Source organism: Anticarsia gemmatalis, chromosome 15 (assembly GCF_050436995.1).
Source record: "Anticarsia gemmatalis isolate Benzon Research Colony breed Stoneville strain chromosome 15, ilAntGemm2 primary, whole genome shotgun sequence".
Lineage (NCBI taxonomy): Eukaryota > Metazoa > Arthropoda > Insecta > Lepidoptera > Erebidae > Anticarsia > Anticarsia gemmatalis.
Window position 1 is genome coordinate 12404287 of NC_134759.1, and position 288358 is coordinate 12692644.

General features: G+C 34.8%; 1 protein-coding gene across 1 annotated transcript; it reads right to left on the bottom strand.

Annotated features, from left to right (window-relative positions):
- Window positions 1-7767: 7767 nt before the first annotated feature.
- Window positions 7768-224055, bottom strand: LOC142978695 (protein sidekick-2-like). The gene is made up of 8 exons (XM_076123220.1): window positions 223695-224055; window positions 127596-127763; window positions 36361-36509; window positions 26924-27134; window positions 13608-13652; window positions 12436-12553; window positions 11393-11580; window positions 7768-10218 (listed from the first exon to the last, which is right to left on the bottom strand). The coding sequence occupies exons 2-8, from the start codon at window positions 127687-127689 to the stop codon at window positions 10109-10111; spliced, it is 915 nt and encodes a 304-aa protein (XP_075979335.1). The 5' UTR covers window positions 127690-127763; window positions 223695-224055; the 3' UTR covers window positions 7768-10108.
- Window positions 224056-288358: the final 64303 nt, after the last annotated feature.

The window sequence follows — 288358 nt, forward strand, 5'->3', positions numbered from 1 at the left end:
TATTTGAAAGGCTTAAAAAATATAGCAGTGAAAAGTAAACATAAATATCTTGGAACATTGCTGAACACACAGTAGGCAAGGCTGTAATTGTAAGTGGTGGTGTCAGGGGCGTCGGTCGGGCGTCAGCAATAATTAGCCAGAACAATGGTCGGACGAGATGGCTGGATCGCGTGACGACTCCACGAGCTGCTCTGTTGGCCTGTTGAGGAGTTTCAGACGGGTAAGACGTGCGATTTTGAAAGGTATTGGTATAGTATGCGATATTTAACTTTTGTTTGTAAGTAAAAGATGCCGTCGTTTTCGTTACCCGCACTTCTTGTGTATTTATTTTCGCCTTCTGCGTAGCAAGTTGTTGTTTTTTCAGACATACAAAGATAAATGGTGCGAGCTATAGAGAGGATATTACCAATATGCTTGCGCTTTTGACCTGTTCAAAATATCAATTCGATTAAGCTCTAGTCTCTAACATGTTGACGACAAGATATATTAAATAAAAGTACTGTGGGCCAAAACACAATGTTCACCCAATAAAAATACAATCAATCTACCTTGAAAAAAATGAGGTTCACTCATCTTTAATCATGAAATGGGATAATTGTTGATTTTTATACTCTAAAATAACAAATAAATCCTAAAGCGCAACGTTTTGCTTTGTCCAGTCTGAAACGCCTTTTTCGCTAGTGTCGGTTCATAATAACGGCTATTTTGGGTAATTCTGGAAATTACAACATGAAGTATAAGTGTAATGTACACGGCCCTCAACTGTTTTGTGATTTTCGCGCCTAATAGCCTCCACAGCACTTTTTATTTTTTTTATTGGCCCCTGTAATCCCTACTTGTGGAGCCTGCGGTAATAAAACCCACCTTTATTTATATTTCGTCTATTTTACAAATACTTGCGTGTTTTCATGTAGTTTCATTTATTTTCTGTATATTTTTTTAGTTCTGCTGTGTAGTTTTATTGGGCTGAAGCTAAAATTAGAACTAGATATATTGTATGCGGTCGTAAATTTTCGTTACATTATTTTCTGTGACTTTTTTGCTTGAGTTACTAATAATGTTGAACAATACTTCGTGAATAAATTGGTAGAAATATTTTTAGTTTCTGTGTTCGTGTATTGAATTGGACCCAATCATGATTATTATCGAAGCCAGCCTGTTCAAAGTAGTTTAACAAAGAAAAAGTGTTGGTTTAAGACTAGATTAGACATTATTATCACTTATTCCAGTGCAAGAAAATACTGTGATGCAACCTTGCATGCTTGAGAGTTCGTGAAGGAATGCAAAGTCCCCAACCCGCACCTGGCCAGCATGGTGGACTCAAGGCCCAACCCATCTCTCGTTACGGGAGGAGACCTTTGCCCAGCTGTGGGACAGTAATAGGTTATATTAATTCATCTTTAATATTCCCTCATGCTTTATTTACATAATTTCTAAAAAAAAAAAATTATAAAGCGAACAATCTTAATTGAGTAAAATTGTATGTGAGTAGCAAACAATATTAAATATTCAATATCTTGCTAAGAAGTTAATTGAATAAAAACAATTATAACGCAGTACGGAAAGTTTTCCAAGCGCAGATTTCTTTAACCGCAACTTACCGGTACAGTTTTAATCTTAAATTCTAGTGAATAATTAAAAAGAATTAGTGCTTAAGTCCCAAACCGTATTAAGTTACTTTAGATATGAGAAAATTCTGATGATACCTAAAAAATCCTATGTTTATTTTTTGCAGTACTTTGTTATTTATTTTTAGATGTTATAGTACGTATATATGTATAATAAAACAAAAGTTTATACATTCTTTACTTAGATGTAAGAAAGTACTGCTGGTTTTCGAATCTAATTTCTTAATTCTTTTGTGATACATTATCATATTAGTCACTGTCTTATTATTTTTGAGATAAAATGACTTTATGGGGTAATAAATAAAACTAGAGTTAAAACTCTATTGGTAGCGATTTGCGTTTAAAAAAAACCCATACTGCGGAAGTTAAGTTTTTTTTTAATAACAATCAACATTGCCTACATACATTCGCTACGCAATGATTTTCCGCTTATCGTCGAAATTACTTTAAAAACTTTTAATCCAACATTTTCCTCAATGAATTTCGCACAAAATCGTTCCGTGCACTCGTGCAAATAAATCTAACCGCAGCATCAAAATTTCAGCCGTTTTCATACATTTAACATTAAGTAGAAAATTAAATCCATCTCCAAAATGATTACATTTGTGTTTTTTACTCAAAAAAGTTACAACTTTTTCGTTTGCCATTCCATAGCGGGTACCACGCGGGTACAATTTGGGGTTGTGGAGCCGCGGCATCCGGCGTTGCCTTTTGTGCTTTTTATTTGAACCCCCCACAACCCTGAGGGTAGAGGTTTCATCGAATTACGAGAATTTGTTAGTAAAGCCTTCGTGAGGGTATTCGTAATTGTCGTGGTGTATGTTACGACGATATTGTGAATAAAGAGATGTATTCTCTTTTAGTTTTTTTGATGGTCTTTGTTTGAGTCTCGCTTTTTCTTGTGATTTTTATCGTTGATTTGTAATTAGAGCAAAATTCTAGAGTAGACACACCTGATAACAAATCTCTTGAAGGTATTGCACAATTGATTTCAAATCCATCGACTTATAACTGAAACACAATTATTTGTTTTGATTAGTACCTTAACGCACTACACAAAATTCAACAGCAACATTAAAAATCCCCTTCACATTTTATACACACGTATCAAGTTGAGTTCTCCAATATAATTCCCTGCATACAAACATTTCTAGAAAATATGGATATTTATTTGAAATTTCTCACGTAGACGTTATAGATGCCTACATTTCGTCGGAAATAGAACCTCCAGTTTCACGAGTTGATTGATGGCGCGTATTTGAACTTAGCTCAATCAATCAGTTTCAAGTATTTTTTAGAATAACTTATACTTAAGGTATTTTTCACAATTTGAAGAGAATCAGGTCGTTGACTTTGAACGCTTGTTTGAATTTGTCGATGCTAATGGTGGCATTTTTCTTTTATGTTATTTAGGTGAAGTTCTGTTGTGGTTTTATTTGTTTTATGCTTTTACTTGTTTGTTATGTTGAACACACTACACGACCTACACGTGTATTTGTTTCGGTTCTGTATGTAAGGAAAAATAAATACTTCTTGTCTAAAAATGTGTATGGATATAAACAGTTCCAGTATTTTTAAACCAATACAGAGAGATTTCGTTGTTAGTAGTCTTCATTTCTTAATAATAAGATCCTAATGTTAGTATAGACAGTAGTGGACCTCATTCATCATTTTTATTTCTAATTTTAATTCAGTTTTTGTCTTAAATTTTTAACAAATTAAACTTTAATCAATTCTGTAAATCACACAATATCATCAAGTTTTTTATCCTATATAAATCTGATACATATCTTTGGTTACTGTAGTTTTCAAACTAATTTTAATTTAAATACGATTTCATAATAATATTATAAGTTGCTGTTATTTTCAGGATAGTTTTATTTTATCGGAAAACTATAAATAACAGGCCATAAATAGCAGGATATTATCTAGTTTCAACAAAATTCAAATCTCACTCAAAATACTCGTATCTATTATTAGGAAGGTTCACAATATTCCCAATATTCTGTTTCTAATAACTATGTAAATATTTGTACGCAATAATTCTAAGTATATTGTACTAAACACACTATGTGTGTACATAATGTTTCATTGTTTATCGGTTCAATGTTGATATGCAATTTTAAACTTTATAGCTTTATTCGTTACTGGTGTAATTTTTGAGAAGATTGCGGGCGTAAAGGATGTTTATACTTTGAGGTAATTACGATCTTTTTTTGTTGACACGTAATCTTTAGTAAGAGGTTGTCAAAAATGTTTTATTTGTATGTAATTTTCACCGTACAGTGTAAACCTTTAGTTTAATTAATCATAGTACTTTTATAGCTTAACTGGCCGTTTTAGTAATTCTAAATTTTTAAAATGTAATAGTTCAAAGTGTAATAGCCATAGTCTCGTAATAGAATTGACTTCCTTACGCCCTTGTATAACCTTTGAGAAGAAGCCATTGTAAATGTTGATGTCTATTCTGTTGATATGCCTTATAAATAAATAAATAAATATTCTGATCCTAAGTATTTGTTACAGGCATTAACATACTTTGTATCGTTTATTTATAAACATTATATAAAATGTTAAGAGTAGTTTTTATGTGCTAAAAATATTTTATCGTGTGAGTTAATAAAAAATATCCTAGTTTATCAAAATAACTTATTAACCCAACGTTTCTCCCCACACTAAGAGTTCATCTAACAAGTACAGTTATCACAAAGTTGGCGAGACTTTGGTCCAAAAATAGACATCACTCTAATACAAAGTTTGTTGACCTCCCACACACTAACACTTTACAAAAGTTAGAGAAAACATTATGAAGAAACCTGCCTCAGGGATTATTTCTTTTTTTGGGAACTATCTCCCAATTTCTTTATTTATTTGTTAGAGTTGTTGGCGGTGTTTTATAAGTAGTTCATATTCGGCTTTCTATTTTGATTAGACGTCCAATACAGCCTTTCTGAATTGTTTTTTTATTTGCAATCCAACATTATAAATGAACCATGGAACTAACAATAAAAAAAAAATAATAAATAGTCATATTCTCAGAAGAGATTTTTCAGTTTAATTTAGAACGAATGCGTAGGAATATGAGTCTCAACTAAGTTTCATGATAATTCTCTATTCTGCTTTTCTGAAAACATGGATTCATTTATGAAAACAGCTATTCGCCCCTTGCCCGCGTGGAATAAACTGCAAAAAATTGTGTCTTAGTACTTCCGTACACTCTTTAAGAAACATACGTATATGCCAAATTCCAGCAGTTTTGTTATATCAGTAGTTTCGGCTGTGAGCTGTCTGTCAGCTACTGACTCAGTAACTATAAATGTCTTAAATATATATTAATTAAGGTCAATCCTGCAGATGTAAATTAAAATATATCAAACCTCGGTCAAATAATTCAGGCGTTTAAACATAAAAACTTAATAGTCTTAAAGAGAAAAAAGACTTTTGGTTGGATATTATTGGTTCGATATCCACTTTCTCAAATTTCGATTTAAAATAACACGGCCATTCCCCAACTATGAACGAATATGTATTAATATAATAACTGGAAACCATAGTTGACCTAAATAGTGTGGATGTTATGCCAAAAGTGGTCACATTTGTTTGTTCATTATTATGATCATGTAAATTATTTTCATCATAAATGAGGTCGTTTAGTTCGATAGTGTTGTGCATCTGCTTAATGCATTCGATTGCTTTAATACGTTTCTAGGGAGATTACGTATGTATTTGAGTAGAGATTAATGGGGTTTAGGAGAGGACATATAATTGTAAATTATAGCAGATTTTTAGCAAACTTATAATGGCATATAAACATTGTTTATATGTTTATAATCTCTTCTAAATAGACATTCGTCTTTCAGTTTGCGTAAAGCTGAAAGTGTCCCCGCTGATCCCACATGTGTAAAAAAATCGAAATTTTTCAAAATAGCAATTATTATTCTTGTTCAGCCAATATTGTTTTATTGTAAGATATTAATGTAATGCATGGCAAATAAATATTAAATTGATCAAAAAATCTATTTAAGAATCACTATTCAATCAACATTATTTTTGACAAAAGGCTAAAAAGTTAGATTTTTCCTAATACACACACTATTGTACATTTTCCACTCCATCTTTAAGATGGTATACTTGAGCCGTTTTACAGCGAACATGTTAAATAATCTACAATCTAGAAACAAACTGGTATATACCAATAGTAAATAACACTAAACCTGTCTAACCCATAACCCATATAAATCTGTGCAGTCATCGGTCATAGGCGCGCTGAATACATCTTTGTAGCCGTCTTGCGTCCTGAGCGACTATGCGACTATGTGACTGTGCGACTGTGTTACTGTGCTGATATGCGTGTTTATTCACACGAACATTTCAGATAGTGACGCCGGAATATTTGCTCGTTTGAGTTCAACATGTCCATTCTAGTGTTAGTCCTTGTTTTGATTATTTGAACTTAGTGTTGGGGTAATCTAAATATAGACCAGAGCATTTCAACTGTATTGAAATTTTTTGAAGGGCGTATAGGTGCTTCATACAAAGTTACTTATTGTTTTCTTGCTTGTCTTCAAAATTTACCATATTAGGTATTATACTTACAAATACTTACGCGTTTCTTGAACGTATTTCCCATCCGTGTTGAAAAACGTTAAGTAGGTATATGGCGCTAATTTTGTAATTCAAATACCTTAGGCTGAGTTATAAAACAAAATATAAAAAAACATATCAACAACACAGAAAAGGGTATTACCAAAGCCAAATATGCACACGTAACCTCAATATTTTTTTAAGAAACTAACCTTAAAACACAATTTTTAAGTATAATGTTTATATCTAACCCATAGTTATCTCACAAAATCTCAATTCCACCAAGCGATTACTAAACACAGTTTAAAAATTCATCTGCAGCACCATGGTATATTTTCATTTGGAACTCAATAAACATAAAAAACGCGGTACTCCATAAATCAACAATTTAAACCCCTATACATTCAGTCGCTGAGATTACCACTCTCCTATGAAAATTTCAACAAAGTTATATGTAAAGTGCTGTGTACAGTCACCGGCATTTATTTAGACCATTTATTTTTGTTACACAAAATAAAACTTAACTTAAGTTAGTATCTTGTTCAGTACATTTATATGTAACAAAAGGTTACAGCTCAGTGTGTGTTTACTAGGCACAGCAACTGCCCCTAACAATATCTTTTAATATGACGAATTAAAAAAATGTTTTTAAAGATTGTAAGGATATGAGACTAAAACTTTGTACTTTGGCCTTATATATCTAATACATTTAGATTCAAAACACAAAGAAAGTAATTGAAAGGTATGTTTACGAAAAACGGGAATTAACGTAAACACGCATTTTACTTAGAATGCCTAACGATTCAGCGCGGGATACACAGCCAGTGTAATGTGAAAGTTTAAAAATTATCATGCATCTATATTATTTTAATCCTACATTTTTGTTATTCATAGATTTTATACAAGTTACATAATATACATTTTAAACAACGACAAAATTGCAAAGTCACAAAATGTACAAACATTCACGTCGGCGACAGTACGCCAACGTAATCCGGGCCCTAAAAAACCGCGCGTGTGTCATCACATCGCAACCGCGGCTTAAAAAGGTACTTGATACAAGAAAATATCATCAAGATTATACCCAAGGAAAAAATAATTTCTAAGATTGCCACTCTAAAGACACATTTCTGCTTATCCTGTAGCAAATCGGTTTTCCTGAGTTGCTTTAATGCGATTTTATTATGAGAGAGCAAATAAAATGTTCACATGAATGCTTTACGTATTTGATTTCATTTCGCGTTTACATGTTGTTACGTTCCAATTTCAATGCAAAAAAATGTGTATTAATTTATTTCGGTGATGATACCCGGTTTTTGACGATAATAGGTTTCTGTGTTTGTGTTTATTTAAATGTTTATACAACGGTTGAATTATTGTTTGCCAATTTTAAATCGGATTTCAAGTTTTGTAATGAAATTTGAGTGTTCAATCTGACAATACACATATTTTTTTGTTATTTTGCAAATCAATATTTTTTTATAATTTTTATAAAATACCAGTTTGCTATTTTGTGTACAAGTGACGAGGGTTAAAATAAACAATGAATTTTTTTTAATAATATTTATTAATACTCCCTTTTTTCTTATTACAATTTATGTACAAGATACAAAATGAAAAACAAAACAAATACAATAGTTTAGTTGACAGATATTCGTACGAACATCCACTAATAGTCCCGTACTCGCAACCGTACAAATAATCCTCGAATTACATTTAATAACACCATACTACGTTTTATTTAAAGGAACAGAGCTATGTATATTTCTGCTACCGCACTATCGTAATATTTCAGTATTAAACTACTTTACAAGTATACAAGAAGTTGGAAAAGTCAACAGGGTGAGGCATCGAGTCATCTCGCATTCGGACCCAATTTACTTGACGTAACGACTCCCGACAGAATCAATTAGACAACTCCTTAATAAGTCCAAAACTCACTCAACCCCATAACGTAATAAGTCTCGTCTTACGCCACGTAAATTCAGCCTATACGCTTCTAGATTAACATTGAAATGAAATGTCTATTACTCGCGATGCAAATTCAGTTTATACATAAAAGTTTTAGTGGAAAACAGTCAATAGATTCTTAATAATTATTTGTCGTTATTCCCTAGTAATTACAGTTTTAAGCCTCTTTTCGTAGGAAACGCGTATTGTTGAATGAACAGAACATCTTTAATACGAAGCAACGTAAAGATATGTATATATGGGTGTGCAAAAGTGGGCGAGAAGGCGTTGTTCCGCGAGTTGGCTGCTTTAGATTCCCGGCACAAACTTATTTGACACTGCAACACCCACAGGTGAATCACGTATCAGACGAAGGCGGGGAGAAGTTTGCGCGGTTTTGTTTACGTCAAACAGCCTTTATGGAACATGTTACGTAATTTAGACGGTCTGAACTACGCTTAAGGATACAAATTTAAATTATTTTGATCTAAAGTGGGTGTTAAACGTATTTTGTTAAAAGAATGCTTGAATTAAAATTGATTTTGTTTTTTTTTGTTTGTATAATTGTTGCGTCTGAATTTGATGCTTTCTTCCTCATATACGAGATAATTTTTTTTTTTTTTTTTTAAAAGACAACTCCCGCACTAAGTATTGCTCTTGTGTCGCGGGGACTTTTACAAACATACAAACAACGGACACAAAGCACAACCAGACCCGAAACAATTATTTGTGGATCGCACAAATAATTGCTCCGTGTGGGAATCGAACCCACGACCTCTCGTTGCAGTGGTATCGGCGTGGCGACCTAAACCACTGCGCCACGGAGGCAGTCAAAACTATGCTTTAATGTTATACTTTCTTATTTTCTTTTTTCTCGGCTCACGGCTTTTATAATCTGCCGGAAAGGTTTTTCAAAGTCACATAGCGTTTCTTACGAAAAGAGGTTAAAAGAAATATCAATAGTTTGTTCTAGGAACAAAAAAAAAAACAAGTTTTTCACCACTCGAATGGTAGAACAACTACTATAGTATTATCCAATCTTATGTATTAAACTCGTTTACCTTGTATTTACAACAATACGAAATATTTACAATGCAATTCTGATATAAACTTTTATTTACTCTACCATTATTACGTATAGTTTACTTTATTTACAAAAAATGTTTTACATTCAGTTGCTTAAACAATCAATAAATAACCAACAAATTTATTTATGAATTTGTAACATAAAAACGAGTCCAACGTCTCTTATGAAATAAATAATAACATATTTTTATTTATTAAAATAATACCGAATAATAATACCGCCGAATAACATTACAATCACGAATTTTATTTTACCAAAAATGTCAATTATTTTTATAACAATTCCCTAAAATTATGACTATTATTTAGATTTAATATTAACGTTAACTTCAGAGGGGACCGGAGATTTTATTTATTGAGAGAATTGTTCTATTTTCATATAAAACTTATCACTGTTTCACAACCGAACGGGTTCTATCTACCAAATCAGTATTTGAGCTTCTAAGTAAATAAAATAACTCAATTCGACCGGCTATATAAGCTGATGTTTGTGATAACATGGTAAAAGCGAGAGAGAAAAATCCCGAGTCTTGTTTCAATATTGGAACTGTATTACGGGGAAAGGATTTGTACGTTTAATTCCGCTAATCAAATAAATTTACCCTCCAATTTTAATAAAGAGGGAATGTTATTTGTTGAAGTAACATGTAACAAATAACGCACACATTTAATAATACGATAGAGAATCAATGCGATGACATAGACCTTCGCTATCAATATTTATAGTAGCCGTAGATAGCATTGATTCGTGGGGTGCCGACACAAAATCACATTGAAGTAGGAATGTGTTAATGGAATGTCTTGTTCGGTGTTAACACAACAGTCTCCTGCCCCTCTGGCCGGCGAGTGGCTTAAGCCGATCATCTGCAGACGACGGACGACAGCAGGTAAGTGACGATCGCACAGCTCAGCTGTGACGTGAGGTAGGACGAGGCTCGGTTACTCGTTTGCATCGCTGCTGGGTGCTCGCCTGTAGACAAACAATATAACACTTAGAAAACAGCAGTGGTGGTTTAGTGTCTGTCCATTTATAAATATACATTGAAAAGTATCATCATCGCCAAAATGACATCAAAAGCTAACTGTAGTTTAATTTTTATCTGTAGTTAATGGTAATAATCACAAATCTAGGTTCTCCTAAGTAATTAAATCCGTTCTTTGACCAATTAGAAGTTATAATAATTTAAATATTAATTTTCAATTTTAGATCTAGAACATTAATTCGTTTTCATTGAATGTTCCACGTCTGACAGTCTTTGAACCCAAATCAAATGAGAATTATTTCATTAGAAATCTAGGTAGCTATTAATTTGTTAGTCGAAATTACTTTTGTCAGAGAAGTAATAAAATTTAAATTACAATTGTTATAATAATATTCAAATTATTGTTCTTTATGACCATAAATAAATAATAGGTTTATAAGTCCTTATTTATTGCGAAGCTTACACTAGCTTAGTACGTTATTAGTTATGAATTGTATAGTACTTGTTACTAAACTATTCACCGAGTAAAAGTTCACAGGTCAATTGCTTAAAACGGCCCTCTAGTGTATATAAAGTCTACCATAAAATAAACCTGACAGAACTGTTCCCAATTTTATCCGTAAACCACCCGACAGTCAGCCACACATAAAGACTACAAAAGCCCTGGTCTATTACAGCTATATAAACTAATCACCGAAATGTATGTAGTTGTTTAAAAGTGACGCGCGTACATAAAATTTGAATAACGAAACTATATTGGGTAATGTTTTTTTAATATGTTCGTAACTTTCGGAACAAGATTTGTATGGGATCGATGGGATCAAATTCCCACGGTAATAGTCAAATCAACATGATACTAAAATAAATGCAACTTAATTCTAAGCATAGCAACAAAAATAACATCTATAAAATAAGACAACAATATTGGCAACCGACTTCACTACTTCTAAATAAGTGATAGTTAACTTATCAAATGAAATTTTGACAGTTCATTAGATAGGTTATCCACTACTAACCCCCGGTTTCTGAGAGAACTTAACGGTAGTTTATCTATTCAATAAGGTTTTTTTATATGAGTTTTGACACTATTGAATAGATAAACTACCGCTAAATGTACCTCAGAAACCGGGGGTTAGCCGTTCAACTGGTTGTTAGTCTCACCATTTAGCACATGCACAGACACGGATGCTGGATGTGCATTGTTCGGCACACACGTGTAATTCCCGGAGTCAGTAAGGGCGGCCTTCGTCACCAGCAGTTTGCTGGTCGTTCCCCCCTCCGTCTTCTCCGTCTCCAAGCTGATCCCCCCACGGGGAGAGTCAAAGTCTACCACTGAATTACCGTGATACCTAAACAAAAGACAATATATAAATTTAATTGTTACTACCCCACTGGCGGCAAAGGCTTCCTTTCGCAAGAATGAGGCCTAGATTTCATGTCGACAAAGTGCGGGTTGGAAACTTTGCATGTCTTCAAAAATTGTTTCAAAGAACTTTTGCAACGTTTTAATCACGTTATTGGAACCGTTAAAAAGAGTTATAATAAAATTATTTCTCATACACACGTAAACACAATAGTGTGTAGCCTTGGGTTTGAACCCCCTTGCGTAGGTTGAATGTTTAAACCATTCGGCTATCTCTGTTCTAAACAAAAGATACTCTAGTTCACCTTTACATCGCCTCAAGAGTATTTTGTAAATACCAGTTTCACAAAACACAATCAAAAGAGATTTCTTCAAAGAAAACAAACGCGTTTGTTTGATTCTCAGAAATTAAATCAGATAGATTAAATTTTCTCTCACAAAATTGGTCAGGATCGTTTTCTAAGAATGACTTGTACCCTATAGCTATTGATATAATTTATAAGAGTCTACTTGTTATTATGTTTCATAATAAGAGCAGCAAATCTCCGCATCACGTGTTAGTTTTACGTTCAACAACACCTTTTTTCTTCTCTCGACTTTTATAGCTTTCGAAGAATAATTTACAGTTGAGCGCGGAACATATTTTACAAACTTGTTTCGTAATCTCGATGAAACTTTGATGTATTTCCAGTATAGGAACCAACTTATACTTACACAACACAAAGTTTCAGTGAAATTCCCCGAGAAAATTCAGCTAGAGACGACAAAAACTGCTTTAAAAATAAAGGGAGAAATGCAAACGTTGAAATTTCCAGGTTATATTACGAACAATAAGATTTACCATAAAATTGAGGCTGTGGAGGGTGGCGACGAGTGCACATTCACTGAGCACGTCAGCGATATTGTGCTGCCTTTCTTCACGTACACATCCTGAGAGCCCCATATGGTAGCCGCAGCCGCTGCAACAAACGAAAACCTGCTTTAGTCCACACCGGATAAGGCTCACGTTCCCATGACTCCAAACGGAACAAGCTAAAGAAAATGCTTGCATATTTACAAATCGTATGCAAATAGGAATTCAGGGCCGATAGACAAGGTATTACACCACGGATTTAATGAAACTAGTATCAATGTTACACTACGTGAGGTTTGGGTTGTTAGGGACACTCAACAAATCGTGCAAATGTTTCAAGTCACGTGTTGTTACGTGTTTACTTCAATTAGTGTTTCGGATTTTAAGGATTCTCGTAAACAATGAGATACACGGGGAGCTGATAACAATATAGAAAATAAATCATGATGTCAAACGGCAAACGATATTTTTAAAATCGCAAAAGCCTACTTGAACAAGACAATAATGATGATGCAAGTTTAAAAGCCATGCCGAGCCAATTTCACGTCGACTAAACCTAATTCGAGTTTAAAAACTGTTTAACTTAGCATTATGGCTTTCTCTAACTTACTCAATTCCAAGCACTGGTTGACGTAACGACGAAAACGTTTATTTTTATTATGGCAACCCACCGATTTGGATGTTGGCAATAAAATTTCATTCTACTTTCTGCGGCACAGTTTTTGACAGTAATTGCTGTACGACAAAGTTTTAGGGTTAATCTTGTTGCTGCAATATATCTCTTCTCGTTCGTTTAACTAATGCTCTCACGACTCTCACGAAACACGCTCTCGTGACGATCATGCATCTTTCTATGTGGTACATAACAGATGTAGGTCAACCAAACATATGTATGTAGTACACAAACTGGCTGCTAGTGCACTAGGTACCCTAGTGGCGTCCAGTTCATGCAAATTCAAAAAGCGCTACGCCGCGCACGCCCAGCTAACGGCCAACAGCCAAACTCCATCTAATGAATGTCGAAACAAAACATCTCGTGCTGTGTCAACGTAAACACGAAAATGAAGCCGCTACGAACAGATGAAAGTATAATGAAGTACTAATGAATAAACAAATGAAAAATGTAATTAAAAATGAAGAGAAGGATACGAAACCGGTACCTGAGGAGCGGGGCGGGGCCGAGGTCGCGGGGATGAGGGACTCATCTGGAATTCACAAGACAACAGCTTAGGAGAGGGCCAGGAATACAAAACAGCATGTGACCCTAGCAGAGGTGCATCGAAAGAGTTGAAAATACTATTAGATTTGGTTGAATTAACGATACAAAGAGATAGCGGCGAAATGGAAATTAGTGAAGTGGGCTGACTACAGACTAGAGCGAGGGGTAAATCGATGTGGCCGACCTTGAGATGCGATGTTTATTATTCAAATCATAGTTTGTAGAGAGCCTTCGGGACTGGAAAATAGGTGATACACTCAACTGACGTGATTGAATTAAGAAGCTCTCTGGGGTGGAAGCGGTTCTACGTTATTTCGTTTCAAGTGTCTAAGACCCCGCCGCGTCTACTGGAATTATACAGAGTAGATAGAATTTCGCAACAATCTAATATACCACTTACCATGTTAGTACCTAAATTAGAAATCTTATTATATGAAGAGTGTCATATCGTATTACATGTAGTAGCTTTCATATGGGATTATTCGCAGTAATTTAGTATGAGTGAATGTTGTGATGAAACATAAATTAATTTAGTTCATTTAGAAATATTGTATTAAATCCCACATATTTTGTAGCGAATTTAAATATTGCGATATTTACTTCTATTTAACGTTATTTAGTGGACTTTTTCTGCACTTTACTTCATAAAACTAACACGCGGAAACCCGTGACTTCGTCCGCTGTGATTAGCCTGTTCAAACGCAAAAAGGTCTTTAGATTTGATTCCAATATTAATAAATAACAAAAACTAGTTAATCATTACGTAATCTAAAAAGTCTAAATCAGATAAGACTCAAACTTTTGGTGAGAAAATCATTTTTAAAGAATTATGAAATCAAAAACATTATGACGCAGCTGTAGTAACTCAACTACCTTTATTTTTTTGGAGTTAGTAAAGAAGCAGTTCTCCATAAATACATTTACTGCTTTCTCTCAATATAATATAAAGACGAGTTTCAGACCGTTTGCTGCAGTACATATAAATCTGTTTCAAACGAGAAACCTGTCTCAAATATAACCTCAAAGAAATAGGTGAACAAACGTTCGTACCCAGTTGCGTACACTGATTCACGTAAACGATCAGCTTTGGAAAGCTACATTTTCTATAAGAAGGCCGCCCAGTAGTTTGATTGTCGACTACTATCGACTACCGACAACCGGCTAGCTATCGAGAGATTTTATCCGAAAAACTGTTAAGCGCCTCTACCGTACTCCGTAAGAACTATTTTGGCAGTACATTTTAAATGTCAAACTCTCGATACTCGACAGTACTTGAGTCACCGTTTCCGTCAAGGTTTTAATATCTAGAAATACTAATTAAAATTTCACATCTTTTATACCTAAAGGCGAAGGTTAATCAAAGTATTTTCACTGAATGTTCACTAGTTTTTACCAAAATCGGAATAAAGTATGATCTCCAGTTACCTGTACTCGAAGATAATTCCGGACCAAGAAAGATTGTTAGATCGGATATAACCGGTTTTCATTCCCTTTTTAAGGAAATCGTGTTACTACGTCACTATATTCCTTCCAAATATCTAAACACGATCACAACACCCCAATATTTTCAACACGAAACAAGAAAAAGCGCGCGACATAAAGCCCTGAGTCTAGTTTTCGAAGCCCATCCATTTATCGATTATCGTGACTTATGTGGTGGAACAAATCCGCTTCGAACCGCCCCTGGTCTAAATGAGTACTATATTTTATCATCTCGTTTCATTCTCATTTGTTAGCGTTCGCTCAGTTTGCAAACATATCATGCGAACCTCTCAAATTCACGATGCCAATTATAGTGCTTGTTATAGTTGAAAAATTGCTGCTATATCTCTTCTGTTTCGAGGCCCCGAAATTTGCATTTAATGTGGGTTTTGTGCGTGATTTAGTAGATAGTGTTTTTACGTTTTGTCTATTTTTAGAACATAATTTATTGACTACAACCGAAAATATTTGTTTAGGTATCCTCTAGGTATCAAATGAAAGAGACCAATAATGGCAACCCATCTACGAATAAGCAGCTCTAAAGTTACTAGCTTTTTTACTCACTCAAATAGAATTGGCAATAATTATGACGAAATACATATCATCGATTTTAATCTTATGTTATGTCAAAAATTTATGTTATTATCATTATTCATAAAATCTCGCCAAAAATTTTGTCTTGCAATAAAACAGCTATTTCAAAGACAAAAAACTACACCGACAACGTGACGACATCCCCTGAAATTTTAAGGTAGGAGAAAAAGTATTAGTGAATTTCAGGCGTGGGTTCAACGAAGGGGATTTATTACTGTGCTTGCAATTTTAATGGCGCACAGGTGGGCTCCATCTGAAGCGTTACCGGTGCCCTAAAGTGATGATGTTGTTATGGAACAAAATATAACCTGCTGCTGGAAAACGCTGCTCGTTTTAAAGGGTTCGTGACACAGTTTTACGTTATTCTGCGCATAATTTGATTTATGTATTGGTTTTAGTAAAAGCTTTGGTGCATGTTTGTTGAGTTATTGTCCTTTAGTAAATAGGTGACGTAATAAATGGTAATTTTCAAACCATTTCTTCTTGTACACGTATCTTTTTAACTTTTCCAAAATGATGTCCTTTCATACGCCTACTTGAGCTAAATCAAATTACTTTTTTTTCTTATTTAAATTACAGCTAAAGCAAGCTAACCTAAGAAACACCCGAGTGTTCACAAACATTTAAAAATGGTTTAGTTTCTTCCGGCCAGTGAGTGCAACTAACTTAAAAAACCTCGCAAAAACTTGTCACGAAAATTTCACATCATAAAATTCACCTTACCCAAAAATAAAAAAACAAAAACCAACCTACCAAAATTGCACCACAACATTTAGAAAAAGACGCTTAAATCCAAAAATACTTTGGCTAAACGCTCTTAATCCGGGATTCATAATTAAAAAATATAAGCTCCGAGACGTGGACGAGAAATAGAGTTATTTCGTTTTTAATGTTTCACGGTGGAATAAAATTTAAACGACACTGACATGTTGGGTTAACTTTGGCGACCGCGGGAAGTTTTAAGGGGCCTATGTGTTATATTTAATGAACTACACAGCCGCTGTGGTTTCGGTGCTAAGAATAAATTTTGTGTTGTTACTTTTTCACTGTGTTTTATGAATGTGCTTGGGATTTTGTTTGATTGTTTGTTAATGATTTGTGTTCATACACATATATACATACATAATATCACGCCTTTTTCCCATAGGGGTGGCAGAGACCAAACAACGCCACTTGGTATGATTCTTAAAAACTTTCCTTGCCTCATTCACATCCATACAACTTGTCATACGGATTGTCATTGTGTTAATATGTAATGTGAATAAGCGATATACTTTGATTTGGTGCAAAATATTTAATTGTGATTTATAAATTGGCAAGCTTTGTGTCTTTTCAGGCATATGTGTAATAATAGAAATAGTAGAAGAATTATGCAAGTACGTTAAAAGCATGAATGTTACAGAAAAAAAGGCAGATTTTTCTTCAGTTAACTCTAGTTTGGAGTTTCAGTTAATATTAAGTGATGAAAAAACTTTTACTAAATGATATTATTTTCAAATTTATATTTTTCTCCGAAAGTTAACAAAATTCAGACATCAAAAATATAAAGAAATAAAGCCAAAAAACTCTTAACATTCGCTCGTTAAATCGAGAGAGCACGTAAAAATTTAACGTGATCATGTTTCAGCCATTTCTGATTTTATGAACAATTTCTGCTTATTCCTTTTACTATATAATGAAAGCAGTGATAGCCTAATGGCTTAAACATTCGCCTCCCACGCGAGTGGTCGAGGGTTCAAACCCAAAGAAAAACACTAATGACATATCAAAGATAAGTGTGTATTAGAAATATTCGTCTCTTGTTCTAAACGGTAAAGTAAAACATAGTGAAAAAATGTTACATGACTTAGAGTTCTTAAGTATAGTTTTCTAGGTATGCAAAATCCCTGACCCAGACTTGGCCAGGGTGTAATTAAGGCCTAACCCTCCCACATTTTGGGAGGAGACCCCAGCCCAGCAGTGGGACAATACTAGTTAATAAGATTTTATATTACAAAAAGGTTTAAAGACTTAAAATTCGTTTGATGTGACCTAAAGGCTTAATTGGTTAACTTTATTAGATCTGTGTCAAATGTGAGCGAGTGATCCTGTTAGTTCAGTGAGTGTGTGGATAGAGGGCGTTAGTTGTACGGTTCAAAGTAAAGGAAGTGCGGCTGGCGCTTTCGTTTGTGGCCACTGTTTAATCTTTGGTGAACCTCGCTTTTGGCGTTTCGGTACTATTTACTGGCTTTGCAAGGAATTCATTAGTTTTCTTTCTAGGGACGGAAAACGGGTGTAATAAATTTAAATTAAGTTCATTGTAGAACCCAAATTAAGGGCAAAATAATATAGTATTTTCGATCAATTCGTTTTTGCTTTCCAAACTGGAAAGTCAAGTGAAAAGATTACTTTTTTTCTATTAGTTGTTTAAAATTTTTATCAAATGTGTCCATTATGTAGACTATTTATAAAATTGATGATAAGATTATAGAAAGGATTTCTTCAGCCAAGTTATTTTAAAACTTTAGAATTTTCCGTTAAACAAGCTCTATTCTTAGAATACACCTAAAAACATTAAGTAACACATAAAACTCAAAGCTTTCTCACGTAGCAACAGTAATAAATACCAATGTACCCATTTTCTTTTTCACGTCCAATTACAGTCATTTCTCAGTCCACTAGATCGGTCAGAATCTATGGGATATTTTTCCATATTTTTTCCGTGAATAATCCCAGTGGGCACGATACTTTTAGACCGCTGGACCATGAGGTTATTGATTTGAACGCGCTCGTGGACATTGGGCAGATATTCTTTGACATATTGGGTGAAATTGATGATTATTTAATTGGAGGGATGTTTTGCGTGTTGTTTTTGTTTTGATAGTATATTTCTTTGCTTTTGGAAGGCAGCATGTGTCTGGTGATTTTGTGATACATATTATAATACTTTTCAAACTTAGCATTAATCTATTATGTTAAGTTATGAGAAATAACATTGGATCACACAAAAAGCAATATATTAGTTAACTGGAAGTACACGACCGAAAGAACGAGCAAAAAATGGGACCGCAACAAGATAAGATAGTTTCACTTTTTTTTGTTAGCCTGTACTGTCCCACTGCTGGGCAAAGGCCTCCCCCATTTTATTCAAATTCTCTCTATCTCCTTTTATGCCTGTCCAATTAATATTAATAGCTTAACATATCACCAGATAAATGGTACTACTCACGTAATTTCGCCACACACATAGTATTAGACACACGCAGTAGCATGTAGGTAGATTATTTTAAACCTTGTGGTCTTAAAGGTTTGAATCTGAGCTGTATTAATGCGGTATTGTTGCTTAATTTTTTTATAAAATAATCTCACAAACAGTGGGTTTCTTAATGGAAATTTGAAGAAACTTTTGAGTAGTGTGATTTCCGTTTGCAGTAATTAGTTATTAGTTAAACTTTCTTGGCACGGTACTGCTACTATTAGTTGTTTTAGCATTGCGCTTAACTTGGTTTTATCTGAATTTTAATTGAATATGAAGCAACCCCAGGCAAAAGATTTTATTTGTCGCGTTTTCTTATAATGAATAATGTATTTTTAGCGAATTATTTTTGGCTACCTGTTGTCTTTAATAAGCGTTGTGTAAACTCAGATTAGTTGTACAGTGTTTAGTCACTTTCAATCAATTTTAAACCTACATATGGGTAAAAAAGACAGTATACTGTATAACTGATCAAAGCTTATGGTAGCGATAATAAGAAAGACAGGTAAACTGCATGGCGACACACCTCCTTTTACATACAGTCAATAAAAACTTATTACTGTTTTTGCTCCCAAAAATAAAAATCACAATAAATTTTCCCCATCACCAAAGGTGACTGAAAACAAAAAATATTTTTGAAAAGTAAACCGTTGTTTGTAATCCTTGACCCGTTGTGTTCAAATTTTGTACAAAAACATACTTTTGAACGTGGAAATTTGTTTAATTAACAGCATCAATGGATTGACCTTAACCTTTTGAACTTTTGTCACCAACTTACAACAATAGGCCCGAACTCTTTTTGTTTGTGAAAAATTAAGTCATATCAATATTATGAAGGGAAACATTCTCTTTGTTATAATAACAAGCGTTTATTTTTACTTCGCCTGTGTTTGTAATGAGTTGAATTTTATTATTTGGTACTCGTCCATTTTTATCTTTTTTACTTTTTATAGCGGGATTCTTGAAGGGATTCCATAAAAACCTCATGATATTTTGAAATTTCGACAGTTTTCTTTTTATTCAAACTGTCAATTTATTCTGATTTATAAATGATGCAACAGTGATTAAACCGTGGTTTACATTGTCTGCAGAATAAGTTCTAAATAGCCAATCCAGAACACAGACATAACAAAAAAATCTAAGAAAATTTTATTTAGCTAGCAAAACCAGATGTAAATAGTCCTAAACCATCACAATTAGACTTACTGATTCCTATCTCGCAATATCAAGAGATTACAAAGGTATTACAATGTAGATAGAACCTTAACTAAATTTACATCGGAAGGTTTGCGATCAATCCCATAATTATAGAATAATCCCTTTCCTTACAATCATCTTTAGGATAATCGCCGCTAGACATGACTAATTCAATTTAAAGGTCGCTACTAAATCTACAGTCGAAAGCAAAAATATGTATATACTATCACACTTTCAGCCGCATTTTTACATAAATACATACAAATACATAAAATTACGACTTTTTCTCACAGAGGTGAGCAGGTACCAAATAACGCCACTTGTTACGATCTCTAAAGTTTGTGGAAATCGCAAGTGCATGGATGAAAATGAAGTCTTTTAAGAAAAATCCTAGGTTATAAATATATTAACTATATATTAACTTCAAAAAAAATTTATAATTACCATGTACTGCTTGTAACTTTATCAATTATTAAATTGATATTCCCACACAAAAAAGTACGATTGAAAAAGCGCTAGAGCATACATTCTGGACTCTAACTGTACATTGATTTAGTAAATAATTCCTTTTGAAACAGACTTTCTCTTTAGATAATGTTAAATTATTCATTCCGGGTCCATTCGCTTCGATCATTTATATTTGATGTGGTGCCTTCCTCTTTGATCGCTGATTAGGGCCCGAACAGATCTGATGGCGAACTAATCAATTTATATTAAAATGTAACCTTATTTATTGCTTGCCCTTGATTTTGCCAACAGATTTTGTGTTGAGTAAATATTTTGTACATGTTTTTGGCCTCAAAATAATGTGAACTCGTTTCAACTACTAACAAAATGGAAAAGGTATGGATTATTTGCTTCCTTGAACTTAACTTGGATTAATTTGGACTATATGAACTTGGAAAAACAGAAAGTTTTATTAAAAAATATAACTTTAGCTGTATTATAAGTGTATGCCCAATATAGATACTCGTAAATGTTTTAATCTGATTCATCCAATAAAAACCGTCATAATAATTAATTAATATAAGTTTTGTATACTGCAGTCGACCTCTTACTCACCGTCCTTTTAAACGCATAACAAACGATAATAATATTATATTTTAGGTAATATTTAATATCTAATGAATGAAGATTTAATTAATAATTAACTCTTTAGTGTGTAATACAAAGATCAAACGCAGATAAATTAAGCTCTGAATCATTGAGTTTAAGTGAAAATAATGATAATATTATTATCAAATTATTAATTTTCTTTGTGTGCAAATCTATAAATGTTGAAAATTTATAATCAGAGTAATTTTATGCAATTTTGTAAAGGGCCGTTTTTAAACTTCAAACTCAATTATCAACACAAAGAACCTCTTATTATTTGTATAAGTTATATTTTATTATACGTCTTTTAGTATCATTTTACAGATTTTTTTTTCGTGCGGCCTCCCTCGCGCTTATTTCAAATAATAAACAAGCTTATACCATATCCTAAGGCTGCGCGGCTAAAATGGGATTGGGCAGGACACATCATCAGGATGCATCCAGATAGTGGGCAAGAATCGTGACCGAATGGACGCCTGAGGGCCGACGACGTCGAGGTAGGCCACGAAAACGTTGGAGCGATGACTTGGACCTCTATCTGGAGGATTGGCGTGAGATAGCCGTTGACAGGGACCGATGGAAGATTTTGGGGGAGACCTTTGCCCAACAATGGGACAGTACAGGTTAACAAAAAAAAAATACCATATCCATGTTCAATCGATATCGTTTCATCAGTTTAGTCATACATGCATAATAGACAGACTTAGACTTACAATTTTACAGATATAAAAAATGGATATTGTAGGTACACTCAACTAAAAAAAAAACTTTATATTTCACACAACAAAATCCCTACCTAATAACAATAATATGTTTAATCCAATTACATATAAATGTAATGTGAATGTTAGTAAAGTGGGAGTTAATTCGGCACATTAGCAGTAATTAGTACAGTCATTACACTGATGTACTAACGCCTATTAGCCTGTAAACAATTGTATACTGAAATTGTATTATGTTTAGACTTTAATTATATTATTATCTAGAAATGTATACATGAACTTTTCTAGATATTAGGTAATTTGTAATTTTGTATTTAAAAGACAACTCCCGCTCTAAGAATTACTCCTGTGTATCGGGAACTTTAACAAACATACAAACAACTGACACAAAGCACAACCGGACCCGAAACAATTATTTGTGGATCGCACAAAATAATTGTCCCGTGTGAAAATCGAACCCATGACCTCTCGGCGCAATGGTAGCGGCGTGGAGACCTTAACCACTGTTCTACGGACGCAGTCAAATAGTAATGATCAGTCACTGCCACAGTAACTAATGATAATTGGTAGATAATAATGATCAGCGCAACTTTGCTTGAGCGCGTCGCATTTTAAGTCGATTAAAAAAAGTGTCCTATTTTACCTAGGATTTTTGTTAACTTTGTGATTTGTTTTTTATTATTTTACCATTAATGGTTTAGCCGTTATTAACGCAACTGACCGATAGAAAGAAGTTTTTCTAAAAAAATAAATAACGCTACACATAATTTTCTTTTCTAGCAACGTAAAATAAATGTCAAATACTGATTAGTTACCAATTTTATGCTGATACGGAAAATTTACTTGTTTATCAAAATCTAGAAAAAATCGAATCCATTACTCAGCAAACAGTTAACTAATTGTGTCAAAAGTGAATAAAGTAACTACTTAGTCTATAAATCAACTCATAAATGAACACAAATGAGATTTGATAAAAATAGCGGAATAAATTCAATAAGACCTTCTGTAAAATGAACAAATCCTAAAAATAATTAAATCCGTCGCTACATCTGACAGAAACAGATATGTTTCGCTTATCGTCTCTCATTAGCTCCAACTAATATAACAACGGATGAACGGCTTACACCGGCGACATCCGACACCGTGTGAATATCATTTGTTACAGCTTTATATGTGCCCGGATTCATTACAGATGTACTTAATTTTTACTGATTGAATTAGTTTAATTATAATATTATTTTTTCACACACATTGTCCCATGCTGGCCAATTTAGATTAACAACTATTAGGCGTGCAGGGTTTCATTACGATGTTACCTTTCAGCGTATTAGCATTCAAATACACACGTAACTTCGCAAAGTCATTGGTGTGTTGCCTTGGTTTACATACACAAAAATATAAATATACATTTTGGTGTATCTGTCTATAAAAATATAGACATAAACAAATACATTTCAAAATTGAAATCACTGTCTAGTCCAAAATCTAGCTTCTAGATATAGTTGTATTAAAAAAATCGAGGCAACTGTTTCCTAGTGCAGAGTATAAACAAGAGGAGTCCCGTCTCGAACATTACTATCGACAACTGAGTAGTTAACGTTAAATTTTATATTAAAAATTGATCAGGAGTTCTAGCGCCATCGGTGCAAAATATAACCTCTTCTTTTAAATTTTTTGCTATCGTACTGCTATTTAGCATTACGATAGTAGTAGTAGTCTCAAAGAAATTGAAATTTTTGAGGGAAGGCTTTGAATTACATTACTTTCCAAATAAAAAATAGATACAAATAACTCCTCCCTCGGAAACTAACTAAGATGTTGTCATACAAACGCTAGTCCCAAAATCTTGAGTACACACGTCTATGAAAAGTGTTCGCCTGGTAATCCGACGTCCGTCTCGGTGATATTAGTACGAGCAGTCGCCAGTGTGTGACGGTACAGAGTGGAACAAATCTGTCTGCGTCGGTGACCATCTATTGTTGTTGTTATGGTTATTTATTAGGATTTTAAGTAATGTGTAGAATCATTAGTTTTAGCAGTATTTGGACTGTTTTAATTGGTGAGGTTCAAAGAGAGAGAGAGAGAGAAAGAGAGAGAAAAGAAAGAGGGGGAGACAGTGAGATTAAGGAGGAACTATTTGGATCAGATTTAATTGTTTGATTTATTTTTGCAATTTTAGATCAATCACTTCTTCTTTCTAGTAACTACTGCAAAGTGCATAATATTAACACTTTTTGGTTTTTGATCTGTTTAACTTAAACTTCTGAATTACAAAATAAAAAATGTTTAAATTAAAAACATTTTTTTTACCTGCGAGCTGTAATATAGTTTTATCTTTATCGATATCGCTCTTATTTATTGCTATTTCAAACTAGAACATATCACGTGTCATTATCAAAATATACATAGGTATATACTAAAACTTAACTAAACTTGAACAATCACCACAATACACTTGCTTTTCACACACAAGGTTTGTTTACTCCATTTCCAATTTAGGTATCAAACTAAACCTAACTTTGTGCTAGGCATTGAGCTAATGACTATTATTGTAGACTATAACAATATTCTAGAACTATGAGTCAACATGTGCCCTAGACTTTGTTAATTGGCACTAATTGGTTCTAATATTTGCCAAGTATTTTGTAAAGATCTGCTATTATTAGATGAATAATGAATTCAAATATCAGCACTTTGTGGATTTTGGTTTCTACATAAGTATAAAAGAAAAATATTTTAAAAATGTGCGTATCTTTAAAAATGCCTACTACTATTCTTTATCGTATGGTTGGAAGTCTCCCTATAGGACAACTAATATGTAAGTTGTTCAAACCACCTGTAGGTCTTTACCACGACATATCGACTGTTATTTTAAAAACAACCGTAATGGTGTTTTAAGTGCCCTCTCAAAACATTCACCAAAATAATACAAAGGGGTCACCAATCCCATGGACCCGTGCTAAAGCTTCTTTACTTATTGAACGTCTACCAAACGATGACAATAACTAGCTAAAAACCTAATGTTTCATGATCCTCTAGATTCGAAGAACAACCGAACGCGTAACTAAAAAAAATTCGCTCCCCCAATTGAGGACTTCACTACGATTACCAACAATAGATATAATAATTATCAGCATAAAGTTCAATGAAAGTCCACACGTATTGCCGAAGTACCTTAAAATAGTTCCTAAAATCATATCCAAACAGCTCATAATAAATTCATAGCATATACAAAAATACGTTCAGTATCATCGACCGGTACAAATATAACGGCAATAAAACCTCGCTATTTTTGCCCTCGATCTCCATTACACACGTCTAGGGAACTGTATCTGAAACTAGTCATTTGACCTAAGCACTTACGAGTTTAGGTTTTGTTTCGACACGTTTTATTTTGGGTTTGGTATGGATATGATTACCTGTAGGCTATTTTTGGAATATACTTTATTTTCTGATGAGCACGAGTATTTGTCTTGAGGTTAATTGTAAATACATTCATTTATGCAGGTATGTATTTGGAAGTGTTTAAGTATGTTTAGCACTTGTCTGGCTAGTACAAGTTTTGTTTATTTCGGATTCACTCGTGTGTGGGCTGTCAAAAAAATTGTATTATTTAGGAGTATTTGCCCATTGGTAGGTAAATTGTAGCCCGATTTTCTAAAAAAAGTTGGTTTCGAGTCTCGCCATAATGAGTACTTTAAGATCCGCTGCGCTGGGGATACTAATACATTTTTTTTAATATTTATCAAATAAAAGTAGTTCCCTAAAATCTAAAACTAAATTTTAATGCGGTGGTAACTTTTTGCGAGATTAAAATAGTATAAATAGAAAAAAATGCTTTCCTGCTTTCTTTACAAAATATTCTTCTTGAAAACTTTGATCTCATACTGTGGTGATGACAGTTTTCATCTTGCCCTAAAGTTTTCTCAATTCATTCAAAACACGTTTTCAAAATATCAAGACTGTATAATACGTTACCTACTAATTATAATTCTTACAACATAAAAAAATAAACAGAAAACTAGATAAAATTGGAATACTTCCAAGAACTGGTAATTATATTAAAACATCGTTTTTGCTCCGAGTCCAGGGCAATGCTATTAAGCACAGATAATTAAAAAAAGTAATATGTATAAAATTATTTTCGAAGGCATGTATCGTATAACAAATTAAAATTAATAATTACTTTATTCCACCTCGCGAGCCTCCGGCAAGCGACCGTATTTCCGTAAATTAATAAAAAATGATTTAATTATTTTAAGGTTTTTTGAGTGTTCTGACAAATTATAATTATAATTTCTTCGGTCAAAAAAATCAAACGTTCATTGTGACCTGTATATAATTCTTGTTTCTTAATGGTGCTATTATTTAATGTTCTAAACTTTTCACTCTAAAGCTTTTTATACAATTAATGTTTTGGAGGTTTTAATTTGCTGTGAATAAATTTGCGTATTTTATGCTAAGATGCTGTTTTGTTAAATGACCATAATTCATTTTATAAGTAAGACAATCTACGTCTAAATTGTATTCAACCAAATCTTATAAGATTGCACAGATACAAGTGATTTTTAATGACAGAATATCTTTTAGGAATTAGATAATCCAAAGTTTTGAGACACTGAAAAACCACATAATATTATGCCTACACTAAAACCTAAAATACACATGCTTTTTGTGACAAAATAGCTTCGTTACAATGTATTTTAATATAAACTATTGCATGTGTATTCCAGGCCCAACAAATAATATAAAATTGTGCACCATAAAAAGCTAATATGTAATCTTTGAAATCTAACGCAAGCTGTGTAGATAACTAACATAAAACATTTAAAATATCACTAATAATAACTGCTTAAATAACGTTATCAATAACGTTGTTATATCGTTATAACGTAACGTTAAAATAGCGGTTGAAAATAACGTTATAATTACCTTCAACTGTCAAAACGACGGCCATGTTTATTTTAGGTTCGGTGTTGATTTGACACTCGTAGACTCCCGCGTCTCTTGGCTGGACGTAGTCTATCTTCAAGTCCCAGTCATCCGAAGGTTCTGGGTGTAAGACGCTAAACCTCGCGTCTCCAGTATATGTGAAGATGTGGGAAGTAAGGATGTGAAGGTCTCGTTTTCTCATCCATGATACCTGAGAACAAAATAAATTATTTAGTAATGAAGAATATAAATGCTTTTATTCGAGTATTTAGTTTGTGCTTTTCGATCAAAAAAGCTCATTGGTTTTGACATATATGAACACACGTCGAGTAAATTTTTGTTGAACATTTTTGGTCAATAATGTTTATTCTTTGGAACGATTCTGTCGAAACTATTTTCTGTGAAAACAGGCATAAAATATTAATACATGACGTAACACAATCTTAATTAAAGGAAAAAATTCCGAAGATCTCGTATCAATATATCCCATTACGTTCTCAATATCACAACGACAAATTAATAAGGTCAACATAATAATCTTGAATATTGAACATTGAGGAAAATAAACAATATTGATCCTAAGCAACAAAACAAAAATCACCCCTGTACCTGACGCAGCCGTCAATAATTACTCAATTATCAAATGTCAAACGTTGTTCAAACGTCAACCGCATTACGAACTACCGTCTCAGGGGGTTCAAAAACCAAGTTGGACGTAAAGTTGGCCATAAGTTGATTCAAAATTTCTCACAAGCCTGTCCAACTTTACCTGACGAATATCAATTAGAACCACTTCACATAGCTGTGCCTTTCGCATCTATTAAGTGGGCCAAAACTCGTTAACATCAATATTCAAGATGGCGACCGAGGCTCGTCCCTTTTTGATTAGTACAACGTTATTGATTCGCCTGTTAATATTAATGAATTATAGGTTTTCTCACGTCTGTTAGTTAGGTCTCTAGCGATCGTCTGGCTAGTTCTCGAGTTGCTCAGTTTGAAGCAGTTAGTTAAAAATTGATGTTGATTTGAAATGTACTATCGAACCAACTGAATCATGACCCACCCTGTGCTCATTTTCTAAAACGCGTCTATATACGCGTAGGTCGAAATTGGCTTGAACCTTCGTTTCCTTGGTAATGAATTTGTTATCTGTCATTATTGCGACAAATCTTTGTGCGCCAATACAATAATGCTTTGCTACCGTTTTCAACAGGCTCCGTGGCGTAGTGGGTTGATGTTACGACTGCGACGCGTCAGGAGTGGGTTCGATACCCACTCAGGGCATGGTTTATTCGGCCATTATAGGAAATAATGTAACTATAAAAATTAAATAATATAGGGTAACCAGCATAGTTATTACCCGGTTAAGGAATTGATACACAATTTTGGTCAATAGTATCTTTATTTTGTAAAACATTGACATAAACTCTATTATAAACGCAACTTAAATACCTATTCTTTCTAAAAGAACATCAGTCCTTTATTTCAATTACTTTATACTAATTCAATATAAAACACATAAAAACCAGAAATACTAGCGAATACTGTTAATTCAAATGTGTTATCCTTAACAAATATTGCAACAAACTTTTACTTTTTCTTTTCGAACTACACACCTGTCGCACAAACGTCGGACATGAGTTCTATAAATTAAAAATGTGACCAATATTCTAAAAGTGACATATATCGCAATTAATTTGAACTGGTTACTTTAGAAATTAAAAAAAACGTATTATTCCTTAACATTGGCAATCACTGTATGATGGGCAATGACTATAATGGTTACCCTAATCGTTTCACAGATTTCTAAATGACGTGCTATTTGATATTTGACACAAATAGGTTTTTTCGTAGTGAAAAGAGTTTAGACTATTCACATTCTACATTCAAATTAAGAGTGATTTATCGAAAACGTATCTACGCACTGTAATAACAAAGGTCAAAGTTGTCTGTAGTCGTAGATACATCATAACACAGTCGTATGCATGTTTAAAATGTCCTAAGTGCAACTTTGACGATAGAGACGAAATTCTTACTGTTTTGACGGTGTCAAGCGAATTATCGGCAAAATGGGTCATGAATCAGTTGGTTCGATAGTACATACAATATGTAGGACTGTGTCTGCTTAATTCTGTTAGTTTGTAAACTGGTAAAATTTTGGATCAAAGGAGTATTTTTTTAAGAAAATTATTGAAGTAGTTTTCGTAGTTCAAATAGGTAGAACTGATATTATTTCTAAGATAAAGTATAGTGATGCAAACTTATGGCTATTATTTTCAATGAAATTAATTTAAGTTTTATACCCATAAAAATATAATTTGATCGCATTCAAGAAATGAAGTTCTCGTAAGCAATATCTGTGAGCATGTTTTTGTGGCAGTTAAGGGCGGAGCCACGCAAATATTTTTAATACCGCTTACCTTACCGCATACGCTTGGGGCGGATTATTTTTTTCGCAACTCGCCTACGTCACAAAGAGATAGCCCTGTGCCCTTTGATTAAAATTACACCGACAATAAACGTTTGAATTATATTTTTAATTCGAGGGACCTCCAGACTGAGAAATTAGAAAATAAATTCCCTCCCTTTTGTTGGGTTTTTGTTTTTCTACGTAATTAGAGTAAGCCGGGGTGAGTCCGCGTAAGCCTGCCCTGTAATTAAGCAAGATGGAACGTCCTCAGACTGTTTACAGCCTTTAAAATAATAAAATTAAGTAACGGCTAAGCGACCGAGAGGTTTTTTTCAATTCCTGTGGAGCGAGGAAATTTGATGAATTAACCTCGGCGGTGGAGCGCGCTCAATGGTCGCGCAACTCGGACGAATTTTTATTTTTTATTTCCGTAGTGTGTAGGGTATTTGTTTGTTTTATTATCCTCGTCAAGAGGAAAGAAGATTTATGCTCTTCTATTTGCTTAAGTATTTTGTGAAAAGGAAATGTGGTGAGGCTTAAGGAGATTTTTTATTGCTATGTTTCTTTCTACAGGAAGCTAGCGGTACTTCGCTGCTGCCGCTTGGACCATTGATATGAAGTGCCTTATTCATTTGTCTTAATTTTTATTTTCATATTTTTTTACAACAATGTATAGTACTAGGTACTACTGTCTGAATTTTTTAACTTTAAATATGTTTTTAATAAGCCAACAAAACAGTTTTTGTAAAACAGCGTATCTTCAAGAATATTGGATATTGGATGGTACCAAACAAGATCACTTATCAGTAATTAACTAACTTTGTATATTTATCTTGAGCAGTACTAAATTAAATAATACCAATATGCATTACATTTTTTGCTTGAAAAATCAAATTACTCAAAATATTAAATACACCTAGACTTGTCACTTCAAAGTAAACAGGAATGACGTGAAGTTCGTACAAAATAACAAGTCAGCTGTCAGCATTAATTAAAGTGATTGAATTCTGAAGGGCCTCCTGTCCGTTGTGAAAGGGTCGCGACCAGAATGAACCGAAGATTGCGGCCCTCCAAATTGATAATACAGGACCCTATGTTATAAGGAACTTGAGACATCATCAGTCAAAATTGAGACGGTGTTACAAATTAGGTGTCATGAAAGGTCACATGTCTGGAGGCTTAGGTTACTAAATGTGCTATAAAATGGGGCAATGAACTCTTGATATATATACTTAAACTAAAAGTATTTTTCATTAGATCAAAACACCCATTTTTCCCCATGAAAAAGGCGTGATATTATGTACGTATTGTATGCATTAGAAAACTTCTTCAGTACTAATTCAGACATTTATATATACTAAGATTAATTTTTGTATTCTTTCCTGTAAGCAAATGTTATGATTTTTTGTGTAATATGTGTGGAACACTTTTGCAAATAAATATTCTATTATTATTTACTTTGTCTGACGCGCGATCAGCAATTGAACACAATACCGCCTAAACAGACAAAACTGTATATTTTTCTACCAATTTCTGTCTCACCGCTGGACAAGTCTCCTTCCGAAAAAGGTAGGGGTAAATCTTGGAGTTAAATCTAAAACCGTATAATATAAAATATAATAATCAACCACAAACTTCGAAACACCCATAGAAACATAATAATATAACGAAATCAAACCCCTTCACTCGAGAGCACCTGGTGTCGGCATCATTTCTCAACGTCGATGTCCTCATAGTCCTCCCTTGCCCTCGCTCCGCTGACCACCATATTAATGGCGGCTCGAACCTTCCAGAATAAATAGCCCACTGACATGTCTCTCGATGCATTATAATATATTGTTCGCTATGGATTATCTGATGTCATTTTCTTGTAAAAGCCTTAGGATTATGTCGACCCTTTTTCTGTTTTTTATGAGTGTGATGGGGTTTTTGTGTTTCTGTGATGGTTGATAAGTTATTATGGTTTTTCTTTTTGCCTTTGTAGATGAAGTTTTACATTGAATATAATTCCGAGGGGTATTCGTTACTACTAGTAATTAATTACCCTCATCATTTGCAATAGATGAATACCGTAGTAGCAGTATCTAGTAGTAGTGTTCCAGTTTAGTATTTACTTCTACCTTTAATGATCTTTAAATAAAAACAAAAACCCATCAAATACCTTATCGAATTACCCTGCAAGAGTTGTCGCGTACAAAAGAACAAAACAAGAAATTTCGCAACAAATTGAGTATCTCCTCCTTTTTTTAAGTCGGTTATAATGTATCTATAATATTATATAATTAATCGAATATCACACACTAAGGGTAAACTCGTCACAGTGATCGCATCACCCCTATAAGTGTGAACTGTGTTGTGGGATAGAATCCCACAGATATCTTATTAATTATTCAAGTATCACAATCTTAGGAACAAATGTTCACAACTATAATATAACCGAACAGGTTTTCAGTACGACATGTGTGTTCAAATTACTTTTGAAATAGTTTAAAGCAGTGGTAGAATCTGTTTCAAGAAACTCGCAGCACTTTGCTATAATAACCATGTTTATACAAACTAAACTAAAGATTATATTGAGTGCCTTTTTAACGCGGTCGGTAGTGTATCCAATTACCAACCCTGAGGCCAAAGGTTCGATAATATTGACAGCTTACAATTTATATGTCATTTTTCCTATAGCTTCGTTCCAAAGATACGATGCAAATATAATAATAACGACTACCAAGTCATCCATTACGCCACTTCTGAATACCTAATTTCCCAACATTTTATTTATACTCTCCTAAGGACGTCAATTATCACCAAAAATTACATTAAAAATAACATTCTTCAAATAAACGATCACACTTATTGCTACAAAGGCGATGCCAAATCATTCTCAATACGACAACAGTACAAAAATATACAAAAATGAGTGAAAACGATATAGCACTCGTTATAGCCGATACTGCTATAATGATCGCACTCGTTAAAATAGCATAACGGCTATTTGGCACAAAAATAGTATTTGGGTCACGGGGTATAATGGGTCTTGTATGTATCTCGGGTTGGTTTCCTTCTAATTGAGGAAAATATCAATATCGTGTTTGGTAAAAAACCTTGTTCGGGTTGATGTTGATATTTATATTAGCTAGATGTTATTTTCTGCTGATTTCACCTCGTGTCATTGATTTCTACTCCTACACTAATCGCTAAGAAGGAAGTTAAACGGACTCGCATAGAATCAATCCTTATTCCCATAAGACATAGGTTGTTGTTTATTGTATGGTTAGTGGTCAACCTAGTGTCAAAGTTGTTCAAGCCGCCGGAGAGGCCTTTGTCGTGGCTTAACGACTGTTATCTTAATAGACATCAACCGGGACCGACTTTTATCGTGCCCTCCGAAGCACGGAGACGCCCAGTTCAAATACCATTATGCGGTCACCCATCTATGGAAAGACCGCGCCAATGGTTGCTTAACCCACTAATCGTTTACAGACAGGTGACCGCAACTGGCGCAAATACATAGATGAAAGAACGCCGCTTGTTACGATCCTTGCAAAATTGTTCTGCCTCAATGAAGCTACAAAACAAAATCATAGTGTCATAAAACAATGTTATTCATTAATTTACCAAAAAATGATTTAAAAAACCTTGAGGCTAAATGTTTATGCTTATTCCAACAACTGCATGTGAATGTTCCAAGAAGTCTTTATACAGGTATGTTTAGTAATACAATACGGGAGATTAACACAATTACGCATTAATTTGCTTGGCGTTGTGATACAGCCACTGCGGTCAGTGTAATCTAGTCCAAATGTTATGACAACTAAGATAAGTTGTACATAATCGGGTTAATATCTGTACAATAGATGAAGTAGAAAGTAGATATATCGTTTCGACTATTTTGACTCTATTGTCCAATTCTATGGGACATGTGAGTCTGTTTGAACACTACTAGAGATGAACCTATTTTCATGAAATTTAGCATGAGGATACGCAAAACTTTTGCTATCCATACTAATATTATAAATGCGAAAGTAACTTTGTCTGTCTGTCTGTTTGTCTGCTACTCAATCACGCCTAAACTAAGCTGAACCAATTTGCATGAAATTTGGTATAGAGATATTTTGATACCCGAGAAAGGACATAGGCTATATCATCACGCTACGACCAAAAGGAGCAGAGTACCGGTAATTAATGTTACAAAAACGGGGAAAAACTTCACCCACTCTCTCTTATTGGACGCAAGCGAAGTTGCGCGGGTCAGCTAGTACTTTATAAAAGCGCTACATGGAAATATAAAAATTCCAATTAATTATGCACATACATACTCATAACATCACGCCTGTTTTACGAGTGTATATGTCATACCCGCTTTTTGCTATTTACTATGATGTCCAGTCCCAATGATCCATGTTACAAGGGGCGAGCCTGTTGCTATATACTGAGCACGTTACGAAAATGATCTTTCAGTGTACATTTTCATACGCCTCAGCTCAAAATTCTACATACTTAAATACATAACTTTTAACGTAATATTAAATGATCGTACAAGTACAATGAATAAATAAATCTTTATAACAAGCAATAAATCTTTGCAAGAAAGCTAAGGTGAAACATTTCAGCGATACTTTATATAGCGATAACTTAAAGGATTCAAAACTTTATGAAATGTACCAAGTTACTTCATAACCCGATTTTAGTATAATATTGGTGTAAATATAGCTAAATAATAATTCTTAACAGTCGCCTTGAGTTCTAATGTTTTCTTTATTGAAACTGTTTTAAATTGAAGAATATTTTACGTAGTAGTTATTGAAGTCGAGAAGTTTAGTAATCAACTATAAGTATAAAGGGAATGAAGTTAGTTATTTTTGTACTAGCCGACCCGCGCAACTTCGCTTGCGTCACATAAGAGAGAATGGGTGAAATTTTTCCCCATTTTTGTAACATTTTTTACTGGTACTCTGCTCCTATTTGTCATAGCGTGATGATATATAGCCTATAACCTTCCTCGATAAATGGGCTAACTAACACTGAAAGAATTTTTCAAATCGGACCAGTAGTTCCTGAGATTAGCGCGTTCAAACAAACAAACAAACAAACTCTTCAGCTTTATAATATTAGTATAGATTTCTTTATAAGACCTTCATAAAATAATAAGTGATCTAAATAAAATCGAGACAATAAAAATATCTCCCTCTCTTCCTGACTATTCGTCCCATATGGTGGTGGGGTCAGCCTTTCGTAAACTATGCCTCTACTTATCCCTATCCTTGACATCGTCCTCAACCTCACATGCCTTCATATCTCGCCGCAACACTTTTGTCCACGTGGTCTTAGGTCTCCCTATTGGTCTTCTCAGGTCAATGAATATAACTAAATAAAAAATTAAGAGGTATAATTTGATGAGCCTCCAATAAAATTTCTCTTGATTATATTATTATCAATTCTATGGAAAAACCATGATTGATAACTAAAAACTCTTGGCTATCTGAATCAAAGATTTTCTTTGTTGATGCATAATTAGTACTACTATTATAAATTCTACAACAATATCAAATAACCTTTGTGAATAACACAACCGTGTCTATAAACCTACCAATCTACACATACATTGCCTGCTTTGATAGATCGCTCCACACTATCCATAGAACATAGTAATCAATGTATTAATGACTAAGATAATATCCCGAGCTAATATCCCGGCCGCCCTACGGCGTAATCATTGACGTAATTAGAGCCAGTATATAAGGTTCTGTGGCACATTGGTAGAGTATACGACTACTGATTATAAGGTTTGGATCCCGAGTCGGGCAAAGTAGCTACTGTAGATTTTTTTTTTAAATAATAATATGAAATTCTAACTTCTGCCCGCGATTTCGTTAGAGTGCAAAAAATTCCATTAGTAAAAAGTGTTCTAAGTGTTCATTTAGATTATAAGCTATAAGTGTATCAAATTTCATTAAAATATGCCAAGTAGTATTTTCGTGTTGTAGCAGCAAACATACAAGCATAGATCCGTACTTACAAACTTTCACGTTTGTAATATTAGTAGGATTTAGAAGACCAATAAGCGATTAACAACTAATTTTAAGGCGCAACAGTCACCGCGAATTACTGGTCATTGCTTATGGTAGTCAATTTATTAAGAATTCCTTAGTGATTGCCCGAAATTAGGCAATTGAAGTGGCAGGCCTGCCTTGAATGTAAAACCGTCAGTCCTGCGCTGGACCTCTCACTGGTCGTGTCGGTTAACGTCACACCGGGCTATGAGAGTGAAGGAATAGAGAGTGTACTGGTCTATTGTACACACTTGGACACTATAAACAAATTCCTGTACAGTTGGCTGGTTTGAAGTAACCGTCTTAGTCGAATATTGACTAGAAGAACATTTATTTTAGTTTTATGGTGATTGAATACCGGTTGTAATCACTTGAACGATATTAAAGTGTTGATTTACATTGCAGATTAAATTCGTCTGGCTATAAATATTGTAAGTGTTTCAGATAATGTCTTTGTAATAAAGTTATTTTTAGCTTTACGAGAGTATAATTCATTCAGTCTGAAACATTCGGTAATAAAAAAATATTTGATTGATCTTCAAAATATGGGCTGTAGAAACAAAATATTCACACTTCCTCGTTTAGGAAGAAATAAACGTTGTATAAAAAGCTTATAATATATTTTGTGGATGGGTTGAATCAGGTTTTTTTAGAGACAAACGTGTCATCACAATTTGTTTTCTTAGAGTAACACAGTAGTGTACATAACTTACTGTAACAAAAGTCAAAATAACAGCATTAGCTATGATCCCTGCAGATTTCGTGAACCACATTCGTACATCCATAATGCATGTTTAAAAACTACCAAGGACATGTTTTGCATTCCTCTATCTCAACATCTTCTTCGACTAATAAAATAAAAGTCGAAGTATATTCTACTATCAAAACGACATAATCTGCATTTCACTTTCTCAGCATCCTCCACCAATAGAATAATAGTTGCAGCATATACTATCACTAGATAGTTACTAGATACTCACAGTTCTATTCCCTATATGTTTGGCTCGACATCTGAGCACAGCTGCCTGCCCCACGACGGCGGACACGTTGCGCGGCGACACGTCGTCGAAGTACGGCCGCTCTGGACGCGAGCCGTCCAGCGCACTCACTCCTGGTAGCACGCCCACACCTGAGGACAAGGGAAAATATATTTAAATAAAAAAAAATGCAAAAAAGTAGTTAAATTTTCATTGAGAACTTGTTCATGTTCAGTGGAAAGACATTAGTTGTGGAGTTTTCTATTAATGTAGTAAGTCACAATTTTTTTTGTATCTAACCTATTAATTATACACGTCGCCATCGTAAAAACTAAAAAGGTCTTTATACACATATCGAGATATGAGATTGATTGAAAAAATGAAAAGTCTATTTCCGTATTAAAATATACGTAATATTCAATCAAATGGTGAAAAGTTTCGTAGACAGTTTAGAATAAAAATATATGAGGTATTTTTAAAATGTAAATCCAGGAGAAGCCGTGTTCCCAATCAGTTTAGTATTTTAGTATACATTTTTCAGATTTATCAATGATCATAAATCTAGCACTTAAGTAAGCTTTATCCAGCAGATTGGGCCGAGCCATTATAATGAATAAGTTAATTAAAATTATACGACTTTGCGTAAATATAAGTGTTTATTAGCAAGAAGACCCTTAAGTGGTCTGCTTATTTTGTTAAAGAGTTATATAATTTAGTTCTACAAATGTTTGGAGGTCGAGTTGAGGTCTTTCATAATTTTGATGATTTATTTCTTAATAAGTATTTCAAAATTTCAGAAATATTTTACGGGTACCTGTAAAATGTTAAAAATCGGTTATCCGTCCCACCAAAACTATGAGAGTGATGGAATAGAGAGTGTACCTGTGTATTGTGCACACACTTGGACACTATAAACAAAGTCCTGCACAGATGGCCAGTTTCAATGAAACTGACCGCCGTAGCCGTATATCGGCTAGGAAGGACATTATTACTTGATATTTTATTTATTAGGAACATGAGAGAAAATCTTTAATTACCGTTTTTATACATAGAATGAATAAAAATTATTGTACAATGTTGTCCAGGATGCAAACGTTACATATCACGGTCAACATTAAACTTCAAAACCAAAACATTTGTCAAGTGGTGCATTTGTCCAAATATTGGCGCCAACGTACCAACGTAATACTGCCGCAGACGTGTGTACGCAAGCAAGATGTGTCTCAAGATATATCTCAACACAAACATAACTTGATTATTTAACTTACAGTTGATAGAAACATTTATTGCGTTGACAAACTTTGTTTTGTTGGTCTTCTGAGGTTTTGAGTTTGAATCCCCGGTTGAGTAGTGTTTTAGTTGGAAGATGGTTTAATTGTTTAATTTTGTTGCTGAATTTTAAATAAGTGTAGTTTAAAGTCTTCTTGAGATGTCTGTCGTCTGAAGATGCCAAATTTAAATACTATGTGCTACTAACTAATATTCTTACAAAATAATGTCAGCAGTATAATAAAAATACCGAATTTTTATTTTGTACGAACAACATAAGCACTCTAACAGATTTAACTAATAGAACAACGCTACACTTATTATTAACATGCTAAAATATAGTGATGTTCTGAATACTGCCCCGAAAAATAAGTAATTTTATATTTCAAACTAATATCACTAGACAGCGAACTGTCCTGAAAAGGAAATTCCTTCAACCCTTATTTAAATTCTATCTCCAAGATTAAGAGAGACATACATATTATTATCGGAATGTGTCGTTGGGTGTCGTTCGTTTCCAGCCACGTGACGTCACCAGCCAAACCGGAAATAAGAACGAAGCCTTTGCCCGCCCTCTTATAAGGAAACACGGCGGAGCATATAAAGTTTTGGTGGAGCCACTAAGTCAGAAAGTAGCGATTGTCTATTTAGTTTCATTGTTGCATATTCTTACAATCAAGTAGGTCATGTGATAATAGAATTAGGTATTTCTTTGTAAAGTATATCTGATTATAATAAAGGAATACCTGGTCTGGTAATCATCTTTAAATGCCCCTATTAGGTATTAAAATAGCATGAATCACTAAAAAACAGTATCAATTTCTATTCAAGAAGCTGAGAATTGACATAATTAATACCATACGAACATCATGTTTCAAGATATACCTGTATCAATGTTTTTTTATCTAATACGTAAATTAAAATAGTAAATGATTTTCATGACAAAGAAAAACCTTAATAAACATTGGCGGCAAAATTAATATTACTGTCATGGAAATTAAATTGAAAACATCTAAAATTGAAAAAATCTTACGGATACTTTCAAAACAACATAAAGGTAGAATTTCTTTCAAATAATAATAATATGAAGCCTTGAAAAACCGTTTACCCGCCGTTTTCATACCCCAACATCCAAGTCTGTGGTGCAGCGAGAAAATGGAAATGACAACTATGGAGTTCTTTTGTGAGTTGATACGGTGGTGTGTATCAAGGTGAGTCTTTTGTTTTCACCCTGTGTCTGCCTGCGCCGGCACGTGACGGTACGTCTTGTGCTCAGCTCTGTTTCTTTGCGAACTCTTCAAGCGCACTACTTACTGGACACTGAGCTACTTATTTTTTAATTTTCGAGGCGTTTTGTTCTATTTTTTGTTTAGACGATTTTTTTTTTGTTTAAGGCTTGCTGGCTTTGTCAATTTAATTGGTGTTAGTGCCGGTATTTCATAATATACCTACCGGCTTTTACTGGTTGTTACAATGGTGGAAGTGTTGTATTGGTGATTCATTATGTGAGATGGTAGTGCTCATCTCATGATACAAACGATTCTTATCTATGAGGGCAGCGTAGTCGAGGAATTTCATAAAGTTTTCCTATAATAGTCTAGTTTGCACAGTCAACAGAGAATCCTATGTAAGATCTTTAAAGATTGAACTTTCCTCATAATTATATAATAAAGTGGTCCTTGAATTAAAAAATAAATTAACAACATTATGATACGAAGCCTAGAGTAAATTAGAAAGTAAAAATACTATACTGGCGTGCTTAGAAAATCACGCTACAGTTCTATCAATCTTCTAGACATTTTATATAAACCGACAAAGCTTAAAAACTTCAAAAATTAAATCACCTAATAAAACAATGATATTAACAAACATGTCGTACACAGCATGCTATAAGCGCCACGATTACACTATAACACTGGTATAGGTAAACGAGCGCGCAACCACACCGCGACATGAAAACAGCTGCACGCGACGATACTTCGCTATGTACGGTAGGCTATTACAAATGTATTGTTTTGGAATTTGGTAAATTGGCCGTTTATGCTTTATTTTAGAAGCAGTATTAACCGGCTGTGTGGTACCTGTCTGTAAGCTACATATTTTTTTTATTTTTGTGTCTTTTTTTATTTCAGGACTATAGAATCTAGTTAATTTGAAAGGCATGCACTGGGCCTAAGCCACCACGTAAAGGCAAATTTTGTATTAAATATGCGAGATGATTTTTTTTTTGTAAAGTGGTTACTGTATTTGTGATTGTAAAATCACCTAACGCTTTTACTGTTAAACTACAGAGACCATTATGATTAAAATCATGAACGTTGTGAAAACCCTAGGATCAAATCTTATGCCATTATACAAGAAACTCAATATTTTCCAATCAAATTCATGACTTCTGTTTGAAATAAAACAAACCATTAAATCCTTATTCCCTAGAAATTCCACTAAACATCTGCTGCAATTTAAATTATACACCTCAATATAGTTTCCAAGAATTTCAAACTCACTTTAATAAATCAATGGTATAAAGGTAAGAGGAAATGATTGTGTACTTCCAAGTAATTTGAAATAACATGTAAATTCAATCGCGATCCCTCCCGTGACACATAAATAAACAGGCAAATGAATACGTTACAATTAATTTATTTGAAACTAGCTAAAACCTGTGACTTTACTCGTGTGTAAAGTTTTAGCGTATTATTATATGCAATTTAGTGGATGCTATTTGTAAAAAAATACATTTATTTTATTATACCTTAAATATTTATTTTACTCTGTTTTTCAGTATATTTGTTGTTAGAGTGGCAACAGAAATATCTCATATAAAAATGTCAATTGTCTTACTATCACGGTCCATGCGATACAGGCTAGTACAGACAGCGAAGTATCTGTTATTGGGTCTCGTTTTACTCTTTGGGTAAGGAGCCTTAGAACGAAGCCTATTTTACTACGTTTAATGAAAATTGCTTCAGATGTTTTACAGTCAAAGCGTAAAAAATCAAAAGACTTTCGCATATTTATATAGCATTGTAAAAAAACAAGGTATGTTCGATCCCGAGTCTTCAACTCTCTCCAAGCAAAATTTAATCAAATAGCTTTAGTTGTTTAGCATGAAAACGAAGCAGACGGACACATAGATTTCAGCATTTACATTATTAGTATGCATACGTACTAAAGGTGAGCCATTAGGCCGTGTTTACATAATGTTTGCGACTGTCACGCAACCCCGTCAGTTAAGGTGAGGACACATTACAATATTTCACCCATAGTAGTGTATCCTCGACGCTTTTTTAAGTAAAAAACTTTAGTTCATACTTTACATTCAACGAGTTAAGTCACGTCAACGAAATTTATATACACTGTTAATCTTCAAAGCTATTTTGCAGTTGTTAAATTTAAATATGATAATGTTATGAATACTTGTTTAAGACGTATGAAATTGCTTAGACTGACTGCTGGCTTACACGCGAACTTTTGACACTTACAAACGGCAAAAACATGCTGGTCTATGACCCGTTTGTAGTTTACTTGTAGCCTTTTGGGCTGCTTCAATAACTGTGGCCAGTAATCATACGATAAATGAAATGAGTTTTCTGATTAAGATCGAATCTACTGCACTTACCCCCGGTTCCTGAGGTGCATTTAGCGGTAGTTTATCAATTCAATAGCGTTAAAACTCATACAAGAAAAAAACGCTATTGAATAGATAAACTACCGTTAAATGTACTCAGAAACCGGGGGTTAGAGCTGTGATGTAGCATTGTAACTAAATATTTTGGCGTTCAGGTCCAAAAAATTTGATGACTATCTCTAATGCAACTTAAATATAGCAGTTTCCATAGAGCCGATAGCCGGCTGATAAGCTATTGAAGAATTTTGTATGAACATTTTATAAGCGCTTTTATTATGAGGGAACAAATTTTTCCAAGTAATTTTAAACCTGAAATACTTGTTACGAAAGAAATACATTAGCATGTAGTGTAAGAAATCACGTCATTAAAGGTGACATATTACAGCAGTTGTGTGTTCTTGTGGTGAATGAAGTTGCTAATTTAGTTTTCGTTTAAATAAAGTTCAGTCGACGATTGTCACGCAAACCCGTCCGCTGTGTCGACGTGACACTTGCTTGAATAGAACACACTCATTTAAAGATGTAGCCGAGCCTGGGCGGCCAATAAAAATAATAGAATATAATCTACATCATACACACGATACAATCGGTGTTTCATTACACAGTGAAGCTATTCTTGAGCGTGTTCTTACAGCTTGCAGCTAGCAATTAACCATCGAGATGTTTTGAATACAAATTAATTAGCGCCTCTAGCGTATTCCCAAAAAACTATTTTTAATGTGAAATACTACATACAGAGACGTTACTATAGATTTGTTTGTAAATAATCACGCTTATCAGTGCTAGTTCTATTAAAGTGACAGATTACAGGTATTTTTTCAAGTGAATGAAGTTGCTTGTGTAGTTTAATTAACGTTCAGTCGGCGAGTGTCACGCAAACCCGTCTGTTATGTCGACGTGACACTTGCTTGAATACACTAATTTAAATATGTAGCCAGGCTTAGGAGGCCAATAAAAATGTTATTATTGAAAATAATCTATATCATAGTCACAGGAAAAATATTAGCGCGTCCCTACAGCTTGCAGCTAGCACTTATGTAGCTATCGAGGTATTTTAATGGAAAAATAGCATCTCTAGCGTATTCTCAAAAAAATAAAATACTAGATACAGACTCTAGTTTGAATGATAAAAAATCACTATAGACGTGAGATTACTTAAGGTGACATATTACAATTGTTTTTAAAAGAGAATAAAGTTGCTTGTTTAGTTAGCGTTTATACAACGTTCAGTCGACGAGTGTCACGCAAACCCGTCTGTTATGTCGACGTGACACTTGCTTGAATAACGCTTTAAATATGTTTGCTGTTAGTGCGTGTTGCTAGTAATGATGTCATTATATAAGATGTTAGGATTTAGTTATTGTTAGCATATTATGTACGTGATACTTGAGTTTCCTGTTTGCGTAAATTGAGATAGAAAAAAGAGAAGGAAATAATAATAAGATATCTTCGAATAGATAAATATCATTAAGTATTCACAGTTCAATTTAAATGTGTTATTTTTTTTTAAATACACCTATAAAAATAGCATACCAACGAGCGAGAAATAATAATTAAACTTACTTATTATTTATACCATACAAAGAATAGGCATCATATACTATAAAAATAAAAATATAAAAATAAATTTTAACCCATTAATATCCCACTGCTGGGCAAGGGTCTCCTCCCGTAATGAGGGAGGGGTTAGGCCTATAAGTATAATTTAATTTCAATTTGAGTAGAATTGGATATCAAACGAATTGTTACTAAATAGCCTGTTTTAAAAGTACACTTACAATTTACATTTGAACAACAACCTTGTACAATTCAACATAAATATCTCGAACACCATTTATCACGAACGTCACAAAACTAAAAGAAACACAAGTAAATCTCATTAGCCGTACATAATTTTAATTTTCCCTTTAAAATTTATATACGAAAAATTCATATCGGGCGCTTCATAAATAATAACTCTCTTGACATCGTAAAGTGGTTGAAATTCTGAAGCGACGGTGACAAAGGGGGTGCGGAGAGGGGGAAGGGAGGGGAGGGGAGGGGGATGTAATTACACTAATGAATATTAACAGGACGCTCAGTAGTGGCGTACTAGATCTAATGAAATGATAAAAAAACTAATTCTTTAAATAAAATATGGCAGGTAGTTTTATAAAGTAATTTCACACGAGTGTTTTGATAGTAATGTTGTTGAAATTAATTTTATTTATGGCCTTGTTTGGTCATTGTTGGCCTATTTTGTTTGTTTCATTATAATTTATTAGTGTTATCGAATATTTATTGATAATTTGAATACAATAGCTATGATATTAATAAGTTACGTATATAAACAAATTTATATTATTTATGTTTGTATAGTAAATACATTAGCTTTATAAATGATGTATTATTCGACAGTCTTTGTTTAAACTGAATTTAATATCGAATTATTTTAATGCTATAGTAGATTTAGAATTTATGATCGTGACTGCACCTAGTTTTGACCCTAGTTTAATTTGATTTAATTGAACATTAAAATATTTGGGTTACTTATGTATTTATTTTGTATAACATAATACACTAATTCAAAGAGTGCGGGAAAATTTATCATTTGAATTTGTATAACAATAACATATAGAGGTAATGCATTCATATTTTCTATTTGTATCCATTAATCCACCTGCACATAAGCTTATTTATAAATTTAAAACAGTTTGTATATTTTACACTGAACATTAAATTTCATACACCCTGTATCCACTCAACAGTGTAACGAGTGCTATAAATCACACCCTGTATATGCAGCAACAAATTTTATTATCCATACTAATATTTTAAACATTCTCTGAGTGGTTTGTGTAAAATAGCAGTTATACTAGTTTAATGGGAAAATGTGAGTTAAGTTACTAACAATGGATACTATACTAACCTAACATATTTCGTATCACTTATTTATGTTAGTTCCGTGTAACAAACATACATACATAATATCATGCCTGTTGTACCCGAAGGTTGACAGAGCTGTATTTAATGTTGTTTTATTTGTTTCGCCATTAACAATTTTGGTCCTATGTAACAGGGGGCCAGTCTGATATTGTTGTTGCTTTACCTACTATTGACAAATATTTCAAAATAAATTAGAAAACACCATTAGCACTCCACCCGACCCGGGAATCGAACTCGAGACCTCACGATTGTTGATCATGATCACATATTTATGAATCCGTAATCTATTTCATATTAAAATTATTGTTGTAAAGTATTCACTGTGTTTATCTTCAGACTTGTTAGCATATTTTTTTGGGAGAAATACATATATTTGTGTATCTACATATTACCAGTATCATCATAAACTGTTTATTAATTTGTCACCAACAACGTATACAAATAAATCACATGCTATTTGAACGCAACTAATTATATTAATATTTATGCAATAAATAGCAGGTTTCATCACTTTTTAGTTAGCTTCACAGTTTATTGTGTGTTGAAATTATTTGAACCGATTATGTGGTTTCTGCGGTAATATATTAAGTGGTGAGTTCTGTTTGTTTTATTTTATGTATTGTTTTGTGGGAACAGATGGGATTTGTGCTGTTGCTATAATATTATAGTATTAAAACGGATTATTGTGGGTTTCATGCCTGATTTCACTATTGTGTATAGGTTTTAAGGGCTTCTTTAAGTTTTTTTGGCACAGATGTTATTGTTGCTATTTTCTACATTGCGATCGATGCCATAAAAATTTCCCTATAGAAGTAAAAAAAAATAAGATTGTAATGGTAATATATTGTTAGTTTGGGAGCTACAGCCAAAGAGAAGCCAAACGCTATCAAAATCTTTAAAAAAACTTCGCATCCAATAAACCAATTTTTGTCGTCTAATTTCTCAATGCGTAACTATAAAATACAAAATCTTTTTTAAATATTAATAATAATACAATCCTTAGTATTACTATAACATTTTCACATACTTCTTGCAATAAGGTAACATCGACACCAATTTTGTAACCCCACACAAAAGACTTTAAAAAGATAAGCCAACATTACGACCATCAACAAACCATCACAAATTTTTCAATAGCGTGCCCTAAAAGTAAATAAAAGCAATAAAACGTGTATCGGAGACGTTTACTTTTATCATCGAGGCTCTGTTATTCGCGGCACGTCCTGCCTGTGCCCTTTGTGTTGCCCGTGAGGTTCGGCCGCAGGTTTATGTGAAAGACTACAGATGAAACTGGAACATTTACTTGTAATCTTTTTGAACGTTTCAAGTTTTTGAGAAATGCTTATGGTGTTTTTCGCTTCAAATTAGTCAATATTTCTATGTCTTTTAGTGCTACTGATGCATCGTATAGGTAGTGATCAACTTATAGTGATGTAGTTGTCCACGTCGATTAAACGATTGTGACACAGCTGACCGGCTGATTTGTTAATTTAGAGCAACTTTGCCCCACTTTCACGTCTCTCTCTCACGCCTTAAAGCACAGAGTCACTCCAATTATTTGTACTATAAAATATAAAATTATATTTATTTAACCCGTTAATGTCCCACTGCTGGGCCAGGATTTCCTCGCGTAATGAGGGAGGGCTTACGCCTCGAGTCCAAGCTAATAAAATAGTAACTTCATAATATTGATAACACAAAAAGTTGTTCTGCTAACCTCCAGCAGGATTTATGTTATGAAGGCATTTATCTAATTACTGAAATTAATGGTATTGAAATAATTAGACTCATGACTTTAAGTTCTAGATGCTTTAAAGCTAATGCACCAAATATTTCCTTAAATAAATCATTCTTTTAACAAAAAACTTCACATTCACAAACATTCAAATACCACAAAAATATAACTTCAACATAACACTTAAGTAGAGTTTGAACATTATGTTCTAGCTCTACCATAGAAAAATTCATTACTTCCACTTAAAGTGCTCTAGCAGGATGACTACTTCCGGCAACCGCTCAAAGGACCAAGATCGTATGACTCTACATAAAGACTATATGAGTCTCTACGAAGTTAGTTTCCTTTGGCAGCTTGCAAGCGAATGCAATAATCGTCGCTATGGCAACTTTTGATGTCTCTACTGACTCTACCGCCTCTATCACGTAATGTATGCGTGTAGAGATTGATCTTTGAAATGTTATTCATGATGTGGGCGGGTGTTTTATGTAGAGACTATATTTGGATATAGTATTATATTTGTCTTTTAGTAGAGTCAAAGATAGAGTATGACATATTGTTTTTATATTACATATCATATGTTTGTGTATAATAATGAAATAGTGTTTTCTTTTTATAAAGACAACTCCCGCAGTAAGAATTGCTCTTGTGTCGCAGGGACTTTTACCCCAAACAATTATTTGTGGTTTGCACAAATAATTGTACCGTGGTGGAATCGAACCCACGACCTCCCGACGCAATGGTAGAGAGGTGGGAGCCTTATAATAACCAGTGGTTTCTATTAAATAAAAGTCATAAATATATCATAGAATTTTAAAAGTATTCGTATAGAATTCTTTTATATGCTGTTAAACCAAAACTAATGTGTTATAAACCTGCACTGCATCATATTTTATAACATCATAAATATTTTAACGGCTATGATAACTATCAAGTTATATTGCTGAAATTCTCCTGTAAATTTGCATTTCGTTTTATATGCTCTAAGCATAAGGAGGAGCGTGGCTTGGTTATCAACAGCCCCGCGGATCGATCTCTGAGGTTAAGCTACTCTTATCGAGGTTGCTCTGTGGATGGGTGACCAACTTATGCATATCAAGTTTCTCCGTGTTTCGGAAGTCACGTTTATTTTCGATCCCGGCTGTCATTTTCGAAGATCTGTAGGTATATAAAATTATTTTGCCTACAACTCTTTATTATTTCTATTGCAGTGACTGTACATAATTGAAATTATCGTTTTAGAGAAATAGTTAATATTAATGGTAGAAAATAATAAACTTTATGTTGAACTCCGTAATCTTATTGCATATTATTATTGTCTCTACAAATGGCTCTACGTAATCAACTAGACCAACTTAAACACTACATTACAGAAACAGAACATAATTTAAATATAAGTACTAAATGTAGGGGTTTTGCAGTAAATCCCTGTATAAACGAGCATTGGTAGCGCATTGGCGCTTACGTCCTGATTAATAACCGGCCAGTAATGAAATATTCATTGGCCGTATTATTATTAAGCGCCGCAACCATACTCTATAATGTTTTTAATTAATTTTCAATGTCGATGCAACGCTTTATCAATTTCTCTCCATTGAATTTTGCGTGAAAATGATTTTTGCTTTTTTTGTCCCTTTTTTTATTGTTTGGGTTGTATTATAATATTGGGTGTTTTTTTGTTTAATGTTTATAATAGGTTAATATAGTGATTCTTTTGGAGCTTCAGTAAAATTATGTTACATAGCTAATGTTATTTTACATTAAAGATTTTGTTAAGTTTGATGTTTGTTATAGATTAAGGATAAAAAAGACAGATTAAAGCTTAATTGTGTTTTTTTTTTAATGAAAAACAAAAATAACTTGCAGTTGTGCTTTTGCAACTAAAAGGCAAGATTCATCTTGCACAATAATTGAACTACATGTCATGTCTGAATAGAAATAGAACTAACATTGTGTCACAGAGTTAAATGTTTTAGAAAAATAATAACGCGAGTGGTTTTTGACTTAACTTACACATACTTGTATATCTGCGAAACATATTTCTGCTACATTCGACCTGCTTGTGGTTTAGACAAAGCACTGTCGTGTCTGAAATTCAAACCCGAGGGAGAAGACTACTTTTGTATATTGTTTCTTAGTATATGATATACAATTGCAATGATTCTCACACGACGTAGCGATTTGTCTTACTTAGTACGACAACTGCAACATAATATAAATTCATACACGCTCTGCCCCGCTCCATATCATAGTTATATGTAATGGTCATAAACTGACGAGAACGTAATAAGTTTTGATATCCAACATTGTAACTTAGTGCCTACGCCGTAGCCTCGTAGCAAGCGTAGACCGTCTACGTGCTACGAACTGACTTTCCTCGTAAACGTCAAGTTTTATTTGATCGTTTCTTGTTATTAAAGGGTAATGTTGTTTAGTTAAACATTGATTATTTACTTTGAGAAGTGAAACAAAGTTGAATAATAAGTTTATGAAGGCGAGGTTATAAAATATTGAGTGTGTTTTAATGTTGAGTAGCGGTTAGAATGATGGCTTAGATTTTAATGTCGTGATGACAATGTATGAAAGTATGTAATGTGAGGATCTTTATGACTTGTTCTACTAGTAAAAACTGTCTGTTTACACTGTTTCAAACGATGAAGAAGGGTTATAGACTATTAACTACGTGCAAGTAAAGTGATATGACATACATTATCTTTAAGACCGCGTTTGTGACATTTTATAACCAGTAACATATTTTAGCGAACAAACATTACGTTAAATCCTGCTGTCTGAGGCATGAAGACTCGAATGCTGTTATGCAGTCGTTATAAAAACGTACAAACTATATTATTATTTATAATATATCAAACAAATAATAGGAATGTGACACTGCGTATTCGAAGGAGAAAGTACCGCAAAGTGACATAACGTTTTTAGGGCCTTATTAGAAATTATCTTTGTCATAGGTTGCTTAACTTACGGATTGTTTAACTGCTGAATAGCGCAACTGGTTAACAATGCGAAGAATCATAAAAATAATGTACTTTAGATTATAATTCAACCTGAATTCACTGAACAAAATCTCTAAATTTGCCAACAAATTCTTCGTGAGTAAATCATTAGGAGTATTGACGATGCAAGGAGCGGCGAGCGGCTTGAACAATGGAGGCTTTCGCGGCAGAACCGGGTATAAATCAAGTGTAATGGCCGAAGCCTCTGGCCGGAGTATGCGTCTGCTGATATTTGGATATTGAGATGTATTAGCTATGAGAGTTCCCGGAACTGTGGTGCTTCGTGGTGAAATGTTTGTGGGTTTTGAGATTATTAGCTGATATTATTTATTTAGTAATATGATCTCTTGTGTGGGTGTTTTTTTTTATTATTATATCAAATCATGTCTGTTTCGTATAATGGCAGGCAAAGACTAGGAAACGCCACTTGTAACAATTCTTGCAGCCTTGCTTTTCCTTGCTTCACATCCGTTTATCTTGTGTATACATAATAGTTTTTTTACGTACTTACATAAGTTATTTATTTTCACGTTCTGAAATGAGATATTAACTATTGATTTAAAGAATTTAGCTCTCGATAGTCAAAAATTTTACGTAATCGACTCGCCAAACATTATTACGACAATAATCTCGATTTGTTTTAGTGAGAGTAAAATAATTATCGCGTAACAATGGTTACATAAATAAAAAATATGCCATAGATTTATTGTTTATTCCTTCTTGGATTGTCTAAACAATTTATAACACAATCTTGTTAAAAGCATTATCCAAACTCAAGGCATTGTTCTTATAATTAGTATGAATTGTTTTATTGTGCAATAAACAAGTTGGTTCAGTTCAAAGTTGCAGTTTGAACAACCGTTAAGTTTATAAATTGCAATAGTGCAGAGTAATGAAAACTTACTTCTATGAAACGCATTAAGCCGTGAGTTCCTCTCAAACGACTGCAACTTACTTCCTACTTGTATTTTGTTTACTTTTGTACTGTGAAACTTAGGTTTACCCTCGACTTTGCCCGGATTTTGTTCCTATTTTGGTATTTTGAAATCTCCGAGATAAGATTAGGTCTAGTTGAGGACTTAAATATAGAGACTGTTTTTCAAAACTTTCGACTTAAAAATAAGTAAGTAACACTTCACTCACTTGACCAGTCACCTGATACTAATGGCAATGCGGCAACCCTAATAAATTGTATCAAATCTTAAAAAAAAAACTATGAATCATTAAAAAAATTGCAGTCTCCTTATAATGAAACTTCAAACTCTATCTTTAAAACTGTAAAATTGCTTTTTAATTTCGGAAGACCCATAAAACTATCACCACATAAAATGATAGTAGACAGTTATAAAATGGTTTCCTAGTTATATAAATACGGGATATATTTGGGTCAGCCTCCCCACTGACGAAGTACAACTTAAAATAAACATTCTCAAACTACTGCTATTTAGCTTTCATAACTCGTAAATATTATATTTAATGGCTTCTCATATTATTTTGGAGTGTTTGCTGAATTCAGAACTGAAATAGATAAACGTTATATACATAAGTTATAAAGATATTATGTGTAGGGCATAGGTGAACTGATGTTATCATATTAAATTACACAAACTGGGAAACTTGGTCACTATATTTGACCGACGAATTTGAATCCTAGTCAAAACATGGTTCATTGCATAATGTGTAAAAATATACTTAGTTAAATATTCTTGTTAAATTTGGATGCTATATGTACACTAGTTTTGCCACGTTTTTAAACCATTTCCCAAAAAATATCATTAAAAAGCGGCAAGTCGCAATCGAGCTATATTATCGTTTAAACTTGTGCCATGAAATGAAATACGCGTTAGTTTTTTTTTTATTTAACTGCAAAAATATTCCAAACTCACACAAAAATCTTGAAATAAAATCATTAAAAACAAAAACAAGGGCCACAAAACAAATTCGTATAAAACAAAAATATCCAATTATATCAGTAGATGGGAACAAAAAAGTAAATAAACACCAACTGAATCACATAAACGACATCGGCCATTAATCTCGTCCCTCGGGCGTTCTTTTGCAGGATGACGTCACTCAATATAAAACTATTTAGCCAGTTTATTGGCCATAAAGATAGGCCGTTGTTTTATGCCAAGCCGATAAGCGAAGGTGTTGATTAAAATTGGATACTGTATGTGGGTCACATTTAAATTCGATATGTTCGGTCTGATCATATCGGATTGGTTTATTTAGTTTGGTATCATTTTATTAAATTTACAGCTGGGTGTGATGTTTTTTACTGAATCTATTGGTTAGTATAACAATATGCTTTAAAAATGTTTTTGGCATGCAAACTATGTAGAAACTCAAAAGAAATAAATAACCTATGTCAGGTTATTTATTTGCTCATTAACTGTATTATTTGGCGTCAACAATTTTTCAGTGGCCGTGCAACAGATGGAAAAACTTATAATATACAATTAATATATTTTAACGACAAGAACTATGATCCTTTTTCTAAATCGTTCACTAAAAACCAGATTTACAATGTTAATTTGCCCAAAATAAAAATATTTTCTTTATTCCTTCCCCTCTTCCTCCGTCAATTTTAGTTTATTCTTCATCAATTTTCCAAACAATCTGTAGTCCCCTAAAAGCCAAGTCTGTATCAATCACCAGCTCCTTCCTTGAAGACTCTTTTGACACTTAAACAAAACACGGCGGCCATCTTGTTTAGCCGTTACGTTTGAGTGTAACTTAATTTACGCTCCATTATCACAGATGGCGCACTTATCGCAGATTAGAGGACGTGACGCGAACGGAGATTGACGTGTGGAATTGAGTACTTGCATTGATGAATTTGGTTTTGCTTCTAAATTATGATGTTTTGCAGGCTTGGTTGATTTAATGTCGCAATGGACGTAATCCTGTTTTGTTTTACACGTGAATGATTTAAACACGGAAATTTAACTGTTGTAAGACTCAAACAATAATTGAATATTGATCAAAGAAATAATTGTATGACTATTAAAAGACATTTTAATGTCTCAGACAGGAAAAAAAAATTTCGTTCGAAATAAAAACATTGAAAAGAAAATGATTCAGAATGTGACTTAAGAAATAACATTTTGTATATTCACAAAATATACACGAAAGCAAAAAAGATACAAATAGATAAGAGCAAAGAAAAAACCATAGTCCCATCGATAACTATTAAGTTACGTTTCCCCCAGTTTACTTACAAAAGGCGAAACGATAAATTCACAACGATTCCCTTTATTCCCGTATCAACTGGGATCAAAGACCCGACAAAAATATATATTCCTCATTTTATTCTTTACATATACAATTTTTTTCTTTCATACTTTCACTTAACCGATGTTGGTATAATTCTCGGAATATATCAATAAAGTTGGTCATGCTTGGCAACGGACTTTGTGATTGACATTGATTGAATGTCAAAAAACAAAGCATTTGTTTCAATAAGGGCTATTACTAGTAAGCATAAGCATTGCATTTTTATAGGCCACCACTTTTAACTCAAATACCTACTTAATATGCTCCTGCAAATCTCCACAACAAAAGTGTAGACGACATGATGTCAGTCTCGCCTTTTCTTATGAATGAGAAAGTTATTTAGTATAGTTAATTTAATTAGTTTATAATATAATGTCAAGCGCCTATTTAAAATTAAGTCACAACAAGCAACCCATTAACTAAACAACAACAATGACTTCAAAGTTAGCAACGTCATGCATTTTTCAACGCTCTCAATTTCTTTATCAACAACATTTCCTTTCATAATTACAGTTTTTCTTTCAAAACTTCCAACAAATATTAAGGAACGTAACCCATCCATCATGCCCCATTCTTTACCGGTGGCTTATAATTACCTTAGTAGCAGTTACGAGTTCCCGAGCATGACGCAGCATTAGGGTGACCATGTTTCAAATATTCCTTAGTCACGCACTTTCGGGTGTTATTAGGCTTAATAATGTAAGTTTTATTTTATAATTTTAGTTTCGGGTCAAATTAGGTTTTGAAAACGCTGATGATAATTAGAGCGGTAGTTTAGAGGGAAAGTTTTTGTTTATTGGGGTTAAAAGTTTACACGTAAACTCGTTATGATTTCAACGCTAAGTTGAAAATAATTTATTGTTTTGTTTGAGGGATTGTTCTTCATTTTAAGCATTGCTTTACAATTTACAGTTATATAATAAAAAATATATAAATTTAACCCATTAATGTCCCACTGCTGGGCAAGGGTCTCCTCCCGTAATGAGGGAGGGGTTAGGCCTTGAGTCCACCACGCTGGCCAAGTGCGGGTTGGGGACTTTGCATGCCCTCAATAAATGTTTTAAACAAATTTTAGGCATGCAAGTTTTCCTCACGATGTTTTCCTTCACCGTTGGAGCATGTGATAATTATTTCTAATACACACATAACTTCGAAAAGTCATTGGTGTGTTGCCTCGGGTTCAAACCTGCGACCACTTGCGTGGGAGGTGTCAACTTATACCACTCGGCTATCACAGTTAGATCAGACAAATTAAATGTTCAACATTTAACAAAACTTTAAATTGGCAGCGATAGTAAAAAAGTGTTGTGATTTTTCTACACGTATCTTAGAACAAATCGGTTTCTTATTAATCTCATCACGTGCTAGGTGGCAGCCCTACTAATACACTTGTTGTTCTAATGCAATGGAACAATCATTAGTCAGCGTCTAACTTTTTGCCTGTTAGCAGTTAATCAGCCACTGATTACCAGCCTCGCACCAACGCCTGTTTGTTTCCAAACTCATTAAAATCGGAAATTAATATTTATCCACCCTGTATAAGCACAGTATACAGAGTGTAATTTCAATATTTAATCATGTATCGTTTTTAATGAGCATTGAAATAGAATTTTCATACGAGTTTTAATGATGCTCTTGTTTAGAAATGTTTTAGTGTCAATAAAGCCGTTGATAGCGTGTGTGAATTTAAATTACGTGATGAAAGAAATTTGTTTTAATTTATTCCCGTGGCGTCCTCTAGAGAAATTGCACAGACGTGTTCATGTTCTTTAATAAAATTCCATGATGAGAATGTGAATATTTAAACAGATTTTTACCGCAATTTTAAGTGGAATATTTCTTGGTACAGGATTATAGCGCTTGTACTCACTTACACACCTGATCAGAGTAATAAATATTACGTCACAGTACCAGGTAGCTTAGATTAAGAAATGTGAACATTTGGTGAACATGTAAAAGGGTCATACTCCTACAGCAGAGGTCAAATCGAACTATTCAAATGTCATTAACCTACACGTAAGCCAAAGACCTCTACCACAAAAAAACTGTATGAAATGTCTACCAAGAAACCACAGCTATTTATCTACCCATATATAACAGTTTCACAAACACACTAAGAAAAACCATTCAAAATACCATTATCCATGCTTTCTCGATACCCCTCATATTTGGCCATTAAATAAATCTCATATTTTATGGTAAACTAACTATCAACGAGCCCCACGACCTTGCCATAAAAAAACTTGTATAATGAACAGTTCATAATACGGAATAAATAGGGTGTTGCCCTAACTGGGAAAATATCCCCCCATAATAGATAATGTTGCCATAATTTGATGTGTTTTGGGGACAATGGCTACTTTTTCTTGAAACATCACAGAGATTATTGACAAACTTTCGATATTATAATTTTATTATTCCCGTTTTATAGACGTGTTTAGTGTAAATTATTGTCACAGTAGTTTTGTATTGCCAGAGTTAATAATTTGTTATTTGTTTTGGGCAAACATGACTATAATTCTGTTGATGTTGTTAGTGAGTTATGGACACGTTTGTTTACTGATATAGTTAATAGTTTTCAGTGGGTCAATTTTAGGTAATAACGTGTATGATTTATACGATCAGATAAAATGTTTTGTAAACTATGGGAGCCATTAAACAAGCTAGTAGTTTATTATGCATCAGCAGTAACTGTAGTATGGTATTACAAAATTCTGTCAGAAACATTGTTGTATCAAGTAGACCAATCCTAAAGTAACAAATAGACGAGATAACTAAAACGCAAAAAAAATCTCGTTCACCGTTTAAAATATTTGACACTAACGAACATCAGTTAACCGTTACGCGAACGTTGGCAACAACGGCTAAACTCCACTTTTCCCTACTAACAATAAATAAATCCTGCAGTCCACCATAAATTATGCACTCCATACTAGGCCAAAATTATTTCAGTGTTGCTAACATCGACGGCTATTCCCCGTTTTCGGGGAAAATAAATTGTTAACAGCGTTATTTACACACTGATTTATTTTATTCGTTCGACGTTAGTGAGGCGCTTTAGATTGTTTATCGCATTTGAAGCTTTATATCTTTCGTTTTGGATGTAAATTGATGCTAATACTGTGGCCGCTAGATTTATTTGAGACTTGTAGTTGTAACAATCAAAGTAGGCTGTAGTTGTGAATGAAAGGTTACTACATGGGCTTGTGGTGTGTATATTGTTGACACCTAATATACTTTTAAATTTAATTGTATTATTAAAAAAAACTTTTGTTTTTTTTTTATAGCATAGATCTACTTTTTTTATTAATACGATACTGACCCGAAAAATAAGTAATCTATTCGCTATAAAAATATTGTCCGTATTTTTATTCCTAAACTACTCAACCCCTTCAACTAAATAAATAACGGAACGCAAAATCTAAATTTCAATAACCTAAAACGAGAATTCACATTCAACATTTAATATACGTAATGGCAACTCAAACACGAACAAAATACGAATCAATCGAACACACGAGCGATTTCAACATAAAAACAAATATCCATTTCAAAAGGGTTTTATTTCAAATAAAAAATATTTACAGCACTTCTCCAGTTAAAAAAGTGTATGAAGAAAAGGGCTTAACCTTTAAAAAAGGTATAGGTATGTATAAATTGGAAGAAAAACACAGCTCATTTCAAATATTAAAACGTCTAACTCCTGTTGGGATTCCCTTGGAGAAAAGTACAAGTTTGTTGCGCAAGTACCTCGGAGGTTCCGCAGGTGAAAATTCGAGATTGTTCGCAACGATACTTTGAATTTGATCGTTTGTTGTACTCAGTTGTGTATACAATTTTATGTAGAACAAACCGGTTTTCGGAGAATATAATAACATTACCCAGAATGTTTTGTTTAGTGGGAATATGTTCGGGAAATTTGATTTTTTAACCAGATTCTTTCATGGAAATGAAAATGGACCATCTGATGATTTAATATCGAATTACATTTCCAAAAAGAATAACAGGCTGTTCAAAAAATAATTAAAAACATTTCTAATTTTTTACGTTGCTACGCAATTGTGCTTGGGTCAGACGATTTTGGAAATTATTAAAACAGCTATGAGATTTTTCTCGAGAGTTCCATAGTAAAAGTGCAACCATCAGAAACATAACAAACACTTGGACCCCAAAGACCAGGAACGGCCAAAAAAATATATCTCACGAGATATTATGGAGAAGTTGAATTTCTCCCCCGAAGCTAATGTCCATAATCTTGGCAACTTTTAATAGGACAGGCCCGAATTTGACGGCCGTTATTCAAGAAATATACCCAAGGGTTCCCACCAGCTGTGAAAAGTTTATTTCATTCAAATTATGTACTTATGTAGCAAGTTGAGTGGCACGGACCACTGTGTGTAGGGAACAGGCTTTGAAAAATGTCAATTAGTTAGATTAAGAAGTTCTTTGTTTCTGTTGAATTTTTGAGATGGAATTATTGAGTTGATGGAGAAATGAGTTGCTGGTAACTTTTTTATTGTAGAATTTAGATTTGATGAGATATGATTATGATTTCTGGGGTCTGTTCTTGGGTTTCAAAATTAAACCTGAACTTTTTCTTTTTAAACTTACGTTCGGGACCTACTTTTACGTACCTACTTTTTAGCCTTGGTTAGGAACGACTACAGATCTATGGTAAATAACCTTCCTGATCGCCAGGAACATAATATAATATTATGTTCAATTAATTAGTTCAAAAATGTTCACTAATATTGTCTCCAAAATAAAAGCTGGCTTCCGTCACTGAAATGATTTATGGTCATGCTAGGTACTAACCTTGGCAAAGCACACTTTACCCCTATTTTACTATTTTCTAAGTTTATAGCACACACATTGTAACAGCCAGTAAGATTTACTGCATACACAAAAAATAGCAACACAAGTCAATCCCTTTTCTATCCCGAAACAATAAAAGTAGATCGGACAGTCTCCAGTCTTTGTTTCAGTTTCAAACCTTTTCAAATGATATTACTGTTTGATTGTGCTGACGTAGAAGGCTTTTTTTGTCTAGTGCTTTAGTTAAAAGAAACAGAATTCCTAGGTGAAATGTTTGTTGGCTGAAATTGAACTGCGTATTGAAAGATGCAAGTCACATTATGAAAAAAACTATGTGTTGTTAAAATATTTTAAGAAATTATACTTATTTAAACAGTTTCATGATCAACTTATCATCGCTTGTGGCGGGTTCGAATAAGACAAATGCATAAATTAGGGTACAAGTGGTCCAATAAATCACTGCTAAGCACATTTGCATTGAAATGTTTTCAGTGATAGCTCTCGGTTCTATTCTGATGGATATATCTATCTCTTTCTAAACGTTACTTATGCATGGTACTATCTGAGAGCTGTAGTTGAATTATTGAACGAATATTTAATACGGTTGAAGGAATCCATTTTTATGGAGTAATTTTTAGAATGAGAAAGCATTTATTGTCGTTTTCTATTGTTGAATATCAAACAAAAACTTTGATTTTAGATGCTCGTCGTTTATTGGCCTATGACACTTTGATTTTAAATGCTCACAGGCATTTCACGCGTTAATTTTAGATATCCGTAGGAGGTATTTGTAATGTTACTAAGCTATGAAAGAGCGAATTTATGAGACAAAATTGTTTCGTGGAAAATACAAAACTAGCAATCCTGTTAACCTCTCCAGCTAAGCGTATGCAGAAGTTATCGATAGTAGTGAACTATATGGATTCACGCGAGTCCAATGCCTTAACCATTAGGTCATTAAAGGTTTTTTACCTCAACTGAAAGTAAATACCACGAGACCTTTCCCACATACTTTTATTCACAAGGTCATTAATATTATTCGTAATTCCCATACCCAAGTGGAGAGTGGTAAAGATCTAAGTTGCTAAGTGTCCCAGGAGGCGGGTCAAGAGGTCCTTTCACAACGTGTCACAGCCTGATTCCATTATGTGTTCCCCTTATTTTGTCGGCAAACCATTTATCAATCGACTTTCAAAGACCGCTGCACACTTGCCTAGAGGGTTTTTTGCTGGAAAGTCAAAAAGTTGCGTGTAATTAGGGGTTACGTGAGTGACCTTTACGGTTTTAGAGCGAAGTGGGTGTTATGGGACTTGTATTTGAATTTTGTAATAGAAGTAAAGACGAAAAAGTTACATAACGTATTATGAAGATTTGGATTAATTCTTGTGCCTCCTTATCATTTTCGTTTCCTGTTTAATTGGCTTCAGGCACAATCAAAAAACAACACAACAACAAAATAGTTGAATCCATCCAAAGCTAATGCTTCCTTAGCTTTGGTAGAATATAACTATTTATGTTGTCATCTACCCACACTGACTCAAACTATCTTGCAGTTAACGTTATTATCCACTTAAAAATCTAGATATTTTGCTATGAATCAGAATTAAATCCCATTCAACTTATACTGGAAGTATTAGATAGCTTCCTTAAGCCTAGATTTATATTCATAAACACTAAAAACTACGGAGCCATACTACGACCTAACTTCTCCGTCTCTTACACTATTCCTTAACAAATTCTTTACTATACAAACTAAAACTGGTATATAAAAAATACACAAAATATCTTAACGCGTATAAAGAGTATAAGAGTGTAAGTAAATTGGATCTCACGGAGCGTATTAACGAGTCAGCCTACCGACGCTAATTCCTTCCTCGATGGCCCGTGAAAGCGATCTCCTTGCATTCACCATTATATTGAGTGGAATTTTTACATGGACTCTTTGTATACAGGTACACTTGATAGACAAGTGGAGGTATAGAATGTCGCGCGTTTTTGTTAAAATTCGTTGGGTTATTTTGTAAGTTTAAATTTCGTACAGTTGCGACCAAAATTAAGTGCAGCAAGTCGTTAATAGTGAAATGGTTACAAAAATCTTTAACGTAAAACTGCTTGTTTGGTTTTGATGAAACTTTAGGGTAGTATAGGTCATCCATCTCGTACTACTATTACTTTATATGAGAATGTCTGTCTGTTAGTGTCTATTATGTCTAGCTTTTAAAATTTAGTAAGCAAAGATAAACAATCCTGGATTTAACTTATACGTATTTGGTAATTACGTACTGTTTTTTTTTAAACCCATTTGTGTCCCACTGCAGGGCAAGGATCTCCTCCCAAACGAGGGGGAGGGGTTAGGCCTTGAGTCCACCACGCTGGCCAAATGCGGGTTGGGGACGTACCGCTTACATAAAGTTATTTTTCATCCACGTTTTTAAACAAAATTCTTCTTATATTCAAATATTTTTGAAATTGCAACTAGCAACCACTTTCATGATCATTACACCACTAACTGCCAACCTCACGTCAGTTACACCATTAGAATAGATCAGCCAATCACAGTAATGACGATATTCCCATGGGATTAGCGTCTTGCTCCACTGACTCACATTTAGCTGTACGTTTGTGGGACAGGATTATAGTGGGGATAATGAGAGATACGACTGATGGTTCACTTGCCTCTGTTCTTAGAATCAATGGTTCTGATGAATTAATGCTGATTAGGATTATGCAACTTTAGCTAATAATACTCTTTAAAGAATATTTGCATAAGGATTAGTAAGAGTCTATGTAACTACGGAACTCGTTGTAAAAAATAATGTAATTGGAAAAAAGTAGTAAGAGAGAAGAGTAAGTCATAAATAAAGATACGATATTCTTTATTTAAATAACTTTACATATACATATATAACGACATAATAAAAGGATAAATTGAAAATATTTAGCTATCTATTTACGATATTTTTTCATAATACACACTTTAGCTTTACAAACTTTTTCAACGAAACATAATGTTTTAATAAAACATTGAATATTAGAGAATCGTGACATTTTCACTAACACCCCACTCAATATCAAAAACTATCATATAACGAAAACACTTCGGACCACAAAAAGGCACCCACGCCGAATATTGTTAGCAAACTGAATTTTAACGATATCTCGTCACAACTATGTCAGTATGCGTCTCACGTACCGTATATTTATACATGGGACTTCGTGCCGTACGATTTGTAAATACCAACGTGATTTGAATTGGGTATGTTATTGTGGCCCGATGTGTAATAAGAGATACATTTGAATGATTTTAATGGATGGTTAGTGGGTTATTATTAGTATTGCCTGTGAAGAAATGATATAATATTTAAATTTCATATTTCAATGTGGTTTTTGAAATTCACAGAAGTACTATGCTTACAAAGAAATCGTTGTATGTATGGTATTTACCGAGCATATTCCTGAAAGAAGCAATACTGTGATGCCGGACCGACACCCAAGAAAAGACAATATTTAGATTCCATATTCACTGACATATGACTGACGTATGTTATCGACCGACGCTAAAGCCAACATTTTAGTTACCCAATAGTACTTGCTTTTATTAATAAAAACAGAGCCCTAACTAAAACTATCTCCTGTTACAAAATATCAAGAATAAAATTTTCTCTAGAATGTTTGTAGTGTATTTGGCATTTGATCTGAATCCTGTTACATATTAAGTCATTCCTTACCTCTTCGGCGTGAGCTTCCAAACACGCCGCATTTCACCTATGAACTAGTTTTGTATGCAGGCATCTGTCAATTTCTTAGAGAGTTATATAAGGATGCTACGCGTTACTTCTCTACTACACTCCAATACATTTTCAGGATCTGAATTTTATATGGAAAATTGAATTACGTGTTACTCTATTTTTGCACAGAAAAAAAGACGCATTATTTTCCTTATTAAATAGTTTTCTATACTAACTCTTTAGTAACTAAATATTTTCTTTATTTTTGTGATTGAGAAATCGTTTCTTTACCGGCATTCTAAGGACTCCAGTTACAAATAAATAATTATTCATAGTACCTAGTAAAATTGGTTATTAGGGATTAACTCAGCATTTAATGTTTTTAAAACATGCATACAGTGTGTATGAGATATAATTATTTTATCCTACGAGTTACTAGTTATTTTATACAATCTTCAAAAAATTTAAACATTTTGTATATTCCTAACGTTCCTACACAACAATAACTTCCAGTAAAACTAAACTATCGTCTAAAAAGTATCAAGAATATAACTCTGCATAAAAAACCGTTCTAAAAACCTCGTCGCATGCATTTCGATACGTAACAACGTTCCGAGCGTCCATCGTTCGACACCGGATAGTGGCTGATCGTTTTATTTCTGTCGCAGTTAGTCGCAGAGCGGTGCGACAAAATAAACGCACGTCTATACACCCCATCAATACCTCGACAATGGCCGACGTGTTTCTTTTTTTTTCTATTGTTATCAACACCTAGCTTTTACAATTTATTTTACTGGCTGTTGAGTAGCTAGTTTGCCTAGATAAGTTTCCAATTGTTCTATTTAATACTCTTTAAGTTTAGTATAGTGGCTAGTTCATAGCCTTTTGGAACTGTATATATTCTTTTAATTAGCCTTTTTTTCGATTAAATTAAGCCACAGTGCAGCGTTAGTTGTCCGTCAGAGTGTCGTTATTTGATAAAACAATGTTTATTTACAAACTACGTGGGTCAAACGATAAATAAAATAAAGTAACAAAAAACACAAATTATACCAAAGTTTGATAAAAATCTAAATGTTCGACCCCAATTACAAAACATAGAAGATTACAAAAATAAGCGTGTTAAAAATTATTCAAAATATTTGCTTTAATAAAATAGCAGATCGTGCAAACGAGCTTAATAATATCTAGCATCTGGACAAAAGCCTGTCTTCGTTATTAACCGAATAAAAAATATCTATAGTAATAAAAAGAGATTTATTCAAATTGGTATTTTTATCGGCCGGCCGTGTAATGTCACGTAAATTTTTACAAAAAATATTAATATAGTGTCAGCATATTTTAAAAAACTGATACAAAATGAACGGTGATACTTATGTAGACATCGTTTCGGTTTTATTTAGCTATAAATATTTTTTATGATTTTATTTCTAGTTGAATAAATATTAATAGTTTTTAGGTTGCAATATTAGAATAACATTAAGATATAAGTTGACGAAAATGGTGAACATATTTTTTATGTAATATTTTTTGGAAATTGTAAATTTAAATATTTTTCTTTTTATTCACGTAAAATACGTGCAAAGCTGTTTCTATAGTGGTGTTTTTATGTCATTGTCATTTTCATCGTGGCTAGTCTTTTTTCAAACAATATTTTACTTGACTTTTAAAGTCATTTTAAAAATATAGAAATAAAACTTTCATTTTAAGAAATAAAAAAATACATTAAAATTGAATTACTTTATCTACCAATAAAAATCTGAGATAACGTTTAGAGTGCCAAAAAAACCTTTAAATACGTATTTAAATGTTCCATCTAGAGATAAGAGTTACTGTATTCTAATCACACGCTCTCTATTTTACGCGTTTTTCAAATAGCTAATTAAAAAATAATATCTATTTCAATGTGAAATCAATAGAAATAACTATTAAAAAGTCTCAAACGACACTTTATACAGCTTTATACGAAAATCTGCGACGATTTTAATACTGTTTTATACGAAAAAAATGTAATAACGTGCCCATTGAAAAAGAATTTACAGACACATAACTCGAGTTGAGTGCGTTATAATATTAAATGAGCTATGTCAACTTTATTGCCTTCTAAAAAACCTATTCAACAACACCGATGAAGTGTGAAAATGCCCACTTTTCTCGCGATGGAAATAGTCCATTATGCTATTGTTATATTCAATCGTTATTGCTATTCCGAATAGCAATTATCAACGTTATGCGCTTTTTGAAGCACAGAAGCTTTTTGCTGTTGTATTTTGGTAGTTTTTCACTGTGTATTGTATTTTTGGGCGTGTGAGGCGATAAATTGAATTACATGCGAGTAAAGTCACGTTGTAGTGCATGTGAAATGGCGCGTACAATTTTACATGTTTTCTTTTGTATGAAACTGGCAGTAAAAATCTGTTTTTCTTTTATTTTGATCGGGCTTTGCTAGACTAACTATCAATAAAGCTGTTGACGATGCCAGTGTCGAATATCCGATCTAAAAAACGGCCAAGAGTGAGTTAGACGTATTCGAACGAAATATTTATAAAATCGCCAAAATATCATTTTTTTGTCTGAGTGCCCCGTTAGGTCTTTATTTTATTCTGTTTTCTAGTATATGCTGGCGTGGCTTTCATGAAGTAGCCCCTAGTTACAAACAGACAGCGAAGTCTTAGGGTCCCGTTTTTACTTTTTGAACCCTAAAAACGTTTTTTTTTAAGTAAAAGTACTCGTATGAAGTTGTTTGGTTTCTGCCTTCCCCAATAGAAAGATGGCGTGATTTTATATATATCATTACATATTGTGAATCCAATACCTTTTTGAAGCAAAAACAAAAGACGCGAAATTCTTCATCCTAATCTTTTCCCACATAAAATATCACAGACTTATCTACAATTCTAAACAAGTGTTTATTGTTTAACGTCTAAAAGTATAAAGAAATATCACCTTCAAGAAGCTAGATTTTCACGCTCAGTCACAAATATTTTCTTCTCATTTCATATTTCTTGGGAGAGGCTTTGCGAAAGTCACCTTAACTGTTTATGTATTGCTTTAAGTAAAAACGTATGTAGAAAAAGATTCGAAGAAAGATTTTCCGACGTATTGGTCTAGTTATTTTGTTGTCTTGGTGAAATATTATGTTTAGTACAAAATAGATTTAATAAAAGTGATGGATGGACTAGCGCGGAATGATAGATAAATATACATTTTTCTACTTATGTAATGTTAATTGTTTTTACGTCTTACAAACTTCATATTAGTACCATCTATACCGGTTGTTCCCAACCAGTGGTCCGCGGACCACCAGTGGTCCGTGGAAGCCAAAATATGGTCCGCGAAAGACTTTAAAATTAAAAATTTTCAGGACGGTTATTACACTTTATTTTTAATATACTTACATAGTGGTCCCTGCTAATCAGAATAATATAAAAGTGGTCCCGGACTAAGAAAAGGTTGGGAACCGCTGATCTATACGAATATGTAGACATAAATATCGCTAAATATCATGAAAGAATCAAAATTGTTGAAGCAAAAGTGATGTGAAGAGATAGTTGCAAGTTTTTTATGAAATTTCATAACGATTTATAAATCCCAAAATGAAATCAAACTTCTGTAGAATTTTATATATAATCCACGTTAACTTATACTTTTATAACATGCCTATATTACATATATTTTTCTCTATAAAAGAATTTTCTGTTTTCTAGTCGATTTTAAATAAAATTATACAACAAACAACAACATTTTATAAAACTTTTAACCAACAAAACAGGTTAAAACAGTATTTTTCAACGAGCAACAAGCCACACATTCCACGAAAGCATCTAAAATGAACCGAGAATCTTATTCGTAACTCCCGACAGACTGGAATACTCCATCACTTTATTACATGGATTGAAACTTCTATAAATATACCCGATACTTTTCAAATTTTGTTTATATGAAGAGTATTATGTACTTGAATAACATAATATGTGTATTTTGGTATTATTATGAAGTGTCACAATAGATCATTGAAAAGCAGTACTCATTGCTGATTCCATCGTTTTATAACTTTTGCATGTTTTTGAAAAGAAAAGTAAATACATACAAACACACATAAAGTCACGCCTTTTAAACTCGAAGGTATGGGCAGAGAAACACCTCTTATTAACGTCCTATGTCATACTATATCCAATAATCACAAAACATTGTCTAATAATCTAAAAACATCGTTTTTGTTGACCTGTATAAAGTTAGAATTGATAACAATTAATTTATAATACTACATTGCATTTTGTGTATCTTAGTTGGCAAGTAGTGCACATCATATCGATAGCCACTATGCTATCCATTACTTCTTCAACATAACGTATTGCTCACCACTACTTAAATAAAGAAGGAATGTACTGAAAAGTGGCTATCAAATAGTTGTCGTAGGTACACGATAACCCACTTAGAACCTGATATTGTCAAAGAATCTATTTACTCCCAATAGACCACATCTCTAATAGAAACCTTCAAGCAATAATAATAAAAACTAATACACGAACGTTCAATATAAAACAATATTATCCTAACAGCTTTTCTATTCATTAAACACATAAAGGTTTAACATAAACATTATCACTATTCATTAGAATACAAATCTAATTATGAGTCCTCGCCGAATACTAAATGAACACTATATTTTGTTCCCTCCCATTAATTCCTTATTCCGTGCGAGAAAAGCCGCAGTTAGCGACCAGTATGCTATTAATAGGGTTACCATGTCCTGAATACAAACAGGATAAAATCCGGAATGCTAAGCCTTTTTTGATTTTTTTTTAACTAGGTGATGAGTAAATTAAGCGAACTCATATAAGAATTATGAAATGCATATCGCAGTGTTTTAGATTATTATCGATGAACAGTGTGATTGTGTTAAATTCTTAGTCAGTTACTTTTACGTTACTTAACATATATTTGTGGAACAAAAATATTTATATGGGTTTTTTTGGTCTATAATTTATTTTAATTTCGAACAGTGTTAACTTTTTAACATATTTTTTTGTCATCAATATTATTTTAATAAATGTATCTTATAAAAAAGTTGCTTATCAGTAGCAACAGCCTAAAAATAGTATGGTTTACAGTATCGGTAGTAAATACGGACCAATCCGGTTAAAACTGCAGAGACAGCAACCCCAGCTATAAAGGAAAGTGATATTTATTCGTAAGGGACGTTAAATTTACAGGGGAAGGTGATTAAGGCCGTTCAGTGATAGCATCGATCGACATTTGCAAGCCAATGGGACATTAGCACTTCATTGCTTAGTAAAAGCCTATTTATAACAACGTTAAGATCTCAGATCGTGTTGGATGTTGATGTTAGTTTGTTTTATATTTTTGTTCAGTTTTTGATTAAGAAACTTAAAAGTGTGAAATACGATTCATAATAATATTTTCTTGTTAATAGATTTTTAATAAACTACGACTAAATATTTGGACAACAAATTGTTTGGTTCGTAGCTCTGTTCTTATTATGTAATCAATATTGTTATGTCAAAATATTAAAAGAAAGTAGAACCTTTTTATATGAAACATTTCTTAAGAAAAAGGAAAGTCTTGAATTTGCCCAGAACGTGGTAGATTTTAAGCCTACCCTTCCATGCCCCATAGTGTTTTTTTTTTCATATACATACATACATCAAATCACACCTTGTCTCCATAGGGGTAGGTAGAAACCAAAGAACGCCATATATAACGATCCTTTCAAACTTCTCTTGCTAAATTCACATACATACAGCTTGTCGTACAGTACTGCGGAGTACGACTACAAAACCAACAAATTAAAGTGAAACAATAAATAAAAAATATATTTAACCAAAAAAATCAGAACACAGTGTAAACGGTGCTTTCCTTGTAAAAACACAATGGCAGTGAGCGTTGGCCCTACATATCAACGCCGGATAGGAATTCAATTACTGCTGCGAATTACCCCAGTGTGCGCTGTGGTTTCATATAATAGATGTTCGATCATCAAATTTGCATTTCAGACCAAAAATGCTTTTAATTCCGCCGGATCGGAATTCTTTTGGTGACCTATTGGTAGTGAATGATTTGTAATAACAGGTATTTGTATAGATTGCCATGTTTCAGTTATTGATAAATAGTAATATAAGAAACAAAGATGCTTCAAGATAACTGACAGACAAACTATATAACTGCTAAAGTTACAGCAAAATAAAAGGATGACATTTTTTTTTTGTTTTTACTTGATATCCTAATCGACGCTTTTCCAAAAGTTTCTCATTCTTTATTAAGAAATACTAAAAAGCCTTTATATACCATTTCTACCCATGAGAGTAATATTCTGAGAGTTTATGAGAATATTTTTTACATCGCCTAATCCCACAGCACAAGTAAAGAAACACTGACAAACTTATGTGTAATGCATGTAGGCGTTATGCTAACTTAAGTCAAGAATATAACCAAGTTGTTTCTCAACAGACAAAACACAATACATTAATAGAAACTGCGGAACCGTATTGTACATACTCAACACGTACTCGAAAATTGTTGTTAAACAAATAACGTATTATAACCATTCAATGCTTAAGGCTTGCTATATATACACTTTACAACCGAAAACCCAAACTAATATTAATATTCACGCACACAGACACACATTACCTACACAAACACACACACACACACGCACACTAACACGTATGCATACGCACGCACGTACAGTAACTATCAAAAATATGTTTATCTCTAGCTCTATCGTTGTTGTATGAAAATATGAATTTTATTAATGCTATTAATCAACCTTATAAAAAATATAACAATTTAAGATCAATTCAACAACAAAACGCAGTGTTGATTATCAGAAAGACTACTTTAAAATACACAAACACAACTAATTTAAGTCTTTTCATTGACCAAAACTATACTCAAAGTGCCAGTGTAAGCATATATTGGCTTTTAACTGTACGCACACTCACACATTCACAAGTACCCACACATACAAAACAAGTGTAAAGTTGACAGTGTGACGTCGTAACGACGACGCAACTTGATAGTTCTGGCAACGAGTCCCCGGGGCACCATCCCGGCCCGGGATTGTGCCGGGAACAAAAACACGCGACCATAGTTGAGCCATCAATAAAATATTACAACATAGTTTTTCTGAGAATCTTGAAAAAATGGTTCGGCCGACTTAGGATTTGAAGTTGTGATGTACTATAGAGATAGAAATAGCTTGTCTTGAAGAAACTAAAATAAAATATTTACCTGCCTTGCTATTGGAGCAAAGCTTTTCTCTTTGTTATCTATCTTGATATCTGGTTTTATAAGTTTCATGGTCAGTCAAAAAAATATGACGATTAAGTTTTGCGTAGGTTGTCAGAACAACATTTTCTTAAAACATGTGATAGTTGTATTTAATACACACGAAAGTTTTACACGCGTAACTCAGCGGGCCGATTCGCTGCCTCTATCGACTACCGGTTATTTTTTAGCCGTAAAAACGATGTGTGGAGTACATTTTAACCGTCAAACTCTATATTATCGATACTACCGCCTGTAAAGAATCGCGCTACATATTTTTTATCAAAAATCACTGAATTACATTTTAATAGCATGTAGGTACTAACAAGACCGTATTGCTTTTAAACAAAAAAAATAACAGCAAACTTTTTTATAATAAAATAGATACAAAATAATTAACGAACTAGCGTAAAAAGCTATATTAAATATTTAAACCTCTAAATTTGGTGTAGCAACAACTTTATACGAAATACAGTGTTGAGAGAAAACGCTGGACCAATTTAAAGTTTATCTTTACGCCGCGTCGTTTGGGAGCTCGGCTGTGTAAAACATTTAATTTTCAAACTTCAATATACAGATATAAACGTGAGGACGAATTTTGTTCCGAATGTGTAGGAAGTTACTAACTATCGCAATAATTTCATTTTGATAATGTTCTCGTATTCCAGCGAAATAATTAAAATTTTCCGTTAGTAGAAATAATTTATTCTGGAAATATTCGAAGCTGGAGAGGCGTTAACGAATAACTGTCACAGTCGTCTATTTTAGTGCTGAAAATGGGAGAATTCCGTCTATTTTTAAGTCGTAAACCGTCTCTGGATTCAAAGGAATTAATTTAGTATTAACGCTTGAACTCTGCTGATCGTGAAATATTTCATCATGACAGTTATGAATCCCTCTACTACTATTGTATCATAAACAGGAAATATTGATTTTTTATAGGATTAGACAACATTGAATGTTGAATAATTATTGTAAAGTTCAATGAAAATGTAAATCATAAGATCTTAATCGAACTCAGAGCGATTTTATTTTTAAACCATACCCAACTTCTATAGTCTAAAATCACAGTCCGCAAGGTTCCCGATTGTCGGATGTTTACAAAATTCAGAATTTAAAGTACCATCTACTCGTAGGCTAGTGGCTACCTTATTTTGGGAATACATAGAAATATTGACAAATCGTGCATGCCGGAGCTCTTTGTTAAGTTGTCCTTATATAAGCAGTTTCATTCCAATTGAACCCCAAAAACTTATACATAACACTCAAAACTAAACATCATCGTACCTTTACATAAAGACTTAAAAGCAGTGGAGGATCGATATGAATTCGTAAAAGGTAATACAAAGCGAAGTCAAAAGGCAGGGGTTGAATATTTGAGGGTTCAAACGTGAGAGACGCCCGTATTCTGCCACTTTTATTTGATATTTTCATTTTTTTCCAACTGACTTTGTGAACGTAATTGACGCAAATTGAGCGGAATGATAGCGGGGTAGGGGGTGAATGGAACTCTACATGTATGGATAGTGATTTTAAATTGCGTGGTAAGGGCCATGTTTTGGGGTTGAAGTGCTTTGTAATTTTGGGCCGGTATTACTGTGTGAAAAACATTCTCTCGTTATAAAATCTTGTATTACTGTTTGACAGACACATGAGTATACCGAGAAAAAAAATAGGATCTTGTTACAGAGTCCAATACCATGCATTACATCATAGCTTACACTATTTTGATCTTCTACTTTAAGCTTATCTTCTATCAATAGTTATTGATACGAAAAAGATCAGATACTATACATTATGGTCCTCCCATTTCAATGCAAACTTCAAAAGAAAAAACCAAAATGTACCTGCATTATCCCTATTCCAATGTAAGGAGTACATGTGAAGTGGAATTATGTGTAGCTGTAGTTCAATCAAACCGTCACGACAATCTCAAACAAGACATCTAATTCCTCGTATAATGAGATATTTACAAGTAGGACCCTACATCACAATCATACAAAGCCTTGCTCAAGATCCGTTTAGACTTCAAACAATAGTCTATATTACTAGGTATCCTAACATGTGTTTGTGTTTCAAGGATTTAAGAGCTTAAGTTTGGGATACGTGTTCTTAGAATAAGATGTATGAAATTATGTTGAAGTAGGAATTTGTTCCGTATGACGTAGAAATACTTTAAAGTTTAAGGTTAGGTTAGTTAAACCTCGGTTTAAAATTGTTCAAGACTTCCGAAGCCCAATTTCTATAAATTTATTATTTTGATAAGTGTCCAGTTAATATCGAATAAGTACACAACCAATTACGAACAAACTGAAAAATACTATTCAATAGTTGTAAATCAAATTGTTATTATAAACAGAATGAAAACCAACAACGAAAAACATTCGCCAACTATCGAGGAGCAAACAGAAAAGATTGAATTTAACAAAAAATAAAAGTGGAATTAATTGTTTGAATCAATACAAGCTCTCATAATTCACTTGATTGGAAAACAGTACAAAAACATTACTGAGTCAATATACTCTTAACAAAGTACATTTTGAAACAAATTTCAGAGAATTCATTCGAAGCTCGATTTAATACGAAACAAGAAATATGCAATACTATAAAAAACAGAAGGATATTCGTATAAACTTTGATAGAAAATGTCGGATAGCAAAATTAAATATACTGCATCATTTCCTCGGTAAGATCAAATATCCGAGATATCCCCAATGCGTGGCTACCGTAATAATGTCAAAATGAAATATTTTTAATGAACGTGGCTTTGTCCGGCGTTGCGAGAACGTGTGGATACTGTGACCTGAATAATTTCTCTTGTTTCAGCAATATTGGAATTTATTTTAACGTTAGTTACACCTGCTAAAGATATTCTTTGTTAGCGTTTCAGCTAACTTGCATTTTATAAAGGATATTCAGACTTTTGAATATTGTAAAATTGTTATAAAATGTGCTGATTCAGTTACTATTCTTGTGGTGAAATGTTTTATGTGGTCACTTTACAACCTTAGTAAAAATGGATTCATACAGAATTTATGGACGAAGTGATATCACTGCTTTATTTATTTCTTGTTTTTATAGTTCTACTTGACAAAAAACAATACTTTAACTCCTAACTGACCTGTTTCAATAAAAAATAGTTCACTAGTTACTACGCCTAATCCAGTTGATACTAAAAAAATGACATCAACCATCTCCAACAACATATCTTTGACTTGATCTCCTCAAGCAAGGACAGTCGTCTCCAGTCCATTGAAAAAGCCACTCCATTAGCAGTTAATGAAAGCGCTGCTGGTCATCATGACTCGCAAGTCTTGAGGTGACCAAGCAAATTGCCACTTAAGAAGCTAAAGTAACCACGCGATGGTGTTGGCTATTTTTGTTGATGTTAAGCTTTGTAGAAATACGAAGAATCCAAATTATATTTTATTTCAAATTTATAATTGAATGTGTATTCAAATTACACCCACTCTTTGCTGTGAAACGATATAAGTCTATTGCGATAGTAGACTATCTTATCGCTAAATGCTTAACGTGAATGTTGCTAACATTAAGAGTACTATTAAGTAGTTATCAACAAAGATTCGAAAGCATTTTTCCTTACTTCACTTCTTCCAATTAAAAGACGGATATTTTAAATATAAAAGAACCTACTTCAATAAAATTTTGTTCTATCATTTGGTGTTCCCTAAATCGTTATTCGGAAATGTTAATCAGTGACAATTTTATTGCAATTGAAAACGACGGAAAATTTCATCAGACACTTTATTCGATGTTAATACAAATAAATTAAAAGTACAATCCGGGAACGGAATTGATTAAAAAAATACCCTTTCTTAAACCTTTTTTTAACGACACTTTGTTTGGGACATGCTTTTATTACAATTAATTAGAAATAAAAGGGTGTTAAAGGGTTACGATAGGGGAAAAATGGGAAAAATCGGTGGAGATTTTCCCGTTCGCGAGTGGCTCGTTGCTAGGCAACGTGACGTCATTGGAGCGCTCGAGAGCCATAGGTCAACTTGAAAAGAGAACGCCAAACCGTAGATGGTACTCATGGAATGTCAGTATTATTCCAAAAATGGTTTCGTCAAAAAGTTTTCTCTACAATTGGAACCATCGAGTATCGAGATTTTGACATTTAAAATGTACTGCCAAAATAGTTTTTACGATGCCCACTAGAGGCGCTGATCCGATTGTCATACATTTTTTTTCGCTAGCCGGTTGTCGGTAGTCGATAGTGGTAGAGAATCGCGGTACTGCACAATTTTAATTAGGGTATTGATGAAAGAATACCAAAATACTGTCCGGGAAAGAGTATAATTTTATCAGATCCCTATATTTTTACATTATAATCCATAATAAATTAAACTGAAATAAGGTATAAAATGTACTTGCAATAAGTTCAGTGATTAAATTCGCGTGATTAATTCCACTTCATTTCGCCGCGTCAAGTCCTTGTTTGGGTTCAAAACTAATTGGGTGAGCGACTGAGCGAGCCGCAGTAATACATGCGGGTTTAATAGTTTTCATATGAAATAACATGAGTACCATTCAAACAAGCTTTCACTAACAATGGTGGTAAAAATTATAAAAATAGCTACGACAATTTGGGTACAATTTTGCAGATCAATAATTTTTTAGACAGAACTAGGCTTTTTAATTAAATAATAAATATTGCCAAAGCCACTTTAATTAGATTTTGTCAATGCCATTTTTATAAGTTACTCAAATGAAAGCAGTAGATAACGCTCTCCAAGTCATAAATATCAGTGAGGTAAGCTACTCTTGAGTAACCTGTCTACCTTCTATAATCACTACGGATTAGTTAACATGTCAAATAACTAACCGGTTAGTTTCTCCTATAAAATGCATAAAAGAATATGTATGTCATGTTTCATGAATAAACAACTCAGATGTCAGTCTCACAATTCCAGTTCATTATTTCTTTCACAGAAACATTACAATAATTATTTTTACATTTCCATGTTAGCTACAATACCTAATTATTTCTGCATTTGCATGTTTGCAAGTATAATAACAGTTCTTGCAATTCTTGCATCCTGTAGCAAGAATCGCAAGAATTGCAAGAATTTTAACGAGTCGAGTCGTTTCGTTTTGTCTGAGTTTTGGTTCTCGAGTTGCATTCGAGATCCCTTCACATAACGAAGCCTGACAAGTTTCAAGTTCACTTTAAATTATGTTACGTATAATAAGGCTTGTTTTTTGAAGGCAATTTATATTTTTAATGTTAGGTTTTTAAGAGTTATTAAGTTTATGAGTGAAAAGTATAGATTTAAAATAATAGGTTTATAGAATAAGAAGAACGTTTCGAGTAGAATGTTTTTGTTAACGTCTAGAAATTATATTTTCGATTTATATAATTTAGGTCAGACTGTTTCTACGAGATTTTTAAATTGATAAGATAAACATACCCAAACTTTTTGTTTTTAAGTATTTGATCATAAAACCATATTTTAAACAAACATTCGTATCAAATGCCAATGTTAAAAAAACGCAATAACATATTATTTTTTTAAATACTCCTTTAACTACACAACAAATGGAGTCGAACGCTGTAATTGCTTATAAAAATTTCAACAACAACAACACTCGATACGAACAAAATATCTTATAAACTAGTATCAATACAGCAACAGCCGTAGACTGAACAATAAATAAATATGAGCCATTGAGTTATGCAAGAGAAAGCAAGACGTTGTTTCTTGTAAATAATGATATTGTTACATTCTTGCTTTCTTTTCGATGCAACTATTTAAATTAAGTTTGCTCCAACTGTCGCAATTTATTCTTGAGGATGTATCATTTAATTTTCTTGGAAAGTTTTTTGTGTTTATACTATGACCGTGTTCGTGTAATATCAGTTTCGAAGAATAACTGGCGTTAGGGTGTAGCCGAGGAGAGGTTTTACTCAGAATTTTGTTGTTTAAAAAGACTACTACGCTCTTCGGAAAATCTATTATGGATGCAAACACGTATACCTGTATGTAAAATGTATAAATAGAAGATATATTTTTAGAATTTTCCCCGTATATGAGAGTAACAATCCGTAGATACTTCGTGGAACGTATTAGCCGGTTGTAAAACAAAAGTATCAAGTGTTTCCATCACATCTACTCGGCTTACGTATAAATTTTGAGATCCAATTGATATTACGCATTATACAGTTCACAAAGTCGGCAGAAGCAGTAAAATGTAATTCGAAAACTTGATCGGAGATCTCGAAAGTCATTTTTGTAAATCCCACAAGAACACGGCATGAACCTTTTCAAAGGCGTTTACTAAAATAAATCGAATCCAGTTTAATTGGTAAAGTTGGTGGTTTTCTCAAGTTTCTCACGAAATTAGCGAAAATTTCGCCATCGTATAATAAATTAAGAGCTGAAACTCAAACAAGAGCGCCGCTGGCGATATCGAGTATCGCTTTGCTAACAAAAAATGTTTTGGCGAAATTATTTGGCGAACACTAAGACACTTGTCGCTTACACTGTTAAGTACTAACTGCGAGGGATTTTAGAATTTAAATGAAGGGAGCGTTGAATGGCGAAATCGTTTTATTGTTATAATTACGTTTGAAATGTTGGCAACGACTGGCGTAATCAGATGTATAATTAATTACCGTTTTTCACTGAGTCATTTAATTTTTACAGTCTTGGTCTGGTTTCTTAGCAACAATGACAATTTCTGGCCTAGGAATTAAATTCTTTGAAGACCTTAATTACAGACACTCAAATAGCATGAACAAATGAAACAAGACAGAGTACTTTTAAGTGGATCCAACTATTGTTTTAACTGTAGAGGCAAGTTATTACAACCTCTTTTACTACTATACATACGAATACTGAGATATGATTACTACAATCGGCTACTGGCAACCGACTATTTATCGACAAATGCTGAAACATGAACAAACAGCCTCTAACGGGCGCCAAAGAAACTATTTTTGCAGTACTTTGTTAATGACACATTCTCGATACTCGATTGTACCATCTGTAGAAAATCGCGCTACTTACACACAAAAATAATTAATAAATTCAACCCCTCCCGGCAGTCCTTTCTTTTATGACGAGATGTGTGAATGTGAATGAAGCAAAGAAAGTTTGTAAGGATCGTATCATGTGGTGTTCTCTGGTCTTTGCCTACCGCTATGGGAAGAAGACGTGATTTTATGTATGTATATGTATGCTTATCACTCTAAATATACTACTACTATTACAATACACCTTGATATTCAATAACTAATGAACGCAATTCCCAACAAAGTATCATGTTGGAGTGTTCAATCAAAGTTGCGGTATCGTTGCACAGATATCGACTCATCTCAGTCGATCGCGGAGTTTTCATAACCCTATTCTGTTTTATACCGCCGCCAGCTGAGCAAGGAGATTGACTTGTTCCATACACTACTTTGTAAGATATTGATGAGTAAACTTGTCTATCTAGTTTGTTAAGTGAAGGATGTTTTAGTGTTTTGATCGAATGAAAATCAATATGGATCATTTTATTAAATAAGTCAATGATTTATTCAGGAACCAAGGTAAATATCTTTATCTTTCAAATGTAAGTTTTATACGAATATAAAATTCAATAGTTCTGCAGTGTTTTCGCGCTCTCACTTCAAAATAATAGTGTTTATAGTTATTTAGTGTAAACCACTAAAATTTGGTAAGTTAGTTTTTGTATAGGTTATTTGCTATAAGTTTTTAGTATTTTAAATTTTGAAGAGAGTATTTTTAACAACACTAGTTGACAAAAGAAAAAATATATAAGTATGTTTTTAGGTAGTATGTTTGTGAAAATAAGTAAAAAAATAAAGATTGAATAATAAGCCAAGCTTAGTTTTCCCGCAGGTTTTTACAAAATTGAGGTCTACGAAGTAGGTCAATGCTGTTTAAAACAAAAACATATTTTTATAAAATTACAACGTTAAATACTTTAACAAAATACTTCCTACAGACAAATCATATTCCGATGAAATTTGTTTGATATAATTTGGAGAAGTAAATAAAATTCGGCCGAGACTAACAAAACAATTCGTGTCGAACCTTTTCCAAGTAAATTTGTTAAGGTTCTGGAACGTTCTAGATTATGCTCAATTTGTTTCTTATTACCGGAACACTCTTGGGTATAACGTCTTGCACGCATTAGACCTAGACGATAGGCCAGTTACAATGTCCTGATCATGTATACAATAATATATTTCACTACTTTTTAATTTCTCCAGTTTTTTATCATCAAAACTTTATTGTTTCGACCAAACAAACGAACTACATTCTGCTATCAACACATGTGATGGTCGTCAAGCAAATTTCAAGCCAAGAAAACTAGTAAGCGGATCCGTGTGTACTGTGTATCTTATAAACGCTAAATTTTGTTATTGCATACACATAATTCATAAATTTCAAATAAACGGACACCCATCCATAAAAGATCCGGGACAAAGATTGCTTAACCTGCTGATCGTTTACCGACCAGCATACGCAACTGGCTATCAGACCGTCGGGTCCAATATTGAAACACGATACCATAATAATGAAATAGCTCGTTCGACTTGCAGGAGGCACGAGACAGTTTTATTCTTACAAAAGAATTCTTGCGAGAAATAACAGCAACCATTAGACAGGCACAAGTCCCACTTAAAAGGAATCTTGAATTGTAAATCCTGTGTAGTAACGACCACTGGTACGGTGGTGCAGTGTGCGCAATTGAATCTGAATACATTACTGCGTCTGCATCGTTTTATATTGCACACTTTTATGGACGGGCGGAAATGTAAAGTGAAATCTAACCGAAGTGGCGAGGATATTAGTGGGATGGAGTAAATTATGGATAGTTTTGTATTTTAGTTAAATAAATTCCTAGAAAAATTAACAAGGTTAAAAATAAGAATTTGTATAAAATTTTATTAACTAGAGTACTTTAGATAGAGTAAAAAATATACCATTTTGATTTACATAACGCTTATATCTATTAAGTATAGGTAGAGGCTGATTGATATTGACGAAATTTCGTTAGGGTCACCTATGCCTGGCTTTTTAACAAATATACCTGCCATCAAAATCATAAAATAAATACTTATTAATTCTAATAAATCTATTGATTGCATTAATAATGTTATTTGTAGAAATTTAATAAATTTCTATTAATACTCCATAAACTTTTGAAAATATGCGCTTAAATATTTATAATTAACCTAATCTACTTTCATATTATATTTTGATTAATTAATTATAAATTATTAAATATTAATATTATACTAAGCTATGGATTAATAAAGCAGTCGAACAAAAAATAGCTCTTGGCAATATTAGTTAATAATTTTTAAAGTTATATTAGTTTTTTACCTCGAAGCTAAAATGTTATTAATTTTAAGTTATGAATATGCTTTATTTTAACGAAACTGTAATAATTCTGTATGGGCACTATAAGGTCATCCAAGTTTTATCATGAAAAAGACATAGGTTTATCAAATAAGTAGGTATAGTACTATTTTTTCCATTGAGTTTTAGAGCATTTTAGAGTTTACTATAATACCAGAGACTCTAGTTTACTAAGACATATTTTTCAAAGGATAAAGGAAAATCATTTATACATATTATATTCCTTCTGTTTATATTCTTGCTATTATTTTAGTAATCAAACCGAGAGCAAATTACATGCACGGTTTAAAGACACACTCAAAAAATTACACACGAAATTATTTTAGCGTACCTTATAAAAGAAAACGTATTACAGATTATAATATTGTGCTGCGAATAGCCTGAACCACCACGCTTGTCTTAGTGATCATTTACCAACCATGAAAACATCAAAACAAAGTTAAACTTTTATAGCCGTTATCCAAACCCTATCTATCTATAACAAGAATACATAGTAAAGGGAAACACTTAACTAAATTGCCTTAAAAAGCTTAGAAGCAAAACAAAACGGTACTCTATCATAGACAGTTGCAACTTGAGTGTCGGGTGAACGTACCATTATGTAGTAAAGGCAGTAACGGCATCTCAGCGGCCATTTGTCCTCGCATTATCTCCAGTGTGGCCCCGGCCTTATCTCTAATGTGCACTATTACTACGACAAAATTTGTTTTCAGATTGTAGAATCGTAGTACAGGGATGTAGTTTGTGTTAAAAGTTTTGTGAATGGTGTCCAGATTAGAATATTTGATGTTGTGTGTAAGGGTTTGTGTGAAATTTCTAATAGTGATGTTCATTTGAAGTACTTGAAATCAGAGGTTATCACGATCATACATAATTCTCTTGACGTTTGTGCCTGATACCTCTAAAATCATGGCCATTTTATGGTTATACTGGCGTCATAACTGCAGGCATAAATGCAAGGCAGAAATTTTAAACGTTATTGCATCTGTTGAAACGTGTCGCATCTTTTATATCAATCTCATTTAGTTGCGAAAAAAAAATCTAACCAAATGAAATCAAAATCTATTTAAATTAATTTCTAAATTCCGATGGAATATGATACCAAACAATACAAATGACTGCAAAAAAATAACGCCAAGAGCAATGTGAAAAGCATGCTACAAATAGCATAACGTTATAAGTAGCAGTTTTTCAACGAGTTTCCACACATTAGTCAGTAAACTCTTACAAAATGTTTACAATGTGTTTGAAAGTAGTGCCATAGTGACGTCACTCGCGATCGTCGGAATAATAACAGTGGAGAAGTACTGCGACCATGTAGTACTAACAAATAACTGGCCTGCTGCCTGCCAACTCTTGTACGTAGCTGTTTGTGACCTAGATGAGCTAGAGAATACAATGTTTTGGGTTTAAGCGGCATAATTTAAAAGATTTTAAATGTTTAGAGTATTAATACCTCTATTTATACTCTAAACATATCAAATGGAATATCCTTATATTCCATTTGATAAGTTATCGAACAGTATGTATTTAGAAGTATATAAGTATGTTTATCAGTTATTTGGTTACCATAGTACAAGCTCTGCTTAGTTTGGAATCAAATGACCGTGTGTGAGTTGTCCCAAAATATTTGTTTATTTTATTTACTTATCAAAACGTTTTTAATATTATTTTTTTTACTTTGTGTCTGCTATACTCAGATGTAAAGAGGCGAGCAAACCGGGCGTGCTATATACCAGGCATATTACTAAACTTCAGGTTACAGTTAATAATATCCGAAGCAAGTAATAGAAATTAGAAATGTCATATAGTACTTTGCAATAGATGAGCAATTACAAACAATAACGGTACTGTAGTGGCAGTTTTAGTGAAGTTGTGATGTGTTGCGCTTGTAGCTAGTTGTGTTCATCGTTTGGTAAACGCAAACAGTCCATAGCGTCTCCGTGCTTTAGAAGACACGTAAAAAGTCGTTCCCGGTTTTTGTCAATTAGATAACAGGCGTTAAAGCCATGTCTAGGATCTTCGGGCGGCTTGAACAACTTTGACAATAGGTTGAGCACTAACCATACGAAAAATAAATGAAGTGAAATAGTGATTCGACAGTCTTAGTTATAACAAATAGCGCTGGAGTGTTGCAAAACGTACAGCCGTATAAAACGTATGGTTGTTCCAGTAAGCAGTACATCTGTGTCGTTCACGTTCGAGCCGAGCTACACTAACGATTATCGATACTGGCTCTGCGATGAACGCCGCTTGTTTCCTTAAAAATGTCCTCGTAACCCAACTGATTGTTTTAAAATGTTATTCATGTTTATAATAGTGATTTATTTACTCTAGAATAATACTTTAAATAATCAATTTTAAACTATATTTACGTAAATGAGCTAGTTTTACTGGTAACTTTGTCTGCGTAAATATTCTGATTTTTTTTTTAAATTATAAATCGTCCCCAACCCGCACTTGGTCAGAGCACGTGGTGAACTTAAGGCAAATCTCTCCCTTTTGGGAGGGGATACCAGCAGTGGGGCAGTAACACTTTACAAACCTAAATTGTGTGTAAGAATTTCTAGCGGTTAAAGTATTGCTTAATATAATATTTATAATTTAGTATATAAAGATAATACAAAATAGCAGTTGCTTAATCTTTAACGTTTAATGATAAAAGCAAGTTATGTAATTAGTGATGAGACAGGTAAAATGAAATAACGATAAACGTTTTCGTTATTCCCTAATGTTAAAATAACACATTAAATACCAAATTGTCTCTTAAGACTCTAAATAAATTCCGTGAACACATTCCAACTAAAATACGTAGAAAATTCTATCAAAGCGAGAAACGGAAAATAAACACAAAATTCTAGGAAATAGAATTGCTTGTCAGTATTGTAAAAATATATTTTCAGTGTGACTATTTCAAAATATGGAACCGACATAAATATAATAAAATATTATTCAATTAATGTTTTCTATGAATTTGATTGCAGTTCTTCGTATAAAACGTAGGAATTAAACTGATTTGTTTTTTGGAATTATTCAAGCTATATTCACGATATAATATCATATTATTCAATAAACATTTATAAAAAATCACAAAAAGTAGTCGCCTATGTAATGAGTTCTTAGTTTTACCTCAAATAGCTAAAAAGCTCACAGCCTAAATAGCTTCAGTGCATTTGCAAGCAAGCAATTAGCTCTACGACTATAATCTACAACGGTTCAAGGGGAAAATCTAGGTTACAGCGTTGAAATATTCCTTCACATTTTTAGTCCTTTAAAACATTTTTCTTTTATACTCTTTTTACCTAGCAAAAGGTTGCAGTACCCATTATTAGCATTTCGAAGCGGACCGACGCGCCTTCAAATAAAAATATCGCAAATACTGAGTTATAACCCGACCCTCGAGTTCTAAATTCGATTTTATGTAGAAGACATATGGTTTAATTTCCGTTGGCTGTGTAAACGAGTGACGACTTTAATGGGAGCTTCGATTCGAGTATTTTTACGTTATTAAAGTTGGTTTAGTACAATATTGAATTTAAAGAGGACGGAGCCACACATTAAAACTGTTATCCGACTACTTTTTGTTGAAGTAAATCCATTGCTTGGATTTATTGTGTGCTGTTTTTCTTCATCTAAGTATTTATCTCTGCGTCATTTCATTTTATCTAGCTTTGCTTTAGGTTCATTCGAAAGATATTTTTTTTATTCAGTTAGTTTTAGTGGAATATAAGATGTCAAAAAATCAATATGCAGATACCGCTAAGATTCAGGACGCTTCTTTGTCACTGTTTTCTCGGACATTTCCAACAGTATAGTTTATGTTAGAACTGTGGTTTATGTATGTACGTTGTTAGCGGTACATACTATTTTCTTGCTGGCTTGCATGATCTTAAATCTTCCTCGTGTTCAATACAAGAATACTTTAAATAAACTGCATAAAACAATTTTCCCTATTCTCACAATAACAATGTCACTCGTGCGCTCCCGAGTAAGTCCAAATCGATAAAACTCCCGCTATTCGGTGTCAGTCATGGCCACCCGTCCTCATCGGTCTGTCGGACCGTCAGGCCGTCGGGCCGTCGGTCCCACAGACCCCCATGTCCCCAGTTCCCGCGAATTGTATTGTCACTTCACATTTTCTGTCTATTCATTTGAATATGTTTTGTTCGATATGAAAATCGTTTTGTTGGAAAATTATATGACAAGTGATGGGGTGAATAATCGTTTATTGAATGAATTCGTTGAATGCGTGTTGAAATGCTTTATTATATTGTGTATAGAGTGAGCGTCCTGATACATACATATGTAAAATCACGGTTTATTCCTATAGACAGAGATCAGAGAAGCCACTTGGTACGGTCCTTACAAACTATCTTTGCTTCGTTCACATCCATACATCTTGTCATACAGAAACCGGCGGGTACTAGTACTACGCACCTATTATTGTTCTAATATTACCAAATCATTCAGAAATAAAGGTAGTTACTGTAATATAGGCTAGGTAAAGACAAAAAAATAGATTCCAAGGCCAACCCACGAAAATTCTTCAAAAAATATTCAACCAAATTTCCGATCCAATCGCAACCCTTCACTGGCCATCCTGTCAAAGTTTCCGCTAAACAAAACTGCACGTCAGCTGTTTGGCGAGGCCGGTAGCGACGTCCCATCGGCCGTCGGCTGTCATCGCACCGCCACAGGGTTTGTGACACCACCAAATTGTACCTGTCACTCTCCAATATCCCACTCTGAAATTAACGTTTGCATTTGCAGGGTTAAAATAAATGTTGCCAGATAGAGATATTGCTGATCCGTTTGGAAATGGCAGTTGTGTTCAATTGTTTCGAATTCAAAGTTTTGTTGAGTTGCTTAATTTGGTTTTGTGGCTGTGGCTTAAGCAGTTCAGTAGCAATTGCTGATGATTTTGTGGGGAGTTTGACAGCTTGATCTAGAAAAGAGTTGGGACTAGGTAACTGTGCCTGAATAAACGTGCTTATTCAACAATAGTCTCGTCATAAACTGAACTCGTAAGACTGACAACATACTTGACAAATTGCTAATCCGTGAGTTATGGCGCCAAACACGTTGTTTTTTGCTACAACGTGAAACTTGGCAACAAAATACCTCATAGTGATAACAAAAAACGCACAATCACGCTACCAACGAACAAGGAAACATTATCCCGCGCTAATTAAATTACTGAAACAAACAACCATTCAGTAATACGACAACAAGCTATCATAATTAATCTTTAATATGTCTATTCATCGTTACATGCCTAACTTAACATTAATCGGATAATCAATAATGAAAAACGAACCTTACGCTTTTCACAGAGAGTCGATTTTCCATTGTTAATTAGGTACGGAGGTCGTTTTCGTGGATATTAATTGTATGCCGAGTGCGCGGTTGACGGGTTATTGTCGCGAGGCGTTTTGTCGCGCGTCAATGTCGCGGTGTCGCTGACGCGTCGCGACACGACTCCGTTGATTTATGATTAATAGGTCTAACGATCTTGTTTAGTTTTCAATGACTGTTGAAGGTTGTTTGTTATGAAAAATAATTTGGGGAATAAACTCGAGCTTAGTCGACGAATTGAGGAGTACTTTTTGATAAAGTGTTTAGTCAACAGGCTTTACGTTGAGATTTGTGTCAAAAGGAGTAAGTTTATTTTGTTTGTACATATAAAATTAATACTTAAAGTATTTGTTTAACGCAAATTATAAAAAGGAGTAACTAAATCAAAATTTAAAACAGATAGTTCGGACAAAAACGAGCTTATGAGTTCATCTGAATTTATATTGATAAATTTCCGTATCGCTTAATGTATTTCACAAGTATCAAAATATTTTATAATTTTGTTTTTGATACCTAAAATATAAATTGAAAATAAATATGAAGCCCATATTTCCATTTAGTTTTCTAAACTAAGCTCGTATTCGTTAATTTCACGGTTCATACGTTTCGCTCGATAGCAAATTTTATTTCAAACCATTTCTATTTATAACATCAGAAACATATTCTATTGAGTGTAATTTATCGGCCAAAAAACATGATTAAAATATTTTTTACCAAGTTTTTCAAAAAATGTTTGAAATTGCCTAAATCATATAAAGGCGGTTTCGGACAAGAGATAGAATATTTTCATATTCTTGGAAGCAGTATGAATACACCGGCCGGACCCAAAAGTTTATTGACAAAGTCGATATTCCGTGAAAATATTTTTTGCCATGTCACAAATACTCACAAAGCCAATTTTCAAATGTGTACATGCTTTGAGATAGTCAATATCCATATCCAAATAAATACAAATATAATAAATATTATAGATTTCCCACGTTGAAAAAGTATATCAAATTAGTATTAATTGGGCAGGGTGGTACATCAAATCTCGAGAAAAGACATCAGCTACGAAAATTCGTAGCTACTTTCGTAGCAGCATCCGTAGCCGCAAATGTGCTAGTTGGCAATAGATTCATACAAAAACTATTAACTTTATTTTCCTGGTTTTGTTACCTTAGTATTAGAATTAGTAGTTTTCACGGCCAATATTGATATCATCTTACACTCTAACACGTTATAGAAGCATGTATAGAAACAATATTTATACACAACTAGCTGACCCGCGCTACTCCTCTTGCGAAATGAGACACAAGAGAGTATAGGTTATAATTTTCACAGTTTTTGTATTATTTACCTCAATAAATAGGCTATCCAACAATAATAGTAAGTAATTTTTAATTCGCACCAGTAGTTCCTGAGATTAGCGCGTTCAACCAAAGAAACAAACTCTACAATTTTATAATATCAGTGTAGATTAACACTACAGCTATTATTACAAAGCCATGTAAAAGGTATTTACCTCACTGATCTTTTTACGAACTATTGACTATCTATCAAAAGCTAATGTTTTAAGAAGCCACTTGATCGCTCCTCACCGTCGATTCAAAATCCATTGTTTATAAAGAAGAACACGTCACAAAAGACAAGCACGGTATTGTCTCGCCACTATTGTTCGCCACACACGACGGAACGCTTCAAGCGCGAACATTGCAAGTGGCCGATTAGTTGGAATGAAACGATTTGCTGTTTGTGGACAGCCTTATTTTATAATTGGATGGTTTAGTGGATTTTTGTACGAAGTAAATATACTACGTTTTTTGTGGTATTATTTGTATGGTTTTCTTTGTTCAAAATGGAAGGTACTTTTTAATACAATTCTTCAAACTATAAGAAGTTTGAAGAATTGTATTAAAAAGTGACGTTTTTATTTATTTTAAATGAGCTCTAATAATGCAATTGTAGGAAGTTCGATGTTTTTTCAATGCATACATACATATAATATCACGCCTTTTTCCAATGAGAGTAGGCAGAGATCAAATAACGCCACTTGGTACGATCTTTATGCTTTAATATTCTTTTTTGTAATTGTAATGTTAAAACATAATTTTAACGTACTCAAACTATAACCACGTTTATTATTTAACAGCCTTAATTAGCAACTAGTTACAAAACTTATAAAAATATAACTTCACGAAACAGATAAAAATCATATCGTGTTTTTAAAATGGCAACTCGTGGAATGTTCTATAATTATTTTTCCTTAATAAGAAGGAACTGACCCAAATCTGTCACGACGACCGCTAATTACTTCCTTCTTTAAAATAATTACTTACTTTTAATTTCTTGTTGACTTGTAAGTGGTTTTTGCGTTGAATATAAATAGAAATGACCACGCGAGTCTATTGGGTGAAGTGGGTATTTGCTTGAGAGCTACCATTGTACCGCTAATCGTCATTTCTTTCTGGGAGGATAAGAAAATAAATTAAAATATGGAAAAGGTATATAACTATTTTTTGCAAATTAATAATACTTCTTTGTTTTGGACCGGTGCAGGTGACATTAATTGTGTTAAGATTTAAAACTCTCATTATAAGAACCAAAAGCATACGTACCGTTATTTGCTAATAAGGTTATTTTTCCAAAAATATTTATTTCTACATTTACTTATTAGGTTTTTAAGATTGTATTATCTTCTTAAAGCCTAAAAAATATGGTATATTTTCACATTTTTCTTTTCAGTACTGAATCGACCAAGCTACAAAAAAGTAAAAAAAAAACATTATAATCCTAGAAGGCACACGAAATTCAAAGTGAAGCGTCGTGTGAATGCATCGCAACTGGTTCTCAGTGGGTGCAGACGAACAATGGCCAGCCGACTGCGCTCGTCACAATGAGACGCAGTGCGCTCCACAATCAGGTCACATCCATTCACTCTATGAGTGGAATTAGCTGGCGTATCATTTGCCTTCAAATTATCATTAGGCTTGGCAGTATAGAGAACTCGAGGAGAACATAGAATTCTTCTTCTGCAAGTTTTTAATAGCAAACGATTTTTAGAAGCCGTTCCCTTTCTCTTGTTTGTTTGTAAGGAATTGCCGCAGAAGTATCGGTGGCTGTTGATTCTAACTTCAGTCTGTTGGTTAAATTTGCTGTTAGGTACGGGAGACCCGACTCTTCAGGTCTTTAGTTATTGTGTAGCCTTCCAATTTTATTTTGTTTTAGCTTTCCATTCATACTAATAATCTTGTCTATGTACAAGAACTTTGTTAATTTTATGTATTTTATCTTTCTTTCTATATATTTTTTAAAAAACTTTGAAAAACTATCTTGACTTAAACAGAAAAACAAAAATGTTCGCAGAATAATTGATATTATTGACCTAACAGACATAGAGAAAGATAAACGCTGGTAAATCTTATTTCCAAATACAGCAACAATCAAGAGATGCCCAGTAACAGGTTTCAGCTAATCCCGAGCTTGTCAACTGATCAAAGCGCGCCGCACACACTGGCTTATAGCAGTCGGCGAGTAATCGAGTTATGTCAGGTGTTCTGTGTCGAGGGTCTGATGCGGAGCTGTAAGATAGTACAGCTGTCTTGGGAGATGTAGGTAAGGAAGCTTAAACGTATGAATTGTTAGAGGAGGGTAACTAAAAGACAGTTCGTGTATTGTAACAGTTCTTTTGGAAAATTAGTTGGAGTAGCGCTGCAGATTAGTTTCAAGGAATATACGGGAAATGACTTGAATAAGAAAACTAGTAGAAGTATCGTATTTAGCTATCGTTGCTATGAATGTGTTTATATTTAGGTTGGCGTTGATGGTCGGTTATGAATGTATTCTTAACAAAATGGTGTAAGTTTCTTATAAAAATCTAAATTCCCGATATTCTGTTGAATGTTTGTAGCGTGTCCATCACCGTTCAACTCTAGGAGAGGTCGATTTATTTTCATCCAACCGACTACTCTCTGTTAAGTCTTGTACTCTGTTTTCTCGTTTCATCTTTAAGTGTCGTATTTGAATAGTCTATAGGGCACTTATTAAACCGAAACTTGAGAGTGAGCTCGTTGAAATCCAATTCAAATGTATCTACATCAGATGTTGGAAGCAAGTAACCAAAACAGATCGATCACTCTAATATACTTGCACGTCGAACCGTCGAAGCCTCCAAAGTGAAATGTTTCAAGTTCCAACTAGACCCCAACTGCCCTACATCGGACCTCGCTTTGATGACGTCACGACAATTCCACCAAACACCAACCAATCAATTTTGCACTTTATGTTACTAAATATAAAGTTGATTTTGCGGTGGTTGGTATAAGTGGGTGAATTTAAACAATAGTGCAAGTCAGCGATATGATGCCGTGTATTGGACGTGACAGGATTCAGGGGATCATGTTGGAGTGACGTCAGATTGTTTTATTGTTGGCTGACGGCTGACAAATTATATTTTTTTGGGTGAAATCCGGGTTGGATGGAAAACTGTCTATTTGTTTTGTTTCCCACGAAGATTGTTAGAATTGAAACTGAATCCACTATTTTTAAAAGGTGACTAGTTCAGTTTTATGCAAGGCTGAATATTGTTGATGAGTTTCCGACCATGCATAATAAAATAAATTGATACTGAACTTTGTACCAATTCCCCATTTTTTATAGTCAGCTAACAAGTTCAATTAAATTTCAAAATAAAAGTCAATTCAGCTGTCTGTCAGGGTCCTCCCGGTATAGAAAAAGAATTAGGCCTTAAGTTCATCTCGCAAGTTAAGTGCTTAGGTTTGAAGACTTTGCATCTAAAACTATTCAAAATAGCTCTCAGAATTTTTATCCGAAAACAGAAAATCAATAAATCACCCCAGATATACACCAAGAAAATAACAGCAAAATGAAACAAACCAGGACAGATTTGAGTGAACGAGACCGGTGTATTCAGAAGCCATTGACACAGCATCAGAAGTTGCGAACATTTGTAAAGGCCCGTGGAAAAAGCTTGCGTCGCTCACAAAGAGAGCTGGCACAAAGGTTGATACGATGAGATGCAATGATACCGGCTTTCATGAAGTCATTAGAGAGTGATGGTTACGATTATATTGTTGTGGTTATCGATTTGAGAGTAAGTTTATTTATTTTTAGGTACTGGATTATGTTGGTGAATTTAATGAGATTTTTGACAGAACGGTGACTTTCTTAATAACACAACAAAGAAAAAGAAATGTTATTTTACAGATGAACATTCTGAAGAGTCATTTTGACACTATTTTAGTCTATTTCATGATGACAGTGTTTTTATTTTATTACGATATTTGTTTAGCTATATAATATATAGAATACGCGGAATGTGTCCGATTTTTTGCGTTTGCTCTCACAAATACTATTTTCAATTACTTATATTTTCACTCACAGACTCAACTTCGAAATACGTCGATGCGAAAAAAACACACCGGTGTCAGTACCGCGTTAAACCACGCTTGTTTTCATCCAAACAATGTAACTGCCGTATCGGGTTTGTAGCACAATATGACAGTGATCTCGCCCGCATGCTATCGCTAAAACCTCTAAAACACCACATTGGTTTGCACAGGTGGCTTGCGCGATTTGCACGAATTTGCACAACGTGCAGCGGTACAATTTTGCACAGCGTGTGCAATTTTGCACAGTTGCACACAATTTTGCACACACCGGTTTGTTCCACAACGTATTGCCGATCTCGTGTGCAATCTGTCGTGATTCGCTTGTGATGTTATATTTTCTTATCTTACAAAGCTTTGCTGGAAATAGGGAGCTGTATACATATCAAACTTGATATTTGTTTCAACCAGTCAACGTAAAAATATTAGATCTTTTTATAGAAAACAAGAGAGTAGTATTTTAGAGATGTTTACTTCTGCAATATCATGAAATTATTATAATCAGAATAATTTTGAAACTAACATTTTGTGCGAGCTTACTTTTTCTGAGGCATTAAACTTACTAATACATGAAATAAACCGCATAAGTATAAAAAAATGTTGTTATTTCAAACACAATTTGTAAAAAGTCGATAAACTTAATACAACTTGTTTAAAACACGAAACGATTAAAATGACATGACAGTGTACAAAATTGGTCAAGTACTTGCGAGTACTCCCGCGCTGTGGTTCATACTCCGATGAAATTGTTACATATTTCATAAGTGAAGGGAAAACATTGGGAGAAGAGCTGTTGATTTTAATAAAGAGTTTTTTGTAGTAACGTATCTTATGTAAACGTAGGTCGATTTTAAAACAACGGCCGTACTACAGGCAGCCATTTTAATTCGTGGAAAGTAGGTACACGTAAGTACAATATGTTACAGGGATGTACTGACCAGACTAGTTTTTCATACAGTCTGTAACCACAGCCAGTGAAAACTTACCAAAATACCAATTTTCTATACCCAATTAAACTATACGATCGAGATAACCTAAGGTAATGTAAGAGCTTGGCTAAATGGTCCCAGACTATGAAAATGTGAATGTAAAGACTGACTTATATTTTTATTTTCTCAAATGTTCCGCTTGTCCATTACGTCGTCTCCGCAAATTTAATAGAAATTAGACTAATAATGAAATAAAAATCTAATTTAGTTAAATCTACTTATTGTAAATTATAAAATAAAATAATTATCTGATAAAACAGTACCAAACAGAATCATCTGATCGATACCAAGAATAATATCTAATTTCGTTGCACAATTAACCTTCGGGTTATCAATGAATAGTTAATGAGGCTAATTAAATACAAGGAAGTATAAGGGAGAGGAAACCTTTCACTCCTGCTGCTTTCATCCGAATACTGTTGTAATTATGTATTATAGGTATATTCTTATATGTATGTCTGCATAGCCTTTCTTCCAACTATGTTAGAGCGGCTTCCAGTCTTATCGGATGCAGCTGAATACCAGTATTTTACACGGAACGACAACCCACTTATCTGGGTTATAACACGATATGAGATATCGTGTTAAACCCAGAAAAGCCGGTAAGATTGGTTGTCTGTTTTTAAAGCTTCTGACTAATAGTAACGACTGTCAGATATCGTTGAAAATTACAGCGAGGGAGAGGAACTCTAATATGGTCACCCATCCGAAGACTAACCTCGGTCAGCGTGGCTTAACCTAATAGATCGATCTGCGCTGTTGTTGTCACTTAGCTACGAGCTCCACATATGTATATAATTATTGATGTATGTACGTTATTATTACTGTAAGCTCGTGATATGAATATTGTATTATGTAAATAGGTCTTACTTCCTATTCCGTATTGGAGTTTAACTGGCCTACATTATCGAGCACTTACTTTGATATGATATATGATACGTCGAGACGAATAAAATATAAGTGAAAACAACACTCGTAAATTAATAATTGTTCTCGCGTTACCCTTTTATAAACTTACAAACCGTTTTGATGATTGAGCCGCCAAATATTTTGATGACACCGGAATCAAACTTGAGACCTTGTGATAAGCAGTCGTATATGCTACTCAGAACACAGACACAGAATCATACTACGAGAGTTATTTTTAAGTTAATACTCGTTAACGAATAAATAAATTTTACACAAACGTTGAAGAACTAAATCAACAATTTAAAACATATCCAAAGACTGAATTGATTCGGACATGACGGAGTAAAATGTGCTTAGTTTGACCACAGAATACGGGCCTGGAGTTAGGCCAAGTTTTAATGAGTCCATTAGTAAATTTTACACGTTACTGTATAACTAACGGTGGGAGTAATGGCCTAGTAATTTTACCAGAAGCTATTTTACTGGAAGCTATTTTACCAGTAAGTTTGCTGCCTTGTTTCTGCCTAGCTTTATGTGTTGACGGTATCTTGAAGCTACTTTCAAATTTAAGTGTGTTATAATGTGTTTTCGAGGGATTGGTAATTATCTAGTCACTTTATTTAAGTGGTGTTAAAAAGGTTGTTTTAAGTTTTGCCTTTGTGCATATCGGAAATAATAACGACCTGTGGATAAAGCAACCCTTGGCGCGGTCATTCCATAGATGGGTCCAGTGGTAGTAGTATTTAAACTGAGCCTTTTCATGCTTCGAAAAGCCCGTTAAAAGTCGGTTCAAGTTGTTGCCAATTAAGATAACAGTCGTTAAGCCATGTCAAAGACCCCTCGGGCAGCTCGAACAACTTTGACGACTTATTATACGGTAAAATAAATAAAAAATACCTAGAATATTGCAGCATATATCTTTAATCAGACCTAACTTACTCAGTTACACCCACCCACATAAGCACCAACATGTCATTGTGGTATTGTATTTTCTTACTATACCTTATCTCTCTTTTGATCAGACTACACAATGAAAAAAAAGGTTATTTTAGTATTTTTAACTTGTATGATGATTCAGACATTAGAGATGACTGAGTTAAATCATTATAATTTCTATATCACTCTTCATCATCATTGGCCCGTGTCCATCTATTGCAGATGATTCAAGTGGCGTCAGACAGAGGAAGAAACATCTTAGTTAATGGCTTAAATACCTATGCGTCACTAAGTTTATGTTAATCCATAATTACAGTACATAGACATAACATATGTTTATGTATGTATATACGTTTCATACCCAAATAACATCACTATATAATAATAATATAATACTGTCTGTCTGTCAGCTTGTCAATATTAATCGCATTGTCCATTAGTAAATGCTCTAATTAGTTATAATTGTTTAATGCAAATTACCCACTATGTACGATTAGCGAGTTATAATTGAATTATAGCGTATTTGATAAACATCATATTAACATTATATTAGGTCGGGGAAAAAGTCTTTTCGCATTATAGTATGTATGAACTTGTAATAAAATATCTTTGGCTTCAAAAATCACAAATGAGTACACGGTTCATTAGGTTTCTTTCAGTGAGCTCGTGAGGTACCCAAATATCGAGCTTTTTTGTGTAGAGAAAAGATTTTATTACAAGTTCATACAAACTATAATGCGAAAAGACTTTTTCCCCGACCTAATATTATAAAATGTCTTGTATTACTAGATGTATAGATGTGAATAAGGCAAGGAAATTTTGTTTGGCGTGAAGACGCAGTGGAGTGATTTTGGTACAACTTGGCTGGGCGTTAGGTTGTTTAATGGTAAAGTAGATTTAAAAAATAAATACGCATCAAGTACAAAATTACTGGTAAATTAAAAGTAAATGTTGTAATATAAAACAAGCTGATATGTTCAGTACTCACCGCCGTGAGTTCTACTCGACGTGATTGGTCAGACGAGTTAAAATTCTTCCAGTTTACCTCTAAGTTCTGAGTTTTAAAGTACACACATTGATTCTCTGTTCGAGTAAAACTGTTGCAGTACTTTGTATGTAAGTACTAAACTATAAAATTCTGTACTTATTTTTTAATGCAAAATAATCTAATTTTAGTCTTTTCCGTAGAAGTCGTATAATAAAGTGAGAGAGCTATGTAACTATGAGAAGCGTTTCAAAACATTATAAGCGGAAAAGTAATTTACTTGGTTTTTGTTCTTTTATATGCTTCTGAATGAAAATATAATCCTTACAAATTGCTATTTGCATGGTATAAAATGTCTGGACCAATTAGCGCGGGTGTATACGCTGGAGGGAAAACAGATTATTTGAAAAGCCACTAGAAGTACTACGATAGCATTATTTTTGAGGAACGGTAGAGGAATTCAGCTCGCTGTTTTTGGAAAGTTTATTATAGCAGGGCAGATAGGCGTGGTCTTGTACCAATTCATGCATTAAAAATGGAGTTCTAGTGCATCTTAGCATTTTGTAGGGAAAATGTGTAGTCTTTTCTCTGTAATTGTAAATTTCTGAAGGGCATATAATATAAATCCATTATCCTTTTTATGTACAATGGAGTATGATAAAGACAGTCGATAAAATAACCTATCGTTTGGACTAAAGAACTTATACAAAAACTATACTAGAATGCTTAATATCTATAAATATAATACCTTTAATAATTGTAAGAAAATCTTTGAAAATCCAAACGTGTTTTGCTTGTAGCCAGTTTGTATACGTAACACGATTTTCCGCACAATATCCTTCCTACCCATGAACACATCTTAACAAGAAATATCTTAAACAAACAAACAAACAACAATCAAACGGTTCACACTCAACATCTGTCATCTCATGTGACATCTACACGGGTCGCAGAGCATAAGTCACACCGCGAGCACACACCAAACTAATCCTTAACACCTAAGTGGTAGATGTGATTTTCGCTTGAGAGTATTAGTGAATAATTTGTATGCAGATCCTTGCGTGTCAACAATGAGTGGGGCCCGGATTCTGGTAGAGCCTTTTAGTGACGTTTAGTACTTGTGTAAATTTTATACCCTTTTCGTTTGATTGTCGGTGAATTAATGTATGCGGGGCTTGTTTAGTATTGACGTGTGACGTCGGGACGGTTTGACGTCGGTTTTATTACGTTTATAGATGTATGACAAGCTTTGAAGGGTTGGATTTTAATCGTGAAATTTAGTTTGTGTGTAAGCTGTTGTAAATTTAGCTTTACAGTAAAATTGTTTAGTTTCTTGTCCGCGCATGAAAATATTGTACTACTGTAGATTCTGTCAATATTTTTTTTTTGTTTCATATCGAGCATTGAGCATCCAAATAAAAGAAAATATCTTCCACAAATGGAGACGTGGGTATATCTTGTAGTTTATTTAAATTCTGTACTGTCTGATTTAGAATTAAATTGCCTTCTAAACTAAATTTTCGTCTGTTCATTCGATACCAACTCTATCCCCTAATCGAAGGAGGTTTAAAATCTAATAATTGAATAATTATTTTAAGGTCTTTATAATAATCTTAAAAACTTTATTTCAGTGTTTTTAAATATAAGCAAGATTTAAAAATAAACTATTTCATCTAAACTTAAATTGCTCTACTTGGCAAAAAGCACTATTTATTCGTTCCAATAAAAGAATGGAACCCAGTAAATTGGCTACAATGAATCGTGTAGTGATAAACAAAGTGGAATCAGTCGAGAGCCCTTCAGATAACTCGAATACGTTCACGGCCTTTGTCGCTGAAATATATTTAATACAATGCTTTAAAATGTTCACGATTTCATATTAATAATATATTAATAAATTGGACAGCTTTTTATTATGTTCCAAAGTGTCCATCAAACTAACTGCAACAGCAAAGCTACCAGGTTAAAAATATTGACATAGTGTAGCTTATTGTTAAAGGGCAATTAAAAAAAACCTTATTGTTAAAATTTTCGTTTCACAGTAAAAGTACGAAATACTCTGACGTGCTAAAATAATTCAGTTTCTGTCATAAGAAAAGGACAACGCTATACAAACTCTATAGCGCTATCTCTTTCTCATGATAGAACTTGTATCGCTGGAGCATGACTGAGTCGGTCCCTGCTCGTACAGTTGTGGTAGTTAAAATAATAATACAATTTTAATCAAGCCATAACATTTTTATCTTGTTCCCAATACATTAAATTGCGGGACAGTTACAATCCGTTTCATGAATATTAAACAAAATGATATATTATCTGTCCCCGTATAAATATGTATGGAAACTTGATGTTTTTTGCTTTTATCGTTAATGTATTCTTGTATAAAGGTTCGGTGGGTAACTAAGAATGCTGTATAATGAGGAGATGCGAGCATAATTTATGTTATTTTATGTATTTTATTATATTTGCGGGTCTTATGAATTATTTGTAGGAAAATTATTTTGCTATGTTGACTTTGAGTTTGTCATATCTAGAGCGATCTTTTTTTTGGCCTTCTACGTAGCTGTTAATAAATTTCTTCGAAGGTACAATTTTGCTAAATTGTAATCTTCACCAAAAATATAAATTCATATTAATGTAAACATTTCCAATCCTTAACAAGCCTTTATTAAACCTTCTGAATTACGGAAATACCAAATCACCTATTCTTTTTTCACATTTGAAACATCAAAGCACACAAACAACACCTCTGCACTATTCAACTTTCCCATTAACGATCGTTTACTAAAGGTATTCCCAAATAAGGTCAGTCGCGTAGTTTCAGAAAGGTTGATCCTCCATTCGATAGCAGTTCAGCTCTTAATCCAGCTCTATGGCTGCAAGTGGTTGTGAGTGGCCAGCACTCAAATTGAAATCAACTGTATCAGCGCATTCACGACGAAATTCTGCGAAATGGTGTACTGTTTCCATTTCCTTGGTTAAGTACGTATTTGGAATATCGATCTTATAGTGCATGCATAGTAGAATGTTTGTGAAGCTGTGTTTGGGAACATTTAATAACAGAATTTGATGTTAGTAAATGACAGTCATCCCCTTGGTTCTTTGTCCTTATCGTTGATATATTATAGGTTAAAAATATTATAAAATCACTATTTTTATTATAAATTTTCTACCAAACTAGTCTTTGCATACAAGAGTAGAAATAATGTATTTCAAGTTCAGAATCCAAAACAATATATGAGGAGTAACAGATCAAAGTGTATTAACTCCAGTCACCCCAAAAAAAATTGTACAGAACGTATTTTTTATCTGTTCCGAAACTTGTAACCCATGTCAAATTGTGACGCATCAAACTGTATTACTTTCTATTTAAAAAAAGAATCAAATGTATACATTGTTTCAAACTATATTATATCCAGGTTATATATAAAAATATTAGGTATAAAAATATTATGAATTATGCCTTTATCTCAAAAGTTAGATTGATGGAGTTAATACACATTGATCTGTTACTCCTCATATATAACACATGAATCTCATGAGTCCTACATGGTTCTCCTTTTGAAGGTTGCCTCAGAGTGGCATATTCCGTCTATGAGGTTTAACCGTCTATTTGAAATAATACTCTTAAAAATCTAGGTGCAGCGTTTGTAGAATTGTCGGTAAAAAACAGTAGGTGAAGGTACGTGTAGATAGGTATGTAGGTAGTAAGTCAGCTGTTTTACCGACATGCCTCTAAAAGTGTTTTCAAAGATCTTTTATTTATGCAAAATCCAACTTCTCGAGCTACTAATACCTCTTACATGAAGCTAATATTGAAAAGCAAAATAAACGCCCTATCAGCTCTATTTGAACATAAAAGTAACACTGATAACTGCATTAACTAACTCCATTACACAGGCTTTTGCGCGGTAAATCCGTTATACCTGCTATGTCCTAAACGAATCAAGCATATCGGTTGAACCGCCGTAAACCGGTTAAAGCTTATGGGGACCATTTTATAAATTCATGTGGATTTTACTAAGACTGGTGTAACTTCGTCAGCTTGGTTTAGTGAGGATGTATTATGTTTGGATAGAAGTTCAATTTCAAGTGATTTTCTTATTTTTTTATTGTATTAACCCATTTTTTTTTAAATTTATTTTTATTAATTTGACTTGCCTCCGTGGCGCAGTGGTTTAGGTCGCCACGCCGATACCACTGCAACAGGAGGTCGTGGGTTCGATTCCCACACGGGACAATTATTTGTGCGATCCACAAATAATTGTTTCGGGTCTGGTTGTGCTTTGTGTCCGTTGCTTGTATGTTTGTAAAAGTATCCGCGACACAAGAGCAATTCTTAGTGCGGGAGTTGTCTTTTATAAATAAAAAAAAAAAAATAAAAAATAAAAAGAGGTATTTAGTTTGTATCTTGTACAAATAGAACATTTGCTAACTTATTTTGTTTCAACTTTTCTCTGATAACATCAGTTCTAAAATATCTTACCTACAAAACTGTAATTATTTATATCTGCATGTATTTTTTCTCTGGGAATAAAAAGGCTTTTTTATTTTTATTTTTTATTTTATTATTAACCCATTACTGTCCCGCTGCAGTTTTTGTGTATTTTGTTTCGTCACGTGGCTGTTACTGTGTGTGGTATACATTCTTAAACAGACAACAGTTAAACAGATTTCTTAGGAAAAAATATAACATAGCATGTTATTAACTTTATGAAATTTTTATTTATTTATAATTGTTCTATTAAAAATAAGGAATTACATAGAGCTTATCCTATTTTGGGAGAAGACCCGTGTCCAACAGTGGGAGAGCAATGAGTTAAAAATAACATTTAAAGTAAGTTCCCTTTTACTGGTTAAATTTGTATTATCAGCCGACTTTCTACATTGAGCTATAAATTTGAATGCTTGTATGCAGAAAAATGGGCGACTCACACACTGTCATCTGTCTTCGAACTAAGCTGAGTATGTACTGTTTAACCAGACCTCTTCGAAACATACGTATATACTATAAATATCTTTCATCTACATTATATACATAGTTAAAGACTAATACGACTAGTTAGTGTCAGTATGTCAAAGATCTAATGCCGTAAAGTCGTTAGTGTAGTCGAGTACAGTGTTAAGGAGTCACAAGCGATCCCTAGACGGCTCGCTTTGATGTGACTCAGTATAACAATGTAGCAGTCAATGCATTATCTAGATTGCATTCAATATTATTTACTTCAGCTGTTTCAGATTATTTTTATTTACTAGATGTCGACCGCGATGTTGTCGGCGACCAAATAAACGCATGTAAATCCCGATTCTTTGGGAATTCCGGATTATCTGCATATCAAATTTCATGGTAATCGGTTCAGTAGTATTTGCGTTAAAGAGTCACAAACATCGAGGCATACTCACAAGGTTCCGCATTTATAATATTAAAAGGATAGTTAAATACTAATACGACTAGTTAGTGTCAGTATGTCAAAGATCTAATTCCGTAAAGTCGTTATTGTAGTTGAGTACAGTGTTAAGGAGTCACAAGCGATCCCTCGACGTCTCTCGCTTTGATGTGACTCGGTATAACAATGTAGCTAGCAATGCATTATCTAGCTTGCATTCAATATTATTTACTTGAAGTATTTCGAGACTGGTCTTTACGGGTTTATTTTTTATGGTATTTGGAATACCTGAAATAAATATCCTGAAAATACAGCGCTTACCTTTCGTCCTGCTTAGTGAATTCAACTTTTTATTTTTTGTAGACAGTTCGGAGGTCCAATAAACACTCGCTATGTCTAAAATATTCGTATTCAGCCGCGTCTAGGCTAATGATGCTTTCACTAAAATAATTTGTAAAAACTTGGTTGTTTGAATTACATTTTAATATGTAAGAATAAGATTTAAATAAATACTTCTAAACTAGAGCGATACGAGTAGAAAATTGCCAAAGTTTTTTTTTGTTGTAACATCATATTATTAACTAGCTGACCCGCGCAACTTCGCTTGCGTCACAAAAGAGAGAATGGGTGAATTTTTCCCCGTTTTTGTAACATTTTTTACTGGTACTCTGCTCCTATTCGTCGTAGCGTGATGATATATAGCCTATAGCCTTCCTCAATAAATGGGCTATCTAACACTGAAAGAATTTTTCAAATCGGACCAGTAGTTCCTGAGATTAGTGCGTTCAAACAAACAAACAAACAAACAATCAAACAAACAAACAAACTCTTCAGCTTTATAATATTAGTATAGATTAGTATAGATTGTGTAGTGATCACATCATCACGTTTGCCCAGTAATAGTCGAACTTTATATCAAAATTCAAAACAATACTTGTTTCACTATAAAATCATATACAAAAATTCCTCATAAAAACTTCACCATCCGTTAAAAAGATAGTAAAAGTAAAAGGATAAGAAAGATTCAATTATAATAATTAGCGGGAGCTCTCAGGTGTGCTTGAAGCTCACAAATCCCTCCAGACCCGTTGTTGTTATAGCTGCTAGTTATTTGGTTAGCGAAATAACGTTATTTCAGTTACCGTTGTAGCTACTTCACTGTTATTATATCCCTGAGGATTTTAGTTTGTAATTGCATTTAGTTTTATCACTAGAATTTAGATGATTTTTGTTCTTATTTTTGTTTTGACATAGGGTTTTTTATATTTTGGGTGGTAATTAGATTAGATAAATAGATATACATAAAGATTTGCTATTGTATGACACCTTCCTTGATGTAATGTCCCCAAGCCACACTTGGCTTGCCTTGCGGATTCAAGGCGTAGCCCTTTCCTCGCTTGGGAGGAGACCCTTTCTTAGCAGAGGGACAGCCACGGGTCAAGACACAATAAGGCGATTAACACACTGCCCCGCATCATGCTGCATATTGCGTGTCGACGCACCTACGCGCGTTCCTGCGGGAGTGCAGATCTGCATCATCGTGCGGGTTTTTTGCGCACTCACGCGCGTAGGTGTGATTTGTAGATTCACGCACGGCGGCTCTCATTTATTCGCCGTTCTCTGTGGTGGTCGTGCAGTACTGAGCATCACGACAGTCTTGATAAAAATCACGCGCGGCACTGCGGGATTCGGTGTGCCATACCTTGCGTCTCGCCCCGCAACTACGCGCGGGGGTGCATGTTTCTCCGCGTGTATGCGCGTGATCCGCATGAATGCGCGTGGATGCATTTTCTGTGTGTTAGACTGTGCGTGTTTTCCATACAAACGGAGATACTTACAAGCAACGTTCGAACACGCATTCACGCGCTACGCTGCGTGGTGCGGGGCAGTGTGTTAAGCGCCTAAGTGTGTATCATAATTGACAGCATCGATAGTGTAGCATTAAAAAAACATACAAAAGTATCTCATATTCAGTATATTTATAATAAAAAAATCGGTAATATTCAATTGAACCGAACACCATAATCCGATTATACATCATGTGATAAATTCCCACAATATTATATCAATACATATTTCCAAACAAAATATTTACGAAACCGAAATATTTGACCGGAATATTTCCATGTCCTGTCATTGTAAATAAATTAAATCGTTTCAATAACGCTACAGCGTGCCGTATGCCTGTTATAAATAAACACTAACGAGTTATTTCTGTAATCCATTAATTAAATCATTAAAACATCGAAATGTTATAATTATCATTGTGTTTTTGAGAATAATTGGCGTCGGACGCATGGCTAGACACAATTTATATCAGTTTTAATTGCACAATGGCGCGGCGAACGCGGTTATAACGTTATAGTTACAATAACGACTCTCAATAACCGTTATTGTGAAACGTAACGGGTTTAACAGTTATTTTTATTGAAATTAACAGTTCGCTATCGCATCAGATTATCTATATTACTTTCGTTTCTGTGTCGCCTCGGCAATTCTCCTTGTCGTCCTAATTATCGAACAAGATGTCTACATCAATTAGATTACGCGTCAAAATTTAATATTCCGGAAGGTTTTGTTACTCAAGTTAAATTATAAGATTAAAATTTTGTTCGAGACTGGGAATAGTAGGAAATAATATATCGAAGTTGTCCGAAAACAATTCGATGATTAAGAGATTTCAGGTTGATTTCTGTATCAAACAAAATAACACATACGGGGTTTTCGATGAAAAGAATTGCATAGTTTGAAAGGTGACAGTAATATCTACTTAATCAAAAAGTAAAAGCAAGATTTAAAAGAACCTTTGAATATATTAAATTATCAGAATATCTATAAATTTTAATAAATGCTTCCATGAAATTAAATGATATCCATCATTGCAATCAATCATCATATTAATATTCATTATAAAGTCTGTTTGCAAGAATTAATATAATGTATGAATACTTTGTCATAAAAATATATTATATTTCTGCTGAAATCATTTCAGTAAAAACTATTCAAAGGCATTTTTCCGTCTCTTTAAAAGTTGAGCCAAAAATGTTGGTGTTAAATTTCTTAAAAGCCAATTTAGTAATGAATTGAACATATTTTTATCCAAAATAAACCCATTTGGTGTTTTAGTTACTATTATAAATTATAATATTTTCGTAACGAAATAAATAGCGTTTCAAAAAAAATTTTTTACAAACTCAAGAACTCGAGCATGACGTCAAACACCCATAGCCAGATAACCTTAAACATTCATTATATAACTACTGACCTATATTATTATAGAATATGATGATTTTTTTTATTATTTTTGCTGTACATTTTAATTATCGAACTATCGATACTCAATAGAACCGACTATCGAGAATCGCGTTACGAAACATTTTTTTACAAACTCAGGAACTCGGGCATGATGTCAACAGAATCTGAACAAAATCACCCATAGCCGTATAACACCCGACAAAGTCATGCTCAGCAACGAAGGTACGAGCATGATCAGCAATTGACCCACATCAACAGATAATGGCTCCGTACTAATGAGTCCACTAATTATTTCCATGCCCATAACTGACAATTTATTGTCCCACACTGGGAAATGAACACGGATAGCTGTTTAGGGTGCCGTTGTACTAATATTGTGATGTTGTGTTGTGGGTGTTATATACTGGAGAGAATGAAACATATTTTAGCTGATGAGAAAATCACACAAAAAGTTAAGACTAGAAAATAATTAATTCTTATTAAGGCGCGTAAAAAAGGTTTGGGTTGAAAGAGGAATAAAATTTAAAGATTTATTTAAGAAACTTTGAAAAACTTACTTAAAATAAAGAAAGCCTCCTAAGTTTATGACCTTGTGATCACAATTTTACTGATGATTAATACGTACACAATATTTATGTTAGGACTTGCTAATTGCATAATATGTTTGAATAGGCCTTAATATTAAGGCTAATTTTGTGAATGTTACAATATTATTTTTCCACCACTAATATTAGGCAAATGTCGGACTAAGTTTGTAGCAATCACTTTTACTTGCTTTAAGTACTTTTTCGAAATACTATAATAACCACCGAATTTAAATACTCAATTACGTTTAAGTGTGCATAATTATCATATCCTTTATTTTATTTTTATCCAGACAGAGGTAGTATCTGGCGAGTACTCGCAGGTATTCGCAGGTTAATTTAGACAAAACAGGAACAAAACGAGTGTGGTTTAATTACGGCCGGCCGGTGGTTTGGCGCAAAAACTCAACTAACTCGCTGCAGACACGATGCAACTATTTAAGCTCTCACTTTGAATTTGTAATTACGTTTTTAGGAACATTTATTTTATATGATGATTATATTTTTTTAATCAGAAAAGATATAATGTGTTTACTATAATTTTGGCAAAATTAAGGTATAAGGATACTGTCTTGCTATTGTCATGACGAAGAAATTGAGCAATGTTGAGAATTGGTCTTTCTATTCGTCTTTGAGATATTTTTTACATTAACCTTATCACCAAAGAAACAAGTTTTTAGTCCCTTGCTCTACACACTATTCTCATGATATGTTTAGTATTAAAAAAACTCATTAAGACACGTAGATTTAAATATGAAGGTAATACGAAGACACAATTTAGAAAATAAAAAATACCGTTGCAATTCCTATCCTAGTATTTACTTTTAGTTTTCAAAAACCCCTAAATCGCGTTGCATAATTGTTTTACCAAGTTTCCAGCCTTCATAAACCCTATAACCTTACCATAGTACACAAATAAGGTTTAAAACAAAGAAGCAACAAATCCCTGTAACAAGATCACACGAACTTCGCTGAGGGAGGCTGACAGTAAGTGAAAAATTACCCGCGCTACTTGCGGGTAGTTAAAAACTGTATGTACGGGAGCGTATTACTTCGAGTTTGTTTAGAAGGGGTTAAATTAGGTTGTTTAAAAGCTTATAAAGTATTTTTAGACAATTTCTTCATCCGATTAATATTTATCAATGAAGAGTGTCGTGGTTTGTGCACGCACTTGAACAATAGAAACTAATTCCTGTACGGAAGGCTGGTTTCTATGAAAATGTGCGCTTAATCCGGGTATCGAATAGGAAGACATGATATCTCTCGAAAAATCGCTATTTATCGCTCGATTTTTTACTTTTTTTTATTATAAAGCGTCACAACAATGTGTAAACAGCTGGATTATATTTTTACAGGCTCAATACAAAAAGACGTTCATCATATGTTTTATTCTGTGAAATATGTACACCTCGCTTAAACACCATTTGAATGATCCTCAATATTAAACAAAATCAGCATCATCTCAAATTAGTGGAGCACATAAAACGTCATGTAAAAACCGGCACCCTAGTGGCAAAACGTCCGTCCCCACAAATCTACCAGTCATACATTAGAGTGAACGTCGCGTCGCCTAAGTGCGCATAATTGCAACATTTAACTCCTTTATAGCCGCTGGCAGTGGGATGCCTTTAATCAAATTACTTAGCACCGTCATAATATTCGTTCATTTGTCACACGATGTTGGCATAGCTTTACTTGTTTGTTTAATAGTTTAACACACTTTTGGACTTAAATGGAAGTCGTTTTGCAAGAATTTTAGGGGTACAATGGCTTCTGCCAGTGACCACTATTATCATTATTATTTTATGATGTTCTTTAAAAATTGTCCATAAAGTTCTTACATTTTAATATTTATACAGGATTTTCGCTCACAGTTTCATTCTCAGTTCGTGTTTCTAAAGTTTGTTGTTGTTGAATATAAATAAATTAAATGTAAATTCTCTAGAAAATCCTATACAATTGTTATTTTCGTTACTTAACTCAAAGGAATGCTTGATAAATTGTCTCTCTCAATATTTGCCAAGATTATGCCACCATATACACTTTAAGTTCCTACATTTCATGCCTGTAGAGTGTACTAGCCCTTTAAATCTAGCCAAATAACGTTAAACATATAAAACTACGACACAAGTACATTTGGCAAACGTTCCGTACATAAATACAAACGCATTAGCAAAACATACAATCAGAATTTAGCGGACCAACAATAAAATTTGAATTCCCGGCGCACTAATGGAGTAACTGAATTAATTGAATTTATGAGTTATGTACTTTTGTAGTAATTAATCATGCGTTTAATGGAATGAAGACTGTTTGTTTATTAAATTGAATTGTTCAGTTATGCCGTTGTTCTGATTGGCTGATGAGACTAATAACTGCAGTGGTGCATGCCGGTGGGCTTTGTGTTAATTGTGTACTTTGATTTGTGCAATGTTTGTTGTTGTGGTAATCATGCTAGCGTAATACGTACGATATACATTAATGTAAACGTACGTTTTATAATAACGCAAAGTAACCTCTACAAAAATTCGCCGTGTATATTGCTTATTGTTTCTACGCAAATCGTTTTTCGTCTGACTAAGTTTATTATCAGTTTGGATTTTTGTTTCATAATACCAGACTTGTAATAACGATCAGAGGTATGGCTTACCCCCGGTTTCTCAGGTACATTTAGGGGCAGTTTATCTATTCAATAGCGTTAAAACAATCTCAGAAACCGGGGGTTAGAAGTGGGTCCGTACGTCCGTGCTTTGTTTCGATAGATATGAGTCACATGCTTATCGGTCGCACGATAGGTGGTATCGCTCTACCGACGTACACCCATTGATCAGTACAAAAATAGTACAATCAGAATACCACAATTTTTCTTCCCCATTCATCAGCCTACCTGTATCTCCCACCCCATAAATTATCTCCAATACTCAAACGGTTATACCCCTATTTCCCTATCTGTAGCCATCATGTGTCTCATTAACCGATTCACCCCATTTCCCCCCAGAATGCCCCTACTACGTTTTCTCGCAAGGAAATCACAACAAAAGGATCTGATGTGAAAGTTCTCCGACAGGGGGCGTTACTAGCAGTTACTTTCAATTGCTTGCGTCCTTCAGACGTATTTATGTGTGGTGCACAGTATAAATTCACTATAAGTGGTATTTGTGGGACGTTTCCTTAACAGTTAAGTTATATACAGTTTTTTTAGGGGGTGATTCGGTTATGCTTAGCGAAATCGGTGGTGTGATTTCTTTAGGGCTTTTATTGGTGATATGTCAAATGTCTCGCACTTGTGAACTTTTTTGCAGATAATTTTATTGTTAGTACCAGGATTCCAAAATTTTTATGTTTGTTATCTTTGAAAATAGTTCTTGACTAAATAATATAGTTTCAAAATTTAATTGGATACTTGAAGCGTTTGGTTGAATAGCTGTATGTACCAAATGAAATGAAAAAATAAATAAAATGACTAAAAATAAGAGATTTTTTGGTCGAATTAAAACTGAGTGTGACTTGCATAGTGAGTTTGCGATGAGTATTTCCATAGTAACGTTCCCTTTGATATATTATTAGTTTCACAGCGCTAATAGTTTTAATGTTAACACAATCACGCATTGGCTAAAGTAATATTTGATTATTGCGTTCCCTCTGGAATGCGACTGTTTTGTTATCATTTCACCAATATTGGTCCACCATTATTGATATAATTGAATTCTTGTGTAAATATTTCATGTACAGTACAGATTACTACGAAATTCAGATTTGTAATCATGAAGCCTAATTCAAAACTGTAACATACCTTACTAATTATATGCTACCATACTAATATTATGATTTATTCGATATTAATTGTGATGAAAAATATAGACACAAATTGTAAATTTGGGGTTAAAAATGAACTTTTAAACTGCTGAAATAAGAGAATTGAAAATTGAACTTGGTGCTCGAATGAAGAAGCCCAGGTTATTTAGTTACTTGAACAAAAGCAAAGACCTTTAAAGACTACAATTTGTAGATGGGTGGCCGTTTTGTCGAAGGCTAGAACAACTTAAGTAGTTAGCAATGTACTATGAGTGGAAAGTTTCTACATGTTTCAAGTATTCATAAGCAACATTTCATAAACGCATGTTATTAGAAATTAGTAAAGAACAAAATATTAAAATAGCTCTGATATGAGTCTTGAGAGGTTCATAACGAAACAATTTCCTATACATTCCACAATATTTAATACACAGTATATTAAAATTACGCAGCGGACGAGGAAAATGGCGTAAAGCGGATACTTACAATATAAGATTTTTTTAATAAAAATGTCGGGAGCAATCGTTGGCACTTTCTAAACAATTTTCATACGAGGGAACTTTGTAACATTTTTTCCGTAAAGATGAACATACATTATATTTTTGAACCTGATAGAGATGTAGATGAAATACTGTTTGCAATAATATCGAATGTGAGACATTAGGATTTGTTAAAAACTATCTGATAATTCGTCGACTCGATGAAGCTTTCAACATTCTTTCATCAAAGGCACTAACATAATACTGTCAACAATAGCCTCTCTATGTACGCTACATTGACTCTATATTAAGTAGACTCTTTTCGAATCCTGATCTAAAAACGCAGTGGTTGTCAGGCTTTGAATTAGAATTATTTTCAGCAACCTCCAAAACGTCGCATTCCAAATAAATGTTCGATACTCACCTTAATATGTTAGAGAGATCTAAAGCCGTGACACACTGAAGTACACGGGCCCCGCTCGGGCTTTTTATTAAATTGCTTTAGTACACGCCTCCCGACCTCGCCCGAGTTTCGTCGCGTGATTTCATTTAGTGTTCCTCTTCAACTGACTTTTTGTTATTGAATTTTTTATAAATACCATCAAAGTCAAAGGGGAATTTTATAAAAAAAGTTTAATAAAATGTGAGTGATGAGAATGTCAAACATTGTTGTTTGTTTGCGCGGAAACTTGCGCGACGTGATTTTATATTTCATGTGAACAGAATATAAGGAAAATCTGTTCCGCCATACTTTTTTGTGGGAATATTTTTTTCTTTTAAATAAACAAGTTTATATGAGGTACGTTGGAGGTGACTACATTGTGCGCTGACTTATGTGTCTAAAATATAGGTAACAGTGACTAAAGGAGGTAGCAGATATTATAAGTATTTAAATAATAATAGGGAATAACAAGGGTCACCTTAGCTTGACTGCACATTAGTACTAATTATTTAGCCACGCAATTGTGAGAATGTGGTTCACATTCATTGCCATGACTAAAAATATTTTCCCGAGAGTTAAATCTAAAGTACTCGTTTACTCTTTCGGTTTTCACATGAACACTTAAACGATACAATAAAAAACTTTGTCAGTATTTCCACAGGTAAACATGTTCATCTCGCATCTCGATGGAAACTGTTCATAAAACACAAAACTGTCATACAATAAAAAATGTTTTTACACCGACAATAAAACGAAATACGCGGGTTATGCTTCTTTACCGTCGAGCACCAAATAGTGTAGGAGTCATACCGGTACATATGATATAGCAATCCAAGTTCCGCTTACGGAACGAAATTATGACAGTAGCGCGATTCTCTACATTCAGTACCATCATGTTTTGAAAGTTTGACGTTCAGAGTAACGGCAAAAATAGTTCCTACAACGCCTTCTAGAGGCGCTGATAAGATTATCACACTTTTGTTTTGGATACCTAGCCAATTGTCTTTAGTCGACAGTAATTAGGAATCGCCACTCTAATCACACGACGCTATCCGTTTCCGTAACGTATTATTATATGGAACTTATACGCAAAACTCCTAAATATTAATTGCAGGCCAAACCAGAAAGAAGTTCTTCTTGATTATGGAAGATAAGGTTGTAAATTGATGTAGATCCTTATGTTAAGGACATGCAAGTTGCAATACCAAACGCAAAAGACGGTATTGATGACCAGACGGAAAAGTCTCTTGCAAAGTCTGTTAGTTACCATGAAACTTGCTACTGTGGCAAGATATGGAAGAAGAGGACATCATATCGCTATCCTTTTTTCTCTGTAGAATTGGTTTAGCATGTCAGAACATGGACCGTAACAAGTGTCCTTAAACCAGATTTCATGTCGTACTCAACACGTTTTACTTACAAAAATATTCAAAGCTTTTAAGTGCAGATTTTTTAAGCCCTTGTTGGCGTTAAGGGTAACATATGGGGGTTAATGAAAAATAAATAATATGTTTTCGGTGCTAATATGTTTTAGAGTGCGCTTCCGTGTTGAATAATAAAACTGTTTGTTATACCAACGCTTGTGCTTTGAAAATAAAATGAATTTTAAATTTTAAATGAAAAATGTGGGTTGTTTTTTAAAGTTGGATTAGTGGAGGATTGGGTTACAATATGAGTATCTATACTAATATTATAAAGCTGAAGAGTTTGTTTGTTTGTTTGTTTGAACGCGCTAATCTCAGGGACTACTGGTCCGATTTGAAAAATTCTTTCAGTGTTAGATAGCGCATTTATCGAGGAAGGCTATAGGCTATATATCATCACGCTACGGCCAAAAGGAGCAGAGTACCAGTGAAAAATGTTACAAAAACGGGGAAAAATTTCACCCATTCTCTCTTATTGGACGCAAGCGAAGTTGCGCGGGTCAGCTAGTTAAAAATAGACAGTGAATTATTTTTTCCAATTAAAACCATATGTTAATAAAGTGTGTTTTCGATGTATATTTAAGTGGATTTAAAAGCAGATTTTACATAATATCCTGTTTTTCACATAGTTCACTATTACATATTAGTATATAGTACCTCTCATATTACTTATAAGTACATGATTCACATAGAAACATACCTATAGAACTGATCAACTAAATAATATCTTCACTAACTCAACAACAAAAAAAACATATTTTATTAGACTCTCGTACATTTGGCACGGCGCTACAGAACTCGGTACAAATCTCATAGTGTACTTAGAACAGGGAACGAGGTCAGCTGTCTACAAAATCTTACGTTATCACAGCTAGTTGGCCATGTTAGAACGTATGGTTAAGGCTGAGACACATTAGTATACCTGTAACACAACGTCTAGGTAAATTGTGTTCAATACTTTCGATGTACTAACGAGACGCATTGATTATCATCTTCACCCTGATACACTGAAGCCTAAAATAAGTGAAACCCAAAAAAAATATCCTTTCAAAAATATTTACTCCGATTTTTTCTATGTTTGTTGCTTTTATTTTAGTAAAAATAAGTCTTAAAACGGGATTGATTTAACTAAAAACCCTTTACTAATAAAAGAACAGAAATAAAATGCTAAAAGTGCTCAAATCTAGCGAGCAATTTTTATGAATTCGGGACTTTGACGAGCATTTGCCCAAGAAATACATAAATTTTTCTAAGTTGTAACAAGGAATGTTCGAGAGTGTCGTTACCTTTAAACGTGTGTACGCTCCAGTTATCCCGACCGCGATGTGCGAGCCGTAAGGACAGCGCCACCTATCCACCGAATGTGGCATACTTAGTCACCGGCCTGAAATGCCGGCGAACATATTCTTGAGATACTTTGATGAACATAAATATAATTCGTATCAATATAAATATTAAATAGGTTGGTATTTTGGTTTAGAGGTAAAATATTTCAGGCATTTATTGAAATGTATATTATAATTTTTATTTATTTATATTGAAATGTTAGGTTATGCATACATAATATCAAGCCTGTTATACCGGTGTGGCAGAGGTACATGAAATACACCCGTGTTTCCCCGTCTACAATACGTCTAAAATAATAAAAGAAAGGAACCAGTGTGATCTTAAAATAGTTGTTTAGTATCTAGTAAGTTGTTTTTAGATCCATTGTGTTACTTTGTAACAGTCACCATAACTCATTAATTTCAACAGCAAGTTGACATAAATTGCAAATTTTTTAACATTACATAACTAAAAGTAACCATTCGTTATGATCACCATCACCATTCCCTATAGACAAACCATGGGGGTAGAACCCCTAGCACAACTCTCCACACGTCGTACCCAATCAGTCACGACAAGACCCAGTAGGACAACACCGTCCCCTCCGTAGCACACACTTCTCAAAAGTGTCCCCTAGGGCACATTACAACTGCGACAGAAACAATACAACCTCTCCTGAATGCCCAAATTAAAATGTAACGTCCATACGGGAAGGTTAGTAGTAGGGGTCGGGAAAGCAGCGATGGTGAGGTCTAGTTTTAGATAGGCAAGCGAAAAATATCTGAAAGTATGCAGTATGTTCTATGGTTTATGTAGAGTTGACTTCTAGAACACTTTTGCAAACAATAGGCAGAGCTAAAAAAACGTCCTTTTGGAACACATAAATATTTGTTGCATGTGAAAATTCTTTTCAGAATCACGTTAGTGACATTAATACCTTAGATATATAAAACTAATAACTTGAAAAAATAATTGGTGTGTGCATTCGATATAAAGCCTCGATCACGTAAAATAGATATGATTAAACCATTCGATTTAAAAATAAGACTTGAAGAATAATATTCCTAACAACTAAAATGAATAAAAAGCTAAACAGCGACTTACAAAATCCATTTAAGTGACGTAAATCGCGCGTTGAATCTCGCCAACTAATTACCAACATAAACTATTGCACGGCGACTCTATTCAATGTTCTATCTCAATCTTTTATTTTAACTCCGCAGTTTTATTTCTATTTGTTTGAAGAGCTCTAATGGATATTGTAGAAGCGACCTCTGCCCGAATATTCTCAGACAAAAAACAAAAAATACCCTTTCATTTTAGCCATCTAGGTCGGGAGCCTGACTCAGTTTTTTTTCAATACATTAAATATTCACTCCTAAGTAAATACGCTCTGATCAAAATATCACTACCTTCTTAAATTTCAAATAAGCTGTTACAGAAATAGGCTTTAATATTTTCAATGTTAGGCTTTATTAAGATAAATGTTAGAAAATTGGCCTCTACTTTATGTAATCCACTTATATTTTATTTAGCTTTAGGGTTTCGCAGAATATTTACAAGTAAACCAATTTATTCGTTACTTATGAAAATAGCTATTTTTACATAATAATAAGTTAGGTTCAGTTCACACCGAGTCGCGACACGACGCGACGCCGCGCGCACTTTCTGAAAAAGGGATTCACAACATAACTTTATTTTCTACACGAAAAGATACACATATTGTTGCGAGAATTCGCTGCAAAATTCACCGCGCGACGTAACGCTGCACCGCGCGGCGTATTCTGAATTCTCAGGACGAAATGTCGTATTGCCTACGATTTTGAAGGCGCTCCTCGCGACTTTTGGATGTGTCTCGCGAGATCGCGCGGGTTAGCGCGTCGAATCAATGGCATTTTGAAGTACTGTCGCTTGACGTCGCGTTTTGGTGTGAGCTGACCCTAAGTATAAATAAATGTATGTTTTTACCTAGAATATAATATTATAGTAAAAGAGTCGAGACCGATATTTCCCGAGGGTGTTTTAAAGCGCGACAAATGTTTTTCGTATCAAACATTTATACTAGTTGCACTTTGTGCCAAGTTGAACACTACATTATAATCAATTCTGGTAAATGCTTTTAACTTAGCAAAGGTAAATGGACTGCAAAGTAACTCATTCCAAAATTGACAATAATTTTGAAAGAGATTTTATGTTCTTATACAAAAAAATTAAGTGCTTATTTAAGTTACAACATGAGAGTACTGGCTGAAACATAATCTTTCTTTAGATTTGCCGGGCAAAAAATTATCATCAGTGTTAATCCAGATTAAACTACACATCGGTCTACGTGTTTGAGAAAGATCATTGAAATCGATACATTAATAAAACATTCGCATTTCTAGTGTTAATAATATATTAAAGTAGGCGTATGAACTCTGAAAACGTATTATACATCAGCCCACAACATTTACTAATAGATTTATTGTAGAGAGTAGACCGATGTCCGTTAGTACAAGTTAATGGACTGAAGAAATCTATTTATATCCAATTTAATATGTCCACCCAATAGATACGATATTATCTGCCCTAGACTCATAGCACACATAACAAATCGTAAGCAGATCGATACCGCGCGTTGAGCTGTTCGGTATTTCTTGTATAACAATCTCAACGGCCACGTATACATTTCAGTGGCAGCAATAACATCGCTTGCCTGCTAACAGGTAGGCTGTTTTTAGAAAATTAACCATCGATCAGTACATTTATGTGTCCTTGAGTTAAATCCTCGATATTTTGTATATAATGAGTCAAGTCCAAGTATTAAAGTTGCCGATTGGCTTATAAACTATGATTAAGCGATAATAGGTGCGGTAATTTGTTATAGAAACGTTATGTGTACTAAAACCTATAAGGCTCTCAATACAAACTAATGATGAAGGCATTACTTTGAAAATAGACAAGATTTATAATAATAATCTTCCATGTTGGATAATTTCCTAGAAATATGTATCATACATATTTTATTATATTCTTGATTGCCAATTAATGTTACAACGCTTGGCAAATTAAGTAGGATATTATATGTCTTAGGTTATTTCTAGCTTATTATAATTATGTGTATATAGGAAGATGGTATTTGAATTTAATTAATTTTATTTAAATAAATAGTACAGTAAATATAAAAAAGGTTTTGAAATTGAGCCGGGACCTACAATTGAACATGCTTTCTGAAACACGGAGGAACTAGGTATATGTATATTTTGGTCACCCTTTCACTGATCAACCTCGGCAACCGTAGCTTAGCCTGAGTGATCGATCCGCGCGACTGTTGTTACTTAGCTGTTTCTAAATTTGAACAAGTAACAGGTCATGTTTAAGTTTTAATAAAAAAAAACATTTTTAATAATGGATATTAAATAATTAGAGCACGTTCAAGTTAATTGCAAAGAAAAGATACAGCATTCATACAATGCAAATAGAGTATTTGTTTTAACGAAATTATTCGTTTGACCTCCGCGTCTACCAGGAATTACGTGAACAGTGATTCGTGGATTCCATAATTGAATACAACAAAAACAACATTCCGTAGTACTGGAAATCCAATTTTAATTTATATCTGTTTACCTGTAAACCACATTTGACTAATTGATACATAATTTCCAGTATTTACATTAAACATACATATGTATATGAATTCCAAAGCGAATACTCATAGATAGTTAATAATAGGAATTTGTATGTATACAAATTACGTTACATACAAAATCTATATAAAATATTATTTTCGTTTTGGTCAAACACAGAAACTTGTGATTGTCAAAGTTAGGGTTACCGTCAGTTCGGAAGGTACGGCCAGTGAGGAAAGCTGGTAACAATCTCCTGTCTTCTTCCATTTTCCTCTTCCCGGAGTAAAAAGTATCCTATGTGTTAATCCAAGTTATAAGCTATCATGTACCAAATATCATTTAAACCCGTCAAGTATTTTCTTGGTCAAAGAGTAACAAACATACATCTATCCTCAAAAACTTTCGCATTTATTATATTGGTGGGATTAATATGTTATGTTTTATTGTACACAGCAACTGTCTCTTAAACTATGTTGTGTCAAAAATATCCCGGTTCGTGTATGTGCATAATTTCACATATTTTTGTTGACAGCTTCATGTTGACGTAGAAATGTAAAGGGTAACACCCCATAAAATTATGCTGAGTGGATAACTCTTGAGAATTTGATATTGTGTATCGATATTGAGATAAAACATTATGTGGGTTTGATAAGAGATCAATTGCGTTAATGGTTCTTAAAATAACCTAAAAATGTTATATATAATTTTGAAAAGATCGCATGTTTTATGTTTCTGTAATGTGAGGTGTGACCTTTTAAGAATTGAATATTAGTGTTTTAGTAAACTAATCCTACAAGACTGATTAAAGAACATAAATAAATATCAATTCGCTTAGCTTTTCGTCCAACTATGTTGAAGTCGCTTTCCAGTCTTACAGTATACAGCTGAATATCAGTATTTAACACGGAGCGACTACCTATCGGACCTTAACAACCCAGTTACCTGGCTTATAACACGATACGCACACCTATGGTAACCAGATAGACTTTCAAAAAGCATAGATGGTAAATAAAAATATCAATCAGTAATGTATACTTTTATAAATACGTTTAAAAAGCTTTCACGTATCATTTATTCAGCCTCCATTTTGATCTCAAAACAAGACGTACACGGTACGTGATCCATTGCTTCATTCCTCTACATAGCTTAAAGCAAATAGTTTGGAAACTACGCAATGAATAGCTAACTCACAATATCTTTTTCTAGGTCTAAATAACTTTGTGAGAGAATGTGAACAACTGGCCAGTGTTTTTATTTGTTTTTTTTTTTTGTTTAGGATTCTGCGAGTTTAAGGATAGGATACACAACTTAACCAAATATGTGAGTTATTCTTGTTCTAAAAAAGCTTTAAATCTTCACTCTCTGCTCACACTGAAAAGTTTATATCAAACACTTTTTTTTTTCAAAATGACTTTAGAATCTTTTGAAATCCAGCCTCAGCCTATTTACTTATTATATAAGACTGTCCTAAAATAAAACAAGCCCATCTGTGCCTATGTTCAAACTAGTACATAACACAGTACCTAGGTACAAGTTCATTCGCTCATTCGTTCCTTCGTTCATTCGTTCATCCCTGTACGGGACGCGCGGTATTCCATTTATTAAATTACTTTTGCTCGATATGAATGACTGAGTAAACAAGTATCTACATTTTTTCGCTTTGCCGATTTTTTTACTTTTTTCTCAAGGGTCGTGAGAATGTTACAGTTTTATTATTTCTAGTTAGTTTTCGTAAAATGTTATCTATGTTACGTTTTTTTTTATATCTGAAGGTCTGTAAAGATATTTTCGTATCTTGGAGAGAGGTATTATTAGCTAATATTTTAACTTCTATATGAAAATAATTATTAAAAAAAATGTAATAAAAATATTTCCTGTTTCTGTATCAGGCTACAGCAATTCTGTATTATCGTTAAATTGGTTTGCTATTTTCATTGAACGAAAGCAATAAACAGATTTAAACACCGTTTATTTATTTCTTGGAAAGTTATAAATCCAGAGCCAAATACATAAATATAAACTGATAAAAAATCAATTTATACATTGAAATAAATTTGTTGAAATACGTCGAGGCATGAAGCAGATACCGAAAATACGAACTAGTACGTTAGGCTCGGTACACACATATTCGGTTCGGCATAAATTTTCCTAACTGAGCGGCAAAACCGAATATGTGTAGATGAATGTTTGGGATAAATGCTGCTCACTATCGCCACGCTTGTATGTTTCGATCGAAATGTAACGATCGGACACGAAGGAACTATCAGATCGGCATAAGCCGAACAAATGCAATAATAATTGCTTCGAGCCGTTTTTGTTGTTTGATAAATACTGCCGAACCGAACGAGCCGACCCGAATATGTGTGAAACTAGCTTTACATAGAACGATTTCATCGCGGACCGGTCGTTTTTTAAACCACTCTCTACTAAATAAATAGACTGTTTAATTTAGTAGTTTATTTAGTAAGTATTTTATCCGTATTCCTTGCGTTATTTCAACTACGTTTTGCAAATGTATATTCAAGGAATAGCTAATGTTGATACTTTAAATTAACATTTTTAGTAATACAGTCGTGGTTTTTTAGATATTGTTATTATTTACTAAAAGCTTTGGCTTTGCAAATAAATGTTTAGTATAAATCTTATTTGTATTCTTATTATTCGTAAACTTATTAGGGTCGGCTTTTAGTCTGATTCGTATGAATATCATTTTCGATGCTGCCGTTTGACCTTTTTAAATAAAAAGCTTGTAAAAATAGACTTTGTTCTGGATTAGAAATCAATTCTACATATTTGTTAATAATTCCATAATACTTTACATGCATAATTGACTATTACGGCACAAAATAACTGTTTGTACCATTAATATTCTTTAATATATTTTTTTGTGAAGTGACTACTATTTGAATCCTTAACAGGAAAAATACATTTTCTCAAACTTAATCGCCAATTCGTTGTTATCCGGTAACCGGTAAAAGACTAGTTTCCTGATACGTACGACTGAAATATTACATCTATTCTTATATTACACTTTTGAAATATAATTCTTTGTTTCTTCTTGTATGAGATGAAAACAGATGAATAGATATCACAATGAATTTTGGTAGAATGGTAAATTATATAACAAAAAATAATTGTATTACGAAAGTCTGACCCTTGCCCAGGAGTGAGACATGAATATGTTTAATACATTTTTTAAATTTATTTATGCAGGTACAGCCGGTATGCTGGTAGAATTAAAGTGTAATGCATTGCAATATTTAAATCCAAAATTAATTAATTCGATTCGGGTTTATGAAATGTATTTATAAAAATATAATCGCTTGTAATTGCAGCCGCATGTTCACAATATGATAATTAATCGTATTATTGAGTAAACAAATATTATATTTAATATTTATAAATGGATGAATGGTTGAATATAATATAATTATCATCCTTTTATAAGTTTGAACGTAAAAGAGTCAATTGCAGACTTATTTTTATTACTGGAAAAGTAGCAATTACTCCAATATTTTACAAATACCAATAAAAGGCTTAAACAACGGTATATCTCATACGCTAGCCACTACTTTATGGTACGGGAAGTGTGAAATAATGGCTTAGTAGTGGTTTCGCCCTAATTCTGTTCCCGGATCGCCCGGATCGGGCGAATGAACTACTTCCGATTTTTAATATATTTTGGGGCCAGTTTCGCCCGAAACAAATTTAATAGCGGGCGAATCGGGTCAAGTAAAATTTAGCAATGGATTATTCGCCCAAATACTATTATGCCTCTGACAAAATACGTAGTACAGTCGAGCGCACTGTGTATAAATATTTTTAAAGAAAATATTTTACTTACCGCATAATTTTTTTTTTATACCACGACGGTGGCAAACAGGCATGCGGCCCGCCTGATGGTAAGCGACTTCAACTTTGACTTTGACTTTGATTGACTGACATAGTAGTTTTATACATTCACATTGGGAGCAGCGATAGCCCCGTGGCGAGACCAATAGAGGCACGCACCATGTCTTCGATTGATGTGAAAACATCTTTTCGAAATATGTGTGCGTATTTAATAACAAATTATCGCTTCTCCCGTATTTCGGAAGGCACGTAAATCAGTAGGTCCCGGTTGTCATGAACATCTTTGACAATCGTTAGGTACGGGGAGTCAGTACCCTTAAATAAACTGACACTAGACTAACCATAGAATATCGCTAGCCCTTTGGGTTGCGGAAGTCAGATGGCAGTCGCTCCGTGGAAAAGTAGATATTCCGCCAAATTTGGTTAGATGGAACCGGGAAAAACGCTAGGATGATGAGTAGTTATATACATTCAATTTTAATCAATAGCTGATTTGTTGAGCACATAATATTAGACATACAGATAAAACCAGATTCACCAAACAAAATTTAATGTACCTAAGTAACAATTGTGTACGCCACTGTACTTTTTTGTATAAAATTTAATATTTTATTATTAAATAATGGCTTATTTTTTGAGGCATAGGTATTTGGGCGTATAGTACATTACTGGATTTTGTTTGACCTGATTCGCCCGCTATTAAATTTGCTTCAGGCGAACTGGCCCCAAAATATATTAAAAATCGGAAGTAGTTCATTCGCCCGATTCGGGCGAACAGAATTAGGGCGAAACCACTACTAAGCCGAAATAATGAACAAAATTGCTTATAATATAAGGATTTTATTGTTTAACTAGCTGACACGCGCAACTTCGCTTGCGTCACATAAGAAAGAAGGGGTCATTATTTTACCCGTTTTTGTAACATTTTTAATAGTACTCTGCTCGTATTGGTCGTAGTGTGATGATATATATCCTTTAGCCTTCCTTGATAAATAAGCTATCCAACACTAAAATAATTCTTCAATTCGCACCAGTAGTTTCTGAGATTAGGGCGTTCAAACAAACAAACTCTTCAATTTTATAATATTAGTATAGATTACAACCACCTATTGAGTCGTCAACCTACATGGAACTAAAATTGTCAACGGCGAAACGGAGGTGATTTTCGTACATCTCAGTCTATACCTTTGAGTAAAACAGGCGTAACATTATGTATGTATGTATGTATGACGTATGTACATTTGTACTAGTACTGAAAACAGCACACGTTTTACCCAACTAAGTAAACATAAGCCGGGTGTCAATAGCATATTTACTGAGTAAGAGACAAGCTATTAAACGGACGTGTCGCCGTCAACACTGTCTCGACAACGCCTTCAGATTATGTAATATATTGTTCACACTCACACTGTCTCACTTAAAACATCGACTAGACTATACACTTAAGTAAACTAACATTACTGGCAAATGCAATGGCACTTTGTGTTGTGTTTTGGTGTAGTCTGCAGTTACCCTGGTTGCAAACAATACAGTTTAGGTAGAAGTCATTCAAATCTTTATACTAATTTTCTGAACGATGTTATTTGAAAGTCAATAAAAAAAATATTGGATCGAGTATGTCCATTAAACAAAACAGCACAAAAAGAAGTGATGAATGTTACTATTATCAATATCACAAATAAAATCGCAAAAGCAATCGGATCGAATACAAAACTGTACGCAATTGTTAAACTGTGTGTAAGCATTTGAAACTATTTATGCCATGCATATAACCATATTTCAAGCAAATGAGACCGAAAATCTAAACTAATAAATCCAGTCGAATGCTCAAATATACCAAGTAATTGCACCTCAAGACACAAAGCACACAAAAATATTATAAATCTCCGGAATGCCTTAGGTACTTATTAAAATTTGCTTCCCAAAAGAGAAGTCAATGTAAAATCTAGCTAATCACAATATACAAAGCGTATAAACCCTGCTTCAGGACAGTCTTAAGACAGAAAAACTAAGAGAAACCAGTTGTTCGTAAGCTAATGTATTCAACATGGAGTGATAATGCGAGAGAATAGGTAGTTAGCTGCCGATAGTCGCGATTAACTCGTAGCCAACACACTTGCTTCCAATTGAATTAACACAATGACATGTTATGGGAACACTCTGGTCTTGTATGGCGTTCATGGAAAGTAAGGCTTTTTCCTGTAGTAAGTAATTTAGCAATAGAGTTGAAATATTTTTAGATTTAACTAAGATAAAATGTGGACTTAAAGATATTATAATGTCTGGTATTTGTTTAGTCATATCTACCTCAAATTAACTTTCATATTTGTCCATTCTGAAGAACAATTTACTACCATTTATGAGGCATCTATGAAACTAGTTTTTCTGGTCGATTAGTTTTTTAATGTCAAATAAAAAAACAAAAGCCATACAAGTATCATTGTAGGAAATTTCACTAGAGATTTTTTTCAAAAGGTTTACCTCGACAAACTGTCTTTATTGATTGATCATTTTCATTTATTCATATTCTCCTCAATGAAACTTCATTGAACAAAAACCTGACTTATAATTAAACTAACAAACCCAATCCAACAAATTCCCAGAAACGATATTCAAAACCGAAAACACCAGAGTAACAAACTAACCCGAAACGGTGAACACAATAGAAAGCGAATCAGTAAAACAAACGTCAGATAATTAGTATGTTGTTGAAGTAGAAGCAAACACTGATAAAAGTTTTAAGGGAGAATATCCGCGGATACTATGTGAGATTGAAAACATGAGTCAGCTCGGTATGGTCCCAAACAAACAAGCCAGGTTGCTGGATCGATTATTGGAAGGTTTAATGCGAGAACAACTATTAAGGATTTGGTAGATAGTGGTGTTATGTGCGGAAAGACTGCAACTGTCAATATTTGAGGGCATTGAGCGTTAGTGAAAATTGCTGCGTGTAAAATTGATAATCGACAAAATATATCCAGTACGAACTAACGATAATTTTGGTATTGTTACAAATGAACAAGAACCGACGCGCCTACTGGTAAATAGGTGTTATTGATCAGAAAAAATCAATATAATTAATATTTATTTTGTCATTTGGTAGTGCATAAAAATGTAATACTCACACTACAAATACGAAAGTCAATCTTGTATATTAAAAAAAATCAATGCTGTTGCATTATATTATCAATGCAAGATGATGTAAATTCTGCAGCCACTATAGCTATTAATTACATGGGCAACAAAACATAAACAAAAGCGTACATAGTATTACAACGTTACACATAACGGTAGAATGAGCGCGAACCCTTAGCTCCACAGTCAGTAACTAATGATGTGGAAACTCCCACTACATTGCCGTCATCGTTTGATTTTACTATTAAACTGTACACTGTTAATATGTTGTATGCTTATGTTTACTGCTTACCCCTTTAACTGAAATGGTATAACTGATTTTAGTGTCGGTTATTAATTTTCTTCATTATATTAGAAATGCTTTAGTATCTTTGTCTGTCTGTTTAACTTGTATGACAATTTTTTTTGATAACCCATATCTGTCCCACTGCAGGGCTATGGTCTCCTCCCAAAGAAGGGGGAGGGGTTAGGCCTTGAGTCCACCTCGCTGGCCAAGTGCGGGTTGGGGACTTTGCATGCCCTCAATTAAACAAATTTTAGGCATGCAAGGTTTCCTCACGATGTTTTCCTTCACCGTTAGAGCAAGCGATAATTATTTCTAATACAAACATAACTTCGAAAAGTCATTGGTGTGTTGCCTCGGATTCGAACCTGCGAACACTTGCGTGGGGGGTGCCAACTTAAACCACTCGGCTATCACTGCTCTATATGTATGTATGACGATACTACTGATTATTTTTATTGATATTTATCACGGTAATAGCATAATTTATTCTAAAATAATTGTTAAAGATGCGAAAAGAGGAAAAAGTTGACGGTGGAAAATTTGAAAAAAAAAAACTTCAAAAAGTGATGCCGAGCGGTCACTTCGTGTTTTTTTTTTACATAAGATATCAGTGAGCTAAATGATTTAATTATATTGCTGATTTAATCCTAAGTATATTGTATCTTATTCTGTTTAAAGACCTTTGAATGTAGTCTAAACATAGCTTTTATCAATAAAACGTTCTGACACAGCCTCGACTTTTAACCCCACACAAGACAAAGAGCTTCAACCTAAAACACCTTAATCTATTTTGAATGAAATATGATTACATTTTCAAAAGCATCAACCATATAAGCCCATCAACATAAACTTATTTTGACATTACATACCTCTTCATCATAAAACAAAATGAACTGTAGTACACGCTCAAACGAGTCTATTTTTCTGATATATGAATCTCGACAACATATAAGAAGATTATACCAGTCTAGTGCACTTACTGCGTCGACGTACAGCGACTCGTTGTCATCAAACTTGCTCTCGGCCTCGTTTGTTTTCTTATTAAATTTTCCAGACAACTTGACTCTCAAAGAACAGCATTCAATAATTAAAATGAGACTACACTTTAATATAAGCTGAATTCAACTGTGAAACATCAATTTGTTAATTATTTTTCACCTTTTGATGTTGTATAGAAACATCGCATTTTCATTCGTGTGTGAAATTTCGTTTCGCAATTGTTCGTTCAGTTAAATTAAAACACTTAAGGGTTAATTGAATGAAAAATAATTGTTATACGGTTGAAGGTTTATGATGACTCCGTGTTTAAACAGTTATACACTTTATACTGTTTATGTACAGGAGGGGGCATAATGTTACTCCTTGCAGTACGCCTACAAATTTCAATTTGTCGGAATTAATTTTAATGGGAGCGTTTCAATGTGCTCATGTTCATTGTGTTTGTGGAACTCGCGGCTAAATCAGAATATACGGCCGACATTTAAATACATGTCGACAAATGTTATTCAATAATTAAATTAAATTATAATGTTAGGCTGATGACTAGAATGTATGATGTAATTCTATTGTTTACCATCAATAGATCATCATTTAGCTGACACTGTAAATTTACTTCAATACCCTGTTATTTTATGATTTAAAATCAATCAATATCCGATCGACCAAGAAACAATCCAGCTTAACCTTCGACATTTTAACTCAACAGTGCGTTTCACGTAAATAAATGTTCTCAACTCACCTTTATCAACGTGCATACAACTACACATAAAAATAATGGACATATGCCATGTCCACAAAAAGCGACAGATAATTCCGGCACAAACATCGTCAGATGTTCGTCCCGTACAACGGAGGCGGGTTTCATTAATAAACTGATAACACACGGAGATGAACTCAAACGCTCACGACATGTACAGAGACTCGCTCCTTTGATCTTCCACTGACCCGCCCCTCCATCCACCTCTATCCACCTCCATCCAGCCGCTCACTTTAACGATATCATCTTATTTTCTACCCCTCCTTCTCTCGACGATTTACGACAGAAATGAATACTAAAATTCCACGAGAAAAATTCTTTCTTAAATTTAGATCGCGCGATCCTAGGAGTATTGTCAATAGGTTCTTTGGCTCAACTGAGTAAGTACTTGGAAATTATTTTAAGAGATTTTTAAACAAAGTGTTCTGTAGCGTAATTGATTTTGTCTCTAAGCAAACTTTGTGAGAGATTGGAAGTGGTTTATCCACTTTCAATCAAGATTTAAGAAAATAGAGAAGATCTTTTAAGTTATTATGACATTTTGTAATCTTTGTTTGATTTTTTTAATGAAAAGCTTAGAAAGTTCGCAAGTGGGTGAATCTGTTTCGCTTGTTTGACCTAGATTTTAAGATACTTTGCGAATTTCGGATTAAATTGGATGGGTGGAATTTCAGTTCGAAATTCCTCGAGAGCGATATTTCCTGAACATTATTTTTTGGGTAATGATCTTATGAAATGTACAAAATACAGCATAGTAGGTGTTTCTTTTGTATTCCTCGTCCCGGCTTGTATTACTTTCTCGGAACATTCTCTCTCGGTTCAACCTCATCGCTATACAAATTTCATTTGATAGGGTCCACGGCGTTCTTCACAAGTCTGTTGTTACCAATATTATGTGATGTTATAAACTATCTTCAGCAAAACTATTAAGGACTATTACTTACATAGCTTAAAGTAATTTATTAGTATAGTGCACATAGTTCTTATTATGTAGATATGTCGTCTGTAAAGACGTTAATTGTGCTTGATTTGACATATTATAGATCTATTTTTAGTAGATCTCGCATTTAAAGGCAATAATTTTAGGACTCAAAACCTCTGCTGTCTAAAGCCTACGAGGCTAGAATGACGAGATAGTCAGATTTCACAGCGCAGCTCAAGATAGTCATTCAGATAGTAAGAACCGTACTATCTCACCATCTTACGAATTTGGTCAGTCTAAATAAGATCTCCTCCAGGATCCCTAAAATAACTTTGCTACGAACAAAGTATGTTCCACAATCTTTCCAGCAAAAATATGTAGGAACTAGCTGACTCGCGCAACTTCGCTTGCGTCACATAAGAGAGAATGGGTCAAAATTTTCCCCGTTTTTGTAACATTTTTTACTGGTACTCTGCTCCTATTGGTCCTAGCGTGATGATATATAGCCTATAGCCTTCCTCGATAAATGGGCTATCTAACACTGAAAGAATTTTTCAAATCGGACCAGTAGTTCCTGAGATTAGCGCGTTCAAACAAACAAACTAATTCTTCAGCTTTATAATATTAGTAAAGATTAGCGTAAAATATAGTTTTACTTGAGACGGCAGAAAATGCGGAAAAAAGTTATTTCAAAAAGATATATTTTTCTGGGAACCTACAGGTTTTGGAATACTATTAACGAAGTCTTACTGTAGCATACACATACATACGACGTTGCTCGTGATAAGGTGTATCCATATAACGATCGATAGGAGACAATTTAGCTGGTAAGTTATGCTAGTCGCATCATGATTGTATATTATGTTTCAAATTGGTGTTGACATCCAAGACATTAGTCAACACACAAAATCTTCATACAGCTTAAACAACATACAGCTATGCTTGATCACTCGACAAAACTCTCGTCTGGTGTGATGTTTAAGAATAAAATATTTTACATTCATTGTATTTTCCTTTGTAAAAGATAAAGTTAATGTCACGAGAGAATACAAGTGTTAAAATATAAAAGATTCATGTTTATCCCTTGTCAATTGGTCCCTTGTCGAAATTGTCTTTAGGGGATTGTACAATTATTTTGTTCGTACAATGTTTGTTTTAAACGCGTATGCTTACATTTTCCTTTATTCAATTTGATTACATTTCCTTTAAATAAATTGCTGTGCTATTTTTAAACCGTTTTGTTGTTTGAGCATAAAGCGTTGTATTTTTACGTTTTCTTTTTATATAGAAAGATTGACTACGTTAGCTGACATAGCAATCGATTGATCTTTGATTGACGGTTCAATGGATTATTCAGTGACGTCATTAATCTATAGTTCATATAAATCATCGATAGTTAAGATAATATCAATAGGTACAGTAATGATACTTTCTTCAGTTAACACAATGATTGCAATGTGAATACAAGATACGTGTATCGAATGAAACAGTAACATCGTATTTATAAAACCTTGGCAGTTTAATTATCTGCATCCGAGATTCTCAAAGTATTACCATTTATAATGAACACGTATCGTATTCAGATAAAACAGGTAAAACATTCACGAGTGAATTTACAAACAAAAGTATTTACGGTGTTGTGAAATCGGAGATTTTCTTTTTTCCTTATTATTCTAATCTTGCTAAAGATTTCATTTCATTTATCTAATCTCTTGGCAAAATATCGCGTTACTGAACGGGAAGCCATTTTGATTGCTCGCTTCTTAATTAGTTATGGGATATACTTTATTTCTGTATTCTGACCTACATCAGATAAAAATTGAGGTCAGTAAAATACAATTCTACCTGCGTTATATCATATTCTCTCACAGATAGATAAATAGGTACATATATGCTATAAAGTATTGTTTATTTCGATCATTATTTATTATTTGAAATAGTGGCTATATGAGCTGTGTGGTTTACGTGATGATGCATATCATTTCCTGATGGAGTGTGTGCGATACGCTGATAAGAGATCCGAACTAGTTACCAAATTTAAAGTTAATATCATATTATTGGTGCCTTTCATAGCATTTTAGCTGAACCAAAAAATTATGCGGCTAGAATGCTATATAGCTTTGTGTGTGTGTGTTAAAAATATCTAGTTGATAGGTACACCCTGTAGTAGTAAAATTAGAATAAGGTACGATGGGATTGGCATCGTCATTTAAATGTACAAAAATCCCTTATAATAAATAAAGATAAAAATAAAATAGTGGCTATTACCTTTGTTCTACATGTGTGTTATTTAGATAAAACATACCTATTTATGTACAATTTTGCGGCAGTTCAAAAATAAGTTTTACTTAAACTACCAATTTAGCTTTTTAGCTTTAACGAAGGCCCTCTAAAAACTTGTTGATAAAAGAATAAATGAACTTATACACAAACTACATTACAATTAGGACCAAAGCCATGGTACAAGCAATGTTATCGTAACACGGTGTCTTCTTTATCATATTAAATGCAGGCCAGTTGGTAAGTAATTACTATGCAAATGATTCGATCTACGTTGTACAGCTACGTCGCTATGTACAGCTCCGTTTCAGTCTTAGTTGGTGCATGTTTGTGTGTGGTTTCCTTCAGAGATATTAACCGGGTAGCTGATAATGTTTGTTTTTAGGGTGAAGATATTATTATAGTACTGTCTATAGTTCTGAGTATATATTTAAAAATAATACTGTTTGGATAGCAGCCGTGTGGTAAATGTAAGATATAAACATGAGTACATCTTAAAAAAATGCAAGATTTTCGGATTGTACGCGCGATAAGAAAAGTGGTTTCGATCAGTAGGTATGCACTCGGGTTATTGTAAAGCATGTTCATAAAGCGGGTTAAACTCGACAGTTTTGTAGACAGCCAAGTCACAAACAAATAAAAAAGGAATAATTGGTGTCGTCCATATTCGCTTTTTCCATTGGCCTGGTCACAATTTAGAGAAAGACTTACAGTATTCGCAGAATACGCGTTTAGCTACACAACAGGAATTCGAGGTCCCTATTTTTTCAAAGCCTCCTGAAGGTTTTCCTGTATTTTTTCGTTTGTTCTCTTTGTTTCCAATACCCCACGAGTTTCGCGAAAAAAATGTTACGGGCGCCCGAAAATCGCTGTACCTCGCATACTTACCATATTCTCAATAAAAAATCACTCTGAACAGGTTTTACACGATTCATTCCATTCGATTGGTGCCGAATGAAGAACGAACGGTATCTAGCTCGTATCCATTCACTCGTGCGGAGATTCCGCGGGACACTCCGATGTCGGCATTGATCCGCTTCGATTGATATTGCTCTGTGTCAAGGAATATTTTTTGCTCATCCTGTTGAATGCGTATGATTGATATGTATCGCACATGATTTGTTGCGAAACGTGAATCAAAGATTTCTGGGAAATGTAAATTATTTTTGATTTTATTCTCACGTGTTTTTGCTGGGTGAATGTTTTTGATGACATGCTCTCACAGAGCTGTTTATATTTTGAATGTTACCCGGAAATCAGTAAATGCAATATTTATTGTTTCTATTTTATACGTAAAATGCTTTTTCTGTTACCGCTTTAAATTTAATTGCATCATTTGACCTGTAAAACAATATGTACTATTTCCAGCCTTTTTTGGTATACATGAAATATCCTAAATAAGGGTTTCGTTTAAAAATCTAAGCTAGTACTTACTAACTAAATGCAAGAAAAAATAATGGTATTAATATTGCCTTTGAACCTTTAAATTATTCTGAGCACTTCAGAAATAAACTTATTAAAATATCTTTCAAAAAAGCATTCATATTATTGCGTCTTCGAAAGACCCTATGTAAATTACGCTGAAGGGCGTCTGTCACAGAGTAAGAAAATTTAAATGCATCTTGAAAGCCAACTGACATATTACGCGCGTGCTTGTGACGTATAGAGGTTATTCTGTGGTCCAATTTCTCTTTTTGTGAATACATTGAGCTAAAGTAAGTCTTTATTTGTTTTCGTCATTCTTCAAATTTGTTTCGATATTATTTTGCTTTGACAAAAGTTGTCATTATATCTTTAATATTATATTCGTTTAGTGCTCAAATAGTAATTGAAAAGGGCACATTTAATTATGATTACAGTGTAGATATTATTTGAAGCATTCAGCTCTTTATTAATTTTGATTTGGGTAAAAGCGTACACGAAGAAAAATTGTAAAAATAAATAATTTCAACACTAGTTTATACCACACAATTTAGAACTTAAGCGTTGAAATTTCAACGGAACTTATGTAAAACTCTTAAATTATTCATACACAGTTCCACAGGTACGTTTTGTCTCTTTGAATAATTAACCATGTATCATATCACCGTCTAGATGTAACACTTTATATAAACGGCAACTCACGAGCCTCTCACCAAAAACTTACCGAGTTACTAGCATGCCATTTACAACAATTTTATGCTAAACCTCTGCTTCACAACGAATCATCTTTTTTCCACCTCATTCTGAACGCGCAATAGAACGTGTTTTTTGAAATATTTCCATTCCGAATAGTGGGGTCTTTGTTTTATTTCCCGAATAGAATAAGTTATGGCCCGGGTTTAAGGGAATATTTTAGCGAGATTCTCTCCGCGAATATCACAAGTTTCTTTATCTCTTAAACTTGCAGATATTTTTGTTAAAACTTCAGTTGAAATATTTATTATACAAGAGCACAAAGTTATCATTTAGTTTTCTTATCTTTAAATATAAATTAGTTTTCAAGTAATTAATTTAGTTTGGCCGCTTAGTATCAGTGAGTTGAGTTAGAGTAATTACAGTTGCTGCTGTAATAAAAACCCTTTGAAATGCTCCGAATGTAATTAGTGTCGAGAGTCGTCTTGTGTCTGACATTAGTGTCACAGTGTCTGTCGTGTATTACTCGAGCGCGTGCGAGCTGAGTGAGCTCCACACAATATTACCGAACAGAGAAAATATCAAGACAATTTTGTTTTATGATTACATTTCGTTATAAGTTTACTGTCTTTATTCTCTTTGTTTTTTCTCAAAGAAAATGATATCAAGCTGTTTGAGCATACAAAAATCTAATTTAACTGATTCAGTGGAGAAAAAAATGTAAGCATTTTTCATAAATTGTTGATCAAAGATCATTGTTGTAAATCCAAATTTGTATTAAACGTGTTTGTTATCTCTGTGACTGCGCTCTCAAACCAAATACTTTATATAAATAATAAAAGGTATTTTTATAAAAGTATCGGCATCTGATATTATTATAACGAACACATTAACCAACATGTTATCCAACATGTCATCCAACACGTCGTCCAACTTGTCGTCCAACTTACCTCCACTAGGTATAGACGCGGTGGTGGCGACGCAGAAGCAGTGCAGCAGCAGGGAGAGCAGCATGGTGGTGGTGACGTCACGGAGGACACTCATGCTCGCGTCATCGCGCCCGGTGCCTGCCCTCGTCACGTTTGCATCGCGACTCGTTCACATCACTGCGGTTTTACCTGCAAGTAAAAATATATATTTTATAAATAATATTCTTCTGTTTTCGACCTATTAGGCAGTCAATATGTTGTTTTTTTTTTGTGTAAGAATAGTAGATTTTTTATGATAAAAAGTGAAGTAATATTAGAACGTCCATATTTATCTGGATGTAAATGTAGTATGATTTTGAAAAATGGTGAGTTTATGGCTATCCATAAGCCATCTAATCCAGGGCAGTATCTTTCTTTTTTATACGCAACTAGCTGACCCGCGCAACTTCGTTTGCGTGTATCCCGCTACTTCGACAAATACAGTCAACGCACCAACACATATTGGATACTAATTTTCAATTCACAATAACTTCTCTTTCCCTTAACCGCGTTTAAAATATTAAAATGTTTTTTGGTTTCTGTGACTCTTCTTTGATCGCCCCCCCTATCAGTTTTTGGAAAAAATATTTAAGTAATGTACAGATTTTTTTTTGTCTTATATGTATAGATCAAAGTCGCCGGCCGATCACGGTATCACGGTACGGGCCGGTCGATCGCGGCCGGCCCGTACCGTGCCGCAATACTAATATCGTGATATCTCCTAAACTATATGTCTAAATAACACACTGTAAACTGCAAAAATAATCTAAATTAAATGCTCGTGATGATGAACTTACTTATTTTGATAAGGATATATGTATTATTGGTTATATCACCAGTTAAACATCACCCAACGAATTAAATGTTTTTTTAATACAGAAAAGTAGTTTTTGTGACTTAAATAAAAAAGCTGGATATATGTCATCGCGGACTTTTTTGTAGAACTAATAAAGACCAATGTTTTTGCTATACATTGTTCTTACTTGTATCCAACGGTATAAGCGGCGCACGCACAAATGCAATCTTCAATTAGATTTTTTTTCTGACTTCTTGGACATAAATCGCTATAACTCAGCTAATATAGTTTCAATGTATTTCAATTATATATAAAAACCTGTCGGAGAAAATACTCTTTCTATTAGTGAAAACCGCATCAAAATCCGTTGCGTAGTTTTAAAGTTTTATGCATACGAAGGGACTACAGACAAAATGGGCGACTTTGTTTTATACTATGTAGTGATGTATAATTTCGCTTTGACTGAATTTTGTCTGATGTACGGAGACAGCTCTTTAAGATGACTTGCGAAAGTATATGCTAGCTTCTTCGAACTTAAACAGTAGACCTGGTATCTTTCTGAACTTAAACTATCAAATAACCATTTTAAATAAAAATGTTGCACTACAATATAACATTACACACATAATTCTAGTTCTTTGTACAAAGTATTTGATGTGAAAAAGTCGCAAACAATTTATATAAATCAGTAGAGTCGTTACTCGGTGATTGAGTAACAAACATTCATCCACGCGCGCTCGTTTATAACGCTACTCTAATAAATCTACTACATCAGTATTTGTTCAGCTAAAACCTATTTTTAGAGAACTTTTGAACAAATTTCGGATTATACGAGTTTATCCACTATTTAGTGGCTATTAGCCAGCACGTTTTTCTTCTAAGTTGAGCCTTATTTCTTTTCTAAGTTGTCTTCATTGAAACGTTTATTTCTATGTTAGTTATAGCTGCTACTGTATGAAAATTCAATGACAAGTCACAAACCACTCGGACGAGGTCGCAGGCAAAAGCTAGTTAGGTCCAAAGTGTGATCTAATATGAGAATAGCTGATAGTCACCGCAGAGTGAGCACATGAGTGAGTACACTAACGAGGTGTAATCGATGACGCCGTGGCATTCCTCCGGTGTAATAGTGCAAGTGGCTGCTAGATTCACGATCATTTGTAGCGGTTTGTGCACACGCAATGAGTGGGCTTTATGGTATTGCATGCATTCGATTCGAGAACAAATTAAAGGTTATTATGTGCCTTTTGCTTAGAATGTTCTGAATTTAACTTGAAACAGCTTTCTTAAAAAATATGTTTTTCTGCTCAAATACTGTTTTTAGTTTTATATCGGATTCAAAGTCACAACCACTACGGACACATGTGTATGGCGGTTGTGACCACCTGACCTGCAGTATGTTTTAATTTTAATTTGAAAAATATAATCTAAAAATACATAAAACTTGAAAAACGGTAAATATAAGTATATTACTAAACGCAGATACAAAAACATTTTATCTAAATCTAACTCAAATCAGTGAAGCAAATGCAGTAACATTTTAAAATAAATCTTAACTCTCCACTATCCAGTTCTATACAGAAAGACCGCAGCAACGGAATACGTGACACTGTAAGCCCGTATAAAAGATAGCTAATCCAGAAAGAAAATAAACCGTGATTTTACTTGAAGAAGTTCAATAAGTACATATGTTCGATATAAGACGTTGCACAGATTCTCTAACTAGTGTATCAGAGAAAGATAAAATTCTACGAGGTTACCTTTGAATAGGAACATGTTAGTATAGAAGGAAATTGTAGTAGTGATGGTATTGTCGTTGAAATAGCTAGTAGCTTACTTTGTGTAGAAAAGGATGTTGGTTTTGCTCATAAAGTCCTTTTTTAACTAAGGTTCCTTTTTATCATTATAAAGCACATCATACGCACTAATTTATTCCAACATGTTTTATAAAGACGTGCCTTAACTTCTGGAATCCATGCATGGCAGTCCAAATTGTAAATGGCAGTTGCTACTAATAATACAATTCCTAATATATTCAACCATTCACGGCGCCCGCGCCCCGGCAAACGAACAAATAGTGATATAGCAGCTAATAATAAACACATACATTTACGTTTCTATAATTTGTAGCACATTCGCTATTACATAATTCACTAGCAAAAGCCCCAACTAAACTAAACCTTCCACAATTTCAATAGAACTCAAAACACTGAATACATTGAAAAGCAAGTAAACAGAATTAACATAAACTATGAATCAAACATTACTCGTATTATAAACAAATGGGTTCACTCATTGTAACATTACCTATTGGAATATCCCGATATCTGTTCCCAGAAATTACCAATTATTACACCAGGATAATAGGGTCTCTATATAATGGGTCCTACGATCCCGTATATCCAATTTTAGTAAAACAAAGTAAAGAGATCAATTAATTAACTGTTCTAATAGATAGGTGGCCTAGTTCCAAGATGGATGGATTTCGTACAATCTTCACAGAAGTAGTTTCATTATAAACGAAGATTGAACAAGTTTAAATGATTAACTATGTACAGTTTTTCTTCAGAACTTTATTTTCTATGAAGTAGGAGTTAAGGAAACATTTTAATATAAATGACTGCTAGGAAAAAGAAAAATCTGCAGGTAATAATATTAAATCTCTTCTATTATCGTTGCTTAGTTTGATTAAAATTCAAATGAACAATTTCATAGTCGATAGTTCATTTAAATAATCTGAAACATTGAATCGAAATTTATAGACTCCGCATTGGCGTACTATCAAAACCTAATCTACATCTAGCCTACATTAGAACTCAGGTAACCATAAAACGTTATTGGAAGCTCATAATTAAAGTACTTGTAAAAGCAGAATCTTTAATACTCCTGTAAATCTTAATAACGTTACATTTACGTCACACTGTGGAATACACAGAACACAAAGACGATCGTAAAACAATGAAACGTCCATTCGTACATTCGAAACAGAACATTACCTGCCCATAACATTATCGGCGCCATAAAGATCCTCGTTGTACCAAATACGTATAGCAAATGCTCGCAATTTACTTTATTGCAGTCTACGTATCACGGCCAGAAATTCGTGACCTGTCAGCGAGCGTACGACCGCCCGTTTCTTGCCGACGTTACTTGAATCCGAGGGGGTGAGGCAGGTCAAAGTAATTCGGTTGTAGATATAGGTTTCGTGAGCTCGTTCCGCGACAATTTTTTTCAAGCCAAATTCGGTGCACGAGATCTCTATTTGTCAAACATGCCCCGGGGGGCGCGTTGGCGAACGCGCAGTGTCACCAATGTCGCCATGTAAACGAGTACACTGCGATGGCGGAACGTTACCATATATTTTGGGAATGTTGCTCGTAATAACATTATATTGTCCGCTTAATTTTGGTGCTTGAATTTTTAATGTCTGGAAAATTTATTCTCGCAATATAAAGTACACACGGAATTGCATGTCTCCTTCCCATGGGGAAGACGCACCGCTTACTCTTCATACACACGGTACACATCGCATCGTCCTAGCTGTATTGTACGAGTCTACTGGTACTGGTCTATTTTCTATTTGAATAAATAATGTTGCTTATATTTGCAATAATTGTCGGTCAAACGTACTAAGCCGTGACCTGGATGATATCACCTGAGTAAACAAAGCTGAATAAGCTGTTAAAAGTATATTATTATCCGAATCCTTTGTAAGTGGTATATTATTAAGAACGATATCAATATTTATGAAACATTTAATGGTGGTGTGAAATTACTTTCGCCAGACAACGCAGTACGTAATGTTTCCAATCTAGCGCGTCTAATAAGTTCACATTACATCAAAGAAAAAGGTGAACCGTACCACAAGGCTGTCTGGAGCGAGGCCTTTTTGTTATGTAAAATACTTCATAAACATTAATATATCTAATCGTTTCTCTAATTTGACGAAGAATTTCAATTTCAGAGAGCAAAAACCGTGGAACATTTTTTCCAAAATGATTATATTCAACGAAACTGAGTACCTTCGCCTGTTTCTTAGTGGAATTTTAAAAGTACTGACATTAGCCTTTGCTAGGAACTCGGGCAAGAAAGTACGGGGTTTCATCTTTAAAACAATTTGTTTCCGGCTGCCAGCGGACGTTTTTTATCCACCACTCGTTCCACTAATTAGTAAATGAATGTTTTAGTGGAAAGAATTTGAAGCAGAGTCTTACATTAAGTACAAGGATAATTAAAAGTTGCTGACCCCTGTACATCTGAGTCGATTAGTTGTAACTTGTAACGTCTCAGACTTGTGTTACTTAAAGTTTTGGAACGCGTCGGCTTGTAATTTCTGAAATTACTTAAACATGTACTAACTTTCAGGTCTAAATAGTATTTTATTTAACAATATTCTGTTTTAAAACGTTTAAATATAAAATAAGTAAAACAGAGAGAAAATAAATTTAATGGTTATGCACACTTCAACGCGAAAATTAAACACACACAACATTTTAATGGCGTCATTCAACGATGCTTAATGGTTTATGAAATCTACCAAACCATTGACGTGAAGCCTTTTTCCTATTTAAAAATCCAACAAAAGTAATTGACGAAATAAGTCATAATTTCTTAAAAAGTCCCGTATTGACATCAATACAACTCCTTAAGAATAATCTCTTCATTGAATAAGAATTCTTAATACCTTTATCGAGAGGATAAACGTCTTAAAAGCTTTTATGAACAGACACATTAAGAGAACACTTCCGAGTCCTCAGCATAAGGACATTAATACGCTGAACTTCAAAGGCACTCGGTGTTCCTGAACGCCCTTTGTCGCAGCGGAATAATTAACATAGTTTACAATCAATTTCCAAACGATCTGTAAACTCATATTCGGTTATCGTGTTAGAACTTTGACTGTGGTTTGTTGTTCAATGGACACATTTATCAAGTGATGTAGATTTTAGAACAATGTTTTGAAAATCTTAACTTTTGCCAGGATCTATTTCCCCGAATAATTGAAAAGATTCGCTATATAGGTCTTGATAGTTAAACTGAAACTGTGTGGTATATAGCTTTTTTGTAATTCAATAATACTCGTAGGTACTCTAAATTCGAATGTTATTTGTGTCTTTGATTCATTCCTTTTAAAGTTCCACGGCACAAAATTCTTAATATAAATTGGCTTATAAAAAACAAAAACTAAACGTGTCGTTTATTTCGCTCGTAGATTCTTTATAAGATAATGAAATACTGAGTTCGCAAAGAAAATGTCGCTCCCTACAGAACTATGTTGTACGTCTCTTTTGAATATAACGAGTACTTATATTTTCATAAAACTTGCCTTATATCTCATGAAACAGAATCTTGAAGAACTTTTTAATGAAGTCTAGCTATTTGTAATATCATTTTAAAAGTTTTTAAGGTATTTATTCATGAATGCTCATGTGATTTTATTGCATAATCTTAGTTTATAAACTAATTTGAAAACAAAGTCAGCTTCAAACTCTAATTAAGAATTAGGTATTCAAGAGGTTTGGAGTAGAGAAGGAGTGGTTATTTTTTACCAAAACGGTATACAGAATATTTTGCAACTAAGATTGTTTGAAGATAGATAAAAAATAATCTTTTCTAACACTAGCCGGTTTACACCACTACAACAAGAATTTCAATTGACCTTTGTTTTATGTAGTTATCATCAATGTGACAACTGAATCAAATCAATTCAAAGACGGTCGTTTGAGATTGATATGAATCAATGTGTTGTCAGATGGCTCCGCGCGCATCAATAACGCAATCAGTTGACATGAGAGTGACCATAGCGGCGACGTTGTAACTAATACCATAATTCAACAACGCAGCTACATTGACGGGCGGCGGGGCGAGCTGTGCGATGACCTCCTCAATCCCTACCTAATCTCTATCCAGATTACAATCCGACCGGCCTATTTGTACATTAAGAGGGCCTCACCCATTAGTTTGAAGAGGCCTGTGATTAAATCGATCCATGAGTGAGTTTGGCACTAATCTGACGATAAATTTATTTTGCTCACAAACTTGCTGCAAACACGTATAAATTGCTCAAGTATTATGTTTGGAGACCATCGTTTACTTGAATTAATTTTCATGTGATAGAACACGGTCGCACTTTTAATGCGTAATAAAATATCGGGATCGGTCCAATATATTATCACGGCAGCTGCTGCTCTGTTTATGTTTTTAATTTGTTTACAGTTTTATAATATTGAATTTATATACTCCAGCAGTCTGGGTATTATGATGGCGAGCTATTTCATAAACAACACATCTCGTAACTTGTGTTTAACTCTTAAACGATTAAGTACGTACTTAATATAAACTATCTAACAAGTTTCAATAGTAACTGCTAACTTTTTCACTTAGAAAAAATAAAATTAGGATTCAGCTTGAATGGTCGCAATTCTTTCAGTTCCAAAACACAAGTGTTACTCGTACTTCCCTGAAATCACATTGCTAAGCTTAATATCCAGGCGTGGGCTGCAGTCGGACGCGTGCCAAAGCCAGATTATTGTTAGTCGCCAGTGGGTCTTTGCACCAATCGCCACTTGGCAACGGTCCGTGCACACCAATGTTCTTTATTTTCGTCTGTCAACGAGAATGTATTCTTCCGTGACTATTACAACGAGCCCGAAATTCGACGTTTCTTGCTCAACGTACTAGCCGTAATTACACTAAAAATACAAGTTTGAAATTGTTCATGTTAATTACGACGTCACACAAGCCTTAGACACATTACGCCACGCGAAGAAACACAAAAACATTAATGTCACGTTTTATTATTATAAAGTAATTAAAAGCCCCATCAAACGTGTGAATAAAACCATTAAAGCAACAAGAACACTTCACTTTAGCGGTGTCCTAGCGTTCATTAAAGGGTGGAGTACCTCAAGGCGGCGTAATGGGGCCGGTACTTCTCCCCTTGTTATCTCATACGATGCCTCCTTTGTGCGAGCGTATTGTATACTTACTTGTATCTGTCCTGTTAGTCCCGAGCTCCACCTGCAACGATCGTTAGGGCCACACGGTCGCCGCATTGTTTGTATTGTACAATTAGTTTAACTGAACAGTTTTGAGTTTGTAAGTTTAGTGCTACTTCGTCTGTTTCTGTTACAGATTTGATTTTGTAATTTTCGTATGTGTTGTTCATGTGACGATGGAAAGTTTGTGTTTTGTATCTGTTTGCTTATATTCAAGACTTGCAAAATTATACAATAATAAATTGATAGTTCATATAATATATCATTTCAAACATTTTACCTCTATAGTTTGATGAGCGAGAAATTACGTACGCACATTTATTTTACCGCGTGAGCCTGACTACAAATTTTACTGAGTTTCCAACATCACACATTGTATTAAATTGCAAAGTTTTTGGTTTTTATTTTAACCAACACTAAATTCGATACTCGAATGTTATTTTAAAACTCCCACAAAAATATCACACCAATACAACAATATCTACGAGTACATAACAATAATAATTTAGAATGTCCATTAAAATGATGGTTATGCTTCACGATTCAAAAGTTTGAACATTGGTGTGCGCCGGGCACTCGCAGCGCAACATTAATCCGTTCACAATATACGCAAAAAACACGGTATAAATCTCACCGCTATCGGAAATTCCATCAGCATTTCATACATTTAACATCTGTTTCCATTTCATTGACCGATGCAAAGAGCATTATTTCCAACGAGCGCAGACCGGCATTAACACTGTAGAGATAAAATAAATAATTTCCAAGGCGCGATAGAAAAGATGATGTCAATAATTTATTATTTTCGTTTCCTTTTAAAACGATGCCATTAGCGTTCCGTTGAGTGCTTCCCTCTCGTGCTCGAATATTCTGCTTCTAAAGAGAATTTTCTAGAACAACCTCACCGTTACCGTGAGGATGTCTAAATTTTATCTTGCATTAAGTAAATCGGTGCTTTTTGCAAGTGGCGCTTATCAAATTTCTCTGTCTACCCGCAAATGGCGAAGATAAATGTATGTTTGATCGGATATCAAATTTACGCCTCCAAGTCTAGAAGTCTTTCTTTTGTCGCTGGTGTGAGTAATGATGATGAGTGTAGCAATTTTCGTCGCGCTTTTTTATATTTTGGCGCCTCATCGGCGACAAAACATCTTCAACGACTTGTGAAATTCTCCGTACAGATCCGTGAGACGCGGCTTTCAAACAAACTAAAAACACGTTCAGATCGACTTGTTGGAATGAATTTCAATGGCAGATTTAAATAAAACTGTTATTTGCCGAAATCTTTGACTTCAAAGGGTATAAAAAAGGTTTACAACCGAGAAATTTGTTGAAGCCACTCAAAGAGCCTATATCTGTCGTAACTGCATTATCGGATAGAGGCTCGCCCGCTGAAAGAGAATCCAAAGTGGCTCTAATGAGACCAACACAAAGGCTATCAAGTTGTACAGCGAAAAGGTCGCGGTGACGTAACCGTTCTGTAGTGCTTCTTATAAAACGTCGATTACCGTTCAAGCGTTCCCATTGTACTAAACCCTAAAATGGCCTGAGGCCGTCGGTAGTGCGTGGGACCATTATCGCTGGCTCTTTTTGTCCCCTCGTCCCTTTTTTGCTGCCGGTCCCGTGTAAGACAGATACGGAATGGGTAATAATTGGAGTTAAAACCTTTTTTGTTGGTGTCGTTTTGGATTTTAATGCGATTTCAGTCCTTTTAACTCGTTCCCTTGATTTAATTTCGCAAGTAATTAGCCTGTATCAATTGTTACACGGTGTTCGGACAATTGCTTTATGTTTTATACGTATCCCGCCCTTTTTAATTCGTACATTAATTTATATGATAAACGGATTTCCTATTGATATCTTCGAACAGAAATATACGCGTGTAACGATAATTATTCTGTTGAATCATCTTTTATGAAATATTTTACAACATATTTTTCCTCCTATTCACTAGTGGTATAACCAAGAATTTTCTTAAATTGAATTTCCGTCAAGGCTGTAACAGGCTCTTTTAACTTATTTTACAGAAAACTGAATTTTGTTTAGCGAAGCTTGAATAAAAGAGAAATAGCGAAGCCAATCCTAACGTAAACAGAATTAGAAAAAAATTAAATGTGATTTGGATCGTACGAAATGTTTTGAAGCAGATAATTTACCGCATTTTATGGCTGAAGTAGAGATTCAACTGAAATGCACAGATATAAGGCACGTTTATCTAAAAAAGATCAACAAAACGAATATTCGGAATGTGAACGGAGCTTATCTGCACCGTTTGTAAATGAACTAAGGCCCGTTGTAAAACAGGATTAAAGAGATTCAGCTAAATTTCGCTGAAAACCATTTTCTCTTGCGTTTTTATCCGGGGAGTTTTGTAAAGAAATATGTGTAAATAGTAGTAGGGTGCACCTCATTACTGCGAGGCCGGGCCGGGGTGGGATGAACGTGAAATTAATTTACGACTTAATACAACGGTGCTGTTGTATACGCTCCTGGTGGAAGTGGTAGACGAACCGCGAACCTACCTGCCTGGCGGAAATGTCCTGCACTTAAGTGAATAATGGAAACTAGCTCGGGTTTGTTTGTGTAGCGTTGCGAATGAAAACGTAAATTATGTTGCTCTCTGTTTCTGAATATCCAAGTTAAATTGATCGAGAAGAAATCCTGCTAGCTGTGTTTATTGCTCCAAAAAGTTTTTCTTTTCGGACCGGCTATTCAATCAAGAGATAACGTGAAATGGACGTAGTCTGGATGTCAGTTCGCATGATTTGATTCTGTAAATGTAAAAAATACAGTACTGAACAAATGAACGCTAACAATATTTGAATTCCAAATATACCGTACGTGAAACCGATGATAAATAAAATAAAAACAAATCTGTTCACGACTCTCGGTTTTTCCGCATGTACGTGTAAACCGTTACTTCTGTCGGCAAACAGATGCAAATAAACATTGTCGCGACATTATTTAGTGAGGGATACTTATCGTGAATCCCTTCGCTTACCACTTGGGCCATAATATCTTTCATCTCGGATAAACAAGTCGACGACTCAAGGAATTTCCCAAAGCCTCCTGTTAAATAAAGTTTACAGCCTTTGCAACGTTCAGGCGGTGATTTTGAATTTAATTTTTCGGCTTAGCGTTAGCCATCAAAAGAGAAGCGTAATGGCTCATTTTATATTATAAATTTTTGACACGATGTACTGAGACGATTACCAGTGAAGTGTTGAAATATTCGAGTACAAGGAACACTCGGCGTTATGGGTGTATTCTATGTAATGCCTTGGCAGTTCTGTGTCATGATTTTTTCGGCTTTGTATAATTAATGAGTTGCTTTTGTAAGATTCACATTTTCTTCAATTTTTTCTCCATTGTCAGGGCCTTTTCTCTTTCAAAATGTTCGTGTTATTAAAAAAAATCCCGTGTTTAATTGTGGTACTCGTACATATAATAGTTTATACAGGCACTCTAATAATACCTGCATTCATTTATAAATATACATACATTTACCTCGTGGCTTCCAACTAAAATGTGCTATAAATTCTCTGACAATATTCTACACTGGCAATACTACAAACTTATCACCAATGAATACAATTTAATATTCAGTATCGGGAACACACGATTATTATTGTACAGTCGCGAACAAATGGTAATAATAAGTTACATTATTATAATTATATTTTTTTAATAACGTTATTTTCAATTGTACCCATCTAATTGATGGTTATACAAATATATTAATCATTTTCATACTGAAACGGCTTGTCAAATATTAACTTTATTCACGTAAATATCAAAAGTCATTATGTCTAGTGAAATAACTATCATTGTAATCGTATTTTTAAAATAAAAACTTTAAATGAAGCTATAAAACGCCAACTAATTTCAAAAGTTTAAGATTGTCCAATTATGCTTCTATACTACACTAAGTTACAATCTACGGGAATATCGAAATTGCCTGTATTATGTGAGTTTTGTTGTCGACGGTACATTGTTTAGTGGCGGTATCTATCGGGCCCGCGACAAAGCGGCCACTTTCCAATAATTCTCATTTGTAATCGCATTGCCGTAGAGCAAACCTATTAACGAACACAAATTTACCAGTGCAGGACACAATTTAATAGTGCTGGGGCGAAATTTACCGAAGTGGGGGCGAAATTTAACAGAATTGGGACGAAATTTGCTGTTATTAGACGCAGATTCGGTGTTATGGAATGTTAGCGGGTGCAGTTTGGTGGTTTAGGGTTTTGATAAGCTGTCTTACTTGAACAAGAGATACGGTATCTTATAGTGTTGCATATTTGGTTATGATATGAATAAAGATAATATAGTTTTTTAACATATCATTACTAAATGAAAGAAGGTACCAAAACAAAAGATTAAAGTCTCGCAGCTTTGAAAAAAATTACGTATAGCTAAGTTTGTATTTACAACGGTCAACACTTTCCGTCTTATTAATAAGCATCGTATAAGCTCAGATTAGTTACACAGTGTTTTGTCACTTCCAATCAATTTCGAAACTGTATTTGAGTAAATAAAAAATTAGTGCTTATACCGTACAGCTTACAGTTTATGTCGAAAGCCATCATATACAATATAATAGTAAAACTTGAAAATAACCATTGAACCACAATATCCCCGTTATCTCGCCACATTAATGTCCCCAGTTAAAGATTCACCGCACAAACTAGCCAATAGTAAGTACAACACGGAGTGTGCAATCACAGTGGAGGTCCCCACGCGCCGCCCTGGCCGATACTTCGTGCCACTAAGCGACGCCGCGCACTGCACCACACCGACACGACAGACCCGCGGTCAGACTCTACTACTTACCTATGTAAACTACGCTTAGGTCGTTTACAAGGCGCAAGAACTACAATTGTACATTATTCATAAATTTTATATGAGTTAAAAGACAAATTAGAGCTTACACCGCGATATCGTAGCCAGACAGTTTACGTCGAAACCTAAGTGTAAAAGTATAACTCAAAAATAAACCACATTTAACCACAACCATTATCCCGCCAAGTTAATGTCCCCAGTTAAAGATTCACACACAAACTAGCCAATAGTAAGTACAACACGGAGTGTGCAATCACAGTGGAGGTCCCCACGCGCCGCCCTGGCCGATACTTCGTGCCACTAAGCGACGCCGCGCACTGCACTACACCGACACGACAGACCCGCGGTCAAACTCTACTACTTACTTATGTAAACTGCGCTTAGGGCGTTTTCGTATGAAGTGTAATATTGGCAAGTGTAACTTTGGATAGTTTCGTGATAGGGTATGTCAAAGTATTGTACATGGGTTTTATATAGGGTTTTTTAATAAAAGGTTTTACTACCAGTATCGTTAAGCCTACCGGAAGTAAATATTTATTTTTACTTTTAAGCTCCTGAATTAAAAGTAGATTAAATTCGACAGATATCACTAATTACATTATATTTGCTTAGTTGGTAGAATAAGGTTTAAAACTAGAAGGTACTAATAAAAAATATTAGTTATTGGAACTATAAACAAGCCGGTATGTATTGCTCTATAGATGGAGATAACGCTTTCAAGATTACTCGTGGAGAAGATGACACTGCAAAAATTTTGCACCTTACAGTAACTGTAATTTATAAAATTACAAGCTTATCTGCTCTCACATTACGCTCAGTACAAAATCACACTTAAATTTCTCAGTAAATATCTACATAATTATACACTCCGTTACGTATTATAAGACCAGCAGCGTCAGTTATTTTACAGTGTATGCAAATTCCTAATTCAATTCCCATTGCGCGCTCCCTGAGTGCAGTTAGTTCGCAGCTAAGAGACAGTGCGCATTGTAAGACAGTTCTGCGGTCGTTGCGGTTCACTCGCTAGAATATTCATGTGTTGCAATGTTTAAGAATTAACAGGTGTATGCACTTAGATGTTCTTTATACGTTTGTTATTGAATGTATAAGCGCATTTACCCTTATTCAAACGAAGAGAGTAAAGGTAAGGTATAAAAGTACTTAATTAAAACCCATATTACCTACTAAATGACATAGTGCAATCTTCGATGTATTGTAACCTGTTACCTGCCACTGATATAAGCCAATTTTTGGCAGATTTGTATCAATTTCGCGATGAGGGTAAACACTAATATACGGACATTTTCTAGGTACGCACGGGTCAAGTTACCAAAACGTGGTCTTTTTCTTCCCACTTAAACTTATACAACAGAGTAAAGATTTCCCATCACTGTTGACTATTGGTAACCGGTTCATTACGGAGAAAATTTGCACAAAAACCCGATCAGCGCCTCTAGCGGATTTTGTAGGTTCTAATTGTTCAATACATTTTAAATGTCAAATTCTCAAATCTCGTTAATACCGACTATAGAAAATCGCGATACAATATAAATTAATTCTTTTTTTTTTCATATCATTACATTCTTAAACAACTTATTCACATAGAACATACTCTTAATAACAAACGTAATTGTTTTTATTCGCATCCTGTCGGGCTCCAGCCCTAGTCGCAGAGACAGCGCGCACCGCACGACAGCTTGCGGTCGCCGCGTCTCCCGACTAATACTGTGTTTACAACTGCCAGTTACATTGTTACAATGAGATTTTGTGCCGTTCTGTGTTTTGTATGTTTGTTGTCATTGTCAGTATTGTGGAAGACATGTTTTTTGTGAAGTCATTAGAAGAGTCTGCTTATTAATTAGTTAAAACGCTATTATGAATGTATTAAATAAGATTTTGTTATAAAATAAAACATAATTTATAACAAAATAGTTATACAAAGTTTATTTCGTTAATTGCCCGTTTTAATTGTTAATTAAATTATTTACCCAATTATACCTATAATGAATACGAAACTAACTCTGTATTGCACGGCAAGTTGCAAATTCGGTTGATAAGTTGATAATTTACACGACATAAAAGTGCATAAGTTATTTTTTTTTACAAAAAACCTGAAAATATGCTCAAAAGTGTTTGCAATACAAGTATATAAAATAACAAACAAGCAAGTGGAGTTATGCAAATAAAGTACGTGTGTAACTTAATTATTACATTTCTTTTCTATAACCCAGTAAACCTCCATGTTCGCGACGTGTATAAATGAGGACATATTTTATCACGATTATAAATTTAGGCACAAACACTAGTTTGAGTTAGTTAATTTACTAATAACAAGTACAACTAGTAGCTTATAATAAATGATTAAAGTATCAACTTCTATGACAGTTTAGATCACCTAGGCATAATTTAAAGCTAACTTTAGCTTATTCCCTAAACTCCTTATTACCAACGATAAATCGCCTTACGTATGTTAAGGTGAATATACAATGAAATGACTACGTAATATACTATTCCTGTTTATTATATACAAGAACTTGCACGCGGTTTTACTTTCAGAAATAAATTGGAATAATTTTTTTACCAGAATATTAGCTAACGCTGGCCTTTAACAACATTGTTGAAGTCGTTCTGGCCTGAAAGAAAATAAAAACAAACATGCTTTCACATTTAAAAACAGGTAAGTATATTAGGCGTAGGCTACCTGTATGTGAGTCTTGAAATAAAGGCTATGGCTTGGCCAAATCATCAAAAAATAAATAAGGTACATTTTCGGGACATTTAAGTTCATTATACTTATTAATTATATGGGGCCCTGACTTTTAAGCAATAATTAATAAACTGTTACAGTTTTATATAGCGCTCTTAAAGCTCTACCTAACAACTACCTTGTTCATAAGTAAAGTTATTTAGTTACGTGAACACGATATTTCCGTGCGATCAACAACGGCGCGAGTGAAGCCTAGCGGTGACGCGCGGCGGGCGGCGCGGCGAGGCCGTACAAAATACGACGCGGTAACTCCGGCCGATAACGTGCGCTTACTCTTATAACTAGTGTAGGGCTGCTTAAGTTTACAATTATGATTTATTGCTTATTGATTTTTGCTTTAAAGTTGATTAAATTTTTATTGAGTGAAATCGTTATTGAATATTGTTAACTGTGTATGTTCTGCGAAATAATAAATGGAAACTAAAATTTATGAATTTTTGGGTCAGTAAAATTTATGAATAAAGTGGGTTAATTTTGATTTTGAAAGTCTTTTAGGGTGTTATTTAGAGTGTTACATTGGTGTTTTAACTTTCCAGTAATTTGGTACTGGGTGGATAGTTATTAGTAAAAATGTAAGCCGGGTCCATAACCTTCCACATAACATTTTTATTATAAAGCGAGAGAGCGTAAGACACAAACAGACACTCATATAACATGTTTAACATAACTAATTTAGTAAAATAATAGTATAATTACAATACACTAGTAAACTATTACAAATAGTCGACAAATCTATCTACAGAACAGCAATATAACGTTCAAATAGTACCGTCGAACACTAAAACACAATTCGCATTCCATTTACCATCCATTTAGTTATTCCATCACAGAATCGTGGAACATTTACTCAGTACGATATAACAATGATCAATATGCTGTTAAAGGCTCTACAATGGCCGCCATGTTTCGATTGATTAGAAGCCTTCGAGCAAGATTGGCTTATGTCAAATGTCTTTTGATGCGGAATATGTGGTGGTGTGATAAAACCTTCTGGGAAGTTTGTGGGTCGTATTGTTGGACTATCTTGATTTGAGGAGTTAGCCAGTTGAGAGACTACTGGACACGTAGTATTGTGTGTTCTTTTGATGAAATCACGCTTTTTACATCCGAAGGCAAAAGCATGGGTTGTGGAATTTTAATATTTACACACATTTTGGCGTTAACAATGAAAGTCAAAGTCTTGTTTTAATTCATAAACTTTTAACAAGTAGGTACCTTCTTGAAATCGGCATAGTATTTTTAGTCTACAAGATTGGTCCAAATGAAATAGGGCGAACCTAATGTCATATACGTGGTACATGGTTCTTTAACCAAATTCCTGTGCAGTTGAACATTTCAACAGGAATAGGAAATATCCACATTTTGCCCGATCTGGGAACTAAACCAAACTTATTTCACCAGTCTACAGTGGTGGTACAGGCCATAATATTACAAAAATATTGGACATACATTCATATTTATAGCTGCAGCAAAAATCTCTGGCACTCAAAATGGTGGAACCAAAATCCTATTTGGCCTCAACAATATCGCGTGTCTGTAATAACTTATTCTGCTCCGTGTACCGATACAATGCACATTACACGGTGCATGCTGCATACTGCGCGGAATATTCGACACCCTTTGTTTGTCCAACACTTAGAGCGCGCAACGTAATGCAAAGTAAACGTAGTGCCGTTTGTTCAACGTGTTTCCTTACACCTGGTAGAACAAAGGCTAGTGATAGCTAGTCGAATGAAAATATATGTTTTGTAAAGGAATTTTGTTCAGAAAATGTCTGTGTTTTGTACAGCTGATAGTTTAATCGAAAATACTGCCAAATGCAGGTCATTTAGAACATTTTGGTTCATTGACCTGAAAAAACGATATTTTGCGTTTATTTAAATTATTCATGCAAAAATGTACAATTTAAAACACGCGTGATGAATAGGTTATGAAAGCGGATATGACAGGAATAATCGTTAAAAATATTTTTTCTAACTAATGAATTTGTAACTATAGTAGTAGTTGTGTGGTGTGTTATATACTATATTTAATTTTGTATTCAATACGTTACATTTAGTACTGAAAATTATAAAAGTATGTTTTTGTTATCTAAATCACGCAAAACCAAAACGGAGAAAAACGGCTTAGAAGTTTTAATCGCGGTTCTGTTCATGTAGAGATTTATTTATATAACAATGACTTTCCTTAATGTATAACTTACTATCGTCATAGGTTATAATAATATTGTGATATAAATTATGAACACAAGACATAAGGTTCGCTACACACCTAAACGGTCCGGCAATTCGATCTATCGAATAAAACCGACTCTACTTACTTGTTCGGCTTGTACCAATCGGGTTCATCTTCACATTTTCGGCTATTGATGACGACCCGAATATGTGTGTAGCAAGCCTTAAACATCAAAGCTAACACAAAGAAAGAGAGTATTTGCGTGTAGCGTCGATCAGTCAATCCTCAATTTGTTAGATTATAATAAGTAAGGGTGTTCCCGCAGTGGAAGCCGCAAGTTTGTTGGCGAAGCCATGATCAATCAAATTAATCGGATTACGTCACTGCGACCGGCTCGGACACTGCGCTCAGACCACTGGCAACACTATCTTTGTAAGTAAGATGGTTTGTTAAAGAAAATTAATATGTGAGTATATTAATAGCATGAAAATCAAACGTTCTTAAGCAACAAATTAAAGTGTATTTCGAATTCTGAAATTGTACAAAACAAAGTTGACATTTTTTATAGTCATATTTACTGTTTTATTGAAAGGAAAATGTTGGCTTAATGTATTGGTAAAAAGCACATTGGTAGCAAATCTACGAGTCTCTTTGTGTACGTGAAAATTTAATTGAATAGCGGTAAAAACTAAATACGTTTATTCAAATCACTCGTGTTCATAAAGTGTGTTAACCAATGCAAGCTTTTAAAAACGTGTATAATAAATTTGAAACATTTCCTGCTAGATGTGAACTAATGCAACATTTATAACGGCGCCACTAACACGCCGCAATCGTTCATACGAATAGCTTTTATAGTGAAAGCGTAATTCTGAACATTTCATATAAAGGTGTGATTTAGTGTTGGGCGAACTATTTATCACTCTCCCGGATAACCGTCCCGGAATGGACCAACTTGAGAACTTACCGACATAATTAAAATGCATGCTACACTGTTCCGTATAAATTATCATATGATTATTAACTTTTTGTTTTAATGACGGAGAACTCTTTATAGGGTCGTAACTTTACGGGATTCTAATGGGTTTTGTTTTATGTCGCCCCCGGGAACACCGGACTTTATTGTCTGTGCGAAATAAGTAATAATATAATCTGTGTCCCTTCCAAGAATTCGACTATAATAAATCCACGCAGAAAATAACTACTCGAGTTGGACACAGTTATTCTCTAGCGGATCCGTTAATGGCACCTGCCGCGCTGAATATACTAATGTTTTAGATTACTCTGCGTTTTATTACAGCCTCGAGAGTCTGATGATATTTTTTCTGCTAAATAAATTGGTTTTACAACAAAAGAATGAGTGCAAACCGATTCGTGGATATTTCTTTGTGAATCGTTGTGTAAGAACGAATCGTAATGATCGGTAAAGCTTCGCCTACAATTAAATAAAATAAAAACAATAGCAGTCCCGTGCCACGAACATTTCTCGTTAAATTGTCACGGTTCATAATCCCGGGTTAACGGGATTGATTGGCAATCTCTTTAAACGCGTGCACAGCTATTGTTAGTAACGAATTGTTTCGCTTTTCGCGCGAACATAATTGCTTTATATTTTTTCGGTTAAAAAAACACTTAAGGGCTTACCTACTGGAATAGGAGATTGATAAAAGAAATTTACAGGAAGGATGATAAAAAGATGCCTCACACGTATTTAATCTAATAGGACAGTCAGTGCTAACTAAAATGTTGTTGTATTATGAGTGCATTTGTTTTTTTTTTATACTAACAATTCTCGTGTTATATCAGAATGTGTGATTTAATCTTAAGTAATTTCAAAAAAATCTTACTAAGAATCTAACTTTCTTTATTAGACTACTGCACATCCCGGGAAAAAGTGCAGAAATCCCGGGAAAAACACCAACAAATGAAGCAGCAAGTAAATACTTGTGTATTTTGTGACAGAGTCGGAGTAAAGAATGTGTTTTATTTAAATGTTTTCCATTTCACATGAAACTGTGAAAGTTATTTATTGTTTGTACGAATGTGTGTCACGTCACGCAAACTTGGTTTATAAAATGTATCCATAATTGCAATTTATTTATTTTCATTGCACTTTTTAAATAAATACTTGAGTCATTACTTATATTTTAATATAAGAGTTAGGTTAAGTACAACTGCTACTTGCAGGTTGGAGATTTTTCATTACTTGAAGACCTTTAAAAAAACGAGTTATTCCGGTCTGATCCCCCAAACCGATCCACTACCAATTAATATTATTTTTTAATTCCGGTCTGATCCCCTTCCTATATTTAATGGATAAGTACAGTCAATAAAAAACAGATGTTATTCACTACTTTATAAAAAAAAATTGTAAAGAGAAGTTCAAAGGTTTTTGGATATAAACGTTTGTTAGTCGATTACTGTTGGGTTATTTTAAGAGACGCTGATCAAAATCAGTTAAAAAAAAAAGAGTGACCTGTGCCATTTTTGAGTTTTTGTGAGTCTCATACAAAACAGTTTTGGTAAAAATATGGTATTTTTATACATTTTTAAGTGTAGGTATTACATTAAATATCTCAAAAAGTTGACGGACTTCAGTATATAACTTAGGGTTTATAATCCTATCGATACACATTAGTTTCATCTATGGGTAAAAAGCCTTATAAAGTATTGAGTCAGTTTTTATTTATAGAAATAAAAACTGATTCGAGTTACAATCATCGCAGATTTATATTATTTGGTCTTTTGAAATAGAAGTACTACCTATATAACATTATAACAGTAATCACATTATCGCACAATGATCTTTTGTTAAAACTAGGATTTGAAAAAAAAGATATAATAAAAAAAATGTAAACATAAATCAAATAACAAACATCAAATTTCAATTATTAAATACTGATATAAAATTATCACAGTAATCATATTCAGTGTAGAAATAAGACTAATACAGTCTCATTAATAACCGATTTCTCAGAACGACATCACGAACTTAACTCATCAATGATTGGTTACTTTGGAATCAATAGACAATACATTCACACACCAACAGCCTATTTCACAGGTAAATATATTACAAAAGCTTCAGACTTTGCCGCAACGATGCCAGAAATAATTATCACTTGCTCTTACGGTGAAGGAAAACATCGTGAGGAAACCTTGCAAGCCTAAAATTTGTTTAATACATTTATTGAGGGCATGCAACGTCCCCTAACCTGTACTCGGCCAGCGTGGTGGACTCAAGACCTAACCCCTCCCCTCGTTTCGGAGGAGACCCTTGCCCTGCAGCGGGACAGTAATGGGTAAAAAAAATAAAACAAATAAATAAATAGGATTCAACTGTTGAGCTAGCCAAAGAAATGAATAAATCTAAATAGACTGCATGTTCCTGAAATACTAAGAAAGATTTGGAGATTTCTGGGTCAAAATGTATAGAGATGAGATTAATAAAAATATATATATATGTATATATATTAATTCTATAACATAATCTAATAGAACCTGTATACATATTTTGTTATTGACTGTCCTAAAAATGTGATAATAGACAGTCAGGGGATCAGACCGGAATAGAAAATAATTTTAAAATACTAGGGTATCAGTATTGGGGATCCGAACGGAATAACTCAAAAAAACAGCAGAATTACAGGGTACCCACGATGTTTTCCCTCACAATTAAAATAATAGTTAAGTATTTCTAATACACACATAACGTAGCGATGTCGATTGATCCTTGACCATATGCGTGGGAGGGAAAAGTTTATACCAATTGGTTATCTATGTCTATCAATCAACGAATTCTCAAAAGTTAAATTACTATTTCAAATGTGGGCGATCGTTTGCCTAACAACAGTACCTATTATGTATAATCTGTAGAACAAATCGTTGGCGTATTTTACTTTAGTTCGAAAACACGCTTTTTTATCAAAGAATATTTTTTCTTTGACAATCATATCTCTTTTATAATTTTTTATCGTATTATTTCATCTCTGTAACATTGCTAACCGCGATTTAGGAAGGTCATGACTATGTATACAAATGGTAAAAATTCTCGTGACTCCATAAATACGCATTTTAAGAATTAATCATGACATGACGTCTCGATTTCGAATCGGCCGCCCGCCTATCCATCAACATGTGACCAATAGCTCGATTCTCTACTACTATCGACAACCGACCTTTCATCAAGAAATTTTGTATGAAAATATGATCAGCGCCTCTGACGGGTGTCGTAGGAAATATTTTGACAGTACGTTCTAAATGTCAAAATTTCGATACTCGACAGTACCGACTGTACAGAATCGCGCTACAACATTATAAACGTTGAAAAGTTAAGTTTGCACGCAAACCTTTCGGGTTAATTAGTTGCGAAATTATAAAAGAAAAAGTACATAATTGCTTTAAGTCATTCCAATCAGTGTGCGGCCACTAAAACAACGAATTCCACTTGATATTCCTCACCTAATGTTCACAAGCGATTCTTGATTGTATTTTAATTCGCTCATTACACTCAATTCTATTATCGCATTTAACATTTATATACCTTTTTATATTCATAAGAGTGCGCTTCTAATCTCTGAGGAATTTTCTGAGATCTTACTGAATCACAGATAGTGAAATTCTGATCATAAAGTTCATTCAGAAAAGTCATTGTAATAAGATTTGCCTGAAAAACTGCATTGATAGTCAAGCTTGAACCAAGTTTAAAAAATGTTTTAATTATTATTTATTTAATGAAGCCGAAGCGCGATTATCGATACCACTATCGACAACATCCTTGCCATTGGTATGAAAATGCCCCTCTAAAACGATTTTTGTAGTACATTTTAAATGTCAAAATCTCGATACTAGATTGCTCCAACTGCACGGATACGCGTAACTGAAGTAAATCTATCTTTCGTATTTATAAGGTATTTGCGAAATTGCAGTCTGAATTATTTTTCTCTGAAAAATCATTTGTTAGCTTAGGTAACACATTTCACAAATTCTAAAACTAATTTTATAAAACATCGTAAGGTAATAGCCGCAAGAAGCAATTTCTTTATAAAATAGAATAATATATTTTGTACTATTTCTTAAAATGGTCTCCTGATTACAACGCTTAAGGCTTCTATTGATTACTTACTTTTAAATTAGGTTAACAAATCAGATCTTCATCGGATTTTTTTATCAAGAAATCTACAAAGAAATATCGTACCAAGCATAATTTAATAGGTTTTTAGGCTGCTTTTTCCAATAGGCGTAAGGAAAGACTTCAGACTGTAACTTCTATAGTACCACAACATACTTCTTGACATACAAAGCCGACAATTCTGATTACCACCTACGCTCCTGACCTTTTTGAACAACTTCACTGATAAGATCTGCGTATATCTTTTCCATTATACTTCTAAGCACTCGTTATATACCCACACAAAATCTCAAAAATCATAGTTTTTTGTGTGGTTTAGATTTGAACCCACGACCACTTGCGTGGAAGAATACTTAGACCACTCGACTAACTTGCCTAGAAACTACAATAAAATATAATCACCAAACAAATTATCTAGTCTCTTTGGACAACAATTTCTCAGCAATCAGTTCTAAAACAAATGAGTACAATGTAAATAATTCCGAACAATTAATCTGAGGCACAATTACTTGTAAATCAATGTACTAAATGATTTACAGCAGCATTACTTCGTGGAATCCATTGTCAAAACATGCCACCTGAGGCCTTTAGGTGTACTTGGTTCATAAAATATGTAATTCCTAACGCAAACTGCTGGAGAAATGTTTCACTGTAGTTAGAAGATTTTGTTGTATTAGAACGATACTGCCTTTTTGTTCTTATGTACAGTAGGTAGTTAGCCTGAGGGCTAGTTTCGCGTTTTTTTTTCTTTACTTTTTATAAAGACAACGCCCGCACTAAGAATTGCTCTTGTGTCGCGGGGACTTATACAAACATACATCGCACAAATAATGTCCCGTGTGGGAATCGAACCCGCGACCCCCCGACGCAGTGATCGCGGCGTGGCGACCTAAACCACTGCGCCACGGAGGCAGTCAAATTAGTGACGGATAATTTATTCCATGGATAAAGTGACAGTGAAAAAATCTGTCAAGGGCTGTTCCGTATCTAATGAATAAGTGTTACGTTAGTGTGATTGACAACAACTGTCAAAATTCCATGTGATATTTGACAGATATTGAACAGTGGTGATACTGGGCCTTAAAATTCGACTAGACAGCTAACCGATACTTATCTAGAACCGGTGATTTCCGTCATAAAATAGTATTTAGTCGATATCTCTGTTTAAGTACATTTTATTACGTCAGGTAGTAATATGCATCACTAAAGTCACCTAACGATGGAAAAGTCTATCCTTTGATACTTTTCAAACGTTGTATCGATTTAAAAGCTCACATACTGTATGACCTGCTCCGTAATCCGGCATAAGACTGCGGATCACGACGTTCTGAGGCGATCACGAGGTGAAATAACCATTGTGCACGACGCGACGTACAATAGATAACGATCAATGAAAACACACTGTCTTTAAACACCAAAAAGTACGTTCTCTATGAGATGCAGAGCTGATACATGTGATACAAACACTCAATGGTATCGGCGCTTAATTCCACGCGTGGAACAAACAGTGTCTTTGCACAGCGGTTTATTTGTCGGCGCCGCGCGATATTGCGCCCACACGCCGCTTTATCGCGCGATCGAGAATTTGTCGCGCCCCGATTCACCCCCCGATATTGGTCCACGGTTTATCGCACATCTGAATTTACGTGCGTTGTTTATACCCCACCGTTTTATATTTATCCCGTTTTATTCCCCCATCGATATTCTAATGGAATGTTCTGGAGTAGTAAATTTTTCCGTCTCCTTTGTATTTTTACAGGTACACTGTTAAAAGTTAAGACGTAGTATTTTTTATTCGTTACCCAAATTACGAACAATAACAGTCTCATAACTTTTAAACTCTCGCGTTGCATGCTTAATGTATAATAGAATACGGGAATTAACGCGAACACGCATTTTACCTTAAAATGCCTAACGTCTAAAATGTCTAAAATGCGTAACTGGAGCCCAGTCTGCCTGGGACCACGGCGAGTGCAACCTGCGCCGAAACGTTAGGCATTTTAAGGTAAAATGCGTGTTCGCGTTAATTCCCGTATTCTATTATACATTAATAACAGTCTCGACAGTCTCGAGTTTTAACGTTTAATTTTTTACGCAAATGCTCGCACTGATTGCCTATTTCGATGTATTAGAAAGTGCACGATAAAGTTTTGTAGAACAATTTGTACGGTACATGAACTTCGCTTTTGCGAGCTAAAGAAACAAAGGCTTTTATACACAACTGTAGTACATTATGTTGAAGAAGGAGGCCATACAACTGGTTTATTCATACATAAAAAGTGCTGTTATATACAAACATTAAACTGGAGTAAAGAAAAAATATGGGCGCGTATATTGTGAACGGTACGAAGCGGACATTCGGTTCGTATTCAAACACTCGCGCTTTGGGTAGAATAGGATTAGATGTGTACGACTCCCATTTGTATAAGTTGTCGGATAAGTGGAATGTTGTGTAGTGGGGGGTGCCCTCCCCTCCCCGTTAGCCTTGTATTTTTACCCGACGGCGACTGAAAGAGGTTGGTGTTGTAAGCTAAGATGTAAAGTGTGTTAGCGTGTTACTGAGTACAGCTTTAAATTGTTAAACGAAATAAAATTGAGTGGGAGACTTATCAATCATTATGATTTGTGTATCCTTTGTTTCATTGTTACCCATACAACATACCATAAATCTCTCAAAGTAAGAATTTTTTTTCAACTAAAGTTTACTAGTTGTCGTCTTCAAATAGTATGTTTATATTTCTCAAGGTAATACATACATATAGTTTGATAATCCCATACAACACATGTAACGTAGTAATACGAGTATGTAGTTAGTGACATCGGCTCATTAACGAGCCGGCTTACAACAACATGTGTCATCTTATGTGTTACGAAATGAAGCCTTCATCATGTGTTGTACTTAGATAGACAGACGTACATATGTGTACTTTGTATTGCGTTTATGTAGTTACTAGGAAACCCGTACGATTTAGCTTGCGAGTAGTTAAGAAACAATAAGAATGTTGATGTCCATGCTATAACATTTCGTGAGAACCAATTTTAATCAGTATCTTTACTCTTAGAGATATCAATAAAACATAAGTCATGTTGTTATTAAAAGAATACCATGTTTTTTAGATTTGGTCTTTTCTCTAATTACGTTGATGTAGATTCTTAGGAGAAATAACTAATTGACATCAAAGAGGACAATTTTATCGTATGAAAAAGCATTGTAATTATGTTCTACATTTAATACACTTAACTCAGTAATAAACTAGTCTTACTCTAAAACCCATTCTATTTCAGTCTAACCAAAGATATAATCATTAAAATAGAATTTCTAAACCGGGCCCTAGAACTTGAGACCACAATCAAATATAGGGAAAGCAAATAAACAGTAGCATAAACAAACGCCTCGATAACGGGCCCATACATTATTCGTGCGTACGACAAACCCCCCCTAAATAGTGGGCCCATTGATTTGGGCCCAGACCTTAATAAACACTGGCTGCTTCTAATTAAGCCCGATTGTAATTGAAAGGGTCCATTCTCTGATATTTGAACAACTATTCTTGAGAGGGATTACGAAGCTTTGCGTTTACATATTTCTGTTTAGCTGTCTGGATATATGATTTTTGCACTGATCTTTATTACATAATTGAATTGAGTATTAGAATTACTATAATATTAATGAGCAACAATCTTCTGACTAAATTAAAGATGAGATGAAAGATTTAAGACCTAGCGCTGGCCAAGTACAAGTAGACTTTGCGTCCCATCAATACTGATAGAAATATGCAAAGTTTGGTTCGCAAAGATCAATTGTAAAAATCCTAATTATTCGCATGCAACAAATGCGAGCCATATTACGGACAATTTGGTGTATATGGTGTCACCTATGATTTGGTGTCCTCGCAAGGACAAATCAATATTATTTAGCGCCTTTAAGCTATTGGTGTGTTTGCCTTTGCTCGAACTAACAACCACTTGCGTAAAAGTCAAATGTCTATGTCTTTTCGGCTATCAACAGCTCACACGCTGATCCTACAATACCCAACAAAAATGTTAACAAAATTCAAGAAAAACTCTCGTCTTGTCAAATAAATTTTATTAGTTCCAAGAGATTGATTTGCGTAACAAATATAGCGCGTATAAAGAAGGAACATTACAGCCGCTATCAAATGATATTACATGGAACCGAGGCGGTAAACTGCAAAATTGGACCAAATGTGTAAATGTTGGGTGATGGAAGAGTCGTTGATCTCGGGTGGAGACTTGTAATTGATTGTAAAGGGTTATGGGATGTCGTATGTGTTTTATTGTATGTTCGTATGTTTGAATTATGAAAAATATTGGTTGTAGGGGAAAAAATATTTGTGTGAATGTTGGTTTAAGTCCCAGCGATATAAAGTTACTGTAAGTGTGGAATTAGTTCCATAAATTAACAAAAATCGTTGTATTTCTGGCAAATATTCTAAATACTCTTGAATTGTCCAACCTAAAGCTATCAAACTATACCAAAATCGTGGAGCAGTCTTCAATAAAAACAAAAATAGCATTACTTTAACTACAATTATTGTCATATATGAAATAATACATGACTGAATAGTAATTAATTCTTGTATCTATGATAATCTTAGAACACAACTCAAAAAATCCATGATCAAAAATATGGTGTTACAAATAACACCATACGTTTCTCACGACCGACAGCAAACGTCGTCAAGTTTGTGACCGCGCTCCAGAGCGACAAACAAGTGGAATTAATTCACGAGATAACACTACGTCTGAGAGCTGAGAGATTTATTGCAAGGTTTCTGTCCCGGGTTCATGGTACAGGTGACACTGGGAGAGGGATTTAGGTTATAATAAGTGTAGTTACTGTTTAAGTTCAAATGTAATGCTGGGATACCTAGTTGCAGAGAAAAGTCTTTAGTAGTCAAATATTATATTTGAACATGCTGGTATTTCAGCTTACGTGAAGTTAGTTTGTATTTTTTTGGTGTTTTTGAGGCTTTTTCACTCATTCTCTCTTTTATTGTACTCTTAGGTAAACCCCATTAGAATGTGAGAAAAATATATAAATTCACTATGAATCTAACAATTCGAAGTTGATTCTTAACTAATTTCAATAAATACAAGTAAACGACCTGTTCAATACAAATTTTTTCTTTTCATCACCGTACAAACCAAAAAACAATTTTTGTTTCACAAAACTTATTATCACCCCCAAATAAACAAACTAACTTGTCTCAAAGATATCAAGTGATACGGATTAAAACAAAGGGGATCTACAGGTGTGATGGTAGAGGGGGGGTGCGAGTGAGCAGGGGGAGGGGGGGGGAGTCAGGGGTGATAAATGTGCGGGTCGGTGGAATCAATCGGTGTGAGGTCGCGGGCCGCTCGCCACTCGCGAATGAACGCTATACGCCATTGTTTATGTTTATTTGTCTTTTTGTATGGAGTTCCGTGTATATGTGTAATGAAGCTGGGTGAAATACGGAAATTGTTCGTTATATGCTAGCTTGCGTTGGGTGAAAGTGTTGACTGTGGAAAAAATCTTTGTGAATATTCAATTTTATTTTACAAAATAAAATTGCATATTTACAAAGATTTTTTTTGTTAAATACATTTAACAATATTTTTTTTTACTGTTTGAAAACATACTTTTTCTGTTTTAGTGATTCGCAATAATTTGAAGGGGTAACAAGACTCTTAACTTTTTTCTTATTAGAATGTTAATTATCAAATTGGCTCGCAAAGGCTGCGACATTCTTGCCAACTATTCTGAAAGAGTGTTCAATTCTTTCTTGAGTTAGTGGTAAATTAAATGGTTGAAACGACTATCATAAGCATCTTTGCTTCATGTAAATTATTCAATGATATTATTTGAGTAAATTACTGACTGCTGACTGAAGGAATGGTCCATTTAGCAACAAGCAATGCAATTTTATATCTTAAAGAAAATGTTAAAAACTTTGTGTATGAATTCAGCTTCCATTATCGGTTACGTTAAACCATAAAACTACTATACAAAGTAACACATAAGTTCATGTTTGCATATAACTTAGTATGTGTGACGCAACTTTGTAGTCTCGACATGATTACTTTACGTTAAGTAACCAATACTAAGGCTTACGGTTATTTCATATGATTTCGACTGTAGAATAGAATAAGTTTAGTATTGTTTAGTATTACATTTAAACAGTCATGGGTAAAATAATGGGCAAACAAATTTAATATAAACTTCGATATTTTTTTTGTGTAGTTTCAGAATCATCTTTTTAAAAACAATTGTGCCTGTTCTTTTTATTTTGAGAAAAAAAGATAACTGTAACATATTTTTACAGTTTTTTTCGCAAAAGTTGTCCACCGATCGATATTTGATTGATTTCGTTGAACTATGTAACACTGCCCCGTTTAACATCTCCTCAGCCAAAGTTTAGACCTCGTCATCATTAGCCGCTCATACTACCATTCAAATCATACAAACACAATCATTCCTTTTTTGTCCTATTTTTTTTTTTAAACCACTATATGTATAGAGCTAACTTTCAAATATAAAAATAACGTGTCACTTACGCATTTGTCCCACACATACATAACCATAGTACAGTGGAACCCCATGAAAATCGTCGTGAGCCCATAACCGATGGCGCACATTCTTTCACATATTACTATCAGTGTGTGTTCGAATAGTTGAAGAGTTTTGTTCATAATACACTGTTGTGAGCTTGTGTGGGGAGTTTTGTATTGAGGAACTGTTACTGTGTATTTAGATTGTTATTCTTATTTTAACTTGAATAAGTGTGACTTTCGTGACTGTATTAATTGGGTATGTGGTTAATGGCTTTAAATGATCTTTAAATTACAATGTAAGAGAACGATTAAGGTATGGATGAAAATTAAAAAAAAACAATTAGAATATAAATATTTGATTTGACTATTGGTTTTTAGTATAATTTATTTTTATTAAGTAGGTTTTCGTAAAACTAGTGAAACAGTATAAAATAATTATTATAACAATTACGTAGCGTAAATAAAATAAAACATTTTTTAAATCAAGCTTTCATATTATTCTAACTGCCCAAAATAGCTTTGGAATGAAATGAAAGCCAATCGTTTGTAATACTATAAAGTGAAATAAAAATTGCAAACGACAGACTAATTTTGTTTACAAACTATCCAAAATATACTTATATAGATGATGTCAATATATAGAAGGTGTCTATTATCCCACTGCACCACGTGCATTCAACTGCGAATCACGATAAGGCATTGTCACTGTGTTCCTACTAGTTGTTATCTGATTTAACGAAACCTTGAACAACTGTAAAGATAATAAAGAATGGAACTAGCTTAGAAAGAAAATTTTTGTAAATTTACAGAAGTCCTAATCTAACTGGTTTCTATATCTTTTAGGTATTATAAAGATATCATGGAAGATTTAAGTAAGATTACTCTTAAAAATACATAATATTATTTTAATTTATAAGATTTTCAGTTTTAACACTGGTTTTGTATGTGTGTATAAATAAAATAACAACTTTAGCGAAAACTTGAATATAATCTTTGCTCTTATTCTTAAAAAGAACAGGAAAATGTTCCATAACTCACAACATCCGCTGTCGAAATACACGTGCAACCTCTCAACAAAATATCTAGATAATAAAAGAATAGGATTATATAGCAGCCAATTATGTTCACCGCCCGCCTTCTACTTACAAGTATTACAACAAAGAACGAACAATCATCTCCATGTCATAAGGTACTGACCGCCGACCGCACTTGACTCACAGCTAAACAACCGATTCATACCTACCTATACACCACCCACGACCAAATTAACTTGACCCCTAGGCCCACATTGTCCACTCCGCGCTGCTGAAACAATCGCGCCGCGCGGGAGACACACTTACACTAGTCCTACCATATAAGGCTGTGCAGAATTTTCCCTTTTCGCTTTCCACTCAATAATCCCAACAAAAGGAATACTGAAGGGTCTACCGAATGGGTTTTTGGCCAGTAGAAAATTTATACGCTATACAAATAATTGTAAATATTGGCGTGGGATGAAATTTATTTTATTTCTTGCGTCCATTTTGTATTTGGGGAGGGCTCTTGTAGTCTCGGATGAATAAAGTAATATTGAAGTGATTCAGCTCTTTGAGCGGCTTCTCTGTAGGCTAACGCTTGCGAATGGCGTTTACTTTTAAGTACTTTAAAGGGTTTTAGTAATTTTGATAAAAGAATATTCCTTGGAATGGAATTTTTAATTTATTGCCCTAGTTCTTTCTTTGAGAGCTCCCGGTGATGTTTTGAATAATAAATAAGTATCCTTTACGGAGTTTTTATTTCTGTTACAGTTTTAACTGTCTGTAATTTTGTGATAGCCGAGTGGTTTAAGTTGGCACCTCCCACGCAAGTGGTCGCAGGTTCGAATCCGAGGCAACACACCAATGACTTTTCGAAGTTATGTGTGTATTAGAAATAATTATCACTTGCTCTAACGGTGAAGGAAAACATCGTGAGGAAACCTTGCATGCCTAAAATTTGTTTAATACATTTATTGAGGGCATGCAAAGTCCCCAACCCGCACTTGGCCAGCGTGGTGGACTCAAGGCCTAACCCCTCCCCCTCGTTCGGGAGGAGACCCTTGCCCTGCAGTGGGACAGATATGGGTTATTAAAAAAAAAAAAAAAAAAATTTTGTTAGTAAGATTTGGAGATTAGATGGGTATTATACTCGTACCTACTGTTGGTTTAAATCTTCAGTTGCAAATATAATACCTTTAAGCTTACAAATGCATAGAGAAGAAGCTCGCTAGGCCTAGAAAAATATCTAGCACACTGCACAATGCTTTACGCAAAGCTCTACTAATATGTCTAATAGAAAAAGAAATAAAAAAAGAACAGAGAAAATAACATGCAAAACTATTCTCAAAACAAGACAATACAACACATTCAAACCCCGGAACTAGAAACACATGCTCATATAACCCGAATAACCCTGCCAAATTAAAAGACATGATATCGTTAACAAAGGTCCGGCATCCGGCGTATTTCATTAACAGCCGGGTAACACGTATGCTATGAATTGACGCGATACATCGGAGTAATGGTGTGCATAACAGATGGAAGGATTAAGGGATTATCGAACTATGTATTACTAATGCTGATTTGTAGGTTATGTGGGAGGTAATTGCGCGTGACAATTAGTTAAGTTAATATACCGTTTTTAATTTATGTACGCTTCAGGTAGTTTCAGTCATGTTTGAATGATCTAACGTCAATTATCTTTTACAAGCTGACCCGCGCAACTTCACTTGCGTCACCTAAGAGAGAATGGGTCATAATTTTCCCTGCTTTTGTAACATTTTTCATCGCTACTCCGCTCCTGATGGCTCTGATGATATATATAGGCTATAGCCTTCCTCAATAAATGGACTATCTAACACTGAAAGAATTTTTCAAATCGGACCAGTAAATCCTTAGATTAGCCTGTTCAAACAAACAAACAAACTCTTCAGCTTTATAATATTAGTGTAGATTAAATTCTACTGGGTGAAAATCATCGCTCTGACTCAACTACTTCGTACGTTACATAATGATCACACCATTGTCGTTTACTACAAACTTAAATTAGTAGGTAAGTAGTAAAAGTAGAGGTTACCAAGGAATAGAAGTAATAGTTGGTATGAAAAGTTTTTGTGCAAAAGACCACACCAACTACTGAAAATAATTATCAATTATAAAATAAAAGAAATATTTATCAATTTTTTCTTATTTTTTTTTTATAACCCATTACTGTCCCACTGCAGGGCAAGGGTCTCCTCCCAAACGAGAGAGGGGTAGACTTTGCATGCCCTCAACAAATGTATTTATCAATTAATTCTGATAATAATCATTTATTAATATCTTGCTAATACACCAACAATACCATTAAAACGACCATTTAAATCCTAGTCTTAGCTATAAATCTAATTTCGTACACAGTTCTGTAGCGACTGGTGCAGAGAACATGACATGCAGTTTACTACATTGTTAGCTAAGACTATTGTTTCAAAGCTGATACCATCTCGTGCTCAGAGCACTCGTGCCGTGCGGATTTGATCTCGGACCAAACAAACCCTTAGACGGTTTAAATTCGGTTTAAACTTGGGTTTAGGATTGACGTTTGTATGGTTTGTATCGAGATTGGAGTTGCTTTACGTATCTTCGTAATTAATAATGGAATTATATTCTTTTTATTACTGGCTTTTGCCTACGAATTGTGTAGAAAATATCCGACGTCGCTTTTAATGTTTTTCTTTCATTAATTTATGTATTTTATTTATATTATATATAATTATGTTTAATATTTCCGTATTGTCTTTCATGAAAGTCTAAGATCACGTGTCGTTGATATGGTAGTGAAGTGTATAGAACAAAGCCTTTCCCTAGATACGTTTTTTACTAAACCTTCTTGAACTCAATATCTCATGTACTACAGTTAGTTGAAAAAAAAACATCAAAAATAAAACAAACATTTAATTTCTCATTTTGTTAAAAAATAACTTATTACACCGCCTCTCAAACACAAGTATAAATGACATATTTATCACAAGCCACTAATCCGAAAGAATCCCTAAAAACCATTATTTATCGTACCCAAATCTTACATGGGAAGTCCATGCTCACACACCGGGATAGGGGGGGTGGAGGAAGTGAGAGGGGGGGGGGAGAGGACAGGGTCTAATGTCGCGTGTAATAGCTGCCCTCATCGGGACCACACTCGGCTGAGCCTTAGCCGGCGTGAGCCTGACTCGATACGATACGAGTATTTTTGGTACTTGTAGACTTATATTTTTAAATGATTGAAGGGCAAGGGTCGCGAACAAATCATAAATAGTGAAAACAATATAAAAATTGTACGGATTTTCGTGACTTTAATCTTTGCTTACACCCATTAAGACTAGGCTTTGTTAAGTACATGTTGTACCTATAATTTCCACTAGTTTAAAAATCAATCCCTCAATCAGCAGTATAAGCAACAAAGTCATCAGTTTTTCATATCAAAAAAGCGGACAAAAAATACTCATAATATCCCTTTTTAGTTTCCAAATACAAAGTAAAAGTAAATAATACAAATTACATTTATGCAATACTGATGTAACGTATAAATTACATTTATATTAAAAATATCACATTTATTTAGGTGGCTTAGTAAAAATAGCTTCAGCTAAAAAACTTTTCAAATATAAAAATACTTTCGTAATAAAACTAATAACATTAATTTGACCTCCATATTCTTATCCAAATAGAATACGAGTAATATCAAAATTCACAATTTAACTTACACAAAAGACATGAATATTTCATCACATACGAAATATATTAAATTCCATTATAACGTCAGTCATATTTGCTTTTAATATAGCCTTAGTAGACCTCAAATTATTTTGACCGAAAACCGGAAGTGAGGTCTGACCGGAAGTAATTAAATAATTGAGTGCGGAACCCGGGGGCGTTATAAGACTTCACGGTTGAATGCCGGGAGGGGGTAAGCTGAGATCATCCCGCCCAGGAACTTAACACCATTGAGACAGGGCTTTTAGAAATGCCTGAATTATGTAACGTAATTCTAGGTATTCAGTTTCAGGTGATGAACATTTGCAGCTTGAATTTTCTTGAAAGAATATATTTTGTGCTTTTTATTTAATGCTGATATTTGTTACTTTTCCTTCTTAAATCCTATCTCTTATTAAATAATCATAAATTTGTTAGTACATAACCTATTTCAAAGAACGCATAGAGTACCATCTAATAAAATATACTTCTGAAAAATTAACTGAAATCTGTCCTAAAAAGAAAATACTGCAGGACATAAATAAAATACGGGTTATTGCGGTGCCCCGACTAACTCACGTAAAGCTGAGTTTTAACAAAATAAAAATAACATTTTAGTAACACCACACACCGCAAATCATAGCGACAATAATTTCTCAGCGCTAAACGAACACTCAGCAAAATTAAACATACATTGCTCGCTGAAAAGTATACAATAAAAACAAACACCGAATATAAGGGGAAATGAAAAGCGTTGCTGTGAGCAAGCGACGTTAATCGCTTAGCTTATTGCTACAAGGGTCTTAATGTTGCATTTTATTTTGCAGCTCTTTTTGTAGCTTGTTTGAGTTATGGAACATTTGATTGGAGTTTTTCTTTGAGTTTGTTTTTTTATTCGATGTTTGATACAAGAGCCTTAGATTTTATTATTTGAATTACCTTTACAGTCACTAATGTTTTTGTATAAAGTAAAATTATAGCTTTGCCTGTGTTACCTATAAACTATTAAATATATATTTTTTTGCTTTGTCTTACATACATAAAGGCACACCTTTTCACAGAACAATTGGTACAGAACAAAGAACCTATAATCTCTACAAACTTCTTTTGTCTAACTAACATTCATCACCTCGCTATACAAACTAGAAAATGTAGACTGCAGTGGCAGAACAGACAAAAACTTCGTTACCCGATAACTTCATAACACCAACAGAGAACGTAATAGACCTTATAAAATACGCTTTGAATTCAAACCGGAGCATCTCTTTGAAAATCCAATTCCCACAAAAATGTTCAATAAATCTTCATTTCCAGAAACAATAATACATAACAGTATCCGATATTCACTCATCGGCATATACAGAACAAAGAAGTACGGCTGTATGTATGTACGGAACAGATATCGATTCAATACGAACGGTAATAAAACTTGTACAAAACATTTTTCGCACGCAATAACTTGTTTGATTGGAAATTCATATAGTGTGTCACACATTGTTATAGCTCGGAGCTTGCGACACAATACAAGTTTCACTCACTAGTCTAACTTTGTTTTTATTCAAATACCTAGTAATATTCTTGTTACTCGTACCAGGAAAGTATAGACAAGTATCTTTCGATCGACTTTAAACGATTCAAGAATATAATATACACAAATGCGTTAACCAACCATCACTTGATGAAGTCAGTGGATTGTATGACTTTATAAATGGTTTCCTGCCTCCGTTGTGGCGCGAACCGCCGGCTTTACGGTCGCAGTCTCCGGTGGCGGTCTCCTGCCTTAGTTTCATGTCTCAGTCTCCTGCCTCGCTCTTGCTTACGAACCACCACCTTTAGCGTTTAAAAACTCATCGTTTATCGATTGATTTTCCAATTTCGAGCCCAAAAACGATTTAAATCTCTGTTCTTTCCCAGGCTGGTTCCGTTTTAATACCGTTTAAATTTCCAAGAAACGTACAAACTAAAGTTTCATATTGTTGTAATATTAAGTATGAATGTCTATTGTCTGTTTAAGAGGCTTTTGTGTTGCCCACGCTCCTACTTCACAAGCCTGAGCCACGTGAAGATCACTTTATTTAATTATAAAGAGAAACATGGATTACTGCTTCATTGACCTATTACTGAATGTTTGAAGTCGCCTTCCAAGAAATTTCCGGTTGAATAGCCACGTGCCAAAATGGCGCATTTATGTGGAACTTTAGAATAACAAGACTTATATATCAGATGGAGTTGATGGTCGGTTTGAATACGTGAAATGCCAGCCTCTTTTTTTGAGATCTATCTTAAGCAACACAATAAAATCTTCTGGACAACTAAATGATATTAAAGTGTAGTGCACAATTAACCAAATTAAATTTGATATAAATAGCACCATAATAGAATATACTGTGTTCACAGACCACATATACCATTAGACGGTCAACCGTCTAATGGTATCCGTTGCTTTACCTTCTGTCCGTGTACCTATTGGAAGCAAAATACAAATAGTATGTAAATAAAAATACCAATAAATTCTGTTGCCAAGAGAACTAATCCTTTAATTTTTCTTCTGCAAAATTCTTCACAGTGATTGGTTCGATTTTTCCGGGTGTCTATTAATATTCAAACGCGGTACATCAGTCTCGGCTTTTTCCAATCCAATGTTCGTAAATATTTATTGTTTGTTTCGTACAAAGGTATTAAGGGTATGTATGAATTTGTTACTCGTAGTTGGATATTGAAAACAAATTGGTGTAGTATTGGAGTTATCGCTCGAACGGTCTGTGCGCATGGATTGAAGTCATTGGCTTAGATATCTTTGTTAGGTCCGGCTTTAGTCATAGAGGAGCCGTTTGTGAACCACTTACTTCAATAATCCTGGTATGCGTCTTGAAGACAGGCATGATCGAACATCATGTTACTCACCTCACTCTGCTTCTAATGTTATATTGATTTCATTCTCATATTATCAATGCAAAACGAGCGTTTGTGTGTCGGTCTGCTATAGTTTTAGAATTAAATCACTATATTGATTATCTTAAAACAATTTTGCATAAACATTGGAGATCCAAAGACGTAGGTGTGACGTAGGCAAACTTTTTTGAAATATCCATTTTTATTTTTTCAAATACCACGTGCTTAGTTTACCTAAGGAGAAGGAAAGAATCGAACAAAAAATCAATACTATATTGTCACAAAATAATATTATTTATAAAGGTCCTTTACAAAAATAATTAAAACTTAAACCAAAATATGTTAACGAGTGTCAATAAAGCGCCACCTACCGGCGGCACTACGTTAACTTGTGGTCACGTTGTCGTACGAGACTCGCATTAAGTCCGATGTCGCTCACATAAATATACCACGCCGGTTATGAACTAGGATCAAATAAATACGGATAAGACTTGGATAATGGCAGTATGAGTCAAACCGTATTGCGGATTAGTGTAACGTGGAATGGAAAGAGTGCGAAATTATAGGTCGTTGTAAGTTTTTATGAAAATACTAGCTGGGCCGCGCGGCTACACATTTGGTTTCCTATTTCTTGGCTTTGCAGCTGATGATTGAAATCCCTATATCGTACATAGGCTATCAAGTGATATCCTTTGTACTAAATCGATTTGGATGAAACTTAGCTAGGTAGCTAGGTAGCTAAGTTTCATGAAAATCGATTCAGTTAAAAATCAAAGGAACTTTTAGTGTTATAAAAGTGTGAGAAAGGAGTTTTTGGATCAATATTATGCTTAGTAAAAAATTGCTTTCTGAAAATTAGTTTTTTTCCTGGAAACCATATAACCTATTACTTTTGTAAAGTTATTTTTACGAAATATTCTTAATAAAGTAAGTAAACATTAATTATCTACTATTTACTTGAGTACATAAATTGTTTGAACATGATTTTCTTACTTAAGTTCTAAGAACTTGGACAAATAAGACTACGTTTATTTATGAAAAGATTCTGTAGAATAAGATCCTTTCTGTTGATATTCGCGGGAGGTTTCTTCGCAAAGAGATACGGATTAGTTCAATGGATAAGAATGTTAGTTTAAAATTAGGAAAGGAATTTCTTGCGATTCAGAAATTAAAAGGAGACAACCTTCGTAGGAAAGCTATTTCTTCGGATTCAATATTTTTTATAAGTACTGAGAAGTACTACTAATCTGTTGTACTAAGAGATTATTCGTAGTACAAGGACTTTCCAAAAATACAACCAACAGATGCATTATAGTAAACCAAACTAAGCCGCTAAAACTTCAATTTACGAATCTTTTACACAATCAAACCCGCTTCTATTAAGCTACACATCATATATTTAAATCTAGCAGTCCCTCTTTTACCTTTAAGTAAACAACAATGACATATTATGCTGTGCATAAAAATACACACAGAAATGACTTCTTCACTACCAAAAAAGTGCTCAAAACTATATAAGCAAGTAACTACTGACTAGTCACCCGTCATTTTTAAAGCAAATTCCCGACATTTGTCCACCTGGACATAAGGACATCTGCATAATATAAACTACATAATGCTCTAACAGGCCAAAGTAGTAACATTTAAACAAATAGCAATATAAAAGCAAGTCATATCCAGACTCAACGAATCCTAGACTGAGGTCACCTGTCGGGTGTCCGCTATTAAAATGAGTGGGGCATGTGTTTTGTGAGGTCATACGTAAGGGACGGACTAGGTACCGTCAGCACGTCTAGATTTTATAGACATCTACAGCAAAGACTGGAAAAAATATCTGCTTGAAACGATCAAAAGATTCTTTTCTCTCCAATTGGTTTATTTATCATGGATGGTTTACGGATGTGTTTTCAAAAATAAATAAGTTCTTTCAAAGCAGTCCTTAGACACGGAGTTTCTATAAAATGAAAACGATAGCTGTTACAAAAATTACAGAATTGAAAATGATTCATGGCATGCTACCGGCCTTTAGCTCGCATGTTAGTCTGTTTGACTAAGGCGTTATTCTTAATCGTCTTTCTTAATCTCATAGCCCAATTTCATTCAAAGCGGTTTAGCCGTATTCAACATGAAGGAACACAATTAAAGTAGAAAGAAGAGCCCTATCATATACAATATGGAAGTTAATACACTGTATACAACTCACGTATACTCCAAAAATATTATTCAGAAGATGTTTCATTGTCTGGTATCTGTACCAGTATACCTGCGTACCTGCCTACCTGTGTACCTGTCCAGCCATGTCCAGGATAATCAGAATAAACCTGAGTGTTGGAGCAACACCGTGCGGACACGTGGACGAATTACTAATGATTGGACGATACGTGTCGCGGGCAGATGCTGCCGGCTTTTTATTTGACAATGTTTATTTTAGATGTGTTTAGTTAGTTATTTTGACGTGTTTCGAGAGGTTTTTGTATCGATGTCGGCTAAATTGAAACGATTTTTAGTAAAAGTGGTGAGATTATGATTATATGCTGTAGGCAAGTAACTGTCGTGAAGTTGTATTTTGTTTTTTCAAAATTTTGTTTTAGGTACTGGTAAAAACTAAATAATTTATATCTTAGGCTTTACTTTATCTAAATCTATCTAGTTAAGTATATTATAGTCAGGACTATCCACTGAGCTTCGTACACAAGTAGATAATAATATCAATTTTCTTGCCGGTCAAGCCAGTAACAAGCTTTTGGCTAAAATGTACGTTTTTAATTAAACAGCAGTGCGATTCACTATCTATTATCAGCTGTCAAGAAATTTTGAATATTGTTAAACTTGATCAGCCCCAACAACAATTTAGATATCAAACTCTCGATACTCGATAGTACTGACTATAGAGAATCTCGCTTCAGATTATATTTTGAGAACAAACATAAGACTACTTTTCCATGAGTGTTTACGCGGGAAAAGCAAAATACACCAAAAATTCTGTTTGGAATTAACAAGCCAAAATATTCTATTAATATTAAAACTACGACGGACGTAGAACTATAAAGTACTTTCATACATACTTGTTGGAAACTAGTTTATTTTTCTCTTTTCATCTCGTTCTTAATATAGTAGTAGTACCACGTACCCTGAAAACAAAGAAAAACATATATGTATTAGAGGGCATAATCCAAATATTTCAGTGAAACAGCAAAAACAAAATCACAAAGTTTTTAGTGGCTAGGAAATAATATGTAACTTTCGTTATATATTAATAAATGTTTTATAAGTTTGGTACTTTGAGGTTCTTTTCAGTAATCAATGATTCAAGATCCAGTAAATAAGTAGTAAGATAAATGTGAAAAAAACAAAACAACTCTGCAATAATTTCGATATAAGTCACTTCTTCAAACTAACTTTGTTCAGTATTATTTAGTCATTTTAACACAAAAAGCTATGTAACAAGAAGCTTAGTACAAAAGTCATTGATAAAAAATATGAGTTTATCTAGATTTGCAGCTCGATTCTCTACCACTGTCGACTACCGAAAACCGGCTAGCTATCGAGAAATTTTACAGGAAAATCTGTTTAGCACCTCTACCGGGCTCAGTAAGAAGTATATTGGCTGTACATTGTAAATGTCAAACTCTCAATACTCGACAGTACCGTTTGTAGAAAATTGGTATTGCTATTTTAAATGAGATTTATTTATGCTGAACACACGCATTTAGATATTAATTTTAAGACCCTTAATTACACATCAAGTATTATACTGAAAAAGCGATCACCCAAACACAAGTACGGAACGAATTTGACCATACCAAACTATAACAAAAAAATACCCTTCCCTAATATCGAAGAGAATCAAATTCCCACTAAGTTGTACTCAGAGTGAACATTAAGCCAAATAAGTTGTCGGTCGCGATAGCAAGTAAATAACAGTAGTTAACAAGTATATAAAGTAGGTGGTATCGCACAATGGGCCGTTTCAGTCGTTAGTGATATAGGTGCGGCCCGTGCTGAAAATGTGGACGCGATAAGCTTAAGGTAAAGGGCTTGGTGATGAGCGGAGCGGGATATTATGTATAGCGTTAGCGGGAGCGATTTTTACGGCTGTTGTTTTAAGATTGTGGAATTGTTTTGTCGTACTCGTTGTTACTCGATATGAGTTTTAAAACTAAAGTATAATAATAACTTTTTACTAAACATAGAAATTGTGATTAAGAAAATTTAGATGTTGAAAGAGGTTTATGTCTTATAACAAAACTTTAGTTTGCCATCATAAAAAACTGATTACAATGACATAAAATATTAATCACAATTCATAACTGCAGCAATTTTACAACTGTGGCAAATATTTTAACCCACGTTCTATCGGTTGAGTAAATTTATAAAGTTTAATTGAACCACCCTAAAAACACACCGTACTACAAAAGATGGTAACGTAACTATAGTTTATTTAAGGTGATGATATTCTCGCTTCACTCTAGCTACCGTGTCCGCACCCCGCATGGATTTTCACAGCGATATCTAAAACCGAGCGGGGCAATTAGGATAGTTTGCGACCGCTCCACTGCCAAATGATCTGTGAGTTTTAACTATGTGCCGATACCGGCGGGAGTTCCAAGCCCCTCATTACCTACCCACCATGTATACATATGTACCTATCTGACTATAGATTTGTGTACTACTTTGTAGCGAGTTTGATGGTATTTTTTGGATTCTCTTCTGCCTTGTTGGGCTTACTAGACCTGTGCAATAAATGCGATGCGACGGGTTGCATTGCGAGTTGCGTCATATTTCCACTATTACATAATCCTGCTTATATTATATATGCGAAAGTTTCTGAGTATGTATGTATGGATGTTTGTTACTTTTTCACGCAAATACTACTAAATCGATTACAATTAAATTTAGTATGTAAGTAGCTGAAGACTTACAATAACGTATAGGCTACTTTTTATCCCGGAGTTCCCGAGGGATCGGGATTTACACGGGAAGGGTTTCCACGCGGACGAAGTCGCGGGCAGCCTCTAGTATATCCATAATTCGAGGAACTGACACGTTTTGAGGTTGATATCATATTTAATAGAAACGTTGGTGTATAATCTAGGTTATTTTCTTTTTCACTATATGCGTGGTGTTATGGCTCGTCACTTTCACGGAGGACGGGCGCTCAAGTAATTGTGTATGTATTTGAAGATTCATGTGGGTATGAATAAGATATTGGTAAGTTTTTACTTATCTTTGAATCGTTTCACGTGTACACGTATCCGTTAGTCTTAAATAGAACTAATAAAAAAAAGAAAAAAAAAGCTAATATGAAACGAAGTTATTTTGATGTCTCTTATAATTTATCAAAAGCAACAGTAATTTTTGTACGCTCCTTGAAGCGGTAATACTTCCGTGTTCGTAAGCCAATATACTACGTTATATAATATGTATGTACACATAATATGAGCCAAGTTCCCGACAAGTAATCTCTTATAATAATTTATGAATCCAATGAACGAATGGTATGTAGTTCCGATACATAGCGTAAGTTTCTGTACGCATAAGGTATGAATACATTTGAGCAACTAGTTATAGCGAACGTTCGACAAAATACGCACCGTATCATTGCATTAAAAATATGGTTTAAAGCCTTCGGTTGCTCAGTTGCTGTAAATAGCTACGGTATTTTATTTGCTTTTGTTAACATTGTGACATAATAACTAACTTTTACTTTACATCCGTAATACACGTTATTACAATTGTTAGTTCAATTACTGGAGCTACTAGCTGACTAAACCCAAATCTGTAGTTTTACACCAAATATAATCAATAAAAATATTGTGGAACTATGAAAATGAAATAAAACAATTTCTGTGTAACATCGATAGTTACTACAAATAATTGAAAACCAGAAATATGACCAAAAAAAATCCCCAATATATTATATGTATATTTATTATATAATCCACTCCACACTTTAAAGCAAAAACCTTAGAGTCCAATGTATATCACCCTCCCACAGCCGGATTACTTGGTCGTGAATATTGAAGGTTTTGCGATACTGAAGTTATGGGAACGTTGCCTCTGTACAGTGTGTTACTCTGTGCAGTGTGTAGTGTAGTTAACGAGAAGCTGGCGACGATGAAACACTACGCTTTGACTCCCAGAGATAACTTTTTGTTGCGAAACGATACGGTAGGCTTGTATTGGAGAGTTTAGTGAATTGACTGTTATATTAGCTGTAGTGTTAAGAAGAGAGCGTGATGGTATTATATCTGTGTTGCAATAATTAAAGTAATAGTAATGTTACTATACTAGTATGCCAGCGGGATTATCACGTATCTCAGATGACAACTAGTGTTTGTCAAATTTATGGTCACTATTCTGTGCCTCGATTCTCTACTACTATCGACTACCGACAACCGAACTGTCATCGAGAAATTTTATATGAAAATCTGATCAGCGCCTCTGACGGGTGTCGTAGGAAACATTTTGGCAGTACATTCTAAATGTCAAAATTCGATAGCTAGCCGGTTGTCGGTAGTCGATAGTGGTAGAGAATCGAGGTACTGTACAGTACTGTTTTGATGTCACGTGCTATCACTATAATCTGAGGGAAAAAACAATGTACAGCATAGTGTCTATCAAATTGTTGTCAACTAAATTCATTCTTTGCTTCATATATTATTACAATCAATTGTTTGAAAGTCTATAATTTCAATTATCTTGACGACGCAGTGACTTTACGAAACCGTTTAATTGGTAAGTCGCTTTGTCTGCGACTATGTAACGATTGCAGATAATAATGGAGAATGTTACTAGGTATGCCAAATCGCTTTAAATTTTGACACAGTATAGCCTGTATGTATACATATAAACTAGTTTTTGTTTGAGGCAAAAATACCGAATAGTTTTGATTTTATAAGCATTCAAAGTTTCGAAAAATATCGAGTCCCGCTAGCAGCCGCGCGAGCGGCTGTGACGTCATACTACATTGCCGCGCCGCGCGGGCCGCGTCCCGCTTAGTATTTTGGTAGTCTTAGTATAGCTTGCGTAGTATTTTGTTGTGTTTTCGTCCGCTTATGTATAAAATAACTTATAATAATAATAAATACTATACGATTAATAAAATGGATAAAGGATTTGAAAAAGGGCAATCAGATAAACTACCTAAAATAAATGGAATAATGGTTGCGAATTATTTTGTGAAACAAATAGAGGTTTTGTTGCCTCCAAAATCCTACTTAATATAATAAATGTGAAAGTTTGTGAGAATGTACATATGTATGTATGTCACCGTATGTACGTATGTATGTATGTAAGTATGTACGTATGTATGTATGCATCTATGTATGTATGTATGTACATATGTATGTACATATGTATGTACATAATATGTATGTATGTATGTACGTATGTGTGTACGTACGTACGTATGTATGTATGTATGTACGTATGTTTGTATATGTATATATGTAAGTATGTACGGATGTTTGTTACTCTTTCACGCAAATTTGACTAAACCGATTACGATGAAATTTGATATATAGGTAGCTGAAGACCCAGAATAACACATAGACTACTTTTTATCCCGGAGTTCCGAAGGATCGGGATTTACGCGGGAAGGGTTTCCATGCGGGCGAAGTCGAGGGCCGCTTCTAATATATTATACATATAAGTACCTAATATGTTAGATATTTACGATCACTGCATATTATAATGAAACAATTTTTAACCGAAATAATCGCGTACTTATTGATTTTACATTTCACTGCCACAGTAAAATCAATAAACTCGCGGTCAATCCGGTTAGAAATTGTTTCATTATAAGATGAAGTTATTTATTATTACTTATTTACTTACCTACATAAAATTAAATTACATTTAGGCACAACATATGATTTCCTAGTACTTAAATTGAACATTTTTAAAAGTATTTAGGAATAATTTCAACGCATTTAGCGCGCGACCGCAAGCGGACTGTGTGAGCCAGACTGAGCCATTGTAGAGTGACGTCACACCGTCACCGAGAGCTAGCGTCGTGCGGTTTCAACTTGTTTTACTTATAAATCGAAAACTAATTGACGTAGCGAAGTAATTCTTTCACCAGTATTTTTTATTTTTAAACGAGAATATGGAGTGCTAGAAATCAAAATTAGGTAACATTCTCCATTATAACTCTAGACGAATACTTGATCCTTTCACATTTTAACATGACAGAAGTAAACGTTTAAAGTGTATTAAGCAGCAGTCTTTCATCAGTTACCATAATTTGCCTTCAATTACTCGTAATACTCAAATTAGATAGTACTCACATAACCCTTTAATTATCTCTAACGTTTGTTGCAGAGCCGAGTTGAATTAAAAAGCGACTACATTGTGTATCAGTGGAGCAGAGGGTCGGAAAATTGAGGTCATACGCAACTCGTCTTCGGGTCAATTAGACCCCCCGGCTCCGGATGTGGTAGGCCTACGAGTTATGAGAGCTAGCGGGTTCATACTGTAGTGCGGTCCTGTAGACTTGATACTAAGATAGAGCGGTTAGCTGATAAAGATGAGCAGAAGGAGGAAATATGTTATGCTGGCTGAAAAACATAGAATGAGGTGCAAACAATGATGATGTTAAAGGTACTGTTAAGTAGCAAGCGTTTCATATTAAACAATGGTGTTGAAACAAATAATTCCTGTAGTATACGCTATTTACTACCATATGTGACGAGTAGCCAGGAAAAGAGAGAGAGAGAGAGGGAGGGGGAGACAGAGAAAGAGAGAGAGAGATTATACGCTAATCAGCTTATATCGACGAAATTAGAGTTTTCACTTTCACAGAATGACAGTTTAGTTTAATTCTATTGTCGAAAGAAAGTAATAGAAAATTGCTCCTCTGCAGTATTGGTGATGAACTATGATAAGCTAGATTCATCAGAACTATTTTTGAAAAAAAGAAGTAGAGCTATAATATCCGTATAGTGCTATCCTTTTCTAACAATGAAAGTTAGACCACTTTAGTACATGAGGCCTCTGGTTTGTTGAAAGTAAGGATTATGTTCGTTATAATGAGCCGAGTTGAGGATTACGACCGCAGCCTGCAGACGTACCAGCGTGTGTGGCCAAGGTACTGGAATTAAATGAGTTTGTGGGCAAGTTTTTAAGCTCGCTTCATTAAACCGTACTTTTAATTATGTATTAGATTTCCGTTATTTTACAATCTATTAATAGAATGGACTTTCACAAAGATGATAAGGTAAGTGATCACTTTTTATATTTGTCATTGTTTTCCCATTTAAAAGAATGGAGGATGGATGGAGGATTTTGTTCTTTAAAAGCCAGTGTTGCATCATTACTCATTTAAATAAGATGTAAACATAACCACCAGTGGCGAAGGCTCCATACAACTCGATTCCTACCGGCTTCCCTTTCTGGACAGACTAAATATTAGTGTCAAATTAATTGTTTACTTTTGCCTAATAATACACAATTAATTAATAATAAACAATATTTAAAACGAAATCTTTAACTAGAATCAATAATCTTATCGAAACAGTACGAAAACGCCTACCCTTCAAAAATTACGCTCCGCTAAAAACGCAACGTGAAGTAATAATAATGAAATAAACCGTAGGCGCTGATTGGGAATCGCGTACAATAAAAACTATGGCGGCGATGTCGCTTACGACCTTTTGGATCGCGCTTTACACCGCGCTGCATAGTGGCGAGCAAGCCGGAGGAAGAGCGGGTTGCCTCGCGCTACAGCGCTCGCGCCGCTGCGCCGCGGCGGACGCATGATCTTACGCATGTTTCTGTCGCGGCGCGAGCCGCGTGCAAGAGCGAGATGGCGAAATATAAGCTAACATTGAAACATTGTTCACCAGTTTGACATTAGGTTATGTTTGTTTTCTGTTCTTTCGCGCGCTCTATAACAAATTAGAATATTTGTGTTTATTACAACATTATTCCTTATTAAATGTTTGTGCATAACTGTGAACGTATCAGTGTATTAAAGAGTAATTGTTTTGCATGTTTCTATTCGAGTAAATTTTCATTTTGTCAGATTTATAGGTTAAACTCATTTCTATTAAAGTGTTCTGCGTTTATCCATAATGTGTTTGATATTTTATTGTTGATGAATACATTCTAAATTGCTTGTATAATATGTTATAAAACAACCAGTGCGAGACAATCATCAATCGTTCGATATACGTTATCTTAAATATGTGCTGTTGTGTTACCTACGTGTTACTACACTGAAGACAGAGTAACTTAATGCAAAACAAGCATGATTAGGTAGCATGGTAAGTACCTACCTATGTATTATTAGACTGTAGAGAGAGAAATAAGAGACTGTAGTCGAATGTAGATAATACTCTCATATTGTTATTATGCAGAATTTTACGTCGATATTCTTACGATGTACATAATATGTAGGTATTATACCTAGACAATGACTAATAGCTCCGGCTTACCTTTTGTAAAAACTGACCCTTCGCCACTGGTAACCACAGTTTTCATTGTTTGGCTATTACATACTTATACCAAAAACTAGGTGTAATATTGATTATTTCATTATTATTTATTCATTTTTCAACATCAATGTTCAATAGTGACTAATTATACATATTTAAAACTAAAATGAAACTACCGCGTCATCTTGTGTTCGGCACCACGACACATCGCTCAGTGAACACTCCGTACATTCAGGGAGAGAGCGCGGAGAGACGTTTTGTTAATTTTTGATGAATCGAATAGGTTACACTAGTTGCCTTTAATAATACACCGCTTTAGGCGCTAACCTCGTTACTTATGTCAGCACACAACTCAAACACCGTTTTACTAATACATTTTTAAACTATCGCATACAAAACGCGGCTGAAATAAAGAGGTGTACTAAAACTGAGGCTTATGGAGGATTAACCTAGTTTCTTCGCGTTTCGTAAGTCAAAGAGTGGCTCGTAACTTCGGTAACATCAAACGCGGACCTAAAATTTCCTCCACAGAGATTCTTTATTATGAAAGGTAAGGAGAATTCCCAATAGATTCTTGGAGAAGTTTCGGGTGTATAGGAAAAAGGAATAGTGACGTCAGCAATGATTAATGAAGCCGAGCTATCTGCTGACCGAGACTTGTGCAAAAAATCATTAGTGGCTCGCGAAAATCATTACGCGAAGGCAAAAAGTCAGCGGTGAAGCTCTCAGCAAAAACTAATGTTTCATTAATGGAGGCGAGAGTTCGTGTATTGATTCACTAAACCTATTTATGCCAAACTCGTTAGTACGATTTTTATAAGAACATCTTCCTAAGTACTTTTCGTGTTAGGAAAGTTTTGAAGTGGCGGTACAAGTGGCTCGACTTGGAATATTTTAATAGAATCATTTGCAAAGCTCTTTGTATCTAAGTTTGGTGACCTTGTTTACGTATATTATTGGAAGTGGCCTAATTTTCGGAAACCTCATTAAAGTTTGTAATAATTTATTCACACAGTTCATTGAAATATCCAACTTTTGCTCACAATCCATATTATTCTCATTAAAACCCTTTTTAGTATTAAACTGCCTTCTAGAAATCGGCTTTACAAAGCAGACATTGTTTATAGTACCGCAACATTTAATCGGGAGACATTTCTTTTCTTATATCAAAATAATACGTGCATTCAATATTTGGTACACAATATGAAAACTTAATAGGAGTACACAAAGGACGGCCGATATCCATCACTACATAATTTCCAACAATAGGACGTTCGTTCAATTTTCCCAGCGAGTGAACACATTAGGCGCGTCACACACACGCCCGTCACTGTCTCGCCGAGCGCTACATTCAAATAATTACGCGGTCATTGTGTGTAGCCAGCCTATGTTACAGTGTCGACAAATTGTAGCTAGCGAAGCATTACTCTAACTGATGCTAATGGTGCTTCAACTGGTTTATTAGTTCAAACTAGACTTCGTTTTAGAACTACGAATATCGAGTGTTCGTTTAATTACGAATTTAGGAACGTTTCAGTTAAATGGAGTTGAGAAAATTAGCTTATATATGTTGTATGTGTTAAATGGAATGGAAATAAATATGTGTGAGCGTATAGAAATAAGTAACGTCCTAAATATAATACTACAAACTAATTTCATAACCAATACAGAAATATTTTTTGTTTTATATGATTGTGTTTGTTTACTCTCTTGTCTTTGACAAACCCACACACATATTTTGCGAACTTTAATTTATTCTTGTTATGTATTTCTTATAGTGGGTGTCACACATTTCATATTGTAAAATATTAAATGTATTGCGTGGGATCAAAGCTACTATCAATGATGATAAATACAAGTTAAATGACGATATGATTCATAACATTAGGTGAAATAGAGTAGCGAGCGTTTGACTTTTAAAATTAATAAATTATAATTTAACCCGTTACATAGTTAGGATCTTCTTCCAAAATAAGGAAGAGGTCAGGCCTTGAGTCCGCCATATTGGTTAAGTGCGGGTTTGAGACAGTAAAATTACTTTAAGAAAATAGGTCTAGTGAATCACGCTAGGGGCACTGATCCACATTTCATATAACGTCAAAAGTCGACAATGGTAGGAATTCGTCCTATTAATAATACCCCGAATTTAATAAAAATGTTTAATTTCAAAGTTTTAAAGCTTGTACATTTTTAATCTGTTGACATAAGAAGCGCAGCAGACAGGTTGTAAGGAACGTGTCAAGTAAATGTGTGACGTCATAATGTCATATGCTCCATCTTCGTCACTATGTCATATTAATTAAACGACTGAGGTATACTCGTATGTGTGTCTGTGAGGGTTAATATGTGTATGAAAAATTGCATGAATTTGTTACGGCTTTGCAAAATGAAATTTATTTCGTAACGTTTCGATGCTGGATAAAAATGTAACATTGACTTTTAAAATGTACTGAAAACGTAAATATTTGTTGCAGGTTTAAACACAACATGTTTATATATTAAGACTAGCAAACCCGGCGAACTCCGTTTCGCCACCAAATGGCTTCGTTTTATGTAACATTTCGTTTTGTGATTAAGAGATGAAGAAACATTTTTTTATGTTTTATATTTGAAAAGGAAAAAAATATTGCATTTCACAACAGTAATGAATTCATTTTGAATACAAAAATGAAGTGTCATTTAGTTGAACTTCTCTAAGTATATGAAAGTGAATCCAAAGTAAATACTGAATCGAAGCGTTATACGTGTCCGCAAATTATTCGAAGATTCATTGAAGTGCTCTTTGGTAAACCACATTTTTTGTTTTTTGGTCTGACGTTAACACAAACAAAGCGGATGGTTTACCAACTCGTGAACACGCAACGTATAACTGTCCATGTGAAAAACAATGATTCTCTAAATTTATCCCGCAAACACTAAGCGATTGGCCTTGCGACTTGTTAATTGTCATTGCGAACGCAAGGCGAACTGGAAATTGTAATCGTTTGAAGTCAAACGGAAGATCGGTCGGAATCATTGGTATTCGAGGAATACATACATTTTCACCTGCGTACTTTCCGTTAATGATGGTTGCCTCAATCAAATTCGACATAAGTCTTTTTACCGCAAGTCGAGTACCGTTGCAAAGTCGCGGTGGATTCAAATTACGCAATATCATAATAACTGTACCAACTTTGAGTTGCAAGTTATGTGGTGGAAATCCTGGTAACTCCAGAGAGTTCAAAAACTCCGTCGGATAATTTACTACTTCATCGAGATTTGTTATAGAATCAACGGATTTGTATGTCACCAAATCGCCTGCTATTTTTGATTGAATGGTGAAATTCAGTGCGTGTACATCATTATTCTTTGCGGCAAGAATTGCTCGTTCACTTAACCAAGCATAATTCTGATAATTCTCACTAATGTTTGGAAAAACATTTTCAATAAGAGCTAATTGAGAGTCTACAAATCGACAAAAGTCGTTGGTAAGAGTAATTAATCCAGATGTCGCATCAACTGGGACTTTTCCATTTCCAACAGCTAACAATTGTTTGGAAAATTGTGCAGCACTTTGATCATTTTGAAGTTGAACTCTCATATTAATGGTTAGCGATAATGTTTTTACGTTATTCCATAAAGGTGATGCCTTCAGGCAAGCATTCAATTCATCTGCAGGCGTTCCACGGGGAATTACTGGCAAAGTCTGCCTGAAATCGCCTGCCAACAATATCATCAAGCCGCCAATGATGTTGTTATTTCGCCGAAGATCCTTCAGTGTCAAGTTAAGTGCTTCAAGTGATTTCTTATGTGCCATTGTGCACTCATCCCAAACAATGAGCTTGCATTGCATCAACAATTTTGCCATTGCACTGGATCGGGAAATATTGCATGTTGGAGTATCAATTGTGTTTAAATTGAGTGGCAACTTAAGCGCAGAATGTGCAGTACGACCGCCATCTAGAAGAGTCGCCGCAATTCCAGATGATGCTAACGCCAAAGCTATGTCACATCTTGATCGAATAGTGGCCAAAATCAATGAAATGACAAATGTTTTCCCTGTCCCTCCAGGTGCGTCCAGGAAGAATAGACCACCAGTATTATTGTCCACCGCTTGTATTAATGTTTCGTATACTTGTTTTTGCTGTTCATTCAGTAACGGCACATTATTTTGAACAAATTCCTGAAATGTATCAACATTGTATTGCAGCTCTCGATTTAATTCTTGGTTGAATGCATCGTGCATCGATCGATTTGGCGCAATCATTCCTACTTCAATCAGTAGCTTGTTTGCAATAGTCAAGCATTGATCCTCAATCAGAATCAATCCTTCATTGTAGATTTCATCGGTTATTTGCATGTCAGGATTATTCTTTTGAATGCGCAAACGATGCAAGATATCTTCACATATGTCGTCTTTGTATTTGTTCCATAACTGCATTGGTTGTGAAGGAAAACATGTGGTGATGATAATTGCGAACAGCGTTCGTATTTGGTACGCATTTGATGAAACAACTGAATCGGCAAGTGTTAAATCCCAATGAGAATCGTTCTCCAGCAAACCCAATAGTTGACATGCTTCTCGATATGTTTGGCATTGGTGGCCATTCACAGTTTTCAAATGCGCAAATGATTTTGGTCCACGTACATTTACCAACAGCAGTCGCAAATAAAAACATTCATCATTTCTAGGATGAACAGTATACATACGACCTAGTGCATCAGAGGAAAACACCTGTGGCCAATCTGGAACTGGGGTGCCTTGTTTGCGACGTTGGAATTTCTTTGTTGATTGATTCCAAGTGTAATACTTTGGCATTTCAACGTACATCAGCGTCGCTGCGAATGGATCTGTTTCACACATTGAAAAGAAGCTAGTCAATGTTGTCGATGGTGGTCTCTCAGCTCGTTGTGCGGCATTAGCCTCAGTGAAGTAAACTCTTTGGCCATTTTCCAAATGCACTGCTAAATGTACAACTGTGGGATATCTTTCATGAATTTGAAATGACAATAATCGCCACAGTGCTTCATTAGTACTGACGTATCTGCCCATTTGGAAGTTGCTGATTTCGTCATTCGCATTTTCCGACGCAATACCAAACACAGCCATGTCGCTGCCTTTTGTGACGTACTTGCACAAATATTTGATTGATTTGGCCGAATGACAACTCTCAACGTTTGCATGTGTTTCGAAAATTCGTGATAGCAGCGGGCAATATGGTACAATGAATTCATTTCCGATCTCAATCTCTTGATTTTGAACTTTGACTTTAATAGTTCGACCATTATCTTCTTTTGAACGCCGACGATAAACTGGATATCCATCGTGCCCTGTGACTGTTTCAGCAACTAACGGTCGCGGATATCGTTTTGTGCACTTTCCATCAGCCATGCAAGGCGATAATGGATTCAAAGCACCGCACGGTCCATGCACCATCTGCGTCGTCACAATGTCGTGTAGATGGGGATCAGTGACTGGATCAGGAATTTCAGCTGATATGATGTCATCCACTTCATTTGAATGTAATTTGTTCAGCAACCAAATTAGGATATGAGCATGCGGTAGTCCACGCTTCTGCCATTCCACCGAGTACATATAACAACGTGTGTCACCAAAAACTCGATACTTAGTAAGCACATCCATCATAACCTTGAGTTTTTGCTGAAATACTCTGGCGATTATGTCATGGCGATCTTGCGGTTTTTGTCCCGGTTCCATCTCACGTTCAATTTCCATCCACTTCGGATTGCAAGTGAACGTAATAAACAAATCCGGAGTTCCATAATTTCGCACGTACGTCATAGCGTCTTGAGCGTATTCGTGCATGTGGCGTGGGCTTCCGATATATGATGATGGAAGAATCGTCAGACGTCCAACATTCTGAACATCGCCATCTGAATGAATAGCATCACGCAAGTGTATATAGTCCTCAGATCGTAGCTTTGCCTGATTGTATCGGATGAACGCTAAACGTTCGGTCTCGACTTTGACATACATGTCGACAGCGAATTGCTGGAATAGCCGACGGCACTTCAGAATGACATTCTCCTCATGTGTACGAATCATCAAACGATACGCATAGTAATTCATTGCGCTTAGATTTTTATTCGTTGATACACCTGAAAATGCAAAATTAAATGAATTGTTAATAGAAACCAATAATAGCAATATAATTAGTGTGTGAATATTTTACCTGTAATTGGATCGACCATCTTCAACGTGATGTCGTATCCGTCTTGCCCTTGCCAATAAATGATTGGATATTGTAACGCATCGTACAAACGATGTGTCTCGTTTACACGATGCATGATATTGCTTCTTCGCTGAACGACAATGTCTCGCGATTTAGTTGGATCGCCAACAATAATTGCAGCAACATCATTAACGGTGGGTGCATTGAATCTTCGCACGTGTTCACCTGTTGGGGTACAATCCGCTCTTATGACAAATTTGTGCGTATCCGATGGCATTTGTTCCAATGCTGTTTTGAACATATTAACCACAGCGTTATTAGCGTGAAAAAATGCTTGCAACTGTTCTATAATTCGTCTCTTTAACTGTTGTGTTCCCTGTATATTGCAACGCACATTCAGCTGATCCACCATCGACGAAATAAAATATATTTGCAGAAATTGATGCGGCTCATCCGGTGATGGCACCATTGAACCATGCAAATGATATATTTGTCCTTGTATCTGTAATTGCAAACAATCATTTGTTGAAGAATACGGTGTAACTTCTGATCGTGTGATGGTGTAGTGTTTGGTGTATATGTAGTTTTTATTGTTGCAATTCATTTTGTTAGTGTGAGTGATTGGTTCTGTGTGTTGTATCTTTTACCTTGCAAGTCGGCATAAAGCCGCCTTCTCGAATGATATTAGCTCCAAAGGAAGTCATGCGAAAGCAGTTATTGTATTCAAGGATGTGTTGAAGAAAATGGTAGGAATCGTGATCACTTCCATCGAACAATTGTTTCAGTGGCTGTGGTGGTGTAAGTAATGGATCCAGTTTGACTTTTCCACTTGCGCAACACAATCCAGCCGTTTCTCTTTTAAACTTTAACGCATTACAATATCGGCATACAGTCGTCATTGGTCCAATATCTAAATTTTCATCATTACTGTAGTTCGCAGTGGGATCATATTGGAATGCCAAGCGATTGTATGATGCCAATGATCTTCGTGTGCTCACGCGCTGTCTTAATCGGGCATTAAGTTCTGTGAATACACTTGTTGCTGGCTTGCATGTCTTGTGCGGCGGCCGATGTTCGCACGTCGTCCTCTAGGCATTTTGGACTATGGACAGAGTAGTGAATTTAACCTCAAATGCACGATCCACATAATTTACACAGTTTAACTTACCACCTTAAAGACAAAATGCCTGCTGTTGAAATCGAATAAAAATCTGAACAATACACGTAATTGATTTGTTGGTTTCCAATTAAAATGTTAGGAAACGAATAACTTATATTTTTTACTTTTTTGAACACAATACCGTTTTTTCACATGAAATTCTCTGTCAAACAATATATCACGCACCGGCACCATCTACAATGAGTAGCTGTCAAATAAAAATATTAAAAGAAATACGATACAAATATTGGTATGTAGTACATGCTATGTATCAGAGATGGCGCTGTATGAGATATTGGTATGTAGTACATGCTATGTATCAGAGATGGCGCTGTATGAGAAAAATTATTTTCTCTGTTTTTTCGCCTTTCTGTTGAATTTTTTCCTGAATTTTCTTTGCTATAAACCTCGCGGAGCTCGAGACCTTTCCAACGAATCCAAAACCGTGGAAATCGGTTCGTGCGTTCTGGAGTTATAGCGTCAGGAAGGAAAACCCGACTTATTTTTATATAGTAGATATGGTATTTTTCTCTGTTTTCTTACAGTAGTCCATTCCAATCAATATAAATAAATGTCCCAATAATTACAGCTACAGCGTAACTCACTAATCACTGTCAAATTCGCTTACATATTTACTTACACATAAAATTACACATATTAAATATCTCTTTACCAAAATCCCATATAACCCCTTAAACATAATATCAATATACACAACATTTTCTTGCACGTCGCGCTAATTCCGACCCCCCCACGTTTCCCCCATACATTAGGTAGAGGTCGCCACTGGGCACACCTTCGCATACAAGCTTACACCCTCACACGTACGCGGCGAAATTAATCATTCCCACGTCGTATTACCTACCTGCCAGCCCTGATACCGAAACCACTTTAAATTATACCAAGAGAATTTTTATGAAAAAAATATAAAATAATTTGTCATAAATGTTAAAGGGATTAGCCAGTGCGTGATTAGGGTTACCAAATATTATAATGTCGTGATGGTTTTTTTTTATTTTGGTGTATGTCGGATTAGTGTGTAAATGTTTAGTATCATAGTTTATAAAAACGACTTTACAGTCGATGTAATTAGTAGCAACGCTAGTAATATCGCTGCAGTGACCCATTTTTTGAAGAAATTAAAATAAATAAAGACCTGAATGTCGAGTAAATTCAGGTCATTTTAAGAATTCTTTGTTTTGACTTTCAATTATATTCCTATAAAAACGATTCAATTAAAAAATACCATATTTTTTGTCTTCCTTTGGTAACACAATCGAACGCGTTGTAGAAAAATGCTTTCAATTATAGTCGGATCAGATTTTAAATATACATACTTCACAAAATATTAATTGATCAATATACCGTTTCTACGTTCACACGTAACCGTAAACCGTGAAGGAATTCCTTTCACGTGCCGGTATCAATAAATATGAAATAATGACGTTTTCTGTAACGTGACGTGATCGATTTGGCGTGACGTCATAAATTGCCACGTCATAACCCGATACTTCATTAGTCACACCCTGTATGTGGGGGAAGTGCTGCCTCATCTTTTACCAAAGCCTTATTATAAACGTGTTTAGTAAATTTGACTTTATATGCCTTTTATTTGGGTTAATTTATGGCTTTCAATGTAGGTTAATTTGATCAGCTCGTGATTTTTTGGTGAATATAATGCTTTGTGAGGCTAATAGTCAATATTTACCCAAAAATAAACAATGGACTTTTGGAATATAATGAGCATTCAATGAATTTTGTTAACTCGATCATTTACACACGGTTTTTCGCTATAATACCGGTACTAGGCTAGTTCAACTAGCGACTAAAGCACAAAAAAATCTCATTTGTGACTAAAAAGTTACAAGATATTAACATAAATAGCAATTCTATAATGTTTTCATTATACTTTACCGCAAACTTTTCCATTTTCTAAAAGAACAGTGTACATTTTGACCCCGGACTAAGTCGTTCAATTCCCCACAACGGTAGCTACAGCGCTCAGACCTACTATTGAGACATTCTCAGATCAATATATTATGCATCAAGAATTTAGCGAGTCGAGCGAACGGGTACACTTGAATTCCTTACAAGGATTAAGTAACCCAATTCCCTTTTGCTTCCCTTTTGCTCTTCTTTCGTTTTTCCTCAGCCGAGCGCCGAGATAAGCTGGTACTCTATTACAGGCGCGTCCTCCTCCGTGGCAAAATAACTTTAAACTTTTTAAAGGGTCTGAGTAACTGCAAAACGTCTACAGTAATACAACGTTGCCATGTTAAATACGGAGTATCTGGAAGGCGTGGCGGGGCGTCGCCCGACTCCGCGATTCGGTGGATTTATTTCAGGAGCCGGTTACAAATCTTTGGTGAGCCGCAGTCGAAATACTGTTCACTTTGTACTGGATTTACGTTTATTAAGCGAGTTTAAGATGCGATACGTAGTGCGCAATCTGCTCGCGACGGAACAAAGAGCGCTGAAATAAAACACCACCAGATGTGGAATGATTACCCCCCCCCCCTCCACCCCGCTCCACTGATCTGACAGTGTTTATTGGTGTTCGAGCCAAACGACGGGAATTAAGGGAATTTAAAATGGGACGTAAAGAGTAATGCGTGCTTGAATAAATGCTAAATCTGTAAGTACTTTAAAGCCGGGAAAATCTCTGCGAAAAAAGAACCGGGAAATATGGGGGCGTTTATCAAAAGGCTTGGAGTAAACATTTAATATGTAAAGTTACACACGAAAGCAAACACATTGAAGAAAATTACTTTGAAAATAATAATATTAATGTTTTCCTGCTACGAAACACCGGGTAGGTTCAAATGTTATTGAAGTTTTTGAATGAAAATTTAACGTGTACGAGGAAAACCTTGTAAATTTTAATGGCTTTACTCATTTTCTGTTGCATAAGAATTAAATTAACACAATGCTATTAATTCTATTACTTCGCCTATTTCAAGTACAACAGACGTAATATTACAAAACGCCTAGATGTTTATTCGTAAAACAAAAAATAGTTCATAAAAACATGATTTCAATTCCAAACGTATCAAACTTGTAACAAAACTAGCGACAACTTTGAAACAAAAAATTGCGAAACAAACAAGAGAAAAACAAAATCTAATTCAAATTCCGTTGGAACGAAATAGAAAGTTGAAGTTAAGTGGAAGACAAATGAGAATGAAAGAGGAAAGGAAAGAATTGATGTCGTTGGAGTAATTGTCGCGTCGGTTGAACCGCGCCGAATGTTGCTGACTTCTGACTTATTGTTCCAGTGTGAATGTGTAAACAAGTTGTGGTCTAGTTAAGACACGGATGAAGTTTGGTCCCATTTGGGAGTAGTTAAATTTAAACATATGAAACATTAATTTATTGTAGTATATGAAGAGACAATAACGAATTCAAAGTTGATCAGAAAATCACATTAACGGCGAATAAGAAGATTAGTAGTTAGTTGATAAAAAATGTCAATCGTGTAAATAATCAAAGAATTCATGTATAAGCAACGATCGTCAGACTTCGTATATTTACAGACGTTTAGCATCATGTTCTTAAACACATAATATTTTTATTATAAGAGATAGTAATATCATTTGACAAGATTTTTTACACTAATCAATCTTGTTTGTAAAATATCCAGGTATTGTGTTGAGTTTTCAGCCTAAAAACGTTCAGAGCTTCTCAATATTCCCACAAAAACTTTGCCAAAATACTAAATCACCAAAATTGAAAGCAGTAAATAAAATAAAAAGCCAAACCTTCCCGTTTTAGGGCCGCAGTTAAAATACTCTATAATTTATCTTTTTAATCAACTGCCCATAGGCTTTTTTATTTCTACTTAATTAATTTAATACTACATAAATAAACACAGTATTAATTTAACATTTGAGAATGGTAATTAATAATATGAACTGATTAAGGAGAAAATGAAAATAAGTAGAAATACAAGATAATATTACTTACTAAAAGGTTATTCGCAGTAACGTAACTAATGACTTCTTCAGAAAACATTCAGGACAATACAATAACAGCCACAGAGGAACAAAAGATAAAGCCTCTAATGAGAAATATGTTTCACATGTAACAGGTAGCTAACAACAGCGTGGAGGAATAAGTCATGTTTAATGCTTCTGTTACATTTATAACGTTCGTGTAGAGATGCGCTCTGTTTGTAGCAGCTCGCAGGTCGCAGGTCGGCGCTACGCGCGCAGTGTTCCGTGTAGCGCGCCGCCCGCCGAGCCTTCCTGTACATCCTGTACAAGGCTCACATCCGTGACCCGCTCCGCTCCCAACTGTTTCAATTACTCCAAATAGGCCAAACCCTTGTTTACTCGCTAAGTGCTCGCTTTATTGTTATTTAAATTCAATATAAAAGTTTCAAGTAGTCGTACAGTCGGTGGGCGAAACATTCAATTTTCATCAACTCATCGATTAGAAGCCACGTAAACTCAAAGTTAAACGTAAAATTAACAAGTACAGGGTTCATTAACGTCTGTCTTTTGTAAAGTTCATTGGAGTTTAGTAAGAAGTGGAAAATTTTGTGAAACTCCGCGTCGACGTCGCCGCCCTACAGGCTGCTTTGATTGTTTAGCGATAAATCGGAAGGAATTTTGGGGAGTAACTCAGCTAATTTTCCTTCGAAAGTTATAACGTAAATTGTAATGAAGAAAATGACGGCCGGTATTTCATATAATACATTATCTCGATTTGAACAGAATTTTGTCAGTAATCATGTCTCCGATGCATGTTTTATATCGCTGGAGGCACGCGCCGCGCCCCGCGCTCCTCTACACGACGGTGTGTTTACGTTAACTGGCAGATTTATACTCGGCTTATGTTGTATCTAATGTCTGCAAGAGTTAAACATTATTCTAATCCCGCGAGAGCTTCCGGAGTTATACGAAGACGTATGAATAATAAAATGAAACAATTGAGAGAGTGGGACGATACGAGAACCAAAAAACAACTACACGCATAAAACAAAATATGATTGAAACGAAAAGATTGTATGTAAGAGAGGACAGCGAATGTGCCCCTAAAATATTGTGGAGGGACGACGAAACTTGTCAAATCTGGAAATACAAAAGCGCGGGTTATAAAAAGTTAACTCGACGACACTCGAGTTCATATGGAGAAAGTTAGTGGAACACTTTAGCAAATGTGCCGATTTCGACACCCCAGCCTCCCCCCCCCGCGCCGCTCCCGAATAACAGAAAAGTTTTTGACTTATTGGCGCATGAGGACCTCGCTTCGACGTAAACATGTTGGATGTTTTTTAGCCAACATTTTAGGCCAACTAGTTTATAAGTTACAGACGTTTACGGAATGAAATCAGGCCAACCGTGAACTTAGTTGTTTGCGTACACGAGCATAGCCAGTGACGTAGTCATAACTTGGGGGAAAGTTATTGAAAATCAGCCAATTGTTCCGCATCAGGGCTTTTCCTGACCAGCTGTCCGTGGAGTCCGTCGTACGCAAACATTCCGGAGCATTCCTCCCGCGCCACGCGGCCACATGTTGGAAATTCACTGTAACCTTTGTTAATTAGATTTCAGGTCTATTACTAAACTTGTGAATATAATTTATTTCTTCATCACTTTTGTCTGCCGCGAGTTTTGTAATTAACTGTCACAACTTGAGTTTAATTAATGTGTATAACGTCTCTTTGTGACAAGTGACGGGGAATATATTTAGGTACGCTCGATTAAATGGAAGCTATATACAAACTTGTAGTTTATATTTTATGTGTATGTATATTATGTATTTCACATTTGTTGATACGTTATTCAAAGTGTGGTTATGTCCACTAATTTTAGCATATCCAACGAATCCAGTCAAAACAAGACAAACACAAATTAATTAACAATCTCTCTATTTCATTCGCAAACACACAAACTACATCCGAGCAGATAGTCTCACTATCCACACAATTGAAAACATAATCATCAGATTACGTTAGAGCACAGTACACTCGTCCGAATGAATCGGTTGTTGTGACGTCACAGAACAAAGCTTGTCACCCACAGCCGCTGGGGGGCGCCACGGTCGTTACGCTCAAAACTGTCACACAATCGCCTTCATTATCAGCGGCTTAATGATCTGTCGATGATTCTCATTTGTCGCGGTTGATTTGCCAAATTGTTGTTGATTTTGGCGTGTGAATTATTTTTTTATTCTATTTTTAGGTAGCCGATAATACATTTTATGTCGATAAATTTACCTAAAGTCATAGTTGTCTTGTTCACATTATTACTTTAAATATAATTCAGACGCTTTGAAAAGGACGCTTCCTAAAGGTCTATCAAAATAGAATCGACTAGTTTCCCATAGCATATAAACCGGTCTCCCATAAAGTCTTTACTATCCCTTGAACTCAAAACCAGCACAAGTCATATTTTTCCTTTCAGTAAATTATGTTCAGTAGGCCATGAATCATAGCGTGGACCGTCCTTGATGCAACCCTCGCTAACCGATTGGCTTCCTCGTGAGTTATAGTCAGCCGCGCCCGTTAATCGCTCGCATGATTGATGGCGTACCGATGCCGAATTGTTAAATAGCCATTTTAGCTAAGTATGGCAAGATGGTGGCGATTTCAATTACATTTGGAGAATGGCGTTTAGGGTAAATGGTTTTGGTTTGGGAAAGGTTGCATTAAAGGGATAAGAATGTTACAAATGAAGACAAATATCCGAATCCAATTTTGTCCATTTACGTTGATAAGGTTCGATTTGTTTAGGTTTGCTGCAAGATTGATTTGTAAACATGACGTTTCGTACACGCTGCCGAGCATAATTTAATATAATATTTTTTTACATAGTATAGACTGGTATTAATATAAAAATAAAATAATTATTATATCAATTCTATAATTGCACTACAGGGGTGCAATTTCACTGTAATTCTCTTTTGTTGAATAATTCTGGTAATTTGATGTATACGTCTATGTGAATTTATATACGCGTAAACAACGCATAACAAGCAATTATGAATGTTCTGCGAACTACGATGACATCGTCTAAGTAAATTCATACTCGAAATATTCGTACCAGCAAAGTTACGTCGGCTAATTTTTAATCAAGACGCGAACAAAGACAAGGCAATATACTAAGCTATTTCATTTAGACACAAAAGATAGTGGAGCATTCCTACAAATATTCGTACTTCAGTGTTATAATTTAAATTGGTGAAATGCCGCTGTATCGTCTAGTCTAGTAGAAAGTATGTTCTTCAATATTCTTTATTAAGTCATTTTACGTCGGAATGCTTTGCTACAAGCTGTTGTGTACAAAGTTATTTAACGGCGGTAAATGTCGGTGTTTATGCGTTTGTTAGTGCCTAATACAACTGATTGGCTGAAATTAACTGCCTAAGATATAAAAATCTACAATCACCTTAGAAGAATATCTTGAAGGATAAGAAAGACATCTTGTAATTCAATGTGATCGGATTTTTTTAAACGAAGATGTAATATTCCAATAAAATGCTGTACAAACTTGGGTGTAATCGACTCTGGATTTATTGATTCTTTTACAGTGAATTATAGTCTAGTATCCCACATCTGAAGCATCTGAAGTAGCATCCAACAATCATGAACAAAAGTGTTTATATTGAAAATGTTGAGAAAGCCCTTGTAAGCAGCGATTGAAGTTAGAAAGTTGTATAATCTGAGTTGATTCAATACAGGCTAGGGGCAGTCGATTCTATACAACACGAAGAAGTGGAACGAGTGAAGCAAAGTTCTCAGATAGGACAATGGAACAAGTTCCGGAATGTTCCAAGCTTAATCAAGTTAAACTGGGCGCTGTTAAAAATGTTTCAATTAGACGTCTAATGAACAAGTATGCGGAAACTGTGGGATTCTTTAAACTTCATAAATTATCGGGTGACGTTCGGAGTTCGGTGTTTAAAGATTACGTTATTAATGAGAGGTCTTTATTTAAAGCCGCGGTAATCGATGAACGTGGGGTTTTGTAGCTTAATATAGAGAGACTTTTAATCGTTCTCGAAATCACTGTATTCACTTTAACTTTAGAGGCGATCGAACCGATCCGACATGAATGTGTTTTTGTTAAAAGATTTCACTAAAAGGTTTTACCAAAGCAAATACTTTTCAGAGATATCAGATTTAAAATTTATGTTTTTTAACTCGTATGTCTGGATTAACTTTATTGAAGATGAAAATGAACAGTTTGAACAAAAATCACACGAGCAGAGTTTATTCAGTGAATAAAATTCTCCAGCAATTTGAACTTAGTAAACAATTCTAAACGTATAATTGTTTAAGACGTACATTATAATGGTAGGCGTAGAAAATGAATTACTAAACTATAACAATATTATTCACGTGCTCTCAATTGAAATTAGTTTACAAATTAGCTCGTCGAGTTTATTATACTAAAGCACTGAATTAATCAAATTATTTGGTAAAAGTTATAATTAGAACAAACTCATTTTAACAGAATTTCTAATTAATTATACCTGTGAAGTAATGAAGATCTAGTTTATTTGTTTAGTTGTAATAAATAAATTGTTTTTAAACCAAGTTTCTAAAAAACCATATTAAAGTGATTTTGTTAAACTGAATCTGTATTTTCTTTGTAAAATTAGAAGACAATCTGTCTTAATATACCGGGTATTTTTTTTATATTATTAAATTTATAGTTTGTAGTCTTTAATCGTAATTTAAAATCAAAGACTTAATGGAATAACTCTGCAGAATGAACTGACTCCAAAATTATAAGATTTTAGATCTAACAGCAAATGTAGCAAGCTATAAACGCTTTTAGAATTCCTAGCACATTCGAATCATATTAAAGTGCTATTTGAAATATCTTATTCAACGCCAATATTTGGTACGTTCAGTAGTTTCCTCTATCGTAGTGATGGCATTAAGTCGTTGGTCTCCATCTCGAGAGCATTTTACTGTTGTCTTTATTGCCAATCAAAACTATACGATCAGGAACATCAGCTGGATAACGTCTGGATTAGACTCACTAGTTGACTCTCAGACATATACTGTTGTTTGTACTTTGACTACAATCCTATTTATCTAGGCTGATTGTACTTTGTGTTGAGTGTATGTTTGTAAAAATCCCCGCGACACAAGAACAATAATTGTTAGTGCGGTAGCTTGATTCTCTACTACTATAGGACTACCGACAACTGGCTGGCTATAGAAAAACAAAATTTACACGAAAACCTGTTTAGCGCCTCTACCGGGCTCTGTAAGAACTATTTTACCAGTACGTTTTAAACATCAAACTCTTAAAGCTTTTATTTTAATTTTTTTTTTTATTTTTTTTTATTGGACAACTCACACACGGTCATTTGATTCCAAACTAAGCAGAGCTTGTACTATGGTAACCATATAACTGATAAACATACTTATATACTTCTAAATACATACTTATATAGATACATTAACATCCAGGCTCAGAACAAATACTCGTGCTCATCACACAAAGATTTGTCCTGGGTGGGATTCGAACCCACCACACGCGGCGCTACGGTTGTTGCGGCGAGGTGACCGCTTAAACCACTGCGCCAAACGTGCAGTTAACTGTTAAAAAATTGCGCTACTGGGGTTATCTTTTAAAAAACAAAATTTTAGACCAGCTTAAGACTTTCCTTGTTCGTGCACCTTCTTGATTAAATATCTTATTTCAATTTGAGAATATTGCAGGGAGCTTGGTATATTGACTGCGCTGATATAGTACGAGTACAATGTATTCCTTGTTTATACAGTAAAACGTTGTAATTTTATCGGTAAAAAATAACAAAGAAAATCACATAACTTTAAAATATATCTAGATTGCTAGTAACTTTAATAGTTACAATAACTGGGCTTAATTCACAAAAAATATGAACGTCCGTATACAGTTCAGTGACCTAATTCTATAACTTTTCAACATCATTACAAAAATTTACTACCATCTCATTCTAGCACTAAAAAATAAACAGTGAACCAACTAACCCAGTTATTTGTTCACATCAAATTATTGTTAATACAAAAGTTTTCTGACAAACTTGTAAAAAAGGCTGACCTTAATAACTTAGGGTGCGCTTGCATACGCGCTCAAAGAGCTCGGCAAATTGAGTGCGAAAGAACGGAAATTAAAGTAACAGGAGCGACGACGGAGTAAGGATTTAATGGACATGACAGTGTACAACTAATACTAAATATTAATAGAATATTTTTAGAATTTTCTTTAAAATAACTCAATGTGTAAGATAACGATTTTAGGAAGCTACATTCAAATTTTATTTATGTATTTCAAGTAGTCATTTGAGTGGTGACTTGGCTGATTATTACGCCTATTTGCATGGTATAAATATAACTATTGATAAATGTGTTATGGGTTCCCTTTGAGTTATCTGTTTATGATCATTTAAGAAGAAAATTGAAACTGAATAATGTGTGCTCATGATTTTATGACATGTATTTATTTATAATGATATAACTAATATTTATGATCAAACATTAGGTTATAATATAGATATAGGTACTACAGTTATTATAAAGTAACTTATTATATCAATAACAATTATTATATTAATATAACTTTAACAATATTTAATAAAAGTTATTATAACCGTTATTCTAACAACGGTTATTTGAACAAAACGTTACAAAAACTAAGTCGCTTTATATTTCCAACGTCACGCCTCTATTTTCCGAGCGCTCGTAAGAAATACTACTCATTGTAGCTTTTATATTAGAGTGCTACCAATAAACACTAATTACTTATTCATTGAGTTTCATTGCTACTGTTCAGAAAAATAGAGAACTTGAGACTTAGTTTTTAATATAATTGTGTTTTTTGTGGATGTTTACACTACTTTTTACAGTGCCATTGATATTTGAATTCCATATTTTGATATCTGTTTTGAGAAATGACGTAGGCAAGGTATTTTTAAAAGTAATTTCACGGGATATGCTTAATCCAGCTGATTTGATCAACATTTTAAGACCTTGATACAATAGCGTGTTTATGACTTTCATAACGTGATTGTAATCGAACCCACGACCTCCCGGCTTCGCGACCTGCATCACTTCGCCACAGGGGCAGTCGCAGGGGCAAGGGCACAGTCTATAACTCAAAGGCCAACAGTACTTTGTTTGACCCAGAAATCAAACATCAGACCTCGTTATCAGTAGTCAGCTAATATAGTCATAACAAAACATCTAGTGGGTAATATGCACCGCATCAATCATGCATTACAGCTACATCGTTATAAAAACAACGTCATTTCTTGCATCCCCGACGGCCATCAGATAAACCGAGACACATGTCGTCAAGGGGGCGGTAGGGGGTGAGATCAACCCTTGTAGGGGGGTAGGTGGTGGGTCCAGGATATAGACTGCACTTTTAAACAGTGTCAAGGTTCAGTTTGTGATGTGAAGCGGGTTATTAAGTTAGCTTCGGTCAGTGCCTTCTTTGCGCTTCACGGGTGAATTTTTAAAAGCTATTGTAATATCTTGTACGGTTAGAAGTTTTTGTTTTTATCTCTTCTTTGGATTCATGATGCTGGGCGACGCTGAGTAATGATTTTACATTAGAATTCAACATTTAATGAGATGCAAAATCAAAAGCAACAATATTAAAGAAATTATAAAATTCTGAGTTTTGAAAAATGGGACATCATAACACGAAATATATTAATCTAAAGTATATTTATTTCATAAATATTCATTACAATATATAAATATATTATGTTTAATTGTATACGGTGTGTTAATATTATAGTTTTAAGCTGTGTTTGCCCGTAATTAATACGTAAGACTAAACATTATTTCTGAAATGTATCTGTGTGCGCGCTGTGGTGACCACTAACAATAAATAATCATGAAGACATAACAATGTCACAAACAAAAAACCATAAACATCTTTCAGTGCTACAAGATAACAAGACACCACAGATAGTATTACAGATACTGGATCCTGAACTCAGTTAGCACTTGATCCGATCCGGACTTGCAATCAACGTTGTGTTCGATACACTCTCCTTTATAATGACCACTATCTACTGTGATTCAAATACTAAGCTATTAGTCATGTTACTTTTGTAACCTAGCCTTGCTACATTTGGTGAATATTTCACTTTGTCCGCGAATTAATAAAAAAGGAATAAGAAAAGAATACTTCAATTCTTTAGTATCTTACTGATGGATAGCGGTTTCTTCTTAGTCCGAGGGAAAGTTAGGCCTTAAGTCGAAGCTTAGGTCTGACAAAATTTGAGTAAGACACATTGTGTTTCTATAAAGATGGATTAAACTTCCCAGTTTTGAGTCAAATACGACAATCTTAAAATAACAATTCTATGAAACTGTACTACCTCCGTAATAATACCAGCAATTATTAACACAAATAATGTACAACAATGCTATAACTTGAGCTGTCACTCAACACAAGTTGAAAATACCACCCCATCCCACCGTGCCTTCACCCACCAAACAAATCAACAGTAAAATCTAATTCAACCTCACTGTCATAAATTAAACAAAGGTTTCCTCTCCAAAAGATTATCTCAACCTACCTTAAATATAAACACGACTATCTCGACAAACCTATTGTTCCGCTATACATTGCTGTCCCACTACGGAAACAAGTGAGCATGTATTACCCAAACTCATACTTACTTCGCAATGGACTTCCAAGGATAACTTTATTAGTGGCAAGTTTAGTTTTAATGGAGGACAGTAGTTGTTAGTGGCATTGCAATATAAACTGTGTTACAATGGGATAAAGTCTACAGTTAGTATCTAAGTTAACTCTTTATAGGATTACTGAGCAATTTGGGGTGCTTATGCAGTGAAGTTGCCGGTAATGTCTGCTTACCTTTAAGACGTTGGTTTGATGGTAGTAATAAGTATCATATTAAGTAAATGTGTAGTAATAAAATCGTGTTAGGATACGTTCTCACGAGGGAGGCGGAGCGTCAATTGTGTTGATGTGGAGGAAATTATGTTGTACACAAAGGGTACAAATATCTTCTTGATAGTTGTGTGTTATTCTTCATTGTTTCGCTTACTGACCTTATTTGTAGTCTGATGTGTGTGGGAATGAATAACATAACAGCAGCTACAAAAAAGCTATAAAAACAGCTGTCTGTAATTGATGCAAAACTTGTCCGACCGAAATGTGCCGGCACTTTACACATACCTCGTGAGTTGGTCATGTCAGTTGACAACTATTTAAAAGCAACTATTTTGTACATCGTCTTCTCTCTCGGATTATAATGATTAAAACGTTCCGTCAAAGCAGCAATGTACTGATTAGTGATTATCAATTTGACATACACTGATTGTCAACTGAGATACGTGATACTCCTACTGGAGACCCATTTCCTAAAAGAAATACTTCCACAATATTATTGTTACTATAAGAAAGATCGCATAACTTTCAAACACTATTCGAATCTAGTCTCAACGTAATTTATTTATCTCTAACTACATATTACGTTTAGTACGATCTCCAATCAGTTGGTCCCATGAGAGCGGACCCTTACAAACGTAAGCCGAATATTTAGCACAATGGCCAGATAGGTCTAGCATAGAGCCTTAAATAGTGGAAGTAATGGCCGCCTCCCGGTAAGGAACGGTCGGACAGGTGTTCAAGTGAATTTAAGATATTGTTGCTGAGATGTAGGGCTCCGAGATATTGTACTGTTGTACGTACGTATGTATACATACATACGTACGTACGTAGTTGAGGTTTATTTTGATTGATGTGTTTGGTGGGTTTTGAAAGTGATTAGCGTTTTTTTTTAATTAGTGGAATAGGGTTTGATATGAAATAGAAGATATAAAGGATAGTTGAACATATAGTAGTAAATGTTTTTGGGAAAAAATGTACGTAGGTTTTATAAATAAAACTAATATCGAATTTCATATAAATGTACAATATTTAGGGGAACAATATAACTAAAAGAGATGTACAGATATTTTAATTTTGACTTTGAACCAACTAATGCAGAACATAACATAATTTTGTGATAAAATCATATTTTATAAAAAAAAAAAAAAAAAAAATCAAAAATCAAATCATTTATTCATTTAGGTCAAATATTGACACTTATGATAGTCGTTACAATTACTGAATCTACCACTAGCTCGGAAAGGGGGTAGAGCCTTATGAGAAGAGCTAGCGAGAAACTCACGGCCACTCTTTTCAATCGCCAAAAAGTTTTACAATGTGGTTGATACAATAATTGATCATGCGAGGAGCTGCCAACAATCAGCGATATAGACTAAACGTCAATTAAGTTAAATGAACATAGCTAGGTTATTTATTAGTCTCTGATCATACCGTATGTTGGGAGCACCTACTAGCATGTGATAATAAGAATATGGGCAGCAAGTGAGCACACTGGTTGTGAACATTATAAAAGAAAAAAGTGACAGTTTTATGAATAACATCAAATTGTACGTAACATCACCTATTTGCATCATTAATTGCCCATATTTTACAATATTTAGACCTACTGCTACTGAGTTTATACAATTTATAGCAAAGTTCCCTAATTTCAAAGAATCCTAATCAAGCGAGCGACTAATCCCAAGAGCTATTGTCGTTTAGATACTCATCAATTCTGTAATAAGCTTTCCTAACGAGATGTTCCTTAACAGCAACTTTGAATTTTGGCAGGGGTAAATCCATGATGTGCTTTGGAAGCTTGTTGAAGAAACGAATGCCGAGACCTACAAACGAATTGTGCACCTTGTGTAAACGATGATGGGGACCTACTAATTTGTGTCTGTTTCTAGTGTTGTAATTGTGTCTATCGCTATTTGTTGCGAAAGTCCCTAAATTTTGTTTTATATACAACAAGTTTGCAAGCACATACTGTGATGACACCGTCAGTATCCCTATCTGCCCAAAAAGCTCTCTCAAGGAGTCTCGCGCTCCTAAACTATAAATTGCACGGATAGCTCTTTTTTGAAGGTCAAAAATAACATCTATATCAGCAGCCTTACCCCACAGTAATATACCGTAAGACATGACGCTGTGAAAATAACTAAAGTAAACCAGTCTTGCCGCATCCACACCAGCAAACTGTCTTACTTTTCTGATTGCGTACGCGGCGGAGCTGAGTCTCCCCGAGAGATGCGCTATTTGAGTGCGCCATTGGAGCTTGCTATCCAGACTGATACCTAAAAAAGTTGCCGAATCTACCAAATCGATAGTTTGCCCATTTACGACTATGTTAGTACCTAAATTCCTCGCGTTGGGCATAGTGAACCTAATGCACTTAGTTTTGTTAGAATTTAATAACAGATTATTACAAGTGAACCAGTTGTGGACCTGTTCAAGAATACTATTGATATCAATAAAACAAGACTTCGAACGATCTACTTTAAAAATGAGTGAAGTGTCATCTGCAAATAATATAATATCACATAAGTCCTGCACCTGAAAGGGGAGATCGTTTATATATACGAGAAAAAGAAACGGACCGAGTATCGAACCCTGAGGCACGCCGAGAGAAACAGCTGAACCTGAAGACTTTACACCATTGATATCTACTCGTTGAATCCTATTACTCAAATATGACGCAAGTAAATCGAGCGCTGTATCCCTAATTCCGTAGTGGTTTAGTTTCCTAAGGAGCGTATTATGTTGGACACAGTCAAATGCTTTGGAGAGATCGCAGAACACCCCAATGGCGTCCTGGGATGTCTCCCAAGCATCATAGATATGCTTGACGAGCGAAATACCTGCATCGATTGTTGACCTACCCTTTGTGAAACCATACTGTTTACCATGAAATAGCTGATTCGAGTTAAAGTGACTTTCGAGCTGCTCTAATATGACCTTTTCGAAGATTTTGCTAACCGCAGGCAAGATGGAAATGGGCCTGAAATTGCTGGGCTCACTCTTAGATCCCTTCTTAAAGAGTGGTACTACTTTACTGTGTTTCATTAAGTCCGGAAACACACCAGCATCTACGCACCTATTAAATATTAACAAGGATCTCAACCAATTTTTGTATTCTTAATTATTTATAAAGCTTTTTTTGGCGTTTATAAAAAGGGGCAATATGATATTCTCATTATTTACGATAAGCTACTTCTTACTAAAAAAAACATCTTCAAAACTGTATTTTCTTTCGGGAGCAATAACCAAGGCTCTGTTTTTTCACCTCTACGCAGGCACTGGGCTTTTTATTCAGCCTATCTGAAAGTTTTCAGCATTCCACCCTATTAGATTGGAGGATCGACGCCAAAATTAGAACTTTTTTGTTTGTTGGTTATTTCAACGATTTTAAGCCTAAATGCCTTGAAATAATAAAAGCTTGTATTTTTTGGACCTTATCCCATTTTTAGTAACAAATTTTAGATGAGTATTTTTTTATTAACAATTTTATTGATGTTCTATTACTGGAGATGGACTTAATAATACTTTGAAAGCTAAAGTGAGTTTGAAAAACGATATTTTTTATTTTTATGCTCATCAGTATACATAAATTAATTATGGGAAAGTAACACTGTTAATATAATAAAATAAAATAATCAACTAGCTCAGAAATTAGCGACTTTATATTTAACTTCATTTAAGGTATACGTATAACTCTAACCTTCAATCGTAAATAATGAGTAATAAACAAGACAATAACTAGAAAAACGTTATTTTATACAATTTCTTAATAAAGTCTAGCAAAGGTGAAAGGTCCATACGAGTAGACATGTGACTGTCGAGTGTTAAGTCCCGAGTGAGACGCGTCCGCAACTTGTTTACTTATAAAACAAATTGTAAGATACACTCAACTATTAAGATAGCCTATTCTAGAAGTAGGTGTACTGTGAATAGTTTTTATAGAGCTTTTGTCAGACTGAAATATTTATTTATTTTGAAAACATTTGTAGGAACTAATCTGAATCAAACATGCCTTATATTTCATAACATTATATTCCAAGGCTTTGAAATGAGGTGAATACGAATTATACAATGGTATGCTGTACGAAACACGTAGGTCCGCGACATCAAAATGTTTGTGGTCGGCAAAAGAAAACAGTTACCAGACTTTGAACCTGAAACCTCTAAGCTGTGTAACACACAAATTATGATGCTGCATAAAGGCAGTAATAATCACCATATACCATCAGGAAAGATGCAAACCAAATGCCAATAATGCGATTTCTTACCAATATCGACAATCGACAACTGGCTAGACATCGAAAAATTTTATATGAAAAATTGATCAGCGCCTCTAAAGGGCAGGGACTATTTTTGCAGTACATTTTGAATGCCAACCTCTTGATACTCTGTCAAACGGAATATACAGAATCACGCTACCGGTTAGCAAATTTTAGATAAAAATATATACGTTATTACCCAACAAACGAACTCTAATATTTCAAATTCTTACATAACATCCAGTCTGATAACATCTGGTTAGCAACGTGACGGTACAAGTATGTAACTCGAGCTAACACCTGATAATTGGAATCTCTGCCAATAGACTGAGCTTCTCTGTGACGGATATCAGTTACTATCTCACTGTAATACACCTTTATGTTACGTAAATACGAGAATAAGGTCTGTTATGTAAGTAAATGAAGCTAGGTTTTGTGTGAGAAGGTCGAAGGTACAAAGAAAAAGGGATAAAAAACAGGAAAAACAAAACAAATCAACAATTGCTTAAAGGTAGTAGTGTATCAGCTGTACTATATCCATGTTACTATATTTGTATTTTAAAATCTTTGGTAACAATAACTTTTTGTCTGGACTTTCCAACCAAAACCAAAGTAAGTATGCTTGACTTTTAATAACTAATTTAAATTATAAATTAATTATACTGTCGAACCAAAATCATAATATCAATATCACATTTTGATGGATGTATCACTAAAATTTCATCACCATATTTTTTTAATACAACCTTCAATAACCATATAAAACAAAAATCGAGTCATTTTATGTATCAAGCCAGTTACTGTAATGGATAATACAATTTAGCACAGAATACAAGAATACTAACAGAACATATTGGGAATCAACATAATATATTTGAGTCGAACGAAATAACTGTCTATTATAGTCGCAAAATAGCCAAACATAATCGATAATTATAACAACATATAGAACCATTTGGAACAACATCACAATATGCAATACACACGTAATTTATGAATAATCACCGAATACAAATTGTGCACAATTTAGTGTTGAAATTGATCAGTATCACATGATCGAGACTTTTAACTACAAATTGATGTTGGTAAATATACGCTTTGTTTGTTCGTTCGTAGTTAAATAATGTCGATTATACCGTGTATTTGATTTGTAATGGTTTAACTTGGAATTGTAAACATTATACACGATTTGGCAGTATTTGCACAAAAGTGCGTTACGTTTAGCAAAATGTTCGTTTGAAAGAAAAATACCATATATTTTTTTTATGACTCGTGTGTATTAAATCCTTTCATAAATAAGCTCACAGATATCGTATTTTAAAAATCATATAGTCACACAGATTTAATTGAAGTAAGTTACAGTTACTTACAATACTTTAATTACCTCACTATTCTACTTGATTTATTCGGTGATTTTCATGTTTAAAATTTTCACTTATGTGTAATTTTGATATTACTTTCGGGTTTTAACATTCAGCGTAAGTTTCTCTTAAAGTGTAAAGAACTGTCTTACTTACAAACATCATGTCAGTTCTGATTAGTTACGATGTTTCATAAATCAAATCAACGTTTATTTGCAAATTTAGGTTACAGAGACGTTACAGCAGGTACAAATTAGGCGCTTTTCTAAATTCCACCAAATGGTATGTAAATTTCATAACTATTTAGAACTTAATATTTTTTATTCTTTTGTCTTTATAACTTATTTACAGTATCTAAGTTGATTGAAAATTTTAACTATACAAGTATTCAGATGGTTTATAGGTATGTTTATCAGTTATCTGGTTGCTATAGTACATGCACTTCTTAGTTTGAAATCATATGACAATGAGTTGGCCAATGACATTGATTTATTTAAAGCACCATGTTACTAGTCAGAGCTTACACGATCTTAGTAATACAGTTAGTTTGTCATAACATCATCAAATCAGTATATTGAATACATAAAGATAAACCAATTTGTGTGTCAATCGAAGTTGTCATAGAGGTTTGGTAACTAGTTATAATAGCTGCCAACTAAGTTAGTGTTTTGAGCTTGTTGTTCCTAGTTACTGGTACTACGCTGACCTATATTATGTACTGCGAACATTCGATACTCAGTGTATTGAAATTGGAGATTGTTTTGTGCTAAATATTTAGTGAAATGAAAAGTGTGGTAATGCTTCTTTGCTTCTCTAAAGAAGTAAATAGCCATTTCGTGTTAAAACAAATTCCATTCCTATAATATATGTAGCATAGTCATGGAAATATGATTTTGAATCATAATTTTGGGTTAAGATAAGGACATTTATGATTACCGGTAGTTTTTTGATCGGTTTAAAAATATATTATCGTGACATCGAAAAATGTGTCGAATTGCAATGAATAAGGCATGCTCCAAAATTGGGGTACTTAGAGGCCTATACGGCCTGTAGGAGTAGATTGAATAGAGAGATAGATTTTTAAAGATTTTGGCTCCGTGATTCTAAAACCAACAAGCACTTTTCTACAGGCACCACATTTGTAAATATATATATCCCAAAACGCAGTTAGCAAAATAACGGAAATAAAATAAAGATACCTCCGGGCTGCGGTCTGTAACACAGACGTAGAGGTTTTCCTCTGTTAAGTCGATACTGTTCAGTGAGGTACTGGGAGGTTCGGTGGACAGTCAGAAGCAAAAATATGTGTACTCTGACATTATTTGAACATAATTTTTTGCAACGAAAATACGAAAATTACTATTGTTTAGTACCGTAAAATGGGGTTTCGTTTATGGAAATTAGTAAATAGCTCGCATAAGAAGCTAGCGACGAGTTTAGCATATCGCTATGAGTAAAATTTAGCATTAATATTTAGCATTTTAAATAGCAATATTGGTCTTAAACATACCCATATTTCCCATATTAAAGTAACCATCGTTTACCAGTATTTTCAAAGTAATTTATCAATCAATGTGTATTTATAGTCTAATAATAGCAATAATTTAAGATAAATTATTAATACCTAAAATCTTAAGGAGAAAACACTATACAGCATAGTGGCCTTCAAAAATTTACAACTGAGATGATAACCTCCCCTGATTCGTGGGCAGAATCGACACGGAATTGTATATTATTGCTTGTGACTGTACCCTGGAGAGGAAAACCAGAGGAAGTCCCGTCGGCTATGGAGCGGAAATACAATCGTTTAACCTTCGACACCCAGCGACAAACGACAAAAGAACAATTACGATTAAAACAAAAGATATACATTGAGTTCCTTCACACAATTTGTGTTGTCACAGGCATGGGTACGGAAAAACCTCAAACCAAACTTGGGAGACGTGTTGGAATAAAAAATAGAAGAACAATTTAAAGGAATTTACAGAGAAGAGACAAAATTATGTGCACGTAAGATTTACTTTACAATTTTTTTATTGAATGTATGACAGTAAAAAAGTTAATTCATAAGCATCAGTTTGCATATTATTATAGATTATTTGACTCAAATGACACTCAGCGTAGCAACTCGAGTTTACAAGTTATTATTACCTAATATCTAGAAGGCCCGTATTTTTTACATCTTAGTCTAAAAAAACCTAATTTCTATCGTCTAAAAATACTGACACGTGACTTACAAAGCTCAGATCCCACAACAAAACCAGAAAAAAGCCTCTCCATTTAAAACGTCTTTGAAATCGTCTCACTAATTCCCGCACGAGGGACCTTGATATTTTCCTTCCTTGTAAAAATACGTGAAATAAATACATACAGCATGATGTAATAATATGTATCTTTACTGTGGTAAATTAAATCACCTGTCTCTTCCCTGTCCTGTTGTTTAGGTCTCTCGTGGTTGAATGTGGTTTAGGTCTAGATGGAAAGAGATTGTGATTGCTCTAATGTAGACATTTTACTTTGATATATTTTTTGGATGTATCATTTATTTGAATTTATTTATATCTCAATTAAAATACCTCAATCATATTCTGTGAATATTTACTAACGCTACCTTATAAGGACATAAAATCGACTACTCGTCTATGAACGGTTAACATCACAGCACCAAAGTATAGCTACATTTCAACTAATACATGCATGTAAACGTGGCTCAGAGCGCAAAGAGATTGTTCTACAAACTGTTGGTGTGAGTTCAAATCCCGCCGAAGTGACACTTTTTGCTGTTTTTAAAAATTTGCATGTTCATTTTATATAATTTTTTGAAGAAATTTCATCAAAAATTGTACATACTTATTACGAAAAATATCTTAACAATTATCAATAAACAATGGAAGATATTGGTGAAATCTCAAATGTTACACTACGGTCGAGAAAAATAACTAGAACTAAATCAATCGATTCAATACAAAGTCTGTTATCTAATTCTTCTGAAGAAGACTTGCACATTAAAAGTCTGGACCTTTCCACGGGTTGCACGATCGAACAAGTACAAAAACTTCAATCAGAAATAAAAGCCCTACAACAACAAGTACAAAGTGCAAATAATGAAATAGATACACTTATTCTAAAAAATAATCAGCTTCAAAATACAATTATTAATCAAAATCAACAGATAAAGTTATTGAAAAGTGTATGCACTAGTCCTGGAAAGAGTCTTAAACAACAAACTTTAAACACTAGACGTAAATCAAGACAGCAGTTGATGGACTCCACTCGAATCTCTAACTCTAATCTAGATACATCACAAGTTGACTTACCTTCCAAAAACGTCGAAATATCGTTGAAAGAGTTATCCACAAAAAACGAAGACATACAAGAGAGCATTAAAGTTAGAAAATCTCAAGAGGTCAATCTATCACCCAGTACCTCATCCAAATGCGATAACCGCAACATTTACATACTGGGAGGTGCACAGTGCAAAGGACTATCAACAGCACTCTACGACTCTCGCCTAAATACAAAATATGAACATTACTCTATCATAGGATCTACAAAACCAGGAGCACCGACACAAGAAATTCTAAAACCAATCAACGGATTATCTCTGAAGCTCAATGAGGACGACCGAATAATTTTATCTATTGGTGAACATGATGACAACCCCACCCAGGTGATGCTAGAACTGTCCACCGCACTCAAACTTTTACAGCATCGACAGGTTTTCGTCCTTGGTATAAACGAAAATAGATACTTAAATGAAAATATGTTGAATAGTATGATAAAAACTATTTGTGCTCAATTTAAAAACTGTCGATATATAAATCATGGTAATTATTTCAATTCATATTACACTAATAATAATTCAATGGAATTGTGCAGATTGCTAAATTTATATATTGATTCACATGACTATCATTCTAAATACTTATGTTATAATAATAGATGCTTCAAAGATGTATATGCCTCGTCGATCATAGCTAAGCACTCGTTGCCGAAACACAACAACCAACTGGTACCAATCAAAGGCACCATACCATTCTACTTCAAACCAATAATAAAAGAAGAAACACCAATCAATAATTCTGTTAGCGTAGTATTAAATAATAAACCACTTAAAGGTACTATACCATACTATTTCATGAAAACGAAACGTATATTATTATCTAATCAAGCAACAAATTCAATACATACCCAGCTTTTTCGTTCCTAAGACTACCAACTCGATGCCATCATTTCATGTTTTTCATCAAAACATTGCAGGTATCTTATGTAAGAAAAGTCTACTAGAGATAGCATTACAAGATTTGCAAATAACGGACAAACTCCCAGAGGTTCTTTGTTTCTCTGAAACTTTTTTAAAAGATAGTGATTTAAAGAATGCCAAAATCACTGGCTATGAACTAGCTTCGACCTTCTGTAGAGAAAAAGGTAGAGGCGGCAGTAGTATTTATATTCAAAAAGGTATTAGGTATAAGGATCTCGGAATTATCAAAAACTTTGCACGTGCCAATGTTTTTGAGTGCTGTGGCATAGAAGTACTTGATATAAAGTTAATTGTAACATGCGTTTATCGTACGCCAACCTCAAAATCTGATCTTTTCTTGCAATATCTTGAAACATTACTACATAAACTTATATTTGAACGGACATTCTATAAATACAAAATTATTGTAGTTGGTGACATTAATATCAATACTTTTAAAAATAATAAACTAGTACAAGACCTACATGACATATTACATAGTTACAATTTAAAATTACACATTAATGAACCAACAAGATTAAATTCATGTATTGACCACATATTCAGCAACATCAAAAACTCTACGAGCCAAGTACTTAAACTCGGGTTATCTGATCATGACACCGCCCAGATGCTGTGCTTTCAACTAACAAAAAACTTATTTCGACCAACTAAATATTCTACATTTAATCGAGACTACTCGCAAGAGAATTTAAGTAAATTCCAAGACTGTCTTCGTAGTCTAAGTTTTGATAGTATGTACAATACAAAATCTCTAAACACGGCATTCACCTGGTTTTATGAAGACTTTTGTTTGTTTTATAACCTTTGTTTTCCAAGAATTAAAAAGATGCGAGCTGTAAAATGTCGCGAACTGAAATGGATAACTAAGGGATTACGACAGAGTTGCAAAACGAAAAGAGATCTACGGTTCAACTACTACAAAAATCGAACAATGCAGAACAAAACTAGGTATCAAAATTATACAAAATTATTACGACGTTGTATGCATACTTCTCAAAAAGTCTTCAATGCTAGATTTATTGGTAACTCTAAAAATATTTGCAGAGCTGCCTGGAAAGTTATTAATGACGATTTGGAAAACAATTTTAACCGAGACTTTATAAAAGAAATACAAGAAGACAATAATCTCATACATGACCCCTATAAAATAGCATGTCATTTTAACCAATATTTTGTAGAACTGGCCAATGGCAATAAGACCAACTTACACAACACTAACAACAATCATACCTCTAGCAGTATGTTTTTAATCCCCTTTAGTCAGCAAGAAGTCAGAGACATTATTATATCTCTCAATAATACAAATTCTGTGGGTTACGATGACATTGCTACTAATATTATTAAGAAATGCGTTAACCTCTTGGTGCCTCATTTAACATATTTAATTAATTTATCTTTTGAAGAAGGTACCTTCCCAGAGTCTCTGAAAAAGTCTGTAGTCAAGCCACTATTTAAAAAAGGAGATAAAACCAAAATATCAAACTACAGGCCAATAACGTTGATACCTATATTCTCTAAGGTGTTTGAAAAGGCCATGCAAAAAAGACTAGTCGCATATTTGGACAAGTTTAAAATACTAAAAAGCGAACAGAATGGATTCCAAAAAGGAAAATCCACGACTCTTGCAGCATTTAATTTAATGAATAATGTCATTCAAAATCTTGATAAAAAAAAACCGACCACAGTTATCTTTTTTGACATGTCAAAAGCATTTGACTTCGTTTCGCATAAAATCCTATTAGAAAAACTAAGTAATTACGGTATAAGAGGTCCAGCTCTGGAATGGACGAAAAGCTATCTGCAAAACCGAAAACAGTGTGTGGAAATTACTTGTATGGGAGCAGATTCTTCCATACGACAAGAACGGTCTAACTATTTAATTAATTCGTATGGAGTTCCTCAAGGAAGCGTTCTTGGGCCACTGTATTTCTTAATTTACATTAATGATTTACCTGACATTACATCTTATAATTGCATTCTATTCGCTGATGACATATCTATTATTTTGACATACAACAATCTTCTTAACTATGACAATGAAATAAATACGACAGTAGGTAAAGTTATACAATGGTTAGAGAGTAATAACTTACAGGCCAATATAGGTAAAACAAACTATATACAATTTCAAACTCATGGATCACAGATAGTTCAAAGACATATTGCATATAATGGCACAAAAATAAATGAAACATCTGATACAAAATTTCTAGGACTAACACTGGATAAATACTGTGACTGGCGGAAACATATTGAGGGTGTATGTAAAAAGGTCAATAGTTTTGTATTAGTCTTAAATAGGCTCAGATTAACATCGACACGACAGACAGTACTAACAGCATACTACGGTTATGTTAGTTCCACCTTAACATACGGTTTGATATTATGGGGCAACTCAACTGATGCCGTTAGAGCGTTTTTGGCACAAAAAAGATGTATCAGAGCAATGATTGGAATTCCCTCCTGGGAATCCTGTAAGCCGTACTTTAAAGAGTTAAAAGTGTTGACTCTACCAGGCATGTACATATTTGAAATCTGCAACTTTGTTAAAAATAATATAAACCTATTTACAAAAGCTAAAGATTTATATCCTAGAAATACTAGAAATGGACAACGGCTAGTTCTAGAATTTACCCCACGAACAACCCTTATACAAAAGAACTGTTACGCAATGTGTATTAAAGTGTTCAATAAGTTACCCTCTCACATTCAAGAACTACCTATATCGCTATTTAAACGCAAACTTAAAAAAATATTATTGGAAAGAAATATATACTCAATAAATGAATGGCTCCAAAGCAAAATAAATTAAGTATGTGTAAAACTGTATAAAAGCCAAGCAAAATATTGTTGTAAATCATTAAGTTCTTGACATTGTTATTGTAATTTGTATTTATTAGACACTATTTAATTTTAAGACACTATTTGAATTCTGAGACTTTACTTTAATTGATAATATAATAACTTTAATTCGTAATAATTGTAATAATTTTGATTGTAATTTCTATGACACTTTTATAAAATAATTCACATACCTTTTCGAGGTTAAATAGATATAGCACTTTTATAATAATATAGTAACACCATTATGTACTCTATTTTGTTGTGAATAAATGACTTTTGACTTTTTTTTGACTTTTGACTTTTTTACTATTTTATTTGTTTACAAGTGTTGTGGTTTAGATTTAATCAAACACAATGTAGTAGGTGGTGGGCGGAGGTAAACTGACATGAACGAAAACATCTACACTCCGTGCAAAGTCTCAATAAATACTGGCAATTGAGAGAAAAATAAATATCCTTAATAAACGAATATACTTTGATTTTTATTTAAACAACATCAAATACGAAATAAAAGAACAGGGATAGAACAAAATCGTCAGAATCGTACAAAATCATTTATGCGCAAGTAAATACCTTCCCAAATAACATCAAGTAATTTATCTGAGTCGGGGCTCTCTATAATTGATTTATGTGCCACAAAACGTACCGCATTACATAATAAACCTCATATTCTCGGCTGTTGTATAAAAATAAAATAAAAACGAAATATAACAGTGTGGCAGTCCAAACCATTACTGAATTCACTCGTAACTCAGTTGCGCGGCTCGTTCGTTCGTTGCGAGCCCAAACCCTAAGGGAAATATTTTTTCAGGGGGCCGTAGTACATTATCATATCCTTATTATGCTTACCACAAGAAATTGGTAGAAAAACATCGCTTTATCGTGGATCTGTGAAATGAAATGTGCCTCTTGTTTATTCTGTAATTTTCGTATAATTTTTTTCTTGTATTATAAATGTTTCTACTGTATTTTTTTCTATTGCAAATGTGTACATGTAGTACATGTTACGAATATAAACATACCAGGAATTTTTGAACTATATTTTGTTTAAAAAAATAATTTACAGTCAAAACAGACTCAATTTTAAAGTAAGTACCTCATAAGAAATTTAAAAAAAATTGCAACCATTTAATAATTCTTCTTCATCATACAGCCAATCAAAAGAAGCTCAAATCTTAAACGAAATAAACAAAATGCTCCACAGATATAGCTGAATGTATGACGTCACAGTCCCACTAACACTTATCACCCCCCACGGGGCGCAAGCGGCCGGTGTGGCCAGTGTTCTATGAAACACACGCAGTTGGAGTAATCCGGCCATCTTGTTATAATAAAAGAAATCATTTGTATCACACGTCCCTCATGGATTGTTAGGCTTTCAGTATTTACTTAGTATTATTTTGTGGGGTTTCTTTTTTGACATTAGTTACAAGATTTTGATAAAAAAAAAATAGGTCACTTAAATTTATGTATGACATGGACGCATTTGAAAAATATTTGTCGGATCTTGCTGCCGATAGGGGGATTTCGAAGGGAAGGGGGGAGGCCTTTGCCCAGCAGTGGGACACTCAAACAGGCTAAGAAAAAAAACGTATACGAAATACGATATACTTAAATTAGTTTTTGTTTCTTTCATTGCGTCAACGCGCATAAATTAGAGACAATCTTACGTTACTCTAAGCCCTAAAATAGTGGGAACATTATCATAAACTCGAATAGTAAGACACAACAGTAGCATAAAATTTTACTGCAGGTATAAAAACGCAGAATATTATTTTTTTCTCTGTTTGCTTCGAATATGTGTACAAATAATTTATTATAATAATAGTTATTAATCATATGAATTAATTGTATAATATCATTTATCAATGTTTCAATTATCCAGTTGTCGATGCGTATCAATATTTTCACGACCAGTAAATTGAATGGAAACTAATTACTCGAAATAATTGTATCTTATAATTTGTAGTGAAACTTTAAATATTTGTGTCTTTATTGATATGTGGGTTATCAGGCTGCACCGTCGTATTATTTTTAAAAAACCTGTTCATGTAATCTGATATTAGTAGCAGTTAGTAGTAGTTATTTTTGGCAGAATTTATTTTTCTCAAAAACAGCTCTTGCAGAAAAAACCTGTAGTTTTGTGGCGGAAACAGGTGAATAAACTAAACAAATAATAAACACTAAGTTAAGCACGCATTTGAAGCACTTTAGCTTTTACATGACATAGATATGAGACTATGGAACCCATAATCTCTTCGCAGGTGGTGACCAAATTAAACAATAAGCCACAAGCATACTTAAATTACATTATTACTTATCGACTCAAATTCGTAATTCTTGATCGTCAACGTCCATAACCAACTGTTGATTTATAAAAGGCAATAAACAATAAAGAACAAGTGAAATCCGACACAAATTAGTTCAGTAGAACATCAAAGAGCGGACAAACCAACGTAACGTAACTGAGGTCTAACAAATTTCCAATATACCTCGCCGTGTCCGCTGCCCGTCGAATTTTCACTTTTCAGCACTTTTAAATCCAATTTTGCGAGTCGGAATTTATGGAGAGGTTACCGGTGGAAGTCGGTTTTGTGCCACCCTCTATTGTAGAAGGTGTCCAATACTATTTCACGTGCGACCTTTTAAAATTGCATCTGTTCTTCCGATGCGTTTTACTTATGTGAGTATGTTTGTGAACTGTCTATGAGTGTGGAGTGGTTTAGTCGGGTTTTAAGTAACTATTACTTTGTACGAGGTGTTTGGTCTTTTATCCCATTATTTGGTGCTTTTGTCAATACATTATGTAATTTAGAGCGTATTTCAAAATTCGTGTCCAGATTTAGTATGTTAGGAGGTGTCTCTTTCCATAACCATTCGTATGCGTTTTTTGGACAATTGAGCATGCAGAATGCAATGCGAAAGTTTTAAATAAATGGTTTAAGTTAACAAATTGAGGGCACTGCACTATTAGTTATGCAGGCGGGAGGGATATTAAACTGGTTGGTTAGCAATTTTGAACGTCCATTAACCTTACCCAACAAATCATTATTTTGGGTTAAATGTTTGTCTTAATGCGCCATATATTAAAAATACGGAACTAAGTTTAGAACATGGTACCATAGAACACACTATTTCAACACAGGCCCAGACCTGACTTCGTCCGGGTATAGTATAATCTTATCTCGTGGATTCCATTACCGTGTGAATGTTGATCACATAAATCCGACACAAACCTTGTCTCGAAAAACATATTAAAAAGAGAATTATCCAATTTAGTTCAGTTGCTCAAAAGTTATGCTTGTACATATTATTATACTTCGGTGATTCATTTTTATTTACATAGATTTCTATCACATTTATAAACTTCTTATCTGATATATATTTTTCCCTTTCTCGTTGTAACTTTATGATTGATCATTACTGAAGTATTTCGCTCAGATCTAGGAAGCAGAGGCCCTCGGGAGGCTGTGAGGATAATGACTCGGAGGAACGAAGCGATAGAGGCCGATAGTACCTCCTCCTCGAGGGACAGCCGCGCTGAGTATTAACTATTCATAATATTTATATGATAACATCTAGTTAAGTGAAGGTTTATTTGAGGTTGTTGACGGATTGACTTGATGAAAATTTGTCTAGTTTTGTTTCAGCTTATATTTTTTTAAGAGTTTCAGTTCCCAGATCAGGAAAAGTATATATTGGTTCAAACTTACGTGCTTTAACTTATATGTGGAATAAAAGCAATCTGGAGTTATTAACTCGCCCGGTATATGACAATGTGCTCAACTACTACTACATACATATACAACAATGCATTAAAATAATACACGTCTATGCTCGGTATTTGGAAAACATCCCTAATATTACAAAAATATCCTCATCTTCTCACATAATACTCCGGCTAGCAGCACGAATTTAAAAAATAGCTTTAGAAGATAAAAATGTAGTTTTATTAATGAGATTTAAGCCAAAATGAAATCTGTTTTTCTGCGAAACGGCAAATGAGTGTGGGTGTCAGTTAGGAGGAATTACGTCAGTGCCGCCGACGTGATGGACCCCTCCACGACTAATTACAAATATTATTACTGCGACAGTTTTTGAGTAATTTTAATGACATTTTTGGGTTCTTGGTGACATTTTGGTTGAGCTTATTATGAGCAGAGTTTTGTGAAATAATTATCACCGATATATTAATGTACCGCGGGTTTGACATCAATTTAGGATTAATATGTTTGTCAATTAAATAGTAGTTTTGTTGTGAATACAGGTCATGTTTGGAATTTTACGATAGTGTTCCAGTTGTCCAAAGATATGTTTACTAATGAACTTGTCAAATCGGAGCTTTTAACAATCGTCATGATATTTTTTGACCAATATTAATGCAACAAACTTCTGTTACACTTAAAGCATGGTCATAAAACGCTCGGTAATACTCGGTATGTTTTTAAAATTTGCATAGAAATAATTTCTTTAGTTTTTAATTTTTGGTCCATTGTTGGTTTGTTTGTTAGTCTTCAGAATAGAGAAATATTTTGTAAGAAGGAGACGTTTTGAATTAGGAAATGTATTAAGAATGCTTTCGTGGAAAACACATACAGTTACCGGAGAGGGGACTTTGCTTCCTCAAACGTAATGAGTGATAGTAATATTGCAAGTACCTACAAGCTTGAGTATCGTCACCAAAATTAATATTCAAATATCTTAGCATCAAGTCTAACACAACGTAGTGTTCACCATAATCATTATTATCAATATAATCAATAATAATATATTAATTAGCTTGCACTGAGCCATAAACCACACGAGGCTTATTGTGATCCCACCTAATTAATGTTATTTCGTACACTGTGTTACTGTTGTATGTGGGTACATGTTAATAGATATTTATTAGCTGTTATTGGGGAACAATCTTGCATTGTTAGAGACAATTTGAAACGTGTTTTCAATTATTAGTCATTATTATTCACTACGACCTCCATTTTCTTAAATTAAATTTTAACATCAAGCTTTGCGTTTGCCGCTGACTGAAAACATACAAAAGGGGAGAAAAATAACAATTTTAAAGTAAAATCATCCTGCGATGTTTTTACGTCAATTAGGTGGCAAATCGTTGTATTCTGCTTTGAAATGGTCAGAAACCAAAAACCTTTCTTTTAGATTTGCACAAATCTACTAAAACGATCATTTAAAACATCTTGCCATTTCTATCAATGCTTTAACCAAGAAATCTGGCCCAAAGATAACATTAACTACAATATCCATTCACATACAATATTTGGCAATAACACGGTCGTTCGTATTTCCATCGCCGTTCGATGTCCGTTTATGTCGAGTAGGAATTTAAATGAAATTGAAGCCGAGTCGGTGAGCAAACGATCATCAAGTTGATTTTCCCACTGATTTTGGGAAACGATTGGATTAGAATTCCAAACATCGGATTGACTTTTGTTACTGGGAAAAATAGTAAAAACCTATTACCGTCCCACTGCTGACTAGGATGAGATAAAAGTTAGGCTTCGAATAAACCAAGCTGACATAGCGCAGGTTAAAGAAGTTTGATTAAAATAACTCACAAGCATGCAAGATTTTTTTTACTGAGCAATGTTAGCCAATGAAATGCATAATGAAAAATGATTAAATTAAAGGAAAGAAGAAAGTTTATGAAGCACAGAGACACACAAGAATGATAAAAAGTACAACAAGATATAAAATGGTTGAGGATGTGTCTCACGGCTGTACCAAATCAGAAAACCCAGATCAGATTCAGATATTAAACATTATGCCTTTTGGGTATAGGTTTTTAACCGTAACATAACGCATATACAGATGATACTTATACAGCTGATTGTGACAGAAAATCATTCCTCAAAAAAAGTTCTTAAAATAGTTACTCCTCAGAAGTCCATTCATAATGAGACTGACCAATCACCGCAAATTAAATTGTTATCTCGTTTGATGTACCAAAAAGGTTTGGAGTGGGTTAAAGTTTTAGATATAATAACTAAAGAGGCTGTAATTGAGGCTCAGGCTCGTGCCAGCTCGGCCTCAGCCTTAATGAATGTCTAGAGGTCAACTTGTAACTCTTTGATGTTTGTGTTCGACGTATTGTTGGATTATGTTACTATAACCACATCATTTTAAACTGTACTTATATGTGATTAGAAGATTTTGTAAACTGATTAATAACTATAAATTGGTACATGCTTGTATAAGGTATTGTTAGAACTTGCGTTGATTTGCTATCTTAGATGACACCTAATACTTAGATGCACAACGGGTCATTTATTACCCGATGGAATACTCGTCATGCATGAGTCCCACTGTGAATCTTAGTATTATGTTCAGAAGCCTCGATATTTAAAAAAAACGTTAAGACACTGTTTTGTTTCGTACCTGAAATCACGAAATTCGCTGTTTAAAAGCCTGTCCAGTAGCTCGATTCTCTACTACTATCGACTACCGACAACCGAACTGTCATCAAGAAATTTTGCATGAAAATCTGATCAGCACCTCTGACGGGTGTCGTAGAAAACATTTTGGCAGTACACTCTAAATGTCAAATGTCGATAGCTAGCCGGTTGTCGGTAGTCGATAATGGTAGAGAATCGAGGTACTGATGACGTTAATAATTAACGTCATCAAAAACATAATTATTATGTTTTTTGAATTCACCGTTCTAGGTTCCTGAAGAAATTCTAAATACTTGCTTTTAATCAAATAGAACTTTGCGTACTAGCGATAAAATTTTAATTGCATAGTAATATAATTAAAAAATCGTACTTGTGCTAGTAGTCAATGATGGATTAAACTCATATATGAGTACATAGCTTTAAAAATATTGCCCGATTTAGGTCTCCAGTGATTTAGCTGTAATGGTCGAGAGTAGTTGCACTTTTAATAGTCAATAGAGCCTTTGTACTAAGAAGATTATGACAGGGTTCAGATTTATAATAGGTAATAAGTTTTCAATATCAAAGCCTATTAATGTCTGTGTTTAATGAGATTTCGCTACTTAGACGTATTACGGACAAAATTTATTAGAATTAATTAGTAGTGGATATTTAATCATATTTCTAGGAAAGGTCTTATGAAAATAAGAATGGAAAAATTATGTTCTTGAATTCATAGATTTCTCTTATTATTACAATCATGAAGAAAACTAGTAACAGTAATATGGTTTACACGAACCATGGGACCATTCATGAAACATTTACTAATGGTTCACTCAAAACTTCTGTAAAATATCTACTTGGTATCATGAAGACTGACGAACATACCAACAGTGGCCTTAAAGAAGACAGACACACACAAAAGACGAAGCATTGCAAATTACACATACGAACAGTCACAATAAATACAATAAATAAATATTATAACACAACTCACACACGGTCATTTGATTCCAAACTAAGCAAAGCTTGTATTATGGTAACCAAATAACTGATAAACATACTTATATATTTCTAAATACATACTTATATAGATAAATTGACAACCAGGCTCAGAACAAATACCCGTGCTCATCACACAAAGATTTGTCGCGGGTGGGATTCGAACCCGCCACACGCGGCGCTACGGTTATTGCGGCGAGGTGACCACTTCGTGACAATTACCACTTAGAAACATTGTTACTACGCCACAAACGTCATCACTACGCCAAAAGCATGAAAATCGCCTTAAAGAAGTCAGCGGTCAAACCGAACTTTTAATAACTCAACATATTCACTCTAACCTACTTACACGCATTAATTTTTTCACTGTATAAACAGTTGAGGCTATATATCATGGAAGGGCCTCTCCATAAATTATCCGCGTCTGGATAGAATATCGACAGGCAGACGTGACCAGCGTAGTAGACCGGAGATCCTTATCTACATCGTCAATGCTTTGATGAATTCATTGTTAGTTTAACATTGGCTTTTTAAACGTAGTTTTTGTAAGGGTAAGATTTTTATCCTTGAGTATAAAGTGATAATTAAGTGAGGTGTCTTTAGTGATGTTTATAAGAGACTTCTTGTTGCATAGTTTGGTAAATTGTCACCAAATTAAGTAAACTTTGGCGTGGTCAACAAGAATCTCGGTTAAAGTATGGTTTTATATGAAATACATGGCCTACATTCATTTGTTGAAGATAATATAATTTAAGTGGCGACATGCATCTTGTTTTTTGTTAAACGACTTTTTGGTTGTTAAAATAATATACGCTATGGAAGTGGGTATCGCGGCTTGGCAGTAAAATACCCATCAACCTACTAAACACAATAGAAATTATATTGTATCACATAGATCTATGTTCTGACATACTCTTAATAGGAAAATTCAATGGGCTACGATAAAAGATAAATAAAAAAAAATATAGCGAAACAGAGATTTCCTAACCAATTCCAAAGTCACACTGAGCAGTTTAAAATTGAACGTAATATTTTATTTGTTCGCAATCCAAAGCGGGTTGTAACAAGACCGGAGCAACGATGCTCCATCCCAACAAACAAATGGAAACTAAAAAAGATTCAACTGAAAAAGAATCACTACGAACAGAAACTAAGAAAGTTTGTCTTAAAATTTTCATTGCGGAGATAATTAAAAGCTGGAAAGGGGGTCAGCAGAGAAGTTCGGACAAGTACTGTTACTGTCTGGACGTTTTTCATGAGAACTTGTGAGTTTTCATTTGTCCAGTGTCTAGGACAATGTTTTCTTGGAGAGAGTTAAGTGTAATACAATTAGACTGTTTAAGTGCTTGTTGAATGGTTTCCAGACAATTGTGGCTTGTAAACAAACATATTTGCTTGTAATGTTATAAGCATATAATGTTGCTTGTAATGTTATAGTAAATACATCTTATAAGCATATGTTTATGTATATGTCCTTCTAAAATAATTGCTGTTACCATCAATATTATTACAATTAAATATAGACGCTTTCAGTCTTTAAATATAATAACGATTTGATAACTCATTCATTCATAGACTGCTAACATCCAATTGTCAATAGCAGTAATTATTATTACATATTGTTATATCTGTCATTATCAGTATTCAATTTATTATTAAACTAACAAAGCACTAAACATGAAATATTGAGTATGATTCTGAATCATTCTGACAACTCACTCAATTTCGTATAACGTATCTCAGTTAAAAACTAGTTAAACATTTATGGTTACTATTGAGTACATTGTTGCTTTGATGGAACGTCTTAATCCCTATAACCTAAGGGAGAAAACAATGTACAGCATAGTGGATTTCAAATTGTTGTCAACTAAGATAGTGACAGCTCCCCCGGTTTGCCAACCACAACATTTTACCTAATTCATTTTTTAATTAATAGAATAGAAAATAACGTACACTTCACAAAACCACCCACGAATTAATTATGTAACGCAACTTAAATAATTATAAGCGAGCTATCACTGCATTTGCGTTCATAACTCTTAAAGGCATAACCTTCTGACTTAACAAAGTCTATACAATAAATAGGTGCGCTCGTAATTTTTCGTTGCGTTGGTAATAAATCTGGTGGCGGTTGGTTGGCAGGGGAGTGGAGGGGAGGGGGGAAGGCAGGGGAGCATATTTCATACACCGGTCAGTTCTCAGGCGGGCCAATAAATTGCGGCGATTGCAAGCCTCAAATCTAAGCCGTCACAGATGCGGGCCCGAGCGAAGTATTAACTATTATGTCACTTATGAACATGTTTTGTACTTTGGTGATTTATTTACTACTATTTTAAGACTATTATAGGGGAATACTTAAACAGCAGTCTGCAGTCAGGTCATTTTGTTGTATTCGTTACTTTGACGAGTATCGACGAATTAATAGGGTAGTTTTATACCAGTCAAATCAGTTACCCATTATGAAATATTGTACACATTTTCGTAAGGAAAATACAACTCAGTAACGTCAATATGTCGTATTTTTGTTGGGATCAAGTGAGTGCTGTGTGAGATCATTGTTAAGCGTCGCTTTAAATTGTGTCTGTTGAGTATGTAACACAAAAGAGTCATAAAGTCTATTTTTAGGTAATATAATATATGTCATACCAACTATTCTTTATGGGATATGAACCTACTTTGTATAATACAGGTAGAATGGTAATTCTTTGCATGGCGATAATCTTAGTCAGTGAACTGCACGCTCTGATATTTATTTTTCATTTTAGTAACATTACAATAATGAGAAAATTAAAAAGTTAATGAGTTGACTTCATAGCTTCAACAATGTAAGACACGATACTGGCAAGTAATTATAGTTACAATGTTGCTGGCTGATAACAAAAATATGCAGTAAATATGAGTGCATGTACATACATTTTCTAGTTTATCTGCAAATGTTACTTTGTAATATGACTACTATCACCATCATCAATTTATGGAAAATTAGACCTCAATGTTTGTACGGGCGTAACCTAAGAGCAACTACACAAAATTACATGATACTATTTTATTGTAATTCTTTTCGGTCGGGATGAGGCTTTTATAGGATCGACGGGATCCAAATTCCCACGGGAGTGAGATCAACGGTGTATATTGTTCAATTATAAGTCGGATTTGGCCGCTAGTGTAAAATTATAAAAAAATAAAACAATTTTAGAACAGTACACTTAGCCACAAAAATGTGTTTATATTCCTAACACTTCGTACTTCATATTGGATACGCAATAAAAAATCCATAAATAGATTTCCCTAATAACATAAAAAGAACGAAAAATTATTATTCAAGTAGTGTACATCTTTTGTTCGAGAAATCTGAGCAACAGTTAGAACATTTTCATTTTTTGTAAATTACTTTACACGAAGGCTTTACACTGACCCCTAATGTACGGCGTCCTAGCTGCCTGGCGGCCCGTAGGCTTGGGTGTCCGCCCGACGGCATCAACTTCATTCTTTGTAATCATTTCACTGACAAACTTTTGTATAATTTTCTTAAATAAATACATAAAACTAAATTATACCTTTCCAGTTCGGTATCTCGTAATTCTGAAATTATTTGTGATATAATAACGATTGGAGGCTTTGCAATATTACATGAAAGCGGAATTACTTCACTGAAATCGAATATGTTATAAAACAGTCTCATTTATAAGATGCTTGTGATGTACCAGATTATAATTTATTAGTAATAATTTGCTTGAACCATCGAAATATTATGCTTTTAGAAAAAAAAAACAAAATGTATCGTGAATATAATATTATTTCATATGCGTAAATTTTGTGTTAAAATCCATACTAATATTATAAATGCGAAAGTAACTCTGTCTGTCTGTCTGTCTGTCTGTCTGTCTGTCTGTCTGTCTGTCTGTCTGTCTGCTACTCAATCACGCCTAAACTACTGAACCAATTTGCATGAAATTTGGTATGGAGATATTTTGATACCCGAGAAAGGACATAGGCTACTTTTTACCCCGGAAAAATGACACATTTCCCGGGAAAATTCAGGTTGCGAATTAAGTCGCGAATAATCAATATTATAATGACATTAAATTAACAAAATTCCGTTGTCATGGCAACTGTTTTAATGGCGGATATGCCTTAGCGCGACTTAGTTATATTAGGAGATATAAATAATTTTGATATATTTTTCGTGAAAAAAAGGCATATTTTAAATCATCACGCTACGACCAATAGGAGCAGAGTAACAGTAAAAAGTGTTATAAAAACGTAGAAAATTCTGACCCATTCTCTCTTATGTGACGCAAGCGAAGTTGCGCGGGTCAGCTAGTATGTAATATATGAGAAAGTAAATCCACTAATCAATCAATTTGTTTATTTTAGTCCCAAGAATTTAATTAAATTTCAAAGCTATTTTAGTCTTTAATATAAAATAATTTTAGTACAAAAACATTATTTTCTACCTTTATAAAGGTCTAGAGTAAACATAATTTGAATTCCACTGAACAATGTTCATGTAAAAACTGAAGGTTCTAGAGAATTCTTTCACAAACAAATATGAACTAATGTGTTCTTTGTCTCTCGCCGCGTCTTATAACTAGAGCTTAATAATAATATAATCTTATTATAATAAATAACTTGTAGAATGTAAGAAAAGTGGGATATTTCAATGAGACTAGTTTTTAAAAAAGGACCATGTCTAGCTTTAATATTTTACTCATATAATAGACGCGAAAGTTTCATTTTATCCTTAGATAAATGTATGTTTGTTACTCTGTCACGCAATAACAATTGAACACGCAGACATCATACATTTTATAATTACCACACACAATTAACACACGGGGTTCTAAGACTTTTTACCCTGGGAAGGGTCTTCGTTCGCGGCAGCGGTCGCGTGAGTAGTCACACGAACGAAGTCGCGAGCGAATAGCGAGGTTCATCACAACTGTGAAACCGTATTTGATTGATTTTATATTCTTGTGTAAACTGACAAATCTAATGGGATGCAAGTATAAAAAAGAAATACGAATTTATGTTATGAGGAGAGTAGTGGTCGTTCGCTAGTGTAGTATAAGTAAGTCTTTGAAAATGGTTATAATACACAATACATTTGTAAATCGAAGTTTGAGACAAGTTTTTGATTTATATTTAAGTTTACAAACGCATTGTTTGAGATAAATATTGAAGTTGAGAGTGTCTCACAATAATACAATGCCATTCGAATATCGTTTACGATTTAATAAGTAATGAACACAATTGTAAAGAGAAAAAAATACATATAAGCAAATGTATTTTTAGAACTGTATACATATATAAATATTGAAGTTGTATAACGAATTCTGTTGCAAGGACAAATGAAAGACGATTTCTTTACGTTTGGTACTTTTGTATCGAGAATCCAATAGAGATCATAAAAATACATATAACTTTTCAAAACCTAGCCTACGTACATACGCGATACGTAACAGTCTTAGAAAACCCCTCCTCTGCCTTATCACAAAACGGCACAGTATCAAACTAAACCCAATTCGGTCGGTGCAGTTATCAGTGTTATATTTATGAGTGTGATTCGTCTCCGTCCACATAACACAAAGCTCAGTGATCAATGTTGACTGCTCCCTCGGTTGTCTATCGCCAGTTCACTCCCGACATTCCTTCACTCACGACATAAACCTCATATTTATTACGCGAATATCTCGCTGTTTCACGTTATTTATTACTTTGCCCTTACAATTTATTCTGTTTACAAATGTGATGAATTGTTTTAAAATCCTAGCGCTCCTCTATACGAGTACAAAACAAACGTAGTTACGCACGATCTCACTTTAACATTCATTCTTTTACATCCATCACTGAAATAAATATTAAGCTGATACTGTATAAACTATCGAAACATACAACTAAGTTCTGCATCACATCGACGGCTATTGTTTAAATGACTTTCTCGTTTTAGTTAGTGACCTTCGTGAAGCGAATTGTAAAACCTGAGTCGGGATAAATTACGTTTTTCAAATCAGCCCTCGCCGATCCGGTCGGATTTCACAATAGATACTTTATCTTGGCCATTGGCTCATTTATAAAAACGTCAAATAATCTCTCGCAGTTACAGAAAGCCTATTGAAAAGGGTCCTCGGGCGTCGTGCGAGTCCAACAGATACGCTTGTTTATGAGCGAAAGGTCCGCGACGTCGGCGGCCGCGATTGGCTTTGCCATAGCTCACTGAACCCACCGGGGTATTGTGCCGATGTTCTTTGATGCTACATTAGTTACACAATAAAATTTCAGAGAACAAAGATGAGTATAAAGCATACTCATCCTTGTAAGGGTTCTCTACGAAATTAGTTGGCGAAATTCTCGTTGGAAAGTTTTGTATCCCGAATCATTGTGCCCCCATCGTTCACCACTTCAAAGGAGTTCGGTTTTATCCTTTTCTTTATTTCAATATATTCTTCAGTTTCGAGCTGAGAGATGAAAGATAGAATTAAGGCTGCCTTTGTTGAATTCACTTTCTCCGGAATCCTTAGAAATCAGCTTCGACTCAAACATGTCTCTGTTTATTTATTGATCCGTAGTTGAGTGTCGTGCTCTAATATTGATGTATCGGCCGCTGTGTACCTGACACTGCCCGAGAGCTCGACACTCGGCCGTACCGACACCAATAATATTGATCTGTCTTTATTTACGAATCGATAAACATTCTGGTTAATAACTATTGACAAACCCGCTCCGTGCTCATGTTAACGTCGGAATTCGTCCTTTACCGGGAAAAATTATGTGTTCCGCGCAAACATTCCTGACATTATTTGTACGATTCTCAGTAACGCAATACAAAAGTTTATCCTCTGAATATTCACAATCTTATCCGATTGCCGTAAGCTCATCGGTTCGTCAGAAATGTTTCGTATATTTGAAATATACTCACACAACTCATACGAGCCGGAGCGCAACATTTCCTAGAATCTCTAGTTATAAAAGTTTCCCCGCACGCGTCGCTTATTTCTTAAAACTTTATTTAATTCTCGTACGACGATGAAGACTCGCTAGTTTCACTGACGCTACCCCCGTGCTCTGAACTAAATAAGAAGCGCTATCATAAAACACTAGAAGCTCTCACAGTTATATTAATTTCGTCTTTGTTTGAGCTATTAAATGAGCTATATAATAAAAGTTTGTACGACATAATGCAAGACTTCATCAGGTCGGTGTCACAGAGGGTCTATTCTGATGAGTGCGTCAACGTTATCCGTACTCTTTATGATACTTTCGCTCGCAATAATAAGAACTCCGATGGGCCATCCACCAATCATTGAGGTTGTACAAACAGCGCGAGGCGCTCATTCGATGCCGGGACACGGCGACTGTATTTAATATTAATACTCAATATCTATCGGTGCTCGGTGCTCAACGTTCAGTGTCTGTGTTCAATGCTCGTCGTGACAACTTTTTTTGTTTTGTTGACTTATTCCTGTTCGCGCGGTGACAGATTGCTTCGCGGAGCGCCGAAAATTGCTTTTTGTTTCTTTAATAATACTCATGACAAGTATATTTTGAGAGATTTTGATAAATTGACGCTGATTGTGACGTACCGAAGAAATGAGAAATGATTGTTCGGTCGCAGCCTACAGTTGTGTTACAGTAGACTCGAGGAAGGCTCTACACTGGAGTGTAGCGACTCGCAGTGCGTAATTAGTCGCGAGCACACTCGTACCTTCCAGACGTTCGCTCTCAAATTTGTTGCAAATTGAAAAAATAATCAGTGCCATTGACCTCGTAATCTGAAAATCTTTTTAAAGCAATGTCATTTTAACGAAGGTCCCTTAAGTATTGTCGCAAAAAGGAATATTAAATTACAAGCTATTTTCCAAAATGGAGATAATGAACCGAAGAAATACGAATCTCTTTGTTCGCAAAGTGATCCTTACTTAATTAATTCCTTGGGGAATATGAAAAAAAAGTTTGTTAAGTTTGAAGCAAATAATGGTGTGAGTGGTGCGAGACACTCGACTGTTCCTCGTTGTCTAATTTGTTCCCAAGTTTTGTGTTCACATAATTTCCTCAGTGGCTGCCGCCTTTTCAATAGAATACAATGCGCTGTAAAACAATTTGAAGAAGCTCGTCGAGTCAGTGGATGTTAGAGGGTGAATTTGGACACAACACTTGACCTATTTACTCGACGTAGACTGATTCCAGTTACGCAACGATTCATTAAACAGTGACGGATATCAACCGTCCGTCATCTAACCGGCGACACGTTTTTATTTATTCGTCGAGTGGCGCGCTATCCTTTTTCACAAATTGCCCAAACTTTGTTTATTGTTAATAAACATTTGCTCGGACCACTGATCCGGAAACTTTGCCCTATCAATCATCCGCAATGTATCGTAAACTTACTTCCACAGTTACTTACCGATTCTGTGAAGTTCCTTTACCAAAGAAAATATCACGTGCCACTTCACTCGTATTGTTACTTATTACAGAAACTTTGACACTGTGTTACTTTTGTATTCACTTATTTGTTTGTTTTAATCAATTTACGTTCGTTTAAATCGAGGATTGCAACTTTATCTTAAATCTTTGTTATGTAAACACAAACACTGGAGCGGTCGCTGCGCGGTGATTCACTCGACACTGGGAGCACTGCGGTACTAGTGATAAGGGTTAGCGAGAGCGGCGGTGATAACACGCCGACATCGCGGTATAGATTGATGGCGCCCAACGTGGGACGGAGCGCGGAGCCGCACGGCGCGCACGTGCGTTCGTTCCGCCGACCGGCTAGACACTGCCGGGTGCGCACGCCTGAGCCCGGCCATCCCCCTCCCCCGCCGTGCTCGCCCCGCACACACCCTCGCACGCCCCGCTGCAATTCGGCACACAAAAAAATCACATCAGAAAGGAAACGTTTCTCTGTCAGTGAGCTTCAATGGTCGTCCTCTCACCCTTGAGGACTTAAGTGCTGGTCTTTCAGTTATTAGTTATCCTACTTTTATCGTCGCCTAATGAGTCCTCGGCAATAATTTACGATCGGTGCGTGCAGTGGCGCGCGGCTCACCGATGTTCATTTATTGTCAGATAGAAGCGTTTATGTAGATTGTGTCGAAGTTGAGGGTAGATGGAAAGTTGTGCGCTTTTTTCCACGTGCCGGTACACAGTGGAACATCAAACGAAGCGAGCTCAAAGCGTTTTTGCTTATATTCATACATTATTTCTCTCCTCTTGCCGTTTACGCAACTTATTACCATTTATTCCTTTATTTACTGAGTAACTTGTGATCGTTATGATGTGAGTTTTTTTTCCGAAAGGCTTCGGTTTGTTTATTGTAACTTTTGAGTCGACAACAAACATTAATTTGGCATTTATATTTCATGTAAGAAAGTGGAAAGTTTACGAGTGACGGCAATTCTTCCACTTGATCGGAGACAAATAATTACAATGTCAACGTTTGTGTCGCGATTGGAAAAAGTTTCACAATATGACCTTGTACGTAACTTTATAACTGTTATATTGTTAGAGCAGTCAATACACGTTTATGTTAACAATACTTTACGTAATAACAAGTAAATTGATACAAAAACTTAGAATACTTTTGAATTCATTATTATTCAATGGTCAAAGATTCTCCACAACTCATGGTACAATCACACAGTTCCAAAATAATGATGATGCCGTACATAAGGAACAATGATGGCAACTGCGAAGTAATTAGCAGTAGAACAAAGCAGGCTTTATATGCTGACTACACCTGCACTGTCCACCGCCTGTAGCGTAGTGGTTAATGTTGCTTACACGCTATTACCTACAGAGGTAGTGGGTTCTATTTATGCAAGGATGAGTTTGCCCTATGGTGTCTAGTCGGGATTTGTGATGTTTTTTTAGGTTATTAGATTTATACTAACCGATTGTGACTTTTGGCATAAATGTTATTTTAAAGAAAAACTCAATAATTATATACAGGGTGTAAACGACGGTTAACCGAAAACTTCAGTGTTAATTTTGTGACACTAAATGCGCGAAATTTACTTCAACCATTTTTCTCGGAAATAATTGGTTCCCGAGTTAGTCATTTTTGAGCATTCAATGTATAGTGAACAACGCGATATATCTCCGCGCATGCCTACGAGATTTCTGGCGGCGGCGGCGCGCTGAGCGACGACATGTCGCGACGCGTCGTAGGTATCAAAATCAAATCATTTATTCATTTAGGTCAAATGTTGACACTTACGATAGTCGTTACAATTACTGAATCTACCACTAGCTCGGAAAGGGGGTAGAGCCTTATGAGAAGAGCTAGCGAGAAACTCACGGCCACTCTTTTCAATCGCCAAAAGTTTTACAATGTGGTTGATACAATAATTGATCATGCGAGGAGCTGCCAACAATCAGCGGTACGTACGCGTACCACCACGTCTATGCGCTCACTAGTATGTATTATTAGATAACAATCTCATGTATCGTTTATGGTAGGTATCGTTTATGGTAGGTATCGTAAGTACGCTCGTATGTTACAATAGCTCATAGTAAAATTGTAAGTAGGTAGATACCTACTTGGCTTACGTGAAATCAAACAATAATAGCAAAATGTAACCAATAATAAGAAAGTGCTAAAACGAATTGTTATCAATGTCTATCAACACGCAATTACCTGGTGTATGGCGAGAGTTTGAGTAGGTACCTTTGGATCCGGACGTACAGGTGCAGAGCACGCCGTGCACTTCCACGTGCTTCACCATACATAGCACATCAACATTTCTTCCTATTTACGAACACAACTGCACTTCGAAAACAATAACAACAAAAATAATAACAATAAAAACACTAACAACTCAAAACCGAAACAATAACAAGTAATAATAAACAACAGTTCACACACGACACGACGAATAGGACATAACGAACGACACCGGTGAAGAGCTTCCGTCTTCCGCGAGCGAATTGCTCGAACTATCAAAGAGAGCCGCCGGCGCGGGCGCCTCTCCGCTCACTCGCGCCGCCCCTCGCCCGCGCCACCCGCTCCCTCCGCGCCGTCCGTGCGCGCGCCGCCGATTTGGTGACGAGCGACGAGTTAGGATCCCAGCGAGAGATTAGATTGAATAAAATATTGATGTGGCATTAGGTACTATTTTTACTTGTCACAGTTGTTACTCGTTGCATTGTAGTTTTATTCAAATACCGAATAACATTACAAACATTATTGATGTAAGTTTAAAATACCTACTTTGATATTTAATAACATAAAATCAGATTAAAGTAAATAAAATAAACACGAAACGTTTATTTAATTAAACCATAAAAAATGTAGGTACATAACAATGATAACAATCAATATCCATTAATATTCTTATCAGAGAAACTAACTTATCATAATTCATTATCCCCGGAGAATTACTTAGCATTCATTTTGTCGCATCCCATCTATGTAACATCCACGCGCGGTCGCGGCGTCACGCGTCACTACGGCCATCTACTTTTCGAGTCGCACCGCGCTTGTATGAATGAGCGTGTAAATATCGAATAGAATAATAAGTTTGCAAGAACAAATAGAACAAAGCGACAATACTTGTTAAATTGTTTATTAGAGATTTTTATAGCGCTAAAGAATATCAATAGGATTTTTTGTCGTTCTGTATGTATTTGTACGTGTAATAATAATAAGATATCACACATTTTAAATCTTATTAATGTACCTTTTATCGGAGAGCGGGATAATTATGTCATTTTCATTTTTAACATAGAAGAACAAATACTAAGTAACGCTGCATACTAGTGAGAGTGAGACTGACAGCTGTGTGCGTAATCGTGTCTGTGTGGCGCGCGTAGGTACGTCGACCGTCGCGGCCGGCCGCCGCCGGCGCGGTGTCGTTGGCCGCGGACAGCTGATAGCGAATTTATACGTTGTTTTAATCCATTGCTGTTTTTTGTGAAAAACAGTAATATGACGGATTTTTTCTCATATTCATGTTGCACTGTGTAGTATTAACGAAATAATACCGAAAAAAAATAAAAAAAACGCATAAAAAATCGGGAAAATCATGAAAAAAGCGATGAAAATTTTCAACGCCATAAGCACCAGAATCATGTCTAGAATCATTTTTTTTTCGTTTTCGGTAGCCTGTCTGTTACACCCTGTATATATGTGGAACTTATATATTCTTAAAATAAATAAATTCCACCCATTAATGTCCCACTGCTGGGCAAAGATCTCCTCCCGATACGAGGAAGGGCTAAGGCCTTGAGTCCACCACGTTGGCCAATTGCGGGTTATGGACGTTATATAGTCTTAATAATGTTTTTTTATCACGTCATATTAAATAATAAATTATGTCATAAAGCTTGTAGGGTATTTGACTGTATCAAAAATGACGAACACACTTTTTCTATTACTTCAAATCGGCTAATTTAATTCACAATCCAAACGTTAATATTTGTAAAGGTCCAAGATTTGACCTCTGGGCTAATAAAATGTGTGTAGAGGAATCTAAAGATGATAGCCGTGACCTTTGCGAGGAGGATAAAGTTTCCCTTATTACGTAAAATAAGCTTCTTTCCTTATAATATTGTTATTATATACTTATGTACTTTAACCACATCTACAATAGAACTGGAAAAACTTTATGGCCAATTTTAATTAAATTGGTTAATGTACTACAATACATTCAATAATTAATAAAGATGGGCTTATCACTTAATCGATACTACATGCGTCTGAATAGTTATATATATAAATAAATTAATCAACTTGAGATTCGAACCTGGGACCTCGCGGCGGTTGGCGGTCACGTACTCATTTTTTGATAAAAGAAATTGTGGTCAAAACTGCTCCTTTTGCTTTACAAATCAACCCATTACAAAGGTGTGGTCGAAACAGTTCAACTTTCCTTAATCTCAAAGTGAAATAATTTAAAAGATTTGAACGCGTGCCGTTAAAGTGGGCTACCAGAAGAATGGGCCACTAGTAATAATTTATTGAATCACGCTTTACTTCGCAAGCCATTGTCGAATAATGTAGGGGGAAGCTTGTCCGAGACGATTAAACGTAAGGACGTATAATCTGCGTTGAGTGTACATACGACTGTGAAATTGATGTGAAGAGATATAAGGAAAATGGTTTGTTTAGATGTGATTTTTGGAGTTCAGCAATAGTTAGAGATACATTATTAGAAATTAAATTAGGCGTTTACAATATAAGTAATGTAGTAATGGTCAACTACTGGTCACGGAATATAATTAAGTACTGGTTTGAAATTAGAACCGTGCCTCACAAAATTGTTAGTTAACAAATTATGTAGTCCAAGTTTTTGTCAGCCTGCAACCATTGTCAGCTTAACATGCGTCGAAACGTCTAGCAATTCAAGGTAAAACGCATGTTTAATTACGAACAAAAGGCACAAAATTTATGTAAAGACAAAACGACAAAACCTAGTCCAATAATTAGTTATCGACCACGCTTGCAAGTGTTTTGGTTGATGCAAGAATCGAACCCCAATGCCATGGTAAAAGGATGGCTAGCATAAGTTGTACTTACATCAAAAAACTTATTTAGTCAATAAACTTCAATAACAGTATCATATTCATAATTGAAATACAAGCAAATATTCCACAGTATTGTATAACACGCTATACGCTCGCTGTAAATTGGCTCACACATCAAACAACAAGTGTCATAACAAAAAGTATAAAATGTAATGGCCAAGTGCAGGCTAGCAGACTGTACACAACTTTCAGAACGTTATTGTGAATTATTCGGTATATGTTCTTTACCAAGGCTTTTAAATTGAACCGACTGCTTTTATGCATAAAAAGTAGTTAAGAATTTGATGGTCTAGATTCGATGCCCGGATAGAATTTTCCCATAGCGATATTCCCTTTGCATGTCAACTATGTAAAAAAAAATGTTATATGACCTCGGGTTTTAATTTTATCGTAATCAGTTCAACAGTTCAGACGTGAAAATTTTACAGACAAAAAGACAGACTTTTGCATATTAGTACACTTATTGGTAATAGCAGTATTGATTTCAAGATAAATCAAATCGAAAATAATAAAAATGCGTGGCGTAGTATTGAATTGATGTATTTAATTTCTGGATCCACGCAAACAATTAAAATAAAACAGAACAGTTATAATTTTTGGAAATTCACAATAAAATGAACCGATCATTGGTAATACAACGCAGTGTGGCCACAAAGCTTCATATCTCATTATATGGGACTGATTCAACCGATACATTAATAATAAATAATAATTACACTGAAACTCATGTACAAACAATATTACATTATCACAAACCATCATTCTTTTATCCGCTGTGATTTCCAACACATCGTTATTTTAATTATGCTTGCAATTTTATCGCTAATTGATTTTAACTTGACTGTTTTATGATGTTAAATAGATATGTGCGAAAGTATACTGTTACAGATTTACATACATTTAAAACAAGTGAAGAAGCTTATATCCAGGTTTAAATCCGTAATTAATGGTAGGTAATGTGCCAATTTTATTGAGACCAACTACCTCAGATTAGGACATACTAAATCAGAAAGAATGGTTTTTTCAAAGAATCTTGAAGGTTTGTTAAAATCTACCCAAATCACTAATACTTGTATACTCAAACTAATAAAGTGGGAGGCTTTAAACTCAAACTCAATCGAAGGTTCTCTTTCAGTGACTTGAGAGTGCGTTTAATAAAACATATATTACCATAATTTAATCATACTAAAGAACTCAATATCTGTTATAACATAAACTTGGTAAACTCCATCAACGGGAGCATACTTGAAATAGATTCATTGGAAAATAACCGAGGAAGCTACGTATCGTAGCGCTTCGTAGCACCGCTACGCCGTAGCTGATATAAATGTTCAAACGGGAAGCTACAAAAGAGTCCGCTGCACCAACACGCGATTTCAAAGAAAACCTTCAGAACACTAATATTTCAGAGCGAGCGGCACCTCACTTATCTTCGATTCTTGCTTTTTGCACAAACAACACTGCGTTCAAAAATATCCTTTATGCCTAACCACACTAGGGTTCAAATCACTACAACGCAAAGCTTGTTTGATTTTGTTGACTTTTCAACCAATAAAAATTGCTCCCTACCACAATAGTAATAAGGTATAGTTTAGTTCGATGGTGAACTATCAATTTCTCACCTACACAATTCGGTATCGGCTCTTTTCACACGCCTTTGTTCCTAATGTTCATTACGTATTCTCTCTACTGATATCGAGGTTAGATATAAATTTTATAGGTTTTATTGTGGGCTCGTGTGTATTGTGCGTAAGATTTGTTTTTCGCTTCGGTCCCGTTAAGTACGAACACTGAACAGCTCAACGGTATGAATACTTTATACCATGTTTACTTGTTCGCGAAATTTCGAAGGCTTAAGAATGTGATGGCTTAGAAGCCCGACAGGCCAGAAGCCCGGCGGCGGCTTGACGCCCGACGAATTGATTCTCAACGTTTTGCCAAGCTTTGTTGTCATCTACAAATTGGACAATATTTTTTTACTCATTTCGTTTTGCTGTGTTTACATTTAGAACGTTTGGCAAATTTATTGAAAGGGAAAATGTTGCGAGAATTTTCAGTTTTATTTAATAGAAATTTGTTTTTGTGTAAAATCAGTGTGCGTTGGTTTAAAGTTGTTAGAATAATAATGGAAAAATAACAGTTACAAAAGCTAAAATGTTGAAAACTGGCAAAAATACTGAAATAGAATTACGATTCGGAGTTATTTGGAGATCTTTCTTCTGTGTGTAATTGAGAACAAATCCAACTTAACAGAAAAAAATACTGAATATTTAAAATAGTATTAGAAATCAAAAGTGGATTAAGTTTTTAAAAAAAAGCCGTTACTAATCCTAAAACATTTATTAATCACAAACTCAAAAATAATCATAAAACAAAAGTATTCAAATAAGACGTCCGCTCCGCACAAACTCTCGATCAAAAGTGAGCGCGCTCCGCCTGCGCATCCATGTTTATAGTAAATCGGTGAGTCATAATTTTGTTGCCAGTTAATTGTCTAACACGGCCTCTCTTGACACCCTGGCGTCCTCGTCAGGCCTTTCACCTTCCGAGGTATTATGATGAACTCCGGACGTAGATCTCGACGGTCGTGTCCCTCTACTAGTCGTGGAAGAGGGCCCTGCCTCGTCTGTAATAACGTCCGAGCCCAAATGTGTGTCGTCATCAGTGTCGTCTGAAATTGAACAAACATATGTCTCACATTTGCCTTAAGAACGAAATTTGCGTTAGAAAGTGTTAGTTTGTGTTATCTTGTTAAATTACCAAAACCATAAGAATAAAAGACCTTCAAGGCTTTTAACTTGCAACCCGATACTGATTACAAATTAAAAACCCTGACAAAACATGCAAAGTCAAACAAAGAAAATATGACCTGAGCACTTACAGAAAGCTCAGATACTCTTCGGTAAGGCCTATACCGAAAAGCTTTCCACCGGGGGGAAAAGAGGTTGTACCCCCCCGATGACTCCTTGACAAGCAAGAAGCTTTCACGCTGGGGGGAAAAGAGGTTGTACCCCCCCAACGACTTTTCGCGAAAAGCTTTAACAAGGTACCTCCATGGTCTTAAAACCATCAGGCACATAAAAAGGGTGACACACGCACCATCAAAGAACGCTCCACACGTCTCAGGTGTCCACTCGCCTTTCCAAGGAACCATAAACTGGGCAGCAGCATAGGTTTTCTTCCCATATGCACCAGCAAGGAGCTTTAACTCATAACGGTGGTTACGAAGAACCTTCATGACTCGATAGGGCACTCTCATCCCAGAGTCCAGTTTGCCCTGTGATTGTGCATACTTGATGACAAACACCAGGTCATTTTCGCGAAACACACGAGGAGGGCTGCGACCCTCGTTAATAATAGCGTCTTCCTGCAACTGATTGCCAGCCAGCCGCTCGGCCGTCCTTTGTCCAAGCATTTCCCGTCTTGACTCTTGATTAACCGGAGGGTTCATAGCAACATCTCGCACCAGAGTTCGAATTGCAGGCGTAGCGCTCTCATTACCAACCAAAAGATTAAGAGCAGAAGTCTGGGTAGTCTTCTGTTTCGTCAGGTTCAATATGAGCTGAAGCTGCCATAACTCGTCAGCCCATTCACTCTTGCGGTGGTTGGTCGCAATGCGAAGCATGTTCAGCACAGTGCGTATGTAACGCTCCACTTGTCCGTTAGAGTGATGCATTTCCGGAGTAATATGATTAAGTTCCACTCCCAACACTTGCATCCACGAAGTAAATCCTGCAGATTCAAACATACGTCCCCTATCCGATACAATTAGTTTAGGCGTACCAAATAGTGACATTACAAACTTAAATATTCGTTTTAGCTCGTCAAGATCTTGTCGACATATAGGCATCAGCAAACAATATTTCGTAAATGCATCAACCACGAGCATGACAAATTTATAGCCCTTTGACACTGGTAAAGGCCCCAAGACATCAACATGTAAAGTCTCAAATGGGATCTCAGATTTGTCCCAAGAAGTTATTGGCTGAAGTGGTGCACGGGGTACACGCTTGTGGCTGATACATGTCAAGCAATGAGCTATATATTTAGCAACAAAAGCTCTAAGCCCAGGAAACCAAAAATGTCTCAATATGAGATCAATTACCTTGTCAGCACTGATATGACTATGCTCGGAGAAGACTCAAACGATAGCTCTTTGGTATATAGCAAAGAAGCCTTGGCTCCTCACCTGTCGGTCTATACCGATAGTATAAAATCTCGTTATGCTTTACATACCTTGTTGGATCTAACCGACCTTGTTCTAATGACTGGAGCATAGTTTGAGTGTCCTCGTTACCAGCCTGGGCAATTTGAGCCCAATTACGAGGTCGATCGATGTTATTTGTTCTTATTTAATTCGGAGCGCTGCTTTGCAAAGCAATCTTGAATATGGTGACCTGGTTTTTTACAATAGGCACAAGTGATAACTTTTGAGTTGGTATCCGTTGACGTGCTTGATGGTACACTGGGACCTGGACCACTCGTAGCTGTGCTACCAGATTTGGGTGTTTTAGAACAATCTACCTGTTTATGCCCTAATTTGCCACATGAATAACATTTGACATTTGAGCTAGAGACTGGAAACGATCTTTTGCTACTTTGGCTTTTATAATTAGCCTGTAGTGATGTACAACGTGATCCTGAAGCCTCCAGAACCTCAGGCTTCATGAACGTTGATAAATAGTTCACTAGATCATTGGGCGACAAATTTGCATTCGTAGCCGTGGCTTTGACATGTGGGTCTTTAATTCCGCGCAAAACTATGGCTGTTGTAAGGTCCTCGCTAAGGCCCTTCACTATTCGCAGACGCAACAAGGATTTGCGCGCGTATTCAGCATAAGTACGGAAGCTGTCTGAATTGGTTGACATAACCTCATATAAAATGCCTGCTATGTCTACCTTCTTAACACATAAACATTTAAAGTCCTTTTTGAAGTTACTCCAAGAACGATCACTTGTCACCCAATCGTCCAGCCACGATTTCGCATCACCTCTTAGACACCGCCCAATACGAGCAAGACACTCGCGATCATCCCAACGGTTCACAAGCCTAGCTCTATCCACCTCATCGAACCACGAGTCAACATCGTGAACATTGGGATCGAAATTGGACACATAGTAACTGTGGGTACTAACTGATTTAAGTGACTGGATTGCTTCTACTATTTGATCGGTCCCGTTTGCAAAAGATGGCTCAATTGAGACCTGTTTATCAAGTGTATTTGACGTGCGTGCTTCTAAAGCACGTAAGCGAGACATTAAAGTGTGCCACGATCCGTGGCTGCTGTACTCACGGTTTCTACTAAGGCTTCGGTCCCTACCGCGACCTGCACAACGACTACGAGAGCGGCTGCGATCACGATGAACTGAGTTATCACGGTTACGAACACCAATAGGGCTCCGGCTACAAGTCCGGTACATTTTATTAAGCGGTGGGGTATATCCTCTCGACGAACTGCGAGAACTGCGGCCTGCTGAACGCCTGACACGTGAGCGGCTTCTGCGAGAACTACGATAATGTCCGTCACGAGAATGAGACCCTCGATCCATGTTGAACGCTATCAATTCACGACACTTGATACACCTACGATACCTGAACGTAAAAATTGAACGATGTTTGTACTTCACGGACGCTTAACGGTTTTGTAAATTTGAATCTTAACGGTCAAGAAAAACTATTTAGTTACGTTATAAATGTACAGAAGAAAAAATGATTTTAATTTGAATCTCTAACGGTAATAGATACAGTGAGCAGTGTTCGAATCCCACTTCTGATATTAGAAATCAAAAGTGGATTAAGTTTTTAAAAAAAAGCCGTTACTAATCCTAAAACATTTATTAATCACAAACTCAAAAATAATCATAAAACAAAAGTATTCAAATAAGACGTCCGCTCCGCACAAACTCTCGATCAAAAGTGAGCGCGCTCCGCCTGCGCATCCATGTTTATAGTAAATCGGTGAGTCATAATTTTGTTGCCAGTTAATTGTCTAACAATAGTATAAATTATCACTTCTTAAATAATAATAACAAACATTCAAGCAGTAGATTCAAATAGTATATTGTACAACTATAGTATGACAACTTTCTAGAGAGCCTGAACATGAACGATTTACTTAGATTTTTTCTGAATTTTGTATGTCTCCACCAGTCGTGAACCGACACACAAAGCTCTTTGTTAAGTTATTAGACTATAGAACTTAAACCGCTTTCTGTGAAACACACAAAATTATATATTTGTTTTATATGATAATTGCCTTATTTTAGGCATTTATTTCTCATCTCTTCTGATAGGAAGTAACGATGAACACGAGGATATTACATGATTGATATGATACAATTTTCTTCATCTTAAAACCCTCTAACAATCCGTACACTCAAACACATGTAATAGTGTAACAATACCGCGATTCTCTACCACTATCATATCGACAACTGGCTAGCTATCGAAATTTTGACATTTAGAATGTACTGCCACAAAAGTTTCTACAACGTACGTCAGAGGCGCTGATTAGATTTTCATTCAAAATTCCTCGATGACAAACGGTTGTCGGTAATTGATAGCAGAATCGAGGTACTGATCAGCGTTTCTAGTGGGCGCTGAAGCAACCATTCTGACAGTAAATTTTAAATGTCAAACTTTCAATACTCGGTAGTACCGTCTGTAGAGAATCCTGCTACTTGGTGATATAAATAAAACAAATGCCAGCGTAAAGCAAGGGTAATTAACACAGTCATAACTCGGCGTCGGACCCGCAGTGTGCTTGTATGAGGCTGTAATGGCGTGTAGCGATGGAGGGAGTGGTGAGAATATGTGCTGTGTAATTGAGATGTAGATGTACTGCACTAAGTATTGTTTGATGTTGAGTAAAAATAGGATCATTGAGGAATGATAAAGCGTTGGGGAGTGAAAATTAATATTATATTGATATTTGTTAAATCCGTCGCGTCGCGTTTCGCCACTGTGGCGCGGCGAAACTACATACGATTGCCGCTCTCGAGTTTCCGGGTTCGGTTCCGTTAAACGAAGTGTTATTGGTCTTTTCTAATTTACATAAGATCGTTTTTAATAGTAGATTTGAATTCCCAACCACCATGACCATATGGAACGATTAGCCTCCTGGCTGCAGAGAGAGAGTAATTTTGAGTCTGCTGACAGCACATGGCAATAGGCTCACCCCATATAACATGGGACTAACATTGTAAACGGCGAAAAACGGATGTAGTTCATAGATCTTATGTATATACATAAGAACATGTATTTATCGTATGTATACATAAGATCATGACTGTAACCTTGTTTACATATATCTATAGAAAACAATTTGAGCCACTAACTTCTAAGAATTCACATACATCAAAGTACCATTTTACTTGCCTATATCACTACACAATCAGCATTTGCAGTTGGTACGATATGGTTGTCCAAATGACTGCAAGTTATTCCATGAGATATGTATCAGCGTAGTATTAACTGGGAACATGCAATAAAATGAGAATTACACGAGGACGATTGCATCCCTCGTAAAATATTGTCCACTCATCAATCGTTTGTACCGTATATCTTGGGCAGAGGGAGTGTGTTCGATTACTGTGTTATGTAATTTTGGTGGTGGTTAATTTGGTTGCTATTTGGGAACCTAAAGGTTAGTTGTTTCTGGAATTCCAGTTCTAAACTTATCTCTAGACCATGGCTTAAATTCAAAATTCTGTGGAAATTTGTACTTAGTAAATTAAAATTTTTAATTGCTTAATTTATGGAGGAACGAGGTGATCATGTTCCTCCAACCAAAGGGAGGATCCTCCGACCAGGCGAGGTGATCGTGCCTGGTGGGCCTAGGCTGCCCAACTGTTGTAGTCGGGAACTTGTATATATAGTCAGTTGCAATGCAAACTTCGATAGCGCGATCTAGGACTTGTGACGTCAGTCGCACTGCGCGTGGTGGTTGGTTGCGCGCTGGTCCCAGTAGATGTCGCTGTATGTAGCGAGCCGCTACATGCGTCTATTCTGTTCTGTATTTACACCCAATATAAAAATTCTCCAGCTCTTTGAAAACTTAAATGTCACTCTCCATTTTTAGGAAGCTCATAAGATATTTAACGGTACGATTAACTATTGTTAACCAAGTAGTCCCATAACAAACAATAACTTAAAAAGATATATAGAGGAGGCACTTGGACTAGTGTCAATGAACTTGGTAGACATTAGATTGTTGGTCGATGTACGAAGTTCATTCTTGTCTGGTTTCGCGGGTCATTTCTTTTCATTTTTTCAGCGAAGTATACTCGTATTCACATAAATCTTGATCACTTCATCGCCACTGCTATCTATGTCCCCCGCGCTGTAACTGCTGGAAGTCAAAGAACAGGGGAAGTAGGTTTGATTTCTTCATCGCACTAATCATACATTGTATTGTAAACGCAAAAGTTTCGATATTACAAAATTCCGTCATAACTGTTAGTCGGATTTTGATAACGTTTAGAACACAGATAAGTCAAAATTAAAATCAATATCTTTTACTTCATAATTTTTTTACAAGTATTTGAAATCGTCATTGCATTATTTAACTGCCGTCGTTTCAGAAAAGTTTTAATCTGGTAAAGATAGTTAGATATTCTAACTTAACACATAGGATTATTTTAAATTCAACATTATATTCGGTTTTTCTTTTGCCTTATAGGCTGGCGACCTGTCAATAGTACAATATTACGTCATGATAAACACAGTCAGCTAAAAGATAAGTCTCACCTAGCGTTATTAATACTCTCAAAACTACTCATACTATTATGTGTAGCCCTGAACTACGGTCCAGTGTGTGACGCAACATATTGTTCTTACGTACAACAAACATAAATATGATAAACAAATCTATTTTAGAACTCATGCGTAATAAGTGAGTTGGGTAACGTTTCCTAAGCTACGTATGTACAAAATTATATTATTATATTATTTAGTATAAATGTGCTTTATTTACTTTCGTTCGCAGACTTTCTATATAATTTTATGTTCTATGTACTTTAATAAATGTTGTTATATTGATTACTATTTATATAATTAAACTCATATATTATGTACCTTCAGTCCTCGATCTGTTACAATGGGAGTAAGGAACACAATAAAGGAGGCTTTATTTTCATGTCTCTTTTATGTCTTAAGCATACTTTTTATAAAGCTAGGCTAAAACATTCAGAATTATAATGATATATACAAACATATGGGCATAGAAAACTTTGTTCAGGACTCAATCTTTTCCAGCATATTGAAACTAACATGGAGCCTAAAATTCGCAGGTAGACCATAAGTAGTTTAATCATTTTCATCATAAATGTAGGTATTGCATCACCAAATCGCATTATATCTGACTATAGTATGAGCTATGTTTGGTATCGGTAAGTCAGTTGAGAGCAGGTAGGAGCACGCAGTGTTAACTATGTAGTACAATTGCCTCTGAAAGTCGATACTGACTCGTCTTGAGGGCACGGGCCATTAAACTAGCGATAGTTAGTTACCTGAGCTATTTATTTACTGTGAGCTTAACGTATAGCATATTCATGAGCTACGAAAGTTTAAAAACGTCAAGCTAATCTATTTTATAACGAAAAGTTACAATTAGATAATTTTTAAATTTACTGTGTTTAACAATGTATTAAAGTACATATGTACTGTAACATAAAAAAGCTATCATACCTAATTCACAGAATTTTTCTTCAATACTCGTACAATAATTTCATTAACAAAACTAAACATCGAATTCTTACTACATGTATAATTTATCTTTTTCGGAAAAAACAATACACTTATTTTCAAGAACTACTTCAACTTTATTCTATGAACGCGTTTCCGCTTGTTCTTAAGCTTTTTTAAAACACAACACATTTGACTTAAAAAATACTCCAACTTTATTCTATAAGCGTGGTCCCCGCTTGTTCAGTAGCCACAAATAAGTGAGCATCAAGAGCGCAGTTATTAACCGCAAGCGGTCACCGGCGCCGCTACCTCCCACCACCTACTAACTAGTAGACTACCTCCTGTCTATACTTACACTACTTACCCGCCACTGTACTATATAACTATAGTTTAACTAGCAGATATGTTACATATTTACTAATAAGTGAGCATCAAGAGCGCAGTTATTAACCGCAAGCGGTCACCGGCGCCGCTACCTCCCACCACCTACTAACTAGTAGACTACCTCCTGTCTATACTTACACTACTTACCCGCCACTGTACTATATAACTATCAGTTTATCTGTTTACAATTAATTAGCTAAATCTTAATTGATTTATGTCGAAATTCTTACATATTTTTCATATCTAGATCAAATAATTGTTATACCTCCATGAGAGTTGAACTGACAGTGTTGTTTATTCTAATTAAATAAGGTTTTTTAAATGGAAAAATGACGATTTTGAATTCATGTTTACATTTCTCTAAATGCTTAGATTAGTTAAACGTCGGTTTCTATTGTAAAGTTAGTTTTTAAAGCATAATGTGTTATCTTACAGTAAATTCGAGAATATCCCTAAAGTCTCAACTGCTTTTTTATTTTTATTGTTGTGTTTCTGACTTTGACGTTCTACAATAACATAAGAACAAAGTTGTATAATGCTCTGATTAATAAAATGTATATGAAGTAAACTTGCGAGTTGATGACGAGTCTGATATTGTTACGTGTGAGTGCCAACAGAGGGCGTTACTAAGCGATCACCGTTCACGCGTGTGTAACGTAATGATTGTCACAGACACCGTCAACAGGTGAAGGCATATTGTTCAACACAGATTTAAAAATCATGACTTAAACTGCATTACAATAATTTTTTCTCAGAAACTTCTAAAATAGCTGCAGATAATCGGCCTCGGTTAAATAAATATGTGTGGTTCTCAAAATTAATCGACAAGTCTTAATTTTTTTTCACTATGAGTTACAAATAAGCATTATTTTCTTTGAATCTTCTTAAGTAGTAGCAATGCCGGCTGTAATGTGGCTAGTTATTTTGAAATACTAACATATCAATTATATTTATCGTTAAAGTATAAATTTACTTTTTGAAATAAAACAATCTTCTAATTAGGAAAAAATATCAGAGATATAATAATAATCATAATGCCTGTTTTATGCTGTCCGTACAAGTTCAATGGTGTTTGTTGCCATGGGGTGCTATGAGGGATTCCGTCTGGTGTTTGCTAAACGCAATGATGAACGTTGTCGGGTTACATAAGGCATGGTGGCTCAATAACGATGCTTTTTATTACCTGCCCTCGTCTATTATGTGTTCAAAATAAATCATTTTCCCTATGTTGCAGCGATAATTTGAATAATTTTATTAGGAAGTTCATATTAATATCAAAATAAGGTAAAAGCGATGCAGGCTGTCCCAAGGCGAACATATTTGGTTTTTTTTAAGAAAAAAAAAGTGCATACGTCTTCCATAATGCATTTATTCTGGCTATAGTATTTAATAATATTCACATTATACAAGTATCTCCAATCCAATATATCCCGTATATTTTATTTGCCGTGATCATACTTTGAACAATTTTCAGTAAAATATCTTCGGTATTAATTTCAGGAAAAATTAAGCTTGTGTTTCAGAGCGATACAATAAAACAATTTTCGCATTTATTTCCGTTGAAATAAAATAATGAATTACTTTATAGCGACTTATTTAAGGTTCAATATTCGTGTGTAGTAAGAATGTCTCATTGTATTACCGACGCGAAAATGTGTTTTGAAAATGTTGATTTGAATTAATAAAAAAATATTACATATTGAAAGCTTTGCAAACAAAAAAATCTGTAGGCTAATAGGAAAGGATCAATTAATGCCCTTTGTTATTTTATTTATAACTTTATCTTACATACAGACATCAATATCCTAAACAAATCCATAGTAATATTATAAATGCGAAAGTAACTCTGTCTGTCTGTCACTCAATCACGCCTAAACTACTGAATCAATTTGCATGAAATTTGGTAAGGAGATATTTTAATACCCGAAAAAGGACATAGGCCACTTTTTACCCCGAGAAAATGACGCATTTCCATGGGAAAATTCAGGTGGCGGACAAAGTCGCAAGTAAAAGCTATTATTATATAAATAATACCATTTTAACGTATGCCATCCACAAACCTCATCACTAGTTCCACATGTCGTCAACTTACTAAAGTTTTTATGAATCAAAATTAGGGATGTGACAAAGTTTCAACCAGTTTCAAAAAACTCGGAAACTTGAAACTTGTGGCCGATTTTACACATCCAGTTCTGATACCTATTTCAATTATTTTTTATAACGAAGTGCCAATCAAAGCGAGCAACTAGAAAATCAAAACGCGTATCTATTAGAGATTTTAGGAAGTTTAAAACTGACTGCAAAACTATTTCAATACGTTCCCTATCTAACTTGAACTCCAATAAAATTTTAAAACATCCGACTTTTGTTACAATAAATCTTATTATGGTACATCCCTAATCAGTACAACAGCTCAGTAGGTAAAGCTTAGTAAAATGCAAATTTTCATTACATAATAAAGCAGGTCTGAGTTTTAGGAACTAGTTGTACTCGTAGGAACTGTCATGTACTCCGCTCCGGTATAAAGTTGCGAGTGCGTAGGCAATGGAACAACACTGGATTTACGAGCGCTTTATATACAACTTTACTTGGTATTTTGCTAGTTTGGAATAAGGGTACCATTGTATTTGACTGATGGTTTGTGGCGAATCGTGAGCTGGGTATTTGTTGCTAAAAGTTTCACGATAACAATTTAAAGAGGCATCGACGACTTTTTTTCTTTTTGTACAGAGATAAATCCAGCACTAGGCATTATATTTGTGGACTTCAGGTTTACTATCAAACGGACAATGAGTACAACACGACAGGTAAAACCTTTCTGCGAGTCAAAAAATAGGCTTAGGTATATGTGTTTCGCGTCGAATTCGAATCCCCAATTTCCACGCAGCGGTAGCGACATGTTGACTATGATAACCATGACTCCGCAATTGCGGTATGTTTCTGATACCACAATTACGAAATAATCTGGAAAACCTGCAGCAAACTGTCAGCCGCAAATTACCAGCCAAGTGCGTCTTTCCTCCCGCCAATTCCATGTAATACGTAACAGTAAAAACACAACAACACAATAGTCTGTGTTTGTTTGTATGTACAGTGTACATTGTTCAGCGTCGTCGGTTTGACGCCAATTAAAACTTTCCTGGCTACATCATCGTACATGATGCAATTAAGTAGGCAGTAAATACTAGTTGGATTTATTAACTGACAGTTACTGTCGGCTGTAGTTTGGGTTCGTGATGTTGAACGAACTGCTGATAGCTTGTATAATATTTCGTGCTTTGGTTGATATGAGATGGACAAAAAACTGTTGAAATGCAAAAACCGGCTGGTACAAGCATGACATCGTATTCAATGGTCCAAGCCCTAAGATTATTTTATAAAGAGATACACAAATTTAATCCTGCTTGCTTGCTTTGCTTGCTAGCCTTGCCGTAACATTGATGAAAAATATCGAGAAATCCTTGTTATCCCTGAGAGTTCTTTGAAATTCTTCGTAAAATTGAATCATCAAATATAGTGGTGTGAACTTTGAACTCCATTATCTTTTTTCTTAACTATGGTTCTTGTTTATACTTAAATTGGAAAGCAGCTGATTCATATTGTATATCTACAACTGCAGCTTGCATCGTGCAACGTAACGCTAGACAGCAAAAAATACTCAAAAAAACAACTACGCAACGCAAAAAAAATCATAACATCCGTTGAAAAACTTCCAAAAACCGGTTCAGTAAAATCGTGGTGCCTTTCAAACGGATCTTCAGCGGCGGTATGAAAGCGAGACAGGCTGCAATTACGCCGTGCGTTTGACCGCGCGGTGTAAAAACGCGGACGTGAGCGCCCACCGAGTGACGCCGACGTTTAATTGAATAACTTGCGACCACCACGTGACTCGCATCCTTGCGGAATGTTCGCGAAGGTGGAATTGTGGGGAGATGATAGAAGATTTTAAACAAAATTTAGTGCTTAAAATAGTGTTAATTGTAATTGTAGTAAAGATTAATGAGATTCGTATAAAAAATACGACTAATAAGTCTTTATGTCTTTAACTCTATTGACAAGACAACTAGCACTCATAATATTATAATGTAACGGGCCTGCGTGTTAAGATACGTTGTATTATAATGTTATGAAAACAAGTAGTGTATTTAATAGCTTATGAAGTACATTGCTGCTATGCACGCACTCTAATTTTAATAAAAAAAAGTACTGCATGTTATCATTTTGACATGTACTAATTGCCAAATAAGATACACAATATGCCTGCAGGCGATTATCAGTTTAGTTTAATCCTACCAATGTTTAATGCGGAAGTTTGTGAGAACGTATGGATGTTTGTTACTGTTTCACGCAAATACTACGATACCGATTACGATGAAAATTAGTATATAGGTAGCTGAAAACCCAGAATAACACATAGGCTACTTTTTATCCCGAAGTTCCCGAGGGATCGGTATTACACGGGAAGGGTTTCCACGCGGGCGAAGTCGCGGGTGGCCTCTAGTTTATTATAATTTAAACCCATTAGTTATCGTTCACTATCACACAACGTTTAGAAAACCCAGTTCCAAAATGTCATAAACGACTAATAATAACATTACAAAAAGCACCCTTTGTTACTTGTTAGTTTCGTTACGTGTTAACTATCCGGTATTAATGGTGGTATTAGTGACGTCACACTACAACACCTTCACTACGTAGCGGCAGGTAGCCGCACGTGATGGGAATATTGTAACACATACACAGACATGGGGCTTCGTGCTTAGAGTAGGGGACGGGTGGAATGGACATGAAGATAAATTGAGACGAAAGCTGCGATTTTAATGATTTAAAAGGCAGTTTCAATTTAAACGACTCCTTAAAACACATTTATTCGCTTATCTATACTAATAGTATAAAGCTGAAGAGTTTGTTTGTTTGTTTGTTAGTTTGTTTGAACGCGCTAATCTCAGGAACTACTGGTCCGATTTGAAAAATTATTTCAGTGTTAGATAGTCCATTTATCGAGGAAGGTTATAGGCTATATATCATCACGCTACTACCAATAGGAACAGAGTACCAGTGAAAAATGTTACAAAAACGGGGAAAATTTTGACCCATTCTCTCTTATGTGACGCAAGCGAAGTTGCGCGGGTCAGCTAGTACCTATATATAAAGCAAAAAGTATTTTTGGCCATAACAAGTAGTAAACAGAATTATGCAGCTTTTTTTAACATGCAGATAATCTTCAATGAGTCACATTAAAGTCGATTAAAACGTAAACTAAAGAAAAACAAAAATGATTGTTTGAAGTTTTCTTGTAATAAAAAATAGCTACAAAATGAAGTCAGCATAAACTTTGTTGTAACTTATAGAAATGTAAAGTTCAAAGAACCCATAGTAACTCCTTTTAGTTGAGAAACATCCAAAAAATTTATTTAACAAAGTTTCATTTCCCTGAGATTGTGAGCTAGATTTTCAGATCAAACGAATAGTATTAGATTTCCTTAAATACCTAGGTTCTCAAGTAGGTATTGTCAGTTATTAGCAATAGTTTCACAACCGTTTTGAAATTAAATACTGTACTACTACTGTACTTGTACTAGTACTTATTAAAATGATGTCTCTTGTTTAACTAAAACACGAATTCATATTATTAATCTTTATAAAACTAATTACGTATGTTACAATAATCTAACTAAAAATCTAAAGTAAGACGCTTACGCTTAACTATCCAGTGGCAAATACTCCAAGTATTTTATAATATATTTATGCGGTAGAGATTGCAAAGTTCCGGAAAGGATAGCAGATTTATGGCGCTTGGAATAGAAAAGATAAGGTTATCAATATGTAGGGCAAGTATGGCAAGTGAGGCAGTGTGGCCGCGCCGCCTCGACACGTCATAATGTGTTACATACGGAACATGAGTGTAATTGTGATGGGGTAAGTGCTGCTTTATTTATGTTAGGGTTGAATATTATGATGCAAATGTATGATGGAAAATGTAGAGTAAAAATTTTGGTTGTATGTTTTGAAGTGTGATGTGGAATCCGATTTTAATACAAATTATTTTAAAGTTGTAGTATAGTTTTAACAATCAATACTTTAATAATAAATATGACATCATTAAAACAAGAACTATGATAAAGACCGATAGAAGAGTTTGGAGAGACCTTCGACAAAATGGGACAAGACAAGTTTAAGTAGCAATTCAAGTAAATATATTTAAGAACTGCATTGTCAAGTAAACTTAGTGGTGACACCAATATTACGACTGAACATAGCACCGAAGGTTCGCGACCTCATAAAGTACAAACTAAAGCTATCTCATTCAACGGGAGAACATTTCCAATTTCACCTTGACACTTTTTTAAATTTAATAAAAGTTCCCGTTGCGATTGTGATCCACCCGCACACCCCCGCACCCCGCACCCCGCACCCCGCGACCCCGCGGCGCTGTGCGGTCCCGCTGGCCACTCTCACCACGTACAACGTCACGCTAGCCGGTCAACTGATACTGTAGACCAGTGATTCACAATCTTTTGTAATAAGCTATCTTTTAACAGGGCTTTTCTTTCTTTCGCATAAAAACAGTGTCGTCAAAATAGTTGATGAAATTGTGACACTCTTGCATGAACAGCTGTGACTGACTAAGTCTAGGCGGCCGTACATGAGAAATGAGGTAATAATAATATATCTATTAAATAAATAAAGTCATCTTAAAGTTGTTGTATCTGTTGTACCTCACAGACACAAGTGTTCTATTGTCAATATTGTAATGGTAGAGGAATTAGGCCTAGATAAGTAGCCTGATTAAGTATTCTTTAAATGTTATAAAGGTTTACTAAGTACCTTTAAATAGTTTTTATAAAAGTCTCATATAACCTAACGCCAAAATTTACAAAGTTCTATTTTATTTCTATCTTTGTTATTACTAGCATAGACTAAAATGTGAAGAGCCACTGACTCAAAACTATTGGAATAATATTAAGTGCACGTCTTTTCTCTCCGAGCGTCGGATCCAATCTGCATATTTACATGGTAACTTCAATAAGTTTAGTTTTCATCGACCACCCACAGATGGCGCTGCGCGTCGGTAATTTTATGTAAAGTGCTTCTATTGGGATCAAGGACTTTTTTCAAACTAATTATGTTTAATTATTACACGGGTCAAAAATACTCTTTATATTATTTTTATTTGTCGCATGATTAGTGATGAACCCAATTTAAAGTTGTTAAAATTAAAACCCAAAGGCTTTCGATATGGCTTAACGACTGGTATTGACAACAACCTGGACTGATTTTTTACGTGATCTTCAAAGCATGAAGAAAGTTTAAAATAGGCGACTAAGCGGACACCCATCTATAGAATGTCCGTGCTAGATTTGTTAGACGAGCACCACAAATTCAATCCTCTTGTTCTGATTGCAATTTTTGTCTTCTGTGCTTGTTAAAATAATTACTTTTTCAACAAACGATACCCGTGCAAGACCCAGGCATACTAAGTTAAAGTTATAATAAATATCAACTCTCAACTTTGGTACTTCTATATACTAAGTATCAACTTTAGTAACGGTTTGTTCACACCCTTCGGTACTTAACTGTTGTAAAGTCACACTACAATAGTCAATAGCTTGAAGATCTACTGAAATAGAACTATTGTGTAAATTATCTTTAAATATACTTGTGTTTGTATTGTATCTGTGTATCATAACTTTCAAGTGTTGTTATTTTGACGCGTGTAGTCATGCGAAGAACGGCTTTACAGTCCGAGCCACGAATTTTATGACCGCAACTCTCGTACTCCCAACAATCACTGGGTATCTCCTTTTTTAACCTAAAGCTGTCCACCCTCCTGGGCAATAAGTATTTTACCAAACAATCGAAACAGTAACGCCTTTTTAGTTCTGTCTAGAAATGAAATTCGAAACCTATCGCTATCGCTGCTACGCAGTGGCAACTAATATCATTTTCTCTTTTAACTTGGTAATATTTATTATTGAAATATAAATGTATTTTCTCTATGCATTTAAGGTTAAGTAGTAGATTACTTATTTACTGGAAAATATTCATAAAATCTGAGTAAATCTCTCTGTACTGTAAGAAATATAAACTAGTTAAAAATGAACGCACTTCTATCATCGGGTTAATGCCCTCGCCGTACCTACATCTCTAAATGAAAACAAACCTCTACAAAACCAGTAAGTATCCCTCTACGTAGCTACAGTCACGAACAAAAAACAGGTGTACATCTTCAAATTGTTATTACACAGTAAATCAAATCAAGTAAACTCATTTATTAATTTTGTCAAATACTAACACTATTGAATTACTGAGAAAGGAGAACCTTATAAGAAGAGTTTGCAAGAATCTAACAGCCAATATTTGCAATCGCTAAATTAACGTCGTTTATGATGATTTTTTTTTATCATTATAATTTAGCCTAACCTTTCTCCCAACTATGTTGGAGTCGACTTCCAGTCTCACCGGATGCAGCTGGATACCAGTATTTTATTTATATATGACTGCCTATCGGACCTTCACAACCCAGTTACCTGGGTTATAACACGATACGGTTGTTAGACTTTCAAGCGTCTGCCTACTGGTAACGACTGTCAAAGGTCCTTGGAAATAACAGCCTGAACCTACAATTTAACGTGCCTTCCGAAAAACGGAGAAGCTTGGAATTAATTGATGCACATTATAGTGACACTAGCTGACCCGCGCAACTTCGCTTGCGTCACATTAGAGAATGGGCGAAATTTTCTCCCGTTTTTTTAACATTTTTTGCTGGTACTCGGCTCCTATTTGTCGTAGCGTGATGATATATAGCCTATAGCCTTTCTCGATAAATGGGCTATCAAACACTGAAAGAATTTTTCAAATCGGACCAGTAGTTACTGAGGATAGCGCGTTCAAACTAACAAACAAACTCTTTAGCTTTATAATATTAGTATAGATTATACTTTTTACCCCCGCAAATCTTTCTATGCAATTTAAATCGTGCTCAAAAACTGTTTACATATTTTCGCTGGTGGCTGTACTGGGAGAGCGTGCACATTACGTCCGGCTCCTGTATAAACTGGCTATAAATAAATGCGAACTTGTTAACTACCGCCCCGACTCACAACTTATTTAATAACTTGACCGGTATACCCGTTGCCATGACAACGGATCTAATACCACTCCACGCTATTGTTTTATTTACTCTTGGTTTTGATAAGTTGTTTTTGTTATTTAGTTATTTAATAATCTAGAGGTTTTGGTGTTTTATTTTTAATAATATTTAAGACCGAGGAAAAATATAAATCGAAATTAATGATATTATTATGTTGTTGACACAAGAGCGATATGGCCAAAACAACAATTTGTGGAATACACAAATATATTAGTTCTGTGACAGCACCGAAGCAATGACCATCTTAAATTTAACCCTAAAATCTATTTTTTACTTTGTGGCGTGGTCGGTCATGTGCAAACAGTGAAGTCCCGGGTTCAATTCCACGTAGGCGGTCTCTAATAAGTGCGACTAACATTGTTAATCGCAAAACTTAGGTATTTTGTATACCTACTATATAATCATAACAAATCATTCGAAATATCTAAAGTATATAATACTTTAAAAGCAAACTCACACTCACATGTTCGTTAATCAAAGGTAACATGTTAATAAGTAATGAGCGTCGCTTACTGCGTTTGAAGTCTGGCACAAGTTTGTTCGTTCCATATCGAGACGAACAAAACTTTGTATTGACGTTACACGCACGAGACTTTACTTTCATTAGGATTTTACTTTGATATGCCTTTCATATGGGTTTGAGATTATACGAAGATGTTTGTGTTATTACGACTTGTTTTTGAGGGAGGCATGAGCAGAGAAAATAGAACCTGTACTGCATAAACGGTGCGTAATGCGGTGAGAAATATGGTTGGTAAGCAACGGCTTTTGCATCGGGTGGTTGTGGTTTCGAATTCTAAATAGAGCCAATTTTGACATCATAGTTGATTTGTAATTGTTTTTTGCATGCTGGTAATTCAACACAGCGCTTTTTACAAGCGCAAATCGTAGATTTGTTTAAAAAGGCAAATCATTGAATGTCGCCTTTGTCCGACAGTGGGAACACGCAAGTTATTAACACGCACTAAAAGAATCGAAGTAAGTATTATCATTTTAAATCAAACTAAAAAAGCTAGTTGTGAAAAGTAAATAGTTGCATGAATTCATGGTACATAGTCCCATAGTTATTTATACATAATGAAAATAAACAAATCCTAGTACGTGTGTCTGTTTGTCACCGTCACTACCCCGGCGTGAAGGGGAGAACTTCCCTTAACATTAACGAGAGAGGAAATTATATGACACAGTTATTTCGTTGACGTCACAGTTAGAATTATAAAGTTTCGTTGTTGTTCGTACCGGCGGTGAACCCCATAGAAACGGGTAGTTTTCATGTCATAACTGTGCTATGTATCCGTCGTGTTGGGGTTTTAGTATGTTTGTTTATGTTGTCAGTTGAATACAGTTAGCAAATTTTTACAATTGTTATATGCTTAAGGCTGTTTGTCTGCCTGTAACGTTTTCACTGCTAAACCACTGAACCACATGTAATGAGAAGTCGATTATTTATGACACAGTGTCTATTTTATATATCTACTCTTTAAATATATCTCTACTACACAAGGTATTATGGTTGGTATACAATTCATAATAAAAGAATTTGTTGTTTAATTCACAGAGTGGAGGTTAAATTAACTGCCTTATAAGCTTTGTTGCACAGGCTTTTGGGGTTCAGTTTTAACGGAATAAATTATTATTCCGCCATTCACTTATAAAAAAGCAAGTTAAAAGATTACACAAAAATTCACAATTCCCATATATAGATAAAATCGCAAGCTCTGTTTGTAAATATTCACGTATACCTAAGCAACTGTAGGTCAAAGTACAAGACTTTACAAATTATTTAACACATCGCAATCTCAAATATAATTCAGAAAGAGATTCCAAGTGATTGGATCAGTAGATAATATCGTATAAGCAGTTCATTCATTGAAAGGCACTTGAAGCAAAACTTTAAGAACCCAGTCAGCTAACAACTCCGACACTTTGATGTAACTAATAAATTGACTGAAATAAACTTACAGAATAAATAACTAATAGATAAGAATTCAACGTGTTTTCTAGAAATATCTTTACTTTAGGTAAATTATCGAGTTCTTAATTATGAGATCGTCATTACTTTCGTTATTAGTCGACTAAGTGAATCGGTCAAAGATTTTATTTATTAGCCTCACTATAATCAACCGTCTACGTAATTATTATTCGGTTAAATCTATTTTGAATCCCTTATAATAATGATTTTCTATGACTGTCAACAACCAGCTGGTTATCTAAAATTTTATTAAAACCTTACCTTTTATAAATTGTAAATATGTTAGTATAAAAAAAACAATACATAGGGAAACAAAAAAAATGAAGTACATTTTATGTAGGTTATTACCGAATGTTAAAAATCGGTTATTTCACTCGGTTCCTACGTGTTATTGCCGAGTGTTAAAAACGCTAAACTTAAAACAGAAACTCATCTATATTTTGAATTTAATTCCAATATTATAAATAAAATATATATCCACTAACCAGATGCTTGTCAATAAAGAATATTCCAGAAGGCTTATACCGTTGGTAAGACAAACGAGGATGGGCGCCCCCTATCGGCGGCGGCGCGAGTTAATGCCGCCGTGAGTTGCGACCGCCGATACCGCGCTACCTACCCTCTACAGGATTACAGGTGACATCGTACTTTATACTGCAGCTTCTGTTTCACTTATATTTCATTTTAAACTGGATTTTACTTATTGGAAATTATTAACAGCAGATATTATTTTACCCTAGGTAGATTGGTTCATTGCTGTATTGTAATGTAGCCTTTAACTATTTGGTACTTTTTTCTAGTAAACTGTGAAATACGGTCGCTTTCAATTTCCAATCTCTAAGTGTGGTTACAGTGCCTGAAGTAGTCCATTTACAGCACCCATTCGAATAGCACCTAGCTTTACTAACCTATATTTGACAGGTTCTCTTCGTGGACTAGGCTAGGTACTATTCAAATGGGTGCTCTAGATGGACTACCTCAAAGCTTCAGCTCAAACCTACTAGTTTAGCTAACAGTCTTTTATTAAAAATTTAATCACAATATTGTCAAAGTACTGGTTATATATTCAATAGTATAACTAATTAAGTAGCCCTGTGTAAACAAAACAAACAGCACAAACAATCAAAACGGGATTAAAGAAACGACCAAAATCAGTTCCGACTTCATGAAATTATGAGTTTAAATTGAAACTAAAATCAGTTACATTGGTTGGTGCAAGTTCGCCGGCACGTCGCCCGCCTGGCCTGGGCCCACCAACTTATTTAATAACTACTGCTTAATCCCCTCTCGCTTCGTACTTAATCCATAGGTTTTATTCCCCCTCCCCTCCCCCCAAGCCTTCGCGAAGTTACGGTGTTTTAATTAGGATATTACTTTTTGAGATTTTTTAATTTGGAAAATTATGGCGGAGTGTTGCTGGAGTCTGCTGGCTGTTTTGTGCACTTGTGAGGGAAATTAAATGCCTCAGTCGACAAAGATGATGTGATATTTGTTTTGTTATATTTAGACAAAGTATTAGTTAAGCAGATAGCTTATCAGATGAAACAGAGAGGCTGATAAAAGTGATGGTTGGCTGGCAGTCCGCCTGTGTACCACTATGGTACTTGTAGTTTAAATAAATAAATAAATAGAGACAATAGCTTTTATACATATGCGGCCAGTTTATCAATATGTTACAGGAATATGTTATGATAAACTTATCCATAAGCTATGAAACTGAGCCTTACTCTTTATATAATATCTTTGTGTGAATTTCATTTAATTTTGCTTGAAATCAAAGTTACATAGCTAGGTTAGGGAAACTTCTCATACTTCTCCCTGCAGTTAATGTGCTAGATAATATACTGTTAAGATATACTTTTAAAAAATTCAATGAAAGCAAAGATAGTATTGTCGAAAAAAAAACAAATCTAAGTTTCAATAAAAACTTAATAACTACTTGTTTTCTTTCAAGATCCAAGGTTACAAACGGTCCCCTTCATACTATCCAGTTTCAGCCCGCGTTGTTCAAAATGTGTAATCTAGTTACGAATTCCCCTAGTGGTGTGCAATGTGCAAGAAAAAATTAATAATCACTTTACAACCCCATAAATATGTACTACGATTAAATCTATTTTCGCACTCAGTTAGATCGCGGAATATGCTAGGCGGTTTTTACCAAAACAGAGTACATATTATATAACTAATTTACGTAAAAAAACTCAACATCAGCTATTTTTAAAATGCATACATATACTGCATCCGTATACATATACTGCAGCCCACAAAAACAAAAATAAATTGATGACAATGTAATTGATGATAATGATATTATGTTTGTATCTATACGTAAAAATGATAGTCGTACAATAAACCAAATTTTATTGAAATTTATGGTACTTAATAATAATAATATTATGTTTGCATCTACACGTAAAATATAGTAGTCATACAAAATACTATATTATTAATTTATTGCTCGTATATGCATCATTTGATTTTATTAATTTTTTATTATTATTCCTAGCTATTAATGCTTCTCTATCACATTTAAATAATACTGTACAAACACACGTCGGCAGTTTGGCGGTGGGTCGTGCGGACTCGTGCGAACCATGGGATTATATACAAGTTATTAAAATTGGCTGAGCGTACAGGTAATGTGTGCTTTGGGGAAGGTATCAGAACCTTTCCCAAAGCACATTATTTATACAAGACACACTAAATATTGGGCGATAGCGTTTTATCTATACTAATATTTTTAAATAAACTGTTTTAAACTAGACATTCAGGTTAAGTTTGCCTTTAGAACTCTCTCACCTTATTTAAACACAAGCTCACAAGCTCCTGAAAAGCTAGTTAAGTCTCACGTGAGTTTTACGCAAACGTAGAAGCGGTGGACACAACGAATCACAGAAATATTTACTTCGCGCGGGTATCGGTAGCGGCGTAGTGACTTTTATACCTCGGATAGCGACAAATTTTGAAAAGAATATCAGAATATTGGTTCAATATTATTTCAGATTACCGAAGAGACGTGACATTATCCTAGAAAACTTAAATTGACTGGAGTGAAATAAATCCAGGATTTTATAAAAGGTCATAGCAAATGTTTGTACGCGGGCATGGATAAAACAAACGCGCTGATTTTAAATTGATATTTAATAACTTTTATAAACAACATCTATAATACTTGAACTTCTAAATGTCAAGCGATGGGTGAACTCTCTCTTAAATCAATGGAACAAGTGGAAGAGGAAATAAAAGTCATTATCCAACTGAGACGTTTAGTTTGAACAGCTATATTATACACAGTACATAGAAAATAACTGTCCTGGTTTCCAAATGGTAATATTACTACTGCCTGTAAAGTCCTAAGCTGAATGTAGTGTAAATACATAAGTTCGTATACCAAAAAGGTATAGTTTCGATATTAAATGTTTATCGCGTAGTAATTGTCTATTATTATTTGATAATTAACGATTTGTAACATTGCTATTGCAACTTAACAAGACTTTGTTTTCAAGCACACTAAGGTTTGTTTATCAAATTAACCGTTCTAAAAGCAGCTGACTTTCCTTTGATTATATTTTTATTTTATTCACATTACACAGTAGCGCGGTTTACGACAATTCGAACCATCGAGTATCGAAAGATTGACATTTAAAATGTACTGCCAAAATAGTTTCTACAACTTCCACTAGAGGCGCTGATTAGATTTTCACACAATATTTTTCGATAGCCGGTTTTCCATACGTTATGACAGTAGTAGAGAATCGAGCTACAGTACACTAATTTCAGAAACATAATATCACAATGTCATGATAAATTCGAACACGCAAAGTATTTCCGCCATCTTAAAAACGTTCTTTAATTTGGAAATCAATCTTGCAAAAATATTAGGTTATGATAACCGATTACGTCACCCTTCCGTCGTTACGCCCCTAATTCTAAAAAATCATGTTGTATTTTGAATAATGTCTGCTTAACCAATGCGCTGGGGTCTCTAAATACCCCGAGGTCTTAAGAGGGGAGCTTGAGTTTCATTCTTGTGTAGCCCATTTGTCGAATTAATTTGTGGTTCGATCAGTACTGTATACGAAAGCCGATTTCGTTGTCTGGTTTGATTCCTGCGTCAGTGTTTTTAAGTTATTCCATTTGTGTTTGTGTTATGTTTAACCCGCGAGCACACGCGCTATGAGCATTTCCCTCACGGTGAATTTAAAATTTCCGCCATTTATTGATTTATTTGTCTACAGTTGTCATTTGCCCAATAGCTGAGTTTTATACTTTCCCCGTCCCGTGCATAACGGTTTTTTTATGATATTGTGCATCCATCGCTCAGTAGAGGTGGTTTGTTTCGGCGAGTCTCATCCCGCGGCATTTTGCTCATCGCGCGACTAACAGCGTAAGTATAATTTTTTGTTGCTATTTTTTTTTCTTACAGTATTATACCTTATTTAAAGTCTTTATTTTTATTTTATTGTTGAATACTGGTGTAATATGAATTTATTAAGGAGTTTACATACAAATATAATAGTTTTTTTACAGATGGATAGACAAAAACAACTAATTTATTGAAAGTGATGGAGAGAGTAAGCACAGCGATCACAACACTTATACTGAGCAGTCATCTTTCTCATCCTCTTCAACAGATTATCAAAAGATTCACAAATGAAGCTGGCTTTTCAGAGGATGTGAAACCTGACGGTGTGCGATCTGCGCGATCTGTCCAAGGCGTAAAAATAGCAAGACAAAAAAGACATGTATTACATGTAAAAAAAAATTATGCACTGAACATGCTTTTACTTTGTGTGACATGTGTAAAGCTCGTCCATTTGATGAAGATTAATGATTTATTGTTAACTCCTTAATTTTTTTGATAAAAGTTTATTTTTTTTAGTTTATACCAAAAGTGCACTTAAGAAATGCCAATTTAGTTCCTGTTTTTGTAATTCAAATGTTATAGTATAACGAATGTTAAATATTAAAAATAAATATTTGATTTGATTTATCACTTTCTTTTTATTATAATTAAGCAGTAAAATATATAAAAACACTATAAATTGTGTACTTTTTCGTTATTTGTATAACGTGAGCAAAATGCTCTATACGCGAGTGGTCGTGTAAGTTTTAAAGGCGCGAGTGCTCCCGGGTTAAATACAGCTTAATATGTGGCGACCAGGTTTAATTTGGACATACCTTATTACACAGGATCTTAAATTCATACTGACTTATATACAAATATTTTAATAGTGAAAGTACCTATATATTATATTTCTATTACGCAGGAACGACTAAACGGCTGCAGCGATTTAAACGACATTTAGCTGGGTTGTTAAATATAGTATTAAATGTGTTGGTTACTTTTTCTTATTAAATTATTTAACTGGACAAACCGCGAGGCGAAGCTAGTTATAAATAATGATGCCATTTCTAGGGGAGAACTTAATGAGGTGTGTTTTACATTTTATCGCGAAGAAAAATCCACTAATTAATTAAGTCATTTGGTTTTGTAAATTAAGCGTTCCGGTTTTAAGCTGCGTAAGATATAAATAAGCGGGCTGACTCACACGGTACTACGAAACAATACATTTTTATTTAACGTGATTTTTCATGGATTATTTTTTCGTTATGGTGAAGAGATGCGTTTGGGAACATTTAAAAGTACAAATTAATGCATTACATTAGTACATGAATCTGTAACTAAACTATTCTTAAAACTTGTCTGATAGAAAATAGATACCTACCCAATAGTATCATAGTTGAAATAATTTGCCTTAGTGAATATTACCTCAAATAATACCAGAAATATTACCAGAGGTTGGATTAAGTGATGTTCCCAACCAAGGCTTGAAAACAGTTAATTTCAGACAAAATAAAAGTCAGTTGCATTACAGAAAGTTCCTTTCAATGAACCAACCAGTCTCTCTCTCCAGCCAAAAATCAGTAATAGAACAATAAGTAGGTAATAAATCTAGGACATACACTACATCACACAGAAACGTGTATGTTTTTGCTAATATCAGTACTTAAGGAATGTAATCCGATACAGCGCAGTTTAAACAAACTTGTCTCATAATCATACATCACAATGAGAGCTGAGAGATTTAGATGACTCACTTGAAACACGCACGAGTCGCGGCTCTCAATGACGGACAGCGTCGCCGTACTCATAAACAACAATATGTACACGTATGTACTCAGTTATAAGGCATTTGAACTTAAACTTTGATGTAATAAAACTATAGACGACTAAATATGGATTTGTGTGATGTCCTGCTTCTGTAGTGATTATGACAGATGCTTTTCATTTATTGCACTTTACTTAAAGGGTGTAAAATTATTTAAAGTCGACACAATAATCATCGAGATATAAGTGCAGTGCGTTTTGAACGCTCTTTTAAATAGTTTAAAGAATTTCAGGGATTTTTTTGTTCGTCAATATTTAATTCTACATTGAAACTTCTGCACAAAATGCTTACAGCACTACACGTACAATTTTTAATGTCCTCCTAGCCGATACACGGCTACGGCGGTCAGTTTCATTGAAACTGGCCATCTTTGCAGGACTTTGTTTATAGTGTCCAAGTGTGTGCACAATACACAGGTACACTCTCTATTCCATCACTCTCATAGTTTGGTGGGACGAATAACCGGCACGACCAGTGAGAGGTCAGGCGCAGGACCGACGGCTTTACGTGCTCTCCGAGGCACGGAGGTCTTCGACCTCAACTTCCTAACTCCGGGCAATCTCTAAGAAATTCTTAACAGAAAATCTCAGAAAAGACTTTTTGGCCCGACCCAGGATTCGAACCCGAGACCTTTCGCACCGCAGTCGCATATACTACCGACCGCGCCACAAAGGCAGTCACACTTACAATAGGTAATACTAGACGTTCTATCTAACATTATCGCGTTAATTCCCGTATCCTATTGCATACGAAATCAACAAAATTTCTTCAATTCGTTAACTTCAAAATCATCTAACACGATACATATGCATCACACAATTGTAAAAACTAATATGCAAAAGAATTTCACCCAATCACACCATAGAACACAGAAAAATGCCGTGATTAAACCCTTTAGTGGTAATGGTGAGTCTTGCGGGTATTTAGTTATTAATTCGTCGCGGTGTTATCGCGCGGCCGCAGCCGACCGCAATAAATCATCGAGTCCGAGCAAAGAACAACTCGACGCGTTTAATTGCCTTCCTCGCTCCTTACACTCACTTACTTATGTTATACGCGTCACTTGGACGTTACGGAGATATGTGACGGATCGTGATGTATGTTATATGGAAAACAGTATGTATATTAGCTAAAAAATATGTTAAGAAATTGGGCATTTATCAAGAGGGTTGATGTGAGACAACCAATGATAAAGAAAACTGACCTTTCCTTAGCAATCGGCTAGCGTAGGTTAGTCAAGAGTTTCTTAAGTTATCAGATCAAAATAGTAAACACAAAATGAACTCCTATACAAATTTTATAGATTACGGAATACTGATAAGTGGTATGCTATGGGAATTTCCAACTGAAAAACAGAGATAAGGTAGTTCGGAACCTCGTTTCTAGCCACCAATAATACTGAACTTGCACCATAGTACGTAAATCTGTCCACTGAAGCTTAATATAAAAATGTAATTTTTCAGTTAATGTTATTTTACGGAACCGGAATATCGCAATAGTTTATTTAAATACTGCGCTTTAAAAATATCAATGTTGTGTGACGTTACGACTCTTACGACGTATAAATGTCACTAGTACGTCACGGTAACGCTCGTTAACGTCCCGTGTCCGTCACGTTGACGTGTCGTCGCCGTAACGTCGACAATTAACGCGATGTCGTCCGCTGCGCTTTTTGTAACGCTTGCTGATGTGAGGCCACGGGGTGATGTTTTGTGTTATAAAAGGTGTTGCTGTTTACAGTTTTTTTTATGTACAGAATGTTGCAAAGTAATGCTGTTGTGATATGTATAAAATTTAAGTTTATGTACATCACCGTATTTAGGGTCTTATTTTGACCTAGAATTGAATTCTCGTACTGTGACACGATTTCCTTACATTATTGAGTGTAAGGAAACACTTACAAGTAAACTAGTATTTAAACTACAGTTTAAGGAATTATGAGCCGTTGCGCGTTATAATAACTTATAAGTAAGTAAGTCAGAATAACAGTTATTGAGTTGTAGTGAAAGCCTATTAGCGAAGTTATCCATCAAGCAATTATTGGTCCAAACCACTTACTTATAGTAGTCATTACTAGCGATGAGAATCTTACTTCTTGTGCAAAAATAACTCATTTACTGACCAAAACTGGAATTATTCTGAGTTTTCTTACTAGCCCTCTTACTAACGCAATAATGTGACGTGGAGATTATTGCTAACATTTTGCTTCATGTTTACGTGAATATAACCGAACAAAGGGTATTGTGTATCTCAGTTGATAACCGTTTGATAGCCACTATTCAGTAAATTGTTGGTATTTATATGTTACGTCGACGCAGCAATGGACTAAACAGTGGATTTCAAAACGACGTAAGTACATTAGTTGTCAACTGAGACACACTATACGCATGTTGGGCAACTTAAACTCATAGTCAAGCTATATTGTACATCCATGTTGAAACATACTATTCTTTAAATATTTAAACACGACATACTGTGTTATATTCGTCTGATCATGTTATATAGGTAATATCGTAATACACTGTCGCTTCGACCGCAGCTGTGGTAAAATGATTATATTATAAAATTACGTTATGACTAAATGGTCGTTTAAATTAACATTTAAACTAATAAACTATCTCAGAAGACGTAGTTAAAGCAAGAAGGTTAAAGATGTAAGCGGACTTGGAGTGCACGACGCACGTGCACTGTCACTGTAATGAAACAAGTTCTACGTCACTATTCTGTAGCACGATTCGCTCCAATTGGAATCTTCGAGTATCGAGAGTTTGACATTTAAAATGTACTGCCAAAATAGTTTCTTCGACGCCCGCTAGAGGTGCTGGACCAATTAATAGCCGTTGTCGATAGTCGATCGCGAAATATTTTTGATATGATTGTTTACTTATAAAGTTATAACAAGCTCGATGGATTACATAAGTGATATGTTTTGTTTGTAGTAGGCAAATCGAGATAGAATAGAAGTTGTCCAGTATTTGGAATTCAAGAAAATAACAAGTTGATTTGTATAAAATCAAAAAATAGGTTAAGTAATATTCATTACGCTGAATAATAATATTCTTGTTCAGCTTTTACTACAAAAACAGATTATTCTCTAAAAAATCTTAAACTAACAGAATTTTTAAAGTATTTTCGTATTCGTCTGACATAGTCCTTTACAATCCTTTAAATGAAAAAATATGAAATTCTCTTTCAAAAATATTTTAACGAACTTAACTTTGATTGACAAGGCTTTAGATGTTTTATTTAAGAAATAACAATAGAACTAACGGCTCAGCTATGAGTAACAAAAGGTCAGGTTCCATTGTTTTGTTGCCGCGAGGTGAAACCGTCATCGCGCCTTCACTAACTCACAACGATGAAATTTCAACTCAAAAACAATTAGTTTAATCGACCAATTATCTACTTTGTTGTTAATCGAATCGCTTGTGGGCGGTTTTGGAAATATTACGTTCTTTACTACAGCTATACACAAACAAAAAAATTAAATTATTCTCTAATAATAGGACAAATCAAAAAAAGACTGTGAAGTTCCTTTTCTTGTCGAAATTGGTCAATACGAAATATTTTTTTTTTAATTTGACGCCGCCGCCGTACTGCTGAAAATTTGAAATATTTTGCTACATGCCACTGCCTGATTCCAATGCAAAGGTATCTCCACCACACGATTTTATCAAAACAACAGTATCCAAACGAACGTTTGAAACTATCACTACAGCGAGCAACAATTATCTTCTCAATCGAGTGTCAACTCTACTACACACTGCTACCGTTTCGCTAGCGACTGTAGTTGTACAGAATAGGGACGTTTGCAGCCACTTTATCGAGTTCATTGTGACCTCGGAGTGTGAATGCCACGCGTTTATCGCGTTTGAGGAATACAATATATTTACTGATTTTTTACCTTTGAAGATGGTGTACATATGTTGTCTGTTGAGCTTTTTGATAAGAGCGTGGCAGCTTAACATGTTACCTGTTCCTTGATTTGCTTGTTGTTAGTTGTAGTTACTTGTTTGGACAGAAAATTCGTTATACTAGTTTTTGTTTAGTTTGACAACAAGGCTGCCATCTTAGATTAGATGGTAAAAACCTAGAGCATGCAATTCCTTAGTTAAATTGACGGTGGACAGATGAAACTGGCCGATGTCACAAAGTGGTTGACGCGAGGACTGTAACAAACAAAAAAAATGGATTGATTGCATCTGCCAACCGAGCAGTAGTGCGTACGTCTGTTGGTCTGGAGGTCTTGGGTACAAATCCCATTTACCACGCTATTACCAGCGCGTACAACTTTAATCACCGCACCAAAAGGTCTACTCAAGGCAGGCACTTGGTTTTTTTTTTCTTTTCTCTGCATGGATGATTTTTTTATATATTGTTTTTTTTTTCTATATAGATTTCTAAAAGAAAAATGTTAAGCTTTAATTCCAATAAAAGACATGTTTTATATTAGTCCGTCAAACCATATGAAGTAGCCTGTTTATAAAATAGAGCGTGGTTTCAAGAGCGAATCAATAGTGATATTTATATTTAGAGCGCGCACTCAACTATGGTGTAATTAAATAGCGTTATTAGTTCGAGATCTCGTGGTTTAAAGGCTTACAGAGGGTCCGAGACTCGACTCATTATATTTAATACAGAACTGTAAGTTTTACATTGAATGAATGTATCCTATTTTTGGGTTAATTATATTTTCAATGTATTTGCCATTTAATTTTCTGATATTTTCTGAAATGTTTTTCTGTGTTATGGTTTTTGTTTTCCCGTGGGACTGGCTTGGAAAATAATAATAATACTTTTTTGTCGACAATCGTCGAACTCCGTGCCAGATTCGGTTTTTTTACGGAAAAAAATATAAAAACTAAGGTAACTATATTAATCTGGGAACCAAACCTCATACTTCTCAGCGATCGGTAGACATCACGCAATGAATAATATAAACATACATTTCATGCATTAGACTAAACCTCCAGTAACAACATACCAGGAAGACGTTGATTGTCTCCCAATAAAGTATAATCACAGTAATTACGTTGTAACTAGTGTTTAGTGTAATTTGTTAGTTAATTCCCTCGCCCCACCGCCGCGCCGGTAGGGGGCGCTTTTTTGTGTACTACCAAGGAGTTTTTAAATGACTGACCTTGGATGTAGGGCGTGAGAGATAGCGGGTAGCTATTATTATTGTGGCATAGAGAAATTAGTAAATTACTAAATAATAGCAGCTACAGAAAAGGTAAATGTTTTTATGTAGATTTATGTAAATATGAATTCGTAACGTTTGTGCATGCTTATGTAGGTATTGACTACAATGTACCATGTTACTGTACACTGACTCTAAAAGTGACTTAGGTCTATCTATTTCCATTTTTTAACAATCCATGAGGTTGAGTATCACAATTATTTAAGTGCGCCATAGGGCAATTGATTCCTGATCTGAGCCAAAAAATTTACATATTATTCAGAAAATAATTTGCCAGATCTACCATAAAAATATACGGAAATGTTAACACCCGTCCCTCTAGTAATATTCAATGATAAAGTATACGCCGAGAAGTTTTTTTTAAACATCGACGTTTCTACTGTTATAATGCGCTGTATTCGATCAAAAAAAAACTCACAAAGAAAGGAAAGGTTGAAGGTTCAGCTAGATCTATTAACCGCTAGTTTCCTACAGCTTGCACTTGCAGGTCAGGCGTCGGCCACGAGCGCAGGTGTGAGAGTTGTCCGCTTGTTTGACACTTCGTACAATTTATTCGGCCGGGCAGGCGGGCGGACGTTTAAATTGCGCGCGGTGATATAGGGCGCGTCTCATTGCTTCGTCGCACCGCAATCACCTAACCGCTAAGATGTCACCACACCTTTATGAGCTAGTTTTATTACAACATGGTACTACTTGATTATAGTATGATATTAAGCTGAGAATTAATGCTTTTTGGGAAGTATAGGATAAATTATATATTTTGGAAAAAACGTTAAAAAGACTAAGCCACTGACAGATATACCCGGTATCTTTAGTAGAAGACAAGCATGTTTTCAAAGTATAATATGATATCTTCTTTCAACAGTTTACCTACTTTACCAGCTAGTTACTTCAATGCGAAGCCTAATAAATTTCCTAACTCTAGGCAAATAAGTAAAAAAAATTACAATAATACTAGCTAATTTTATATTAATGTTTATGTTTGCATTCGTGATTTACCATTGATCATTAAATTAAATCACAAACAAAACATCGACATTACGAGTATAATAATATGTAACCAATTAATTAATATCATTCATATCCAATTACTCACAACAACAGTACATTTTAATCTAAATCAAATACTAATGGAACAAATAATAAAACTAATTAATTTTAATTGCATTAGCGTAGCCCGTAGCATTGGCTATGACGTGCTACGGGTGCTACGACCTACGGGATGAATGTCCGTTGCTGTTTTGATTTTATATATTTTTTTATCGATTCAATTCAATACCAATGATTATACGTAGTTTTTTAATTAATATGACTTTGTAATTCCACAAAAACGTAAAAAAATAAATGTGGCCAATCATATTTTACACTGTTGCACTTGCGTGTGCAGTGCATTTGTACACGAATTTCATTTAATTTCAATTTATTCAAAACAATTACAAGAATATTTCAGTAACTTATACAACTTTGAGGCGATCTAATTAGTTTAATGACTAACCCGAAACTAAGATAATTATGTCAATACCGTATGTCGACGATGACAAAAGACATACCTGGACACAAGTTTGTACTAAAATGAAATTTCTGAATTCATTACTAAAATATGCATTGCAATAAATTCCTCTTCTAACGAACTCCAGTCCAGCGCGCAAAATACAATTATCTTATAATACAGTCTCCAGTACAATGAAATTAAGATGTAAATCAAGTTGTTGTGACGTGTGGCGCATAACAAACTAATTACAACAGAATTAGCAAACCAATCCGAAGGGCTAACTAAGCGTGCGTAGAACGTGGACATGCTACGACGTAGCGCCGTAGCGACGTAGCAGCGTAGAGGGTTGTGTAAAGTTGTTTACGCGAGGTAATGTTGTTGCATGATACGCAGTTTTAAATTGCAGTTGCAGTTTTTTGTTTCTTTGCTTGTTTGTTCCCCGGTTTGTGTTAGAAATGTTTTGCTAAAGATGTATTTTTGCCACAAAATAAATTTAATATTTTTTTTTTTATAAATTACATGAGATTTGGTTATCAAAAAAAGCTGTGCAGATAATACAAAATTAGTAAGAAAAACTTTGAAAACTGAGAAACACTATTTAGATATAAGATATTATGTCCATTGGAGAGTTTTCCAGTGTCACATAATATTGAGAGTTCTACAACTGTTTTAAATACTGGTTTCAAAAGTGCCGTACACAGCCCCCGTAGCCCCCATACCTTGACAGATTCAAACCTACAACCTCCGTAATTTTGCTCGGCTTTCAGATACTGAGTCAAAATAAAACATTTTATAATACCCACAAAGTACAATTGCAGTCAAAAGAGCACATCTCAACAAGTTGTCCCGACATGTCATCGGACAAACACGTGTGAACAGGCAGACGTCTAGACACGCTCGTTATTAGATTTACCCGGTTATACCCGGCTTGCACCCGGCCGTGCCCGGCGCTACCCGGTTGTACCCGGTTGTGCGCGTCGCATCTCATCACGTCGCCTTGTTAAATGCAACACCGACCGTTTTTACGGAAACTGTTTTGAATAATTTTGTCGCCGAAAAGTGGCGTGGGTAGTTGTATTATGTAAAAAGATATTTTAAGCAAGTAAATGTTCGTATACAGATATCTCAACTAATAAAATATTAAATAAGTGCAAAAACTTATAAAAAGGAGATATTGAAACAAAATGTTTATGCATTTTTTTGTAATATAACTACGATTTTTACAAGATTACCACAACAAAAGACTATACTTGTATTTGCATAATTTACTTAAAAAGTATAAGTTTGTTGGCGAACATGTTCACACGCGACAGTATCACGAGTGACGCGGGAAGACATACTTGTTTAACACCAGTCGTCCAGGTGCGCTCAACCATCGCCCGCAACAACAACCTCTCGAGTGATGCAAGTTATAAGCGGCGGCGATGTTATGTGAGTTGATGCGTGTATTAAGTCGGTAATAAAATTAATTATATGTAACATTTTTTCATTTCCATTTATAATTATTCGTTATAAACTCCCACCCGTTTACGTTAGACCACTTTTACCTGAAGTTGTAAATAGCAATGTATCAAAAGTGCACTATGTTTGGTCTATTTATCATAATATATAATGCCTTATAAGCGATTCGAAACCGATTTGACTGATTATAAACATTCTCATATAAATTAGAATTATCCACGGTATACATACATATAAACATTTTAAAGTTATCACACTCACACTCATCACGTTTCTATATCACAAAACAGAATAAATGAATAAGCTACTGCATACAAATTAAATCCACGTAACTGTAAGTACGTAGGGAGGTGAATGTAAAAAGTATGTACTGGACGCGTCGGCCGTCGGACATGCAACCTCATAAAGTTGTTGAACACCAATTTTGAGTCGCCGACACAAACCTCGCGGCAGACCGTGTACCGGACACTTATTATACACGTCCTACAATTTGACAGACTTTTTGCTTTATGCCTTTTTTGCGTAACATTAATAATTATATTTTATATTCAATGGGGTTTTTTGTGCAATTGTGTAATTCGACATCTATAAAAAAAAGCTTGGGTAGGATACTTGAATTTATATTTTTTTTAAGTGTGTTTACAGACGTGTAGCGCGATTGTATACCACTATCGACTATCGACAACCGGCTACCTATCGAGAAATTTTGTATGAAAATTTGATCAGCGTCTCTGGCGGGCGTCGTGAGAACTATTTCAGCAATACATTTTAAATGTCAAACTCTCGATACTCGACAGTACAGACTACACAGAATTGCGCTACCGTACGTGTAACTTCACTGTCTATTGTTTTTTCTATACAGTCTACAGTCTACAACGTCTTATAACCTCCGCTTCCTGTCTTAGCTTGGTACATCTGCGTCTTGTTCCCAAGAGTAGTAGTCGTAGCTGGGTGGAGTTAGTTAAGATTGTTTAGATTAATCTGATTCGGGCACCGCGCGACCCCTGAGTTGCCACTGCACTGTCCACAACGCGATGTACATATGTATCATGTTGACTTATTAAATTAACACTATGTTCATTTGCCGATTGCAACAATAAAACCTTATTTAAATCATAAAAGTACTATAAGTTCTTCAACAAATTCCCACTTACTCATGCTCAGATCTCATATTCAGAAAGACCAAGTCAAAATCGAACTCGGAGCTGCCAAACTTGCCCACTGATAGTAAAAATGTAATTGAACAAACCGAAACTAGCGAATTTCAAACTCGATAGTAATAATTCAGGTAATATTCAAAAGTGGCGGTCACGTGCGGCGCGGTGCGGGGCGGCACGACGCGGCGCGGTACGACTTTGCGACAGAACAACTTACTGGCGGGAATTGAACTTGTTACCTGCCGCCGCCGCCGATGCCCGGACCCACCTGTCACATAACTTCCACCAACTCAACGGGCAAATTTACGAGTATTCCGCCAAAAGGAAATTATTTTAGAATTCGTAATGTTTTTGTGGAGAGCTTTACAACGCTTGTTATTATGTTGATGGGAATACGTTCGTGTATTAAAAATAGACTTAAGAGTAAAACTAATTTAGATTTCGACCCTCGGACGTATATTATGAATAAAAATACCGACGTAATCAAACTTTTTGTTTGTTTGAAGGACTTTATTATTTTTGTTGTTTTAAGGTTGGGCTGAAGATTTTGCTATTTATTTATTCTAACCATTAAAACAGTACATTTGTAATTATAAGAGCTTGTTTCAACATTTACAAAAATATGCCAGCTTGCCTATTTCTACGATATTAACAAAATGAACATATTTAATAATATTACTATTGTTTAATCAGTAATTCCCTCATTAAATTATATCACTACAAAATATAAGAAGCTATGACAAACGACCAGTACGTTCGCACCGTATGTCTCTACACACTATGACGTCACACTCACACATACACTAGCTTTCTTCAGCGGTGATGACGTCATCAATCCGAGTGAAAAATCACGCCGCCACCGCCGCCTGTCGCCCATGAAAGATAAGCACTAAGCCTTTTCTATTATGAAGAAAGTAATGTTAATAGAAATAGTAGGTAGGATTTGTTTCTAAGATTTATTTATGGGGTCTTTTTTCTTTTCTTTTCGTATGGTTAGTGGTCAACCTAGTGTCAAAGTTGTTCAAGCCGCCCGAAGGCCTTTGACGTGGCTTAACGACTGTTATCTTAATCCACTACAACCGGGACCGACATTTTACGTGCCCTCCGAAGCACGGAGACGCCCAGTTCAAATACCACTATGCGGTCACCCATCTATGGAATGACCGCACCAACGGTTGCTTCACCCACAGATCGTTTATCGACCGGTGAGCGCAACTGGTTAAAGGCGCCTCGTATTTATGGGGTAAATGATAAGTATTATTTTTTAGCAGTATTCGTTTGTCAAATGGTTAAAACACATGCTTAACTGAAATATATCGGTTTCATATTATATTTCAAGTTAATATCTACTTTTGCAATTTAACTACTATAATAAAAATATATGAAAACTCTCCGACGAAAATATTTGATGTGGCAATTAATTCTACCAATACGCCAAGCTCAAGACTGATACTAGTTTTCAATATTAAATGAATAAATTTATTACATCTTGAAAACAAACAGTTACCTATTCACGCGTTTAAGGGTGGATCCTTGATTTGTTTTTGGAGAAATCATGTCGATTTAATCAGACTCATAATGTTACATGACATAGTTATTCAATATTCTTTCTCTCCTGTTGATTTAGTAACCCGTTAGAAGAGCTTGTAACCGTCGGTGTAAGGTAATTTACAAAACTTCATCAAGTCATTCAAACATAAATCCAGAAACTAACTTGTTACACATACTGGCACAAAAATAACACACTTCAAAACCGAAAGCTCGAACGCAACATGCAGAGTGAACGAGGATCGGTATAAAAAGAGCCGCGATTGTTGACAGTCTCGCGTGCGCGGAACACATGCGGGCGCTATTACATTGACGTTACGACACACCAATAACATCGAGATGTGATGCGCTGTGATGTGATGTGCTGTGCTATGATATTTTTCTCCAGCTAGCTATAGGACGTAACAAAGGCTGATATCCTGTGCTGTGGGAGACCAAGAAGAACGACCAAGAAAGTATAGCCATTTTTAGCATGCATATTATTATGCGGTCGGCGTTTTAGTCGATTCGATTTATACCATAACAGTTTCCTGAAATACTTGTGACTGACATAAAAACCAAAAACAATTATCAATTTTGATTGTGAATTCAACCCGCTACAGTAACAGGTGACTACAATCACTGCATAAGGCGTCAGAGCAGAGACACCTACACAACTACCTACTCAGTCATCAAATTACTAAATCAAGATGGTCAGTAGTTTTTCAAAAATCAAAGGTCATTAAACCTACCTTAGCTAAGTACAGTACGGCACGTCATTTTATTTGTTAACCTTCAACAGCGCGAAGGCTGGTAATACAAACGGCGTATCGGCGCGGGCGACGCGTTCGGCGCGAACGGCGGCGGCGTGCGCCCGCACCACGTAATTATCTGACGCGCCGCTTCATGCCCGCTGTACCGTGCAGGTACACAATGCGCCCTATTTCCTTTGTCGCTAATACGGTTCGTGTCGTTTGTGATTAGTGACACTACGTCCAAATTGCAGCCAGGTGCGGCACTGTTTCAGTGGTACACGAGTCAGATTTTACGCATCTATTTCTATTTATAATGTCTAGCTCAATAGCCCAAGAGTGTGCTCAGAATTGTTTTTCATTAACATTGCTTTGCTTTTTTTTGCTTGACTTAACTATTGTCACCCGTATTAATGTTCATTGAGACCCGGTGATAATGCTGCAGACCACTGCACCACTATAACTAAATTTGTTGTTAGTGGCCATCTCTTAAAGTACCTTTATGTTTTACCGATGTTGGAGTGAAGTTTTGTGTGTTAGAGATGAAGTTAGTAGTATATAAGAAAATGCTAAGTATGTGCTATTCATGATAAACAAAATATATTCTGGTACCAGAATCTAATACACTGTATAAATACATAATAATAACTATACGACCTAACTAAGTGAGTACGGGGAGACGACTTCCGCGCCGAGCTAATGCAGGCTCGGGCCGAACTACAATATCGTAGCATCAGTAGCGTCCCTACATACCAAATGTTGAAACAAAATATACCTTTCACAAGCACAAATAGAACCAGAAACGAACTTAATCAATACGCTTGTCAATCACTACAAGAAAATACAAGATTTATATTATCCCATGTTAATACGTAACACGTTATATTTTGTCGTTCACATCTCCGAATACAGGCAGCTGTTACTTCCCACCGAGTAAGTACTTGTAAAATCCTGTAATCGCCTCTTACGTAGTAGAAAGTATCAAGCCCTGGGAGCTGGAAGATTTATCGGTAACCTTCGGCAAAGGTCAGGGGTCAGTCACCTGCCTGTTTTGATCTAGCCCTGCCTTAGGCTTAACTATATGGAGGAGTTACGTGACTAACTGACGGACAAACTACAGCTTAGATGTTTGAAGAGAAAGTAAATATCGAAAAGTGTGATCTTAAGGTTGAGGTTGTTTTTCGAAAATGTCAAATGGAATGCTTTTCAGAAATCAACAGCTTTGTAGAATGTTATTTTTTCAGATAATGATTAAAAACATGTCAAAACAATAGGTTAGGTAACAATATTTACTCAGAAATGTCAAAATTTCCTCTAGGAAATGGTCATGTCTCGAAATTTTTACATTGTAGGTAATCAGATTTTAATCAATTTTGTGAGTCTTTTGGAATCAAACTCGTTTGTACCATACATAAGATATTTTCCACAAACGTCACAGAGGTTTTAAAAGTAGTAAATTATTCTTGATTCAGAATGTAGACAGACGTAGCCGCGTTAAGAAGCTATCTTATATTATAAAGTACAAGATTAATGGATGTGAAGTACAGGTGGGGAGCTTGGCTCGCTTCCTCTTTGTGATGGTTTCAGAACCTAATGGTATCTGTGCTATCTTTACTTATCAAGATATTATCTTACAGCGATTGCGGAATTTATATTTTACGCCTAGTGACAGCGGTAGCTTTGATTTTTTCGAAGTTAAATGAATATATATCATTGGACAACCCACACACGGTCATTTGATGCCAAACTAAGCCGAGCTTGTACTATGGTAACCAAATAACTGATAAACATACTTATATACTTCTAAATACATACTTTTATAGATACATTAACATCCAGGCTCAGAACAAATACTCGTGCTCATCATACAAAGATTTGTCGCGAGTGGAATTCGAACCCACCAGATGTCATAACCACTTAAACCACTGCGCCAAACGTGCAGTTAAAAGTTTTTTTTTCATCTGAGAAGATCATCAAATCTTTAATGGTAAGCCATATTACAATAAAGTGTAGCAGCCCAACAAATCATAGGTAAATCAGTAATAAGCCCCAGACACCCAAAACAGTTGCAATTAAAGCTAAGGAACATTTTGTTGTCACCAAACCACATGCTTTTTCAAATAAGTCAAAATCTTTTTCTTTAGTTCTGAAAATATTCGCTTTTTATTCGTATCTTTTCCACTGAACCTTAAAATTTCGTAGAAAAATATTATCGTGTCTAGATTTTCGTTTTTTCCCATTTATAGGCACCTACGCTTCACGAGATAGAATAGCGTCTGTCAATCATTGCTGACGCTTGTACTGATGTATTGTCGCTGAAGAAATCCGGAATTGTTTTCTAGCTTTCTATAGTTTATTATTAAAAAAATTTGTTTGTGCGATAAATGAATTCATGTAGTATATTTACTTTAAGACTCAAGTTTAATCAGATGCGATAAATACAACCTCGTCTATAAATTTTATTCGTTCCAAAACATTTAAAGGAGCTTTAAGTAAACACTCTTTCATTTTCTTCGAAAACCCAATAGCTTATCACAAAATTATTGAACACTAACTAACCAGGTTCTAGGAAACGTGTAGCAGAAAGTCCTTTTATAAAATAACCCATTCCCTTCTGCGAACACCAAAGAAACTCGAAATTAATTACTAAACTTCAAAAAGGAAGTCCAGTTGGCAAACATAAGATTTACCTGTAAAACGAGGTAACGCGAACAAATTAAGAAGTAGGTGGTGTTGGGCGCGGGCGGTGAGCCGAGGCGTCCGTTTAAAATGGTAGTATTTATTGTGGGAGCATGCTGCTCACGTACACACTACACCAGTTTCGAGTTGTGGTCAGCGGTACGCACTGGCGTGAGGAAACGCCGCGGTTTCAAAGGAAATTGAAGATGAGTTTCGTAATGGTTGTTTGTAATTCTAGACGAGATTAAGTGACGGGTGATGGCTGACCTTTGAGTTTAGTGGAAGGTGTAATTTAAGGCCAGTATACCCTGAATCAGACGACTTCATTTTTCTAGCAAAATCTCTAAATCAATAATTTTTACTGTTTAGGATTTCATTATATTCAGTATTCTCTTGCTAGCGTAGGAGACAACTTTTAAACAATATTGTAGGACGGGGAAAAACCGCAGGTTTAACGGTTCCATCACTTACCTCTTGTTGTGTTACGAGATATTCAAATCCGCGATTCAGCATTGTCATTACATACAATTACTACATAATGAAAATATCGCATCGTATTTACTGCCCAGTGCGTAGTTCTTCGAGCTTTAGATAAACTTGTGTGGTGCGGCTCGTTTCCATACTTTTGACTCGAGATTACGTTCTTGGTCGTGACAACATTATTTCACAAGATTTGCTTTGCTTCCATACAATTGCATTCAATGTATTCTGTATTATTCACTTTTGTTTCTGCCGAGATGATGTCTGTAATCATTTTTTGATGTTGTTTTTCATCATTTTGTACCGCAATTATATCTATAACAATTGCTATTTGTAAATGTTTATTATTAATACATTTTTGAAGACTGTTAACGCTTCGTAGTTATAAAATATTCTAAATTCAGTAATATCTGTGTATGATGTCAGCGTTTCGTGAATATTTTGTTTTTATTTCTTTGTTACAGTGACGTATTCAGAGCAGTGGGTGGCGATGTACAAAATATCAAGTCAAATATAACATACACCCACGTACAATGTCTCACGATATTTCTTGTTCACGAATAATATGGAAGCAGACGATTGTAACCGAGTTAAAGACAAGCCGCGAGAGTAAACATAAAACAAAAGCAGAGGTACAGAACAAACAAACAATGACGACAGCTGCATTACTCTCCATCGAGTCATTGCCGAGTCGAGTCACGACCTCAACTTACCGACTCGATACCGACACGTGCTACCTCCGCGCCGCACCGCGCCGCGCCGCTAAGCTCCGCACCTCCAACAACTTCTCCCACACTTTATTTTTATACCCGTGAAACTCCGCGCCGTCAGAGGTGAAAAATCAAAGTTTATATAAAAACTCGGTGAAAGTATGTAAGATAATGCAAACTGCAAAAGTTTGAATGTTACTCGTACCTTCCCTTCAGACATGCAACGTATTCAAATTAGTTTCACAAAGTACTTGTAAAGGATACCTACTTTGTTTGATGTAAAAATAGATAACATTTATGTACACGCTGACGTTGTGAGAACTGATACCGAGTTTGTAATGAACCATGAATCAAGGTAAATACAAAGTTGCAAATATATTCGTGATACAACGAACGAGATGCATTTTCAATTTCTGAAGTAGAATAATGAGAAACGAAATATCACTGTACTGTATCGTATAATATGAGAATGAAAAACAAAATAAACGTAAACATTGAAAATAAATACATCGTCAAATGGGCAGTCGTATAAGTTAATATTATTATTGTCGGGACAGTTTCCTTATAAGCGTCAATGATAATAACGTTACGTTCAGTGAGGCTCGGTGAGGCTCGGTGAGGCTCAGCGAGGGCCTGTGAGGGCACGCACCCGCTCTACCTACACGTCCCACACCCGCCAGACATATACGACGCAAACACGACGAGACTGCAAAACGAACCGGAAAAACTATTTTGTGACACCTCGATCACACGGGAGTATCCACGACGCCCCCAATAACGCCGATATCGAATCATAACCTCAACACCAGCCGCCGCGGAGCCCCGGCTCGCGATACAAGCGTGTACAGCGATCTATCAGAGCACGGCTCACACGCCACTGGCGACTCAAATCTCAACTCGACTCAGGGGAGTCCGGGACCAATGCGATCCTCGCGCCGGGAGTCGGTTCCCGCGATTGGATCCCGCGGATGTAATGAGCCCGGGAATAAATACCGGTGGTAATATTCCCGAACAGATTGCCGAGAAAATTACATTGTGAACGCCTTGAGGACGATGCCCGTAAACATGTTTTGGTTATTTATCGGAGCCTCCAGGGGCCGGCGCGATCATGCTTGATTGTGCTGCAGATATTGCGATGTGCCACCTCCGATATCATTATTATAAATAGCTTCGCTGTTTCGATTAGGAGAAACTTCCACAGCTGCAATTACGTTCGCGGAAAAAATGCCGAAAAACCTTTTCTCGTTTCCGTTATCAGGCAAATATTTAAACTCCACGTAAATAGAGTGGCACTTTCATTAATATTATTAGCTCCGAACGCTTGGCTGTAAGACAACCCTCCGATATCGGATTTGTTAGAATCGATTCGAGCGCTCGCGATCGGAAATCGGATTTAGTTCTGGATTCAACGCGTTGAATTTCCAGAAATGGCTCTTACTTATTTACACGCTGATTTGAAAATTAAAGGAAAACGAGGGATTTGATCTTCTTATGCGTTACTCCGTGTCGCTTTGATACCCAAGTGTTTATTTAGCGATCAGATTACTGTGAGCAGTAATCAGCTATCACCGATATCATTGTAGTGTTTGACGTTCCGCTGTATTATGTCTAACAAGTCGTGTATATTATGTATATCTCCGCTGTTAGCTACAGAATCTCAAATAAATAGAGTATTGTTTTGTATTTACATGATGACTGTCTTTTAAGAAATGAATGAATATTTAAGTAACAATGTTTGTTTATCGAGCTCCACGTGTGTCCCTTATTGAATTTCATAGTACGAGTATATATACGAGCGGAGTCCTTGGTAAGAGTTACTTTATAAATATGTCCTTGGCGCGTCGAATACGAAGCAGTCTATTGTTTTGTATCGACGACCGCAGACATCATACAATAACATAATACCCAATGATATTGTTTCGGAGTTGCGAACTATCGGAACAAAGGAAAAAGGTAAATAATTCAAGAGGTGAAGGAAAAATCGGGAGGAGCAACTTTCTCTGACGCCAACTTTAGACCTACAACTATTTATTTATTGCGCTAGTGGGCTTTACGACTTACCAGCGCCGACAACCTTTACTACAACCGACATTATCCTTATCGCTGTAGTAATAAGGTTGAAGATGTCATAGTTAATGTGTACAGGTAAGTTGTAAGTGGTGTTAGCAAGTTCTCGAGGCGTTCAGCTCGGGAGTTGTCTACAAACACAAATAAACATATTTCGTTAAGTAAAGGTAGCGTTGTTAACGCGCCGTGATTTGTTGTAATATTCATTGTTTAATTCAAGTTTCTTTTTAGTTGAGAACTTTGGGAACATTGGCTTCCTTCCCCGCGCCCCGCACCCCGCCGCCCGCGCCCCGCAGCCGCGCGTTTTACAACTTCCCTTTACATATCCACTTGTGACTTACAAATTGTATGAAACAAATTACATTACGAACAGTTTGAACGAAGTTTAAATCTTGTTTTTATTTTGAGGAATAAATCTAAAAACAAATTGAACTATAAACGCAGTACGTGTATTTTATGAACCGGGTTGTTACGTGAATAGGTACTAAGATAAGGACATTAACTTTAAATTTAAATCTCACAGAAGCTATCTTATCTTAATGTCCGAAATGTAGAGTTTTTCAAGACATCAACTTAACTCCAATGAAATATTATTCAAGTCCAAAAAACTGCATAAGTTTTTAAATCGGTTCATTGTATTTATAATAGACTTATCTATTGTGTTGTTCATTCCGAAAAAAAACTATAGATTGTCTATGATGAATATTATTATATTAATATGGAAGCCTCTTGTCGTCAATGCAAATAAAAGATAGACTTATTGAATTTTCCTAACGTTTCATTACATAATATATGTTTGACTGGGTTAAATAGGGGGTTTAGGGGGGAGGAGCGGGGTATGCAATCTGGTTACTGACGTGTACTTTTCTTATTGAACACAATTGAGACTTAATATTCCGGATTCGCGAGCTTCTGTGGTATGTAACGTAGACGATAGCGACCAGTTCAATTTAGATTGGTATGGTCACTTTTTCTTATTTTATAGCATGATTTGTGTTCATGTTATCCGAAGCACGAAGACATTCAGCTTAAATACCACTTCACTCATCTACAAAATTACCGCGGTTGGCCCCTTGAATAAAACTGTTATTAATTTTGATTTCAAGCCACCTGACATTGTTTTTTTGAAATTCGGAGGCCTGTGACATCTTTAGTATCCTCAATTATCATTTCTATATTGCAAATATAAGAGATTCGTGGGTTATTTTTAACACATTCGCTCTCAATACAGTCTTTAAATACACGATCATTGTAACACCTAACCGTAACTATCCCATTACGATCTCATATACTTCTGAAGTTCTAAACTTTAATCTGTTTCTTCAGAACAAACAATCGTAACAAAGTAACTGTTTACACATTTACTTAAACACCGAACCTCTCTTATACAATTGTTACTAGTACATACATATATTATATGTAGTGTGTAGTGTAGTGGAAGAGATTCTCGGAATACCCGCGCTTCATATAATATGTATTCAAATCCGAGCCGTCCGACTATTAGGGCCAAGTAAAAGGTTTTATAAAGTACATCTAGAATTACACGGCACGTTTACAAGCCCCTCGGTGCCTCTAGGCTATGTGTGGCTTGGAAAATGAAATCTGTGGTAGACGCTTGTGATATTTTCAAAAGAGATCGTTAATCGAATGTTTTAAATATTATATTTGATTAGATTTGAGGATTTCGAATAGCATATGGTTCGGTATCATCACGGAACAATTCAAATTCAATGCACACGTATTATAGTTAAGCTTCAGGCATTTTAAGATAGTAGACTTTATAAAAAATCCTTATCATTTTCCAAACCCACAATTTTCAATATTCAAACAATCCCAAATACGCAACAGCCTGTATATAACGCGAATCATAAATATGCTCACTATAGGCGGTACAAATTGTCGCGTAGTGAGCTGAATGATCGACGCACAGTAGGCTCGTTAGTGCGCTTATTACGTGCGTGCAGCGCGTACAGCGCCGCCTACTGACGACGCAATGGACATCACTTGTGTCATATATATCGCTATAGTGTGGAACAATTTATTGGGTATTGTATGCAAAAATGTTTGTTGTAGTGCTTACGCAGCTTTTGACACAAAAGATAAAATCATGATAAAAATTCTAGTAACTCAATGCGATCGTGATGATGGGTTTGCACTTGCACTACTGCACACACCACATTTTACGTAGCATCTAATTACTTTAAACTGGTAAAGTGATAGTCGGAGTTTATTGGGCTTTTCATATTTCACTTAACATTTGTTTTTGAAGCAGGAATTATAGCAATTATTTAACCCATGTAAAAACCTCAAATTCCTATTCCTAGGCTGACATACTTACTTTGCTTTACTAAAAGCAGTAACACTAAAAATAAAACAGTAGCAAAAAAGCATAATAAAAAAAAACTGGATCAACAGTAGCAGTAAGATCCAAAAAGAGCTCAAACGTTACCTAGAAGTAATGGTCGTTCACTCTTAACAGCTAACTACACGTATAAGTGTTGTGCACAACACAGTGCGTTGTCTCTGATAGATGATGACAGATAACGTGTACACACTCGCTGTTTGTTTATACGATCAGTTCAAGGGCTGAGGGATGTGAGACAATGGTTGCAAGGTGTAGTCTTGTGATGGTAGTGATAGTTTCAATACTAGTTTCTAAGAAATTTGTTTGGGAGTGTTTTTTAATGTATGCCGTACGTGTCAGGTTTAGTTTTCGATCGTTACTTTTCTTCATTTAATATGTAATTTTTATTTTTTTAATAAGGGTTGGTGTTTTTATATTTACATTCAGTGAATATTTTTTTAAACCATGCTAAGCAAAGACATATACTACCTTTCTACTATCTATAATCTTGCCAGCAAAAAAAAACATTTCACCTGACTTTTACATATCACTATCATAATAATAACACTCCATATCACGTACCATACAAACACCATCAATTCGTCCATCATCATTAGCGCGAACAAAACCTTCCTACAAAGTATACCTTCATTGGCCACTGTCGGAGGTTGCGTGCGGCTCGTGCGAGGTGAGGCGAGGCGAGGAACCAAAGCCGATTTGTGCAAAGGTGAACGTTACCGGTTCTAAAGCCGATGTACATAGCCTGCAATATATTGGGACTATGGGAAAAATATAGTGGTCGGAGTGTGCAGTGGCAGTGTTAGCGAGTATGTGTGAGAATAAAAATGAATGATTAGTCTAATAAGTGATTTTTTGTAGAAGAGATGCTTTTGATTTGCGATCTTTGATAACTGCTGGCTTTAATGTTATGACCTTTAAGTTTATCTATAAGATGTTTAAATAAACTTCTAGCTAATATAGATATTAGACGCAGAATTAGAGAAAGAGCCATCACGCAGTTTCGACGATAAGTAAGAAAGTAAAAGAGACTTGATGTTAACGTTTTGTAATTCACAATAAGCCTTAAGGCGTGACTATTACACGAAGAGACTAAAGACATTGAGTAATTTAAGGGCTTTTGTTAAAAATACAATATTATTAAGCAAGCAAAAAACTGTACTCCGCTAAAACCGTCACCCCGCCCCAATATCGAACCAACTCGCTTTTTAACACTTTTAATGGCGTGAAAGGCCCACTATCGCCGGTCGTTAATCCACTATGAATACGCATTTCAGTGTGAGGGTTCCTCCCCCCCCTCCGCCGCCGCCGGTACATTGGGCCGTGCCTCACCCCCGCCGTCGTCCGGCACAGGTGATGTACCGACGTCGTTATCCAAACGTTTGCGAATGTTCGGACACGACATTATGGGTAATAGATCCGTTTGAGGTCACATTTCGAGGTCACATTTTTGTGTATTCCAAATGGAGTTTTTGTGGTATTGAATAGGTGTGCGTACAATGAGCGGCTTTCACAACGATGTGTGTTATGTAATGATTTATGTGTGATTTTGACTGTTATATCAAAAGCAGTACGTAGATTACACGTTTGACATAAATTAAACCACAGCATAAATAACTTATATGCAATGACTGTAATTTGACACATTATTGTAAACCTAACTATATCACTAGGCAGCATTTTACAAAAGACGCAAACTAATTTCTATGTTTTTAATTGTCTTAAACTTAAGCTATAGAGTATCTCGCTCCAAACACAGAATCTTACTATACGTATAAGTTTACTTCTACAATCTTCAACAAACATGGCTTCCATTTCCATTTATAAATTCGCGAGACATCACAGATAACATCATAGAACGTCCCATATTGTTCAAAAGCATGTCTCCGTTCAAATCTATAGTATCGTATGGCAAAGTTCCAAGTGCGAACGATTACAGTGGCATGATTACCAAACATTACTGCCTGATACGGATATTGTAAGTGAAGGCACCTGGCGTGGGGTGCAGTTAAATACTTGTGGGGTGGCCCGACACCCCAGGCGGGGTGTGGGGTGCTAGAAGTTTTGTAGAACAAGAGGAACACGTCCGCGGCATCGCTAACTACGTTGTTGCCTGTTTGGTTGCTGGTTGAATAACCGATACCGTGATCAAGCCGCGGGGTGCCAACCATTTCTGGTTTTTCGAGTCGAGGATGTTTTACGAAATTTTGGTGTTTTTTTAATAGTAAGTACGTCTTGGTACTCGTGCTCGTCGTGGTAATGAATTGAGCACTTTTCGTAAAATCTATGATCTTAATTTTGATCAATCTATTTGAGTCTTGAAAAAGTCATACACAAACTTTTTAACACGCAAGAAAATTACAAATTCAAGATGATGAGTACCTTATCTTTTAATTTAAAAATATATACCTAATAGTCTTTCTATCATCACTTACCTAGTTTTTTCTATAGTATACAACAAAATTATTACTATTATAGCATTAATTGAATCGATACTGCCGTCAGATAACATGGTTCATCTAGTAGAGCTGCCGTCACCTCGTGAGTGAAACTGATACGAAACACGTGATGGATATCTATCTATCTACGAATATTGAAAGTATTATCTTTAAAAAATTTTAATATCACAAAATATATTGAATTAAATACGAAAGTAAAACATTTTCTATTAAAAACATCCCACCTGTAATACCCAGAGATGTAGAGAAATGTGTATAATATTTACACATTTCGCCAGTAACAATGTTAGTCATATAAATATGGGCGAACTAATTGACATATACCAGGCACCAGGCAACCAAATTCTAACTAAATTTAAAATAGACCACCTAATAACGCTTTGACCTACCCGGGAACCTATTCTGAGACCGTATGATCGTGATGATAGGCAGTTTCATAAACACTTAGCTGATTGATTGATTTGATAAGCTGTTTGTGCAATATTTTTGCAAAATGAACCGCCAATGTAAAAGACAAATAATTATACCACTCGAATAAGGTCATAGAACTTCACAACTAACAATTTATAATACTTTAAATTCACACCAAACTTAGCACTTTTGGAATATCGGAAAACTTTTATAGCTGTAAAAGGAATGAGAGAAAGAACGTTTGGAAGTGGCCGATGACAATATTAGGTTGTAAAGTGATAGCGGCCGAGTTTATAGCCGATAGCGGGCACGGCTCCAATCGAAACTAACTGAAAATATTCCAGCTCAATACCCGAATCTAGATAAATATAGTATGTGGCAAATATCTGTGAAAATCAATATGTAGCACGCAAATAAGGTTTTAGTAATACGGTACTGCTGTTTTATAGTTTTAGTCTTTGTCTGATACGCCAATTGTTATTTATGTGGACAATAATGCAAACTATAAAGATAAAGCGAGTAAAGGTAGAGGCGAAATTAAATTATCAGTTGGCGTAAAAGTTACTTCGCTCTACTCGCAAGCAATGTAAAATCTGTTGATATTAATTTACTTTATCAAAACACAAAAGTCTCCCTGCTCTATATAATTTGTATTGCGACTGTTACATCATTACATCCTTATCCGTATTACTCTTAAAGTATTAAGATTGTTAATAATCCAGCTACAAAGTATTAAATAAGTATTAAACTTTGATGAATTTCAAATGACTTAGTTAAACAACCCATCTCAATGCACAATCCCTATATTACAATAATATCTGCAAAATAACTGTCAAAAAGGAATCCAATATGTTTTAATCATAAACCTTCATCCGTTGTTGCGCGCTCTTATCACTATGGTACAGAGTTTAATTTCGCTTGGCAGGAATACAAAGCAAGTTTGTATAAGGGGAGGAAATTAAATCACTAAACTTATTATAGGAGGCAAGCCGTGCCACGGCATAATATCGTCATCCTTCCTCAATAAGCGGGTGAGCAGCGATTAAAGTGCGTTTCAACCCTTTAAGACGCCATCAAAGAGAAATTTGGAGGGACTTAATATAATAATTCATTTGGAAAGAACAGTTGTATCAGAAGATATGCGTTCAGATGTAAATAAACAGATGACTGCGTGTACTTCTGTGTCGGCTAACTCAGTGTAATCATGAGAGGGAGAGGGGCACAGACTATGACGGAAAATATACAGGAATTTGAGAGCAATTTATTTCTGATTATTTCGTGTTAACTAGGCATAATGATAGCCGAGTGCTATAAGTTAACATTTTCCACGCAAGTGATTGTGGGTTCGAACCCGAGGTAACACACCAATTACTGTTTCGCAGTTATGTGTATTAGAAATAATGCTTATCAAACTTTTGTTTATTTTATTTTTTGAGGGCAAAGTCCCTAACAAGCACTTGGTCAACGTAGTGACTCAAGGCCTAACCCCTCCCTCGTTCAAGAGGAGATCTTTGGGTTAAAAAAAGTTATGTTACCCCGGTGTATAACACGGAGTTAATTTGAATCTACAAATCATAGAATTAAGAATTCATGTTCATCATCGTGCATGTACTTGTATAAGCTAATTACCACAATATCTCCCGTCGGTTAAAATCATATATCAAATGCAACAGGAAACATACGAGAGATCATGTTGCTTGAATCTTAAACAGACATGTCAACGACCTCATAAGCATCTTATACGTTTTGCAAGTCACGGAAATATTAGTCGATATTCCGTTACTATGCGAGACTTCCTAGCAACAGTAGCTTATTTACTTAAACATCTTGATTGCACACATACAATATCACGCCTATTATACCCGTAGGTGTAGGCAGATATGTATGAAATACACCCAAGGATCGCCATTAAAAATGTTAGTTCCATGTAGTAGGAGGCGAGCCTATTGCTGATTACCGATCACGTTACCAAACTCCGAACTACTTATTGAGAAGTATTGTGGTATAGATCTGAAAAGACCAATATTACTTTTGCCCAAACCAAGAATCAAACCGGCCAGGAGTTTCTTGCTAGTTCTTCTCATTGGCGTTACTTCCTATACTACTTGTAAGTTCACGTAATGTATTAATGACAGTCATAAATATCTGTATTTGACCGAAATTAATAAATTGCTTTATTTTTTTTTAACCCAAGACTTCGTGATCACCAGTCTATTACACTACCATAGATACTGTGCTTTAATTGATTGATGTTAATATATTAAAAAAATAAAGGTCTCGTCTAGACTCGTTGATAATTCATTAGCAACACTCAGCGAAGTTTCCTAGAAAACGTTGTTTATTGTGTAATTGAGACGACCACTTTACTCCAGGGGCTTATTGCTTCTAGATTATATCTTATTTTTGTTTAACATTTAATATTATGAGTGCAGCCTTTTATCTTACAAGTCAAGTTTGGATTACGTTTTAAGGATTCATTGAACTCTGTTTATTTTAATGAAGAAAATAGTTTGTGTAAAATCACAGGGGCTTTGAAGCGTCTTGAAGAAGTGTTCATTAATTAGTTTTATTTTTTTAATTTTAATGCAAGTTAAGAGGTATAATGCCCATTGGGTACTTATAATTTACACCTGTTATTTATTTGTTTTAAAAGCTTTTGCATTGCGACTTGATTTGCAGAATTTATATTTATGTATTGTTGACTGAATGAAATTAAAATTATACAATACTTTTTCTTTTTGATAAAATAAATATCACGCATAACTTATGACCACAACAATGTTAGCGTAAACTCAAAATCCGGCACAAAAATAGCACCTCACAAAAAGAGAACACACGAGGAATCAGTAATAAAGGCGCTGGTTTTTATTTAACACACGGAATACGGGGGCCTTTATTAACCGCTCGAAAGGCTAAGGTGGGTATAATTATGGCTCATGAGAAGGCAGATTGGCCTTTGGCCCGGTAATTGGATTAGCCGTTTGGTTTTATGCCCGCGGCCCGCACGTGACGTCCACACTCATACAAATACACACACATACACATTATCACTGTATTTACAATTGTATTGTTTGTGTGCGTGTGTGCGTGTTTGTTGTGATTTTTGGCCTTTTGTGAAGTGACCATTTTTATTTAGCAATCTGTTTTATTTGCGTGTCTGATTCTGCCATTCACGTAACAGGTAACATTTGTTTCCATATGTTGTGTTTGTATTGTTTCGGTTGGTCTTCAGTTTATACGTTACGTCTGAATATCCCAATGATTATTTGCATAAGGTCTAGTGTCCGCAATGACTTGGAGAGACGAAACATCTTCTTCAAATAAACCTGTAGTATTTTGACCGGAATACATAGTAACAATTATTATCTACAAGCTAGTATAACAAATATTTAGTTTGATAGTGGTAAAGTCGAGTTTTCATAAGTGTGACAATTATAGATCAGAATATAAAGTGCTTTTTAAAACTTTTTTGACCATTGCGTTACTATTATTAGTGAAAATATTCGCCAAAATATCAAAATTTATTTCGATTACGACACAAAATTCATAGCCGTGAAATAGTCATAGTGCGTACAATTTGTACCTCGAGGGGAGTGGAATTAAATCGCAAATTTTATTAGTGAAACCAATCTGTGCACATCACGACGTTGCCCGAAGTGGGTGAGCAGCGATTAAATTTCCTTCTCAACCCCTTAAAATGCCATCAAAGGGGAGTTAATTCATCCGGATCGTAACGGTAATCTTAATGGAAGAATCCGATGATAATAGTAGGGGAAAATTACGACACTATCATAAAACGTTTACCGCATTGCGACGGATTTACTTCCTCAAATTATACAATTATTTTCCTTCTATTTTTATGTCGAGATACGAGTTAACTGGGTATGTGTAGTTTATACCAGAGGGGTATTAACATTTTAAGATCGGAAGGAGATCGAAACTTGACCGAAATTACGTTTTGATTTGAGCTTTTAATTACGATTATTGGCTCTCAAGTCTCGAAAACACGACTTCGTGATTCTCAATCGGGTACCAAATTGTTGGAACGACTAACACAGCTTTGTATAAAAACTTTATAAGCCAATATTTAAATTTCCTACGTCAAAGGTCAACGCACATAATACGATCATATTTTGTTTACGTTCCTTACACAAAACATTTCCAAGAAACCACAGTCCATTATTATCTATAAATAAAACATAAGCACCACATAGATACAAACACGTATCAAAGCTCCCACGTACACACACAATCATATTTAGTTTCCAACTAAGTTACAACGTAGTACCTGCAAACATCATACGAGCTACGATTGCTACGAACTTGTCTACGAGGCTACGAAGCTACGCCGCCGTGACGTCACTCTACGCCAAGTTAAAGCTTGTTGAAAGATTCTCGGGGATGTAAAACGCAAACAGCGCAACAGCTCCTGACTTATAATGTTAATGGGAAACTTTGATACTATAGGTGTAGCGTTTTATAAACGTGCTTTGTGAAACTGACGAGGAATGATAATCAAAAAATACCTAAGATATTACTGATCCTAAATTCTTCACGTGCTATTAGCATATATGTAGTGGCGAATTGCAAAAATTCCTAGGCTAGAGTTTTCCACTCATTTTCCTTTTAGGAACATTCTTATTAGCAGATTAAATGGTACTAAAGGTCAGTAAAAGTAATTACTCGAGCTCTAGAAAACATTACCGACCGTTACTACACGAGTAATACACAAACTGTGTAACACTTACTAGCAGCCACCGCTCAGTGTTAATCACTTACAACTAAACTACGACAAAACACTGCCATCTATCGGTGTTAACATGTAAACTGTGTGTCTTCGGCAAAAACTCTTCGAAGAGCTGGTGTCGACGTACAGTCGTCATTACTCTTCATAAGTGCTCGGCTAAGGTTACACCCCTCCACAACCCCCCTGCACCCCTCTCCCCTCGTCCCTCCACCCTCGCGCCCCGCCGTGAAACACGACGAGTATTAATTATACCAATATCACTGCTCATACACTTTGTCAACGAGAGGTGTAACGGTTTACACGATCATGTACTTTGTATGAGATTTGCATGAACCGACGACGACATCAACCAAACATTGTTTTGCAAATGTGCAGGGATTTGTGTTACTTGTTTACAATCACATACACATAAGACTGTTATTAAATTAATGTAGCAAGGATCTTAACTACGCGTCTGTTAACTACAATTACTCCTTAAATTCTGAAGTCTTGTTTTTCGTTTATCACGGCAGGTGATGCATGCTCTTTATAACATTAACTTCATTCTTATCTGTGTTTTATACTACTTCATATTGTCTTCGTGCGATTATTATCACACTAGTAACAGTCACAAGTATATCTCAACCAAAACAAACAATCAAATAAAAAAAAATAAAGATCTAATTCTCTTGCCACTAATACCGGACTTACTCACAAATACTAAATACTAATTACACTCAAAATAATTGCGAAGAAATTCGTTGAATTTTAATTAGGTGTGTTCCTTTTAAGTAATGAGTTCATTTGGTCCATCAAGCCGGTCGCAGTTGTTATATCCGGACCGGCCGGATTAAAATGTAAAAAGGCCCGCGCCGGAGTTCCGCATAAAGAGATTACGCGCTAACACCCAATAATACCGGTTATGTGAAATACCTGCCAAATACCCGGCTACGGATCCAAGCCGGATATTTTGTGCATTCAATATTACATTTTTTTTACTATATTGTTGATAGTTAAATGCTCATGGCCAGTTGCATATACCTGATAGTAAAGTAAAGGATCGGGAATGTAAGCGAGCTGTTGAGCCTTTAGAGAATTTTTAGTGGCATTTTCTAGTACGTTACCCAGATCCCTTTGCTGTCATTCTGTCATCTGCGATAGTAACTTACTATAGCGTTAGTCACGAAAAATGATAATTTTGTAAAATGATTACAGGATAACATAGTTTTACACAAGCCTTTACACAACGTACAAATTAGGACTACTATATGAAATAAAGGTTTTCTTTCATGCCGATCTTTTTTCGGACGAAAAATGTGAAGCGCCCAATGTTTTCGAGTGTTGTTACTTAAAGCGCGAGTGAATCGAGTCAGCTAGTTGATGAGTTCGATCGTATACTTCAGTATTGACAGTATATCACATTTTCTTTCCATTTTCGTACAGTAAATAAAATAATTGTCATGTAAAAATGAAATAAACTGCATACATTAAGCAGTTAAATAATAAATCTATAAAATAAAGTAAGTTTCTTTTTTACGTGTAATAAGGTAATAATTAACGACACTGTAATCTTGTTGGTCAAAAAAGCACTTTCATAACTTAATCGAATTTAGAAAGAAGCATAGAAAGAAAATTTTAAAAAGATCCTACTTTGGGACTTACTCCGAAAAAGATTCAGAACGACATATATTATATATCTGAGCTTTTTAAATCAAGCAGAAGTTAATTCACAGGTAACATCATAAGCCTGTCTTATAGTTTCTGAGTGTATTTGTTTGAGTGTACTGTTTGACAATGGCATAATACAGGTTGTTGCGACAAAAACGAAGGTGCCTCAGTGTGTGGTGCGGCGCTGCGCGTAAATCAACCGCCCGAACGCCAACGTAATTTATTTTTTGTCCGCGCGTCCCTAATCACGGATGTGCGAAGTGGGAAGGTACCGAATGTGTGATCTCGATTGAGTAAAGGTGTGTAAGAAATGTAAGATGATACGTAATTATTCATTTCTTTTATACTTAAAATGCTTTATTATTGTCATTGACTGTTTCATGAATTAAAAGATGTTAACGAAAAATCGGTAAAAATATTTATTTCACATTAATTAAAATATTTTAATTTAAAGGCACCCGTGGTAGGTATTATGTATTATCTGTCTAGAAGAAAACCTATATTTTTTTAAAGCCCACATTTGTTTAAAAATCTCAAATGTTTGAATTTTTTAATGCATATCCTCCTATGAAAACATAACGTAACTAGTAAATAAATCGAAAAATCTCGAGACTTAAGGAAGCTCCACCGCCATTTTAATTCATAGCTGAACGTTTCACTCTCAAGAATGATTCCTTTGTGCGAAGCGGTAGCCCCGACGGTCCGCGTTCGATTCCCCGACATGATTAATGTTTTTGTTGTATACACATACGGGCATTAAATCGCCTCGCTTGTTTCCACCGCTCTGTGGCACCACTTTATTGTGAAAGTGCTACTCTGAGAATAAAATGGCACTACAGTATATTAACTACAAACTTATGGTAAAACGTTTATCTTCTTCTTCTTGGGACAGTTTACTTTAGGACAAATTTCAGAAAGAACATTTATTGTGATTTTAATTAGTGACGTAGAGTACAACCAGATTTGAAGCTGTGTTTAGCGAATCTCATAGAATCTTTCGTTATATGTTGCATAGTAGTGCACTGCACTGCATGTGCGATTGATACGGTTGAGCAATGCAACCGAACTAAAGTGTAGTGGTATTCTACAAAAATATTTACCCACGAAGCGTAGAAATTATTTGGAACCGGCTGTCGACAACTAGAACCTAATACGGGCGTTCTTATGGATTATTGAAGACTCAGTTTCAAAAAACAACTATCTTACCTGTTTTTACTAATAAAATACTTAAAGGGTAGCAGAATTCAGTAAAAATGTACGTTGAGTCGTTGACCCACACATAATTACGAGTAGAAAAAGAAAAAATAAGAGATTTATCCCAAGCGACAGTGACCTTATATATTAGATAGTCAAATAACTCTTACACGTTATCTTGTATACATAAAGAGTTCATTGACCTGCCTACGTCACCCACGACCATCTTCAAGGAAGTATTATACGATGTTTATAAAGGATTAACGCCTAAATTAGCTTGAGCCTTTCGCTTTGTAAGTTACACGAGTTTTAACTGAAAATACTTACTTACGATAATTTATCAAAATTTTACGAAATATTTTGATCGGTGATTCATATTATTTATTATTTTAACAATGACGATTCCTTTAGTGCTAAAATTATTTTATTTTAACGGACTTAATGCCAAAGGCATTTTCTGCCTTATCATTTATGAAAGTACTAAATATGTCGTGCAATACTTACAGTTACGCCAAAAGATATCTGACTAGGCACTACACTGTGTATTTTAGTGTTTGTGATAACAAAATATGAATATCGTACCAATATAAACAGTAGTGCAAACTACGTCCGTAGCCATTTTACAAGCGATGCAACACTGCTCTATGAAATACTCCATGTTTTCACAGCAATAAACCTATCACGGTAGCGCATACATACCGCCAGGAATTTTTACCAAAAATGAACATATTCCGCGTGTATTCATAACTCACTACACGACGGCTATTGTCTCCGCGTCGAAGCCTCTTCACCTATCGTAATAGGATCAACGGACTTGACCGAAAACTGCGCTCGCTATTCGCTACATTTGCCCTGACATTACTCCACGTACCAACACTGATGACATCTCAAATATACAACTTTAAACCTTATGTTTAATGTAATAAGGTTGGTGGTACATGTGTGTATAATTCGGTATGTTTCAAGTGTCGTTTTCGTCATTTTCATGTGACATTATCCGGTATATAGTATGTCGGCGGCGTCATCGGAATCCGCGCTGAAGGCAGGGAAAGCGATATTTTTTCTATATTAACGTCGAATTTTTTTCTCGAGGATTACGTGTAAGCAGTCGGATGGATGAGCGAGAGGGAATTGTTTTTGTTGAAGCGACGATGTTTGTTGTAACGTTATAATGTTTAGAGAATCAAGAGGTTTTGTCGAGAGCGATTTCTTTGGTACATAAGAAGATTTGTTTTTGTCGCGTGATTTCTCTTCAACATGTTTAAATGTGAAAATGATACCAAATGTGGTGGAAATTTATTCTGTTTAATATTTTCTACGTTACAAAACATATTGTTACGTCAAAACTTTGTATTTTTTGCTGTACATGTAGGAAAATTCTCACAAATACAAATGGATATGACTAGCTTTTTAGTAAAAACAATGTTTTAATTTAGATAAAAAAATGATTTTGATTAAACCAAGTTTGAACCAAGGCTGGAAGGGTAAACGACATCGATACAATACAACAAACCACCATCGGTTTGTGAATCAAAATATCGAATACTTCAGCAAAGAGACGTCTCATTCTCTCAAGATATTGGTTAACCGCTCCCGAGCGTTGACCTGAGACAACCATTAAAATAAGATTGCTTTCTATCTGCCATCAACCACAGCAAACGTTCAAGATCCTTGGTTTTAACTTGCTAAATAATTTGTTAATACAAAGACTGTGTTGCCAGTTGAATACTACGTCGCGATGGATTCACAGAGAAACAAATTCGTAGAAACCAAGAACTAAGACCATCACTATAACAGAAAATGTTTTTAAAGCCTGCAATTTTTTGA

Coding starts and splice junctions, on each gene's coding strand:
- LOC142978695 (XM_076123220.1), bottom strand. CDS start 127,689: ATGAGTGTCCTCCGTGACGTCACCACCACCATGCTGCTCTCCCTGCTG. Junction 12,554..13,607: donor GGCCCCGCCCCGCTCCTCAG/GTACCGGTTTCG, acceptor CGTTTGTTGCAG/CGGCTGCGGCTACCATATGG. Junction 10,219..11,392: donor GTCTGTGCATGTGCTAAATG/GTGAGACTAACA, acceptor GTTTGTCTACAG/GCGAGCACCCAGCAGCGATG.